Source organism: Panthera tigris, chromosome E2, assembly GCF_018350195.1.
Source record: "Panthera tigris isolate Pti1 chromosome E2, P.tigris_Pti1_mat1.1, whole genome shotgun sequence".
Taxonomy (NCBI): domain Eukaryota; kingdom Metazoa; phylum Chordata; class Mammalia; order Carnivora; family Felidae; genus Panthera; species Panthera tigris.
The window spans coordinates 54,576,460-54,856,225 of record NC_056674.1 but is presented as its reverse complement, the minus strand read 5'-3'; the positions used below and the strand labels follow the sequence as shown (position 1 = coordinate 54,856,225).

General features: G+C 55.1%; 2 protein-coding genes and 2 long non-coding RNA genes across 6 annotated transcripts; 1 reads left to right on the top strand and 3 right to left on the bottom strand.

Annotated features, from left to right (window-relative positions):
* Positions 1–33,109: 33,109 nt before the first annotated feature.
* Positions 33,110–36,427, bottom strand: LOC102964135. Its single transcript, XR_006212069.1, has 5 exons — positions 36,231–36,427; positions 35,767–35,989; positions 34,280–34,348; positions 33,559–33,784; positions 33,110–33,148 (listed from the first exon to the last, which is right to left on the bottom strand). It is a non-coding gene; the product is annotated as an uncharacterized LOC102964135 (long non-coding RNA).
* Positions 36,428–44,981: 8,554 nt separating this feature from the next.
* On the bottom strand, positions 44,982–275,081 carry LOC102964436 (c-Maf inducing protein). 2 transcript variants are annotated; one of them, XM_042970514.1, is made up of 21 exons: positions 274,748–275,081; positions 133,931–134,056; positions 121,998–122,048; positions 96,008–96,169; positions 91,178–91,219; positions 84,113–84,175; positions 81,608–81,688; positions 76,462–76,565; positions 74,852–74,956; positions 68,275–68,628; positions 60,247–60,312; positions 58,992–59,018; positions 58,705–58,753; positions 56,050–56,157; positions 53,858–53,974; positions 52,219–52,359; positions 51,417–51,464; positions 50,201–50,347; positions 49,201–49,306; positions 47,779–47,849; positions 44,982–45,178 (listed from the first exon to the last, which is right to left on the bottom strand). In XM_042970514.1, the coding sequence occupies exons 1-21, from the start codon at positions 275,045–275,047 to the stop codon at positions 45,125–45,127; spliced, it is 2,322 nt and encodes a 773-aa protein (XP_042826448.1). In that variant the 5' UTR covers positions 275,048–275,081; the 3' UTR covers positions 44,982–45,124. The 2 variants fall into 2 exon arrangements, with proteins under 2 accessions (XP_042826448.1, XP_042826449.1); XM_042970515.1 differs by lacking the exons at positions 121,998–122,048; positions 133,931–134,056; positions 274,748–275,081 and adding an exon at positions 97,196–97,385.
* LOC122234367 lies at positions 167,369–172,992 on the bottom strand. The gene is made up of 2 exons (XM_042970516.1): positions 172,166–172,992; positions 167,369–172,128 (listed from the first exon to the last, which is right to left on the bottom strand). The coding sequence occupies exon 2, from the start codon at positions 172,076–172,078 to the stop codon at positions 171,098–171,100; it is 981 nt and encodes a 326-aa protein (XP_042826450.1). The 5' UTR covers positions 172,079–172,128; positions 172,166–172,992; the 3' UTR covers positions 167,369–171,097.
* Positions 275,082–275,825: 744 nt separating the features above from the next.
* LOC122234281 lies at positions 275,826–276,182 on the top strand. Of its 2 annotated transcripts, none has more exons than XR_006212046.1 (2): positions 275,826–275,904; positions 276,040–276,182. It is a non-coding gene; the product is annotated as an uncharacterized LOC122234281 (long non-coding RNA). The 2 variants fall into 2 exon arrangements; XR_006212047.1 differs by having other exon boundaries at positions 275,834–275,914.
* Positions 276,183–279,766: the final 3,584 nt, after the last annotated feature.

Here is a 279,766-nt window from a genome sequence, read left to right as displayed (position 1 = left end):
ATCGTCACCGAGGCTGCGCTGGTGGCACAGCAAGCACCTCTTACTACCTTGGGCAAACCACTTAAATACACTCGGCCTCAGTCTCCCCATCTGTCAGATGGGATCAAAACAGTTTAAGAAACGTAGAACGGAAATTGATCTCCCAATTTCCCAAAGAGAAGGTTTTTTTTTTAATGGTTTTTTTTTTAACATTTTATTTATTTTTGAGACAGGGAGACACAGAGCACGAACAGGGGAGGGGCAGAGAGAGAGGGAGACACAGAATCCGAAACAGGCTCCAGGCTCCGAGCGGTCAGCACAGAGCCCGACGCGGGGCTCGAACTCACGGACCGCGAGATCATGACCTGAGCCGAAGTCGGTCGCTTAACCGACTGAGCCACCCAGGCGCCCCATTTTAATGTTTATTTTTGAAAGACAGACAGTGAGCAGGGGAGGGGCAGAGAGAGAGGGAGACACAGAATCGGAAGCAGGCTTCAGGCTCCGAGCTGTCAGCACAGAGCCCGACGCGGGGCTCGAACTCACGAACTGTGGGATCATGACCTGAGGCGAAGTCAACCGACTGAGCCACCCAGGTGCATCGATAGTTTTTTGGGGTTTTTTTGTGTTTTTAATGGCTCACTCTGTAAACTAAGTGTATGGAAGACATAGTCAAATGCCTAATTACTGTATTTAGTTGATTAATTTAGCTGCACATGCCAATTTGCAGTCACAAACCGTATGATGTAACTTTTTTTTCTTTCTTTTTTTTTTTTTTTTAAGAAATATGACTTTTCCATTCTTGGGTTTCCTGAAGCCATGTTATTCAAACTTTTCACGTGCATCTTTGACACAAGTGTCTTCTTGGCGATTCCAGCCAGCTTTAGGGTCACCTACAGCCTTCTCGGAGCACATCAGTTTTACTCCTAAACTGTTGAGTTAGAGCATTTTGTGAACTTATGGATGTTGCCCCGAGGGAACATGGTGTATGTGAAGTCACGGGTCACATTTACCGACTTCAGAAATCCATAGATTCATTTCCTTCCCTGCCCCATCTCAGGAATGTACCAATTACTGTTCACGGACAACTTACTGCAGTTTTCTAAAGAGATCTTTGAAAGACTTGTTATGACGTCAGCCACTTGGAATCATGGGGCCAATTTCCAAAAAATAACGGCTAACTCTAGGTTAAATTTCTTTGCCTTTTTTTTTTTTAAGTACTTCACCTTATATCTATTTCCATCAATCTTTTTGGCACTTGTATTTTGGTACCTGTTATGGAACGTGCATGAGCTATCAGCACAACTGCACGTATGTGCAATTTACTCTTACAAAATCTGCCTGTTATAGGGAAGCGTGTTCAAGCTCCTGTTGATGAAATGACTGCTGTGTGCAAGCAGCAGTTTTGGAGGCCACTCCTGGAGCCCTTGCTCCTAACCTCTGTCCAAACAGATGCTAATCCTGGCTGGAGCTTTCTCTGGTCCCCTGGGGTCAAGCAACGAAAGAACATGTAGTACATGCTTCGAGTCAAAGAACTCTCTTTTAACCTGATTTGTGCGCCTACGGTATCTTTGGGGTTCAGATACCCATGGTGTATGAGATGATGGTCATAGTAGATGGCAGGTTGCTTTTTCATATTTTTAATTGTCTGTCTTCTTCGTCTCATTGTTTACCTTCAGGCGAACAGGAATCCAGTGCAGGGGCGCCTGTGTGGCTCAGTCGGTTAAGCGTCTGACTTCATTCAGCTCAGGTCATGATTTCACGGTTTGTGCGTTTGAAAGGTTAAAACAAATTTTTAAAGGAATCCAGTGCAATGAAGGGGAATCTCTGGAGCTTCTCACCTCTTTTTCTTAAACCTCAGCTTGTTTGTTCAAAATAATTGACACATGGGCCCCTCCCTGTTTCCTTCTGGGAGGACTCAAATACAAAATGACATTTCTTTTCCAAAGCACAGTAGGTAGGCGGAGAATCCACCCGGTCAAAAACAAACAAACAAACAAACAAACAAACAAACAGTGTCCCATGTAGGACTCACAAGTGTTCAGTTGGGGGGGGGGGGGGACGGGGGTAGGATTTAAACCCAGAACCCAGGTCTGTCTGGTGCCAGTGCCCATGAACACATAGGCCCACTGCCCACTCAAAGCATTAACAGGAGGCATTCAGGCAGGGAGAAGTGAGTTTGTAACCACCCCACACAGATTCTCAAATGGGTCAGGAAGTGACCTCAAAGGGTGGAGGGAACTTTCTTTTCCTTTTCATATAAAAAGAAAGAAGAAGGGGCGGTGAGGGTGGAGGGGGCATAACCCAAAAGAAAATGGTCTTTTCATCAGAATTGTCTCAACTTTTTATCCTGTGCTCCTCACCCGGCCTCAATATACACTTGTTGTTGTTGTTCTTGTTGTTGTTGTTGTTGTTGTTTTTCCCATAACCCTCTTCCATTTACTAGCAGCCACGGTGCACTGAACCATTAGGCCCTCGGTGTTTCTGTTTCCCTCTCTGTAAAATGGGCATAATTGTACTTGTCTCCCTGGAGAGATGGCAAGGCTTAAATACAACCTAAAGCAGGTATCCTGGGTTCCACCAGCAGAGCTGACCATTCTTAATACTGTGATGGGAAAGAAGAAAAGCCCCGTGGTGCAGTGGAAAGGTGTGGCCTTGAAGAATAGGGAGATCCGGGTTCAAGTCCCAAGTCTGCCCCTTCCTTAGCTGTGTGACCTTAAGCTGGTCAGGCACCCTCTCTGAGCCTCCAGCTTCCCCATCACACCATCCTTTGAGATGTCCAGAAGAGGCAAATCTGTAGAGACAGAAAGCAGATTCTTGGTTGCTTGACCTCAGGACTGAAGTTATGCGGGTCCTGGAAGGTCCAGGGTTTCTCTCTGGAGTGATAAAAAAAAGTTCTAAAATTTTGTGAAGACAGTAGAAAAGTTCCGTGAGTACACCAAAAGCCATTGAACTGTATATTTTTAAAGGGTCAACTGTATGGTATGTGACTTATATCTCAGTAAAGCTGTTCAAAAAAAAAAACAAAAAACAAAAAAAACCCTACCTTAGAAGGTTGTTTAAAGAATTCAAGGTAATGGGCAGAGGAGGTTATCATAACAGCTTCAATCAGTAAGGCCTCTTGTTCTAATAATCACTGGTGTACCATGGGCCTTCCCGACCTAGGCCTCTTCCTTACCCCAGCCACCAGTAAAGCCCCTCACCCCACCCCAGGGAACGCGCCGACCTACCCGTCCACCCCCAGCGCCAAAAAACGATCAGAAAGTCCCTGAGAGCCTTTGAGTTTGGTTTCCTTTCCTGACATTGTTCAGAGAAATGCATGTCCCCTGGGGACAAGCCCAGTCCCAGCTGCTGGCTGGCAGGCCTCTGTGAGAGGAAGTACCACCCAGAAAAGCCCCCAGACCTCGGCAGGTTTAAGCAGGCCCAGCAGATTGGGGGTGGGGGTGGGGGAGGGGCAGGGGACCCTCAGCTCTTTTGCTCCTCAGCTTGATTGAGGCATAACTGTTATACAAAAAGCTGTGCTTAATTAATAGATACAATTTTTATTTATTTATTTATTTATTTATTTATTTATTTATTTATTTATTTAATATATGAAATTTATTGTCAAACTGGTTTCCATACAACACCCAGTGTAATAGATACAATTTGATAACTTCGGACCTACCCATATACTCATGTTACCATCAAAGGTCCCCCCCCACCCTTGTCGCTTTGTCATTCTGTTTCTTTTTGGGTTACATTTTGGGTGTGCATGTGTGGTAAGAACACTTAACACGATGTCTGCCCTCTTAACACATTTTTTGATGTGCGATAGCGTCTTGTCAACTGTAGACACAATGTTGTGTAGCGGAGCTCTTAGAATTTGCTCATCTTGTGTGGCAGAGACTCTAACCATGGAGCATCTCCCCGTTTCCCTCTTCTCCCAGCTCCTGGCAACCACCATTTCTGTTCTTTGCCTCTAGAAGTTTGCCTTTTTTTTTTTAATGTTTATTTATTTTTGAGGGGGGGGGGGAAGGGCAGAAAGAGAGGGACACACAGAATCCGAAGCAGGCTTCAGGCTCTGAGCTGTCAGCACAGAGCCCAATGTGGGGCTCGAACTCACAAACCAGAGATCGTGACCTGAGCCGAAGCCAGACGCTTACCTGACTGAGCCCCCCAGGCGCCCCTAGAAGTCTGCCCCCTTTAGATGTGTCCCAGGAGTGGAACCATGCAACAGGTGCCCTGTGTGACTGGCTTACTTCGTTTAGCATAATGTCCTCCAGAGCCGTCCACGTGGCTGCAGACGGTCGGCTTTCCTTCCTTTTAAAGGCTGAATATCCATTGTATGTACATATGATGTTGTCTTTATCTGTTTACCTATCGATGGACATTTAGGTTGTTTCCATGTCTTGGCTGTTGGGAGTGACGCTGCCATGAATATGGAGTGCAGATATCTCTTCATGGTCCTGTCTTCGATTTTTTTTTTTTTTTTTGAGAAATATATACCCAGAAGTGGAATTGCTGGATCATGTGGCAGTGCTGGTTTTAATATTGTGAGGAACCTCCTCGCCGATTTCCAGACAAAAGTGGCTGCACCAGTTTGCATTCCGACCAACAGTGCAACCAGGTCTGCTTCTCTCCACATCCTCACCAACACTTGTTACCTCTTTTTTTTTTTCTATACTGGCTACTCTAACAGGTGTGACGGGGTTTTCATTTGCCTTTCCCTGGTGATTAGTCATGTTGGGTGTCTTTTCATACACCTTGTTGGCTTGCTTTCTTTTTGTTTGTTTGTTTCCAATTTTTTAAATGTTTATTTATTTATTTTCAGGGAGAGCAAGTGGGGGAGCGGCAGAGAGAGACAGAGAAAGAGCATCCCAAGCAGGCTTCATGCTGTCAACCAGAGCCTGAAGTGGGGCTCAATCCCCCCCAACCTTGAGATCATGACCTGAGCCGAAACCAAGAGTTGGATGCTTAACCGACTGAGCCACCCAAGGGCTCCCCTACCTTGTTGGCTTTGGAGAAATGTGTCTTCTTTGGAGAAATGTCCGTTCAAGTCCTTTTGCCACTTTTAAATCAGGTTATTTGTTTCTTTGCTATTGAGCTGGAGGAGTCTGCTGTCTAAACGGAGGCCTGCTTGGAAAAGTTTCTGGTCCCATGGCTTTTCTTTCAGCTTCTCAAGCCTCAAGTTCCTGCTGGGGCTCATTTATTCATTCATCAAACACTTGCTGGGTGCCTTCGCGGAGCCAGGAGCTGCTGGGCTCCAGGGAGACAGCAATAATCAACGAAGTCCCACCCGGTGAGAGTATATTATAGGTGGGGCCTCCAGAGTGAGACTGAGAGAGTTCGAAACCCTGTTCTGCCCCTCACTGTCTGCGCGGCTCTGCACAGAACTGCCATCCCCTGTGAGGCTCAGTTTCTTCATCAGTGTTAGGGTTGCTGTGCAGGAGTGAGTCAGCTAATGTGTGTCCAGGTCCTGGGCACCACTCCTGGTTAAGTGGGACCCCGGAGCCGACAGGGCAGTCATGCAGCCATCACTTTGTTACGGACACACAACACGCTGTCTCTGCTGTGCCGAGAACTGGCTGCAGGTGGGCCTCTCCCAGGCCCTAGGCCTCGTGTAAAATCAAGAGAGACAGTTTAAAACCAAGAGCAACTGTGAAGCAGCTGCTGAAAAAGCAGGACATGGAGACAGACAGGCCGCGGTGTGAATCCTGCCTCTGCCACGTTCCTACCTTGTGTCCCCAGTGCAGTGACTTACTCTCTCTGAGTCTCAGTTTCCCGATCCTCCCTCTCATGGCTGGAGTGTAAGTTAGGATGTGCCCAGCTGCCACAAAAAGGCCATCTGGAATCTCATGCCGCTGGAAGCCCGGGAATGGTTGGGGGGCAGTCAGGGAGCAGTCAGAAGTTCAAGTACATCAGCGGGATCAAGATCCTTTCCATATCTGCCTCTCCCGGCAGCCAGACCCGAAAGGGGAAAAGCCAGAAAGAAGAACATTTTCCCCCACAGCCCCCAGCATGCCTTCTCTTCCGTGTCATTGGTCAGAATTGGGTCACAGCCCATTCTGCCTCAGTCATTCTCCAAGGAATGGGATTCCATATCTGGCTGGATGCAGGGGACAGGGTCAGCTTCCCTCACATCACGTGAGGCTGCCTTGAGGGTGTGTAGCAAAACAGGGGAACTGGTGGTGGTGGTGGTGAGCGTCAGAGAAAGCTCAATCTGAGGATGGGGCTTCCCTTTTGTCCCCACTACAGGCCAGCAAGCCCCCAACCTGGTTCTTGCTCAGTCCAGGGGCGGTGCTACAAAGTCCCATAGACTGGATGGCTTCAAGCAACGGAAATGTATTCTCCTGCAATTCTGGAGGCCCAAAGTCTGGAGTCCCAGTATCGGCAGGGGGTGGTTCCCTCTGGAGGCTCTGGGGGAGAACACACCCAGGCCTCTGTCTTTGCTGCCAGCAGCTGCCCTCCATCCCCGCCCCCCCCCCCCCCGCATTCCTTGGGCTGGGACTCCACCCCTCCCACCTCTGTTTCGTCTTCAGTGATGGTCTTCCCTGTATCTGTGTCTCAAATCTCTCTCTCCTTTCTCTGGTGAGGACACTATTACTGGATATAGAGTGGGCTCTAAATTGAGATCCTTCATTACGTCCTCAAAGACCCTATTGCCAGCTTCACAGGTACAAGGGGTTAGGACTTAGATCTTTTGGGGGGAGGGTCATGATTCAACCCACTATACCCTGTGTTATGTAAGGCAGGGAGAGACAGTTACTACTCTCTCCAGGGAGAGACAGCAGGAAGAGGCATTTACTACTAAAGAATGACGAGAGCTGGGTTAGAGGGATAAACCGAGGGGCTGGGAAGACTTCTTGGAGGAGATGACCTCAGAACTGGGTCTCGAAGGATGCAAGAGAGCTTTCCAAGAGCACCAGAGAGAGACAGAGAGTAGCTTTGTTATACTCCAAGCTGGTTAGGCAAAGCTGATCAATGCCCTTAAAGTCAGAATAGTGTATCTTTTGGGGAGGGGGCAGAAGGAAGGGTCTTGGCAGCTGTGACATTCTCAGTTTTGATCCTGTAGTTACAAGGGCTGGTCACTTGATGAAAATGAACCTTACACTTACAACTTGTGCAACTCTATGTATATCTGAATAAAAAAATATTTTATTTTTTAAACTTCATAAAGTTTATTATTTTGAGAGAGAGTGCGTTTGGGAGTGGAGGAGGGGCGGGGGGGGGGGAGAGAGAGAGAGAGAGAGAGAGAGAGAGAATCCCAAGCAGGCTCTGTGCTGTCATCTCTTGAGACTGTGAGATCATGACCTGAGCTGAAATCAAGAGTCAGATGCTTGGGGCACCTGGGTGGCTCAGTCAGTTGGGCATCCGGCTTCAGCTTAGGTCATGATCTCACAGCTCATGGGTTCCAGCCCCGCATTGGGCTCTGTGCTAACAGCTCAGAGCCTGGAGCCTGCTTTGGATTCTGTGTCTCCCTCTCTCTCTGCCCCTAACCCATTCATATTCTGTCTCTGACTCTCTCAAAAATAAATAAACACTTTTTAAAATTAAAAAAAAAAAAGTCAGAAGCTTAAGTGACTGAGACACCCAGGCACCCCCCAAAATAAATATTTTAAAAAGGCTGCTCAATATGTTAACAGGTCATCTCTGACTTGTGGTTTCAATGTTTTCCAAATATTCTTTACTGAACACAGTTTAGTTATACTGGAAAACAAAAACTATGTTAGCTAACTTGACTTTGTGTGTGTGTGTGTGTGTGTGTGTGTGTGTGTGTGTGTATAAACTGAAAATTAAGGCTGTCATTCAGCAGAATGATCACTTTAGAAGATGGTGATGTAGGCACCTAGGTGGCTCAGTCAGTTGAGCATCTGACTTCGACTCAGGTCATGATCACATGGTTTGTCAGTTCGAGTCCCGTGTTGGGCTCTGTGCTGACAGCTCGGAGCCCCAAGCCTGCTTGGGATTCTGTATCTCCCTCTTTCTCTCTGCCCCTCCCCTGCTTGCACTCTCTCCCTCTCAAAAATAAATAAACATTTTAAAAAGTAAAAAAAAAAAAGATGATGAGAGGTAAGCTGAGGGGGGTCCCAGGGGTGTGCCACATTCTGTCTATGTGACACTGGTCACACCAATGTGTTCCATGTGTGAAAACTAATTGAGCTGTACACTTACATTAAGTGCACTTTTCCACATTATGTTATGCATCAATAAAAACATTAAAATACGAGGTAGTTAGCTGAGGAGTGGAAAAAAAACATTTAAAATCTTTGCGGTTTACCAAAATCAGTAAAAATGTATTTAATGCCTACCTTGTGCCAGGACCTTACATTCAGTAAATGCATTTAGTCGTCACAACAAAGCTGGGAAGCTCGATTATTTCCGTGTTTATTTTACAGATGAGGAAACTGAGGTTCAGAGGCATTAAATGACCTGTAGAGTTGGCCTCTGAAGGCACTGGGCTTATTTCCACTGGAGTTATTTCCACGCCTACAGAGGACTTGTGTCTCCCCTGGGGAGTTCTCAGGGAGGTCTGAGATGCACCCAGATATGCTGCGCCTCATGAATCAGAACCCTGGGGGTAGAGCCTAGGGACTGCATTCTAAACACCCCCACCCCCACCCCATGATTCTTTTGTACTCTTTAGTATGGGTACCAATAGCTCCCACTGGAACAACAGTGAAAGAGACAACATGATGAGCCTTTTCAGAGATAGAAAGCAGTCTGGGCACTTTGGGCAGATATAGAGAGGTGTGAACCATAAAGATAAGGAGGTTTTGCTGGCAGATTCCAGAAAGACCACCTCATAATGAATTCCCTCGGGAGAGGGAACATTGATTAGCCTTCCATCCATGGAATCTGAGACAAATTCTCCTTAGACACCAATTCAGTAGATCACCCATTCAGCTCATAAGCATTTACGAAGTACCTACTATGTGTCAGGCACTCTCCTAGGCTCTGAGGACAAGGAAAGATTCATTGTCTTTCAGGAGGTCACAGCCGGGTAGGTAAAAAGAAAAAAAGGTTACGGAACTGTTAAAATGGCCACACTAAAACCAATCGACAATACCCTGCGCTGGAGAGCATGTGGAGTGGCTGGTGGGAAGCCAAACGGGGCAGCCTCCGTGGAAAACAGCTGGGCAGTTTCTTAAAAAGGTGCACGTATGTTCACCGTATGACCCGGGAAACCCACATCTAAGTATTCACCCAAGGGTGATGAAAACAAATGTCCCTGTGAAAACCTGGATGCCGAGGTTTACAGCAGCAGTGCTCATCATCACTGAAAGTAAGAAACAACCCAGATAAATGCCTTTCACAAGTGAAAGAATAAACAAAGTATCCAGACGCTGAAAGGGCACTCATCGCCAGCGGGAACAAACTGGCAACACCAAGGAGGAACCTCGAATGCACAAGGCTAAGTGAAAGACCAGAATCAGAAAGCCACAACAGTAAGATTCCACTGATCTGACGTTCTGGAAGAGGCAAAACCACAGAGAAAATTGATCACCCAGGCGCCTGAGTGGCTCAGTCTGTTGAGTGTCAGACTTCGGCTCAGGTCATGATCTTGCAGCTCAGGTCATGACCTCATGGTTCGTGAGTTTTGTGAGTTCGAGTCCCGTATGGGCTCACTGCTGTCAGCGCTGAGCCTGCATCGGATCCTCTGTCCCTCTCTCTCTCTCTCTCTTCCTGTCCCCTGCTCCCTCTCTCTGTCAAAAATAAATAAATGTTTGAAAAAAAAAAAATAGATCCCTGATCGCCAGGGGCTCGGAGCTGACTACAAAAAGCACAAAGCAACGGGGAGAGGTGATGAAATTGTTTTCTAGTTTGACTGTCATGAGATTACACAACTATATGTATTTGCCAAAACTCATATACTATATACCAAAAAGAGTGAATTTTACTGAGTGTAAATCATATTTTACTTTAAAAAAAAAAAAGGATACAATACAGATAAGGGCTAGGTGGGGTTTGAGGGAGAAGGAATAATTAAATGCAGGTTTGGGAAAACAGGGTCAGCAAGGCTTCCTGAAAGTAGTGAGCTTCCCTCTGAGGCCAGTGACAGGTGAGAGCAGTCAGCTGAGTGGGGACAGGGGGAGGGAGGGCGGGTCTCTGCAGACAAGCATGGGCGATACACTCTGGTCAGGGACTCAGTTCTGCCCGAGTGAAGGGTGTACGTGCCCGGAAGGAAGGCAGGGCTTGAGACAGGCTGAGTCTTGCTAACGCATTTGGACATTACCTGGGGGCAATGGGGAGCTACTGAAGGTCTTAGAGCAGAAGAGTGACCTGGATGATTTCTGGCTTGGAAAATCCACCGTGTGAGCAGGGTAGGGTGGGAGGAGGGAGCCAGGCTGAAGGCAGGAAGACTGGTCAAGACGTTCTCTGCACGCGGTTGTGCATTCTAGGCACAGACATTTTTGCGCCAGGCACTGTTACAGGAGCTGGGGGTGGACCAAAGAATTCCTGTGGCTCTTACTTTCTAATGGGGAAGACAGACCGTAAACCAGGAAACAGATTACCAAGGTCATTCCAGATGGCGGGGACAAAGTGCAAGGGCTGTGACAAAGCAGATGGGTATAACGAGGGAAGTGAAAGGGAATTTAGATATGGCAGTCACAAAGTCCTACTGGAGAAGAGGTCATCTGAGCAGGACCTGAGGAGGAGGAGAGGCCGGCTAAGTGAGCATCTAGAGGAGGAACTTCTCAGGCACGTGCCAAGTCCCCAAGAGGGGTGCTGCTTGCTTTTGAGGGGCACAGAGTGGGTGCATCCCTGAAAGCCATGAAGCGGGGAGCAACTTCCCCCTCCCAGGGGTCTCCCTTCTAGCAAAAGATGCACAGAGCCTTCCTCCATGAGTGGCTGTGTTTCACGCCCCTGCCCCACATCCTCCGTATTTTGGGGGAATGACAGTTTATGGTCTCAAGTGTGGACAGGACAGCCTGAATCCATGAGGGAAGTTTTCCTCTTGGTTCTAAAGGTCACAGCTGCTGCCACTATAAACAGTGCCCATGTGGACAGAATCACACCAGCTCTGGAGACATGGAACTCAGGACGCACCTGGAAAGGCCATTCTGGATTTTCAAACTTGAAAAAAAATTCTAAAAAGCCCCGAGCAAGAAACACACTTCAGCGTCTGGTGACTCATCTGTTGCTGAATCCTCGCAGGTCAGCTGGGCCCTGTCCAGCACCTCCTGGCACGCCACCTCCCTCAGCCGCCCAGCAGAGGTGTCCACAGGGGACCTTCTGTCACAGACTGAACCTTTGAATCAGGTCTGAATTAAGCTGCCAACCAGCCAGCAGACTATGGACTTGTAAGAGACCGAAGTATCACTGGTAAGGTAACTGCTTAAAACCACAGAAATTGATTCTGTAGCTTTCGGGAGGCCAGAAGTCACAAACCAAAGTGTCAGTGAGGTTGGGTCCCCCTGGAGGCTCTGAGAGAACCTCTCCACGCCTCTCTCCTAGCTCCTGGTGGCTGCCAGCGGCCCTTGGTGTCCCCTGAGGAGTAGACGCATCCTTCCGATCTGTGTCTCCCTTGTCACATGGCATTCTCCCTGTGTGTCTGTGTCCTCTCTTCTTTTTATAAGGACATCAGTCACTGGACTTAGGGCTCACTACAACCCAATAGGAATATCTTACCTTGATGACATTAGCAAAAACCCTATATCCAAATGTGACATTTGGAGGCTCCTGGTGGACATGAATCGTGGGAGGACACTATTCAACCCAGGACACCAGGTAAAAAATGAGATGGAGAAAATTGGGCTTGCCACAGGCCTCTTAGAGAACTGGAATTATCGGAGAGTTCAGCTGGTGGCTGGAAAGGTAACTGCCAGGGGTGATGATGAGACCCCCCCCAGGACCCCACATGCCTGGGTAATAACAGATGGTGGCTAAATGGCCTTCTGAGGAGAGGGAATCCATCCAAAAGCCAGCTGTGACAGACTGTATTCTCCAAAGACACATCTGCTCCACATCTCCATTCCATCTGCTCTACCATGTGACATGGATGTTCCGCCACGGAACTGGCCAATCTTTGTAACTTTGCGTAACTGCTCAACGGAACGCGGCAGAAGAGATGGTGCGTGACAGCTTGTGCCGGCTCGGGACGTATGCCTTAGGAGCCCCAAGCTGACTTAAGAAGGCCAGCTACCCTGAAGCCACCATGCTGGAGGGACTGCATAGAGACATCGTGCAGAGACAGAGTCCCAGGGAGCCTCACCTGCTCTGGTCCCAGCCCAGGCAGCAGACACAGGAGTGAAGAAGTTTTTCAGACAACCCCAACCCAAGTCAGCATCTGCCTGCAACTGTACTGGAGACTCTGAGCCAGAACTGCCCCCCGCTCCCTAATTCCTAACGCACAGAAACCATGATAGATCATCAATGCTGTTTTAAGCCAGTAGGTTTTGGAATGATGCATTCCACAGCAATAGATAATGGATACAATTGATATAATTGTCAAGTGGGCTTGCAAGTTTGGGGCAGAGCAGAATTGTCCAGGACAGTGGAAGAGAGTCATATCTGAACGAGTATTTTATTTTTTTATTTTATTTATTTATTTATTTTTTTTAATGTTTATTTATTTTGAGATAGAGACAAAGCATGAACAGGGGAGGGGCAGAGAGAGAGAGAGACACAGAATCTGAAACAGGCTCCAGGCTCTGAGATGTCAGCACAGAGCCCGACGCGGAGCCCGAACTCACGGACCGTGAGATCATGACCTGAGCCGAAGTCGGACACTTAACCGACCAAGCCACCCAGGCGCCCCTGAACGAGTATTTTAAATGTCCACTTGAAGGGACACTGTATGATCAGCCTGTCGGGGTGGGGGGCGTATTCCAGTGTGGCTGTTCCCACTGTCAGGAAACCCCTGCTCTCCCTCTCACTATTCCCTCTACCTAACAAATTCTGTCTCACCAAATAGGACTCAGGCCATTGTGTTATGGGGAAGGACAAGACAAACTACACACACATATTATTTAAGCTAACAGTTGAGAGTTGCTTTAAAAAGATAATAGCGAGGGGCGCCTGGGTGGTGCCCTCAGTTGGTTAAGGGTCTGACTCTTGATTTCGGCTCAGGTCGTGATCTTGTGGTCTGTGAGTTCAAGCCCCGCCTCGGGCTCTGTGCTGACAGTGCACAGCCTGCTTGGGATTCTCTCTCTCTGCCCCTCCCCCACTCACGTGCACGTGCTCTCTCTCTCTCTCTCTGTCAAAATAAATAAACATTAAAAAAAGGTAATAGTGACATATATACACATTTGCCATGACTCTCACACACATTAAAATTAAGATGTGTGAACGACTGGAAAGGAACACAGATGGATACGTGTGATAAAACAAACACAGCAGAATGCTCATGGTGGAATCCTAGGTGGCATGGGTGGGATAGATGCTTGCTGTACAATTTGTTAAACTTTTCTGTGTGCTCTAAAACACTCATAATAAAACACTGGGAAAACAGAAAGAGCAAACAACTATATAGCAAATACGGTGGGCCAGGCACGGTCCTAAACTTTAACATCTGATAACTTGTTCCATCCTCAGCCCAACCTCCTGACGGAGGTTTGATTATTATCCCCGTTTGACCGACAAGGAGGCTGGTCATGCAGAAGTTCAAATCACGCCTAAGGTGAGAAGGCAGATAAGAGACAGAGGTAAGAATGGACCCAGCCAGACAACCCCAGCACTGTCCACACCTGGCCCTTACAACATATCACCTCTCACTCATGCAATGCTTTCACAATCCAAAGAATTGTAATTTTATAATTAAAATACACTTACCTTCAAGTCTGATGCTGTTCTTTTTGGCTGCCCAGTGAAACCCGCCCTCCTATGTCTGGGGACGTCCCCACTGATGAGGCCACACCGTTCCAAGGTGCAAGTCAGAACTTTGCTTTCCCAGGCTCCCTAGCAGCTAGGATGCAGATATTCCCAGCTGCCCCGTCAGTCAGGTGCACCAGCACCAGGCTGGTGTTCAGAAGTTGGCAACAGGAGAAGCAGGTGTCAGAGGGCACATACCTGGCAAAGGCAGTGACATGGGCACCCAGTGTCCAGCAGCAGCAAGACCAGAGGCTGCAGCCTCTGAACCCAGAAGAATCAGCTGGGCTGTCTCCACTGGAGCCATCCAGTGCCTGATTTTGCTTTGCTCAGGCGGTATTGACGCCAGACTTGGGTCTCTGCCCTTCTGGAGAATATACAAGCTACCCAATATGCTTCAATAAATTCCTTGTGTTTACTAACACCACGATGGGTTCCTGTGCTACCTCCTACAACTGCTGGACAGGGATCTTCAGGGTGATTCCTGACTGTGTAAAGAAAATTGTGTTGACTCGAAAGCCTGTAAAGAGGCTGTGCTGAGTGGAATGGCTAATGTCCTACAACTTAAGGGGAAATTGATTTGTATACGTATATGTGTATAAGCTATCTCCGAAAAATCAGCAAGAAAGCGATACCAGTGGCTATCCCTAGCAAAGAGTCTGAGTGGCTGAGGCTGAGGGCAGGAAACTCATACTAAACCTTTAAAATTCTGGGGGTGCCTGGCTGGCTGGGTCAGTGGAGCGTGCAACTCTTGGTCTTAGGGTGGTGAGTTCAAGCCCCACGTTGGGTGTAGAGCTTACTTAAAAAAACGAAAGTCAATAGTCACTAATAGTCAAAGCCAATGTTTACAGTTCTCTACTTGTGCAAATAATTGCCTGTCAGAAAATACATAATTGAATTGATTAAAAGGACAACAAAAGGAAATATGATTAAATATGAATCATGGCCTCTGAGTAGTTATTTTTCTACCTCTTATACATTTCTGAATTTTTAAAAATATCTTAATAGTAATAAAAAAGGGGGGGGGCGCCTGGGTGGCTCAGTCAGTTGAGCGTCTGACTTCGGCTGAGGTCATGATCTCACAGTTTGTGAGTTCAAGTCCCGCGTCGGGCTCTGTGCGGACAGCTCAGAGCCTGGAGCCTGCTTCGGATTCTGTGTCTTTCTGTCTCTCAGCCCCTCCCCTGCTCATGCTCTGTCTCTCAATCATAAATAAATGTTAAAAAAAACAGTGAAATAAAAATAAATAAACACATAAAAATGTTTCCCTTAGGGGCGCCTGGGGGGCTCAGTCGGTTAAGCATCTGACTTTGACTCAGGTCATGATCTCACGGTTCATGGGTTCGAGCCCCGCATCAGGCTCTGTGTTGATGGCTTGGAGCCTGGAGCCTGCTTCGGAGTCTGTGTCTCCTTCTCTCTCTGCCACTCCCCGACTTGTGCTCTGTCTCTGTCTCTTAAAAATAAATAAATGTTAAAAAAATTTTTCTAAACAACAATGGTAATAATAATAATAATAATAATAATAAAGTCACATTGAAAAGGAACTGGAGCCCACAGAATGGGAGAAGACACTCGAAAATCATATATCTGAGAAGAGACTTCTATCTTGTATCTAAGAACATATAAAGGAGTCTTATGACTCAAAAAGACACATAAACCAGTTAAAAATGGGCAAAAAATCCAAGCAGACATTTTTTCCAAACATACAAACAGCCAATAAAACATGAAAAGATGCTCAACATCACTGGCCATCTAGGAAATGCATAATGAAATCACATGAGATACCACTTCACACAGGGTGGCAAAAATAAAAAAAGATAATGACAGGGATGCCTGCCTGGCTCCATCATTAGAGGATACGACTCTTGATCTCAGGGTCGTGAATTCGAGCCCCATACTGGGGATAGAGCTTACTTAAAAAAAAAAAAAAAGGCAGGGGCTTCTGGGTGGCTCAGTCAGTTAAGGGTCCAACTCTTGATTTTTGCCCAGGTCATGATCTCACAGTTGGTGGGTTCAAGCCCCAAGTCGGGCTCTGTGCTGACAGTGCGGAACCTGCTGAGGATTCTCTCTGCCATTCCCCTGCTCGTGTCTTCTGTCTGTCTCTCTCTCAAAATAAATAAACTTAAAAAAAAAAAAAAAGACAGTAAGTGTTGACCAAGATGAGGGGAAAATTAGAACCCTCATACACTGCTGGTGGGAATGTAAAATGGGGCACCTGCTTTGGAAAATAGTATGGCAGTTCCTCAAAAAGTTAAACACAGGGTTATGATATGACTCAGTCATTCCACTCCCAGGTGTGAGACTCAAGAGAGCTGAATACACGCATCCATACAAAAACTTACACACGAATGTTAGCATCGACATTACTCATAACAGCCAAATGGTGGAAACCCAAGGCAGGTGTCCACCAACTTATGAGTGAGTAAACAAAACGTGGTCTGCTTCTACAATGGAATGTATTCAGCAACACAATGAGACACTGAGGCACACTACAACACAGATGAACCTTGAAAACATCACGCTGTGTCAAAGAAGCCAGTCACAAAGAGCACATGGCTTACGATTCCATTTACATGAAATGTCCAGAATAAGCAAATCTATACAGACAGAGTAAGTTTGTAATTGAAGGTGGTTGCAGAAAAGGGGAAATGGGGAGTGACCGCTTAAAGGAGCAGGGGTTTCGGGTGATAAAAACATTCTAGAAGTGATTGTGGTGATGGCTTCATGACTCCATGACTCCATGACCAAAACCTATTGAATTGTATACTTTAAGTGAGAGAATGGTGTGGTATGTGAATTATATCTCAGTGAAGTTGCTTAAAAATGTAGAAAATGGGAGGAAATGTCCAACAATGGCTTTCTTGTATGAGGCTTCCTCTTTTCTGTTGGTTTTGGGTTGGGTTTGGGGGTGTATGTGTGTTGTGTCCAGGGCCTGGCACAAGCTGGAGCCCAGCAAATGTTTATTGATTGAATGGATGGACAGATGACAAAAGGATTGATGGATAGATGGATGGATGGATGATGGCAGCCTGCCTCCAAAATGGCCCCCAATGAGCCTCATCTCCTGGGATTTATGCACTTGTGTTGCTTCATCCAATACTAAACAAGAGCTGACTCTATGACTGGCAGAATTCTGGGGAAGGGACAATGTCTGACGTGTGAGGCTAGGAAATAAAAGGCATCGCAGCTTCCACTTTGGTCCCTTGGGCTGCTGTCTTGGGAGGAAGCCAGCCACCATGCTGTGAGGACACTCAAGCAGCTCTCTGGAGAGGTTAAGGTGGAAAGCGACTGAGACCTCCTACCAATAGCTAGCACTAACTAGCCAAATATTCCCGAAATTCCTGACCCTCAGAAACCATGATAATAAATTACTATTGTTGTTTAAACCACAAAGTTTTGGGGGTGAGGGACCAACATATTACTAACAGAGACTTATAAAGGGATGGATGGATGGATGGATGGATGGATGGATGGATGGATGAGTGGATGGATGAGTGGATAGATATGTAGATGGATGGATGGATGGATGGGCAGATGGATGGATAGATGAGTGGATGGATATGTGGATGCACAGGTGGATGGATGGGTGGATGGATGGATGGATGGATGGATGGATGGATGGATAGATGGATGGACAGATGGATGGATGGATGAGTGGATGCACAGGTGGATGCACACGGATGGATGGATGGATGGATGGATGAGTGGATGGATGGATGAGTGGAGGATGGATGAGTGGATGTACAGATGGATGGATGGATGGATGGATGGATGGATGGACAGATCAATGGATGGATGAGTGGATGGATGGATGGATGGGTGGGTGGGTGGGTGAATGGATGGGTGGATGGGTGGATGGGTGGATGGGTGGATGGACGGATGGATGGATGGATGAATGGATAGATATGTGAATGCACAGGTGGATGGGTGGATGGGTGGATGGGTGGATGGATGAATGGATAGATATGTGAATGCACAGGTGGATAGGTAGATGGATGGATGGATGGATGGATGGATGGATGGATGGATGGATGGACAGATGGATGGATTGATGAGTGGATGGTTATGTGGATGCACGGATGAACGGATGGATGGATGGATGGATGGATGGATGGATGGATGGATGTACGGATGGATGGATGGACAGATGGATGGATTGATGAGTGGATGGTTATGTGGATGCACGGATGCACGGATGAACTGATGGATGGATGGATGGATGGATGGATGGATGGATGGATGGATGAGTGGATGGATGGACGAGTGGATGGATGAGTGGATGCATAGGTGGATGGATGGATGGATGGATGGATGGATGGATGGATGGATGGACAGATCAATGGATGGATGAGTGGATGGATGGATGGGTGGGTGGGTGGGTGGGTGAATTGATGGGTGGATGGATGGATGGATAGATGGATGGATGAGCGGATGGATATGTGGATGCACAGGTAGATAGGTAGATAGATGGATGGATGGATGGATGGATGGATGGATGGATGGATGGATGGATTGATGAGTGGATGGTTATGTGGATGCACAGATGCACGGATGGATGGATGGATGGATGGATGGATGGATGGATGGATGAGTGGATGGATATGTGGGTGGATGGGTGGGTAGATGGATAGATGGATGGATAGATGGAAGGAAGGGAGGTAGGGAGAAATTTTCAATCTGGGTCTTTCCTAGAGCTTTCCTTTTCCTTTAACTCCCCCAAAGTAAAGGAGATACACCTGCTCCAACATGATTCTCTTTTCCAAACTCTCCATCTCAGCAGGGTTCAGGCTCAGCAAACATCCACTCACAAAAGATGCGAGGTCACTACACCTCCGACCACACTTCCTCTCCCTCGCCCAAAGTAGCAGCAAGTGGAAACAACTGGGATCTCTTACGTTATTTCAGAAAACATGTATAGAGGTCTGGTATGTCTGTTCCAGGCCCGGGCTCCAGGTCCCAAGGTTCCCAAGACAGATCAGACTTGGAACAAACTGCCAAAGAAACAAGATAAGGTGGTGAGGTCACTGAAACAGCAATGCTCTGCAGTGTAGACACATCTGGTTCAAAGTGTAGTCCCCTTGCTTGGGCAACTCAACCCCTCTGTGTTTCCATTCTTCATCACTAAAATAGAGCCAGTGACACCCTTCTAGTGACGTCTGTCACTATTCAGCACCAATCTCAGTGAAAGGTTCACGTGGGACCTGGGACCTAGGGATTACCTTCCTTCTTTCCCCTACTCAGCTCTCTGCTTGTCCTTCCCTGGCCCGTGACGGTGGATGGCATGGCCATCTGCATGGGCTCTGGCTTCAGATGACCTGGGCTGGACTCCAGGCTAGGCTCCTTCACTGTGTGACCTTGAGCAAAATACTGAACCTCTCTGTACCACAGCCTCTTCACCTGTAAAATGGGGATAATAGTGCCAGCCGCCCTATAAATTTGTTTGGGGATTATAGGAGGTAACCTTCTCAATGGCACAGAATAAGTACCCCGTGAGCACTGGCAATAACAATACAGATCAGCAGCAAATTCCTACCATTCCATTAAGCCTTGTCTGGAAGGCGTCAGGGACAATGGCAAGTCAGCCAGTTGGCCTCCAGGGGAAACTCTGCCCATCCACCCAGCCTCCCCGACTGCTCCACGGCTTGGCAAACCTGCTCTTTATAACCACGGCTCTACCACTCAGCTTCAGCACCAACCTCGGAAATCCCACTGTGCCCCTGGACAAGCCCATCTTTCCTCCCAGAAATGCTGTCACCTTGCCCAGTCTCCCTGGAAACACACCACATCAACTGGCCTGCAGTCAGGCCATGGGACAGATGAGAGCGTGGCATGGCCACAAGGGGGTCACCAGAGGAATGACCACCTTTGGGTGGACTTGTAGAACATTCTTTTCCTAATGGGCCCTGGAGAAGAGCACAGTTCTAGTGTCCCTGAGGGGTGTTCCCCAAGCCTGCAGAGATGGCTTTCAGGAGCTGAGAGCGGGGAATTCAGTTAAAGGTGTAGGTAAGGGCTTGTCTCCCACTGAGAGCTGCCCGACTGCTCCACTGGGCAGCACTTTCCTGGTTGCCAAGACTGGCACAGGCTTTACCTCCTCTGACCCCTGACTCCAGTAGAAGGGGAAGGGAGGATTCCCAGCCTCTCTTTACAGGTCAGGAAATAGGCTCAGAGAGGTGAGGCAGTTTGTCTAAGGACACACGGCTGGTCCTTCCCCTCCCTATACTTCCCTCACTTTGTATTGTTGCTGGGATGGTGACCTTTGTGGGGGTCATTGCTTCTGATGTAGGCCGGGAAAGTCAGCTTGACTCCCAGGGCAGAATTCCAACATTTCAGTATCCGGGACATAGTAGGTGTTCAATAAATATTGTCCTCCCTTTTAATATAATAATTATTTTTAAAAATAAAAAATAACGGTAACTATTTTTCCTGATAACTATAATGTGCCAGGAATTTTCCACATGTTATCCTACTTAACCTTCAGAGCATATTTTATTTAATGCCCCAGAACAGATATCAGCGCCCCTTTGGGGATGTCTGCAAATAGCGAAGACAGGACTGGTTTTGACAATGCTAGGGAGCATGTCAGGAGTAGGGGTCCCCATTAGTGAGCTCTGCCAGAGGGCCACGGAAAAAAGCCCTTCACTAAAGCCCACTTGAGAGAAACTGAGTGCTGGCTCCTCACCAGGTTCTGGGTATTGATAAACGGTGAAGAGAAGTGCACTGCTTTGTGAATTTCCAAATCACGTACCACTTGGTATGAGGTGAAAGGAACAGAGAAGACAAAATAGGAAAGGAAAGATGATGGGACAGCAAGAGAATGGGGAGGGGTGTGGGGGGAATCCTGGAGGTTTCTCTGTCCCCTCTTGTCACAGGTGGAGGTGACACAGCTGGGCCAACCTCCAGGTGTGATCGCCCAGGACCAAAGCCCTCAGCCTGCCAGGTCTTGCCTTGACCTTCCTCCAGGAATCATCCTCGGTCAGCAGAAGTAGTTTCCCGGGAGCAAGGGTGGGGGCTGGGGTGGCTGGGGACGCAGACCAGGCAAGCTGGCCAGACGCAGCCGCACACCAGCTTGGCCTCAACCAGAGGTGGGACTGTGCCGGCCTCAGCCCTGGAGCCCTAGCTGCTGGCCCAGCAAGAAGGGTAATCTCATCTCCGCAGCCACCCCTCACTGACCGGAACCCTCCGGCTGACTCCCCTAGAGTTGAAAGTGCCAAACCACTGCTCCTTTCATCTCAGTCCAGAGTGCCTCGTCCCCGTCCCTGTAATCATGCCTGTGGGCGGTCCTCAGTGACCCTCCCAGCTCTCCTCACCCTTCCCAAAACACGGGGCCTAGACCGGACCCAGTCATCGAGAATGGCATGACCAAGGTCAAAGGAAAGAAGAAAGGGGTCCTCTTCGCCTGTGCCCATGCTGACCTGTTGGTCAGTGTCCTTGGTTTCCCCTCTGGTCCTGGCTCAGGCTCTCTCAGGGTTAGCCTGAGGCATTGCTTTCTGGCTTTTGTTTTCAAGAGCATAAGCCACAGACGGACAGGGAAAGAGAAACTCCTCAATGAAGAGAGATTCCCAGGGACCTGCAAAAGGGGGAAAGGAGTCGGAGTCCTGGGGAAGAAGCAGGGCCAGCTCCAAAGGCATGTTCCGTGGAGGGGCCAGGCTGGCGTGGGACCACAGAAGCGGTGAGGTTGCAGGATCAGATCTCTGGAGGAGTCCAGATGCACCAAGAGGCGGAGCTAACATCCCTAGGGCTCCCTGTGCGCCAGGCACCATCCAAAGTATGTGCTCTAAGCACCACCACAGCCCCAGGAGGCGCTGCTCTCATCCCTCGTCACAGCTGAGACAATGAAGTGAGTCGCCCAAGGTCACAGCACTGGGAAGTGGCAGGACCAGGATTTGAACCTATGATGTCTTGCTCCTCATTTCCTATCTCCCTGTACACAGTATGGCCAGAGGGGCTCCCCAGTGCCTTTGGGCATTGGGCATTTTCTCAAAAAAAAAAAAAAAAAAAATCAAACATAATTACCATATGATCTAGAAATTCCACTTCTAGGTATGCGCCCCCAAGAACCGAAAGCAGGGACTCGAACAGGTATTTGCACACCCCCGTGCGCAGCAACATTATTCACAGCAGCCAGGACGCAGAAGCAACCCAAGTGTCCACCGATGGATACGTGGACCAGCAAAATGGGGTCTAGACACAAGTTGGAATATTATTCAAAAATAAAAAGGATGGAGATTCTGCCCCGTGCCCCCACACGGGTGAACCTTGAGGATGCCGTGCTAATCGAAAACAAACCAGTCACGCAGAGACAATGACTGCGTGATTCCACTTCTAAGAGGCAGGGAGGGCGGTCTGATTCTAGAGACAGAAAGTGGAACAAGGGTTGCAGCAGCTGGGGGCAGGCATGGGGAGCCATGGTTTACCGGGGACACGGTTTCAGTTTGGGAAGACGAGAAAGTTCTGGAGATGGGTGGTGGCGACGTTTCTACAGCAGTGTGAATATACTTCATGCCATGGAACCGTACCCTTAAAAATCGTGACAGGTGGCTCAATTCATGTTCTGCGTATTTCACCACAATAAAAAGAAACGATGACCCAAGGCTTTGGCAGGACACTCGGCTGGGCACATCCCAACGATGACTGACGTCGATGTTTTACCAACCTGGCTAGATGGGGTGGGGAGGCTACAGGCTACAGAGGAAAGGTGATGGTCCTGTCCACCTGAACTTGAGGGCTGTACCTGCTACAAGTGGGAAGCTGGGGGCTACTGGGGCAGAAAGGAGTGGAGACAGGGTGGAGGCAGGAAACCGGGTTGGGGAGCTGTGACCTGTGACCGGCCTTCCTCTGCAGGGGCTGGGGGGAGGGGGAGTGCATCCTGGATGGTTCAGGGCAGCTGCAGTTTCTGCCCAGTAACAGGCAAGACACTAAATCCTGGCCGTGTACCAGGCTCTCTGCTTAGCACGATACACAGAGCACTGCATTTGTTTCTTCAACCTTTTGAAGTGTTATTTATGTCCAGTGCGTGGATGAGGAAACCGAGGCCCAAGAAGAAAAGCAACCTGGTAAGCACAGCAGCCGACAAGCGGCAGAGCCAGGCCTGGAACCCACATTTCTCAAAGCCCATCTTCTTCCCAGGCCACAGCTCCCCTGCCCACATCGGGCACTCATGGTTGAGGTGCTAGGCTGGGCCTTCTACCCAGAACTGGGGTCCTCACCTCCCTGAGCATCCTGAGGGGTCTGGCTGTCCAGGCAGGGTTCCTGAACTTGGGCCATGTCCTCCATGGAAATTGCTGGAAGCAGATTCAGCCCAGGTGGAGCTCGAATGGAGGGTATGCAGCCGTCTGGCTGAGGGAGAGCTCAGGGAGCCCCCCACCCTCTGCTCTCTGGGTGGGACTCATGGGAGGGTCTTGGCGGCAGCGGGGAGGGGATGGAAGCCCAGGCGGAGAAGTGCCCTCAGCCCAGCCAAGCAAGCCCTTCCAGGAGAGACTGAGAGGCCTCCTCGGCCACTGGGCCACTGCTGGGATGCCTGCCATTAGTGCAGCCACAGCCTGCCTCCGCCCCAGGGAAAAGAGGAAGTGGTCAGAAGCAGCAAGAGAGAACCTTAAAAGAGGACGTGTCCCAACTCACACCACCCCCTCCCCTCAGGAAAAAGGGGCCGAGCTTGCCCTGGGCTTCTGGGAACCTCCCACCCCGGGAAGTTAAGACCGCAACCTGCTTTAACCCCCCCCAGGGATGTCCTGAAAACACTCTAGAATTCAGAGGGCCTCTGGGCCTCCAGCCTTGGGGGCCCCCGAGGTCCAGGGGACAGTGGGAACCCCCAACCTAGCGGCCAGCACTCAGCAGGCTCGTGGTCCTTGAAAATGGAGGAGCGGGGCATCACGGTGAAGAACGTGCCTCTGAGGTTGGGAGTTCAAATCCCTACTCTGCTGCTTTTTAGCTCTGTGGTCAGGGACAGGTTGCTACCCCTCTCTGGGCCCTGGTTTCCTCATCTGCAGCATGGGGATAACACAGTCCTTACCTCTAAAGGTTGTCGTATGAACTCAAGAGGCGTGAGCTGCAGAATGCCAAAATGCAGTGCCCCGGGTGCAGGAAAGATTGAGAAGCCGCAGCTTCTGTGAGGTCAAGGCAATCTCTGAGGCCCCGGGGCCCTCGGGGGACCTCCTTCTTTAGGAGCCCAGACCTGCGGCCGGTAGCAGGTGGAGGCTGGGCACAGGGTAGGTGCAGAGAAAACCCTTAGCCACGCAGCTCCACACACGGAGAGAGAATCAGAAAGAACTCAAGGACAAGAACGGTTGAGTCCCATCTGTCCAGACGTCTGCCCTCCATGGCGTCGTCTAATCCTTCAACACGCAACACAGCACAGCACGAGGGGTCTGGGGCACTGCCTGGGGAGCCGAGCCCTGACTCTGCTGCCTTGGCGCCCGTGGCGGCCTCGGTCTGCCAACACCATCTTGAGTCTAGCTCTGAAGAAACATCCGTCACCCACCAGTGACGATTAGCCCACCAGTGCAAGGGCTGTTACAGATTTTCTGTTCTGTCATCAAGAAGCAGTCAACAGGGCTGGGACCCGAGTGGGACGTCCGGAGTGAGGGCCTCCTTAAATCTTGTGCCTCCGGAACCTTTCCTTTTAGGGTGTCCCCTGGGCACCTCACCCTCTCCAGACCTTGGCGGTCCATCTCTGCTCCCCACTCCCCTCCCTTTTCAAACATTATAAGTACCTCCACCTTCACACCGTCCACGTCCACCAAGAGCCAAAGAGTACGCTTTGCAAAATCCTAGAATCGAAAGAAAGGAAGACATTGCAACCGTGCTTTGGGCAGGAAACGCCTTCACTTCTCAGAGCCCTTTATCCCACAGGACACCTCATTATACGAAGACTGAGAATGGACTGAGAATGAACATCCTTTGCCTCAAGTTCAGCAACCTCATTTCCAAAATACCCACCTAAAGGAAGCACTGGCAATGTAAATAGAAACTCTTAGGAGACGTGGTGCCCGAAGCTTTTACACCCAGTTGGCGTGACAGAAGACCAAGGGACAGTAATATTTTAGCAATTCCCACAAGAGGAAACACAAGTGGCCAACTTAAAAAAAAAAAAAAAAGTCAACCTCATTATCCCTCAAAAAATGAAAATTACATGCTCTTTTTACATTCAAATCAAATAACTTACACTTTTTATAAATGTTTTTCTACGTTTGTTCAAACATGTAGATCTCTACGTGTATATATGCTCATAACTTGGTTTTTTTTTTTCCTCAAAATGGGACCTTTCTTTAACAATATACCGTGGACATCTTTTCAGGTCAGTAAAACCAGCAACCCGCACTGTCTTTGTTTTTATTCAATGTGGATGGAGCCCACTTGAATTAAGCAATGGCTCTGCTGGTGGGTTGTTCATAGTTCTGTGTCTTTGTTTTTCTTATAAGCAATGCATTCTTCCATACATATCTTTGAACACTTGGGTGGGTATATTCACAGAAAAAAATTAGTTTCCATTGTAAACACTGGATCAGATATCAAAGCATATATACATGTTTTAAGTTTTGACAGAAATGCCAAATTGCCATTAAGTACTTTACTGTTAGACTTGGTAACAATATCCATCTACTATTTTCATTATTTTTTTTTTTATTAAAAAAACCACTTTAAGATCACAGAGATGCGGGGGGTGGGGGGGGTGCCTGGGCGGCTCAGTTCAATTAAGCATCTGACTCCATTTTGGCTCAGGTCACGACCTCACAGTTCATGGGATCGAAGCCTGCACTGCATCGGGCTCCAAGCTGACAGTGCAGAGCCTGCTTGGCATTCTCTCTCCCTCTCTCTCTGCCCCTCCCCTGCTTGGGCAGGCTCGCTCTCACTCTCTCTTAAAGTAAATAAACTTAAAGAAAAAAAGATACACAGATGGTAAAAAGCAGCCCAGATGGGCTCAGGGAAGAGGCTCTTTGGCTGAGTTAGCTCTTGGTCCCCAAAATAAACTCTCAAACCAGTTGCCCATGAACATGTAAATCAAACCTATGCTTTGGGTGCCTAGGGTTGACTTCTGCTTCCTGCCTGGACAGCCCCGTGTAAAAGCAACAGCGGGAAGGCAACTGGGCTGAGCTTCAGTGAGCACCCAGAGCCTGGAAGTCAACCCCACCCTTGCCCTCCGCCCCTGGGCTCTCTCTTGCTACATCCAACCCTTAGAGCTTGGAGCGGTCACCTGCAGGAGGGAAGGAGCCAGGCTGGGTCACTGGGAAGGACTCAGTTTCCACCTCAGCTCTAATAGTGTCTCACTGCATGACTTCAGACAAGTTGCTAAGACTCTCTGGTCCTCAGTTTTCCTAATCTATAAAATGGGTCAAATAAAACCTGTCTGACTCACTGGGTTGTGATGAGAATCACATGTGGGAAAGGATGTGAAAGTAACTGGTTTTCCTTCCTTCTGTTTTGGGTTTCCCAACAGGTCTACAGCTGTGGAGCAGGGGAGCCTAGTCTGGGGTTTCCTGACCACAAGTGCCTTCCCAGTAACAGCCTTCTTCGAAGTTATTATTATTTTTTTATCTGAATGGATAGGATACAAAATTCAAAAGGTCTAAAAGGGTAAGTGCGAGAGGCAAATCTTCCCACTTCTGACCCCACTCCCCCCACCCCTGCCCCCACCCCCAGATACCCTTCCAAGAGGCAACCTTTGTCATCTCCTTTTTGTGTCCTCAATCCCCGGGTGTTTTGTGCATTTCCACCTCTGCACCTTGCTTAAAAAAAAAAAAAAAATCTTACCCATTTCTTGAAGCTTTTCCCCCATCAGTGCATATGGAGCTTTCTCGTTCTTTTTGCTGCCTACTGTTTACTTTGAAAGTTTCAACACTATAAAAAAAGTTGCAAGAAGAGGAACATGAAAAACCATATATTTAAAGTTGGATTCAACAACTGTTAATACACACCACATTTGCTTTACCTGTTGCTCTTTTTTCTAGACTATCCAAGAGCCAAGGGTTAGTATTTCAATGCTACATACTTCAGCAGATAGCTACTAAGGACATTATCCTACACAGCCACAATACAACGATCACGTTCAGGAAAATCAACATTGAAACATTGCTATTATCAAACATATGGTCCATAATCAAATTTCCCAAGGTGTCTGATTAAAATGTCCTTTTTAAAGAATCCAGGTTCCAATGAAGGATTGCCCAGTGCACTTAATTGCCAGGTCTGTTTAACCTCTTTCAATCTCCCAGTCTATTTGGTCTTTCACGACATCAACATTTTTGAGGGTCTAGGCCAGTTTTGCAAAATATCCCACAATTTGGATTTCTCTGAGACTTTCTTCACAATATACTTAGGATAAACATTTTTGTGCAGGAATGTTACATAAGTGATATCACACCTCATTAATGTTAACGGCAACATAGCATCCCCGTGCATGGATGTACCATCATTTTTGTAACTTGTCCTCTGCCCATAGAGGCCTGGACGATTTCCAGGCATGTTTCATAAACAACGCTACAATGAATATTCTTAAACTTCTGTCACTTTGAAACAGTCTAGTGTGTCTATAGGATAAATTCCTACAACTGGAAACTTTGCACCCGCAAAAATTGCCCTTTATAAAGGATGAACCCATTAATATTTCCACTGATAACATGCGAGGACACTCTGCCCCAGAAGTTTGTCTCATTTTTTTTTAAGTTTATTTATTTTGAGTGAGCGAGAAAGTACGAGTGGGGGAGGGGCAGAAAGAGAGACAGAGAGAGAGAAAGTGAGAGAGAGAGAGAGAAGGGGGTGGGGAGGGAGGGAGGGAGGGAGAGAAAATCCCAAGCAGGCTCCCCACTGCCAGCACGGAGCCCAACGCGGGGCTGGAACCTCACCAACCATGAGACCATGACCTCAGCCAAGTCAGACGCTTAACCATCTGAGCCACGCAGGCACCTGTCTCATTTTTTAACTTACATCTTACTGTGTGTTGGCTAGTAAGGTCACACGTCCTTGCTGAGTCTCTGGGTGACAAGATTTCCTTATATTTCCCCCTATGAGTTTTGGCTGGAATTTGCAGGAACTCCTACTTTGCAAAGAAAACGCCCCAAGTGCTCCGCTGAAGCACAATTTTTGCTCCTGGTTACAAAACACATCCATTTGCTCTGCACGCTCAGCTTCAAAGGGAAGAGGGGTTTGTCAAGCAAGGAAGGTGTGTTAAGCACCTTGCGAGTTACTTGATTGAGTTATCAAGGCTGCCAAGTGAGAATGATTAATCTGCCCGTTTTACAGATACGGAAACAAAGGTTCCGGGAGGTTACGCAGCTGATTTACTCGTTCGAGGGCGGAATAACTCAGGCCTGCTTGCCATCACTGAAGCGTGGATAGGTCCTATTCTCCGCTTCCGTGGGTGTTGGTGGCTGGGAGAGACAAAAACAAATTCTACGTATTCACTCGAAGTCCCCAAACTGTTAACCCCCGCCACGGCGTGGGGTTTAGGTGAACCACTCCAGCTCACGCCGCCGGCTCGCAGACCACTAGAGGACTACCTTCCCCAAAATGCACCGCTCTCACGGACTCTTCCGGACTACACTTCCCAGAATGCAGTACGCACGCACCCGCGCTTCCGCTTCCGGCCCTGGCGTTTCTTGGGAGTTGGGGTTTTTCTGCGGGGAGCCAGACCGCGAGCAGCTCGGGGCCGTCACCCCCCACGTGGCCTCATGGCATCTGGGGGAGTAAGGGCCACACTTTTCCGCCAGGAGACACTGGGTAGGCCTGAAAGCGCTTTCTACCTTCTTTTGGCCAGCAGGCTGGCTCCGTTGGTGGCCGCACGGTCCTGGGGAGTCATCGGTGGAGACTTTCTCTGACTCACTTGGGGTTAGTAGGGGTTCATTTAGGGTCCTGGCATTCTCTTTACTGTTGAGTTTTCGAGCGGCCATGAGGTCCTGTCCTTTATCTTGTGACATCATGTTGCGCCAGAATCGCCCCCATGTTTTTCTTCCTTGAGACGGCTCCCTTCCAAGCAGTAAAGAAAGGAAAAAACAAAAAACAAAGGAGTTAGCACCTTTTAACATGCTATCTTGCTCCTGCCCACTCTTGCCCCCAACAGCGAGTTAGGCTCACGGCAGCCAGGGCAATCTTTGAAAGTTAAATCACTCAGTCGCTGTATTGCATTCCATGGCTCCCCATTGCTCCCAGGATCCCATCCAGACTCCATGCCACGTAAGAGCTCACCTGTCCAGTTTCATCTTATTCTACTTGCCACCCCATTAATCCCCTCCAGCTCCACTGGTCCTGGCTCCTGCAATGTGCCTCGCTCCCTCCGGCCTCCTAGCCTCTGGCCACGTCATGCAGGTGCCTCTGCCTGGACTGGGCTACCTTCTGCTCTTTCCTCAGCTTGCAGCAGTTTGTTCTGTGCCATTCAGAGTCCTACCAAGGGATAGAAAGCACTCTGGTTCTTTCAACAGAGAGAATGTAAAGAACGGTCAACTAAAAAGGTATTGTGGGTTAATAATGACACAGAGCAGCTACCACGCCCAGGGCTAGAGGAACAAAGGGAGCAGCCTGGTTATGACAATTTAGAAGGTCGGGGGAGGCCAGTGCTAGGCTCCAGGCCTCTGAGGAGCTGGCCAGCCTAACCATCACTTCCTGGGAGCGGGGGTCCTGATTCTGGTAACGCCCCTGCAGACCACGCCACCCTTCCCTTCAGGACACTGTCCACAGGCAGTAATGCGGGGTTTATGTGTGCTGGTGTCTATCTGCCCTCGGTCTTTTCCCCGGACCCCCAACAGCAGCAATTAGGCCACGTTGTACATCACTGTGCTAAGTGCCCCTCGGACACCTTGTTGACAGAATCATTTCTCAGGGACGGTGCCTTGGGAGTTTCTGCTCTGGCTGGGGTGGGACTCCATCACTCATCTAAATTCTTCTTGACCCTGAACCTGCTCTTTGCCCAGGACTTTGCTGGGACTAGAGTGACCAAGAGGGGCCCAGATAGACTCCCGGGCACAGGACTGAAGGTGGCGCTCCCTCTTGAGGCTGTGCAGGTGCGGGGTGAACCCCGAGAAGCTCCCTCCAGGCTCCTCACTGTTTCACGTCAAACCCTGGGCCCTGCCTTGAACATTGCCAGGCACTTAGTAGGGGTTGAGGGAATGAATGGGACCTAGCCTCCTATTTTCCAGGGCACCAGGCCACTTGGAGTAACTGATTGTCTAGGTCATCTTCTGGCTGAGAAGGGCGATGCTGACTTAAACTGCTCCCCCTCCCCATGGTAAATTTTACGTTTTTACAATCAAAATTTTCAATGGAACAGAAAATCCCCCCTGCAGGTAATAAGTCATGTGGTACATTGGGAAGCGTACCTGCTTCAGAGTCAGACTACCTGGGTTCACACTGAAGTGATTCCACTTCTAGGCTGTGTGGGCTTGGGGAATTCTTATTACAAAGCCCCAGCACTACACGTGACACATCAAGGTACTTTATACGAGTTTGTTTCCTGTTGCTCTGAGTTCCAACCACAGCTCAAACGGAGAAACTCCCTCTGACTCCCTGAGAGTGGGTTATTGGCCTTGTGTGGGGCTGGATCAAAACCAAGGCTGAGAGGCTTGGTCCATGGGAGAAGGGGGCTGCCTTGGGGGAACCTCTCTTGCTCTATGAAGCAAAAAGGGTATATGGGTCAGAACTCCCTTCAAACTTGCCTAAGTGAAATGGGGAATTTATTGTCTCACATATTGGGAACTAGCTTCAGGTCAGGCTGGATCCAGGAACTCAATAGACCTTCTTCAGGGTTGTCTCACTCATCAACCCAGTGACTGGGCAACAGGGTGCAGTGGCTGGTCCTTGCTTGACTCCAGTGTCTGGCAGGGCAGGGCAGGGTTGGTGACTATGATTGACAGCCCGGTGAACCAGCTTCCCAAGGAGAAGGGCTGATGTCACCGGAAGTCTAGAGGGAAGTAAGATAAATGCTAAACCTTACTACCTGCCACTTAACTGTTCTAAGCATTCCTCCTTGTTAATTCATCAAATCCTAGTAACCCTTCAAAGTAGGTATCATTTTCATCATTCCCAGTTTACAGATGAAAAAACTGAGGCACAGATTGCCTCAGGTCAGAGCTAGTGAGGGGCAGCGCCACTATTCAGCCCCAGACAGTCTGGCTCCAAGCCCAAGCACTGTTCCATTTCTCCATGTCGCCTCTCCCTATCTGTCAGTATCAAGAGATGGACATGACAGGGACAGCCCCAGAAGGGGTCCCAGCACTCCCTTGGAGTAGTATGGAGAGCAGCTGGGGACCACAGCCTCAGGTGGTCCGGCCTTAGGGTGAAGTCTGGCTTCAGTACCTCTGCATCTGGAAAATTCTGGGAACTCTCAGAGGACTCACCCCAAGTTGAGAACATACCCAGGCTCCACCCCAGGGGCACAAGTCCTGGCTTGAGGAGCCTGATCCCACCTTGGGGCCACAAGCTGGCTGTGTGGCTTGGGGACAGTCACTGCCCCTCTCTGGGCCTGTTTCTTCCTCTTGCAAATGAGCAAGTTGGGCCTGACTCCCCACCACTGGGGGTTCTCTCTGGGGAGAAGCTGGGGGTGAACTGCTCCGACTTGTGGTCAGCCACAAACTGCCCTGTCCCCAGGTGCTGGGGAAACAAGGTGTCCCCTGTCCCTGCACATCAGTGGCTCTGAGCCCCCAGAGGGACTTGGCCTGACTGTGAGCCCAGCTTCCTCTCCCACGGCCACCCTTCTCCCCAAGCCTCACCTCACTCATCATTGCCGGGCCTGCCCCCAGACAGCACCCCTCCCTGGCCAGGCTGGGCCAGTGCATTCCTGCTGCCTCTTCTCCATCTGGTAGCTTAGCCTCCTACCCAAGTATCAGGCACTCACAGGGTAGCGTTTCTCAACTGAGGTGGTTTCGCAGGGTTTCTGGATTTAGCAAGTAAAAATGCAATCTTGAGGGCAGAATTCTACCAAAAAGTTGTGAGTCGCTTCTCTGAAATTCAAATCTAACTGGGAAACCTGCATTTTGTCTGGCAACCCTCCCCCCAGGGGACGTTTCTTCATGTCTGGAAACAGTGTTGATCGTCAAAACTGGGGGGTTTCATTGGCATCTAGTGGGTTGAGGCCAGGGATGCTGTTTAATACCCTACGATACACAGGATGGCCCCACCATGAGGAATAATCCTACCCAATTGTCAACGGAGCCAAGGAGAAGAAATTCTAGGTTCTCCCCAAAGCTAATACACATACTTAACTGTGATCTCAGGGACTTGACGGGGCAGGGGGGGTGGGGGTGGGGGGGAGAGGAGAGCAGTGGTCATGTCCCTGAAACAAGTAAATGGCTTGCTCAAGGTCATCTAGCTGGCAAGGAGCAAAGCGGAGTCCTCCGCCTGTCTGTGCCTTCTGCTAATAGGCTCCTCTGAAACCAGGAAGTACAGTGGGGGAGGATAGGCAGGGAGAGCCCCGCAGGTTCCCCAGACCCCCCAAGGAATGGCTCTGGGGACTGGCTCTTTTGGGCTCCTTAGGGGGCGGGCAAGCCAGTGCTGCAGACGATCCCAGGTACTGCCACCAGGGGGCAGCAGAGACCTGGAAATGAGTCTTCACACCCTGGCCTTCTGGAAGTAACTGCAGATTCTTGCAGACTCCGGGGTCCCCCTCCAGAGAATCCAATTCAGCTGGCCTGCAGGTCTGTGATGCTCACCAGGCATTGGCTTGTTTTGTTAACAGCTACCAGGTGATTTGGATGCTCAGCCAGGCTTAAGAACCACTGGTCTAAGACCTCGATTTTCATCCCTGATGGGTCATGAGTATCACTTCGGAGCCTTAAAAATACCAGCGTGAAAACCACCCCAATGCCCACCGCCGAACGACGGATAAACACAGTGTGGTCCGTACAATGAAATGCTATTCGGCCATGAGGGGAATGACACCCTGGGACGCGTACCGCGTGCATGAGCTCTGGAAGTCACTGTGCTGGGTCAAGCCAGACACAAGGGAGCCCTCTGCGGTCTAGAGTAGTTGAATTCATAAAGACAGAAAGCGGGGGTCACTATGGGCTGGAGGCGGGAGGGGTGGGGAGTCAGCGTTTAAGGGGTACAGTTTCAGTTCGGGAAGGTGAACATTTCTGGAGGTGATGGTTGCACCACAACGTGAACGTACTTCTTGCCACTGAAGTGCACACTCAAAAAGGGCTAAAACGGTCCATTTTACGTTATGCACATTTTACCACAATAAAAAAATAATGTAGCGGAAACATAAACGTCACGATTAAAGTTTAAGAGCATTCCACACAACAGGGGCGCCGGGGCGGTTCAGCCAGTTAAGCATCCAACTTCCGCTCGGGTCACGCTCTCGAGGTTCATGAGTTTGAATCCTGCCTCGGGCTCTGTGCTGGCAGCAAAGATCCTCTGTCCCCTTCTCTCCCTGCCCCTTCCCTGCTTGCACATTCTCTCTCTGAAATAAACAAACATTAAAAAAAAAAATTATTCCACACAACGAAACCACACATGTGCAAGTCCCGGCTCAGACCAGCTCAGTAAGAGGGGCCGGGGTTTGGACAGCTACAAGTGTCCCAGGGGGATTTCACCAACAGCTGTGGTCGGAGATTATTCTAAGATTCCAGCATCAGGGAAGAAGAGTGGGTGCACCATCCATTTACCTGTTGTCATGGTTTTAAACTCCGTCCACAAATTCTTTGATGCTCTTCCTTCAAGAGGTGGACCCTAATCTCCCTCCCCTGAGCGTGGGCTGGTCTTAGTGCCTTGCTGCTAACAAACGAGCCCAAAGCAGAAGTGACGGTGGGGGATATCAGAGACCCGGTGCCACCCTAGTTTCTACTTTGGTCTTTCTCTCTGATGACTCACCCTAGGGGGAGCTGCATAAAGCAACACTCAAGGAGCCTTCTGGACAACCGTGTGAGGAGAAGCTGAGGCCTCCCGCCAGAAGCGGTGTGGGGCACTGTCACACAAGGGGGTCCTCCAGCCCAGCAGAGCTTTCAAACAAGGCCACGGCCTCGGCTGACATCTCGATGGCCGCCATATGGGAACGAGCCGTGAACCGGAACGACCCAGCTGAGTCACTCCGGAGTTCCTGAGCCGCAGAAACAAACACGCTCGTTTCCAGTCGCTGCATTTGGGGTGATTTGTTACGCAGCGGTAGGTAATTAATGCATCCATTCAGGAGTCACAGAATCATCCGCTCAGCCCTTTCCACAGCCACCTCCCCACCCACCCATCACAGGACACAGGGCCCAGCACAAAGGAGACCCCTGTCAGATGAATGATCAAACATTTTCTCAGCATCAAGCCCATGGCACTTGCTGAGACAGGCCAGGGGACTCGGCGAGTTGGCCAGGAGGGTGGCCACCTCCCTCGAAGTAGCTTCCCCAGCCGAGTCCATCCGGCCTCATTTTTTTCCTCCTCATTTCCTCCCACAAACCCTTCAGGCCTGGAAGATTTGGGCTTTTCTGGAGGCCAAGTGGGGCAGCCACAGAAGCCTCATTTCCTTCTGTATGGCAGAGGCCTCATTGTCTCTTCCCTGAGACCGTCATCAGACAGCCTTGGGCCCTCCCCACCCCACACATACCTTTTTGCAGATGAATCTCTTCTTATCCCTCAGGGTTTACCTGACATGCTAGCGCCTCTGTTTTCTCATCTACAAAATGGGGATAATGAGGGTATTTTGAGACTGGATGTCATGGTGCACAGGAGGACCCTCAGCAAAGGGCCAGGGGCAGCAGGTACTGATGCATGTCTGCTGAGCTGCCAGGACAAGAGGGAAGAGTGCCAGGAAAACCCACGTCCTCCAAGCAGCTGGCAGGGCCCGCAGGTGACTCTCAGCCCTCTCCTCTCCTCCCTGCTTTGCTCACTCTGCTCTGGCTGCACCATCGTCCCCCGTTCCTCTCACACTCCATGCCTGCTCCCATCTCAGGGCCTTTGCACTGGCTTTTCTTGCTGCCTGGAATGTTCTTCCCCCCAAATATCCCTTGGCTCTTCCCTCCCCTCCTTCAGGGCTGTGCCCAGATGTCCCCTTCCTTCTCAGTGAGGCCTTCCCTAGCCACCTTCCCTCCACTCTCTCCATCCTCCTTTTTGGATTCAACTTTTCCCCATCACATCTCTCCTTTTAAGACACTACATCTTGGGGCACCTGGGTGGCTCAGTCGGTTGAGCGCCCAACTTCAGCTCAGGTCATGATCTCGAGAACACTCCATGAGTTCAGGCCCCGCGTCAGGCTCTGTGCTGACCACTCAGAGCCTGGAGCCTGCTGCAGATTCTGTGTCGCCCTCTCTCTCTGCCCCTCCCCTGCTCATGGTCTGTGTCTCTCTGTCTCAAAAATAAATAAAGACATTAAAAAAAAAAAAAGACACTACATCTTTTTCTTATTTTGTTGCTTGACTCCTCTCAGACATAGGCTCCACAAAAGGGGCTTTGGTCTTTATTCACTGCTAGATCCCCACACTTAGCTGAGTGACCAGCATGCAGTAGGTCTTTAAGGTGGATGGATGAATGATTAAGAGAGTATTAAGTGGGACTTCTCCAGCAGCCTTGAAATCATCCTTCAGGTCTAAGTCCCCCAGATTCTAGAGAAAGTCAGAAAACTGGAGACCAGACCTCAGGGTTTATTTACCAAGTGGCTGCAAAGGTCCTGCTTTCCCTTATATCATCCCAGCACCAACAGAAGACTGGGGTGGGAAGAAAAGAAGAGAGACGCTCCCCTCCCCGGGTCTCAAGTTCACCCCTGCCCTGCACCAGTCAGGGAAAAGAGAAGTGGTAAGAGGGGCCAGGGTGGGGAGAGGTGACCAGGGCGTGTCAGGAAGGTGTGAGGTTCTGGAAGTCACATGGACACCAGGGAGGAAGGAACGCCAAGAGCGATTTCCAGCATCCCAACCAAAAAGGTTGGCTCCAGGGTGAGGAGCCCCCAGCAGGAAGCAGCTGGGGGGCAGTGTGTGTGTGTGTGTGTGTGTGTGTGTGTGTGTGTGTGTGACCAGCAGCTGGGAGAGGGAGCTGTGGGGGTGGGGGACCCGTCCTGGGGACCCTCACCCCACTCCACACAGTCTTCCCAAGTGCACACACCTGGGCCACAACAGGGAAGCAGCAGCGGGCAAACAAGGACAAGGGCAAGACCCGGGAAGCGCGGGACGGGCCTCCCTTTCTTTCACTCCCGCGGAGGAGGAAGGAGCTCGGAAAAGAGAAGAGGCACGAAAAGCAGGTGGCGGCGAGGCTGAAGTCAGCCAGCCTGGCCAGTCTGTTCCTGAAGGCGTCTTTAAGAACCTGGAGAGATTCGACTGAACAAGGTCTAGAGACAAAGAAAACACCGTTTCGTACGTGAGCTCCCGGGAGGGCGGCGCCAGAAGGCGGGCGGCGGTGTTAGGACTCCCCTTCTCCCTCGCTGGGTCCCCGCCGAGGACGGCAAGCGCTGGGGATCGAGGGGGGGCGCCCTACATGCTCCTCGAAGGAAGGAAGGGGCAGGGCCCAACACAGTGGGGCTGGGAGCGGGAGGCGCGGGCGGAGGGACGTGCCCCCCTTGGGTGTGTTACCGTGGGGAGGGCCATGCAGGACCCTGGGCTGATTTCTGGCCGAGGCAGCTCCCGGACTGTCGCTCCCAGTCCGGGCGACGGGGGTGGGGGCAGGCTGGGGGGCAGCGGGGAGCCCCTCGGGGGGTCTCGGTACCCCGCCCTCTCGCGGGGCGGTGCTCTGGGGCGGCGGGACCCAGGCCCGCACTTTCCGCTCCCCTCAACCCAGCCCCGGGGTCTGCCTTCCCAGCCCCGGGGTCTGCCGCAGCTGCGACGCGCGCCGAGGGAAGCGGGGGTCTCCATGGCAACGTTGACGTCAGGGACCCGGGGCCCGGCACGCCGCCTCCCGTCCCCGCCCGCCGGCCTGGCGCAGCCCCAGCCCCGATCTGCGGCAGCTGGGACGCCAGAGGCGTTGGAGCCGCCCCCTGCCTCCTGACCTGTCCCGTCCTGGCCACCGGAGGCGGACAGGTGTGAGCCAGGCCCGCCAGGTCTCACCTGCCTGCCAGCTTCCCCGCGACCCTTTGTCCTCCCATGGCCCTCTGCCGGCCAAACCGACCTTCCTTCCTAGGGAGAATGGCATGTGAATCGGATGCGGGAGGTGATGAGCCCCGACCCCCTCCTCCACCCTCCCAGACTTCCGTCTGCCTCCCTCCGCTCCGCTCCACAACAGAGGGGGGCGGTTTGTAGTTGAACAACTCCCAAATCGTCATATATCCCTCCCCCACCACTCTGCCTCCGCCCCCTTGCCTCTCTCTCCTGCTGCTCCTGCCCCCCCACTTCGTCTTCCTCCCTTCTGCCGGTCCGTTCCTCCCCGGTGCCAGCCTCTGCCTCAGGGCCTCCGCACCGGCTCTTCCCACCGCTTGGAAGGTGCTTCCCTGCTCCACCTGCCCCAGGAGTTGGTCATTTCCGGCTCTTGCAGGTGGAGACACATGAGCTCGGTGCCGCCCCCTCTTGGAGGCGCTCGTTCCAGCCGCCTGCACCGCCTTGCAGCTCTCTCCGCCGTCGCGATGAAAAATGGTTTGTGGGGTTATCTGGCTAATGGCTGCCTCCTCCCTCAGACTGAATGTGGTGGAGGATGGCGTTTGCTTTATTTACTCCTGAGTCGCCAGCGTGCCTGGCGCACAGTTGGTGCTCAGTGCATTAAAAAAAAAAAAAAAAAAAAAAAGCCTCGTTGAGATACAATTCGCCAGCCCCACAATCCACCCAAGTGCACAGTTCCACGGTTTTTAGCATAGAGTTGTGCAGTCAATTTAGAACATTGTCATCACCTCCAAAATGAACCCCTGCCCATGCCTGTCCCCCATCCCCTCAGCCCTAAGCAACTGGTAATGAACTTTCTCCGAAGATTACCCTATTCTGGGCTTTCCTATGATCATGGTATAGGATCCCACTTTTGTGACTGGCTTCTTCCACTTGGCACAGTGTTTTCAAGGTTCAGAGCAATACGCTTTTGCTCAGTAAATGGACGAAAGGCTACGGAACCAACTCCCTCTCCTGGCGAGCTGACAGCACGCGGGAGGAAGGACACTGGATCCCTTGTGGGACCTGCCTCAACATGAGGGACAGAGCTCTGACAGAGACTGCGCGTGGCCTGGCTGCCTGGGTACACCCTTGACTGTCTTCAGCTCAAGGCCAACACCGACTCTGCTTGCCCAAACCCTGGTGTCGACATAGGTCAGATGTCAGATGTCTCGTTTCATCAGGAGCCACTTTGCTTTCTTTACTTTGGGGTTTACCTTCCTTCCATCCATCCATCCATCCTCCCAAAACGCATGGTTATGATCTCCCAAGCTTTCTCTTGTAAATGATATACTACCCTTCCTTTTTAAAAAAAATTCTTTTTAAATTCATTCATTCTGAGAGAGAGAGAGAGAGAGAGAGAGAGAGAGAGAAAGAGAATCCCAAGCAGGCTCTGCACTGTCAGCATAGAGCCCCATGCGGGGCCCAAACCCATGAATCATCAGATCACGACCTGAGCCGAAGTTGGATGCTTAACCGACTGAGCCGCCCAGGCGCCCCTAAGTTTGCCTTTTTCTCTAAAAAATGTGGACACTAGAACAATTTACATTATATAAATGACTTGCATCCTATTTCTATAAGGCAGGACTTATCCTGAACAGCCACCACCAGGGGAGAGAACCCCCAACCCCATGCATAACGGACACCTATGTAACTCCAGGGCTGGGAGGGGCTTATGATGCATTACTGCTCTCCATTAAAACCCCCAGGAGGGAATCACTGACCCACCTCCACTTCAGCAAACCCCTGTGGCCACTGCTGGGGGGAGCCCCAAAGAGGAGCTGACATGGTGTATCCAACGCCCCATTCCCTGAGCCTCCTTCCCACTGGATGCAACAGCCTCTTCTCCTACCTGGCAAATCCGAGAGGAGACAAAGCCTGGTATTTTCGAGGAACAGCTTGTCATTCCTACCATTACACTGAGAGGAAACACAAACAGCCAAGAGGTCTGTTGCCAGGAGTTTGGTGGAGACCTTCTAGCCAGTGCTCAGCCTTCTCCTGCCGTGGGGATGACCACATGTGCTCCGGACAAGGTTTCCTTTCTGGAGGTGTGTCCGGAGGGCAGGTCTCCACGCACTGATGCGTGGATCAGGAACCACGAGGACTGCATCTCCCCGCCGAACCTGAGAGAGGCTAGCTCAGGCTAGCCTTAGCCAGCATTAGAGACGGCACGGGAGGGAAGGCCAGCACTGAGGTTTTCAAGGCCCCACCCCAACCTGAATAGAGGACACTGAAAAATAAAGCAAAGTCAGATATCCCACCACATACAGCTGTGCACGTTGTGCACTGTACGAGGATGCCCCACATTTAAGGGAGTGTGTGGATTTACTATGCAAACTGGTATAATGACGACTGTCCAGCAGATGGCAGTAGAGCGTTTTTGAGGCGGGGACAAACGTTCACAACGACGGGCCAGCACTGCGCTGAGAGAAGTCATGGTGGCCAGGGCACCACTCACCCTCCCAGACCCAGACACAGCAGAGAGGAGCAGCGGCCATCTCTTCGTTAAGAGAATTCTTTTTCGATGCCGTTTTAACAAATTGGGGTGACATTCGCGTAACATAAAAGAAACCATTTTAAAGAGGCATTTAGAGCGTTTACACTATCGTGCAATCAGTACCTCTATCTAGTTCCAAAGCATTTTCCTCAGCCCCAAATAAAACCCCATATCCATGAGGCAGTCACTCCCCAGCCCCTCGTAAACATCAGTCTGCTTTCTTTCTGTGCAGATTTGCCTATTTTAGATTATTGCCTATATATGGAATCCACCAATATGTGGTCTGTTGTGTCTGGCTTAGGTGACTCAGCATGATGTCTCTGAGGTTCATCCACGAGGGACCGTGTGTCCATGCTTCATCCTGTCTTACAGACAGATAATCGTCCATCGCCTGTAAATAGCACATCTATTACGTGTTGGTGGATATTTGGGTTGTGTCGACCTGATGCCACTTCTAAAAAGGGGGTGTGTAACACAGAAAGTAAACGACACAAATCTTAAAAATGTGGAGCTCCAGGGGTGTTTAAACACCCGTGTGGCTGCAGATCGAGCTGTAGAGCATCTTCATCACCCCAGAAGCTTCCCTCCTCCCTTCCCAGTCGATGACACCTCCCACCCCCTGCACTATCAGTGACCACGGTTATCACCTCTGTAGTCATAGATGCCTCGTGCCCGTCCATGCACTTCACGTAAATGGAACCCTCCGGCAAGCCCTCCTGGCTCCTTCCACACACGTAGCGTGTGTCCAATTAATTCACGCCACTGTGGGTATCAGAAGTTGGCTCTTTTGGCCTTTTTCTGCAGAATTCCATCACACGACTAAGTCACTGTGCGTTTTATCGATTCTCCTGTTGAAGGGGAGGGGGGGCGCTCAAGCTCTTCCACTGCGAGACCACCCTGGTTTGTTTATTCTCCTCTTAGTGGACATTTGGGTTGCTTCCGCTTTTTGGCTCTTACGAATAATGCTGCTATAAACACCCTTGTCTGTGTCTTCTGGTGGACACGTGCACTCGGTTCTCCCGGGTCTATATACCCAGGAGTGGGGTGGTGGGGTCACAGGGTAGGCTGGATGGTTAGCTTTTAGTCGATACGCTTTCCAAACCCGCCGAACCAATTTCTATGCCTGCCAGCAATGTGTGAGAGCATCTGGCAGCTTCCACCTCCACCTCTGAAAACAGGTGCAAGCTGATTCTTGGGTCCCCAGTTGCACGGTCCTTCTGGCTTGGCTGAGGCTGAGGCAGATGTGCCCGGCGACCGTGCAGTCTCCTTAGGACGGTTTTCTCAGCCTGTGGGGGAGGGGGCTCCCCCTGTAACCTGTCCCTCTGTCCCCTAGCATGGTTAGCCACCGTCTTTGTTTGGGCTTCCCCAGAAGCAAGCTCTGGGATGAAGATTCCAGCATGGGTGGCTTATTTGGGAAGTGGTCCCAGGATGGGATGGAGGGAAAGTGAGGGCGAGAGCAGAAGGAAGTGCTAACAGGCTGGTGAGCCCTGGGGACAGCAGACCGTCCCCAGGGGAAGCAGATGGGAGTCTCCACCTCCACTTGGAGGGAGAACGCAGGGGCACTGACACACCAGCCGGGCAGGCCACTGAGAAAGCTGCTGCCAGGCAGGGGTGCGAATTCTAGGCCCTCGAAGCCCCCAGTGAGAAGAAGCCAAGGAACGTGAACATTACCCTTGACTCCTTGCTGGCCTTCCCTCCACACCAGGCACCGTGTTCCGCACTTTCACTCCCAAGCTCCTCTTGAATCTTTCTTTCCAAGGTCCCTGCCCCGGTCCCAGCCCCATCCATTCACCAGCCAGCAGCGGACAGATCTTCCCAAAATGCCTGGGTTCTAAGGTTGGCTGCGTCCGCCGCTCCCCGTGTGGCCTTGACCAAGAGACCCACCCTCTCCTGGCCTCCACTTCCCCATCGGTCAAGAGGGATCATATCTGCACCCACCCCTTAGGCGTATCAGGTGTAAATGAGTTCAGACCTACAAGCCTTACCCTTGTTACTGTGCCTGGCACCCAGGAGGGGCGGTATAAGCATTTCGTTAGAAAATGAGCCCGATCATTGCAACCTCCCTATCATTCATAGCCTTCAAGATGAGCCCCAGTCATCAAAGGAGGATTAATGAAACGTCGAATCCAGAAGATACATTCACCTGGAACGGGTGACTATGACCTTATTTGGAAAAAGAGCCTTTGCAGATGTGATCATGTTAAGGATCTGTCCACGGGGTCGTCCTGGGTCATCCAGGTGGGTCCTAAATCCAATGGCAGATGTCCTGATAAGAGAAAGCAGAGGGAGATTCGCTGGAGAAGGGGTGGGGGGTGGGCGTGTGGGACACAGCAGAGGCTGGAGGGGCAAAGCCACAACCGGGAACACCAGGACCCCCCCGGGAGCTGGAAGAGAGAGGGAAAGTTTTCTCCTCTAGAGTTTTCAGACAGTGCGGGGCCCTGCTGACGTCCTGGTCTTTAGAACCTCAAGAGAGTAAGTTTCTGTTGTTTCAAGCCCCTGGGTTAAAAGTAAAGACACACCGTGGCTCGGCTGTGCCGGGGGAGGGCACTGGCTGGACTCTGGGCATTCTGGGGGGCAGGCGGGGGCAAAGGATGTGAGGTTTCCCAGCGGGGGCGGGCAGGTCCCGCCAGACTAAGACCCGGAGAGGGGAGAGGTGTTCCTCCGAGAGCCAGAGTTGTGGAGGGAACTACTGTGAAGCTGGGACGCCCGGGGGAACCCCTGGCCGGGCAGCCTCACTCTCCAGGCTCCCCCAGAAGCCAGTGGGTGGAGGAGCCCCAGGTGACGCAGGACAGAGCGAGGAGGGGGACCGAGGATGGGACGGCTGGCAGGGACCCCCCCCTTCCATCTGGTATCGGGCGCACCTGCTGTGAGCCGCCCCCCTCTCCCGGGTGGGAAGGATCGGGGATGGAGCAGGCGTTCGCGCCTCGTACACGCACGTCTCCACCTGCAGCTGGCCCGCCCGCCACGCCTGAAGTCTGGGGCCTTCCTGATCCTCGCCCGCGGCTCCTGCTTTCCCCGTGTGGCCAGAGGCCTCTGGAAGTGAGGAGGGCCAGGAGCGGGCAGCAGGGATGTGGAGAGGCAGGGCAGGTAGGGAGGGTAGGAAGGTGGTGTAGGAAGGACCAGGGAGGCAGCGAGGCGGCTGCTCGGTCCCCTGGACAGGGATGAGGGGCCCGGCCCAGGGTGAGGGAGGTGGAGATACTGATGGAGGAGGAGGAGACTCAGGAACATTCTCAAGCGGCTTCTGAAGGCAGGCAACGGGCTGGATGTGGGGCGTGAGCGACGGGCCACCGCGCTGGGGTAACACTGGGCAAAGAAACCCTGCAAAGCGAATGACTTAGGAGAGGAGTGGAAACAAAGTCTCTCCTTGGACTCCTCCAACTGCCTCCTGGGGACATGTGGGTGAGCGGGCAGCCGGGTGGATGGCTCTAGGCTGCCGAACTCAGAGAGGCTTCCAAACACCAGCAGCATCTGGGTTTCCCAGAGGTCCTGGAAAGCAGAGTCTCGGGCCCCACCCAGACCTTGGAAATCGTAACTCGCATTTTCCCAAGACCCCCAGGTGACGAAGAGGCCCATCGGTCCTAGAAGTTCTGGACGAGAGCTGCCGTGAGGGCCCTGATGCAGAGACTGGCAGCCTGGGTTTCGCCCAGGGAGTGATTTTGTCCCTGGTGGACATTTTTGGCTGTTATGTCTGGGGGCGGGGGGGGGGGGGGGGGACTGGGTGCTATTGGCATCTAGCAGGCCGAGGCCAGGGGCAACGCAGGACATTCTCGGATGCACAGAACGGCCTCGTGACAAAGGAGGGTCTGGCCCCCAATGTCAACGGTGCCGAGGGTGAGCAGCTCGGGACGTTCAGAGGAGTCCTGACCTCGGCCCAGGTCTTGTCCCCTTCCCGTCCCCGCCGAAAGGCTCCCTCGAAGCCACACAGAAAGGCCAGATGTCAATGAGTCACTTACAGTTTATTTTTGCCTGAAAGTATTTCACATCTCTGAACACAGCTAACGTGACAGTAGTATTAACCATCAGGAAAAGCAACAGTGCGAAGGGAAAAGATGGCATGTCTCGGCTCTTTTTGTTTCTTTTTTAGAGTTTTTTTGTTGTTGTTTTTTTGTTTTTTTTGTTTTTTTGTTTTTTTGTTTTTGCTTCTTCCTGCACCAGAGTGCTATAAAGTTTGGGACCGGAGGGGAGAGAATAAAACCAAACAACAGAAAACAACAACAACAGAAGAAAACAAAACACGAAACAGAACACACTCACACGCACACACAAAATAAAACCTGGCACGTAAAATGAATTAAGACTGAAACCCAATTTCTTTTTTTTTTTCCTTTTTTAAAAAAATGAGGGCATAGTCGGGGGGGGGGTGGGTAATAAAGTCTACCTAGCAAAGTATAAAACGACAAAAGCATGGTTTCCATTGAATAAGATTAAATATATATAAAACAATTACATTGACTGAGGGGTCAGGGCTGGGGGTGCCGGAGGGGGACGGTATTTGTGCTAAACCAACAGAAGAGGGGGCTTGGGGGGAGAGGGGACCCCAAGTAAACCATAAAAGGGCTGTTCTGTACAGGGAGGGCTTGTTAAGAAAAAGCCGACTGTTTACAAAAGAAACGGAGGTTGGTTTGTCTTCGGGGCAGGTGTGGGGACAGAAAGGGTGTCTGTGCTGTAGCGGTCACATTCATAGGGGTGGGGTGGGCAGTCAGGCTGGTGGAGGCGACGTCTCTCTCTTCTCCCAAGAGACCATGCAGAGAAGCAGGCATGCGTGAGGAGACCACGTGAAGCACAGGATGGCGGGGAGGCCACAGGCCGCAGTCTCAGTGGGGACAGGGATGGCAGAGGCCACCGGAGATGGGAGCTCTCCGGGGGACGGGGCTGGGGCAGCTGTTCCAGGGGATGGACCAGGGAGGACAGGTTAGCACCCCCCAAACGGCGTAAGAGGGGGCTGAGAGAAAGCCGGGGCCTGGTAGGAACAGGACTACAACGTGGGGACCCCACTTCTGCCCCCCAGCCTGACCCTCACCCGGGGGCAAGTTGGAGACATCTGGGAATTGGAAACGCACAGTGGGGGTGGGCGGACAGACGGCCGAGCATTAGCATACAGAATCCATTACGAAAAAGCAATTAATTTTCCAAGGAGGTTTTTTTTTTTTTGTCTGTTTCCTTTAAAAAAATAACAATAATACTACCACTACCCCAACAGCTGACTGGTTTATACAGTACTACGGGCCAGGGGAGGGCGGGGTGGGAGGGCAGGAGGGAGGGAGGGAGGGTCAAAGACTTCATAAATAAGAGGCAGGTCCCAGACCCGCAATTTGTCAACATTTCTTAAATAGGCGCATTATTTAAATCTTATGTACAACAAGAATCACTTTGCATAGCAATGGCGAGGACACAGGACGGTGCAATGACATGTCTGGGTTTTCTTGTCCCAATGGTGGGGGGCGGGGGCGAGTTCTCGGTGGAGCCTGTGAGGAAGAAAGCACCCTTCCTCGGCCCTCGAGGCCCATCAGGGTCGTGTGATGGTGGCATCGGAGTTGACTTTTCCCACACAGCATTGAACACAAAGGCAAAGAAAATCCACAAAGGGTCCCCCCTCCCCAAGGCCCCCACCCCTCCCCCACCCTCTCCCCCGACCCGCTGATGCTCCTCTGGTTGCTACAAAGTCCTTTTTGGATCAGGTCAAGGTTTCCAATTATGAAGCTACAAGAATTAGGCGGGGCTGGGCGTGCTTACGGCCCCCCTCCCCACCCCCTCCCCCCTCCGCCCTCTGCCCCCAGAAAGACTCCCCCATCTATCTCACAGCCGGGACGCTGGGGGCGGGACCCCAGGGCCGGCGCTCTACGGCTATTAGTCAAAAGTCGTGTGTTGCAGCTGCAAACGCCTTCCTGCCGCGCCGGGAGCTTCACCAGGCTTCCGTGTAGCGGACGTCCACTTCCTTCAAGTTGGGAAGCTTGGCCTGCGGGGCAGCAAGGAGGACGGTCCTTTCCCGAACCTGGCCCGGCGGTGCCTGGCTCCCCCGCAGCCACGGCCGGGGTTCCCACTGTGCCCTCCCCACCCTGCCGTCGGGGCTCCCCGGGGCTCAGAGCTGGGTAACCTCGGGGAGCACAGGGCAGCAGCCCCGGGGTCGGGGGTCGCAGGTGGGCGGACAGCTGCAGGGGATTCCGTGCCCCCTGCCTCTGCGAGGCCGTGGATGCCTGGCTCTGAAGGCGGAAAGCCCCGGTGGGAGCCCCAGCTCTGCCGCTTGCTGGCTGCACGACCCCGGGGGCAGAGCCCCCGGCCTCCTCCTCTGTGGAGCCAGCGTGATCCGGCCACGGCTCACAGGACGGCGCTAAGGGTGGAACCGCCTGACGCACGGCTCGCCCTGAACGACACAAGGCCGTGTGCCCTACAGGCGGGAACCACCCTCACCGGCACCACCGCCTACAGGCCACCGTTACCGGACATCGGGCAGGCGAATGCGGCGGGATCGCCATAAATGCAGGCACCTGGGGGGCAGCGAGTCTTCCCCTGCAGGACGCCCCCGCGTCGGAACGGTCTAGACTGCAAGCTTCCACCTGCTGTTCATACCTGCTTCCCGCTCTCCATCCCTGCCACCCAGACACATCGCCTCTCTTCCTTCTTTTATAAACAGCCGGCCTTCCCTCCACAAGCCTTCGCTGCACAGACAGGGCTAATGGCTCTCCTCCCTTTGCTCCCTCTTCCAGACTCTCCGTGGGGGCGCCGGCCAGTGTCGCCTTCTACCGTGCGTGCGCACGGCTCCTCCGCGCTTCTCCCCTGCGCTCTGGCTCGTGGGCCCCCAGCCCCGCTGCTCAGGCAGAGGCTACAGACTGGGGGCTGCCTTCCCCTGTGCAGCACTGTAAAAACTTCTTTAAGCCAACCTCTCCGATCAGGAGATGGCAAACTGGCACGGAGGTTTCCAGGTTCTCCTGAGAGACGGGGCCGTGAGCTGGAGGGCCCTGCCTGCCTGCCTGCCTGATGTGGAGTGCAGGCCGCCTGCCCCCAGGCAGACAGACAGCCTCCGGGCCATCCGATGCCCGCAGCACAGAGGTTGGGCGTCACTGGCCAGTATGCCCAAGTTGGCACCATGGGGTCTCTCGGATGCGCGAAAGCGGCTTTTCTCCACAAGGGGCTGACCACACCCCTCTGCTGCTTGGCTAGGGCACCCGGATCTGTGCTCCTTCGCCTTCAGGGGGCACAGTAACCCTCAACGGTGCAGAAACGCCCACTTGGGCCCGGCAGGTCGGGGAGGCCCTGGAGGGTGCACTCGGGCTGGTTCTGCGCCGGCCGCACCCCTGCCCCGCTTCACATGCTCCTCAGGACCCTCTGACGGCTCTCCTGGCCTGCTCGGCAGATTCCCTTCTCAAGACCTCCTTTTGTGAAGGCTCTTCTGCCCTACTGAGCAGGGCTGGCTGTCCCCTGTCCCCTCCCTGCTGGTCCCTGAGCCCTGTCCTGGCCTGGTTACTGCAGGTATCCGTCTGCCAGGACGGAGCTTCCTCCTGGGCAGTGGTGAGCCAGATGCACCTTGGTCCTGTCCCTGTCCCCAGCCTGGGCTTGGCACATAGTAGGTGCTCTAAAGCTGGCCGCAGGTCTGGCTGAGCTGGAGGGCTGAGGGTGGGGCGGGGAAGGGGTGGTCCCTGCTCGTGGGGATTCCTTCCAAGTGGCTTCCAGCGTGTGAAGGTGCTGGCGTCTCATGGTGGGTCTGGCTGCCTGGCCCAGCCCTTCGGTCCTCAGCGCTGGCTTATCTGCAGCCCCACTCACTCCTTCCGGGGCAGTTGGTACTGGACCCAGAGTGATGGGGGCAGCAGACTTCTGAAGGCCAAGCTCCACGAGTCCCCCAGGAAACGTGCCCACCTTTCCCTACTCAGATCTTCTTTCTTGCCCCAACTTTATAGTGCTAACCTAGCCCAGGCTACAGGACCAGGAGCTTAACCCATGACTGCATCAGCCCTGTCGATGTTCTCCCTGTTTCTACTCTTGCTTGGACCACCCCCGGCTCCAGCAAAAAAATCAGTTTTCCTGGTAACAGCCACAACAAGCCTTTACAAGCATAACTCACAACATTGCTTAGAGTCTCTGAAAGCTTTCTATTGAACTTGGATGGAATCCAGAACCCTTCTGTGACCTATGAGGGCTTATTCAGTCTGGCCCAAGTCTGTTCTCTCTTACTTTCTAGTCACATTTGCTACAAAGTCAGTTCATACCAACCCTTTCTGCCTCAGGACCTTTGCCCTTGCTTTTCCTGTCATCCTTTGCATCCATGGCTTCTTATCTTATACGTCTCAGCTTATGTGACTTCAAAGGGACCATCCCTGATGATCACATGCCAAACAGGCCCTCCCTATTTCTAATCTACCAATTCCCTGCTGGCTTCCTCCCTACCACTCCTTTCCACCTGCCATTATTTTATTTACTGACTTACCTGCCGGTGTAATAGCCTTTCTTGCTGGAGAATAAGCTCCATGAGGGCAAAGCACTGGTGTCTAGATGCTGACGGATGGAAGGAAAGAAGGAGGGAAGGGGGAAAGGGAGGGGGAAAGGGAGGAAGCGAAGAATTACCTTCAGATCTTCATAGGTGTCAGCCGAGAGCTTGGTGCTGTTCATGTTTAAGCTGCAAAGACTCTTCATGGCTGTACAAGGACAGACAGACACAGGCATTAGGTTAGTGAGAACCCCACAAAGGCAGCTGCAGGTATGGGACAGTCAAGCTGGGGGGCTGACTATTGTAGCCAAGGCCCCTGTCTAGGAGATGGGGCAGGAGAGGAGATGGGGTGGGAGGGTTTCAGGGTCACTGCTAGGGCACCACCAGGACAGAAAGTCTGTTTCAGGCAGGAGCTGGTCTGAATTGGGCTTATGTTCTCTCCCTGCTCTCTGAGCCTCCCTTCCTTCTGGTCTGTCAGGTCCCAGCACTGCTGTCCCCTGAAGTTCCCCAGAGTGTGCCTGCCACATCCCAGGTCAGCCCCAGTGGGCCAGGCTGGGCCCTTCCCCGAGGGGAGCTCTGGGAGCTCTCCCAGTAGGGCTGACCCAGGACCCCCCTTCTTGAAAGCATGCCTCGAACTTTGGTTGGGTCAGGAGCCACCCATCAGAGGTGCGGTGTTCCATCCCGTTCCTGGGGGCACCGAGCCAGGGGCTGTGTGACTCCAATGACAGTGTCCAAAGAGCACATTTGCAGAAAAGTGTCCCCAAACCTCATCCTCTGTGCCCTCCATCACCCCTGTCTCCTCCCGCTCCCAAGCCATCTGGAATTTGCCAGCAACCTTGTAGGAGCCATGGCCCCTGCCCAGCGTATCAACCCCCTCAGCCAATTCCCACGTATGTCCTGTTCACCCAGATCCGGTCACCTCCCCGGGGAAGCCCTCCATGATTCCTCCCAGCTGAGGCATGGGGCCTGTCATCTAAACCAGTGGGTGGGACATGGGCAGTGCAGCTTCCCAGGCTCAGCACCCAAGACTTTGCTCTGGTACATTAGGGTTGGGGTGCAGGAATCGGCACTTCTGGGTTCCTTGGGTGTTTTGTGGCTCCTTCTATTAGAGCAATGCTTCTCAAACTTCAACCACACGTGGGAATCACCTGGGCATTTTGTTAAACTGCAGTTTCTGAGTTAGCAGGTCTGGGGCAGGACCTGAGAATCTGTGCATCTAACCCCGGCTGATGGCTGCTACTGGGCAGGGGAGCAGGGCAAGCCTGTCCCAGGGCACTTTCCCGAACTTGATCCCTCAGACAAGTATCTGGAGGATAAGGGCACTCGTTGTTCCGTTTTCTTCTAGAATATAAGTTCCATGAGGGCAGGGATATGTCCCCTATTGTGTTCCCAGCACCTAAAGCGGTGCCTGGCACACAGCAGGTGCTCATGAGCACTTGTTGAGTGAACGGATGCACGCACGCATGAATGGGTGGATGGGCGAGTGGATGAATGGATGCTCGTGTGCATGCATGCGCGAAGCAGGCCCTGCCCACCCTGGCCACCCCCGCAGGACTCACAGCTGAGGGCCAGCAGGCCGGCGTCGGTCACAGGCGTCTCACACAGGTTCAGCACCTGCAGCATGGTGAGGTGTTCCGACAGGAGCCGCAGGCCGGCGTCTCCAAACTGTGGAGCACAGAACCCCTCAGCCCTGGGGATCGACCCGCATCCCCACGGCACTCAGGGAAAGGACTCCGAGGCTGGAGGCAGCGGTGGAGGAAGGTGACGGGGACAGAGCCACCGCCTTTCAAGCCGGGGGATCTGGGCTGCCCTCGCTTCTCTCCAAAGACTCAAACGCTTCCCCTGACCGGGGTTCGAGTCCGGCTTCTGCTGGTGGGATGCGGGCCAGCCAAGGGCCCTTCCCAGGAGTCGGTCTTGCTGTCTGTCAAGGAGGGCTCTGAACTCAGGGGCTCCGGCTAGCAGTGAGGGCCAAGGCCGCCTTTCCCTGGGCAGGACGGTAGGATGGGGCGGGACGGGCCTTGGAGGGCAGACTGCCGGGAACACCTGGTTCCTCTTCTATAAAAGGAGGGCTCTGGCGGGGCCTCCACGTCACAGGTGGGGAGTGGAGACCACGTGTGCTGATCCACGCACGGCGCTTCTCAGCGCAAACGACACCGAGCGTGGGCGGCAAGCCTCGGTGTGCTGGGGTTGTTATCACAACAGGAAGACTCCCGAGCTGCCCGTGTGCTACCCAGGCGGGTGCGGGAGACCAGCGTCACGACTCGGCCCCGCCTCTCAGGGCTTCTGACGCTTTGCTGGGCACACCCCTGCCCTGGGCCTCAGCAGCTCCAACTGTGAAACGGGCCACTGGCCTTCACGAGGTCCTAAGCGTCCTCTGGCCTATGCAGGGGGTGCTGAGCTGGGGAGGGGCGGGGTAATCAGGAGACTGGGCCCCGGGCTCCAGGCAGGAAGGCCAGTCCCAGAGGAGGGCGCAGAGCAGGGGCGCACAGGGGCATGGAGGAGGGGGCAGGATGCGGGGGCGGGTGGGGGCAGAGCAGGGTGCAGGCAGACAGTGTGCACCTGAGTGGACCACAGGTTCAGCTGCTTGAGAGAAGGCAGTTTGATGAGGTGCTCGGCGCAGGCGCTGGTCACGTTGGTGAAGGCCAGACTGAGGTTCTCCAGGTTTCCGAAAGAGCCGGAGCTCAGCAGACGAGCCAAGTCGGCATCCTGCAAACAGACAGGCGGCGGGCTCTCGGGGAGGGCCCGGGGCTGCCAGGCGCTCCGGAGACCCCTCCGCACCCCTGTCCCCACCTCCCTTCCCTTGCCCCGTAGACAGTTGCAGCAGGGGTGACGGTGCGGCTTGGAGGGGGGGGGGGTAGGACCGAGGGGGGTGCTGGGAGCGGCTGCCCCCACGTCCCCGTGGGTGGGGGAGAAAGCCTCCAGTGCCGTGACTCACACCCTGAGTCACCGACTGGGGTGCTCCGAGGCACGTCCCTCCCGCAGGCGTGTGTGCATGCACACGGACGTGTGTACCTGGCCAGCTCCCAGGCAGCAGCTTGGGCCCTTTGCCCGCCTGAGAACACTGAGGTCCCCCCCCCTCTAAGGCCTTTGGAGGGCAAGACACGCGTGAGCACTAGACTACCAGGCGGCTGCGGGGAATGTCCGCTCTCCCTTTTCATCTTAGTGATCGAATCCTTGGATTCTACCTGCCACACGGCCACACCGAATTAAGGCTAATCTCCCAGTTAGATGTGGCCGTGTGCCGAGTCTGGACAATGGTACACAGGGAGATGTGTCCAGGAGAACTTTCGGAAAGCCCTTAAAGGGAAGGGACATGTTCTTCTCTGCTCTTCCTCCTTCTGCTGGCGTGAATGGAGACCTGATGGCCAGGGCTTGAGCAGCCTTTTTGGACCACGAGGTAGAAACCTCACGCCAAGGACGGCGGCACAGGATAGAAGGAACTAAGATCCCCGAAGACCTTGTCAGTGGGGATGGAGAGAGGCGCCAACCTCACAGTGTTGTTGTGGTGATAAAATGAACAGCCCAGTATCTGGTACGTAAATGCTCAATGTATATTATTAGTACTATTATTAACTGGTAACATATTAACGTTAATACCAGCGACAATCTACCGTGTTTGGTTTCCCGGAACCTGGTTCCCTCCTGGAAAAGCTGGCCTGTCACGTGCCACAGGGCCCTTGGTCAGCTCCACCGGCTAAAGTTCCTCATCAGGGAGGTCTAATCTAACTGCCTTCTTCCCTCTACCCAGCCCCACAGGAGAATAAAACCAACTCACCGTGGACTTGGAGGGCAGTGTTAGCCTGGTGGGCCCGCCTTTCCTTTGCTGCAACAGAAACCGGACTGATGACGACCCGTTCTTTCCCCTGGGCCGCCAGCCTGCACACCCCCCTCTCCGTTGACATCACGCACAGCGCCATTTTATTTTTCGGCGGCCGAAGGCCACGCGACGGTCTCGGTCTCGGGGGCAGACCCCGAGACAAGGTGTGAACACGGCCGGTTTATCAGAGAGGGAATCCCCAGAAACGCCAGCAGGGGAGTGGGCGAGTGAGACGGCGAAGGCCCCCCAGGAAGGGAGCGTTATGGTACCGCTACCGCTGGGGGTCCTCTGGGACATGGTGGAGAAGTCATGTCTCCGAGGTGTCCCACCTGTGCGGAGAGGGAGCTGGAGTATTTATACACCGTCTCCTATCGGCCGCCGGGTGAGAGCTGCTCCAGGAGACCAGGGAGGTGTGGGCTCACCACCCCTCTGAAGCCCAGCCCTGGTGCACTTAAAGAAGGGCCTGTGGGATACGGGGAGGGAGGCAGTGGCTGCCGCGCAGGGCCCTGGGGTGAGGCAGGATGCGACTCCTGGCCAGGCCCCGTAGGGGCTCTGGGACTTTGGGGCACCGACCTGACACGTCTGTGATCACCTGGAAAGTGGCAGGCGGTAGCCCCGACCTCTCCGGGTCTGGAGGAGGACTTGCGGAGACAGAGGCCCGCGCAGGTGCGGGCGGGGGACCCGGGCTCCGTCCCCCTGCACCCCAGCTGTGCTCTGGCGGGCCCGGCACGTGCGCCCCAGAGCCGGGCCGGGGACTCACCAGCTCCTTCAGCTCTCGCTGCCGGTCGCACAGCTGCTCGTACATGCGCTTGCCCACGCCCGTGCTCTCCAGGGTTGAGATGATCTGCAGCTGGGTGTCGTTGTTGTCGATGATGTTGTACTCCAGCATGAGGCACAAGATCTGCCCGAGAGCAGCGGAGGTGCGTTACAGCAGGGCTGGTCCTCGAAGGCACGGAGGGCTGGACCTCAGCCCGTGCCAACAGCCCCGCGCGCCACAGGGAGGGGTCTCGGATAAGCTCCGCGAGCTCCACGTGCCCCGAGATCTCATCCTGCAAACGAGCAACCACGCTCCCCCCTCGCTGTCCTTCTGGCTGGGTGACCCGGGCAAATCACGTATCGCAGCTTCCCGTCTGTACAACGGGAACATTCGTGCACAGCCAGCTGAGCACGCAGCAGGCTCTCGGCAAATGCGGGAAGAAATGATGCGCGCTAGGACCTCAAGGGTCGGGAGAGAGCCCAAAGGACAGGGCACCTCTTTCCATCCCTAGTTATCCCCCCGTGCCTGGCACATGGTTGGTGCGCAAGACAGGCTCCGAATGAAACTGGAGCCCCGGGGGACACCTGCAACACACTGCCTCCCAGAGCCTTGGGGAGCCGACGCGATCTCTGTTCTCCGGCCCTCTCGCCCAGGATTAGCATGCGGGCAGCCCTTTCCGGGGACTTCTCACTTGCCAAGCAAAGCCTGCCCGGCCCAGGCCCTCACAGCACGGCTCACCTGCCTCCTGGCTCCCTGCCCACCCCCGTCCTGCAAGTTCCCTGCGCAAGCATCTCAGCGAACCTCCGAGACGCCCACCGGGGCCTTTGGGGACTTAGGCTCTTTGGGCCCATCCACCAAAATCGCCAACCCCTTGACTCAGCCATCCTGACCTCCTCTGTTCTTCCTCACCCCTGCTGTGGGGCCTCTTGTTGACTCCTGGGCCCCCAAATCTCACTGGCAGGGACGCTCTGGGGCTCAAGTTCTCTGATGCTCTGCCCACCGAGAGGTGTTCTAATCCCCGTCGCCGTGACTACCGGCCAGCACTTCTCATGGGTAGGACGTGGCAAAGTGCTGCTGCCCGACTCTGGGGCTGCACCGCGAAGAGCAACATGGCTTCTGCCATCCTGTCTGTGGACAGTGGCTCTGGGGGCCCCAGGCTTCTGGGGACTTTAGGATGAGGCAGGGGGGACCTGGGCCAGGCATGTGTTTCCCGGGGAACAGGAATACTTCTGCTCAGGCTGCTTCATAGACAGAGGCCTGGAGTCCCAGCTGGCCCGGTCTCCTCATGAGAGACCCAGGGTGAGAACCTGTCAGCTGAGCCCAGTCACCCCAGATCCGTGAGCCAAATAAATGAGTACCATTGTTTTGAGCCCCCCCCCCCCCCCCACCAGGGTGGCCTGCTCCACAGCAATAGACAAATGGGCAGAAACCTCCCCTGATCATAAGTGAAAGGGATCAACTGTGACAGGCAGGGGGCTACCGCTCCCGCTCGACTCGGGAGAGGCCGGGCCACACCTACCTCCTCCACCGCTGTGCTCCCAGCTGCCCTAACAGCTCTGGGCTCCTGTAAGGTGCCCAGTGAACAAAGACGAAGGACCGGGCAAGACAGCAGCCTTGCCAGGGACCCAGGCCAGCTCCTTACCTCCACCATGGTCTGGTTCCCCCTCAGCGCCAGGAGCATGCAGGGTCCCAGCTTGTTTTCCGCCAGGGAGAGCAGGAATTTTTTGGTCTTGTAACAGGAGCCCATGAGGATGTGCACCTATGACGGGAGACAGCCCACGTGAAGGGCAGTGACCACAGTGGGGCTGTGGCCCGAGATGCCTGCCGGTGGCATGCCGGAAGGATCCCCCACACCCTCTCTGGACACCAGATCTGAAAAGACCATCAGACCCCCCTCTTCCCACCGACAGGTGCTCCGGTGTGGATGAACCACAGGGATGTGGTGCTCAGTAAGCCGATCACAAGGGACAGAGCCTGTAGGATTCCGCACATGGAAGGGACCTGGGGTGTCAGATTCGGGAAGAGTGGTTGCCAGGGCAGGGGTGGGACGGGGAGTAAGTGTTCAGGGGGTACGGTGCCACCACACGTGGGACAGAGACCTGCAGGGAGCCCTGCCTTCCCTTCCCAAGCGCCCTGTGAGCTCCACAGGTGCTCAGGGATCACCTGCCCCCCAAACCCAGGAACTGGCAAATTCTGCTCCACCTGGGCTACACGCGGGGCAGACGCTAAGGCGACGGTGTTTCTTTCCGGTGTCTCTGGAGGTGGGTCCCGAGGGCAGGGGACCCCAAGCAACAGGGCCGGGGCCCCAAATGCCTAGTGTGCTCTCCCCCTTTGTGCAATGGCAAATGCCCTTCCACGGTTGGAAACGGCAGCCTCATCAAGGGGACCGCTCCTGCCCCCCGTGTCTCCATGGAAACGCCGCGTTGCTCTCTCAGGGGCTGCCTGCCTCCTTTTCCGCGTGTATCTTTTCCGCTCCATCGTTAACTCCGGCACAGACGCAATCTCTCAGGTGGGGAAGCTGCCAGCCCCCCGGGTTCTTCCGCACACAGGGTGGGGGACCGCCGGCTGTTGCCGTGGTGAAGCTGTGACATCAGGGGAGCCCTCGTGAGTGGGGAGGGGGGGTGCACTTCCAGGATGCACAGGGCACTCAAGAGGGACTTGTCAGGCAGTGGGTGAGGAGTGGAGAGCCAGTGCGTAAGGAAAACGATCTAAAAATAAGTCCCTTTCAAGAAAGCTTCCAGAGGCAGCGCCGGATCTGTCGTCACTGCGGAGAGCTTCGCGAGCTGGCCCTGTTGGACGGGCGGCCCAGCAGAGAGAAGACCAACCACAGCTGTCACTTCTGGGCGGGCCGTGCGCTAGGCCCTGGCTGGGCGCCCTGCCTCCGTCACTGCGGGCGATCGCCTGGTGATCCACTCCGTTTTACAGACGAGGGGGCGAAGCGAGGGCGCAGCAGAGAGGCCCCCTGAATCCTGTTTTTCTCGCCGCTGGGAACACGCTTGGTCACAGAACCCAGCTGGTGTTGCGAGCAGGAGGGACAGCTGAGGTCACTGGCCACCTGGAGGACAGTCTGTGCCCCCCTTCAGGAGACGGTCACGCTGCCCCTGGAAGGGCAGGCTCTGGACAGCGTGGGCCCCATCAAGGGAGGGACCTGGAGGCTGAAAGCCTGTGTGACCTCAGGTAAGCCACGGCACCTGTCCGGAGCTGCCTCAGCACAGGCGTGGTTATGGGATAAAGTTGAAGACCGAGAAGAAACAGGGCACGTGAGGTGCCCAACACAGTGTCCGGCACGAAGAAAGTACTGGAAATCACGGCGGGTGCCCAGTTGTGGGTCTGGTGACGTCAGACCTCTCGTCTCCCGGAGGAGATGGTCATCCTGACCTTGACTTCTCATCGCAAAGGTCGGGCGAGCTGGTGGGTCTGCAGTGCCTTCTAGAATCTCTGAGCACTCTGAGCCCTCAGCAGCTCGACCTGATCTCAGCAGCTCGATCTGAACGTTGCCACTACGGTGAGCTGCATGAGCTCGGGCAGTGAGCGCCGCGGGCTTCTGCTGCCTGCCTGGAAAGCGGGGTAACACTACGTGTCACCTCCCGACGGAGCCGAGTGAGATGGGGCGAGAACAGGACTTTCGCGCCCTCGGTTTGGTGCCTGCTTGGGTGAGAGGCAGAAAGCGACAGTCCTGGTCACCGTCTTCATCACCATCTTCCTCTTTGGCTCCGATGCCATCCGGAAATTCCCAGGCTGGCCACTGCCGGACCGGGACAGTGCTGGCGCTCATCAGGCGGGGCAAACCCGGTCCCCGCCCGCAGTGCCCACCGAGGGTCCCGTCCCACGTACCATGCTGGCGAACAGCTCCCCGTCATCATCACAGGCCACCCCTCCGGGGCTGTACAGCTGAAACCAGCCGTCTTTGCCGGCCCGCACGCTCAGCAGGCATGAGTGTACCTGCAGCAGAGAAGGGGCACAGCAGTCAGCCCCATCACACAGACGAGACCAGCTCCCACAAGTCCCGCACTTAAGAAATCTGTTTAACGTCTAGTCCGGCGACTCCGACCTCCTACTGAATTCCACAGAAGGCCTGTTGGGAAAAACCGTGGCATCTGTAAACTGGGGAACGCTAGCCATTCCCCATCAGCTCCGCGGGACGAAGGGCCAGGCCTGGCTTGGTTAGCTGCTCTGAATAGAAGCAAGTCTGTGGACAGATCAGGGAGAGACAGGCTCAAAGCTACTGCTTCAACTCAGTCCCCTTTTCTACACCTTTTTCCGGGCACAGCACAGGGGGCAGCTCTTTTTCGTCTCCTCTCTCTCTGCACCTCTAAGTCCTGTCTCCTGCTTTCTGCCCTCAGCTGTCTGACCCTCCTCTGTCCTGCTCTCTCAGGACATCTGCCCCCTCCACCACTGGGGGTCTGCCTGCTGCCCTCGCTGCGTGTCCCCTGAGCCACCTTCTGAGTCTTTGCCTCTCCCTGGAAGGCGCTCTGTCCAGGGTGGGGCGGTTTCACGCACATGCACCGCTCTCTCTGGGTCTCAACTGCTTTCCCAGAGTTCCGTGTGTGGGTGGGTGGGTGGGCGTGTGCAAACACGTATGTGTGTTTGGGAGAAATTCCATCCACATCCACCCTACTATAGCTGCAGAAAGAGAGAGAAAGAGAGAGAGAGGGAGAGGGAGGGAAACCAAGGCCTTTGTTTCTTACCTCCTCTCTGTCCTCAGAAGAAACCTGATAGAAGTGGCCAATCATTTCCTTCAGGAGTGAAGGAAGGACAATTTGCTGCCAAAAGCCACTTACTTACAGATATTCAATTGATCACAACCCACACACAAGTAAACAGAAAACAGAGGCGGGGGGGAGGGGGTGGGGGGCTTTGACTTCTTTCCCTCTGAGTCGGAAAAATATCAAATGTTAATTTGTCTACTTCAAAAAATAGGGAATCAAGAGTATGCAACTCTATTCGGCAAATGTATCAAACGGTTTAGAAGTCCAGCTTCTTTAGGAGGCAGAAGGTGGGAGGGGAGAGAGGGGACAAGAAACAGAATCAAAGGAAGAGGTTCAGAGGAGCCCGGAGCAGGGCCTGGCGAGGAGGGGGGGGGGGGCGGTGCCGGGCCTCTGCACCCCACCCCTCCGCAAGACCGGCCTGGCCCCTCGCTCACCAGTCCCCCGGGCCTCGCGTATGGTGCAGGGCTCGGCAAGTCTCCTCCCAGCACTTGGATCTGCTTCTCCACTCTGGGAAGCAGCTGGGACCACTTTTATTCTTCAACTTCAAAGTTGGTGTTTGAAATAAAGGCTCACTTTCCAGGGGAATTCTGGGAATCTGTCTTCACATGCAGCGAAGAATGGCTTAGCGCAGCCCAGACCTGCCTAGCTAGCATTTCCGCTTTTCCCATTGCAGCCGGGGAACCACTTTTGGAATCAGGGCTTAGAATCAAGGTGTTCTAGAACTATGTTTCACCGTGGGGCCGGAAAAGAATATATTCTGGCTCTGTTAAGAAGAAGGAATCCCTTCGTCCTCTGCCCATCTTCAACCCTCCGCTCTGCTGGGGGTCTGTCCCCAGCTAGAAGCCAGATCCCCTCATCACACCCCAGGATCCATGCAGGTGGAGAAGGGGGCTGTGAGCTCCTCGGGGCAGGGCCAGTGGGAGTCCCCCTCATGTCTGCAGCCCCACCTGGCCCCACCTACCGAACAGGCTCTGGAGGCAGACTCCCTGGGTTTGAACCCTGCCTTGGCCAGGTACCAGCTGCGTGGCCAAGGAGATGTCACTCAGCTCCAAAAGGAGGGTAATTCTGGTGTTAAATGGGGTTGACGACAGACCCCACTCGGGGTTGTGGCAAGGACTCCAGGAGAAAACGCAGGTGCCCGACACAGGGTGAGCACCTGACCAAGGCCAGGTGTCTCTGATGTCCCTGATGCAGCGGATGGAGGAACCCAGGCCACCCGAGTCCTTGCTCACGAAGCCTCAGGGGGAAAGCTGACCTCTCCCTGAAGCCCAGATACGGGGGGTGGGGGGGGGGGGCAGAGAGGCCCTTCAGAGGCCCTCAGCCACCATGCCCAGGAAATGAACCCCGGCTCAGATGTCTTCCCAGCTCAGATGTCTTTGCTGACCTGCGGATGTCAGAATGGCAGGGCTAAAGAGGGACCAGCACTACCCTGGAGCTGGCTGGGAGCCCCTGTGCCAGCCCGCCCCTAACAAGGCCTGTGCTCCAAGAAGAAACCGCCAGCTGGTGGCAAACCACCTCTGGTTAGCCTGAGTTTACAGTAAAAGGCTGACATCATGGGCCAGGCACCCCCACCCCCCGATCACAGCGATGGGGGGGGGGGGTTGGGGGGGGGGGTGGCGGTTGTGTTCACGCTCCAGGCCAAGGAGCCTTTGTACAGTGTTCTGAGTGCCTGTGGGAGACAGAGAGGCCCCGACAGAGCCACAGAAGGCTCAGAGTGGCCCACAGGCATCACACCGTAGCCCTGACAAGGTGCCTTCGAGAGGCAGAGTCGGGGGCTCACCTCTTGTCGCGGGTCTTCGGCAAACCTCTGAATCACGTACTTCAGCTCCCTGAAAGAGACAGGGTGGGGGCGGAGTCATTGCCAGGGTCCTGGCTTGTGTGGACGGTGATGGGGGCTGAGGGGAGGGCTGGGGCGGGGGAGCTGGCGGGGTCAGGAAAACCCTCGGGCAGGCCTGGCTATGCACGTGACCGAGAACGGGCTGGAAGGAGGGCTGGCCGCTGAGCATGGCCGCGGCAGAGGACATTCGCACCGGAAGGAGGTGATGAGGGAGGTGGCCAAATACTCACTTGGTGAACTTCTCGTGTGCGAGGGCTCTGTAACAAAAGCAAAGGGAAACTGCAGTTAGCGGGGGGCTTTCGAAACCCTCAGTGATCCAAAGATCTTCCCCTGGGGACGGTGCGGCTTTATGTCTGATCCGAAGAAGGAGGAGGTTGAGAGCGAGACAGGGACGTTCTGTCCCTCTTGGAAACTGCAAAGCGAAGGCCTCCTTGGACGAGGCCGGGATCCTGGCGACGGGAGCATACCGAGCCCCCCACGGCCCGGGTCCCACACCTGTGGGTGCTGAGCAGGTGTCTGTGAGCACGTGCACGCGGGCACCGGAGACCCAGGTGTGTGCACTAATTGTTCCACCATTAAGGTGCGGCTGTGCTAATTATCGCCGTGCATCAGAGGGGCATCTGGGGACCGTTTTCCAAGCGAATTGCATCATGGGCCCACTGTCACATGTGTCCCCGGGGCTATGGGGACAGCGAGCGCAGCCAGTGACGCCACTGCTCTTTGGAGACAGCCGTGGCTCTCAGGAGTCGGATTTCTCCGGTCTTGAGTCCTGGGGGCCCCAGGGACGGGCCAGGCCAGCAAATGGGGCAATTACCAGGTATAATGTCCCCCTCGGAGAGCCGCATTTCATAAACACAGGCTCGTTAATCGGCTCCTGAGAGAGCCCTGAGCTGCCTCCTGAGGCCTGGCTTCTCCACATCTGTCAAAACAGAGACCTGGAGGCATTTTAGGGCCTGGTTATTCCGACAAAGCCTTCTCCGCAGGCCATTATCCACTAGACAGTTTTCTCCCTATTTTCCTGTGATAAATTCAATATTGGCACAAGGGCTGGCAAGAGAGAGACGGGAGGGTCCATTTCTGGCCCAAGTCACTGTGGAACACAAGCTAATAATCGTAATGGGTGCAATAAGAGAGCTTTCAGCATATGGCGGCATGGCACAGAGAGCAATTCCACGTGCATTATCTTCCGATTTTCGTTGTGGCCACCGGAGAGAGCACAGACAGGTATTCCCATTCCCACCTGAAGCAGAACAGAAGTTGCTAACTCCCCTGCACGGAGGCTCGGTGGGGAGAGCTTTGTTTGCCTGCTTGGCTCAGCGAATCCTCGTGTCGCTGCCATGAGGTAATCGCCCCGTGTTCCGGAGGTGGGGGGCCTCCCCAGGGGCCTCACAGCTGAGGACCAACCTCTCCATCTCCCACTACCGCCCGCGGTGTTCTCGGGGTGACCGGTGGACCACTGAGGTCAGAGACCGGTGTGGGACTTACTCTTTGGGGAATGGAATGGGTTGAAGCAAGCTGGCCAGAGACGGTCTCCAGTCATCGTAGTCCGACCTACAGAGAGAAGGGGGGACAGTCAGGTTTGGACTGTGGCCAAGGACGGGGCGGGGGTCTGGCGGGGACTCGCCAACCGTGCTCCAGCCACCTCCCGCCTGCAGGGAGCTGGGAAGATGAGCGGCCCGTGTCTGCCAGCCTGACAGACAGAACCCGTCCAGAGAGTTCCTTCAGGCAACCAAAGGGGCCAGCCATCTGGCTCCCTGGGGCCTCATCCCACCTCACCTCTGCACCCAGGTTACCCGATCGTTGTTCCTTCTGACTTTTGAGTTATCAGGTTGAAATCCCAACCCCGGCACCTTAGAACGTGTCTGTGTTTGGCAACACAGATGCAGTGAAGGTGCAACGAGGCAGTGAGGGTGGGCCCTGACCCAGCGCGACCAGCGTCCTCACGAGAAGAGACCGGGACAGACACGCACACAGAGGCAAGACTGTGTGAGGACACGGGAAGAAGGAAGGTGACTGCAGGCCCAGCAGAGAGGCCCCAGACGAAACCCATCCCGCCCTTGCCATCATCTCAGAGTTCTGGCCTCCAGAACTGCGAGAAAACAGGTTTCTGTTGTCAAAACCACCCGGTCTGTGTAATTTTGCTGCGGCCGCCCAAGTGGTCTGGCCCGGGGGGCTTATGAGGGGAACGCAGAGGTGTTCTCATCTTTGTCCAGAACCCAGTGGCAAATTTGTAGACTTACTCATATAAAACATAAAAATGGTATGCTATTCATTTGCAGTTTGGGGCAACCCTCCTGACTTATCAGCTACTTCTACTCCTCTGTCCAGATAACAGCTTTTTTCTCCTGAACAGTCACTGTTAGGGGCACCTGGTGGCTCCGTCGGTTGAGCGTCTGACTTCCGCTCGGGTCATGACCTCACTGTGCGTGAGCGTGAGCCCCACATCGGGCTCTGTGTTGACAGAGTGGAGCCTTCTTGGGATTCTCTCTCTCCTGCTCTCTCTACCCCTCCCCTGCTCACACACACTCGCTCTCAAAATAGATAAACTAAAAAAAAGGTCCCTGCCAATGACGGTGATGATGACGGTAATGGAACAAATACCAGCAGCTGCGACCTTGCCGGCACGTTGTGCACATACTCCTTCACGCCGAGAACTTCGCCTGCTTCTCCTTCACGGTGAAGATCAGCCTCACTCAACAGATGGGGAAACTGAGGCTCAGAGAAGTTAACTGTGCACGCTAACACAGCTGTGGTGGATGGGAGATCAGATCCAGGCCTGGCTCTCGCCAGCTCTGACAGACGGCAGCTGAGGCTTTGGCTGAGGCCTCAGGTGAGACCAGGCACTGGAGGGTCCCCCCCCCCCCACCTAGGGGCCGACTGTGCCAGAACAGGGACATTTGGCATGAATGAGCATGACAGCTGCAATGTGCTGAGAGAGCACTCACTGCTCAGACCACGGAAATGGCCCCACGACCACCACCCACTGCGAATCTGTATTACAGGCAGGGAGTGGCTAAGGAGCTGGCAGGGTGACCGCAGAGAGAGGTCCCCAGAAAGGAAGCAAGAGTTTCTGGAGGCTGCTGTGGAGTTGGCAGGGGTGCCCCACACATGGTACCAGCACAGCCGGCCCCCCGGGAGCCAGCAGGGTCAGGGGCAGGGCAAGGAACGTGTGGGACACGGCGGTGCCTCAGCCAGAGGACAGACGGGCCTTTACCAGGAGCCAGAGCGTCCACACGGGTCCCGGTTAACGCTCACAGGCGCCCCGCGACACCCCAATTACGACAACCCATATTGGAGGAGGAAAACAAAGCCCAGAGATGCCTCATATTTGCACAAGTCACCAACTGGGGGTTTGGGTTTGACCTCAGGTGCCTCTGGGGCTGTGACCTCTGTCCCTGCCCCGGGTCCCCCTACTTCTCTGGTTTGGGGGACTCTGCCAGAAAGCAAACCCAGGGGTAGCCAGTCCTCACCGACTGTGCTAAGCCGGGCGGGCACCTCCGAGGTCCCAGTGCTTTACCCCTCACACAAGAACCGAGGCCACTGGAGCGGCCCCGCCTGAGCTGCAGACGGTCGGGGCACCCAGGTGCCCGCACCCTGGGAGGGGCTGCATCTTATCTCTGCACCTGCCATGCCGGGCACCAGGCCAGGCGGACGGCTGGTGCCCAGAAGAGGACTGTTGAGCTGCGGCCCCGGTACACACGAGAGAGACGCGGCCAGGGTGTGGGGTTCACTCACAGGTGGAAGGAAATGTTGTCAAGTGGGGTGCGTGTCCCCAGCTGCAAGCTTGAGTGTGCAGTCTGACCCGGATCCTGGCAGGAGGGGGCGCTACGTTTGGACCCCTACTGACGCCTGGCGGTGCCCCCAGGAGGCGCCGACGGTGCTCAGACCAGCCCGGGCAGAGGAAAGGACCCAGACCGGAACCGTGGTCCTACGGCCCTGGGACTCGTTTCCATTTAGTTCTCATCATCATCCGGTGCTCCTCTGCCCCCCACCACCCCGAGGAGCTTTCTCGACATTTGTCCCTAATTGTTCTCCCGATACACCGTGTGTCTGTTTATATGCTGAGCTGGATGCACCTGCCACCCCCATTCTATAGATGAGAACGCTCAGTGAGGGCCAGCGCCGGCCGTCACACAGCTGGTAGGAGCTGGGACTTGAACCCAGGAGCCGGGCTCCCACATCCGTGCTCCATCAACGGAACGACACAACGCCCCGTCTCCCGCTTACATCTCTGCAGGAAGGCCACTTCCCTCTAGGGAGAAAGGCACTCTTGGTTATTCTTTTGCTTAAAAAAAAAAAAAAAAGTTCTACATAGAAATACCATTAAACAGAGAAAACTCCCAGAAGATTTTAAACCGCTCATAATTAGTGGGTGTCAGAGGCCATGGAGCTAGGGCTGTGCCGGGCATGAGGCACACGCTGGGCTTCAGGACCACACAGCCTGGCCCGGGGTCGCTCCTGGACAGAAGGTGGCATCGACAGGCCCGTTCCGTGGGGCACTGTGCGTCACCTGTGTTCCCAGGCCCACAGCTCGGCCTCCTGCCGGCTCCACTGTGGCAGCTCACGCGGGGCTGAGCGTGGGGGCCTCGGGCACGAGGAGGGAGAGGGCGGCAGATTTCCTCCCTCGCCTCGGCCAAGCCAGTTGCAAGTCTGCGGTCGACACCTGGCCCTGCTCCAAACGCCCAGGTCTACAAGTTTGGGGGTACGTGGCAGGTGTGTCGGGCAAAGGCTGGGTGCCCAGAAGCTGGCCAGGCCCGAGGGGTGGGCTGTGGGCCCCCCGTGGCCAGCAGAGCACCTGCCGTGGGCTTCCGGAGAGCAGGGCCGGCCCGGCCTAGGATCGAAGGGGGATCAGCGACCAGGCTCTAAGCGGCCTGACTGCCCACCCCCAAGAAGGCAGCCAGGCCTGCCCCGTGCTCAGGGAGGAAAGGGACATGAGGTAGCATAAGCGTCCTGCAGGCCTCCAATGAGTCCCAGGTGTCACTCCCCAGACACTTGGTCCTGGCACTAATGGGGTCAGGCTGGCTCTAGAGAGGCTCTTTGCTCCCTAAGAGGTCGGACAGCCGCCGAAGGCCACGGAGCTCACAGGGGGAGAAGCTGGAGTCGGTGCGCAGGAGGCCCAGGTCTCCCGCCTCACGCCGCGCCGCGCGGATGGTCTGAGGCCAGACGGCTGAGAAGTCCCCTTCTCTTGCTGTGCTGGGGGTGGGCAACACCAGGGACAAGGGGGGCAGGTGAAGGGGTGGACACAGGAAACGGGGACAGGGTGGTTCCCAGGACCCGGGGCAGCCGCTTCGGCCTGGCGGAGACGTGACCTACGCCCCGTGAAGCCGCAGGCCGACTTGACAGCTGCCGCCCGAAGCAGAGCTCTGAGCTGCCCCGCAGACGAGACGCTTCCTCCCAGCACACCCTTTCCTCCCGATTCACAGAGCTCGTCCGCGGCATGGGGAGAACGCGGCCCCGGCCGCACAACAGGAGCTGACGCGCCAGCCTGAGCCCCGAGAAGCCGCAAGGCCCGGGCACACTGGCCCGGACAGCGCCCAACGCGAACCCCGACTCTCGCGGGCCCCAACCCCGGGGTGGGGGTGTCAGACTCCAGCAACGCTCACGGACTCGGTCCTGGTCCCACCGTCACGTCCCGCCTCCCTGCCATCCCTCAGCCTGTCGGAAGCCATTTCAGCCATTCCTTGTGTGACAGGGCTTGCAAGCCCCCGACCGGTCCCCTCCGTGCACCTCGCGCCTGGCGCGCACAGGGGAGCTGTGGCCTCGGGCTGGGGCAGCTCCTTCCCAGGCAGGACCACCCTGGGCGATGTCCGACGGTTCCCGTGTCCCCGCCCCAGCGCCTGCCTTCTACGTTCTAGTGATGCCGCCCAGTCATCGGGACGACCCCACGTCTGTCTGCATTTTCCCTTAAGGCCCCCGAGGATGAGGCATCTTCCGCTTCCCTCCAGCCCACCAGGGCCTCTTCCAAATGCCGGGTTTTTGCAAAAGAACAAACAGCCAGATTCGAGCTGGTCAGAGAGGGTGGATGTGCCCACCTCTCCCTCAGGACGTCTGCTCTCTTCTCTTCCCGGGAGGAAGAGCGGCCCCTTGCCTGCGGCCCCCCAACGTGTGCAGCAGTTCTCCACGCCCCACCCCCCCAGGCGGGCAACGTCACCACTGCCAGTAGTTGGCGCCACTCAGATCCAGAGGGACTGAGGGCAGGAGAGGAGTTGGGAGCCCTGGCATTTGGCGTAGAGCCTGGCCCGGTGGACGCGTGCGGAGGGCACTTGGTAGCGGGATGCCCGAATAGATGCGTGAGTTGGACACAGTTGCCCAGCAGGTTAAGAGGTGGACTCCAAACTACCGTAGACCCGAACCTGCTCGGATTTCCCTCCCGAGTCCACATTCTTTCCATCGTGCCACCCGGCCCGGGCCTCAAAAGGGTAAGGCTGGCCTGCGCTGGGAATAGTTTTCCTTTTTAAGGGTCTCCAGGGAACTTCTCGTGGTTTATGTTACTTTTCAAAGGTGTCAGGTTCCAACAATGCACACGCCTTCCTCTGGGAACAAGCAAGTAATCCGGGGCTGTGGGCTGGGCTGGGCTGCCGTCACGCTCCGGGAAGAGCAGTGCCGGCTCCGGTGGATGGGCCAGGCCGGGCCCCGGCTCCAAGTACGGCTCCCGTGGCCCCGACAATGCCCTGCTCAGAAGCCCCGCTCCACATTAGATCGTCCACGCTTCCCCTCCCTCACGTAACTCTGACTGAGGAGTGTGCTAGTTGGGAACAGCAGTGCACTGTCACCAAGAACCAGAGCCGGGCCGGCAGAAAGGCCCTACGTCACGACACGCACCGTACGGACAAGAAAACCAAGGCCCAGAGGAGCCAAGAACGCTGCCTGCAGCGCACGGCAGGCTAAGTCAGAAGGCCACGGGTCCTCAGTTCTCAGACCACACATGCTTCTTGCGATCTGTGTGCTGAATGCCTCACTGGGGCTTTCTTCCCCTCAAAGCGCTATAGAATCGGGAACGCACCTCACTCCCAACGGTGTCTTAAAACAGAGGAAGCCCCGTTATACCCAGAAAGTGCGGTAACTCCCACTGGCCTAGCGTCTGTGCCTGTAAGGTGCCCAGAGAACGTCCCGGAGGCAGGTGTAGCTCAGAGAGGACACGAAACTCGTCCAAGGCCACAAGCCCTCCTGGCATCCACAGCCCTGGACTCAGCAGTCTGGCTCTGAATCTGTGTCATTTCCGACGTGTCACCCCGTGGAGCTGCAGGGGTTTGTGGGTCCGGCGTGTCTGAGGGCCTTGGGTGGGCCAGAGACGCAAGCGGGCAGCAGGGTCAGAGAAGGGAAAGGGCCAGGAAGAGTTTAGCAGGTGCAAATTGTGTTCTGAGGCGCTGTCCCACCCCAAGGTGAAAAGGCTTCTGGAAACATAAACCAGCTTCGTGGAGACCCTCAGGCAGGGGTGAGGTGCTATTCCGGGCAGTGGTCAGTAGTCAGGACCGCCTCCCGGTGGGCAGCACCCGACACCTGACACCGCCCCCTCCCCCCACGCCCTGGTGGCTACACAACCCCGGTGGACAGGAGGCCTAGAAGCAGACCAGGGAGAACAGAGTCCGCATTCGTGAGCACGTTTGTGAAGAAGGAAAAAAACCGTGTGTCAGCTGCATGATGAAACACAAACCCTTGATGCTTAATGAGAAATCGGAGTCAGGGATGGGGCCAGAAGGCCTGGGGTTCCAGGTGCTTGTGGAAAACAGCCAGAGGAAGTAAGGGGCCGAGGAGAGCGCGGGGCGTCTCTGGCCCGGGGGACCCTGCCTCCACCAGGGCGAGGAGGAGACGTGGGCCACGGCTGATCTATCCCCCGGAGGGCTGACTTCTGCTCTTGGGAGCAAGTGGGGACTACCCCTGCCTTAGAGAGACGGACGTGTGTTCTCAGCAATGCCCTCCGAGCAGAACCTGGAGTTTCCTTGGGTTGGTGTGGGAGTGTGAGGAGGTCGCTAAAAGTGGCTGCGCCCTCAGCTGGCCTCTGCTGCTAGACGCTGAGGCTGGCGCTGACCCTGGGGACCCGGGGAGGCCTCGCCCTCCCCTCTCAGGGGCCAAAGGAAGGACAGAGGAAGTGCCTTCAGCTGGCCTCTGCCGCACCCGAATTCTCTCTTCTTCTCTCAAGCCACAAGAAGCCACTGCATAACGTACGCGTGTGTATGTGTGTGTGTGCACGTGCATGCATAGGTATGTGTGCACACAGATACCACAGGCCTTGGTTGTGCAGCACGGGGGACACCCCCAGGCACCTCCCAGTCCAATTCTCTGGCTCTCCAGGCGACCGAGAGGCTGTCCTGCACTGTCCAGCCCAGGAGCGTGCTCAGGGCAGCAATACGTCCGTGAGAGAGACACAGCACGCCGTGCGGAGTCGTGTAGGCACAGGGACGCGGTGAAACCCCGGCAGCACTGACCAGGCCCAGGAGCCAGGTGTCCCCGGTGCCCGGTCATTAGACAGGCACCACGCACTGGTCAGGGGTAACCACACAGTTGTACCCATACCGTGATCCCTCTGAAAAGCCTCCCACCCCCCAGTGGTTGTGCCTGGAAATGCCGGGTCTGGGACCCGGTCCTGAGAGCGGGGCCAAGCTCTGTCTGAAGAACAGGCCTTATGGGAGCCACACGGGGAGGCATCCGCTGGGGTCTCCGGACCAAGGGGGCCCCTTCCTTCACCTGCGGATGCAGGAAGCAGGTGCACGCCACTGAGGTGGGTCTGTGTGGTTCACGTGTGAGTGGCAGAACTGGAAAGACCCTCAAGGGTCAAATATTAAGACCCCCTCGCTGTAGAGCCGCACAACCGAGGCTCAGGGAGCGGGAGGACTGGGCCCGAAGCACCCGGCTCAGAAGCAGCACCAACCGCAGCAGAACCGGGTCTCCTGTCTGCTTCCCACTAGCCAGGCCTGCACGGAGCTGATCGGCAGGCCACCCTCCATCACCGCCCACCGGGCCAGGCCGGGTGAGGGGCCGGGACTTGCCGAGAAATACACGCAGGCACACAGAGCATGCACAGATCACTCGATACAGAAACACAGTCACAGGCTAGCTCACGGGCGTGTCTGCACACACACACACACACACACTCAGGCGACCCCCTCCCACTCACACACTCATAGACACATTTGGGCACCCATGTGCTCGTGGACATCCTGGCAGCTCTACGCAGAGGCTTACACACACATTCTCAAGCTCATGCACACAGCCTGCACACGTGCCCAGATACTCAAGCATACACGAGCCCACACACCGTACGTACACCCCCCGCATACGCACACACTCTCACGCACAGAGCATGTGTTCAAGACGCATACGTACCCAAAATCTGCACCCGGGGCGCCCAGTCACGTTTACACACACCTCAGTACACGCACACACGCACACACACACACACTCAGCACGCTCACCCTGTAGGCCTCGGACCAGCAGGCGCGGCCGCACCCGGCGGCGCAGCCAAGTTCCCCTCTCCCACCCTGGCGGTGACAGGCGCGCGGCGGGGACACTCACAGCAGCTTGAGGATTTCCACGTAGCAGCCGAGCGTGCGGTCGGCCTGGGGACCCAGTTCGATGCTCATGGTGCTGCAGGCAGGGCTGACCATGAGGCAGTCGATGAGGTTGGGCTCGCTGTCATTGCCCGCGCTGGCCGTCAGTGCCGGCTTGGCAGTGCTGGTGTGTTCCACCTCCACGTGGATCTCGCTGGAGGCCACGACCACGGACTTGAGCCGCGCCTCGGACAGCGTGGCTTCCTGAGACACCAGGTCCGGGCTGGGGTGCAGAAGGCGCAGAGGTAAGGTGGGCTTCCGGTCACAGGGCTGCTGGCAGCCGTTCCGGATCTCCTTCAGGCTGGGGGAGTTGTCACGGCTGCGGGGAGAGGCGGAGAGGGTGTGTGAGCACCACCGAGCGAGCGAGGGCCCCGGGCTCCACCCCAGAAGCCCCCGGGGGCAGTGCTGTGAGCTAGTGCTGTCATATCCCAGCCTGCGAGTGAGGAAACTGAGGTTCCGCCCGTGGTTTGCTCAAGGTCTCAAGGCAGGGAGGGGTGGAGACGGCATCCACACTTAAGCGTCTGTCTCGAAGGCTCCTGCGGCAGTCCAGCTCGAGGGGGGCATTCAACACACACGTGATGGGTGAATGAGTAAACGCCAGAGTCTCCGTGCTACCACAAGGCCTTGGCGTTCACCTCCACCGCAGGCCTCCCCCGGCCACCCGTGAGATCCACTAAGTGCCTGTGCTTCCAGCTGCATCCTGGGGGCCAGCTGCCCCCCGCTCTCCTGGGGGCAGGCCCAGGCCCCACTTCTGTTGCCCGTCCCTGGTCAGGTGACGAGGCTCAGCATCCAGCTCCCCTGGGAGCCCACTTCCCAGGTGGATCCCAAACCCCAGAATGCTAGTCGCCTGCAGTCTGCAGGTGCCTCCAGCCCACGGCATCAGCCCTGCCCTTGGCTGAACCCCCAGCTAAAGCATCTCCACCGGCCTGGAGGGATGATGCTTGTTAACAGGGGTTCACTGAGAAAAGGCCTCGACGGCATCACTGATGTCATATTTGTGTGGGAAACGCTGGGCCAAACACAATGAAATTAGGCCTCTACGCAGCAGGACTTGTCAGAACCTTGAGGCTGGTTAAGGCACCTCCACACTGGGTGCTTCCAAACATTACTGGGAGGCTCATTAGAGTGAAGGCAATTCCAGCAACGGGCTTCCTTTGTCGGTGCCACTGCGCTAAGTGCTATCACAGACCACCTTCTCAGATACGTCTGAATGGCCGGCATTACCATCTCCTGGTTCCAGGTGACGAAAGACACTTCTAGAGGTCCAATGATCTACCCTTGATCCCATGCCTTGTAAGTGGAGGGGGCTGGAATTTGAAGCCAGGTCTCTGACTATAAACCCCTGGCTCCTCACCACCACGTGGCTTCTGAGAGCCCATGTGATCCTGTGCAGATCCTCCTCCTCCAAAAAGTCTTCCCTGATTTCTCCCCTGTGCCATCTTCACCCTTCTGTCCCCAGAGCCCGAGCTTTCCACCCTTGGCTGGATACAATATCCCCTGGGGGCACTTCTGAACATCCCGAAGCCCTATTTGATCAGAACCTCTGGGGTGGGGTCCAGATACCAGTAACTTTCTGGGTTCCCTGTGTGTGCGGTCAAGGTTAAGTCCACTGCTCCAAGGCACACAGAGAATGATGGCATGATCGCCAACAGCCGCTCGTCCAGGCCCTCCCTAAATGTGCCACACACACGTGCCCCGTGCTTGCAAAGAGAGCACACGTTCCTTGTGCATGAGCCCTGGGCTGAGCATAGATCTCAGGCCCAATGCACCTGGAGGGCCTAAATTTACCCAGCATGGGCCACAACCAGGCCTGAGCCGAGCCCACCAAGGATGTTTGATAAATACACTTTAAACTTTGCTAGGGAAGAACAAAACCCATTAGCTAAAGTCCGAGAATTCAACAGTTGATGGAAAATTGTGTGTGGTCTGGGGTGGGGGGTGGGGGGGTGGGCAGTGTAACTGTCTCCATGGGCTCAGAGCTAATTTGCTACCCAAATACTCAACACTCCATTTCCCTGTGTTTGCCTTTGCTGGGATTTAGGAGTGGATTTTCAAGGCTGTTTGGCTCAGAGCGGGTGATTTTCCAGCAAGCTATGCTAACCTGGGTCAAGTTGTCTGTTCTTCAGTGAGTACATCATGTACCCACCAAGAGCGCTGTGGACAGACCCACAGGGCTTTATCTTCCAGGGACTGACCGCCAAGGGTGGGATGGACCTGAGCCCAGGAAAGACCTCGCAGCACTGCAGGCCTTGTGGTGACTTCCTGGAGGGACTAACAGGAAACTACTCCAGGCTCCAAGGGGGCTGGGCCGCTTTGAGCTGGGGGCTGGGACCCACCTCGCCCTCCCCAGGCCTCCTCCCTGGGCCCCTGGTTGTGATCCGCCCACGGCCAAGTTTGCCCCCTCCAGTCCATCCTCTGTGCAGCAGCCAGGGGGGACCTGGGAAACTGACATCTCGTCAAGTCCCTTCTCTACTTAAATCCTATCAGAGACCCCAGGGCTCTGAGAATGAACACCCCCCCACCCAAACAGAGGGCCAGCTCTGCCACTCCAAGTGTGGTCCCCAAGTAGCAGCCTCAGCCTTACTGCGAGGCCGTTAGGCAAGCAGTCTCAGGCCCCGCCTGGGACCTGTTGAATCTGAATCTGCATTTTATCACGACCCCCAGGAGCAGCTCGGCCTGGCCTGGCTGTTCTCTCCAGTTTCCCCTTTGTTTCTCTTTTCCTCTCTGCTCGTCACACCGTTTCCCTCCCTTCCTCCCCTGCAGTGGCCTTCATCAAGGAGCATATCACCTACGGACTCTGCCAAGAATGCAAATTCCTGGGCCCAACTTGAAAATGCTGTGTCCAGGAGTCTGCATTTTCAGGAAGCAGCCTGGGGATTCTGAGGCAGGTGTTTAAGGACCACAGATGGAAAAGGTGACTAATGCCAACCCTATCTGCACCACCAGGCCTTTGCACATGCTGTTTTCTCTGCCTGGATCAGCTTGTCCTGCCTCCTGCCTTGCTGGCAGCCAAGAGCTCTCAACTTAAAGATCACCTCTCCGAGGGATCCCTCCCTCACCTGCCCCTAGAGCAGGGGTTCTCTGCTCTGGCCACACACTCGACTTGCCTGCGAAGCTTAAAATTAAAAAAACAACAAGAAATAAACAATGCCAGGGCCATCCCAATTAAATCAAAATTACAGCGGATGGGGCCCAGGCACCCCCCCCTTTTTTTTTTCTTTTTTATGACCCATATGCTCGTAAACGTGCAACAACAACTTGCCAGGAAAAGGGAACCCTGATTGTGGCATCTGCCAGTGTGAATGCTCCCATCAGGCCTAACTCCAAACCACCAAGGTGCCACCACTGAGTACAGGGCTGGGAAGCGATGTGCTTCCAAACGCAGCAGGGCTCCGGCACACCCTGGGCGTGACCGAAATACGGTACGGTCAAGTACGTAAACCTCAGGTGCAGGGCTTCGTGAACTTCCCCACGTTCCCACCGGCCACCAGATCGGGACTCCTCCCCCTTGGTACCACTGACATTCGGGGCCAGATTGTTTCCCGGGGCGGGGGAGGAGGGGCATCCTACATGTGGGAGTATGCTGAGCAGCATTCCTGACTTCTACCCGCTGGATACACCCAGCACCCCAACTCCGGCCCAAGTCATGGGAGCCCCCAATGTCTCCAGACACTGCCAGATACCCCTGGGGCGTCAAGACGGCTCCCGGTCTCAAATGGTTCTCAAACCACTGACCTAGAGCAAGATGTGAAACACTTCCAGGAACCCAGAGGTTTCTCTCATGCCCTTCCTCTAACTCCCCACCCCAAAGGTGGCCATTCTCCTGGCCTCTATCACCACAGATTCCTTTTGCCTCTTCTTGAAGTTCCAGGAAAAAGAATCGCACCGTATGTATCTTTCGGATCTGGCCTCTTTTGGTCAGTTCTGCATTTGTGCGATTCATTCACAGTTTGCTTGTTCTGGTTCATCCATTCTTGCCACTCTCTAGCGTTCCTCTGTGTGAACACACCCCAAGCGTCCAACCATCCTACTGTTGAAGGACACTGGAGAGGAGGGTGAGGCAGATCTGAGTGAGGAGCAGTTACAAATAATGCCGCCAGAACATTCTCGTACGTGTCTTCTGGTGGATATGCCAAAAGCTATACGGAGTTGGGTTATAGGGTATATGCGTGCTACGTTTATGTTCTGATTGTGTAAACCTTCCCCAGCTGACTGATAGCAGCCAGGGTTCAGATTCCCCATCACAGACCATGTTAATTATGCCTCTGGCTTCCATCATCGCAGCCCTGACCAAGGTGTACCATGACTGCTCGCTCGCTCGCTCGCTCGCTCCCTCCCTCCCTCCCTCCTCCTCCGTCTCCCGCTACACTGTCTGCTCTGAAAGGGCAAGGGCTCCGTCTAGCTGGTTCACCTAGGTGCCTGTGGCACCTGGCGCGTGATGAGCGGTCACTAAACGAGGGCTGAGTGGACAAGAGAGACGAAGGCTGAGGCACCCGAGCAGAGCTTCGAGGACACAGAGGGAAAATTCTGGGAGGTGCTGTTTCCTGCTCCTGCTCCTGCCTCCTCCCAATTCCAGGCCAGGCATCTGCCGCGTGGGCTCAGGGAGGCCGAGATGAGTCACGGGCCTTTGGAGGAAAAGGAGCCTGGGAGTGTGTGACCCTCCTAGTAGTCTCTTCCTGCTTCCTAGGGTGGCCCGAGTTGGCAATGCACTCAGATCGGCTCCAGAACTACAGTGTGGAGGTCAAGGGTGGGAGACCGTCCATGTGCACAAGGATGCTTAGGATAGGTGTCCGCTGTCCAAGCCATGCACTACCCTTTGATCTCCCGTGTGTGTGTGTGTGTGTGTGTGTGTGTGTGTGTGTGTGTGTGTGTTTTGCTTCTAACATAACACGCTGTAGGCACAGAACAAGCACTTGGGACTGACCGGCATGACATCTTCCTGTTCTGGCCCCAGGGACACTATCACCTCCTTCTGAACAGGGAAATGAGTCAAGATTGGACAGGTCCCCTTTGAATATCAGAACCTAGGGCTAAGGACATGGAAAATAGAAATCCTCCCTTCTTAGGCCCTGTCATAAGAAAATATTCCCTTATTAAGTGTTTGTGGCCCCTTCCCCAGGAGCTCAAAGTACACTGGTTGTTTTACAAGCCTCACTTGTCCAGATTTTCAGTGTCTCAGAATGCTCCACCTTCTTCTCTTTCAACTTTTCAAAATGTTTATTTGTATATTTTGAAAGAGAGAGAGAGAGGGGGAGGGAGGGAGAGAGAGAGAGAGAGAGAGAGAGAGAGAGAGAGAGAGAGAGAGAGGACCCAAAGCAGGCTCCACGCTCACTGTGGAGCCGATGCAGGGCTCGATTCCGCGACTGCGAGGTTATGACCTGAGCCACACTCGAGCCAGACACTTAACCGACTGAGCCACCCAGGTGTCCCTCCACTGTCTTCTCTTTAGGGGCTGAAATATATTCCTGCTATGTCCCCAGCTCTAGCTAGGCCTAGTTTGGTGTCCTTGGAATCGTGCAGTGTACCACCTGAACAACTGGACAGGGGAGCTACAACAGATGCCACCTGGTCCTGCACATCATATCCTCTCCAACGACCCGAGAGGTCACTGTATAAAGCTCTATACAAACTCACGGCATCTGCGTCACTGTGCATCCCAAGAGCGAGCCTCAACCAGGGAAGAATGGAAGCGGTAAGTAACCACCACAGCACCATCATCTCTCAGGGGAATGACTGTGAGACGTGTTCCACGCAGTCTCCCGGGAAGTCCCGTGGGGAACGCACGGGTGTCCGCAATGGTCATCAGACTCCACCGCTGTCCTCGGGTCCCCTCCCTGAGCTCCTAGGGCTGCCTCCCGCATAAGCTGCTCCACCCACACCCCGGAGGACCCAAGGCAGTGCCCTATCGTGCCTTTTTCCAGTCCTTCTCTACCACATGGGCTCTGTTTTCGTGTTCTCACAGCCTGACTCCATCCGGCTCGATCCTGACCACTGCACGTTATCCCCCCAGCAGCATCTGACACTGTCTCACACACACAGACGCTCGGGAAACACACGCAGACCCTGGGCAAAATGAAATCCCGTGTTTACAAAGGCAAAGGGAGAAAACTACTGCCAGCCCTTGGGCACACACATGCACACGCTCACGTGCACGTGCGCACACCCCCGACACGACCCCTCACGCACGCCGCACCTGTGTGCACACTCTCTCTCTCACACACACGAGCCTCAGCGTGCCAGATGTGCCAGGCGGTGAGAAACCTTCAGAATAAAACACTTGTTCCTGAGGCCAAGTCAACACAACAGCCTTGCAGTTGCCAATGTTGATTCACAGTGTTTGCTTTTCCGGTAACGTCCCCAGGTCCTGGTGGGTTCTGGGTCTGGCAAACAACGGGAGGCAGTCCCGGCGAACGCCACCCCACGTCCCCGGCCGGGTCAGGTACAGACCGCCCTCCCTGGCGACCCGGCCCTTCAGTGTCCCCATCCGCGGGTGGAAGCGTGCCCCCCCAGCCCTGCAGGCTCTCCTGGTGGTGGCGACTGACCTGTTGATGAACTCTTCGTAGCAGGAGTAGATGGCAGCCAGGCACACGGCCACCAGGTTGGGCAGGACCCGGGGGTGGGGGCAGTGCCCCGTGGGGCCGTGCATGCTGGAAGAGAGCAGGGGGCAGGGTGAGCTGGCGGCTGCAGCGTGAATGCCCACGCAGGGAGGCGGGGGCGGGGGCGGGGGAGGGGGTGGCCCAAGCCCTGTGCCGGGTCCTGGCTCTGCCAGGCGCAGGCAGCAGAGGGCCAAGCTCCAGGCCACAGGCTCGAGACCCAGGGTGCCTGGGTTCAAGTCCAACTAAGCAGCCTTGGCAAATCACTCGCGCTTTCCACTCTCCATGTGCTTAGCTATAAAACGGGGACGTGGCCTCCTCTTCAGTGGGTTACAAGGACCCAGTTTTTCTAACCCACGGGAAGACTCAGTATATGGCAGTCCTACGTCCCGAGACAGTCATGTCTGTGCCTGGGGGTTCTGGAATAATCATTCGTGATACTGCATATCACTCCCAAAAGTGGCCTGCTTTGAAAGAAAAATTATTACAGTCACCCTGGCCCAGCACGGTGTCTGGGACACATTTGCTAAGTCCTCCCTGGATGCTAGCTATAGTTATTTATCATGGTTATCTCTGTGCCTCAGTTTTCTTATCTGTAAAATGAGGCTAATACCCCTCTCCCAGGGCTGTTCGGTGTCTGGGAATAACACCCATAACATTCCTGGAAAATCACTGTGGCCCCCGGAGGTAAGAGAGGCCTAACCTGAAAAAATTTCACAAACCATAACTGGGTCCTGATAAAGGGACCCTGAAGCCACCAGGGTTCCTCCAGAAGGACACTTCATTTGGGTTTAGAAATTCTTTGTGAATTCTAGGTGAGTCTATTTAGGGAATGCATAGTTTCGAAACCGGCTTAAACAGGCTGCTTTGATTTTCTTAAATGATGAGAGGAGTGAGGACAACTATCGCGAACATTTTCGTCACATCCGCACAGTTCTTGGCGTTTACGTGGATTAGCTCACGGGGTCTGCGCATGAACTGGGCGAAGCGCCCACTCTGGTTCTCAGTTTACAGAGGAGGAAACCAAGGCACAGAGAAAAAATTTAAAAGTCAAAGAAAAAGCAACCCCACTCCCCCGAAACACTGGAAGGGAGTAAGAACCAGCATCTCCGGCTTCCTCTTGCCCAAGTTGGGGAGGTGGCTGTGCAAGTCCCCAGTGATGGCTCTGCAGGGCCTCAGGGGTATTGTCTCCTTACACACTCAGTACTTCTAGACCCAAGGTGGACCCACGGAAATAATCCTATTATTTAAGACCATTGCCATTTCCTGACTTCCTACCGAGCGCCAGGTGCTGCGCTAGGGGCTTCCTCACATATTACATCATCTTTAATTACACAACAGCTCCTATGGGTCGCGGCGTGAACGGGACCAGAGCGGTACGGCAACTGGCTCAATGTCACGGAGCTAGTAAGTGCCGGAGACTGCCAGAGAACACGGATGCTCAGGGCCCAGATACACCCCCGGCTTCCCTGGGGGCGTCAGCGGACGCGCAGCTCTGGGGTGGAGAGGAAGGCCGGCTGGCAGGCACGGCAGGGCGGGGGTCCCGCTGGGAGACCCACCTCTGGATGAACTTCTTCACCACCTCCATCCCCGCGTTGAGCTCGTTCAAGGCAAGGATGTACTCCTGAGTAAACAGCCTCAGTCGTGGGCACTTCCCGAAGTCCTGCGGAGAGAGCAGAAGGAGAAGCTGGGCACGCTGCGGAGGGGGCCGGGGGCCCGGAAGGGGCAGGGGGACCCTGCTCGGCCCACCACCGCCGGTGTCGAAGGCGACGGCGAGACACCAGCCAACTCCTCTTCCCAGCACACGTTTTTCACTTCAGGAGGCTGGCCCCGTCACCCTCTCGTGCACCCCCTTTGATGGCCGCCCGTGGAGGTGAGCAAATGTCCCGACAGTGAAGGCTCTTCTGGGACTTGCGGCGAACTCATGGGCACGGCACCGGCCCAGCCCGTGCTAGGACAGGGGTCGGCGTGCCGCACAGACGTGCTCAGAAGACAGTCCAGCCGGGGCTTCCCTTCTGCACCCCTGGGAGGGGGCCTGCGGGTGTTGGGCTGGGCCCCCGCAACCCTTGGGGGAGCCAGAGACTCGTCCCCAGGAGCCCCCCCTCGTTGTTTCTGGGACCCTTGCTTTCTGTGAGCTGTTAGCTCAGCTCACTCAACACAGCAAAGTCAGGGGATACGCAATCTAGGGCCGTCGGTTTCGGGGGAGGGCTTTGGGACTTCCCGGGGCACGCAGGACGTAAAGGAAGCACTGGACAGATGCAACTCTGCGTGTCCCCAGACATCAGCAACGAAAAGACACCTGTTCCTTCTCCTGAGCAAGAGGGTAGGAAGGAGGTCCAAGAACCAGACGTGGCCCCGGGGTGAAGAGGGTCCCCAGTCCCGGGCTGCTCTAGGCTGACCCCAGCTGCCCACTGGGCTCCAGGAAATACTTAAGGAGCATTTGATGATCTTGTCATTTGGCTGTACAAATGGCACACGGAATCACAAAGGCCGATGAAAGTAGACGGACAAGCTCGGAGAAAGGCTGGCTGGACAGGTAATGGCGTGTCTGTGTGAGAGACACGCGGGGTGTAGGAGGAGGTGTGTTTGTGTGTGTGAAATGTGGGATATGGGAGGAGGTGTGTGTGTGATAGGAGGTGTGGGAGGAGCTGTGTGTGTGTGAGAGAGACGTGGGGTGTGGGGGTGGGTGTAAGTGAGACGTGGGGTGTGGGAAAAGGTGTGTGTGTGTGTGTGTGTGTGTGTGTGTGTGTGCGCGCGCGCATGGCATGAGACGTGGGGCGTGTGAGGACGTGTGTGGGAGACGTGCGGTGTACGTGTGTCAGGGCCGTGGCCCGGGACGGGAGGTGTGCGCCCTGGATGGCGAGCGGGTGGGGCTCGAGACAGGGGGCTGGCGTGTGGCGTGTGGCGGGGGGGGGGGGGGGGGGGGTCCGTGTGAAAGGGGTGCGGGTGGGGGGAGGGGGAGGGGAGGTAAATCCGCTTGACGTCAGGACGAGGCCCCGGGGTGACATCTCCGTCCGCGGCCCGGCCTGAGCCCCGGCATCTCCGCTCAGCGGTCGCCTAATTGCGGGGCGCGGAGCGAGGCCGAGGGCTCCCGCCTGCTTCAGAGCGCGACTCCAGGGGACGCCTGGGCCCGCTAGGCTTCCCCGACACGGCACCCCCACGGGGCGGGTGACCCAGTGCAGCTGAGGGGGGGGGGGGTCGGGGTCATCTCCTCGGTGGCCCCTGGCTCAGGGACTTGTCGGAGAGGAGAAACGTCCACCGGGAGAGGGCGCTGCCTCCACTCCCAGGGTCACGGGCAGGGGTCCGGGTGGTGGTGGAAAGGGGGGGGAGGAGGGCGGCGCTCCCGCCCGCAGCTTTGTTCGTGGACTTCTAAACCCGTGGGCTGGGTTTTGAACAGTCGCGGGGGGGTGGGGGGGCAAGTCGATGTGGTGACGAGGGTGACCGGGAAGACATCCGAGGGAAGAGTCACATCTCCAAACTCCTCCGCCCTCCTCCTGCCCCCGCTCGGTGGAACCCGTTCAATAAGACGTCACTGGATCAGCATCTAATTTCAGGTAAAACAGCGAGACTGTCTTCACAGATCCAACTGATCCCGCCGGCCCTCCTGAAAGCTCCGAGTAGAACACGTCCCTCCCGCGCCCTCCTGCCTGCCCACACGAGGAAGCTTCTAGAGCTGCGTCTTCACCTGGAGTAAAGAGGCTGAATTAGGGTCCTCAGGACAATGAGGGGGTTCGTCTTCTGCCATTCTCCTACCACGATTGTGCCCTTACACGAGGAGGGCAGAAGGAACCACGGGGAAAGGTCCGAAGGAACATACATACTCGTGTGCAAACACATACACACACAGGCACACACACACACACACACACAGTCCCAGGCACACACACAGGACATCGGGCTAGATGAGGCCCCTGAGTGAAGAGAAGCCTGGAGCTTGACCGTGCTTCCAAATTGAGGAAGACGTCTAAAGTCCCCTGACGCCCTGGAAAAGGGTGACAGGAAAGCTGTGTGGCCTTGGGCTGACCCACCCCTCTCAGGACGTGATCGTCTCTGAGGGTTGTAATAACCCATCTCTATGCCCGCTTCCACTTCTGAGGGCTTATGAGTCTAGGAACACTGCTTCAACCCAACCCTACTAAAGGCAACTGTCCTTATCTTCGAGAGTAGATGTCTGGACAGTCAAGGTCATTTTCTTGGAAATAAACCTTACAGAAGGGTCTGATGGCCTTTCGACATATGGGTGAGCGACATTTTACCTCTACGGAAAAGCCAAAAATGTTCCTCTTGGAATCTGGTCTGGTCACTCAGTGGTCCACTAGGGACCACAGCCACATCTTGCTTCCCTTGCCACAAGAACACTCCAATGAATGGCATGTGGGCACAGGGACCACATTCATTCTTGAGGATACAGTTTAACAGGCTTAGAATCTCTAGGAGAACATTCTAGAGGACTGCTTCCATTTGTATCTAATTTTTATCTCAGTCCAGTGAGTAACACTCTAAGACTCTTCTCTAAGGTTCAACTTACGCATCCATGAAACGGGGCATGTGATATATTTGCGGAAGACGCGCTCTGAGGATAAGGGAAGCCCCGAGATCCCAGAACACCTCTGTGGTGTATGGTTTTCTCCATTTCCCCAGTGTTCAAATGCCTCCTTGAAGGGGTGAAGAGAAGTCACTGCTCATGCTATGCTGACAGACACGTGGCTGGTGGCAGGCCAGTGACGAGACGCCCCACACCGGCCGAGAGCCCCAGCTCCAGCTGAGCATCTGGCCCATGGCTAGTAAATCAGCTTCAGGGAGCATTAAAGGGGCCTGAAAGGCCCACCATACTTCCCATGCCTAGCATTAGCCACCATCACTGTTCACCACACATCTGTTCTGCAGAAAGAGAACCCCCCTCTGTCCTGTCTATAGTTCTCTTCTGACAGAGTTCAGAGCGTGCAATTAGTAGATACCAAGAGCAGAGCGGGCCTGCAAAGCTTTATGGCATCCCCAGACGCGAGGATCCCTTGGGGAGTTTGTAAAAACTGAAGTGAGGATTCATGCCCGAAGGTCCCTGATCTCTGCCAGGCCACAACAGATGCTATAAATTCTGGATTTGCCCTGGAGCTATTCTGAATCTTATCCAGAAAATTACTACATGGTCAACACTCTAAGCCCATAACTAACCAAATATAAGGGAGACGTTGTATGGTTAAGCTGTGGGAGGCTGCCTGAATTTTGACTTTTTCCCCTTGGAAGTCGGATGTCCCATAAGAACTCTTATTAAACAGACTACTGACTACCATGGAACACGCAGAAATGTTTACGTCCCGAGAAGGCATGGGCCCAGACAAGTATGCCCTGGGGGTTTGGCTGTCACTGACAAGTTGTGAAAGAGAAGTCCTTCGCAAAGGAAACCCCAGAACCTCTGCTCTGGATCCTGAAGGGGTGCAACCCTCACCTCACGCCACATGCACGGTGATTTTAAAGTTAACAATCAGAAATCCTTTCCTCTCAGAAGCTTGAAGTTAGAGAGTGCCCTTGAAACCATAAAAGCTCCAATCAGGGCAGAAACCCATGCTCCCTCCCCCCGGGCCCCCACCACCATGGAGATTTCTCTGTTGGTCCTGGAGAAAGAACCGGACGGAGTATCTCTCTCCCCTGGGTTCAGAAAACTAGAAGTGCATTTATCTCAAATCAAGGAGGATCTCAGAAATAAGCCAACAATTCAATTATGGTATGTGATTGCTCAGGGCAGAAAATGGTGAACGCAATTCACACCGTGCCAACACAGTTCAGTTGCCAGTGTCTGCCGGGAATGTTGTGTTGGGATAGATTCTGAAGCTACCTCTGGGCTCTGCGCGAAGAGTGCTGTAATCGATTAATGATGTCTGCCGCGGGTGCGGGATGAGGAACCGCACCTGTGCCCTACGCTGCCATCCGGACTGGGGTTAGGGACACGGTGTGGAGACAGGAAGGCTACTTGTGAACTGTAGGTTGCCCCTTTCCACAGTTGTTTTCGCATGCTAAGTCTTGACAGGTCGGGGGGCAGGAGTCATGGGTACGCTGCAAATGATTTAGTGCCACAGCACACAGATGCCTCCACGTCACCCAGGGGACCTGAGTCCAGGCTGGGGGCTGGCTCGGTAAGGCACATTGGACACTGGCCCTCGTTTTTCGCTGCTTCTCTTCAGCAGCACGGTGCCCCTCCCCTCACATCACAGCCAGGGTGCACGCCCTCACATGACTTGTCACTGCTGCTGATGACCCTGACTGCCTGGCCATGGCCGTGACTGTCCCCTTTCTCCATCACAAAGTCACTCCTTCTCCCCCTTCCACACTGTGCATCAGGAAGGACACCATTATGGACAGCCCAGCCCCCACTGAGGAAGTGAGGGGTTCTGCTCCCCCTTCTTGAGGGCCGAGCATCTGTAGACCTTATTTCTGATTCTACACACGGAAACTTCTCTCTTCTCCCCCTGACACATTATTTTGGTTATTTTTACTGTGAAAAGATCCTTCTTGTTGCCTTAAGAGAAAAAAAAATATGGCCGAGGACGACAGGCTGTGTTAACACCCCAACTTAGACAGAATCCTAACCCCAGTCCCTGGTGATCAGGCCAGGACAGCCAACCCCGTTCCCCAAATCTTTGGGGAAAAGGGAAAGAAAAGACTGGCTTTGCAGTCTGGGGCCCGCGGGGGGTGGTCAGGGGAACTCACCATGTTATGCTTGAGGATTCTCTGGACCACGGGCGTGAACACTTCGATGACCACCATGGACCGGGGCCGCTCTCTGCAGTGCTGGGGAGACAGAAGGACACGGTCAGTGCCGAGCTGGCAGGGCCCAGCCAGGGCTGATCGGGCCTGGTCTGTGGCTCCTAGCAGGGCTCAGGGGCAGGGAGCCCAGCACTGATGCCTGTATTCCCTTGATCAATACTGGTGCACGGCTTTTGGTCTTTTTTTTTTTTTCTTTTTGCAGTAAGAAAAGTGAGGAAGGGATCTTTTGTTTGCTTTTTGTTTTGATCTTAAAATCCGAGGCTGTTTTAGATAGTATAGACAGGCGTCAGCTCTGGACACAATCCTTATTTAATACAGTGCCGCTTTCACAGCACCAAGATTCAGAGTGCATGGTGTGACAGAGGAGTGTCTTGAAACCCAGGGGCAAGAACACCAGGGGTCTTAGTGTTTGGACACCAGAATCTTGAAAGCTCTGTGGCTTTTCGGTTGTTGGTTTTAATAAGCTGGCAGCAGTGTGAGGCCAAATGCCCCTCTCAGATGTGTTTTAATTTCGTCACGGTGGTGTTTTGTGTTTCAAATGAAAACTGAAGACCTTCAGGTGGAACAAACCAGGCCCCATCCCTCCCGACACATTTATAACCTGCCCAGGCCTGTAGGTGCTGAGTTTGGGATATGAGAAATCAGGGCTTTCCTGGGAAACCCAAGATAAATAAACTTTCTTCAGATCGTGGGGTCCTGGCTTCAAAGTCTGGTAGGTGAGGCTGCCCGGGCAAGTCCAGTGAGCTGGCCCAGAGTGGACCCAGTGGGGGTGGCTTTGTTCCCCTCAGGTTCCCCCCTCTGGCAAGGCTTCCTGGTGGGTGAGGCACAGAGGCTGGACCGCCCCCTCCCCCCCAGAGGGAAAATAGCCTGAAGGCTCACAGGCCCCAGGGGCTGGGAGCCCTCGCTCCAAAGGGCAGGCTGCCTTCTGTATAGGACCAGTAGGAGTTCTATCAGAAAATGCCAGAAAGAATGGTTTTTTCCACCTCACTATTTTTCAAACTGTGCTACCTGGGAACCCTCAGGTATGATGTGCTTTGAACAGAGGTCCAGTGTTCTAGAACCACCGTGGTTTGAAAACCACGAACTCTGGGAGAAGCTGTACAGCCTGAGAGCAGAATAAAGAGATTTGGATTAAATCGGACAAACTACTGAGAGAGATGATCGGCTGAGACAGGTAAGGGAGCAGCTGACCACCCTCTCGGGGGCCCACACACTGGGTCATCTGACCCCACCCTGCTTGGGGCGCGTCGCCCTCAAGCACTGGGGGGCAGAGAAGGCCTGATAGTTGTCTCCAGCCTCACCATGGCCCCCGGGGAGGAGGGGGCCTCCATTTTGCACAGGAGCCCGATGCCCGTGCAGCACATGCTTGTGTGCACACACGCACAGGTGCTCACCCGCTGGGCCCGGAGGGCACACCCTGCCACATGCCACACACGCGCATTGAGAACGCGCTCCGGGCACTGCGGGCCAGCAGGCTGGGTCCACCCTCTGCTCTGTGGGTTGCTGGAAAAGGTCTCCTGACGGAGAGATGAGGCCAGAGAGGATAAGGCAATCCTGTGTCTCTCAAGCACACAGAGAGAGTGTGTTTTCCATCCCCTTCCCTCCAGAAACCACTGAGCCTCCCAGGTGCCCGCTTGGCCATGCCGCGTGCTCGGCTCACTGGTGGACACAGTCCACGCCCCCTGAGGACACCATGGGGCTGTGGAAGAAGCAAGGGAGGGAGGGAGCACGAGGAGGGTGAGTCAGCAGGTGCAAGACGGGGGAGCGCCGGGGAAGCAGCAAACCTAGGCCCTGCGTCTCTCCAAAGACATCAACTCGTTACATAAAAAAAAAAAAAAAAAAATCATACAGCAAAGAACCAACCAGGATTGCATGCTGGTTCAGTCCCCGGACTACTGAAGTGTGCTTTCAGAGTGACGGATGATTGGTCCCCGACATGCCCTGGGCGTGTTCCGTGTAAATCCCACTGCGAGCCTGGCACTGGGTCCGCGGCAGTGGATGTCTCGCTCTGTGGCTCCCCCCAGCTAACATGGCGTTCCCCTGCCTGCTTTCCCTGTTCAGGAAAAGCCCCATGGCCGTGCCCCACTGTGGGCCAGCCGGTGCTCAGAGGAGCCGGGGCTAATAATAAACCAGCTCTGACGTCAGGAACCCAGAAAACCTGCTACACATTTCTCCCAAGACAGCTACAAAGACAGTCCAGAGAAAAGCCGGACGCTCCTCCCCGACCCACCGGTTTGGACTCTGGGCCTTCCTGATCACCTGTGTGGCGGAGAGAGAGAGCTGTAACTCTAAGAGAAGGTTGCCTGGCTTGCCTTCTGGGTCCATGTGGGGCCCTGACCCAGGTCGGGGAAGCCTGGGTTTTCAGCAAATTGCACCAAGCCGACCCCAGCACACACTCGGAGGCAGGCTGCCTCCTGCAAACGCAGCCCTCCTTCAGGGACGCCATACCTTGCAAAAGAATTCACAGAGATCTGGCGGTGGATGGTTGTTTTCCAGCAAAGGAGCAATCGCCTAGAAGACAACGAACAAATGTCAGTTGGAATCTCTAGGAGGAACTCCTACCTGGCGGGGGGGGCGGGGGGGCTCACGGCACCCACTGAGAAACTGATAAAAAGTCTGGGCTGATCCCCCGCCTCGGAAAAATACACACCTACGACGACGCAGGTAGCTTTAGGGGTTTGGTGACCTGCTGACGTCCATGCACGTCCCCCTCAGATCAACAGTCCCCGCCTACGGGGCAGGACAGTTGAGCGGTTATGAGCCCAGGCACTGGGGGCAGAGTCCTGGGTGCAGTTCTAGTTGTGGCACTTGTGGCTCTATAACTGTTCGAACAAGCTATTTTGTCTCTTTTAACGCCCGAGTTCCCGCCTGGAAAGCGGAGCAGAGAGAGTCAGTGGAAAAGCGGGCGGGAGGTGCTGATAACTGTCATCTGGGGCTGGTCGACCCCGCCCTTTGCAGGACATTCTGCAGCATCCTTGTGCTCAACCCGCTAGATGCCAGGAGCAACCCTCAGCCAGCTGTGACGGTGAAAGTCTCCGGGCACACTTTGGTTTTATATTAAGGGAGTTTGAATATCTCATGCCCCTTGAGTTCATTTCCCACCAAGTCTTAAAAAAATTTATTTTTTTTTAACATTTATTCATTTTTGAGAGAGAGAGAGACAGAGCACGAGAAGGGGAGGGGCAGAGAGCGAGGGAGACACTGAATCTGAAGCAGGCTCCAGGCTCTGAGCCATCAGCACAGAGCCCGATGCGGGGCTCTAACCCATGAACCGTGAGATCATGACTGGAGCTGAACTGAACTCGGACACTTAACCGACTGACCCACCCAGGCGCACCCCTCCCCCAGGCCTTCTTAGGCGAGCTGTCCAATTCTTACCGGTTCCCACTGCCATTCCTGGCCTGAATGGTGTGTGATTCGTGATTTTTCTTCCCCTTTCATAATTTGTTTTTTAATTTTTATTCTTTATTTTTATTTTTTTCATAATTTCTGTTTTAATGGTTTTGCTAAACCTCAAATAAGATATTGGAACCACGGGAGAAAATGTGTCCAGACACTGCCAAATGCCCCACAGGAGACAAAAGAGTCCCCAGTTAAGGAGCCCCTGTTATAATACCTCTCACGGAGTCTGAAATAAGGCCAGGTCTCCATAAACGTTAGTTACTGGAAGGTTAACGTCTATGTGAGGTCCACTCATTTTCTCATTTGCCACACTGGGCACAAGATTAGGAAACAGGAGACCCAGGACCCAGCACCAAGACTGCGAGGCCGTGTGACCCTGAGTGGGCAACTCGACCTCTTCGGGCCTGTAAATGGGGAGAACTAGAGTTACCTATTCACTGGGTTGTTGGGCGGATCTGATGAGAGAAAACTCTAGAAGCTTTGGAGTCTCGGCCTCAGGATAAACCCGATGGCCTGGAACACAGCAGGCCATGGCCACCATCACTGGGGGGCTGTCTTGGGCTGCACTGGACACAGTGGCAAGGAGGGGCGGAGCGATCCGGCCCGACTCCCAGGAGGGCTCTGTGAGGACACGCTCTCCCCGTCACCGACTCCCACAGCTCCGACCCCGCCTGCTTGGGTTCACAGGGTCTCCTTGATCTGTTCCCTGCAGCAGCGCCTCTGGACATGCGGAGGGACCTCTCAGCAAGGTCTTCCGCTTGGCCTGGGACCATCAGGGAGAGGCAGTGTAACTGGAGGCCAATAAAAGATGGCAGTTACTCGGCCAGCTATGTGAACGCACCTCTGTGAACGAGTTAGTCTCTGACACTGAGGTTCTCCTTGGTGGCACCACGAGCCAGGTTGGCAAACGGCTGGTGATTAGGCCCCGGGTCTTATCTGCCTAGGGCCGCACGGTCTAACAGTAGCCACTAGCCACACGTGACCACTCAGACTTTAACTGACATAAAATTAATGATTTTAAGTGAAATAAAATAAAAAATGCAGTTCCCCAGTTGCGTGAACCATGTTTCAAGGGTTCAAGCCAGTGAATACCTCCACCAGGGCAGAAAGTTCTCCCAGGCAGTGTGGGGCAGGGTAGGTGGGCACCTCACTGACCGCGAGGCTGAGCCCGTCATCTTGTTACGGTCTCCCCCACCCCAGCCACACGGACCACAAACCGCCGACCGACAACGGTCACAGACCAACAGTAATACCCACAGCAGCAGGTGCCGTTCTGGGTACCCCCCGTGCTGGGCTCTGTGCTGACCGTGCCCATGGCGATCTTCACCGTGTGCTGGGAGGTGGGTGTGGGTCTTGCCTTTTTCCCCAGAGATTGAGTCTGCTGCCCGAGGTGGCACGGTCAGAACACGGTGGAGCCAGAGTGTGAACCCATGTTGGTGACTCAGGAGGCTAAGCTATTCACCACGCGACTTCTCAGTCCCGGCCCTCCACACGACCGGGAAATAAACAGCCCTGTCTGGTGACAGGAATCATCACACTGAAGGAGAAACGGGGCAGCGAAAGACAACGAAACCACCAGCGTGATCTCAGCCCACGGTTCTGGCTCTGCTCTCATTTCCAGAAGTTCAGTGCTCAGCCTGCTATGTGGGGGCTCTCCTGTGCCTGCCCCCATGCCCCCCGGATGCCCCTGCTCCCCACACCCTGCTCTTGGACCGGCTCCGGGAGGAGGTACCACAGGCAAGGCTGAAGCTCTTCAATCGTGCCAGGCCCCTCTTTCTCGGGAACGAGTCAGGGAAAAAAGGAGTGGAAAGGATTTAAGTGCCCAGAGTGGGCGTGAGGTGTGGGCTCTGTGCCTCCACGGCTATTAACCTCATTCGATCCTCATGACAACTCTGTGAGGTCAAGTGGGAGTTATTTCCTTTTGTACAGATGAAGAGACAGAGGGTCAGGGAGGCTACAAGGCCTGCCCTGGTCACAGAGTTATGATCATTTCAAAAGGTATGATTAATCAAAAGCGCTTAGATTTCTGTGGACTCTTTCCATAAACCTAGTCCTCCGCTGAGCATGTCAGGAACATTAGCTCACTGACTCTTCCCGGCAGCCCTGGAAGAAAGGCATTGTTGCCATACCCATCTCACAGATGAGGAGACTGAGGCTTACTATGTCAAGTTAGCTGAAAGTGATCTGAATGGCCATCTGGTTAAATAAAAATATTCTAGAGCCAGTAGAAAGAAAGGACTGGGTGGGCCAGTGGTTCTCAACCAGGGTTGACTCTGCCTTCCAAGGGATGTTGGCATGTCCGGAGACACATTTTTGATCATCACGACCGGGAAGGGCTACGGGCATCTAGTGGGTTGAGGCCACGGAGGACAGGTACCTCACAAGGAAAGATCCGTCCCCAACTTTCACTAATACTGAGGCCAGAAACCTTGTGGCAGATAAGCATGAAAGGACTCAAAAGCATCTCTGAGACAACACGTGTAGCATCACATCATTAATGCTGAAAACACAAAGCCACAACCCTGTCTGTCTGTGTGGGTTTGCTGTCACCCGAAAGTCCCAGGTGCCGTCTCTGAAGAGGACACTGGGATGGAGTGAAATCCTTTCCTTTCTTCTTCTTTTTTTAATGAAATTATACTCATGGAATATTTGCAAAGGTATTTTTAAATAATATTTTAGGGGCGCCTGGGTGGCTCAGCTGGTGAAGTGTCCGACTTTGGCTCCAGTCACGATCTCACAGTTTATGGGTTCGAGCCCTGCATCGGGCTCTGGGCTGACAGCTCAGAGCCTGGAGCCTGCTTCGGATTCCGTGTCTCCCTCTCTCTCTCCGCCCCTCCCCCACTCATGCTCTGTCTCTGTCTCTCAAAAATGAATAAATGTTAAAGAAAAATAAAAAAATAACAATATTTAAAATAAAATAAAATAAATTTTTTCATGTTTATTTTTGAGAGAGAGAGAGAGACAGAGTGTGAGCAGGAGAGGGTCAGAGAGAGAGAGAGAGAGAGAGAGGGAAACACAGAATCTGAAGTAGGCTCCAGGCTCCGAGCTGTCAGCCCAGAGCCTGACGCGGGGCTCGAACTCACGAACCGTGAGATCATGCCCTGAGCCAAAGTCAGACGCTTCACCGACTGAGCCACCCAGGCTCCCCATAAAATGAAATAAAATAAGGGGCGCCTGGGTGGCGCAGTCGGTTAAGCGTCCGACTTCAGCCAGGTCACGATCTCGCGGTCCGTGAGTTCGAGCCCCGCGTCGGGCTCTGGGCTGATGGCTCGGAGCCTGGAGCCTGTTTCCGATTCTGTGTCTCCCTCTCTCTCTGACCCTCCCCCGTTCATGCTCTGTCTCTCTCTGTCCCAAAAATAAATAAAAAACGTTGAAAAAAAAAATTAAAAAAAAAAAATGAAATAAAATAAAATAAAATAAAACAAAATAAAAGCAGAAGTCCTCCCGTTACTTGCCCAAGGTCACAGCTCGTATGGGGCAGGCCCAGGGTCTGCACCAGCTCTGAGCGTGAGCTCACATTCAGCTCCAAGCCTCCACTCCTCACTAGCACGTGGGACCCCAGTTGCGGTTCGGACTGGGGGTCGACACGTGTCCAGTGACGTGCCAGCTCCAGTCAACACCTACCTACTGCACAGATGCCTGACCCCAGATGGACCGAGTAAGACCAACTCAAGTTACTCGTGAGAGTATTTATGAAAACGATCACATAAAAAAATACCAAGCCCCAGTGGGAGAAAACTAATTGCCCACGGGTCAAATCAGATAATGTAATCTCTGGAAGAAAGGAGACTTCCCAATAATGATAAGGGCGCTGGTGACAAAGAACACTGCGAGGCAGGCTGTAAAACGCAGGGCTGCGGGTCAGACCGCAGATCACATTCTCCTCTGTTCTCAGGCATGCCTGCTGAGCAGGGGAGCTTAGCCCAGCCCAATTAAGGGGTCAGCCCAGCCAAATTAGCTGGGTAAAAGCAGCCTGCATCTCTCAGATCAAAATTCTTTTCCCAGGCTCGTCCCCAGTCCAAAGCCCTCACCCTTCTTCCAGGGCTGAAGTGGGACCCATAGTTATCGCCAGCAGGGAGAGGAAGACACCGGCTCCTTCCCCGGCGCCCAGGTCCCTGCTTGCTTCTCCTCCAGCCAGCGCCTCCCTGCTCTGCCTTTCTCGTGCTGGGCCCTCTGCCTGGACTGCCTACCCATCCTTTAAGATCCGGTTTGCTCACCTCCTCCTAGAAGCCCTCCGTCATCCTCCTCCCAGTACCCTCACTGGCAGAGGATGTCAGGTGCCTGCCCTCTGTGCCCCACTAACACTCCAAACAAATCTCAACCCCCGACCATGTTATTTCTTGATTGTCTGTTGACCTGCCGGGTTCTCCCAGCACACGGGAAATCCCTCAATGGTGGCACTGAGCCTGTGGCACAGAGTTTTTGGCACATACTTGCACTTACATGTTGACGAGTGTTTTTTCAATGAGTTTATTAGTTAATAATATGCCAGAGAAAGGTGGTGGTAGGGGACGGGGGGTGCCCAGGTCGACATCCCCCCTGTTCTGGCGAGAGAAGGCAATGAGCGGTCAGGGTGGAGCACAGGAAAATAAAAAAAAAAAACTCTACATTTTTAGCAAATACCCACTGAGTGTGCCAGATACTAGCCGGGGCTGCACAGAAGCTGCTGCCTTTATTCTCCACAATAAACAGTCTAGGCCTCACCTCTTTGGGTGCCCACACAGCTGGAGTGAGGAAGGGGATTCTCCAGGCGGGGCCTGCCAGCGCCAAGGGGGAGGGCCCATGAAACCACAATTCAGAGGGGCACGGAGTCTGGCATGCTGTCTTTGTTTCAAAGGCTGCAGCCACAGGACCTCTGGCCCAGGCGAATGTCCTTTCTGTGCACACCAAGCTTGGCCTCCCACTTCTGTTTCAAGTTCTGCTTCCCTACTTCCTTATGCTGTGTGCTCCAGCAATGCTGATGTTTCCAGAATAGAGCATGTTGTTTTACGTCTCTGTGCACATTTTATTTAGTCTCTCAGGAAGGCCTTTACTCTGTCTTGCCATCAGGCTTTACTCTGTCTTGCCATCTGGCAAACTCCTTTTTTTTTTTTTTTTTTAATGTATTATTACTAAGTTTACTTATTTTGACAGAGGCTGAGTGGACGGTCATCACACATGTGAGTAGGGGAGGGGCAGAGAGAGAGGGAGAGAGAGAATCTGAAGCAGGCTTCACGCTCAGCACAGAGCCTGATGTGGGGCCCGGTCCCACAACTGTGACATCATGACCGGAGCCGAAATCAAGAGTCAGACGCTGAACCGAACGAGCCACCCAGGAGCCCCTCATCTGGCAAGCTCCTACTGATCCCTCAAAACCCAACTCAGACATCGCTGTCTCCAAGAAGCCACAGTGGCTTCTCTCCCGGGTGAGCTTATCACTCCACTCTCTATACTACAAGCCTCTATTTGTGCAGTGATCTACGTGTCTTCCTACAACAGACGATGAACGTCTCGGGAACAGGAACGGTCTTAGTTATGCACAGATTCAAATACACAGATCGGTGCTTGGCATCCGGCAGGTGCAACCTCATTTCTCTCTTCTCTCTAGTGAGAGTCACACTTCATAGCTTAAAATCACCCAGGAAGAGATTTTACGCCAAAGATGCTTACATCACAGTCAAGTCCTAGAAAATATTACCCCACTTTGCGTATCAGAGGGAATTAAATCCAGGTTCTATTTGTGGATTAATTAGGAGATCTGTCCTGGGGCAAGAAAGAGAATGCTTACCTTTCAGCTAATAGGGTTATGCCTCTGAATACATTATACACTGTCTGCCATCTCCTGCCTTCAACTCCCTGCGGCACACTCGGGAAGGAGGAGGCGATTAAGACACATTTGCTACAAACCTCAACGACTGATAATTACATCCCCCTTCCCAATCAATTGGGGCTCTGAAATGTGCAAAGGCAGGAAGCAGACTCGTCTGGCTTGACAGAAAAGACAAAACTGAGTAAGGTCGCCATGCTGGTGGATCACACGTGCTTCCGAGAATGCACTCAGATCGGGGTGGGGGGGGAAGGACTGTGGGCCCCAAGAGGTGGACAGAGGGAGAAGGGTCCGGAGAGACTTACCACAATGATGTTCTCATGCTCCTGGGTAGTCAAGTTTGTGTTCTGAGGGATTGAATGGAGAGCGCAGGAGGGAGACAAAACAAAACAGAAACACTGACATTAATAAAACGGAACATTTACATCTCAAAGGTCCAACCGGTGAAAAACGCTTTCAGCATCTCAGCGAGCAATGGTCACTTTTCTTAATTAAACAGATCAGAAGCCCCTCACAGGATTGGTCGGGAAGGGAGGAAAGCACGGCTTTGGGGCGGGGGGACCGCGTTTCCAGTCCTGGTTTCACCCCTCGTGAGTTATGCGACCTTGGCTCCTCGGTGACCTTGGCTCCTCGGTGAGACTCGGTTTCTTCTCCCATAAATAGGGATCCTCTGTGGGCTTCAGTGAGAGGGTATACAGACAGACCTAACCGCACGCTTGGTGCTGCTCATGTAGATGCCACTGGGGAGCCAGGAGGCAGGTTCACAGTAAACACATAAACAGACTTTGGAATCTTGACTGTGTACCAGGCATAAGAGCGGCACATACATATTATCACAGCAGCTTTCCAGCTAGGTTCCCAGGGAAGAATGGTCTTCCATGAGCTGGCCAAACGTGGTTTAGCTAAATTCAAATGCCAGCGATTAACTTGCAAAAAATAATATTAACTGGAATGCGTTAAGCTTGTTTAAATTTTAGGGTTTTTTCCCTCCCCAATGCGGGATCTTCTTACCCAGCTGGTACCTGTTACCACCATCCTGTGCGCATGTGAATGAGGGAAGGAATGATCACGCGATAAATGAGAAGTCATGGGAGAAACCAGAAACGGTCACTACCGTCTTCTTTCCTAGTTTCGTGTGGTGTTCGGTTTCATCTGTTTGTTCTTGGTGGAATGGGTTCTCCCTGGTGTCGGTTCAGATTTCCTACTAGGGCCGCGTTTGGCCCCTGGTAACATGCCGTCTCACCGGACAGTGAACTGGCAAGATCGATGGCTGTTGGGTTCTAGAAACAGCCCCACCATGCGCACCACCTGGCATCACGTTTAAGGAGCATCAGGGTATCTGGCATTTACAAGCAGGTGAAACAAAAGAAAAGCCATTGGGCCGTGGATTTGCCCAAAGGGTGAAGACAGCCTTGGAACCCTGCCGGGGCGATGTCTGCCTCCTCAAGTCCCCGGGTTCCCATGGAGACAGCAAGGCCCTCGGGCTTAGAATCCAGGAACACACGGAAGGTGGAAGGATGTCTTTTGGAATCCAAAGGCTTTTTCTTTTTTGGACATTGGTGGAGTCTGAGCAGCCCATTTATGGCAGATGATTAAACATCAATAATTTTTCCGCCCAGGGTGGATGGAAACGTGGCTTTGGTCTTTCCTCCTGACTGACAAAGACAGCTCACTATGCCTCAGGCAGTGCGAGTGCACTCGGTAACCCTCATCCCACATCCTCCTTCTTTCTTACGATGCTTTTCCTGCTTTCCTGTCCACAGATGAGCTACCAGAGTCTCACGCAGTGCGGCAGCTGACTCAGGAGCACAGGTAAGAGACGGTGGGGTGTGGGTTTCACCCTCTCTGTCCTGATGCCAAAACCTGCATCTCTCTCTTCATTTATAAAACAATTTTTTTTAAATCTTTATTTATTTTTGAGAGAGAGAGAGACAGTATGTGAGCAGGGGAGGGGCAGAGAGAGAGGGAGACACAGAATCTGAAGCAGACTCCAGGCTGAGCCGTCAGCACAGAGCCCGACATGGGACTTGAACTCATGAGCTGTGAGATCATGACCTGAGCCGAAGTTGGATGCTTAACTGACTGAACCACCCAGGCGCCCCAGCATCTCTCTCTTCAAAAAAAAAATTTTTTTTAATGTTTCTTTATTTTTGAGAGACAGAGCACGAGTGGGGGAGGGGCAGAGAGAGAGGGAGATACAGAATCCGAAGCGGGCTCCAGGCTCCGAGCCGTCAGCACAGAGCCCGACGCAGGGCTCGAACCCACGAGCCGTGAGATCACGACCTGAGCCGAAGTCAGACGCTTAACCGACTGAGCCACCCAGGTGCCCCTCTCTTTTTATAAAAGTTTACTTTGAGAGAGAGCGAGAAAGACAGAGAGAGAGAGGGAGAGAAGAAAGTGCACACATGTGCAGGGAAGGGCACAGGCAGAGACAAAGAGGGAGAAAAAGAATCTCAAGCAGGCTCTGCATCGTCAGCAAGGAGCCCAATGCTGGGGCTCGATCTCACAAACTGTGAGATCATGACCTCAGCCGAAATCCAGAGTCAGATGCTTAACAGACTAAGCCACCCAGGTGCCCCCCTAAAACCTGCATCTCTAACCACTGAGCTATGGTGCTCAGCCCAAGCAAGGGCCAGTCCCATCCTTCGGGCCGTGGTGGACAGCTCTGAAGGGCTCAGTCCGTTCCTCACTGCACCTGTGCACCTTCCCAGGAAGAGCCTTCGGTAAATACAGATGCTGATTTCTTTGTCCCAGTCACTGGTGGTGGCCTGTGCTGTTCCGCAGGGACACTTCTCTCTCCCAAGGCCATTTTCAACCCTGGGTGGAGAGCACTCACTGAAAACGGCCACTGAATCATAGGGGACACCTGAACCCCAAACTGAGCGGCCTCTCCACACACTCAAGTCAACAAAGGCCCGGGAGGTCAGGGACGCGGCTCTGTCTGGCCAGCGGATGGGCAGTCCTTTCGCAGAACTAACAGCCCCTCCACCCCCTCCTTGGGGATCCTGCCCACCTCCTGGTTGGCTTGGTGACACCTGGAGCCTCGTAGAAGGAGACCCCGGAGACAACTTGAGTAAAGAGAACAGGCAAATAAGCTAGCCCATATAATCTACACAAGAAAGGGCAAGGAGGAGGAAGGATTTGTTTGTCTTTCCACCCATCCTCCTAGACCCTTAAGCTGAGAGTGGTTAAGGTCAAGGTCATGACTACCACCCATGGCAATAAAAATGGTACTTATCCAAGTGACCCTGGGCAGGTGACAACCTCTTGGAGCCTCTGTTTACTCGTCTGTACCTTTAGTACTTACCCTGCAGGGTCCCTGGAGAAATGCTAAGTATCAGCACTAAATGCCTGCCAAAGTGGTCGTCACAGAGCCTGAGTGTCACTCAGGGAGGCGTCAAGCCTTACTCGGGGGGATGCTGCCCGGGCACAGCTCTGTCCAGCTCTGTCCCTTACCAAACAACAGCTCTTACCAGTCAGACACGGTGAGTCATACTGACCCCTTGCCCGACACACAGTAGGTATACAGCAAATGCAAGCTTCTTCCCTTTTTTCCTCTTTAAATGCTTTTATCTTTTCCCACCCCAGCGCGTGGGGATCAGGTGCCTGAGAAGCGATGCAAAGGCCCACGGGTGCGCGGTCACATGTGACATTAACGCCGCCAGAGGTTGGCGACAGTGCCCGTCGGCCGCCTTCCCCATCGTCCTGACAGCGAACCTGATGTCAACGACGGTGTGGTGGCGGCCGGGACTGGCGGGGCAGGAGGGGCGGGCAGGTGGTCTTGCAGGGAGAGCAAGCCCCAAGGTGGAATTTGCAGCCCCACCACTTGCTCAGGTGTTCCAGTGTCTCTGGACCTGAGTTTCCCCATCTGTACAACGGGGACAGCAAGGCCCACGTCTCAGGGGAGACCGTACGACACGAGATGCCGTGCTGCAGGGCACCTGACGCCGGCCGCCACACAGCAGGCGCGTACTCGCGGTGAGCGGCCAGCCTCGGGCCTGCTTGCTGGGGCCCTTCCCCTGCTCAGGCGGGAAGCCGGGATTTCAGGTTGCACATACAGCACCCGGCCTGGCCTCCAATTCCAGGCCTTGACTGTGATGCATTTCAGAGCGTGAGTCTCTGCTCTTCTGCGAAATGAAGCTGTCGCACGCCCGAGGGCACGTCTTCTGTTCCTCTACCTGCCACTGTCTTTGCAGCCCACCCTCTACCTCTTGCCGTACTTCCTTCCAGGGAAAGGGGTCCTCTGCTCAAATAGCAGACATGGAAGAAGGCCCGGGCCAGTTTCCTGGACTGATGGGCAGCAACCAGCTTGGGTCTGCGGGGAAAGGGGTGGCTCCAGGCAGCAAGGGGCTTGTGCTTCTAGAAGGAACCAGGGGCCACTCCCAGGGAAGGGGGACCGAGGCATTGCCCTGGGGCCGTGGGAAGTTCAAACCGGGAGTCATCAACACCAGCGTCCCCAGGGGCCCAGGCAGGCAAACAAACGAGACAGCTTTAGTATTTGTGGAGCGCGGAGAAGAGTGCCTGGGCCGGAGTCACAGCGTGTCCCCAAGTAGCCCTCGCCTACACACGAATGGCGCGGCTGGCTCTGGCTGAGCCCCCACGTTCCTGTCTGAATCCCTGCTGGAACGTGAGCTCCAGGGGGGTGGGGGCTTGTCTTTGTTCCAATGCCCACACGGCACGCACCCTACCGGGGGGCTGCCTGGCACAGCAGAGTGGGTTTTCTGAGGCTCTGGGGGGTCGTGGAGGCAGAAAGCGACAGCCGCTTGGACCCCTGCAGCTGACGCAGGCCAGGGCAGGGCAAGGTGGAGACGGGTGGCGGGGGGCCGGCAGGAAGGCAGGGCAGTCTGGGGGCTTCATCGATGTGCTCTGGCTCGGGAAAAACTGGAAGCTCCTGAAATCTGCTGCCATCATCACCACCAGCCTGTCGTCAGGCCCGAGGCTAGTCCCCCCAGCTTCGGTCGTGGGGCATGGCAGGGTGGTCACCACTGCCCCTTCCCCCTGCCACACCCCCGGGACGGCCCACAACGGGCAGACGATACAAACTCAAGTCCGATTCCGTTGCCCGGCACAGCGTTGGTGCTCGGCAGAGGGGGTGGGGGTGGGGTGTGCAGAATCAAGCAGGGGGCACGTCTTACCTCTGAGAGCAGTTTTGAGACGATTTCCAGTGGGGCTTGGTTGATGGAGTCATCCTGCAGGGGGGATGTCAGGGCCATGTCCACCAGAGTTCGGATCTCCTTCAAGACAACTTCCCAACGGCTTGGGTTACTCAGCACTTTCTTGTATTTGTAAATCTTTTTCTGGTCGGGAGGGAGAAAGAGACACAAGCATGTTATTGACATTCTGATGGTGGAAGAGGACACCAGCTGATCAGAGAAATAGATGCCCTAGCAGGTACAAGGCCCGAGAAACTGCCCGTGTGGACCAACCCTCCCGTGGGAAACTGACTCGCAGAGAAAGGAGAAGTCCCCGCCCAGGGTCACAGGCGATGTTTGCAGACAGGCCTTCCGAACACTAGCTGAGAAATCTCCACACTGTTTCCGATGACTTAAAAAAACAACAAGGCGATTTCTCTTTCAGATCACGTCTTCTCCCAAACGTATTCCCTAAGTTTTCACACGCAGGGAGGGTGGAAGGAAGCATTCGGGGGTCCAGAGAGAGGCTTTCTTTGCGTTGGAGGTACTGTTTCTACTCATCCCGACCCTAAGAGGTCCCTCTGGAGAGTGGAGTCCAGCTAAGAAAAAGGACAGACAGGCTTGTGGCCAGGTATTCAACGCTGGCCAGGTGGTGACAAGCCCGGAGGCCCCCGAGAACCACAAAGCGGACCTCAGTTTCCACTTGGTGAGTGGGGCGAAGCATATCCTCACCTTTGCTCGGGGCTGCGTCCAAAGCGGAGAAGAACTGGGGCACGGGCTGCTGTCTCCCTCGATGTGAGGCGGAGTGAGTTCCGCCTCTCTGACATCATGGAAACAGCAGCCCTCGGAAGGCGGAGGTCCCAGCCAAAGTGCCTCCCGGCCCCGGCAGCTGCCGGCCCCACTGTTGCCCTGGCTTGGGACTCTCCCCCTGGATGAACTCCTTCATTAAGTGCTCTGCTCCCTGGGGAAAACCTAAGTTTAGTGTCACCGCACCAAGCAGCCAGCTGGGGTGACGAGTCACAGTCTCTGAGCCAGAGTCTGAATGAAGGAGTGGGGAGGGAGGAGGTCAGGGTCCCCCACTGAGGCTGCCGGGGGTCTCCCTGACCCTTTCGTTCCTCAGTTATAAATTACAAAGTGATCTTGGAACCCAGCACTTTCAAGGAAGTATCTGGGGATGTGCTCCCTACCAACCTGAGTTAACTGTGCTGGGTGAGGCCTCGCCATGGCACAGGAGGCAGACTTTGGACTCAGGCAGGCCCGGTTCTATGAAGCATGTCACCTACTGAGCCTCAGTTCCTCTTCCATAAATCAGGCAGGAAAATACTTTGCAGCCTCTTTCAGGGTGTGACTTTGACAAATTCTGGACCCACGATGGTCCGCCCTCTGTACGCAGTTACATTCACAGGCAGAGTCCAAACAGAATTAGCCACTGGCAACAAAAAGGGAACCCGGGTACATAACTCGTCTCTTTGGAAAAAGAGGATGAAATGCACAACCCCAGCAGTACAAATAGGATCTCTACTTTCTTCCTCCCATTTGTTCCCAAACTCCACGATTTTCTGGTCTCTTACTTGCTCATCAGGCCCCATCACCACCACCATCACCCACAAAGCAAACTCACACCAAAGCCTGTTTCCCTCGTCAGCCCGGATCTTTCTTAAGCAAATCAGCATGGCTGGTCCCCGTACCCCGTCTTCCACCTGCCTGCCCTTTATTCTCCCTCCTGGTCTGGCTGTGGTCTGGCAGTCACCACGCCTCATCAAGAACCAGGGAGCGATGATGCCTCTCCGAGGGGCGGCAGGCAGAGGAACCCCCTGAAACACGGACTTGTCAATCACTGCAGATGCTCTAAGGACTGGAAGACGCTGCGGCGAGCTGTCAGGGGCGGACGTTCAGTGAACACAGGCGATCAGTGGGGGTGACGGTGACAGTGAGGACTTAGTGAATCCCAGGACTTTAATGACGAGACACAGCCGGTTCCCAGAGGCCTCCCTGGGCCGGTAACCAGCCTCGGGCCTAGTTACCGTCAGCTAGGCACCACCTCCGCACCGCCTGGTCTGTGCAGAGCCAAAGTTCCCCAAGTCTAAAGCCGTGGAGACGCTTCCCAAGGCAAGAACCCGATCCGCCCCCGAAAGACGAAGGCCCCTCCGAGTCCTGGACGCTGTGGGTTTGCTCCGTACCCAGAGAACTGCTTGCTTTTTAAGTGACCATGAAATGGTCACGGAAACTCGCCGTGTATTAAGCCCCAAAGAAAACCACACGATGCACATTCATGTGTTCCCACAGCAGATCCTAGATGTGAATACGGTCTGAGCTGTAAGGGCCCTATCTTCGCATCAGCTGCAAGCTATTTACCTTTGAAAGAATAATGACTTCATTCTTTTCGTGAAAACGATGCCTGCTCGTTGTAAGCAATTTAAACCATGCTGAAACGCACAAAGAAGGGGATAAGTGAAAAGAGGCCTCCAAAATCCCACAACCTAGAAATAGCTATCATTAATCTTTGGTGAGCATTGTTCCACCCCACCCGCCGGAACTTTGCCAGATACAGCCAGCGTGTGGGGGTAGGTGGCCGTGAGGACCGCCCGCGGCTCTCCACACTCAGACATCACTGAGACCCCGAGGTAGCAAGGTCCGGGCAAGAGGGCCCACGGGGTAGCACCAGCCCGGGGCCCGCCGACACACCCCCTCCATAGCGGGGAAGGGTGACACTCTCTTGTGAGTCCCCAGGCACCGGAGCCCTTGCTCAGTGGGCGTCCCCAGCACCTGTGGTCACAGAGGCCGAAGCTGCATTCAAAACCAGAGGGTCCCAGGGCTCGTGACAAGGGCCAAAGTGTAATGAGCTCACGCTACCCACCAGGCACTAGGCATTCCTGGGCCTCAATCAGCTCTCTCCATCCTCACCGTGACCCGGGGAGCCGGGGACCTGCCGCAGGCCAAGCAGCCCCCAGAGCGGACCCTAAGACAAGAACCCAAGTGCAGATGGCTTCTTGACTTGAGAGGCGGTGCGGGGCACATCGGTGCAGGGTGTGGAGGAAGAAGCAGTCACTAACGGGGCACCACCAAGCATTACGACTGGGCCGCTGTGGGACCCGCTGTGAATCGCGTGGGAGCTTGAGGAGACAGTGCTCCCCGCTCCCCTCCCCCAGGGAGCGAGGACGCTGCATTTGCCCGCCCACTCTCTGGACACCTCTTGTCCAGGGCCCCGCACCGTGGACAAACTGCTCTCGCAGCCAGAGAGGAACGTGCCCCCAGGCAGAGCCACGCGCGGTCCCGGTGAGCAGCCTTCAGAGTGCGGTGGCTCAGAGGGGCACCCGCAACCTTGTGCTGTAGCCTCCAGTGTCCTGCTCACACGTACGACTCTCACGGCCAGAGAGGCGTGAGCTCAGGACCCAAGGTCACACTGCTAGAAAGGGTCGGTTCAGGAGTCAAAATCGACTCTGGTTAATTCCAGAGGTCTCTCTCTTTCTATCATGTCCATCGGGGCCAGTGCAGACAGTGGAGAGGAGAGAGAGATTTACCGAGAGACACGGTGATTGGAGGGGGTTCAAGAATGCTTGGTGGCATTCAGTGACAAGAGGCTTGGAGAACCCGAGGCCAGGCGGCCAGGGCGGTGGGGGAGGAGCTGTGGGAAGGCGGTGGGTGGGGGCAGCAGGTGGACAGTGGGGCTGTGAAATCACGGTCATGGGGGTTAGACAGGCCGCTGGCTCTGGGACAGGGCAGCTCCAGGGCAGAGGGAAGCCTACCCAGGACCCACAGGGACCCATTCATTCTGCTGTGGTGATAAATTAGCAGGTTTCATCCCCCAAAACTCCAATGAGCTCATCTGGTCATGAATCACAGTGTGGTTGGGACAGGGACACCTCTGGAGCCCTGACTCCCAGGCTCCCAGGAGCCTGGCCCTTGGCTTTGCGGTATGATCCTCCCACTGAGCCCCTTCACCAGGACGGGTGGGTGACATCTTGCCATGTCCAGCGTGGCCACCGGATTCTTTGGTCACGGGCCCCAGAGCTCTCTGGGAGGGGCTTAAAGCAGGGATTAGCAAAGTGCAGCAGGGGGCCCAAACCGAGCCCTCTGCTTCTTTCTGTGCAAGGAAGCCAAGAATGGTCTTAAGGGTTGCGAAAGAAAAAAACCCCAAAGAACATGGGACAGCAATCCAACGTTCCCTGCAAAGCCCCAAATATTTGCTATCTGGCCCTTTAGAGAAAAAGCTTGCCAACCCCTGGCTGAAAAGGTCAAGTGCAGTCTAGAAGTAAGTGTGCAGAAAATGGCTCAGCGTCGTGAGCCACCGGGGAGACACAGGTCCGAACGGCAAAGAGACGTCACTTTGCTCCCGCCAGGCTGGCTGTAACCAGAAGGACGACACCCGGTGCTGGTGAGGATGTGGAGGAACCGGGACCCAGGCACACTGCCGATGGCACTGCACACGAGGACAGCACCCCTGGAAAGCAGTCTGATAGTTACTTAAAGCATGAGGCATACATTTGTCCTATGACCCAGCAATTCTGTTGCTAGAAATCTACCCAAGAGAAATAAAAACAGACTCGACGGAAAGACACGTACATGCGTGTCCCTAGCATTATTCATAATCACCTCAGACTGGAAATGACCCGGATGCCCATCGACTGATGAACAGATAAGCAAAAAGGTGGCCTATCCAGACAATGGAGCAGTGTTTGCAATAAGAGAAGGATGGATCAGGGCGCCTGGGCGGCTCTTTCGGCTCAGGTCATGATCTCACGGTTCGCGAGTTCGAGCCGCGCGTCGGGCTCTGTGCTGAGAGCTCGGAGCCTGGAGCCTGCTTCGGATGCTGTGACTCCCTCTCTCTCTGCCCCTCCCCCGCTCGCACTCTGTCTCCGTCTCTCTCAAAAGTAAATAAAACGTTAAAAAAATTAAAAAAAAAAAAGAAGGATGGGTCTACTCAGATGTGCTACGATACGGGCAAGCCTTACAAACATGATGCTAAGTCAAAGAAGCCAGGAGCAAAACACATCCTGTGGGATTCCTTTTACATGAAATGTCTAGAAAAGGCAAATTCATAGAGACACAAAGTGGAAAAGTCACTGAGTGGGGCTGGGAGGCGGCAACAGGGATTGGACTGCATACAGACACCAGGGAATCTTTTGGGATGACGCGAATATTCTGAAACTGGACTGTGCTGACGGTCGCGCTACTCTATAAATTAACTAAAATCACTGAATCATGCACTTCTGATTGGTGAATCTTAAGGTGTGTAAGTTACATCTCAATTAGAGTGTTTAAGAAGAAGTCTCAACCTAGGCAGGCAGAGGAGGGCAGCAGACAAAGCCGGAGACGGCACTGCTTAGTGGTTAAGAGTGCAGGTTTTTCAACAGTAGACTTAGTAGAAATCTAAGCTCTACTTCACCCATTCACCTGGCCACCCGTGTGCCCAAGCCATCCACCTTTGTCGCCATCCATCCACCCACTCATCCGTCCTTCCCGGCATCCAGCCACCATCTGTCCAATCATTCATCAAAAATTCCCACGATGTGCCAAGCGCTGTGTTCGGTACTAAGGATCCCCACGGTGAGTGAAGCAGACAGGTCCCAGTGCGCACGGAACTCACAGTATGTTACTCGTACCCTAGCTGCCTCAACCGCAACACGGGGCCAGGCTAACTGCTGCCAAAGGCTCCTGTGGCTCTCCCGTGAGATAACATATACAAGGCACCTAGCCCCGCTGCTGGCTAAACAGCTACCTTCTTATCACCTACCAAGGGACAGGAGTGAGTGGCCCGGGGCAGGTGGAACTTGGGAGGACTCCTGGCATCCGTGACTCAGCCCCGCCAGCTCCCGAGAAAACAGAGCCAGCAGGAAAAGCTTCCTGCCTCCCGGGTGGCACAGTCAGTCACTCCATTGCCGTCCTCACCCTCTGCTTGTCAGGGAGGGGACGTTACCTGGGCAACACCCGCCATCTCTCCGGCAACTGCTCCCACGGCAGAGACGACCGCAGACGCCCGGGGTTCTCCGGCCTGGGAAAGCAGAGCCTGTCGGCAACTCCACGGGAGACAAGCTGTCACCGGGAGTGTGTCCCTCACCGGGAGAGGCGTGACTCAGAACGTGCTGGAAGCACGCCTCCCGGTGATGGGGCTGCTCTGCTGCTTGCCGCAGCCTCCCAGGCTCAGGCTCGCGACAGCACGCATGCTCCCCACCACCTGTCATTAAAGGAAGGGAGGCACGGGAGCTCCTCGGAGCTGCCGAGAAAAACGAGAAAAACGAGCCAGGGAGGAACCGACTGGCTTTTAGAACTGCCCCCCGGTGGACGGCCCAAAGCTGTGCCGACCAGGCCCCACGTCCCTAGCCCCACGTGGCTACTTACATTCAACTTAATGAAAATGAAATACGATTAAAAATCCAGTCCCTCGGTCTACTGGCCACGCTGTGGCTGCTGGAAAGCCACAAGTGGCCAGCGGCTACCATGCTGGACGGCGCAGAGAAAGACCGTCGTCACCACTGCAGAAAGTTCTATTGGGCAGTGCCGTCCTATGGTCTCGGGGTCCCCCCGCGTCCCCATGCCCCCAGAGGACCAGCAGCACGCTCACTGCCTCTCCCCATCCTCAGCCAGCACTTTGGGGCCTACCCACCTGCCCCGCTCCTCCGACTTTCCCTCCCAGGTCTTAGGTGGTGTTCCCAAACGTCCCCTGCACACCCAGGAAGAATGGATGCTCGGGCAACTGCTCTCATTCCTAGACAGGGGCCTTTGACCTCCTCATTCCTTCACGACTCAGTATGGGCCGTGCAGGAAACTAGCCATCCCTGCCAGGCCGCGTGCTTCCGGGGGCCCCAACACTCGGGCCGCTGGTCCTCCAGAATGGGTGCCACTTCTTCAATCCTTTTAGCCTTAGGGACCATCACCCTGCCTTCAGCCACAGGCCAGGCCTGTGGTCGGCCCCTGCGTGCCACCCCCACACTGCCCACTTGGCCCTGGTCTTCACCATCAACCTGAGTCAGCTCATCACCTCTCAGCACCCCCCCGTGCACGTGCACAGTGATGCTAATTTAGCCAATACAGTTACTGAGCTGTTCCCTGCTGGTCCAATTAATTAACAGATGGATTCATCAGTGATTCCCTTCCAGGGACTCGGGATTTTCACGAGGAGCAAGGGTAGGGACACCTGCTCTGGGCACTGGCTCCACGGGGGCGCTGGGAGTAGGGGAAAGGACACAAAACGAGACACAGGCCCAGCCCTGGTCCCCCGTCGGCTGGCACGGAAACCAGGCCCCGACTCACGCTAACAAGGCTACGAAACACAAACCGCCGGCTGCCGCTTACCCGGTGCTTACCATGTTCCAGGAAAAACCACCCCGCATGATGACACAAGAGCCTAATGGTTATCACGCCTGGAGCGCTCTCCGCGGCCCAGGCCCTGTGTGAAGCTCTTCGTGGAAAATAACTGCTTTGAAGCCTTGCAGCCACTCAACTAGATGTGTGACAGAACCAGGCCCATTTGATGGATGCGTCAACAGAGGCCGGGAGCGGTTAAGTCAGGTGGCAAGCAAGAGCCAGGGCTGGAACTGAGAGCGGCCTAGCTGTGGACCCTCAGGGCCCGACCACCGAGCCGCTCTGAGAGGCACACACCCGAGAGTTCCTCTGCCTTGATGGATGCCGCCTGCTGCCAGGAAGCCGAGAAGTCCTTGCAACTGGAGACTCGAGGCCGCCCAGGGGCAGTTCCAGACTGACTGCAGCCGGGTGCCCAGCTGGCATCTGCCTGGAAAGCCGGGTCCTGGGGAGACGGACAACCTGCTTGAAAGAGGGGAGAGAGCATGGGCACTCAGCCCCCCGCGCCCCTGCTGGGCAGTCTCTCAGCAGTCATAACTGCTTCCAAGGAAACAGCAGGAACTCGGGCACGGTGTCCTACTCGTGGTCTCGGGGGCATCGGCCGGTTGCCTGGGCAACCACGCATCTGGCCGGCGAGGAGAGGAATGGGCCTTGGAGCCAGGCTCCCCGCCGGGTACTACAACCCACCTGGCATTTTGGGGACCGCCAGACTCTTGGCAAAATCCAAACATCACACGGATCCGTTTGATCACATTTAAAAATTGCATGTGGCCATTCTCACTGAGCTCGGAGCTCCTTGGGGGAGGGATTGTGCCTGGTGTGTTTCTTCACGGTTCTGTGTGGTCACTGGACCTTCTCAGGGGCCCATGGAAAGTGCTCTGAGTGTGTGTAAAAGGGAGGAAAACAGAAACCGGAAATAATGGCTGACGCGTACCAAGTGCTTCTGCTGTGCCAACACCGAACCCAGCCTTTTCAAACCCGCCAGTGCTCCTCAAACCCGTGTGGGGAGTCTTGTTAAAAGGCAGATTCCAACTCTGTAGAGCCAGGTAAGGCCCGGGAGTCTGGATTTCTAAGAAGCTTCCGGGTAAGACCGATGTCCCCGATGTCCCCTACGAGGTGGACAGGCGCACCCAGTCCCCATCATACATGGGAGAAAGGGGATGAGGGATTAACAGCTTGCCTGGGGTCACACAGCTGGTGTTGTGGGTTCTGTCCCCCAAATGATACGTCCAAGTCCTAACCGCTGGCGTCTGTGTCTGTGACCTTACGTGGAGTTAGGGGTCTTTGCAGGGCAATCAAGTGAAGGTGAGGTCAGGCTGCATCGCAGGTGGGCCCTATGTCCAGCGACTGGGGTCCTTACGAAAAGGCCACGTGAAGAGTCACACATGCACAAGGGAGAAACGGCCACGTGAAAACGGAGGCCGAGGGTGCAACGAAGTGCCCGCAAGCCAAGCAGCTCCAAAGAAGGAAAAGGACATCCCTTAGGGTGTCTGGATGGGGGCTCAGCTTTGTGGAGGGGACACGTTTGTCTTGGATGTCTGGCCCCACTACTCTGAGAGGATGAGTGTCTGTTGTTTTAAGCCCCCTGGTCGGTGGCGCTTTGCCACAGCTGCCCCAGGAAACCCACAGCTGGTACGCGGGAAGCAAGGACGGACCCCGGGAATCCTGGCTCCTGATGGCTCCCTCCGTCCACCGCAGTCACTCAAGCCGACCCCTCCAACCCTTTTATTTTACAAAGCTGGAGCCGGGGCCCGTCTGCTGGGTATGTGGCGGTGTGGGAGGGGGCACGACACCCAAGGTGCATCAGCAGCCTCTCCCAACTTTGCCTTGTTGTGGAATTTGTAGGGTTGTCTCTTCCTGGGGGAGACGTGACCCTGGCGTCTTTCTCGCTCCCTCGGAGGGTGGAAATGCTAGTGTTCATGCTCGACACCCGTCCAGCCTGTTACCCCAGGGCATGAGCCTGGCCCTGCGTTGGCTGCACACCTGGGTACCCGCAACATCAGCCGTGTCTCAAGGAGCCACCTGCACACCCAGGGAAGCGGCAGGGAGAGCTCCCGGGACTCAGCCAGGACGCTAGCACAAGGCCACCTCGGGTCCTTGGCAGAGAGGAGTCATGAGTCAAAACGGAACTCCTTTTCCTTTTATGAGGTCACACATGAGCCAAGGGAACCCCATCACACCGGCTGACGGCCCAGGGCTTCCTGTGGCGGGCACCGTGCTAAGTGCCGTCCCGAGACAACCACTTCAGGGTTCTCAAACCTGGTGACACATCAGGGTCACTTAGGGGGTTTAAACAATATTCCAATGACAGAGCCCGATCACGGGACAAGCTTATCAGGAGGGTGTTGGGGGCGAGGTGGAGCCTGGCACCCACATTTTGGGGGTCACTGGTAAATTTTAAAGTATATTTAGGGGCATCTGGGTAGCTCCATCGGTCGAGCATCCGACTCTTGATTTCTGCTCAGGTCATGATCCCAGGGTCGTGGGATCGAGCCCCACATCGGGCTCTGACGGTGAGCATGCAGCGTGCTTAAGATTCATTCTCTCTCTCTCTGTCTCCCCCGCCCCCCGCCCCACTCATGTTCTCTCTAAAAATAAAAAGTGAATCTTAAAAAAGTAATAAAGTATATGTAAACACCAATGTGCACAGAAGCATCATTCACAGCAGTGAAAGGGTGGAAACAACTCAAGTGTCCACGGACGGGGTGGATGGACACACAAACGCAGTGCATACAATATGGTACGTATAAGGAAGGAACTACAGGTACTAAAAGGAAGGAAATTCAGACACACACGAAAACACAGATGAACCTTGAGGACATCACGCTGAATGAAACAAGCCAGTCACAAGAAGGCAAAGACCGTATGATTCTATTTACGAGAGGGATCCTGAGGGGTCAGTACTGCTGGTCCAGTCTAAGGGGGCAAGCGCGACCCCACGGTACAGACAAGGAGACCACAACATGGGGGAGGGGTGGCTGCCCACTTGGGGTGAAAGCCAGCTGTCTGAACCAGGACCCCTCCTCAGGTCACCTGCTTTCCTTAGTCATGGTCAAGGGAGACTGGGAACGCACACAGGTACGGCCCGGGACCTGCCCACAGCATTCTGGGAACACACCCCTGTCTCCACCTGGCCGTAACCCCAGGGAAGGCTGCTTCCCCCAGCAGCCCCCTGCTGTGGAATACCATCGAAGATAGCCTTCCGGAGTGATCACAGCACCCTAGGGAGGCCGGCAGGGAGCCCCAGTTTCATACTCAGCCACAACCTCCCCACCCTTCACTGGCTTGCCTCCCGCCCCCCCCCCCCCCGCCCCCCGTCAGCTCCTGAGAACTCAGAGGCTCAGACAAGGCCCCTGTTTTGACTCTCGGGAACATGCAGTACAATGAACCGAGCGCGAGGCATATCTGATTTTGGACTTCTGTCGTGTGCAGCCTCAGGCCAGTTCTATCACTTCTCCGAACCCTACTTTCCTCATCTGCAAAATGGAGATAATAGCAGCTCCCGCCTCTTGCAGGCCTTGACGGGACCGAATGTGCTATTTCGGGCTGAATGCCCAGCACTTTGCAGGTGCTCAGTAAGTGGTACTATTGAGTCCAGGAGGACATCGACCGAAGACAGTCAACCTCTGAGGAAAAATACGGGAGACAAGAAACCCCCATCGGTGGAGACGTGCTTGAGCCAACCGTGGCCCCCACGCACAGCGGTCACAAGAACAGAGGACACTAGGTCTGCCATGGGCTCCACGTCCGCGACAACACTCAACGTAGCAGCAAACACACACACGCACACGCACACGCACACGTGTGCACGTATATTTACACACACGCACTCCGCAAACAGGATCCAACTCGTAGCGGCGGGGGGAGGGGGGGCCACAGTGTCAGGCTGATGACAGCTGTCTTCCTGCAGAGGGAAGTGGCTTGAGGGAAAACCAAGGCGGGAGGATGGGCTTCAGCTTCATCCGTAAATTTTCAACTTGTCACAGGAAGCCTTATCCGTGTGTCGTGCATTTATTTCATTCAAAAGAAACTTAAAAAAAAAAAAAAAAACCCAAAGGTTTCAGAAACTGGAATCATGGAGGCGGTGGTGTCCTTTCCACAGAATTTTCAAAGCGGTCAGAATCCCACATTCTTAGAACTGGAAGGGATCTGAGCTCCTATGTTTTTGACTTTTCCGTGTTCCTGTAGATTACCTGGTTTTTGAAATAATATGTTCACCGGGAAAGGGAATCATACAGACCGTGTTAAGGGCAGAGAGTGAAGAGCACCAGAATTCCATCGTGGGGCTCGCGGCCGGCACGTTTGTATGCTGGTGCCCGTGATGTAACGGGTTCCCTTTCTGTGTGTACGTGTGCACACACACACACACACACACGCACGCACACACCAGCGTAAAAGTTTGCATAAATTTAGCCCACGCCACATACGTTGGCGTTTTGTTAACCTCACCTCTGTCTCCCATGCCGCCTCCCCCACCCCTGTGGCCCTGAACCCGTGCCAACACCACAACGGATACTAGGGTTCGGCAAACGTTTTCTGTAAAGGTAACAACATTCCAGGCTTTTCTGGCCACACTCTGCTGGGGCAGCGTGAATGGGTGGGGCTGTGTCCCCCCAAAGCCCCTTTCTTCATAAAAACGGGCAGTAGGCTGGGCAGTTTGCTGCCCCTGGCATGTATTCATTCAGATCTTTCCCCATGGCCACACATGCAAATACAGAGCTTTATTTTGGTCCTCAGCTTTTGCTGTTTTGTCCCCCGTTTCATTGCACAAAAGGAGCAACACATTATACACAGATTCTGTGTCTTGCTTCTCCTCTCCTAACCCCCGGAGGAAGGTGCTCCAAAATCAGTACAGATCTCCCCACGCTGTGTGTTTTTGTAAAGCCACCTCGAGTCTCACTGGGCAAAGGTAGCATTTACATTTAGAAAATTAAAATGAAGCAAAGGGCAGTCCTCCCGCCTGATCTCAGCCCTCTGGGCAAATCCTCCTGAAGGTCTTTCTGGCCATGGCCGTCGGTGGCCGTGACCGCCATACCTGAGCACCCGCCCTTCCTGGCCAGGCAGCTTTATCAAAGAGCCCCTCCTCGGGGGCCACACCACCAGGGTCTCCGAGAAGGCAACCCACCCATCCTCCCCAGCTCTCCAACATCTGGACCCCCATCCCCACCCGTCCGAATGATAAACGCCACACAGTCACTGCACATCCCAGGCATGGCTGAGACCCCACTTCTAAAACTTGCCGCTTAAGAAGATCCTACTACTTTCCAATGGCTTTTCCAGGGGAGTTCCTGTGCCCGGAGAGCTTATTCAACCCTGAACACGGACTAAAAACATCAGTGGGGGCCTCTCACTAACCCTGAATCGGAGATGCCATTTTCTGAGAAAGCACCCCTGGTTAATAGCAACCCACCAAATAAATTTAAATGTACAAATACTGTACCAGAAGCTGCTCTCTTTCTCTGCCATGTGGGAGGGGCCGGGCCCTAGTGAGGTTTGCTCCCTGATATGCAGGGACAGCACGGGGCCCTGTTTCCTCAGGGCCTGATAAAGGGAAGTCTCTATCCCAAATAAGGACTTCCCTTGCTCGGCCTCAAGCTGGTAGCATCTCAACCTGGGGTGGGGGAGAGGGCTCCGGTGTTTGTCTTAGAACTTTATCTAGTGCTCGCATTACTTCAAAGGGAATCGGATCTGTTCATCCCTTTGTTTGGGAACCCCTCCATTCTTAGTGGGCCTCCTCCTCTGGGCTGGAGCCACGGCTCCTTCTACCAAGGGCTCTAGTTTACAGGCTGGAAAAGAGTTCCCTAACTCACTGCTGCTCTCCAGTGTGCATGTGCAGACAGGTAGCGATGGTGAGAGGTCTACCCCGCCTTCCTGAGTAGGGGTCTTCTGGAGGGGCGGCACTTACGTGGGGGCTGTCCTTGCCTTGAAGAGGAGGGCCCTGCAGACAGGCACACGGAGAGCTCTCCCTGCCTGGGGGAAACTCAAGATGGAGGCAGGAGAGGGGCTTGGGGGGTTGGGCGGGAGTTCATCATGGTGACTCTCAGTTATCTGCACACGCGGAGGAGATGCTGGGAGAGTGATCCAAAAGTTACAGATACGTTCAGCTGTCTACGCTTGATTTTGGGCCAAGAGGAACCCAGCAACAGGGTGCAGAGGTCACAGAAGGAGGCTCAGACCTGGGTCTGAATTCTGGCTTGGACACACAGGGAAGTTATTTCAACTGATGGTCAGCTTTCTTGTCTGTGAAAGGGGGATATAATCCCCACCCCTCTGTGACACTGTATGGCCTCAACAGGACAACACAGGTGAAGCAGAGGGAAAACAGTAGGCACTCAAGAGATGTCTGTTGCTCTTCCCCCTTTCTTTAAGCTACTGTAGCAGGTCTTGAGCCTCGGTGGGCATCAGTCACCTGGAGGACATTCAGGGTTATGGGACAGGTCTGCACGTCTCCTAAATTTCCAGGAGAAGCTGATGCTGCTGGTCTGGGAACCCCACTTTGAGAACCACCGGTTCAGAACCCCTCTGTCCGTGGCTGGGAGAAGATAAAGAGCATTCTAGTTCCGAGCGGATGGTGACAAAGGCTTCAGAGCCAACGGACGCGGATGGGCCGCTTGGTCAATGCTGACTTGGCCCCCGACTTCCTGGGTGTGCTTTTCAGGGTCCATGCGTTCCTGAACATCTGCTCCAACCGGAAATCAGATTCCATTCACGCTGCCAACGGGTCTTATCCAAACATCTGCCTGGCGCCCCGTGTTTCTCTGATGCCCCCCCCCCCGCCCGGCCCCACCAGACAACAAACCACCTTGGCCTTCTGCCAACTGTCAGGGTGGCTTCCGCTGCCCCCCAAGGGGGTTTCCGTCCACTTCAGCGTCTTCTGTGAAACCGTCTCTGGCTCTGAGAAGGCACCAGGATTCTCGAGGGAGGGGGGCAGGGGTGATGGCCACCAAGGCTGCGGGGGGGGGGGGGTGAGGGGGCTCTGTCCTTGTCTCCTGGTCAGTTAGCCACTCTCCACAACACCGTTCCATCCAGAGAATTGAGCTGGCTGTCCCGCTGGGTATTTTATGATCATCAGGTGAGGCGAGGCCCTAATTCCTCTGCGGGGACAGGTGCTGCTCTTTTTGGAGTCTGTTTGGCCTGGTCTCCGAGCCAACAGAGCTAACAGTCGGGTAGGAGCCTTGGAGGCAAACAGAACAGAAGGCCACCTTCCCCTTGAGGCCAGACCACCCGCCGCGGCCCCAGCGGAGAGCGAATCGGCGTCCGCCTCTCTGGGGCTCCCTGCCCACCAACCCTACCACGAAAGGGTGCAGACTCCCGCGGAACACAAGGTCTTGCTAGCCAACATACTGCCTCCCGTTTGTTTTAAAGGCTCTTCTTTAAAGAGACAGAAAGAGAAAAAAAAACCCAAAAACTCTGCCTTAAAGGGCAGAAAACAAGTTCACCCGCAAACCATTTACGTGAAAAAACTTCCTTGTATGGTGACTCATCAGCCCCCATCAAAGCGAGCGTGGGATGGCACACCAAGGCTCTGGCCCCCCCTTCCTTGTCTCGGGGGGGGGGGAAACAAACCCAAAAACAAAGAAAAAAAACCAACAGCCCACAAATGCACTTCTTTCTTGGCCATGTGGAGAGCCGGCTGTCATGTGCCATTCCCGAGGCCCAGGAAGACCTTCACACACAAGGAGGTGGGGGTGTCTTGGATGGCCAAAGCCCAAGGCCGGCCCTCTGGAAGGGGCTGGGAAAGCCCTGGCTGGGGCAGGAGGGTGCAGGGAAAGGCCTGCTGCCCAGGAGATGCCGGTTTCCTGCTCTGTGGCCCGGGGCAGGTCATTCCACCCGGGGGGTGGGGGGCCCCCAACTCTAGGTTCTTGACCTATCAACCGGGGATGGCTGAGGGGGGCAGGGGGGGCATCTGAAGGGGTGGGGATTACACAGCAGGCTGCTCTCACCGCCTCTGGCCTGTAGATGGCAGGTGCCCAACAACTGTTATCCTACTGCCATCCTTTCTCTTAGGAACTCGGTTTCCCCGCGTACACAACAGTGTTTTACCTTTTACCGGAAGATACAAAGTCCCACCCAGTTTGACCCTTGTCTGAACGGAGTACTACAAAACCATAAAAAGGAGTGAAGTAGATCCGTGTGGGCTGACACACAGATCGCCGTGATACGTAATTCAGGGTAAAGGAGAGAGGAATCAAACAGTGTGGGTGAAACGACGTGCGTGGCGCCTGAAGAGGGACATTCAGAGAAACTTCTGGAAGGCCCCGGGAGACTGCTCACAGGCCTGCCTTCGGGAAATGGGGCGTGGGGAAGAGACCCCCGCCGTGTGCCATTCAGAATTGCCACACACTCCCACGGCCCCCATTTTCCTCGAGTGTCCACGGAGGGTGCCTGGGGGAGTGGGGGGCTGACTGGAAATGGGCATGAGGGAAACTTCTGGGGTGACAGGAATTCCGGTGGTGGTTATTCAGGTGAATACAATAGTAAAAACGCACCACACCCAGCAGTCGAAATGCAAGCATTTTGTTAACGTGTAAATAAATTATTGTTTTTTTTTTAACTTAAGATGTGTTAACAGATTTATGGGCAGTGGGAAATTTTTTAGTTCTTTTCATCCTTTTTAGTATCAAAAAAGCCTTCATAAATAGGATTTTTTTAAAAAAATTAACATTTATTTATTTTTGAGAGACAGACAGTGCAAGCAGGGGAGGGGCAGAGAGAGAGGGAGACACAGAATCCGAAACAGGCTCCAGGCTCCGAGCTGTCAGCACAGAGCCAGACGCAGAACTTGAACCCGTGAACTGTGAGATCACAACCTGAGCCGAAGTCAGACGCTTAACCAACTGAGCCACCCAGGCACCCCCATAAATAGGATTTTTAAATGTCCTCTGCCGGCGGGTGTATAACTTGGTAAGACCACTTTGGAAACCTCTGGGCAGTGTCCACAAAAGGGGACCCTAGGCCTGCCCTATGGCCTATGCTCAACAGGACGTGCACGTATGTTCACCAAAAGACACGTCTGTAAGGGTCCTATTTGCAGTAGCCCCAAACTAGAAATACCTTTGCACAACGGGACAAATTAACAGAGCCCCTTCATTCAACAAGAATGCCACCCAGCAGAGCAAATGGACACATTAACAGTGCCCACAACAGCAGAGAGAAATCTTCTAATTTTGAGTCAAAGGAACCGGTCACAAAAGAGTTCAACACATGTGATTCCATTTATGCCAAGTTCAGATACATGCAACACGAATCTGTCCTAATAAAAGGTAGGACAGGGGTCTTCTGAAGGGGGAGGTGGGGGGCGGGGAGCCGAGGAGACACCTGGGAGGCAGTCGCTCTGTTTTTCAATCTGGGTGATGGTTCATCGGGTCAATTCTGTGAGAATTTGGGAGAAATTCATCCAGCAGTAACTCTTTCGCTGCGTGCACTTTTCTGAATGCAATGCCTTAGTGAAAAGTTTACTTAACAAACACACTAACACGCCCCATGTCTGTGCCTGAGAGAGCTCTGGTCAGGGAACGTGGGCCCTCCTCTGCCTAGCTGGGCTCAGAGACCGAGCACTCCGGCTCAGATCCCAGCTCTGCCTGGTTCTAGCTGTGCAACCGTGGACAAGCCCTGCACCCTTCCAGCAACTCCTTCTCGAAGGGCCTGATCAGACTCGGGGAAGATTTCAAGAGAGCACACACAGGAAAGCCCTCAGCACAGCTCCTGACATTAGTAGGTACCTAACCATCGTTCTCTCTACCGTAAAGAAAGCCCACGAGGGCATGTGATCTCCTCCCTGGGGTCACCCAGCCCTCTGCCACTTGTTAGCCTCAATCCCTGATGCTGCCCTCACTATTAGTTACAGGGCCCCGATGGCCCACTGAGGGCCCCAGCGGCCTCCCCTCAGTTCCACTGCACACAAGTGCCGGAGAAGCGGCCTGGAAGGACCTGTGCCCCGCCACGCTGTCCTGTCTGGGACAGCCCCGCCTCCTGGGAAAGGTGCCCTTTTCACCAGTCTCCCCGAGTCCCTGTGACCCCTCTTAGGAAGGCACAGAGCCCTCTCTGACCAATTGCCACAAATTAATCTGGATGGAATTCTGGCCTTCCCACCTGAATGAAGCCAACCTGTGGCCAGGCCCATAAAAGGTCCGAGGCTGACTTCTGCCCATCCTTCTCCGGCTGCCCTGTTTTACCTCCCTTCGCAGAGGCAGACAGGTGACAACCCGTGACTTTCTCAGGCAGGGGAGAACCAGACCCAGCGTCTGTCTGGAAGCTTGACAACTTCTCCCACAAACAAGCCCCAAGAAGCAGAGGCCAGAGCCACCAGGCTAGATGTGGGTCGCAGCCACGCTCCACACACCATGCTCTAGGGGGTCATGAAGCAGGGTGGACGGACGCTTTCACTCCCTCCTTCAACTCAAGTCTGGCAGCAGGGGCTCTGTTGGCAAGAGTTCCGCCTCAAGGGAAAAGAGCAGAGTGATTGATTAGTGATGCCTGTCATGGGCTCCCTGGGGGCTGGTGGTGTGAGTGGCTTGCATGGGCCTTCCTTCTTCTGGAACTGTCTGCTAGGACCCTTCTACGCAGAGGGAAACAGGGTCTTTGGTCATTAAAGCAGAGTAAGAATAATCAACATCGATCTAACACTTTGTCACACGGCAGATGCCCTTCTTTCACGTTAAAATTTTTTTTAATGTTTATTTATTTTTGAGAGAGAGAAAGAGAGTGAGACAGAGCGCAAGCAGGGGAGAGGCAGAGAGAGAGAGGGAGACACAGAATCGGAAGCAGGCTCCAGGCTCCAAGCCGTGGGCGCAGAGCCTGACGCGGGGCTTGAACTCACAAACCGTGAGATCATGACCTGAGCTGAAGTCGGACGCTCAACCGACTGAGCCACCCGGGCGCCCCTGGCAAGTGCCCTTCTAAGTTCTCTATTGCTATGGACGCATTTAATCCTACAAGAACCTAGTGAGCTTGGTCTTACTGTGAGCCCCACCTCGTTTAGGAAGAAAAGGAGGCCGAGAGAGGAAAGGAACTAGTCCAGGGCCACATCACCAGTGAGTGAGAGAGCTGGGATTTGAACCCACGCAGCTTGGCTGCGAGCTCTCACCTTTGGGCACGGCAGAAATTATTCTTTTGGGAGCAAACTGGCAAATGTGGTAAAAGCCACAAAATATACCCCTACTCTTCCCAGGAACCACTGTTCTGGAAATGTGCCTTAGAAAAGTGTTCCAGGGGTGGTTTAGTTGGCTGGGCATCCGACTCTTGATCTCGGCTCAGGTCATGATCTCATGGTTTTGTGGGTTTGAGCCCCACATCGGGCTTTGTGCTGACAGCATGGAGCCTGCCTGGGATTCTCTCCGCCCACCCCCCACCCCACCCCCCCGCCGCCTCTCCCTCACCCATGCTGTCTCTTTTTCAAATAAACAAACTTAAAAAAAAAAAAAAAAGTTCCAAGGAAGTAGGAGCTTAGATTCGGGAGAAACGCATGGCTGCATTATCCATAATTGAGGAAATGGGGAATGGCCTGAAAGCCCGACCACAGTGAGTCGTTTGGTAAATCAGGCCAAAGTCTCTTCACAGATGTTATGCAGCCATTGGATGCACGTGGGCCTGGACGCAACGAAACGCTTCAGCTGCAACGCTGTGCCGAAGCTGGTCGGACGCTCGGTGCTGCGCACCTGGCCACAGCCGCCAGAGCATCCGCGCAGAGGCAGATGAGGCCTGGAAGGGTATTTGCAAGAGTGACATCAGTCACTGGGTGGGGCCGGCAGCAGCAGAGTGCTCTGCCCTCGGTGTGGCCGTAAAGGCGTGTTCAAGGTGGCTATACAAAGGATGGGGAAAGCAAGAGGAAGCAAGACAGGGAGGAGGGCGATGGGGCCGAGGGGTGAGCGGGGGTCACCGTCTTCCCTCCGGGCCAAGGGGCGTCCTGGCTGGAGCAGGCCAGCCCACCAGGAGCCACACGGGAGGGCGGGGTGGCCCAGGGCAAAGGGGAGTCAGGAGCAAGGCTGGGTCTGGACACGTGGAGCCAGGATGCTGGCATCTGGGGACACTGGGGACACAGTGTGTCTGGGACAGGTGTGGAGGCGGGGTGGTCCTGAGCTTGACCTTCCGGGCCCGGCACAGGTGGCCTGACAGTGTATCCTGGGGCACGCGGGACAGAGTGGGGCCATTAGCCCTGACCTGTGAGAAGCGGGACTGCCAGGCCAGAGGTTAATTCATAGAATCCTTGTGGTGACGTCTGGGAGACTGAGAGAAAAATGAAAAGCTCTCATGACATGGTGTGTCAGACTGAAAACTGAGACCCTACGTGTGTGACACAGCAGAAGAGAAAGGAGGCAAGTCAGGCAGCGCCAGCTCACAGGTGTGAGGAACTGTCCAGCGTGTGTGTGTGTGTGTGTGTGTGTGTGTGTGTGTGTGTGTACAGGCACGCAGACAGGTGTGCAGCTGGGAGCCGCATTCTCAGGGGTTAAGTTCCCAGGTTCTGGACGCAGAGTTGTGTCTCAGCCCCAGCTCCGCGATTTAATAGTTTTTTGCCCCCAAGCAAGTGGTTTAACCCCTCAGCCTCAGTCTCCACATCGGGGAACTAGGGAAATTCGAGGCCCAGGCTCCTCTGCAGATTTGTGAGGGTTCAATGGGGTGACAATGGCCACCTGCTGCTTTGGCTGAGGGGGGAGCTGGATGAAGACTCGGGACACACGTGCTGGGGGACGCCAGCTCGGGGAGGTTTGCGGTCGCGAACAGAGGCGCCAAGGGGCCACAGACGCAGGACTAGAAGTGGCTCTTCCCCTGGAGGAAAGGCCCACGAGGGAAGAGGGAGGGAGGTCTGGAAGGAAGGTCATAGTTGGGGGCGATGGCACCCGCTGTGGGGTCCACCCTCCCCCCGGGGGGCTTCCCTCTAGGGGAGGGGCATCAGCTCTAGGGCCCTCTGTCCCTCTGACCTGGTTGCCCGGGAATCTTGGCACCAGCTGGGGCTCCCCACCCCATGTGGAAATGGGGTGATGGGTCCAGCCTGCCCAAGTGGGGCGGCCGGAAGGGAGAGGGGACCTAGGCTCCCGGCTGCAGTTTTCACCTCTGTGCACCAGGGACCCGGATGGTGGCTGTGCCTTGGCGGGGGCTCCAAGCACAGGACCGGCTCACCTCCACGTCAGGCTCAGGGGCGGCCTGATGTGGACGCTGACTGGCTGTCCTTGGCAACGTCCTTGGCCCGCTCACCCATGAGACGGGGTGGTAAAGACCTGGAGGGCCGCGAGAAGATTCAGGAAGCGAATGTGCGTGAAGTGGCGGGCACGGCGTGAAGGGCTCAGAAACCCTCAGGAACGGCCAGCCACCCCCTACAGGTAGGGCCCTCCTGAGGACACTTCCCACCCCGCCCCAATTCTAAAACACGCCTCACGGGGGGCAGTGCCACGGCTGGGGGGCGCTAAGCCGCACTGATGGGGCGCCTGCGATGCTGTCACAGCGGCCACGCCTGCCGGCCCCCTTCCAACTGCTTCACGCACAGCAGAGCGTCCTGCCTACGATGACCCAGTGAGCAAGGTGCTGGATTACCCCCATTTGACAGAGGAGAAGACTGAGGCCCAAATGAACACACTCCATACCCGACGCACTCCTAACGTGGTCACCCCCTCACGTGCAATGGTCTCTCTCTGACTGACATACCTGCCCCCTCACACATTCACTCACTCACACACTCGTACATTCTCTCACACACATTCACTCCCACACACTCACTCCCACACTCACTCCCACGTTCACTCTCACACACTCACATGCACGGGCATGTGCACTCCACATTCCTTCCCACCCTCCTGCTCTGTACAGAAGAGGGACAGAGCCCAGGACGGGGTGCCCACGAGGCCGTGGCCGCCCCGGGCGTTCAGGGGAACCTGCCTGGGGAGAGGAGGCAGCGTGGTCAGGGCGGACGCCAGAGAGGACACAAACTGGGCCGGGACCTCCCCAGAGCCCGGTGCTTTCCTCTGCCCTGTAGCTTCGGGACGGGAAGATAGGCCAGCTTCTTGCCTCCCCCAGAGTCCGCTCCTCCGCCCCTGGCACTTGGGATAGGCCTCGGGGGCTGTTCTTGGGACCCCGGCTTCCCCAGGGGATAAAATCATCTTGGTTTTCAAGGCTTGTGCACAACAGCCTATGCGAGAACCCCTCTCGGGAAGTGCAAAGGCCGTTTTCCCGCGCTGGAGGGACCAGAAGTGTCAGCCATGCCAAGTGGGTGTATCTGACTTCTTGGGGCTCCTTTATGGGCCTGGTGCGTGTCTCGGCCTGGCCAGGTGCTTACCCACCCCAACAAGCTGTGTACACCCAGGCCTCTTGCCTCGAAACCCGGACGCAGAAACAGGCCAGTCTTTTCACAGCCTGTAAACACATAGCGTGCCCTCACGCGCCTGGCACACAGGGACAGGGCTGTCCCCTCATGGCCTTGCACACATAGGCAGGCCTGTCCCCTCACGGCCTTGCACACACAGACAGGCCTGTCTCCACAGGACCTGGCCTCCAAGGTGCATCTGTGAGTCAGAGATGAGGCCTCATTAACTCAGTACAACTGTTTATGCTTCCACACCCCCAGGAATTGGCCTCACGGGCCAAACCACCCAAACCAAACAGGGCTGGCCTCTCCAGGGAGCCCTCAGGACAGTTGCTCTGCCGCAGAGGATCCTGGGAGATCCCATTGCCCAGAGTAAGCCCAACCCACCCTCCTTCCTGGGCCTGGAGATGCTGGTTGTCCTCCTGTGGGAAGAGTCTCCCTGAACAGTGCCGGTCAAAGGGAGGAGGCCGGAGAGGAACAGCAGAGCTGCTGGGGGGCAGGGGGGGCAGGGAAGGGGATTCTGGGAGTTGGGACGCTATGGGTCAAACCTCACTCCCATTCTGGGTTGCCTTGGGAACTTGGGCCAGTGACTCGAGATTTCAACACATGCATGACAGCAACAAGCGACTATTCAGCGAGGTAAGATGATGCTTCAAACATGGGGCCCGGGCTGAGGAAATTCCCCAAGTGGACAGTGACTGCACGAGAACAAAGTCTGACACTGAGGCCACGGAACCACGGGATTCCCAGGACGGAGCAGAGGCTGGCAAGAACATCACACAGGTATTGTATTTACACTGCCTTGTCCCACAGCGCGACTTGAGGTACATTCCACGGGAGCATTTCTCAATCTTTTCCTAATTATTCTTCCCCCAGGAGCCTTTAAACATTTCTCCCCCATTTCCCTTCTTCTCTTTGAAATTAAATGCTAAAAAATAAGATTTTAGGGGCACCTGGGTGGCTCAGTCAGTTGAGCGTTCGACTTGGGCTCAGGTCATGATCTCATGGTTCGTGGGTTCAAGCCCTGCGTCTGGCTCCGTGCTGACAGCTCAGAGCTCGGAGACTGCTTCAGATTCGGTGTCTCCCTCTCTCTCTGCCCCTCCCCTGTTCACTCTCTCTCTCTCAAAAATGAGTAAACATTAAAAAAATAAAATAAAATAAAAGACTTTGTTGAATGGGGCTGAACTTTGGAGGGCCACATACTATTGTAATAACTTAAGGTTTTTTTAAGCCCCAGAGAACCAATTGTGGCCCCTCTGGGAACAATTCCCTGTTGAGAATGCCCTAGAGATACCAGAACAACTCCATAAAAACTAAACCAATGGGAATGTAGTATTTAATAGGCAACATTCTTCACAAGTAAAAGAATGGGTTTTCTATGTGCCCTGTGGCTACAATATGCATATACGTGTTAGTATAGGTGAAAAGGAACAAAAACAATACTTAGAAAATTAAAAAAAACAAAAAAAATCAAGCCGAGGCTGCAGGATTTCTCAAGTTCTTAGTTTTGACTTGTTAAAAAGATATTGAAAAGAAAATAAAAGGAAAAACCCAAGAAGGTCAGTTGTAAGCGCAGGGAAAAGAGAGGCTGTCACAGGAGAGGCAGAAGGTCACATCCTTCTTTGGACCCTTTAGTCCAAAGCTTCAGAATCAGGCAGAGCTGGATCAAGCAGCCCTACAAATGTGTACTAAAATCCTTTGTGTGGCTATGGATAAGTCACTACACCTCTCTGGGCCTTGGTTCCCCCATGTCCTGAATGACAATGAGCAGAAAAGTGCACAGCCCTGCCTGGCACATCGTAACTGCATCTGAATTCGTGAACGCTTGCTAGAATCAATGCATACCACAAAACGAGTAAGCTATAGAACCAGAATTCGAATCCAAGTCTCTCGGCTCAATTTTGCTAGCCCAGAGTGCCTCCAAACACCTTAAATTTCTTCGCCACTTTGAAAAGGAAGGGGAACATGCCTCCCTCCTCCAGTCTCCTCAAAACTGAAACCAAGTTCCTCACACTAAGATACCACTGCCACCTGGTGGCAGCATACCTAAATTATTGGAGTGGGGGCAACTGTCAAAGGAGGAAAACTGCCAGGGTCTTATACACACCTAAGTCACGAGCGAATGCTTATACAGGGAGAACAAACGTCCCCATCAACCACTTCACGAACGGGCCGCACACTGCCCGGCATTTACCAGTTCCTTGAAACTCTGACTTGGGTTTCCTGGACGCTTTTGGGGTTTGTTTTTGTTTTTGTTTTTAATTTAACAACCACAAAGAAACCAAACACCACTAACAGTGAGTGCAGGCATCCAGGTTTTCCTGGAAACTGCTAGAAGCTCAGGGGTCCCCACTTTTGTACTTGTTCAATCAATCGCCTAAATCCCACACGGAACCCTTCATGTTTAAATTTCACGTTTCAAGATTGTCACTTTCCGATCATCTTTCTAAGCCAGTCGGTGTCCCGAAATTCAGCTTTCTGTGCCCACCTTCTTCGTTAGCCCTCGGAGCTGCACACTACTCATGAATTCCCCGAGCGCTGCCTCTCAGGTGTTCCCATAGGCCGCAGACGACAGTTAAAGAAAACGCAGACTGGGACAAGGCAGGAAGCAGAGCTCTGTGGACTACCACTAAAAACAGCCAGCCGCTCCCTTGACATTGATCTTGGCCACCTTTGCAATGAGGCATTTTCCCAACCTGTCCAGGGGGCGGTTTGTCTCTAAGTGCTTCCTGCCCCTTCCTGAGCTAGGACAAAACAAGGCAATCACCTACTGAGTTTTCCGCTCACGTGGAAAACACATACAGAGAACAGAATGGGGCAGAGGCCAGGCAGCCGTTGTGTGTGGCAGTGAAATGGCCTCTTCCTTCAGGTAGGCCCCCTGACCACACTACCCCTGTTACCTTCCCTGCCCCTGGAATGCTCTGGCATTCAACTCCCAGATGGCCCCCTGCAGGTCCTGACGTAAGCCCTGCCTGTCTTGGGACACGCGGGGCCGCAGAGAGCCAGGCCCCAGGGACGCGGGGTAATCTCGCTGGGGAAACGGAGGTCTCAGCAGCACCTGCCGACTCTGTGAGCAGGAATGTGCCACTCTGCCTTCCTAGCTGCAGTCTGCTGCCTTCGGCCTACGTTCGCCAAGCTGTGGGCATGAGAGAGACCTAGGGGAGAACCCCGCCTCTAGCCCTGACCAGCTATGGGAGTGGGGCCAGCCTGGCCTCACCTTCCCCATCCATAAAATGGGAGCAGCGGTGGAAATCAGCCTTATAAGGCTGTGGCAAGGGTGAAATGGTCACGAGGAGCCTAGCACACAGTAGGTGCTCAATAAATTCTCGTCCCTTCCCTCCCTTGGAGACTTGCATTGAGTTTCCAAGACTGTCACACAGCACAAAGCAAGTGGCCCTGCAGCTGTCAGCGGGGAGAGGAGGGGAGTGGCCCTCTTTAGGGCCAGGAATGTAATTCTGCAGGGTGGTATTTCCGTCCTTGGTCCGGCTGTGATGAGCGTCCCTCTAGAGGCACGGGAGGAATTCCGAGTGTCCCCTCGGTCATCCCAACATGGCACGAGGCCTTAAACTCTGCACAGGGCCGGCCACTCATCCTCAGCGGCTCCCCGGCTCCCCGTGAAGACGACAGCTCAGGACGTGCGCCGGTCATCGCGGCCCTACCCTGCTGGCTCTGTGAGGCCACAGGACTGTCACGGCTTGTTCTAAACTAAAATTATCAGAAGGCGCGAGAGCCAGGCAGGCGGGGTGTTAAGTAAGGCGCTGACTGCATGTCCCACACGGGGGAGCACAACGGGGACTCCCCGGGGGGCTGGGAGGACCCTTCTCAGCAGATCTGGCCCCTGGGTCTCGAAAGTGACGAGCAGAGGTCTAATTTCCTTATGTGCTAAAAGGCTCTGGACCATCCTATGCAGAGCTCGAACCGGAAAGCTGGGCCAAAGAACCAGGTAACGGACAGGAAGTGAAGAGCGGGGAGAATGGCTGGGTGGTGGACTCCCTGGAAAACTTATGTTTGGAGCAACCTTCCGAAGTTACTTTCAACCCAGAGCCCTGAGACCCTGAGCCTGCCTCACCCAGCCCCTCAGGCGGGCCCCTGTTCTGAAAGCAAGCCCTTCTATGGTCCTTCTGGAAGCAGGCCCAACGCTCGAAAGCTCCTGAGCAAAGTCAAAGGCCAACGGGGCAGGAACGCCTTTTCGGCACTGCAGGGAGAAAGCCACCGGATGTCAGAGGGAGAAGGGGGAGAGGCTTTCGTGCACTGGAGGGATGCTCCCGGGCTGAGCTGTCTGGAAGGCAGGAGGCGTCTGCCCTCACACCTCCGGGTAACAGACGAGCTTTGATTTGAGCCGGCAGGAGGCTGCCCGAGACGAGGCGGCTGCCCGAAAGCAGCCACCGAGTCAGGACTTACCTTCCACTGCAGAGAATGGAACCACTGGTCTCGCAGGTAGCTGTTGGCAGCCTGCAACGACAAGAACAGGACAGCAAGGTCCGGTCACCGGCTTGCAGCATGTCAGGGCACTACTGCGCGGGCCCCAGGCCGCCCCGTCCAGCAGGGTCTGCCCTGCGGCCCGAGCACAGGGACCCACCCAGCTGAACCTTTCGGGCGCAAAAACCGAAACAGAAGTGGCAACCGGGGGGACTTTTCTGAAATGAGTCATCACTGCCGCTGCGTGCTTATAATTTGCTGGGTATAAGGGACTCCAGACACCGGCTGCTTGAAGAGCTTTCACTGCACACGTATCTTGACTTCATTAGGATCACGGGAGGGGCCGGGGCGAGCGGAGAGAGGCACGGTGGTAGGAGCAGATCGGGTGCCTCCTTTCCACCAGGCACTGCTCCAGGCGCCTGGCGCCTGTTATTCACGTGTTCTGTCATCAGGCCTCACAACAGCCCTGTGAGGTGGCTAACGCTACGCCCATTTCACAGCGGGAGAAACTGAGTCTCTGATGTCTCACAACAACTAAGTACATTCAAACCCAGGCAGGCTGGCTTCAGAGCCTGTGGGTTTATGAACCTCTTGCCAACCGCAGAAAGTCATGGGAGAGAGCGCCCGGCCTTGAACTCAGGGGGACTCGAGTTAAAAATCACTGTGCAGGGAGCAAAATCTTCCCAGACGTGCACCACCCTCGTTCGCAGACCTTGGCAACTGGGCCTGGATTTTCTTCTCCGTAAAACGGGGCCACTAGCCCTATCTTGCAGGAATGCTGTGAGGATTGGGAAGGATTCCTGTAAGGTGCACAGAATCGGGCCTAGCACATAGTACATGCTCACACAGAAACACAGCCTCTGTCGTTACTGTCATCACTGATCCCTCTCAAGTGAATCGTGGCCCGAGGAAGGCCCTGCAGTTGTCACGCTGCTGGGGCTCTCACCCCCGGTTCCAGCACGGCTCTGGGTGATAACAGCAATATTTATGGTTCATTTAATGTGCACCAGACACAGCGCTAAGGTCTATGCGTGGACTGGCTTGTTTGGTCCTGGCCAGTCTACCCTGGGAAGTCGGGACCGTCAGCATCGTCACCCCTACGGTACAAACGAGGAAACTGAGGCTCAGGGAGGTTAAGAACGTTCCCACAGGCTCACAGGGAGTAGGTGTGGGACCAGGACTTGAACCCAGGCAGTCTGACTCATGCTGTAAACCACAGAGTTTCTGGCATTCCAAGTTTTCCAGTCACCATCCCTAAGGGCAGAAATGCAGTGTCTGTTCTCGCCTGACCCCGCAGCCCTCTGTTCTAAGTTGACCCTGACTTTCATGGTCCCGGGACTCTCGCAAAGTCTGGAGCTTCTTTCCAAGTATGAAAGTCCAACTTCTGTTCCCAGCCTGCATGGACACACACACACACACAGACACACACACACACATGCACAAGCGTGTACAACTTCGGGTCACCCTCTGTCAAGGGGATCCAGGTACCCTACCCAGATCCTCAATGGGGCATCAGCCGCTCTCCCAGGGCACAGTTTGGGGAAATCTCTGGGCTTGAATAAACGAACCTGTTCCGTGGCCAGTGCGGGAGGGTAAGGGTACCAGGTCCCCGTGTGCAAACTCAGAGACTGGCAGACTGATACCAGCCTGTGGACACAAGGCAAGTTGGCATCTGTGCCCTGAGTGGGAGTGGGCGGGGGGACACCTTCCGTGTGATTCAGGGACCTCTGCGGTGGCCGAGTCTCCAAGAGACCTGGGTTCAAGTTCCCTGAAGACACAGAGCCTTTGTCACCTGACTGGGGGGGAGGTGGTGGCCGAAGGGGAGTCTCACGGGACCAGCAGCACCCCGGAGGGTCTGTGGCTGACTCACCTCCCATCCGTGCTGACCTAGCTCTGTGGTCTTGTGACACTTCTTGTTCATTAGGATGAAAAAATACACCCCATGCTCAGGGAGAGCGACACAAAGATCCCCAACAATGAGATAATCCACGCAAAACCCTTACTTAGCTCAGCGCCTGGCACGTGTAGACACTTTACAAACAGCACCGATCAGGATCCGTGCAGCCACGGCCTGTGGGATGCTGATAAACGTGGAACAACAGGCTTGCAGAATAGAAAAGCCCTGATCACAGCATGTGCCACCTTCTGTGCTGTAAACGATCCCACTGTGGCTGCTTCCACGCCACAAGGAGGGAAATCCCTGGACCACAGTTGGGAAGAGACGCGTTGGATCCGCTCTCAGGGGCTGGTCCCAGCCGGTGTGAGCCTACCCGGCACACGCCCAGTCCACAACCATCTCTGGGCTTTTTAACACACCCAAGTTGGCCAGAGAGAGGGGCAAGTGCGGGAGGCCAAATACAGGACCCCCAGAGATGGTCCACATGCTTGTCCTTGCGAAGGCCTCACCTTAGGTGGCAAATGGGCTTTGCTAAGATTTGAGGAAGTTAAGGACCTTGAAATGGGGAGGTCATTCTGCGTTCTCTGGCAGAGTCAATATCATCAGAAAGGTCCTTACAAGAGGGAGGCTGGAGGTCAGAGAGAAGAGACAGAAACAGAGGTTGGAGGGATGCGGCCACAAGCTAAGGGACACAGACAGCCCCTGAAGCTGGAAAAGGCACGGAAAGCTATTCTCCCAAGAGCTTCCGCAAGGCTCTAGCCCTGCCGACACCTTGATTTTGGCCCAGTGGGCCCCGTGCTGGACTTCTGGCGTCCAGAACTAGAAACAAACAAGTACTAAATTTGTGTTGTCTGAACCGCTAAAGGTGTGGTAATGCGTGACAGCAGCAGTAGAAAACCGGTGTGGGAGGTATGGCTAGTTAGTGCTCAGAGGGGCTGCTCTGTTGGTCCTGGGGGTGCACAGTGGGACCGGGCAATGCCCATAAGGTGTCACTGGTTGGACTGAATGACCAAGTGAATGAGCTCCTTGAGGGCAGAGTCCTTTTTAAAATTTTTTTTTTTATTTTGAGGGAGAGCGGTGTGTGTGGGGGGTGGAGAGAGAGAGAGAGAGACAGTGAGTCTCTGAGAAGGAGAATCTCAAGCAGACTCCACACTCAGCACAGGGCCCGACTTAGGGCTCCATCCCACGACCCTGGCATCATGACCTGGGCCAAAATCGAGAGCCAGAGGCTCAACCAACTGAGCCACCCAGGTGCCCTGAGGGCAGAGCCTTAGGCCCAAATCCCCCGTGCTGATTAGCAGTACCGGGTACCACTGCAGGCCGGCTGCACAAGAATGAATGAACATGCACACAAAGCAGGAGGTGAGAAAGCACAGCAGTGGTAGGAAGCCCTAGATAGTGACTCCCTTTCTGTGCCTCGGCCGCCGAATCGAATGCAGACCTGGTCTCCCCGTGACCAGGCCCAGCCCTTCCCATTCTGGGAACCACCCCAGCACGCAAGCTCCTGTTGCGGATTTTTAAGGCGGGGGGGGGGGGCGCCCCTCCCTTGGTTGACTGTGAGGAGCAGGTGATCCAGGCCGCGTCAGTCACGTCAGTCAGAAGCCCCTGCCCAGGACTCTGGGTCTTGAGCCATGCAATGTGGGGATGAAGGGGTTAAGAATTCATTATGAGGCAGAGGGGTGTCTTCCGCTAAAGGGAAACCCTAGGCTGGGTGGGGCACGGTACTACCACCTGCCTCAGCCTGTTCTCCAGGCTCCCGTCAATCCTTCCAGTATATTCCTTTTCTGCTGGAGACGGCCTGAGTCCATCTTGCCTGCTTACATCCAAGAGCCCTGAATGACCCACAAGGCACCACTGGACACTTGTTCCTTCTCAAAAACGCATGTTCCAAAGCATTTTCTCTCCAGCTGTTCCTCCAGAAGGCGCTGGCCAGCCCCGGAGCGGCAGCTTCCCCTGCTTCCACCACGAGCCCTCCTCCCACCCCCCAGGTGGTCTGGCTCTGCCCGACCTCGACCTCCACCTCGACGTGCCCGGCCTGCTGCTAAGCAGAGATGGCTGTGCACGTTTCCTCCCCTGCCCTGGTGCCTGGGGCCGCGTCCCCAGGTCTCCGTTGGGTCTGCTGTGTCCTGTTTGACAGCAGCCTTGCGGTCTAGAAGGGGAAGAAGGTTCCTTCAGCGACATAACCCCATCTCACCTGCCCTGCTCACCTCCCCTCTCGGCCTGACCTTTCCGGCAGAACCCCCTGCATGTTCCAAGTCCCTCCTCACGTGGGAGAGCCCCCGCGCCTGCCCACACCCAGCTTCCCAGCTGCCTCCATCATCCCGTGAGCATCTCAACTGGAGAAGGTCAGAGTCACGTTCTGGAAAGAACGCAGGTGTGGGTTCAGGGGAGCAGTTGGTGGATCCCAGCTGAAAACAGCTGTGTGACCCTGGACCACCCCGCCTGTACCGTGGACCCGGGGAGCCTGCCTCCCCAAGGCACGGGGCTGAACTGAGGAACCCCGGCTGATGTCACCTACCAGGCACCGAGCAAACTGCTCTGCACACCTCACTCTGAGGCGAGGCGCGGAGGCTCCGAGCAGGTGGGAGGGCCCTGCCACCCGCCTGGGAGCTGACCCAGCCCGACCCCTGACCACACCATCGCCCTCGCTGCTACAGCTTGTCTGGCACGCGCCCCTTCTCTGTCCTCTGCACCCCTCGCCCCCTCCAGCACTTTGGCTGGGACCACGCTCCCCGCCCTCCTTCCCACCACTCTCAGAGCCCCATCCCGCCCACGGGACTGGGAAAGGAGACAGAGTCCCGTCGGATTAACTGCTACCTCCCCGGTGAAGCCGGGGTCACCAAGTTCGCCAAGTGGACTCATGACACGGGGGCAAATGCTGGAGGTGCCATCCGGTTCCCTGCCTCCACTCCAGGGAGGCAGAGACAGCAGACGTCCCCCACCCCACCCGCTGGGCTCATCATTCCCCAGCGCGACCGGGAGGAGAGGTGGCCACAGCCCTCACTGTGCCCTCTGGGCTGGCTGCACTTTGGAGGAAGACAGAGGCCGTGACTACGTTCGTCCATCGTAACAAATGAGGCTCTTTGAACTGGAGGCTCAAAGGGATTTCAAGGATCACCCATTCAGGAGTTCTTGGTTTTTGGGGGGATTTATGGGAATCTGAATCCCTTTGAGAACCTGAAACAAGCTGCAGAATCACACCCAAGTACAGTGCACATGTGTCCACTGCACACACATGCAGGTGCACGCAAAGACACCCACAGACACACACACAAACACACACAGAGGCAGTTTTGGAAGACACCAGGGGCCGTAGGTTAGGGACCCAATTCTAGCCCAGCCCATCCCTTCCTGCCACGCTTCTGATGAGCAAACTGAGGCCCAGACTTGCTGTGGTCTTATCAGCATCCTCCCGCAAAGTGTCCAGCTCTCCTCCCAGCACGTGGCAGGTACTCGAAGCCACGGGGCTGGCCGTGGCCAACCAAGCGTGAGTGGATGTGACCTGCGTCGCTTCCAGTGGAGCGTCTACGAGCCAGCACGCTACTTAGCAGGGTCCCTTCCCCTTGCCGCGGTAAAACCAGGAACATGCCAGACGGTACCGGCTCCATGAGCAGTATTCCCCGCTGACCCACAACGGACACGTGGCCTGAGTGAGAAAAAACCCTTTGCTGTTTTGAGCCACTGAGAAGCTGGGGCTGCTTTGCCACGGCAGCATGACCGAGCATGAGCCGGCTTGCTTCGCTTTTCATGTAGCTTTCACACCGGACATACATCCTACCGGGAACACTCTGCCTTCCTCCTCCCTCAGGGCCTGCTGCGCTACTCACCCTTCAGTTCTGCCCCGAATTCCTTTCAGCGCTTTCCCTTTCCCTCGCCATCCCGGACCACCTCAGGCGGTGGAAGCTCATCTAACTGCCCTACCCTGCCCTGCAAGTGCTGATCTCATCGTTCTTCTCTCTCGCCAGGCCGTGAGCTCCATGAGGTCAGCAACCATGTCTGATTTAGTCACTACTGCGTCCGCAAAACCCAGAGAAATGTCTGTTAGGTGAAAGATTGGCTGGGATGTTGAATGGATGACTGGATGGACACGTGGATGCATGGATGACGGATGGGTAGACGGGTGGACAGACAGATACATAAATGGACTGGGTGGGTGGAGAGTTAGATGGATGGGTGAAGCATCACCCGTCCTGCTCGTTGGAAGAAAAATCTCATGTGCAGTCACGCTTCTAAAGAACTACTCAGTCTTGATCCCGTCTCTCCCCCAAGGTGTATCTGATCGGGACTAAAAAAGAGTCACGGCGGTCTTTCCCCGAAAACCTCCTATGACCAGGCACAGTGCTAAGTATTTTACGTGTAGTAACGCTGGTCCTCACAACAGCCAAGGAGGCAGGTCCTACGACTCCAGCTCACAGACAAGATCAGTGCCCTGGAGAGGTTACTGCTGCTTGTCCAAGGCCGCACAGGCTGCCCGCCCCCAACAGGAGAGCCATGTGTCTGGGCTCCAGCAGGCTTGCAGGAACTGGGCTGGGGAATCTGAAGGCATTATGCCTGGTGAAAGGGGGGAGGAAGGACTCGGCTCGGGTTCCAATCCCCACGTCGCAAACAAGAGAAGGGGCCAGAACTTTCCTCCCGAAGAGGGGCGGCACATCTCTCACTGATGGAGCCGGAGAGGTTGGGCCACGAACTGCTCCTTCTTCTGGTTTGTCTGGTTTCGAAGAAGGACGGATGCTGCTCGGGGCGCGGGGCGGGGGGATGTCCGGGATCCCGACATATCACCTCTAAGTGCCTCCCAATGGAAAGGAGAGGTCCACTCTGGACTGGGCTGTACGTGGCCCGGAGGAAAGGGTGAGTTTCTGCACAGGGTTTCTATACTGCTGTATGGGCAGCTGAGCCAGGACGACTTGGCGCCGTGGGACGCAGGGTACAGCTCAGAGTCCTGGGGGGGGGGGGGGGGGTCACTGGATTCAAGCATGGGAAAGAGCCCCTGGAGGCAGGCAGGCCTGCTCAGGCCAGCGCTAATTTCTCCTAGCGATAAATCTTTCTAATACTGGAAGGGCCTCGTTCCAGGCAAATTCTGCCTAATTTCCTCTTCGAAAGTTGCCAAGTTCTCTCTCATTGTTGTATTGTCTCGAGAGGTGAGAAAAACAGCCAAGGGTGCACTGTGGGTGACTGTTCCCAAGTTCTCCTTCCTGGCCCAACTTCTTAGGGAAAAAACAGCACGTGCTTTTCAGACCGGAAAGCTCTTTCTCACTGGCTTCCAGTAAGAAGGGAACCCACCCTGTCCCTGCCCCTGACGCCTGGCCTCTGGAGATCCTCTTGGGAGAAGAGCCGGTCTCTGAGACCATCGGGAGACGAGGGTCTCTTTGTTCTGGTTCCGCCTGGACCCTGTTTTAGGAGCAGGGGGCTCCTGTCTACTTCTCACGGATGGGCAGAAACCCAACTGCAAGGCAGAAATCCCCAGATGATGGGCGCCACAGGGCTCTTTAATGCTGGCTACCCCACCCCACAGGCCGGCAAGGAGCCCCCCCGCCCTGGACGCTTTCATTGCACCGTTTATGTTCTTATGTAGTTACTTCCTCACAATGAAACATCAGCACAAAGGGCATTAAGGGGGGAAAGAAGATAAATAGGCCCTTTCTGCACCCGGGGATTCTAATAACATGGCATTAGGGAGCTCATGCTGAAAAACACAAAGCTTCCAGAAAGACACCAACTGGACAAGGCTGGGAGGCTGGTGCCTTTGTCTGGGGATTCGACCTGCTGGCACACCGCTCGGGCTCTCTGCGCTGGGAGAAGGCACGGTTGCCAGAGATCGTCTCTTAACCTTCCCTGAACTCGGATAGGTCAGCTCCCAGAGGTCTGAGTGAGGCAGCGATTCAAATTCTAACAAAGCAGCTTTGTCAGGAGGTCCCTGGGAGAGAGATGGAGGTTGGAGAGGGAGGAACAGAGGGAGGAGGAGACACAGAGGGAGTGAAGTCAAGATGCACGGAGAGAAGGGCCTGGGGTGGAGAGAGGCTTGGGATGGAGAAAGACGTCAGGAAAAACAAAAAACAAAAAAAAAAAAACTATAAGAGAAGCAGAGAGTGAAATATAGCGAGAGAGAGGGAGACACGGGGAGAAGAGAAAGTGTCAGAGAGAGACAGAGGAAAACAGATTCACGTGGGTACGAGAACCCGAAAGGGAGACCGAGAGCGAGAGCCTGGCAGGCGAGGGTGGGGACCCCTGCAACCCCAACATCACCCCGCGGGAGAGAACAGCCGTGCACATGAAGCAGGACGTGACCCTCTTCAGAGCTGCTGGAACAGGCCAGAGCCTCCAGCCTTGTGAGGTTACTTCCTCTGGCGGGGAGGCGGTGCGTGGAACACGGGGCCGCAACGAGAAGTTCCAGGGTCCAGCCCCGTGCAGCACTTCCATCATTCTGCGATGACGGAAACGGTCGCTGTCTGCACCGTCCAAGCAGCAGCCGCTAGGTCCGTGTGCTACCGAGCCCTCGAAATGTGGCCAGTGGACCATGATCTGCATTCTCAACTTGATTCAGTAAATTAAAATGCAGACAACCCAGTGTGGCTAGTGGCTGCCAGCGGGAGGCACCCCTGGGGGGGGGGCATTTCACCCTCTGCCTGCCCTGCGGCCAGGGGCGCCCAGACCCAGACGAAGCTGCTCCAGGCGGCCTTGCCCCCTGAGCACGGCAGGCTGCGTCCTGGTCCTTCCTGCACGCACGGCAGGGAGGACTGCTCAGTCGTGCCACAGCTCCGGGTCCCATCACACAAACCAGGACAAACCCAAAGAAGGGTCCCGCGGACACTGTCGACAGCACGCGAGGAGCGCCGCCCTGGGGCGTCAGGTACCTTCCAGCCCAAAGGCCATCTCCAAGATGACTCGGAACCCACTTATGTAACAAGGCGGCCACACACGACCCATGAATCATGGAGGGGAGGGAGGAGGGCGATGATGAGAAGGAAGCGAGGTGGAAGCTGGTGGAAACGGCGGAGGGAGAGGGTGAGGTGGGGGGGGGGGTTGCACCCACCTGGGCTCCCTGAGTAATGGGGTGGAGGGCCGTGTGTGAGTGCCGCTCTCCTGCTCCAGCCTCTGTCCACCGGAGCTGGGGGGGTGCAGCGAGCAAGGGGGGTGCTGGCGCAGGCCCGCCTGTCGGCTCGGCAGGGGGAGCTCTGACGCGAGGCCACGGCCGGACGCAGCCCCAGCCAGGCGAGTCATAACCGCCGGCCTGCAGCCACGGCCTGGGTTAAAGGGACATTCCACTGCCCAGCAACCCACATCCCTCTAAGCCTCCCTGCCCCTCCACCCCTGGGTGAGCGGCATTCGGGCCTTCCTTGGGGGGACGCCGGCCCCTCCAGCCCCAGGAACAATGCGACCCTCCTGCCGGCCAAGCAGCAGCCACTATACAGCCCAGGAGATTGGGGCTCAGGGCCCTCCCCACTCTAGCTGGACTACTTCAAGGTTTCCCTCCCTCCTGCCTCCCTCTGGTGCTCCCTCTCTGTCCTGCAACTAGACTGATCCCTCTACTGTCCCTTCCAACCCGTAAGAGCTTTCCACGGCTCTCCATTGCCCTCGGAACATAGCCTTGGCTTCTTCACTCGGCTAATAAGACCCATAGAGTCTGGCTGTGACCCAAGAGCTCTGGACATCATCCACAGGGCCCTGAACCTGCCTCCCCCTCTCTTCCAGGGCAGCAAAAGCCCCCTCTCTCACATTCGTGCTTTGCACCCGCATTCCCTCTGCCCCGAGTGTGTGCCCCCCATCCTGGCACACTCCTACTCATCCCTCTATGCCCCACTATAAGGTCGCCACCCCTGGGGAGCCTTCTCTGGCCCCCCCAGGCCGAGTGAGTCAGTCCCTGCCCTCCGGGATGTGCCTCTATTTTAGCTGTTATCTCTGTAGTCACGTGTTTAGAGCTCGGTCTCCCCAGAGAGCCCCACAACTCTTCGAGGATGGGGCCAAGGGGCTCATTTACCTTCCTCCCCCAGCACAGGGAGCAGGCCGGCTCGGTGCTCTGTGAGTCAGTAGGATTTTCTCTGTACCCCTCTTCTCCAGCTTTCCACAGGATGCTATTACTGTCCCCGCCCCCCGAATGTCCCGCCGCTGCTCAGGTCCCAGCCCAAGGGGGCCGGAAGTGGCTGCCCCCACAGACTCCAGATGGCAGCTGTCAGAGGGGCCGGAAGGGCAGACAGGAGAGTTCTGCTGGCTGCGCTGGGGGGTGGGGAGGAGGGAAAAGGTGAGGGCAGGTAGAAGAAAGACAGCCCAGTGCAGAGGCCGCCAGAACTGAGAAGAAAACAGACGGGCGGCCGTGGTGCTGGTGTCCTCCAAGGGGTGACAGGAAAGAAGACGATTTTTCTAAAGAATTAGCTGTTCGAGTCAGCTTGTTGAGCTCAGCATTCCTCAGAGGCCAGACCATGTGCCTCTCGCCTTCCGTGTTGTTACACAATCTAGTGGCCGCTTTGGAAATGCGTTTTAGGGAACATCTCTTCAGGCTCAGGGCAGATCTCCCTGGAGTGACAGAGTTAGAAAGAATATGTTCCTAAAAGGAGGGCCTGTTCTCCCAAAGACAAGAGAATGAATTCTCTCTAGATGAGCACTTTCGGACTCGGGGTCCCTGCCGGAGGCTGGGACGGCTCTGCCCGAAACGACACAGGACACGTCGCATGTATGCACTGCTGCAAATTTTTCAGCCACGATTCCTTGCCTGGTGGACCCACCTCTCCCGGACCACAAGGTCCTGGAAGGGCCATGAGAGTACACAGCCCCCTATGGTCAAGGCTGGGTATGTAACCTAGGGTGGGGCCATTCCTGGGATGTAGGGGACTACAGCAGGGCCAGTCAGAATCTTCTGTGAGATTTTACCGAAGGGTACTGGAAGGAAAATGGGCTCTCACATTTTTAAGGATGGAAGTCCCTCTTTCCCAGGGTGCCTGGGGGGCTCAGTCAGTTAAGCAACCGACTCTCGATTTTGGCTCAGGTCGTGATCTCACGGTTCATGAGTTGCAGCCCTGAGGCGGGCTCTCTGCTGGCAGTGAGGAGCCTGCTTGGGATCCTCTCTCCTTCCCTCTCTGCCCCTCCCCTGCTCACGCATCCACATGTATGCTCTCTCTCAAATAAATAAATAAACTTAAAAAAAAAAAAGTCCATTTTTCTCATGCATGGAGAAACCGTCCCTGACAATGAAGCCAATGCACAGAAAGAGAGCCAGGAAATGGAGACAGAGAGAGTCCCTGAATACTATTAGCACTTGACTCCTGGATCAAGCTATGTCTGAAGGCCTCTCTTAGACTTCCCAGTTACTTGAACACAATTACAGCATCAAATTCTTTTCGCTTCAGAGAGTTTGAATGTTTGTATCATTTCCAAACAACAGCCCTGACCGATACGCACAAAATGCACCCTTTTCCAAGGAGACAGCTCTGGGGGGCTCAGTCGGTTGACCTTTGATTTCGGCTCACGTCATGATCCCAGGGCCGTGGGAGGGAGTCCCGCATCAGGCTCTGGGCTGAGCGGGGAGCCTGATTAAGACTCTCTCCCTCTGCCCCTGTCTACTGCTCGTGGTGTGCACGCTCCCAATCTCTCTCTCTCTCAAAGGGCAAAAAAAAGACTGAGACCGACGAGAAGAACCTCCTCCTCACTCAAAGTAGAGCAAAAGGTGGCATGTGTTGCTTACTATAGCTTTCTAAGTCCTAAAAACATGCCTTTGCGCCTCAGTTACCTCATCTGTAAAATGGAGATCAAAAGACCCATTTCTCAGGTTTGTGGAGAGAAAGAAAAGCATAAGACATAAGGTTCCTGGGCTGCAACAGGCAGGCGGTAGGAGGTCAGTCTGTGCACATTCCCTGCTCCTCTCCCAGAGAGGGCCCCACGGTTTATACCTTTCTTATGCTGGAGAAGAATGTGCCCTAAGCTAAATAACCTTCCCTCCTGGGAGCTGGCCGTCTCCTCTGAGGGAAAGCGGAGTGCGAGGGCGCGGAGGGGGCAGAGGAAACTGCTTGTTCATGTTTGTCTCTCCTACCTGCAGTAAGACTGTTCCCCCAGGGATTGTGAGCTGTAAACAGTACTTCGGGGCATTCTCCCAGGACAGCAGCTGAACGTCTTCAATAGCGCTGTAGGAGACCGAGTTTTCCATGTACCCAGTTGGCTGCAGCAAAAAGAAAAAAAGAAAAAGAAAGAGAGAAGACACACATTGGTTACAAGATCAGGCACAGTATCCATGCCTCAAAGAAGGTTCCAGAAAACATCCTCCCCCCCCCCCATTCTGGCAACAGGCAAACCGAGTTGGTACAGACACGGGGTGACTCTGGAGACCAAAGGAACTCCGTCTTTCCTAGCATCCCAGCTGGCAGGAGGGGGCTGCAGTGGAAACTCGCCCCCGTGTTTGGAGCTGTAGAGTCGGGACCAGACTGGGGGCACCTTAAGGGTGCCCTGTTCCTCTAGGCGTTCGCGGGGCCCAGCACAGGGCAGAGCCTGGATCCCTCCAGCCCTCACCGTGTGCAAGCCACTGCCTTCTCCTGCCCAGAATGCAGTCATAGACCCCCTTCGATTTCCGGGTCTTGTCTCCCCACCCACATATGCACTCCCCACTCGAGACCCAGGGCCACACTCCAAGTCGACGAACTGTATCCCCCTACTCCCTGTTCAGTGTCCTTCCACAGTTCCTGGTCGCCCAAGCACGAATCCCACTTGCCCCTCCACCCCTGCCAGGCTCCTTCCTCCAGCCGCACCCACTTTCTCTTCTCTGTCGGCCCTCCCCAACGGCCCACCCGGTGGCACCACACAGTTAGCCTGCCCTTTGTCCCCAAACGGTTGTGGCCCCATCCCTGGCATCTCCTCCTCCACTGTCCAGGCCTCAGCTCCACAGGTCTTCTGGGGGGCCTGCTACCCCCCAGACCCTAAAGCCCACCTGGCCACATCCTTCCCTGTGCCCTCGGCGCTCCGCGCACCCCACTGAATCACTGTGGACGTTTACCATATGTCATCTACCGATGCCTGCCTCCTGGCCAGGCTGCAGCTCCGTAAGGTCCGCCCCATGTCTGTCTTGCTCCCTGCCCTCTCTCCGCAGAGCCTGGCACATGGCAAGGGCTCGACAATTTGTGCCGAAAGGAAGAACTGGAACAGCTTTCGTCGGTCAATGCTGGGGTGAGGGCAGGGAGAGAGAAACTCACAGCCACTCACTACTCTGTGAGGGAGCTCCCCTGTCACGGACAGAAGGCACCAGGAGCCAAGGGGATGCACTGGCCACCAGGTACCAGCAGCGCTCTTACCGCCCTGACCCCAGGAAGCCAGGAAGCCATACTTCAGCAGAGCCAGAGGCAAGCGTAGCTTAGCCGAGAAGGCAGAACGTGACGGCTGACGCGTCCCCAGCCGTGACACGCGCCAAGCGAGGTCTCCTTCCATCCTCACAACGGCCCCGTGGAGCAGGTGCCAGGGCCATCCCACCGCACGCTGAGGACCCGGAGGTGTCACGTGACTTGCCCAAGGTAGGCCAGCTGGGACGGGGGCTGGCCAGGGCCGAACCGAGCTGGCGACTCAGGAATCGGGGCCCTAACCACGCCCCACTGAGCTGCACACAAGTGGGGGCGCAATGTAAAATCCATGGCCCGACGAGTTCATTCTACCATCAGGATTTAGGACCGCCACGAGGTTTTAAGTTTCCATTTCTGTCTGCCCAAGTTGAGATGCAGTGGTGGTGGCAGAGAGGGCTGAGGGCACAGGCTGCGACAAATCTCCCTGATACGACCGGTCACCGGGCTCAGGAAGGGAGAGAGGTTGATCAACACATTCGTTCTTTCATTCATTCGTTTACTCATTCACTCATCTGACGTATTCGTTGGGCATCTATTACGTTATAGGCCCATATGCCGGGTGCTGGAGATACAGCAGTGGATGAGACAGGAGCCCAGGGGGGCAAAGAGATAACAAACCAAATACACAAATAAACAGCAGGTGCTGCACCAAGAATCCAAGAGGGTGTGCTCACAGGGGCTAAGAGCTGCAGGGGCCCGGTGCCCCCGAGAGGTGGGGCAGGAGTACGCCCCGGAGCTCGGAGCTCGTGGCCAGTGCAAAGGCCCAGGCGTGGGAACAAGCTGGGCGTGTTCAGGGAGGAGACTGCCCAAAGGAGGAAGGCCACTCCCAGAGGGTCCTGTGGACCCAGCCAGGGGTCTGGGGCGGAGTGTTGTTTGGGGAAGAGACTCGGGAGGAGGGGACAGAAGCAGGAACAGCCTGGAGGCTCCAGAGCAGGTCCCTAGCAAACAGAGGCGGTGGGGGGGGGGGAGGGGAGGCAGCGGGGGAGGGGCAGTCAGATCCCTTCTGCCCTTCCCCAAAGGCACAGAGCCCACCCCTCAGCACCAATCCCAGGAGCCTCTGTGTCTGACCAGGAGAGTTGCCGTGGTGCAGATGTGCGGGCTCCCCTCACCTTGCAGCCTGTGCCTGCGCCCCATGCACTGTTCCGTTCTCGGTATTCCGCCATCAATGACTCAGCTCTGACTGCACATCTTGTCCCGAGAATATCCGTGCAACCAGGGGCTCGGGGGATTGGTTAGACACTTATTATCTGAACCCACGTTCAAGTATTTATTGTGTGCTGTCTCTCCTGCTAGTGTTCCAGCACAAGAGCAGAAATCTCCACCTGTTCCGTTGCAAGTGCCCAAACAGACCCTGGCACTGAGACGGGGGTAGTCATTTTCTTCTAAATGAAGGAATTATTTTCCTAAATAACACAGTGTTCATCCATGTATTGCTTCTAATCATGACACAGAACATACTTGGGGAAGATGCTTTCTGGGGATCATTTTAAGAATTAAATTTTAAAATTAAAACTTAATTGACAAATGAAAAAAAAAAAAAAATCTCCTTTCGGAAGCAATGGCCCCCGGGTACCAGATGCGCCAAAGGCCTTTCTGTCGCGGCCCAAGTCCACCTCCCTCCCTTTACGAGGTCTGGTCGGCCTCCAAACTCCATGCCATTGACCCCTTGAGACATACAGAGGCCAGAGGACACGGGTTGAGCCATGGCCACTAACACATCTGGAAAACCGCCAGACCACACCAAACAAGAGAAAGATAGCAACGCCCATTCCGTGAATATCTGGACTCGATGATCCAAACCGAGCCAACGGCCAGCCTCGTTTCTTTAGAAGCGCACCTATGGGCCTCGAAGCCTCTGCCTCCCACCGGCCTCCCCGGGGACTCTGGGACACGACGAGGCTCCGCACTGCCCCGTGTGGCACCAAGCCCGTGGCGACCACACGCTCGGGGTGGGGTGACCACTCCCGACGTGTGCGCGATGTCCAGGAGGCGGGGCTTGCCTGTGTCTGCCTTTCTCACGACCCTGCTCCAGCTGCTTCAATGTGGCCTTGATTAGAAGTTACAACACAGGCTTTTTGGGGAAAGGTTGGGTATAAATAAATACATGCTGGTTTTTAATAGCAGACATTCTGCTTTCCCACTGTTCGAAACAGTACTGGCTAAAAGCAAAATGTGTACAGAGAGACCTGTGTTCGAGTCTCTTAACTGTGTGGCTTCATGCAAGTTACTGTACCTCTCTGAGTCCATTTCAGCCAATGGTAAAACGAGAATTTATTAGACAGGATTATTTTCTAATAATCCTTTAAGGAGACCCAGTCTGTCAAGGCTTAGCACCGCATCTGGAACATTCTAAAAAGTGCAGTAAAATGAGGTACTGCGAGAAACAATAAACTTTACCTCTAGGCTCTTTCTCCCCCAGACCCATACCTCTGGTCTAATGGTGACAAAAGGATCAGATAAACACCAACTGAAGGACGTTCCTCACAACACCTGACCAGTACTCATCAAAACCAAGCAAAGTCCAAGCAACTGTCCCAAACATGAGAATTCTCTGTCTATGGAGGAGGACCACTCCTTGCACTGTGGGATCCCCAGTGGGATCCTGGGACAGAAGACGGACATTAGGTAAAAACGAAGGGAATCAAATAAAGCATGGGCTTTAATAACAGCATATCACTACTGGCTCATTAGTTGTGACAAATGTATCCTGTTTCTGGGACATGTTCACAACTGGGGTAGCGGGCTTAGGGGTCTATGGAAACTCTGTGCTGCCTTTGTAACTTTTCTGTACATCTCAAACTGTTCTAAGATAAAATGTTCACAGACAGAAATTAACTGCTGCCGTGTTATTGCTACCATCGTCTTCGACGACAGAGCCTAGGCAGGAGCCCAGGGGGCTTACGAGGGAAAGGGGACGGATCGGGACTGAGAGTCCCTGAATGCTCTCTTGGGATTCAGGTGTGAGCCAGTGCTGACCACGGGCCTCCCTCGTCCGGGTACTTTCACACGGCTGGGGCGATTTCACAGATAACTGATAATTCCTTGGTAATCTGAACACGATGATCTGAGTTACAGTGCAGGAGATTCCTACATGGGGTAAAGGCTGAGTCAGATAAAAAAGAAAAATTTAATTCCCCTCCACTTGAGGGAAGCTGGGAAATCCAGCTCTGAAAGGTACATGTAAGAGAACAACAAGCAGACTCGGTTGTTTCTACATGTAAAACAGTGCGAGGCCATACTGCACGATTCTGTGTGCGTCACGTGACGTCTCGGAAGGAGCAAAACTACGGAACTTGAACTCAGACTACCGCTCTCCAGCGGCCAGGGTGCAGGTGGGGACCAGTTACCAAGGGGCACGGGGAGCTGTGTGGGGTGATGGAAATATTAAAAAAAAATTTTTTTTTAAGTTTATTTATTGTTGAGAGAGAGAGAGCGAGAGAGCATTGTGAGTGGAGGAAGGGCACAAGAAGAGAGAGATTCCCAACCAGGCTCTGCACTGTCTGCACAGAACCCAACTCGGGGCTGGAACTCATGAACTGTGAGATCATGACCTGAGTTGAAATCGAGAGATGGGACGCTTAACCGACTGAGCCACCCAGGTGCCCCTGGAAATAGTCTGTATCTCGATGGTGGTGGTGGTGGTTACCTGACTGTGTATCTTTGTCAAAACTCACAAATCTACACCCTTAAAGGATGAATTGTACTGAAAGTAAATTAGAGGTCAAACCTAAGAAAGGCAATGTGTGAATACTGTAGATGATTTGGAAGCCGATGAATAGAATGAAATCTTTCAGATAAAATCACATCAAGACCACTCATTAGCTCTTTGGTATATTACCTTTGTATTATCCTCCTGATTATTTTTTATACATGATTTTTTTCCTTTTTTTTTTTTACAGAGCCCAAGTCATACAATACATAATCTTGTGACTTGCCTGTTTTTTTTTTTTTCTTTTTAACATAATGTTCCATCACATGTACATCGTATATTCTGGACAATGATTTCCAGAACTATTATTTAGTGGCTATAAAGCATTTGGCCACTGTTTTATCACTGCTTCCCACCTCCCCCCACCACCATGGACAGTGTGGTTGTTTCATTTTATGCCACTATAAACAACTCCACAATGAACATCCTTGTGAAACGTGTTTTTCTACCCTATATTTAGGATTATTTCCTTAGGCCAGATTCCCAGAAATGGAATTACTGGGACAAAGGGTAAAAGCATATTTTACGTCATTGCCAAATTGCTCTCATTAAAGAGATATTAAAGAGAACCGGGGAGCCCCGGCTAAGGCTGGGGGGGCCTTCGTCCTGAGCCCCGAGCCTGGCTGGGTCCTGGAAAAGCCAGGCTCTGATCCCGGTGAGCTCAGAGGGACCACATGGCGGCCAAGTGCCCACAGCCCGACTGCGCCGCACAGGGGCTGGGATCGCAGAAGTCTGCACACGGGGGTCCAGGCGCACGGGGACGCTGCTCTCCCGTGGGAGTTGAGGTGCCTCTGTCCTTTTGCCCTTGGGGACTGATGAGGGGCTAGCTTGGGGGTCTTGGTGTCCGCCAGACCAGGAGGAGAGCGCTCCCCTCCTGCTTCTGTTTCTGAGATGAGCTGCTTCTCTAGCATCCCCTTGATGCCTGGATCTGGGCTCAGGAGAGCAGAGCCTGGAGGGGGCTTCGTGAGGGCCCCTAGTCACCAAAGACCCTCGGAGCTGACATTCCACACTGGGAACCCCCTCGGACCTCCCACGTCAGAGTAGGCAAGGAGTGGGGTGACCAAACTCCCCTGAAGCAGCCCCTCCCCCCGAGGCCCCCAGGCTGCACCTCCCCCTGCTTCCCAGGGAGCCAGCTCCTTCCCACCCAAACCTGCCTGGTTTCCATGGGGATTCCTCTAAAATCGAATGTGAATCATGATGTCTGCGACCCCCAAGATGAGGCTCAGGCTGACTCAAGGCATATGTTGGGAAGGTGTCCAGCACCAATCCCAGGAAGGGGAGCAGGGAAGAGGCTCCCAGACCCCAAGAGGAGAAGCGGGTCTGGAAACACCCTCCATGAGCTCACTCCCAAGGCAGGTGGACGTGGGAGGCTGGGAAACCTTGCCCCCCGGGGGACCCGGGCTGAGAACAGCAGGCTGTTTGCCACGGGTGGGGGTGGGGGTGGGGGTGGGGGTGGGGCTGGGGTTGGCGCCCTGGCACCCTGCTGGGTGAACCACACTATAGACAGGTCCCCCTCTCCCTGCATGGAAGCTGCCTGAGTCATCGTGGAGGGAGATCCCTCTCTGCACAGCCCGACTCCACATGGCACCATCCCACTGGAATGAGGACGGGTTTGCTGCTGCTCGCTGCCCCCTGGACACACACCCTGGACTCAAAGGACAGATGTCAGGTCAGAGGATAGGGAAGCCTCTTCCAGCCCGTTTGGAGAGTCAACAACAACGACAACAGTAATAATGACGGCACCGTTACCTCTGGTAGTACCACAGAACGGCTCGGATCGGAGGAGTGGGTTTTAGCTCACCTCCCCCTGCTGCTTTCTAGAAGTGAGATAAAATTCATATAAAATCAAACGCTAACCACTTTAAAACGTACAACGCAATGGCCGCTGGCACATTCACAGTGTCGTGCAACTTCACGGCACTTAGTTCAGTGCTAAGGCATTCTCAGCGCTCCGAAAGGAGACAACGTACCCATGAAGCGGTCACTCCCCCACGGGGCTGCTGGCCGCTGGTCTGCTACCTGTCCCCGCGGCTTGGCCTCTTGTGGACATTTCCCGTCAGTGCAATCACGCAGCACGTGGCCCTTCTCGCTGGCTCTTTTCCCTGGAGGTTCCGGAGGTTCACCCACGTCGCAGCATGTATCAGTTATGGCTGCATAACGTCCCGCTGAAGGGACAGGCCACGTTTGGCTTACTCCTTCGCAGCTGAGGGACATCTGGGTGGTTTCCCCCTTTGGGGGAGGGGGGACGGTCTGCTGCATATTTTTCCGGTGATAAGGAAGGACGTGTGCCCCGCAAACACAGCCCTGGCGAAGCCCCTCGCGCACGGAAAGGCACAGATGCCCCTGGATAACACACCTCGAGCGGTTAGCACGTGGCCAGCACCAGGCCGAGGACACGTCTTCTCCCACTTGACCATGCCGCAGCCCTGGAGGGGGGCCGTGTTTACCCCTGTTTATCCGTATGCTACAGACGAGGCAGGTCCAGAGAGGTGCTGACATGTCACGGAACCCTGCTTTAAAGAGACACACCCAGGACTCAATCCCACAACCGCCGGGGACGGTGGCCTCCACCCCGCACTCTGCCAGCTCCTCCAGCCGGAGCCACACTCCGGTGTGCACACCGAAGGGCTCGCGCACACTGTGAACGCGCGCTGTGCACAAAGGAGCCAGGACCGGAACCTGGCGCCACCAGGGGAATCTGCCCGCTAGCTGCCACCCCGCCCTGCGGGCCCCCAGGCCACCTACGGCCCCACTGGGCGTCGAGGGCAGAAATCCACACGGGCTCACTTGGGAAAGGCCTGTCAAAATATTTTGATGTTCTCTTTAATCCCACAAAGGGAAAGCTGCACCGCAAAAGCAAAGCGGCGGTAACAATTCGCTGCTACGTGGGTCAGTCTGGGCCCCAGGCCCGGAGCAAATCTCCTCCAGTGCCTTTCACACCCCCCACCTCCCCGTGTTTCCATAAACCAGAGACAGCCAACGTGACTTAAGCTTTTCCGGTTGCTCCAGGGCCACCGTCCCTGCCGCCGTCCCCTGGCGAGCTGCACCCCCCGCCCAGCACCACTCTTGGTCCCGCGAAGCGTCCACACAGCGGCCCGCCGCTCCCCTTCCTGGCCCCCGACTCGGAGACGCTGTGTCAGGCTGCACGGCTTCTCCAACTGTCGTCTTGAGGCCAAATGCTGCCCATGTACCGTCCCCACCCCCTACCTCACCAGGTTACCGCTCTTCTGCAGGAGCCTGTGAAACCACAACGCCAGGCTTTATTTATTAGCACAGGCAACTCGGTTTTGAGCAAGAACACCTCTCAGGAGAAAAACACAACCTTCTTGTGTCTTATGGCCTTTTGTTTGATGGTCTTTTCTTGGTGGTAGGGGACTTAACGAAGGGCCGTGTGGCTCAAGTGGCTCTTAGGTCCGCACTGTCAGACCGAACTTTCCGTGATGGGGGAAGTGCTCTGCACCTGCGTGGTAGCCTCCTGTGGGCTACTGAGCACATGCAATGTGGCCAGTGCAACGGTCACCTCGGGACTGAATTTGTGCAGTCGCTCAACACGTGGAACCCCTCGCATGTGCAAGCCAGTGCCCAGTGTCTGGGGGCGCGACCCTACAGTCGTGCAGCTTTGGAGGCAGGGAAGAGACAGATGACCCAATAAAATGGGGGACTCTGATGGATGGAAATTTGTGTTCTCAGGGCCTGGCACTTCTCACGTGTGCCCCTGGGTACCCCTGACAGCTGAGCAACTGACCAAGTGAGTCTGGAAAGGAGGCTGGATGGAGGGACCAGCCCTGGCTCCCACTGAGGCCCGGAGGGGCTGGCATGGATGCCCTTCCTCTGCCCTACTGTCAGGACCTCCCAGCCTGGGAGCAACCCTGGTGGCTCCCCTTGCCCACCCCGCACCTCTGCACGGCCCTCCCCACCTCCAGCAGCCCTGGGGAACCCGCACGGCCCTCCCGCGAGGCAGGTCTTGCCCCGTGACACATCAAATGAAGGTCCCGAGCAGGTACATGTCTTCGCCAACCACACACAGCTATTCAGGCAGAGCTGGAAGGAGAATTGAGGCCTTCAGAGTACATGTCCTGGCCTCTGTCTGTAACAGCTGGTGATTAGAAGTCAGGTCAACCACCCTGTGACACCACCCCGTCCTCCAGCCAGCCAGCAGGACGGCTCGAAGGGGAAAGGCAGTGACCAGCGTCGGCATAGAGACAGGGCATCTGGAATGCTCCTCGACTTCTAAACCGCTGTGGAAACCCGTGCACGGCTATCGGCTAAAGCTGGAAGCCCGGGTCCCCTGCGACCAGCGGTCCTATTCCCACGAAGAAGGGCTGACATACGTTCTCGCGGCGAGCTGGACACACGTGCTGCCTGAGCACGACGCAGCCCTGGACCGGAACAAACTGGAAACCACCCAGGTGTCCATGAGCGGAAGAACGGGGGAAGAAAGTGTGCTGCGTCACCCGGCGGAGTGCGACTCAACGGTGAGAAAGAAAGATCGGCAACGACACGCGGCACGCAGATGAACTAACTGCACGGACCAAAGGCTGAGGAAAGGACACTAGACACAGAAGCACAGATTATACGCTTCCGTTTATATAAAGTTCACAAGTGCGCAAAACGTACTCCATGCTGAGAGAAGTCAGGGTACTGGTTACGAGGGTGACCGGCTGTCTGGTTTGCCTGAGCCTGAGGGGCGTGCGTTCTTGAGATCCTGGGTGTTCGGCACTAAAGCCGGGGCAGTTCCGGGAAAACCAGGATGGGCGGGCACACCACTGCTTACCCCTGAGTGGGGACGGTACCCCGAAGGGCCAAGAGGGAGTTTCTGGAGCTTCGGCACCGTTGTAGGTCTTGATTCGGGTTGAGGGCAGCACAATGTTAAGAGACATCAAGCAGGACACAATATATACTTCTCTGCATGTATGTTACGTCTCAGTGAAAGAATGTTTGAAAGACCACAAGTCTGAGGGTCGAATCCAGGCTCCACCACTTGCTGGCTGTGCGGCCTTAGGCAAGTCACCGGGCCTCTCTGAGCCTCAGTTCTCTGCCTTGCAAAAGTGACATAGGATCCACACCCAGTAGGATGGCTATTTTAAAAAAGGGAATAACAAGTGTTGAAGGAGATACGGGGAAATTGGAACCGTAGTCATCCACAGCTGGCAGGAACGGGACACGGCGCAGCCACTTGAAAAGTCGGGCGGATGTTGGAAGAGCTAAACGGTTTCCACGTGACCCACAGGGGGCGTTTAATGGTGTGGGAATTACGCTGCAAAAAAGAAGGTAACAGTGTACCTATCTTCAGGGTGCTGCTGAGAGCAACTAAGAGTGTGGCCTGCGAGCCCGGCACCTGTGAGAACTTGCCAATAGGTCACTGCAAGGGGGTTACACAGGGCGGCCCGAGAAAGGCAGCAGGAGGGGCTGCAGGCAGGGACATGACCAAGCGAGGGTTTAGCTGTTTGAGCTCCGTGAGTTAAACTCCCAACACCGTGCCAGGTGCTAAGCAGGAGATCATCATAGCAAGGTGATCATTCTTCAAGCCTCAACAAGAAGGAAGAAGGGGTTGTGTGCAAACCATCTCCAACTCCTCCACAGATGACGCAAAAAGGGGGGACAGAGAGGGGTGTTCCGGCCTGGAGTCGGTCCTGGGGTCATCACGGGGTGATCTGCCAGCTGCGGAAGACCAAAGACAAGTAGGACCCCATCGCTTAGACACTGCCTCCCTCAGAGAGACCCGCCCCACCCCCTCTTGCCCCAACTCAACCAAGCCCCACCTTGGGGGCCTGGGACAGGCCACCGGGCAGAAGCGCTGCTGGACCCTTTTCCTGCCGCCCAGACCTTGGCTGAGCGCCGCCTGGAGGCTGGGCTTCGAGGGCAGGGCCAGTCGGGGCAGGCCAAGGCTGTTCTCCACGGACCGCACTCCTTGGAGACAGTCAGGAGGCATGTTCTGGCTCATTAATCATGAGTCCAGCCATGGCAGCTGCCCCCTTTTATGGGCAAATGGCTCAAGAGGTTTAATGACAGAGGAAGAAGAAGTGATATAGCCATGTTCGGACTCTACAACCTCAGTCACCACCGTGGGATGGAAATCCGAGTCCCCGGGGTGTGGCACTCTTCCTCTGTACCACGGGGCCCCTCTGCCATCCCGGTAGCTGATCGAAGCTCTCGAGGGCCGTGACGCACAGTCAGCACATTTCCAACCCCCGAGTCAGCAGCTACTTTTAGGGAGCAACAGCCCGGGAGCAAAGCCCGGAAGCCCGGCCCTCGGGAAGTCCACAGGCACCATCTGGCTGATTCTTCACAAGGTTCCTGCCGGGAGCCTCATCCCAGAGAGGAAAAAGGGAAGTTTCGGAGCGGTTAGATTCTGGGCCCCAGGTCACAACTGGTAGGTGGAAAGGCCACGTCCTTATCCCCGGTTCCACGTTGCCTGCCCACTCTGCCAGATGCTGGCCTGGGGGGTCCCACGATGAGCAGGGTGTGCCAGAGTGGACCTTTTTTTTTTTTTTTTTTAAAGTTTATTCATTTTGAGGGGGGAGGGACAGAGAGAGAGGGAGAGAGAATCCCAAGCAGGCTCCATGCTGTCAGCATGGAGCCACGAGATCGTGACCTCAACCGAAATCAAGAGCCGGACTCTCAACCGACTGAGCCACCCAGAGCGGGCCTCTCGATGGGAGGTGGGGGCAGAGGCGTACGAAGGTAATGACAATGCGACATGACAAGCAAGGTAACTGCGAGGTGTCGGCTACAAAGGACAAGGAGCGGGGGTGGGGACAAACGCTGGGGAAGGCCTCCCAGAGTGACCTTTGAGCTGGGCCTTCAGGTGGGTCGGGGAGTGCCAGGCACTCCCAGAGGAGGGAATGGAAAGTACAGGGGGCCCAAAGTGGGGGACCCTGGTCTGGAAACAGGAAGTCGTGGGATGAGCGGGCAGGTTCAAGGATTCCTAAAGGGGCCTGAGATGGGACCCAGGGCAGGGCACTGCCGCTGGCTGCCCAACCTTCCCAAACTCGGATTTCCTCTTTCTCCTCTCCCTTCTTTTTTTTTTTTTTTTTTTTTTTAAATGAAGGTAGACATGTAAACGGTCAAGTGCGGAAGTGTGAAAGTGCACAGGTTTTACGTGCTCGGCGGGACCTACCTTTGCACAGGCTCAGCCCTGCACAACCACCACCCGGGTCAAGACAACGGAGGTCTCGAGCCCTCCGGCAGGCTCCCCAGTGCCCTTCCGTCCGACCACCTGGGGGTGTCGCTGCCTGGCCTCTGTCACCTTAGGTCCGTTCTTGAACCCACGGAATCACAAATGGAACCCCACAGCGGACAGGCTCCTGTGTCCGGCTCCTTCCGTTCACCATGTGTGCAGACGCGTACGTCTGTGGCTCGTTCTTAACTGCACAGTGGTGTTCCTTCCGATGCACCGCCACGGCCAGTGAATCTTTGCTTGTTTCCAGTTTGGGCTCCCGTGTAGAAAGCTGCTGTGAACATTTCTGTACATATTTGGGGTGGGCGAAGCAGAGACAAAAGTATGTGGGTAAACACCCAGGAGTGGGATTCTTGGGTGGCCCACAGGCTAAAATGCTTGTATCTAAGCGCAAGAGACACACATTTGCAGGGAATCACAAGGAAGTTTGACGTGACACCAAGCTCCTGTGTCGAGCCTCTGTCACAGGTAGTTAAACCCGTCTGGTAGTTTGGAGGACAGAATCAGGCCAGCAATGGAGCTCGATTTTCTGAAAAGGTGGAGCGTATCTACCACAGAGAGGACCTCTGAGCCCCGATGGAGAGACAGCACCCTTCTCAAAACGAGACTCGGGGCCACAGAGGAAGCGGCACTCAGGGCCACAGAGGAAGCGGTGGCAGAACCGAAACTTTGTGGCTACAGTGGCAGAGAGAGCCAGCTCTCCTCCCCTGCACGTCCAGCAGGCTCCCCACGCTCCCCACAGATGCTTTTGCAAAAGGAGAAGATACGTTTGCTCCAGATCAGAAAGCTCGGAGCGCAAGGCTGGGTATTTCTCTTTGTTAATATTGGGAGTAATTTAACCCTAAGATCACACACCAAGGTCAGGCGGGCCTGTCTGTATCCACTTGGTGTTCCCGACGTAAGGAGACCAGCAGGGATCAGACAGTGAATTTTTAGGTCTTCAAAAACACAAATTAGTTGATGCTGGAATTCTGCCAGGGAAACCCGTGGCCTCTGACAGCCTGGAAATGGGGGCACCTGCCTCTGTGTCCTCCTCAGCCGGGCACGTCCCAACCCGGGTGACTTCCTGAGAACAGGGATCCTGCGCTTCGATGGGCCACGTTAGTCGGTTGCCCAGAGTAACGGTCTCCATCAAGGACCGTCTATGTGCTTCCTATGTGGGTCAACTACTGGGAGGCGCTTTCCCACTGAGTTTTCAGAACGAACGACTCATGAGATTGGTGCCACTGGGATCCCACTTTACAGCTGAGAAAAATGAGGCCCAGGGAAGAGAAATTACTTGCTCAAAAGCCATGCACCCACTTATTAACGAAGCCAGGACTGGAACTCTAGCCCTTTGACCTAATCCAAAGGTCAGCAACCATTTTCTGTAAAAGGCCAGATGGTAAATTCTCTAGGCTCTGTGAGTCACAATAATTCGACGGTGCTGTTGTGGTGTGAAAGCAGCCACAGACGAAATACAAATAATTGTGGCTATGTTCCAATAAAACTTTACTTACAAAAGCAGGCCAGGGCCAGGTTTGGCCTGGGGCCATAGCTTGCCAACTGCTAATTTAAACCATTCCAGAGCGTAAACATATGATGGGTGGCTGGCAGGGTGCATGGATGGGCAAACATGAGTGGAACATTTTCTCTCTTTTTCTTTCTAAGGTGACTTTAGTGGACGGGTACGTGAGCGGGTGAACTTGCTACTCACTGTGTCTTGCACGGCTGGGTCCTACCGAGATGTTCTCCAACAATGTGCTCTGAGCACTGGCCTCAGCCCTCCCCCTAAAATCTGTCGATGCATCAATCAGCCGCATTCTGCAGAAATTTCCCAGAGACGTATTTGGGGGGAAAGTCCCTTGGACCTATCTCTAAATGAAAGCAAAAGTCCCAGAAGCCAGAGCTACCCATGTCCTGGGGACATAAGACTGCTGGAGATGACCCAGAAGTGAGCTGTCAGGGCCCTACGTGGGGTGACCCACATCTCACTCTTGTTCCCAAAACAATGAAAATGAGCCAGCGTGACTGAAGTCTCCTTCAAAGAACCTCTGATAGCGCAAAGAAAGCTGGGCACACGTCAACACAGCCTTCTAGAAAATACCCAGAGGAAAGAGGGAGGGAGGCAGGAACGGGGGAGGGAGAAAAACACTGAGAATGATGCTTTGGTCCAACATGCACATGAAATGGGCCCAGAGAGGTATGGGAACTCCCCAGGGTCACCCAGCTGGGAGGGGCAGTGCTGAGACGGGACCCCAGAGCTCTCCCAAGATAAAGTCTGCTTGTCATGAGCCCGGCTGGTATCCTTCCTGAGCCCCCGGAGCCAGACCACAGGGTGGCTGAGCATCGCCAGTGGTGAGCAGATGAGAGTTTTGGAGTCGCTCACCGTGCACTATGCTCCAAGGGGACTCCTCACAACCATTCCCTCGGCATCCGGCCTCGGGACCCCCACCCCCACCCTTCACGGACTCACGCCTCCCTGACAGGATCCGACACCTCTTCTCTGAGATCGCAGGAGACGCTGGGCAGATGCCAACGCCTGTGTACCATCACAGGTGCAAACTGTCTGCTCTCCACGACAACCTGAGAGAGGGAGGCAGTGACTCTTTATGAAGCCTACGTGAAGGGCTTTTCGAGCACCAGTTTATCTTCCCAGGAACACCCTGAGGCGTGGAGCGTTGGTCCTTCCCATTTTACAGATGAGTCAATGAGGCACGGAGCGGAAAAGTCACAAAGAAGCAGTGGGGCCAAGACTTAAATCCTGCCTCGCCCAACTCTCGGAATCGCTGTCAAGCCCTATGATGATGATGACGACAACGACGCTGGCATCCACGAATAGCCCAGAGCAGTCACCCAGCTGCAGAAAAGGGAGGAAGAAGGGAAGAAAGGAAAAAGGGGGAAGGAAGAGGCCCTTGGGGATACAGAGCATATGGCAGCACTGGCTTTTCCTGTTCTGGAAACCGGCCTAGGGCACTGGAGAGCCCGGCCCAGGGCCCACTCAGAAATCTGCTGAAGCCACCCAAAGTCTGTGTCCGTCAGCACAATGAACAAGTGGGCCGAGGAAGAAAACTCTGTAATTAAAAACAAAAAAGGCACGCAATAAAAACGTATGGCTGGCTGCTGGCCTCAACACACTACCAGACCAAAATGGCCGCAGACAGTGCCTGGCTCGGGTATCAAGTGCCATCTGGGCGCAGGCCTGCCCGAGAGACCAGCGCAGGTCCCACGATGTTGAGCCCACGTGGATTCATTATTTCCAGAAGGTGCCACCCTGCACGGATTACACCCAAATGGACGTGGCCATATTTGGTCAGAGCTTCAAGGCCAATCTTTCATAGGCCACTTAGGAGGGTGTGATGTCATTTGAAGGCTCCTGGGAGGCCACGCGGAGGTCACAGCAGGCAGCTGCTGCTGCTGTGAACAATTTTCAGGCGACGCCAGCTCTTCTGTTCCATAGGACGCTGCATTTGGGGTGTGATCAGATGCTGGCATAAGAACTGGGGAAGGGAACAGGTCATTTCTTGCAAAGAAGACACATACTGGGATCCCTGAGGCATGGGGCCGCACCGGGTCAGCCTCTGCTCAGGCAAGTGTAGACATCTACCGTCCAAGGATGTCTTTGTGGTCTCGCCTCTGGAATGCCAGTACCCAGCTGTCACTCTCACCAGTAACTTCGTTCAGCTCAACAGGCATATATTGAACTCCTACTGTGTACCAGCACCATCAAAATAACGAGGAATCACACCGATGGCAATCTAGCATCACCTACAACAGCCTCGAATATAACAACCAATACTCAAGGCAGACATCCAGACAAATTCATTACAACCTCATTCTTCTGAGCGCAAATTAAAACCACCATGTCATCACTACGCACCTAACAGAATGGCTTTAGGAAAAAAAAAAAAAAAAAAGACACTGTCAACCTCTCACACACATTGGGATGGCCACTACCCAAAACAAAAACCAAAAACGAGAAAATAGCAAGCGTCAGGGAGGGTGTGGAGAAACTAGAACCTTGTGCACCTGCCGGTGAGAGCACACAATGTTGCAGTAATGGTGTGTGAAACAGTACGAGGGGCCTCAAACAATTCCGTACAGAATCGCCATATGATCCAGCAATTCCACATCTGGGTACATACATGCCCCAAAACGAAACGTAGGGGACTGGAATGGATATTCGTACCCCCATGTTCAGAGCATCATGATTCACAGTTGCCGGAAGGCAGAAGCAATCCAAGGGCCCATCAGCAGGTGAAGAAGTAAGCAAAATGTAGCATACACCCACGGTGGGATATCACTCAGCCGTGAAAAGGAAGGGAATCCTGGGACACGCTACAGCCCCCACAAGCCCTGAGGGCATTATGCTAACGGAAATAAGCCCACCACAAAAATACAATATGATATGCTTATGCTTACATGAGGGGCCCAGAGCAGTCAGGGTCACAGAAAGAGAAAGTAAAATGGCGGTCGCCATAGTCTGGAGGCTGAGGTGGGGGTGGGGTGTTAGTGTGTAAAGGAGACAGAGGTTCAGCTCTGCAAGAAGAAAACAGTCCTGGAGATGGACAGCGGTGACGGCCAGGAACAAGGTGAATGTGCTACAGTGACACGGAACCGCAACGTTTTTACAAACAGAGGACGGGATACATTTCATGTGTATTTCACCATAATGTGTCAAATGGGGGGGGGCGGGGAGGCTACAGTATCCAGCGATGGCCAGGACGCAGAGAAGCCCGGATGCTCCCACGCTGCTGGCGGGGCCGTGAACTGGCCGAGCGCTCTGCGAAGTGACTTGGCAACATCTGCTAAAGCTGAGCCGACCCCTCCCCTCCGCCCCAGGAGCCCCATGGCAAGACACCCCCCGACAGGGATGTGTGCACTGATCACACACCCCAACACTCACAGCAGCACTTTGCAGACGCCCGCGGTAACAACACGTGTGGAGCCGTCACGGCGCATTCACCAACGGAGAACCACCTGCCGGTGAGAACGAGCGAACTACACGTCTGTTCAGCAGCAACGTGGCAAGTTTCACCCAAAAAGAGAACGTGCCACACAAGGCCTTTTATTTAAGGATGGACACTGGCAAAGGTCAGGGCAGTGGTCACCTTTGGGGCCGTGGTGGCTGGAAGGGGGACGAAGGAGGGTCTCAGGGGGTGGTGACACCATGTGTCTTCATCTGGGTACAGGTTACCAGGACATGTTGCTTCTGCAAATTCACCAATGTGTATACTTATTATTTGTGTGCTTTTCTGTAGGTGTTTTATACAGGTCAACAAAAAATTTCCTTTGAAAAGACTACATTCCTCTGGGTCACCGGTTGCCCATCTATGGACAAAGACCACAGCGGGGGCTTGGGAATCACTCTGAGTTTTCTCATCATGCATGCCTACATCATTCAACAAAGAGAACCCGTGTGTGCCAGGCACATGCCAGGCTGTGGGGATGCCATGGTGAGTGACACCCATCCCTGCCCACGAGCATGGTGTGTAGACTGAAAAACATTGGCCCGTCTGCGTAAACAGGTACATTGTATCTCAAACGTAGGTACATGCTCTTGTTACAGATAACTGTGTTCAGAATATCTTTATGGCATTTTATGTATCACTCAAATCGTAATGGTGAAGAACCCAGGCGTGGGAGTCAGAAACCCTGGCTTCACACATCAGCTCTGCCTCGACAGGCTCTGGGCCCCGGGGTGCAGAGCAAGTTAGTCTTCTGGAACCCGTTTCCTCGTCTGTGACACGGGGGTAACAGAGCCCAGCTGATGGGGTCACTATGACGGCCGGATGATGGGGTGCACTGAGCTCAGTGTCCAGCACACAAATGTCAGGATGTGCAGCACTGAGGACCCACGGTGAGCCACGAATGAACAAGGCTCTGGCTCTCATTGGATCTCCCCTGTAGTGGGGAGACGGGCAGAAAACAAGTAAGCAAAATAGTTAGAATGTCAAATAAGTTCAAGTAAAATAAATAAAGCGGATACCGCCAAAGCGGATGCTGGGCTTTGGCACAGCCGAATAATTTGACAGGAAAGTACAGTATAATTTAACCATCACACAGAGATAATTCTAGAGAAGTATGGGGAACCACTGCTTGATATTTCCCAAGGTAGACCACCCCCAGCCTGATATGAGACGATCCCCTCCCCCCCACCCCGAAGGTGACATAACAAGACGGCGCTAATAAGCCCCTTGCGGCAAGGGTCAGAATTTCACCATCAGACACTTTCTCCCTTTACAGACAGGTCCTCCTAGAATCTCTTAGAGAGGTTTCATCTGTGAGTGGGGGAGCCAAGAAGAAAGGCAGGGAAGGGAAGGAATGTATTCCACGAGAAGGGTTTGTGTGATTTTTCTGGTCAGAAAACAAAACCAATGTAAACTGTATCTCCCTCGTGCCGCCTGGAACAGAAGGCTCCAAGCTTTCAAACAAGGCCTGGGATAATCGGGGCCCATCCCTGGGGATCCGGAGGGGCTCGTTCTGTGAGATCCTAATTGCCTCATTTCACATGGTGTCTTGAGAAGCCGCAGCCTTGTTGGAGGCAGGCAGGGCATAATCTTAGACAAATAAACACAAAAGTTCTGGGGGAGGCGAGTGCTGGCAGCCATTGCTGGTGCTTTCAAATAAGAAGCGGGAAATCCCTGCTTGTTCTCGGCTCAGGCCTTGCCTGGGGGGCTGCAGGCTTCCATCCAAGGGCTCCAGGATGTGTGACAAGGGAATTTTTACAGCTGGCTACTTATGCACAAACCCAGTGATCATTCTCCAAGGAAGCTGGGCTGCAGGGCCAGAACCACCTCTAAGGTGGGATCTCTAGAACCATCAAAAATCTTCTCCTGAAAAATGACGTCTACACAAAAACCTGCGCATGGATGTTTACAGCAGCTTTGGTGGTAATCGCCTAAACCTGGCCAAGCAAGATGTCCTTCAGGAGGGGAGTGGACAAATAAACTGGTACAGATGCACATGGGATATTATTCCGTGCTAGAGAGATACGAGCTATGGGGTGCCTGGGTGGCTCAGTCGGTTGAGCGTCTGACTTCGGGTCAGGTCACGATCTCACGGTTTGTGGGTTCGAGTCCCACGTCGGGCTCTGTGCTGACAGCTCAGAGCCTGGAGCCTGCTTCGGATTCTGTGTCTCCCTCTCTCTCTGCCCCTCCCTCACTAGTACTCTGTCTCTCTCTCTCAAAAATAAATAAAAACATTTTTAAAAATTTAAAAAAAAAGAGACGAGCTATGAAACCATGAAAAGACACGAAGAACTTTAAACGCCTATTACTAAGGGGAAAGTCCATGTGAAAAGGCTATGTGCTGTAGGATTCCAACTCTAGGACATTCTGGAAAAGACAAAACCTTGGAGACCATGAGAGATCAGTGGTTGCCAGGGGCCGGGGGAGGGGGACGAACAGGCAGAGCACTGGGGATTTTTAGGGCAGCGAAACTACTCTCTGTAACACCATAGTGGTGGATGAACATTCGTCCAAGCCCATCACGGACCCAGAGGTGAACTATGGGCTCTGGGTGATGATGAGTCAGTGTGGGTGCATCAGCTGTACCCAATGTACCATCCACTCTGGTGGGGACGCTGCTGTGGGGAACGCTATGCATGTGGGGGGGGGGGGCAGGAGAGCTCTGTGCCTTCCCCTCAGTTTTTGCTGTGAACTGAAAACTGCTCTAAAAGAAGTACATCTAAAAAAAAGAAAAAAAAAATCTACTCCCCCAAGGCAGACTGGAGAGAGATAGGCTCAGTCATGTCAGGAAGAAGCCAGGTGGCAAGAGGAAAGTTCTGGAACGTGGACTCAGAAAGCCTGGGTCCCTGCTGCACTCTGCAGCCCCTTCACCCCGGGTGCCTCAGCATTGCCGCTGGTTTAAACAAGACGACAGTTGGAAGATGGCTACGATGGCCTGGGCGGAAGCCTGGAAGGCCAAGGGCTTTCTAAGTGATGGTTCTGGGCGCGGAGGTGAAGCCAGGGTCCAGGTCCCCGTGTGTGCATACGAGACACAGATAAACCACCTCATCGGTCCTACTCACAAGCATTCCGCCTTTTAAAACTCCGCCTAGGACGGAGGAACAACTTCCTTATGACATAATGAGCAGAGGCAATAGTAAAAACATTTAACATCTGATCTGGTGTAGGAACAGACAGACAGGAAGGAATGGAGCTGTAAACGGCTGCTTCCACCGTCCAGGTGCATTCTGCAGGGCCCCTGCTCATGGTAAGGAGTCACACGTGTCCCCTTTTCTCACAAACAGAAGACCCTGTATTCCTGTCCACCAGCATTCCAGATCAATGCCATGTAACTGGCATCACCAACTCAAACGGAACACACTGTACTGAAAAACAAAATCCAACACCCGACCCAAAGATTTTACCTCAGGCTGCCTCTTCTTTACCCTTTTCAAAATTGACAAATTAGCTCTTGGGTCCCAACAGATTGATGTGAACCCCTAGAATCCTGGAAACCCCCAGATCTGACTCCAAACATCTCTCCTCTCAAGTGTTCCACCTCCTCTCTCTCTCTCTGCCCAGCGTCACAGACCCACACAGATACCGACCTCCTCATTTGCTTGGCAAGCATTTGCTCCAAGAAAAAAACACAGTCCAGAATCCCTTCCCTTAAGAACCTCTCCGCCGAGTGGGGGAGTCAGACACGCGTACAGATGATCAGAATTCTGTGTGTAGAGGACCTGTAGAGGTGGACGCACAGGGAGCCCTAACTCAGCCACGGGATCATGCAAGAAGCCTTGGGACAGTCGCGTGATTTCTGAATTGGGTTTGGAAGGGGGAATAAATAGGAGTTTGTCAGGCAGGCAGACAGACAAAGGGTGAGGGAGATGAGTGAGGAACCGGTTAGATCCACATTATGGAGACTTGCTCCATTTCAGCATCCATCTACTCAAGACGTCCCCAAATCCCGTCTCCGAACGAGCCTGGATGAGTTCGGCCCTGAAGTTGGGAGGCTGGGTGTGGGGGGGATGCCGTTCACAGAGACCCAAGCAAACCCCCAAATCCCTTCTGGAGAGACGGGACTACGGAAACACGACAACGCGACAACTCGCAGAAGCTAGCGAGAGAAAGCAACGAAGTCTGAGCAGGAGAGCGTGTCCTGTTGTCTCAGTGGGTCACTCATTCACTCTACAGACATCCACTGACGGCGCTCTGTGCTCTGCATCCAGGCGCTCGGGGGGGAAAGGGGGGTGCACGGTGAGCACAGGGGGAGACACAGGGCTACGAGAGGGTTACACACTCTCCCGGGGGACGGAGACAACCACCGACTGCGCTCAAAGGTGACTCTTGAGGAACAAGCTGGGGTTTGAGGGGAAGGGGGATGGAGGGACACCGTGTTTGGAGGCAGGAGGAAAGCGGTTTTTGGGGGATGGTGGGAGGTGGGCCTGGCAGCCGGGTGCACACGCGGGAGAGGGCTGGGTGATGAGGTCAGAGGGCTAGGCCGGCTTGGGAAGGGCTGGGAGGGCCAAGCTGCGGGTGTGGGCTGTGTGCTGTGGCTGTGGCCAGGCCGAGGGGCGGGCTGGAGGCCGGGACCCAGGAGGACAGGGCGGGAGCGGGGGTGGGGGTGGGGGGGTCCTCTCCCGGCCAGAGCCATGCCAAAGGGCCTGCTGAGGTCCAGGGAAGAGGGCTGAGGGGCGCTGCCTCACAGAGCACCCGCAAACCCTAACGTTTGGCATGAACTTCTTTCTCTGCAAAATGGAACGAGTTCCTACCGAGGCACAGCACGGCGTGCACGGACCTCGAGACCGCGACGCAGACGCAGAAGACCTCACGGCGTGTGACTCCACTTCCCCGCACCGTCCAGAAGATGCAAATCCGCGGCGACAGAAAGAAGGTGAGTGGCTGTCAAGGGCTGGGGGAGGGGACAAGAGCAACAGTGGCCTCTGGCGGTGATGTGAGCGCCCCAGCTGTGGTACTCGTGAAGGAAGCAAAGGCCACTGAATTGTATACTTCACGCTGGCCACTTTTACGTTACAGGAGTCTCACCTCGGTGAAAAGAAAGTCTAAAATACGTGCAATGAATTCTAAGAATCTTACAGACCCAGGGATGATGCTGGAGCCGCTGGCTTGCAGCCTCTGCTCTTTCTTAAGCAGGGCCTGGGCCACGCGGGAAGACTCCCAGGGGCGGGTGGTGTGGGCCCTGCAGAACCCCACCCTCCCCCCCAAAGCCAGCGGCCAGCGGGCGTCCGTTCCCGGGCAGGGAGGGGAAGAGCTGGGTCTCAGGGGGCTCCTTCAGAGGCCCTTTCAAGAGCAGAAAGCCTCTCCTGGTTTCTAATCATGTGTTAATAATTCAGATGATGGACGACACCAGGCTGGTCCGCACAGGATCAACAGAGCTCATGTCCAAGAGCATCGGCCTCCGGCGTGGAAGGAGCCAAGCCCTCGGTACATCGCGATCAGTCGGTGTCTACACACTCCCCACACCAGATCCGTGGCCTCAGCAATTTCCAAGGAAGCCCTGTGACCGCTTTAGGTAAAAACACAGTCATTCTTGCACAGAGAAAGACGATTTTATACACACACACGCACACCCAGACTTGTACTCAGCTTGAAATAAATAATCTACAAACTGGATTAAGAGTCTGCTTCCTGAGCTTCAGACTCACAGTTTATTCATTTATCAAATATTTATTGAGTGCTTCCTGTGTGCCACAAAAGTGCTTCCAGCATGTTCCGGGCGTTGGGGACACGTCATCAAACAAAACAAAACAAAACAAAACTCCTCGCCTTCGTGGAGGGCTTACAGTCTAGTGACTGCCTGCCGGGCACCACCGCCGGGATGACTGCCAGGCTCTTCTTCCAGATCACCCGCTAAGCTGAACCCGCCCTGTGGGCTCTCCCTGCTGTCCCCCAAGCCTGGTGTGGGGCAACCACGTCTACGAGCTGGCCACGTGCAAAACCCCACCGCTCTATCGTACGCAACAGCCTGGACCCTGACCTCCTCCGTCAGTCCCCAGGGTCAAATCCAGCTGCTACCTGCCCCTCTGAGTCACCCACATGTTCCCGTATCCTCTGTTCCGGCCCTGTCTCCTCTCGTCTTTCTTCTGGAATATCCTGCAAAGGTTTCCTGTCTGGACCTCGTGCTTCCAGTCTTGCTGTCTTCAAAACCCTGCCAAAGTTTCCCACCTGAAACACCTGCCTGTCTGGCTCGTCACTCCGCCCAGTGACTCTGGATGGCCCTACTCCGCCTGGAGAGAAGACCCAGCCCCTTTGGCCAGGTACTCAGGGGTTTTCAGTAGGAGCTGAGCTGCTTCCTGATCGTCAAAAATGCTGTGAGGTGACCAATGTTTGCTGTGTTCAAGTCACTTAAAAGAAAAAGGTCAGGTGCTCTTTCTCAGAGCCCACGAGGGAAGGGTGTCCCTGGAAGTCACGGTGCTCAGACAGACCCGACGGGAAGCGTGGGTGCAAATTAAAGTATCGCCAATAAGCCCCAGTGTGAAAGAACAGTGAAAGGAAAGACTCACTACTCCCTCCGCATCCTTGCCCTGACTGTAGGAAGCTCTATGCTGGCAACGTCCATCGAGGGCTGGTCCCCCACCCTGCCCAGGGACAAATATTCCCACTGATGTATTTTCACAAAGCGAAACTGGGCGCTGGTTGAGAAAAGAACTCAGGGTTAGCCCAGGACGGTGGCACAAGAAATAGCGAGAGTAGACGGGGTGGCCGCTCGCAGTCAGGGTCAAAGAACAGAACTTCCTCTGCTGCTGTGCGGGGCCCCCGGCCCCGACCTCGGGGGCAGGGCTCGTGACAACAGGGGGAGACGTTCACACAGACATGGGGCTCAGGACCTTCCCAGCGCTGCCCGTCGTCAGCGGGGAGACAAAGGAGCCGGGCAGCCCAGATGTTGGCAGGGTCCCATTTGCAGCCCCAGGAACAATTCCCCCTTTCACTGCCCCACCAGGCAGCCAAGGTCAGAGGCAACGCCAGCCAGACCTTACCCTCTGAGTGCCAAGGCCCTTTAGAAAAATTTTAAGAATTCTAGATAGAGATGTGTCCTCTCTCCTAGCTTTGACAGACCACGTGCAACGTCCTCTGCCCTTTTCTTGATGACATAACTGTCATGTAGAGCATCCTTTACTGCACACTGCCACCGTCAGGAGCCCCCGACGCCGTGAGTGAGCGGCCGGCCTCTGCACTGACTGTCCCCAACTGTTGTGCGTGCTGTACCCTTACTTTCTTCCTGTCATTTCCCCCTCCTCCCCACACCCCGGGCTGTCAGGTATTTCAGCTCTCCGAGGACAGCATGTCAGCACATCAAAGCCTCCCTTCCCCCTCCTAATTCATTAGCTGCATCTCCTTCCAAAGTCCCAGAAACCCAAGCAATACACCTGTCGGCCGCGCCCAGGGTGCAGATGAACGAAGGCTGTGAGCTCAGTGTATGTCGGCTGCCACTTCTGGGGATGCTTCTTCCTGGGCTTCTGGGCCGTGTTTGCGATGAGTGTGCCTGTGGGAGAGTGGTGGTCTCAGAGCAGATGAGGGGCTCCTCTGTGTACGGGCACCAAGGCCCACCGCTAACTCAAACAGTGGAGTTTTCTTACAGCTGAAAAACGCTCCCGTGGAACACCAGGAAGTAATCAAAGGCCACTCACCACCTTTGAGGGCAGGGCTTTGACTCCAAGAGGAGCCCTTCCTGGTCCCCGTCCCCAACCCTGACCCCACCTGTCCTTCTCAAACTCAGTCTAAGTGATTTTTAAAAACGGTGCCTTGGCCTCATCCGGCTCAGAGAAACGGGGGCTGAGCTGGCACGTTAGCAAACACACGCTCCAGGGAGGAATCCGGGGGGCACTGCGCTGAGCAGTGCAGCACTCCTGTACGTGGGGGGCGGCCCTTTGGTTTCAGGCCCGATGCGGCAGAGACAGAGAGCAGCAGCTCCAGGCCCTGGGCTCCGGGGATCCCCCTCCCTGAATTCAAAGCCCGACTCTGCCATTTGGGAGCTGTCTGGTGTGACGGCAGGTGGTTCCAACACTGTGCCTCAGTGCCCCCATCTTTTTTTTTTTTTTTTTTTTTTTTTTGGGACAGAGAGTGACAGAGCATGGACGGGGGAGGGGCAGAGAGAGAGGGAGACACAGAATCGGAAACAGGCTCCAGGCTCCGAGCCATCAGCCCAGAGCCTGACGCGGGGCTCGAACTCACGGACCGCGAGATCGTGACCTGGCTGAAGTCGGACGCTTAACCGACTGCGCCACCCAGGCGCCCCCTCAGTGCCCCCATCTGTACCCACTTCCGGGAGTTCTGTGAGGATTAAAGCAGATGCCATTCCTACAAATGCTGAGCTCGGCACTTCCCCTCCGAGGCAACAACCAAAAGAACTGAAAGCAGGGAATCACACAACGGTGAACACCCACAGCAGCACCATTCACAGTAACTAAAAGGTGGAGACCACCCGACTGTCCCATCAGTGGATGAACGGCTACACCAAATGCGGTCCGTCCGGACCGTGGAATGTAAATCAGCCATAAAAAAGAATGAAGGACTGACAGATGCCACAGTGCAGATGAACCTTGGAAACATCATCCCGCGTGAAGGAAGCCGCTCACAAAAGACCGCGGGTTGTACGAGTCAAATTATTTGAAGTTTCCAGAAAAACCACAGGACAAAACACCGATGGGTGGTTGCCAGGGGCTGGAGGAAGTGAGGAGGGACTTCTAATGGGCACGGAGTTTAGTGGCGGTGAGAATGTTCTGGAACCGGACAGAGGAGGTGGTTGCACAACACTATTCACTTTAGAACGGTTTATGTCACGGTGTGCGAATTTTTGATCTGAGTTTTTAAAATCCTCAGCTCAGTGCCCAGCACAAAGCTCACCGTGTCAAAGGTTCTGGCGCTGGGAGACCCAGGCTCCTGTGTGACCAGGAAACGGGTCTGGTCGCAGCCGTGCCCTCACGGCATTGCGAAGGTAAGGAAATGAGAAAAGACGATGGACGCCAGTGCTCAACACAGCAAACACTCAGTTCACGATGGCGAGGACGTCCGGAGGGGTGGGAGGAGGGGGGAGCGGCAGGGCAGCTGCTAAGGCAGGTGCGGCTGAAGGCAGGTGTGGAGGCGCCCCCTGCCCCTACCCGTCCTTGCTTGCAAGGACCCTAAGAGAAGGAACTCTATGGACCTGAACATCCTGACTGGTTGTGCTCTATCAGAAACACCTGTTCCTTAGACGACCGGGGACGTATCCAGCCCAGCTTAGTACTCTGTGAACCTGTTCTATCGTTTTACTTATTTCGAGCAGCAGGACACTTTCTTCAACTGAACGAGAGTCCTGACAGGTAAAGCATAAGGCAGGTGCCCCTCAGGCAGACGGGGTGCTCAAGAGGGCCTGGGACCCTCTCTCCTACTCTGCTCTGGTTCAGAAACACTCTCCAAGCCCACGTCTCCTCCCATCGTTCCAGAGAGACACCCAAAAACAGGCCCAGTGGGTTTCTGCTGATTCCTTCAGGAAGGAGACTCAAGGCGAACCCTTTTCCCTAATGGACAGAATGGCTTTCAAGGCAGAAACTGCCTTTCAAAGTCCAGAGGGCTGTCCTGGGTGAAAAGAAGGTACTAGATTTGTGGGTGGCTCAAGTGAGTAAGTGAGGGCCAAAGGGGGCAAGGCAGAGGGGTGGACAGGAAGGCCTTGAACCCCCGAGAGGCGCCCAGGAGGCCCAGCTGCAGCCATCCGTCTCAGCTGACCTCCACCAGCCCTTCATCCCCCATCTTCCCCCCTGCCGTTATGAGATGACCCCTGAGCACCCCCGCAACAGCCCTATGAGGTAGGTGGTGGCATCCCCATTTCCCTGCAGGGGAAACTGAGGCACAGAGAGGGCAAGGTGCTTGCCCCAAGGTCAAATGGAATTCTCACCTGAACCCACAGAGGCTCAGGAGAGGGATGTTGATTTCCTGAGCTGCAGAAACTGAGCAAAATCTGGAACACCTGTCTCCCGACTCTTCGCCAATGCTCCTTCTCCCCGATCCCACCGGCCAGCACGGAGGAGAGAGAAAGACACAGCTGGAGAGGTCAGCTGATGTCAAATGATGTTGGAACTCACAGGAGTGGATGGTTCCGGGGCAGCAGGTGGCTTGGGCTCGTCTCTGTCATCGTCCTTCCCTGAGGACCGTGTGGAGAGAGGTCTGGCTTATCTGCAATGGCACCGGCCAGTGCCCACAGGGACTGGTGTTGCTGCTCCCAGGTCTCAGCCCCGAGAGAGGCCACCATGCCGTCCTGTGCACAGCCTTTCGTGATGTCTCCCATGTGGAAAGGCCCAAGCTGTCCCCATCTAACTGGTCAGGAAAAATACCCTACATATCAGCCCATCCATGAAGATTTCATACTTTCTGGGCTAAAGGGACCAGGAAAATCACAGCGTCAACTCTAATGTGGGTTCCAAGAGGAGATCGTTTTTGGACGAAAGGGGAAGGGAGGGAGGAAGGGAGAGGTCCCACAGACAAATATATGTGGAGAACTGTCTCTAATACTCCCCTTACTGACGTTTACAATTCACAGTGACGTATTAAAGGCACTGAGAAGTCCTGCAGCCAAGAAACATGCCTTTACTGTTTGTAAACCCATGTCACAGAATCTTTGCTCGTGTTTGTTCTGTTGCAGTGGTGGTGGTTGTCATTCTTACTTTTTGCTAGCACCCCTCTTAACATCATATAACAAAACTCCTTTCAGGAAATGCTAGGCTAAGACATTCCTGGAAACAGCAGGAAGGCAGGGGTTGGGGATGAGGGTGGCAGTTTGTTCATTTGGGAAGAAGTCCTTCTCAACTGCAAGAAAACACCAATGCCCTTCTTAACGAACTCTGGTGGCACCGCCTTAGCTCTCGGGAAAAGTCCAAATCCCTCCAGGTGGTGTTCGAGGCCCTGGACAATGTGGTACCAGTCTCCCCGTCAGTCTCACCTCCTGCTAAGCTCCTCTCCCTCCCTACACAGGTGAAGATCTGACCTGGCATTCCGCGCTCAGGATCCACTGTGCCTCTAACAGCATCCCTTCAGAAAATGCCTTTGTAAGCATCCTCTAAGCTGCCTAAGCAGGAGAAAATTTTCAGAGATAAGAAAACTCACGCAATTATTTCCCAAAAAGTGGTATAAGAAAGAGGAAGTATGGTGAGGGAAGAGAAGAGGCATGGGGCTTGCAGTGAATGCAGCGTGACGGTGCCCATTTCACAGATGAGGAAACAGAGGCTAATACCTCATCTCACTCTCCATCTGCCCTGGACCCTGAGGCGGGACAGATGGGAACCCTGGGCTTGTTCCCAGGATCAAAGAACTCACACTGTGTCCCATCTTGGTGCTCCAGAAAGAATTCATCAAGTGATTTCTCCTACTCCTTCATTATACGCATATTAGCTCTAAAACGTTCTCATTTTCCAACTCAAATTTGATGGCCTGTTATTCTCAGGATAGGGGTTAAGCACTTAAAATGCCCCCGTCTTTCCTTTCCGAAGACACACGTGACCTGCACCTCGTACAGACGGCCCGCAGGTTAACTCTAGGAGAGACCCAGTACTCACGGGACTCAGGGCTGGGATTGCCGCTGACCGGGTGAGACACTGCATCCAGCGTGCCAAAGCCCCCGGGGACAGCAGGGAAGAGACTTAAATGCAGCCTCTTTCACTTTGAATGAACTGGTGGTGGTGGTGACGATGGGATGACGCTGATGGTGATGATGGTGACTGCCCTGGCGGTCAAATCCTCAGCAGAGAACAGCCTCCACTGGGGCCAAGCGCTCCTAACACTTCCACTTGGAGCTGAGAACACCAGGGCTCAGAGGCACGGGGACAACTTAAAGCCACCCAGTAATTCCCAGGAGCGGGACCCCCAACTGCATCTGACTCTACACCCTGTGCTCTTACTCCCTGTTCTACGCTCGTTCTCGTAATTGCGCAGCACCGCACAGTGGTTATGGCACCAGGCTCTGGTAAGAGGCCCCCAGCGTTTGAGTCCTGGCTCCGCCTCTGGCTAGCTATGCGCTGAGAAGTTAGGCACTTCTCGGTGCCTTGATTTCCTCATGTAGAATGGACACAGCAGTATCTTACTTCATCAGTTCAAACACAGTTGAACAACCTCCCTTCAAGTTGGCTGGGTAATAAGGCTCTGCTACATTCTTTTCTCTCTCCGAGGTCCGTAAGAGAAGAGGGTATCTTACCAGCAATGGGGTCTCAGATATGAACAAAGATAGTAGCACCCGTCCCAGAGAGTTGTTATGGGGACTAGGTGAGATAATATAGACAGAGCGCGTAGAACAGCACCAGGCACAAAATAAGCATTTATAAACATTTGTTCTTGTTTCACAACGGTTTAGAGTTCAGCCAGCCTGCAAAATTTATTCCGGTGTTCGTTACGGGATCAAACCCTGGTCAGACCCTGAGCCAGACGCTTTGCCAGAAACACATTCCTCCCCGAGAGACGCAGACTCCTCCTCACGCACGCGCAGTTCACACAGCTGGGATGGTCCAGGGGCAGGACTTGAACTCAGAACTCCTAAGCGCCCACACGCAGCTCAAAGCTCTCTGGCTGGGGCTCCACGGTGGCCACGGTGGCAGGAATTCAGGCACCCCTGGAGGCGCCAGGCGAGTAAAGGAGGGGAGCAGGGCGGTGTGTCCCTGGGCCCCAGCTGCGGCCTCTAGGGCCCCTCATCCTGGTGTTTATTCTACGCTCACGGATGAAGTCAGCCTCCGTGTGGGACCTTCCTTCCTGGGGCCCTGATCATCACTCAGGAGACCCACAAGCCTACCTTGAGAAAAAGTTTTCTGTTCCCCGAAGCCCACATTGCCTGTGCTTCAAGCCTCCTGGAAAAACTGGACTCGCGACAGCTCTGCAACCGTCTCCACAGGCAGCGTGGAGGGCGAGGGCGAGGGAGTCAGTGCCGGGGACGATTCAGTCCGAATCAGCATCTCAGGAGTGCTCTGAGCCCGGAAAAGCTGGAGAGGAGGCTGGGGGATCCCTGTCCCACCGCTGTGCCACACAACGTGGGCTGAACCGCCCAGCTCTTCCTGTGCCTCAGTTTCCTCCTCTGTCCCCCATCCATACATAATTTGTTGGGCAGATTAAAAAGACAATCAGGGCAAAGTGTTTAGCACATGCTCAGTTAACCTCAGTTACATTATAAGGCAACTCTCCTTGAGTAGATTCCAGAAGAGGGCGTGCCTCTCTGAACGCTATAGAAATGAATGTTCCCCTCTCAGAGGAAGAAACGAGAGAGGGATGGAGAGAGGGATGAGAGACAACTCAGTAGATGGCGACGACACCTTATACAAACGTTTCTCCAGCAGGCACTTAATGAGCACCTACTGTGCATGGAGCCCTGGGGACGCCCAGGGGACAATATGGTCCTTGCCCCCATCGTCTTCCATTTGGTCCATCCTAATACTCAGGATCAGTGGCGTAAGCACCAAGTGAGTTGCAAAGTGACTATTTACTCATGTGTCTGTGTCTCCCCAGTGCCTGCGAATCTGAGAGTAGGGATGGTGACCTGCCCCCAGGGGTCACCTATGCGTCCCCAGCACGGAGCACAGCGTCAAGCACAGCAAACCTGCTCGCGGATGGGTAAGAAAATGAGCCAAGTTGAGGGACTATTTCAGGTTAAAGTCAAAGACTCTTCTAGAACCTTCCACTATCTTCCCCGCCCCCCACCTTACTTCTTCAGTGACTGACAGTTTCCCAATCTGTCCAATAGGAAAGCCTCCAGCGGCCTCTCAGTTTCCGCCGAAGCATCGCCTTTTCCTTACGGAGCATAAACACACCACAAGCCCCAGTTGGGGCCTGCCCTGTGGAGCTGAGCCAACGGTGCCCACTGCCAAACTTAGCACCCCATCTACGTCCCCCTGCTGGCCAGCGGGAGGACTCCCAGGGCTGGGAAGGGCCTTGTGGCCGGGCAATGGTCAGCCTGGGATGGGCCAAGAAGTAGCGGGTGGGGATCAGGGAGGACGGGGCGGGGGGCCTCAGGGGAATGGATGGAAGTCTGGACAAAGAGGCTGTGGGGCGATGAGGAGACCCAGAGATGAAGGCTCCAGCAGGATGCTGAGTGCGGGGAAGTAAGACAGGGGGCTCCTTGGGCTCTCGGCTGGGCAGCCCCAGCAGGGCTAACCCTCTAGACCAGCACCCTTCCGTGATGATGGAAACGTTCTCTACCTCCGCCATCCAATATGGTGGCCATGGGGCTGCTGAGCGTGTGAAACATGAACAAACGTGGATGTGAGGCAGGGGGGCCGAAATGCTGGTCTGTCTGGGACTGAGGGGTTTCCGGAAAGAGGGATTCTTGCTGCCAGAACGGAGAAGTCTCGGCTGGTCACCGACCTTGACTATGTCACTTTCCACGAGAGGCATCAGGTCGATTTCACAACCATCACTAGGGACCTTGGGCACCTCTGACTGTGGGGCTGCTAGCCATCAGGCAAATGGGGGCCATGAAGAAGAAAGCCCGGATCCGAAATCAGACTGAATGGATTCTGAGATCCCGGCTCAACCCCTGTGAGCGTCTCGGAACCTCAGGTGCTCGTCTGTAAATAAGGACAGTAAGACTCTCTTTCCCAGAGTGTTGTCGGGGGAATGAAGAAATAAAAAGTGCCTGCAGCAGGAGGTGCTCAAAGAACACTGGCTCCTCCCCCTCTTTGTGGCCACTATTAAAGGCCAAGAGGCAGAACGAGTAACAACTCTGAATAATTCCAAGAAAGAATGCAGAAGAACTCATTCACCTAGCATACCCCACCCCCACCCCACCCCACGAAATTTGCCAGGGAGGAGGAGGGGCCCTTTCCAAGACTGACCCCCAGAGTCCTGCCCTTGAATAGGAGGGCTCCCCGCACGGTTCTCCTGTCCACGGAAAGAGCTCACAGGGGCTGCACGCTGCCCTGAGCAAGCTCAGAGTGGACACCACAGCCAAGCGGGAGGCTGATGTGATGGACAGAAATGGGGAAGCTGAGTCTGAGGCGGCTGCCAGAAACCACCATTCTGGAGACCCAGGAAAGAGACGGCGACTTCAGATGGTGAGCTCAAGGTCTCTGGAGCCTTGAGAAGAAAGTGCAGAAATCCCTGGGCAAAGAAGGAGGGGAACTGGATGGAGGACCAGTCAGAACACCACATCAAAGTGTCCTGGGCTGGTGCCCGGGGTCGGGGCCGAGGGCTTCCTGGTGAGCGAGTCCGCCAAGGGTCTCATGGTGGAGGTCTACCCACCGCCCTTCCTCCTGCCAGACGAAGGCTGAGGGGGCTGGAGTCGAGGAGAACAAGAGAGGAGGTCTGCCAGCACAGGTCAGCGAGGGCAAGGAGAGGCTGGGATTCGTCCTGGGCGTCAGGGAACAGGCTCCCGGCGTGGGAGGCAGGGCCACCGTGCACACTCGCTGGCCAGGGCAGGGTGTGACCAACCAAGGCAATGCACGGGGCACACGTCAGCCCACACTGCCACTAAGCTCCACACTGAGCTTCACCAGGGAGGGGGCCATGTGAGTCCACACCTCTCTGGAACGCCTCCCCCCCCCCCCTGCCTTTAATACACTTTTTAGGACAATTGCAGGTTTCCAGAAAAATGGGAAAGATAGCACAGAGTTCCCACAGGTACCACACTACGGTTCCCCTACGTACGTGAATGTGGTGCACCTGTTAACAACCAGTGAAATAACACTATAGTGAAAGTTCGTGCCTGATTCGGATTTCCACGGTTTTTACTTCACATTCCTTTTCAGTTCCAGGATCCCATCACCCCACTACACTTTGTTGTCTCGTCATCTCGGGCTCCTCTGGGCTGTGGCAGTTGTTTAGACTTTTCTTGTTCTTGATGACCTGGGCAGTTGTGAGGGGTGCCAGTCAGGTATTTTGCAGAATGTCCCTCAGCGGGGGTTGGTCTGATGTTTTTCTCATGATTAGACCGGGCTTGTGGGCTGGAGGGAGGAGGTCCCCAGAGGCACGGTGCCCCTCTCCTCACATCATAGCCAGGGTGCATATGCCCTCACATGACTCGTCATGGCTGCCGACGACCGTGACCGGCGGGCCAAGCGATGCCGGCAGGTTTCTCCACTGTCAGGTTATTCCTTTCTTCCCCTTTTCCGTACTCTGCTCCTGGGAAGGAAGCCCCTACCAGAAGCCTCTTAAGGTATGGCCAATGCTATTCCTCCCTCTTTACTGAGGCTGTTAACGGGGGCTGGGGAGGGTGGGGCTGATGACTGAAGCCCCGAAGGTGGTGTGGGAAGGAGACCAGGAACCAGGGGCCTCCAGAACTGGATAGCGGGTATCTTCTTCAAACAGGTGTTTTCAGCTCCTCGCTCAGCCCCGCCCCCCCCCCCCCCACGTCTCCTCCCCAGGCCCTGCTGGGGCCTAAAGGAAGGGGCTCAGCCTGTAGATGCTCGGAGTCCCCTGGCCAGGGCCCAGGGCCCAGGGCCCAGCCAGCCCAGGCCTGACACAACAGCGTGGCTCGCTCACTGAAGACGCGACAAGCCGTGTGAAAGGGCCTTTCGGCCTCAGCCACTTCGAACCCAACCCCCCACCCTCACCTTCAAGGAAGCTGTTGTCAGAACATTCTGTAGAGGAGGAAACCGAGGCTCGGAATAAGGCATCACCGGGAAATGGCCGTGTCAGGTTCAAGCCCAGGTTCTCACCGCACAGCAGCACGGGTCTCACCCACCAGGACACGCGGCAGTGGTCATGGCGTGACGGGTCTGGCCCTTCCTGGTTCCCGGAGGCCAGCTGTGTGCGTCTCTTCCCTCGTCTGCATTCAGCGGTCTTGTTTTGGCCACAGCGGGAGTATTTACACTGTGGAAACTGCTCAACCCTCCAGATCCAGGCTCCCCCACCCCCCGCCCAGAAAAGCCACCACTCTGCAGAAAGCAGACTCCAACCCGGGTAGTCTGAACCCTCATCCACGTTCTCCACTACCAGGCCACACCGCCCTCTCGAGGGCAGGCAAGACGGGGGTGTGTGTGCATGTGCGCACGTGTGTGTGTGTGTGTGATGCTCTGCCCTTCAGCGCTCCCAGGTTTCATGAGAAAACCACACTCCCACACTGAGTTCAGGGTTCAGATTCTCATGGGATAATTTGCCCCAGTAAAGCAAAAGCACCGAATAGCACTGGCCAAGACAGGGACGTGCCTCTGTAACCCACTGGGCTCCGTGGCAGGACTGATCCTGTCTGAGGAGCTCCTGCAGGCCGTGGCTTCTGAAAAGTCAAACTGAAGACCAGAGATGCCAGGACAGCCTGGACCCCTGCCAGTGTCCTCTCCGAGAGAGAGCCAGGGTCCCAATGCTGGCCAGAAGGGAAGGAGAAAGGAGAGCATGGGCTTGAGGGCCAGTTATCTCTGCATTCAAATTCTGGCTCCACTATCCAATGTGAGATGCCACCTAAGTCCCTTCGTGCTGAGCCTCCGTTTTCTCATCTGCAAAATGGGGCGGTAAGCCATGCCGCATGGGTTGTCCAGAATGAGACGGCATGTGTGGGACGCCTGGCATACAGTAGGTGCTCACGAGTGGCAGCTACTTACATTCTCAGTGGATCCAGAGTGAAGGCAAGAGACGGCCAAAAAGTAACCGATTCAGAGGGAGGGGGCTACGGACCCGGGACGGGGAGGACCCACAAAAGTGTGAGACGCACCTCTCCTCCTTGGAAAATGCGTTATCATATTTAAACCTTTGCCAGTTTTCCAGGTGAAAACCTGCTTCGTAGTTTCTTTTTAATTCCTATTTCTCTCATTACTGACAGGCGTTTCCTCACAGTTGTTGGCCACTGCATTTCTCCTTTTACTCTCTGTACATTTCCCCCCAGAGGTGGTCAGTTTCTGATTGATTCATGCGTAGTTTCTGCGTATTAAGGTTATTTAACTCTTTATTTGTCAAATATGCTGGAACTGCATTTTCCCAGCTCATCATTTGCCTTTCACATCGGTTTACAGTAAGGCTGATTTGTCAGTCTGTTTTTCCATGCTCAAGGGTGCCTTTTTTTTTTTTTTTTTTTTTTTTTTATGTAGCCAAATCCAGTCCTCCTTTCCTTTGTGGTTTCTCAAATAGAAAGAGCCAAGGTTTAGGGCTGTTGTTGATCTGTGAGGTTGATCCTCACTAACTGGCTTGAAAGTAAGAAACAAATGTCAAAGTTTCCACTCTCCTCCCTCGTCCCCCAGCAAGCTGAGGGCCATGCCTGGGCCTCCCCCCACGTGGCCTGCACCCTGTGGGGTCACTCCCCTGTCCCCTGGAGCTCCCGCCTGGCATGGAGAGAAAGTGACTCACTCCCAAGGCCTGGTGCCCTTGCTCTGGGCCCCTGCCAAGCCGAGACGGGAGACATGCGGCCCACAGACTGCAGGGTTTTCATCGAGCAGCCAGCCTTGCACCTGAGGATGGGAGCATAGCTCCCTCCTGACGTCCCCGCTTCCAGCGGGCAGAGGGCAGGCATGTGGCCGGAGCATTGGAGGAGAACCAGCTGGAAGTCAGAGGGGCAGGCAGTCTCGACCCACCGTGCCACGGTCCACAGTCAACGCCAAGGGGAAGGCACAGAGGTCCCCTCGCCCTCCTTCACTATCAAAGCTGCCCTAGAAGGCAGGTCCCCGGCACCTTTCTGGGCCTCAGTTTCCACCTCTGCAAGCGGGCCTTTCCTCTGTCAGTGACTTCCGGCTTTAAAAAAAAGTTGAATCTTACACTGAACAACTCGGCATACAGCTCCCACCATCCCTGGGTGAGTTTATTGAAGTTCTCTGGACTCAATTCTACCCCAAAGAAAGCCTTGGGCATGAAAAGATTGAGAACCTTCTAACGGCCGCTAACAGGTCCGTGCCAAGCCAACAACAATTTATGAAGTGCCTACTATGTGCCAAGGGCTGGGGATACAGCAGTGAACAAAACAGACAAAAGTCCCTGCCTTCGGGAAGCTGCCAAGGAAGCAATTAGTGAATAAATGAACTTTACGCTGTGATCAAGTCTGCAGAGGAAACCAAGCAGAGAAGGGCCAGGGCGCAGAGAGGCCTAGAAGGTGGGTCCTATGGAGAAGGGGCACTGGAGCAAGAAAGGGCTGGCACATCACACAGGCTGTCTCTTGGGTAGCATCATGCTTGCAGAAGTGGAAACTGAGGCCCACAGAGGTGCAGCCAGGGGATTTCCAGGGCAAGTCTGTCTGTCTGTCTGTCTCCTCCAACCATGGGACTAGGACTTCAGGGTTAAGTAAATGCTCCCAGGGCCACAGTGTTTTCTCACAGTCCAAATACGCCAGCCATAGGCAAAAACAAAGGGGGTCCCGGCCCGCAGCAACTGTGCCCCCACACCAGGCACGGCACACTCTGAGGACGATGAGGACCTGCGAGGACCCGCAAGGACCCGCAAGGCCCAGCGGCCACAGCAAGCACAACATGGCTGCTGCAGGCCCTTCGTCAGCAGGTTCTCACACCAGGCAGCAAAGACCCGGGGGTGTGCCCTGGGACTCCTTCCAATGAGCATCTACAGAACAGTCATGGCTGCAGGACCCTTCCCTCTGGGGGACAGGAGGTCTGAGGTGTCCTTCCATCCGGTCCTGTGCACTGATGGCATGCACGAGCCTGATGAACATTCGGGTATGAACATACTCATGGGATCATGACCCCACACCCAGAAGGCTCCCTCGTGCCCCTTCCTGGTCAGTGTCCCCCAGAAGTCACTACTCTTATGACCTCTATTGCTACAGGCCAGTTTTATCTGCCCTTGAACGTCATGTAAACGGAATCGTGCAGTATGGACCCCTCTGTGTCTGGTTTATTTTGTGCAACACAACATCTGATATTCATCTGTAGTATTTATCATTTTTCATTGCTGTATACTATTCCCTCGTGTGATCATGCTATAATTTGTTTACCATTCTACCACTGCTGGATACTTGACTTGTTTCCAATTTTAGGCTATTGCTGAGGCTGCTTTGAACATTCTTGCTCATGTCTTCTGGTGGACAGAGCACTCGGGAATATAACTGAGAGTAGGACTGCTGGGTCCTAGGAGAAGCAGGTACAAATGCATTAGAACCTTGCCAAGACCTTGTAGGCCAGCAAGATGAGCCTCACTATATAGACGAAGAAACAGAGAGGTCAAGTCACATGTCCAGGGTCACACAGCTAAAGGGTAGCACAGCTGGGATGCAAACCCAAGAGCTATGTGTGGCTCCAGCGCCATGCCCCCTCCCAGCTTCACAGGGGTGGGCGCCCTGAGCAGTACCTACTGCAGAAAGAGAGCACAGGGGAGGACAATGCTCCTTAACTCCCTGGAAGAACAGCAAGGCCCCAATCTGTCCCCAGGAGGCTGGGAGACCAGGTCCGTGGGCCTGGCAGGCTGAGCAAACAGACATGCATGAATGAGGCCTAAGTCCACTCAAACCCCAAGCACATAATTTCATCTGGAAGCAAACGCATCCAGCCGCCCCGGCGCGCCCTCCTTCTTGGGGAGAGGGCAGCCTCCCATCAGAAGCGCCTTTGTCTCCCCCAGAGTGGCCGAGACAGAGTGGCAGAAGCCTCGCTTGTCCAAACAAATGACAGTCAACGGTCCTCCACGTCTCCCGCTGCCCGATTTCAGCCTCAAAGGACCGACTATGTCTCCGTCTCCCTCGTTTCTCTCCTGAAGCCTCCTGCTGGCTGGGAGTGCCCGGAGACACGCTCTGGTCCCAGTCCCGAATGGCGGAGGAGGGGGCGAGGTGGCACATCCACCCGTGGGACATGTGTGCCCACTCACCGTGCACCGGCCCCGACACAGGACGGGAAAGGTGGACGAGGCCGGCACGGCCTGGAGGAGCTCCCGGTCTCCAAGGGACATGAACATAATGGCAGAAGCGTGTGCTGAACGCTGCCTTCCCACTGGGAGCGTGAATCAGAGGGGAGGAGGCAAGTGAGGCCTTCCTGGGTGTGGGGTGCAGGCCGGGCCGCTCGTGTTGCTGTCCCTCCCTACCCTTAGGAAAGCTCTCCATCTCCCCTGCGAATGACCCTGCCCCCACTGGCAGTGTGGTCACCATGGTTACCATAGGATGCCGCCTGGTAGCCACGTGACTGGTCTGGAGGTCGGCCCCTACCCCAGGCCCGGCCATATGGGGAGCTTCTTTGGGAGCCTGGAGACAAGAGCGAGAAACAGGGGAGTCTCCTTTCCAGCGTGACGCCACAGAAGAAGGCGGAGCCGCAGACGGAGACCGAGACGAAGGGGCCACGGGTTTCTGGCCCCTGCCCCGATCGCTTTCCCGCAGCGCCCCGAGCCGGGCTGCGGTGGTCCGCACCTAGAACGGGGAAGGTCACGCGCAGGCAGCACTCCTCGGTGGGTCTCGCGGGATGCGCAGGGGTTTCTGCAGTGAAGACGAGGGAGAAAGGCTCCCGTCCTCAGAGTAAAGCCCAACGGCACCCAAAAGAACAAACTTCCCTGTGGAAGGTCGGCTGTGGAGTCAAAGGCATCTCTCCAGGCCCAGACGGGGCCCAGACTCTGGGTTAGGGTTCACACTGCTGCCCTGACCCTGGTCCCCGCAGGGACTTTATATAGATTCCACAATAACGGTCCCCTTTCTACCCCGCTCCCAGAACTCAGCCTATCCTCGGGGAGAACGCCTCGAGCTCCCGCTTGGAACATTCGGGCCCTCACCAGACACACCAGAGCACCGCCCTTCACTTAACCCACTCGGGAGGCCCTGCCCCTCCCCCACTGTCCTGGAACCCCAACCTCATCCACGCGCCCGGCCACACGTGCGTTCCCTCCTTCTCAGACACCCTCCTTCGGCATATTGTCACTCGTAAACTCTTCTTCTGCACATTCGTCCATGAGCTCTTGTATGTTTTATTCATTCCTACACACAGACCTACAACTCGTCAAGTGTTGACTGAGCACCTATTATGTGCCCGACTTGCTGATTCTTACCCTAATGCCCAATTTCTGCAAGTGTGATCTGCAGAGTCACCGACATCAGAATTACCAGGGTTGGCTTATTTTTTTTTTTTAATATTTATTTATTTTTGAGAGAGAGAGAGACGAGCGTGAGAAGGGCAGGGGCAGAGAGAGCGGGAGACAGAATCCAAAGCAGGCTCCAGACTCTGAGCTGTCAGCACAGAGCCCGACGCGGGGCTCGAACCCACAAATTGTGACATTATGACCTGAGCTGATGTCGGACACTCAACCGACTGAGTCACCCAGGCGTCCCTTAAGTTTTTTTGAAGTTTGTTTCTTATTTTAGTTTGAGACAGAGAGAGCGCAAGCATGGGAGGGGCAGCGAGAGAAGAGAGAGAATCCCAAGCACGCTCTGTGCTGTCAGCACAGAGCCCAATACGGGGCTTGAACTCGCGAACTGTGAGATCATGACCTGCGCCAAAACCAAGAGTCGGACGCTTCGCCGACTGTACCCCCCGGGCGCCCAGGGTTTGCTTACGTAAAATACTGAGCAGCCCAACCACTGCTGCTCCTACCCAGGAACGACGCTCCTGGAACAGATGCCCGTGCTGCCGGCTACACTCACGGTCAAGAGCGGCCGGTCTCAGCAGGCTCTGCTCCTTTTCCTCGTCTTCGTCATCCCTGGCCCCCGTGAGCCCCCGGGGATGCCAGCAAGGGGCTCAGAACCGCAGTCCATGGGGATGAGACTCTTCTCTAACAGCGGGGTGGAGTTACCTCTGCTCCAAGAGCATCAGATGTATAACACGCACATGCAAAGATACACACGCGCACTTTTAAAAAGCTTGCCCTGTGGAAGTCTTCATGAACATGTCTTAGGAGAGCTCTCCCAAGGAAGGTGACTTAAGGCGGGGGGGTGGTGTGCAGAGGGCAACACTGACGAAGGCCCACTGCAAACACATCTGTACTCGCGGCCCCTCTCGAGCCAACCTGCACCCTCGCCTGTGTGAGCTCTGTGTTCTTTCCTCCCCTGGGAGATTTACTCAGCCAATCGAAACCTGGGCTCCAGCGAGATGTGAGAGCCACCTGCTCCTCTACCCCCCAGCCCGGGGCTCCTTCAAACCGTATATCGATCTGCCCTAAAACTGCAAGGAGAGGCTGGCCGACCATGTGGCTGGCCCTCGGGCCATGGGCTCGGGGGGGTATGCATTTCTTCCAGTGCAGGACGTGGAGCTCTGCCCTCAAGGCAGGGCAGCAGCACCGGTCTCCAGCTTGTGGTCTGCCCTGGAAGCCTGGCTCTTCAAGGTGCAGTAAACGGTCAGATAGCATCGACTCACCTGGAAGCTTTTCCAGGCATCGATCTGTTTTCCAGGGTGCCTCATCTGTGCACCACCAAGCACTGTGATAACGAGAGTTCAGAGTACGTGGCCGGCAGCTCAAGACTACACAGCTACCAAGGAGACAGAAGGTGCCCGCCCAGAGGAGCGTACTACCTGTGCTCGCCGGTGCCTGAATCACCTTGTTCAGTCCACACCACGGCCTCTCGCGTTGAATGTGCCGACGGGCTGCCTGGAGAGTTTTGTCAAAATCCAGACTATAGTGCAGGAGGGTAGGGTCTGAGAGTCTGAATCTCCAAAAAACTTGCAGCGGGGCAGATGCAGCCAGTCGCACGGAAAGGGGCTGCCCTACCAGATGGAGGATGTTATTATTACCAACATTCCCTTTACAACAACACAAAGGAAACTGCAGCTTATAGAAATTCACGAGCTGCGTGAGTCACAGAGGCAAAAGAGGCCATGCCGAGATTTGAACCCAGCACTGTGGGCTCCAAGACACAAACTCATGACCACTGAGCCAAGATGCCTCCCCAGCCAGCCCTCCAGGCTTCACGGTGTTCTCACTAGTTCCTTGTGTCCCCCATGCAGGGGGGCCAGCCAGGCTGTGGGAATTAGAGAAGGAGCCCCACCTCTTAGACAATTCAGGCCACGGCCTGGCGAGCTGGGGAATCTTTGTGCAAAGAACGAGAAGCCCTTTTCTCCGGAGGGGTCAGCGCCTTGCCAGGGCACATGCATTTCCAGCCCACTCAACCCATGGCCGTGACAAGGTCTGAAATGACAACCGCGTGACTCTCCACGGAGGCCCTGCCCGCCAGTGCTTCCCCCTGAGGCCGCAGATCCTAGTGACGAAGAGCAAGGACTTTCTAAGTTCAAATTCCACCCCTCCTACATCACGGCTGTGTGACTTCGAGCAAGTGACTGCACCTCTCTGAGCCTGTTTCCACATTTGGAAAATGGGGGAAATGCCCACCTCCCTCACAGAACTGTTGTGAGATATGAACTTGGAGCCCTTTGGCGCTCGCAGAGTTGGCCCCGGACTGAGGAGTGAGCCACGCAGGGTTCCCAGAAGGCCAGCTGGGCTAGTCTGCCCGAGACCGGGCAGGGCGTCGCTGGGAAGGGGCGGGCATCCCAGCAGCCCTGCTTCACCACGTGACCCACTCTCACGAGGCCACCGCCCGGGCCCAAGAGCCGAGAATGGCCAGCACTACAGGCTGGTCCCTGATGAATTCGCTTGGGGGCGGGAGGGTCTGGCACCTCATGGATGGCTTCCGAGAGAAGTGCCATGAGGCGTGCCCTGTGAACAGAGCGAGAGGACCGGGGTTGGAATCCTGGTGCTTGGACCCTGAGCAGGCTGGCCTTGTAGCTCACACCCCTCCGCGGGGGCCCCACTGGCTCTGCTGTAACACGGGACTGGTATGGGGGTTCCAGGAGGCCCGGACGGCGCTCGGCCTGTGCCTGGCGCACATCATGTGCTCAGTCAGGTGAGCTACGAGGTGACAGCCTCTCCAGCCAGCAATCACCCAGCTGCCCTTGGCTTTTTGCCCACTCTGCACTCTTACGTCCGATCCACGGGCAAGTCCTGGCTGCTTCGCCTCCAGATCAGCGCCGAGACTGACCACCGTCACAGCCTCCGCCCGTGAGACCAAGAGGCCGAGTGTCAGCCTCACCTCTTGCCTGGACTGTCGGGCACACTGGCCTCCCTCAGACGGCACCACCCGAGAGGGCTTACTGGGATGGCGGAAATGCTCGCTATCCGCACCAGCTAGCGAGTGCCTGAAAGGTGGCAACCGTGACCGAGGAACTCAGTTTGCAACTTTACAGGTGCCCAGTTAAATTTAAATGGCCACACATGGCTAACAACCGTCGGATCAGACTTTTAGACTATTCTCCATCTAGCAGCTGAGGGATGCGTTTTTAAAAAAACTTTTTAATGTCTTTCTTTGAGAGAGAGAGAGAGAAGAGAGGACGAGCGGGGGAGGGACAGAAAGAGACACAGAATCCGAAGCAGGCTCCAGGCTCCGGGCTGTGAGCACAGAGCCTGACGCGGGGCCCGAACTCACCAACAGTGAGATCACGACCTGAGCTGAAGTCAGACGCTTAACCAGTTGAGCCACCCAGGCGCCCCTGAGGGATGCTTTGTAAAGCCAAAGTCAGATTGTGTCCCTCCTCTACTCAAAACCCTCCAACGACGGACTCCTTTCTCACCCAGAAGAAAACCCAAAGCCCTGGTAATTGCCTGCAAGACCCTCCGTGACCTGCCCACCCCCACTCTCTCTGGTCTTGGCTCTCACCACCTTCTTTCTCACCCATTCTGTTCCAACCCCACTGGCTTCCTTGCAGTTGCTTAAACCTGCCACTCCTGCTCCTGCCACAGGGCCTTTGCCCATGCTGTACCCACCCATTGCACACACACACTTTCCCCTAAATGTCTTCACAACTGGGTCCCCTAATTCAAGGCTCTGTTCCAATATTCTCCCTGACCCCAGGAAATGACACCCTGAGTCTACTGTGCCTCACCTACCCCTGCCACGTTTCTTCAAAAATACCTATGACTACTTAAAATGCTATGTATTTGTTCACATATTTATTCTCTCTTCTTACCAGAATATAGGATTTGTGGAAGCAAAGACTCTGCCTGTCACACTCACTGCTGTATCTCCTGTGCCCGGAATAGCCCTGGCCGGGCGCACAGCAGGCCCTCTATACAGAGGAACAAAAGAATCATGAGCGAGATACCCAGCACATAGCAGGTACTCAATAATACAACCACGATTGCTACAGTAATAATACATTTTCGTCGTTCTTTCCCCAAACCCAGTCAATCGTGTTCAGGGCCAGGCCTGGTGTCTCTTTGGTTATGGAACCACAAAGGAACAACACCCTCTCCTCTGCCCAGCGTGCCCTGCCTTGGGTGCCAAGCCGGGAACCCCACACAGAAGCAAGTCTCCTGGTGGCCGGGGTGGGGGTGCTGGCGGTGGGCAGAACTGGCGGTGGGCCCGGTTGCCAGGTAACCCCACCCCGTCGCTCACAGCCACGGGCCACACAAGTTCCGCCGGGAGGGGCTGTGTGTGTTCGGCTGCCTTATCTGCTGGCCTGACCACCAGTGTTTGTGCCTCGCGTACGGAAGGACAAAGTACACGGGGGAGCAGGGTCCCAGTCTGCAGGCCGTGAGTCTGTGATGGGCAAGGAAAGCGAGCTCGGGTTCCTGAGGACCTACTGCGGGCGGCCCGCTTTCAACACATTCTCGGCCACCCTCACGGCGGTGCGGGTTTAAAGAAGAGAACGCAAGAAAGGCACTTCCGCGGGTCCCTTCCTGGGGTCCCTTCCGCCGCGGCAATGATTGTGCTTCTTCTTCTTCTAGGACATGCTCCTCACAGCGTTCATGGCAGCACGCCTGGACGGGCCCAGCTCCGCCCCTGCAAACTCAGTCTGGGTCTCCCTCCGCCCCTCTCTCGCTCACGTCCAGGGTTCTCCGCCTTAGCACTGCTGACATTTGGGGCCAGATCGCTCCTTGTGGTGGGGGGCGGGCCTGGGCGGCGGGTGGTGTCGAGAAGGATCCCCGGCCTCTCCCCGCGGCTCGTGGGAAGGTAAAAGAACGCAGCCGCTTTGGAAACCGGTATGGAGATCCCTCAAGAAATTAAAAATAGAACTACCATATGATGCAGCCATCCCACTTCTGGGTGGAGACCCAAGATCTCAGAGAGACATTCGAACATCCCTGTTCACAGAAGCATTATTCACAACGACCAAAAGGCGGAAGCAACCCAAGGGTCTGCGGGGAGGTGACGGGACGAAGAGAGTGGGCTGGATGCTCACAGCGCTACGTGCGCTAAGCCAGTCACAAAAATACAAACACCGTGCCGCTCCACCTTCCGTGAGACACCTGAAGTGGTCAGGTTCCCAGTGACGGAAAGCAGAGGAGGAGTGACCAGGGGGCGCCGCCCTCAGCAGGTGGGCTGGGTGCCTCTGCCCCTGTTCACCTCCCCCACACCCCGCCCCACGCAAGGTTGGCCTCAGTCCACCATCAAGCCCTGACGCAGAAGCAGCGTTCTGTGGGGCCCTTCCCTGACCTCCCCCACTCAGACCAGACGCTTACCCCTCTTCTTTCAAACTTTATTTCCAGATTGTTTAAGAATTTTTTTTTTTTTAAGCTGCAAAGACAGCACAGGGACTTCTGGCGACTTCTGCTACACTGTCACCCCATTTCCCCCCACGTTAACATCTTCACGACCCTGGAGCACCGGTCACAACCAAGAGACCGGGATTGGCACCGGAGTACCGGCTGACCCGGACGCGCCGTTTGGACGTCACTGCGTCCCCCACCCAGGGCCCCTCCCCCGCCCCAGGGTCCCAGCCCGGATGCCACATCACACGTGTCCTCGTATCGCCCTGGCATCCTCTAGTCTGGAGCAGTTTCCCACCTTCTTTGCCCTTGAGGTTCTTGACAGTTTTCAGGAACACTGCTCAGGGGTTTTACAGAACACCCTTCAAATTGGGTTCCTCCAATGGGGTACCTCCTTTTTTAAAAACATCGTGGTGGGGCACCTGGGTGCCTTAGTGGGTTAAGCATCCGACTCGATTCTGGCCAGGTCATGATCTCACGGTTGGCGGATTTGAGCCTCACATCGGGCTCCGTGCTGACGGTGCAGAGCCTGCTTGGGATTCTGTCTCCCTCTCTCTCTGCCCCTCCCCTGCTCACGCTCTCTCTTGCTCTCTCAAAATGAATAAACATTAAAAAATTGTGGTCAAATAGACGTAATATAAAGTTTATGGTTTTAACCATCTTTAAACGTACCGCACGGCAGCATTAAATCCTTCCCCACTGTTGTGCCAAAGCCACCACCGTCCATCTCTGGAACCTTCTCACCCTCCCAACCTGAAACCTGGTCCCCATTACACACGAGCTCCCCATTCGCCAGGGTAACCAGGTAAGCCAGGCCCCGGGGTAACCATGAATCAAAACCCACCAGGAGAGGACGCTCCACACCCATCGAGGTGGCTACTACGAGAAGACCAGAAAATAACAAAGCCGAGGGGGTGCGGAGGCCCCGGAGTCTTGCGCGCTGGTGGTGGGAATGCAAAACGGGGCAGCCACTGCGGGAAACCGCTTAGGAGATTTCCCCCCAAGTTCAGCAACGGAATTACCACTGAGCCAGCAGCTCCACCCCAGGCACCTGCCCAGGAGAGTCGACAGCAGGGACCCGAGGGGGTAGCCGCGCCCCCACGTTCACCGCAGCATTATCCATCAAAGGGTAGGAGCCAAAGGGTACCAAAGGCTATCCGGCCAAAGGGTAGGAGCAACCGAAGGCCACGGACAGCTTCTAGAGCAGACGTCCCCTTCTAACACATTCAACTCCTGTGTCCCTGGCCAGCCGCTGGCCCGTCCGTACTGAGCTGCATTTGCCTTGCTCCCTGAGGCATCCCAGCCCCCGGGGGGCGGGGGGTCCAGCAGGTAGAATGGGCCTCTGACGGCACACTAAGGTGAGCTGTGGCCAGGTAAGGGGCCGGCTTCGCTCTTCGGGTCCCTGGCCCGGGTTGTATCGGAAGGCAGGGCCATAGTGGAGACGCCACAGCAGGGTCTTCCCAGCCCCCAGGCAGCCCCTGCCTCCTTGGAAGGGCTGTGCCCCAGTGGTGGGCAGCACCAGGCCAGACCCACACCTTCCTGGCCCTCCAGATGACGCCGCCTGGTGGCTCTGGCAAAGCGGGGGCTCTTGGAGAAGGGAGGGAAGAGCGTGACTCCCTTCCCAGAGAAGGGCTCTGACGGGCAGCGCCCCCTCCCCGACCCAAACGCACACGCGGACGCACACATACGCACTCCACACACACGAGACTGGCAGCAACGACATCCACCAAGATATCCGCAACGTCCTGCCAAGAACAGTCCTCACTGGGCACCACGGCGTGCCGGACGCTGGGCCGCGGCACCTGACGAGGTTTTGGTGAGACTGTGAAAGAGACCACAGGGGCGGCAGCAAAATGACCCCCCGTCCTCCAGCCGCGGAAACCGAGGCCAAGACCAGGGATGCGGCTTGCCAAAGGTCACAGACGTGCAGACGTGTGTGGCCGGTGTGACTCCGGAGCCCAAGTTCCGACCCCAACGAGATGCCTCCCCAGCTGGATTCCCGGCTCCTCGCCGGGTCTGCGTTTTTCAGGGAAACAAAGGCTGAAGGCAGAGGAGACGATGCTTCTATTTGGCAGGGACTGTACTCAAGTCGTAAGAGAAATAAAGGACAGCCAGTAAGAAGCTCCTATTTATTAAGCACTTACTGCGTGACAAGGTTTACCTCCTGGCTGTTACCTTCGTGGTTCCCAGCTGTAGACAATTATTTTACTGCTGAACCGCGTCAGAGGTGAGGAAAACAAGGTCCAGGAGGAACAATCACTTGGCAGGAATCAGGCCCCCCCTTCAGGACAGCCCCAGTGGCAATAATTGCCCCCCAGCGGTTTCACCAGCTCTAGCGTGCATGGTCACGGACGGATCAGGGCAGGAGGGGGGTTCCGGGACCCCTGCAGGACAGGGGCAGAGGGTCGGCGAGGCAGAGACAGCTGTTCTAAGGCCATGGGGCTGCAGGGAAGGGCCAGGAAGGCAGTCCTTCTCTCAGCAATGACCCACGTCAAATCTACCTCCCAGATTTCATACTGCTGGCCTCTTAATTTTTGAGTTTCTTCCCTACCGCTGGTTTTATTTATTCATCCAAGCAAAGTTCTGGCAAAGGTCCAATGTGTGTCGTGAGGAGGCCACACGCACAGCCCCACTGCACATGCACCAGAATCAGAGGACTGGGGGGACATTCTGGCTCTGTCACTTAGGAGCTGTGTGACCTCAGGCCAGTGGCTTCAGCCCTCTGAGAGCCAGTCTAGCAACGTAGGGTTGGTAGATACGTGCACTGCCAGGGTGGCCGGGCTCCTGACACGAAATCGTGGCTATGGGAGCTCCTGAAGCAACGTCGGGCACGTGGAGTTCTGGAGAAGACAGAGGGATCTGAACCCAGGGACAAACAGGGACCGGCAGAGGCAAGGAAGACGAAACACACCTGCCCAGGTAACGCCCCTGACCAGCTGCCTCTAACAGCAGCAGGAGCCACAGAGGGGCCCAGGGCCTTGGATCTGCCTGAGGACCCCCCCCCCACGTGGCCTGGGGAGGCCTGGCAGCCATGTTCGCAAGTCCGTACGGTCACCAGGTCTGTGTGTCCCCCACTGGGGTGTAGTTCTGTGCCCTCAAGCTAAGTCAGAAAGGAGAAAACTGTTCCCACCTAAGCCCAGGGGAACCCTGATTTCTCCAGAGCCACAGAGACCACTCTGGAGATAAAGGAACCAAGGGTATTTTTTTCGGCACTGCTCCGTCACGTTTCCCCTCCCTGGATGATGCCTGCTGCTTATTATAACTATGACAACATTGGAAATACTTCTTGTGGATTTCTGCAAGAGGGGAAATGACAGGCTTTCTTCTCGCTCTGGCTTTTTGCTGGATGCGGCAGACCTGAGACGAGGCCCCCTGGGGTGGACCCCTGGGACTGTGAATGCAGGGGTGAGGCACCAGGGCAAGAGAGGGTGGCCCTCCCGTTGCAGGACTTTGCTGAGGAGGGCTTGCCAGAGGCTGGGGAACGCTTACTGCCTCTGGGAAGGGCTGGGCACCCGTGGGCACTTCCAGCCCAGCACCACCTGCGGCCAGGGGCTCAATCTGCCCCCCCCCCCGCCCCAGATGGGGGACAAAGGTATTTTAAGGCTGTGGTGGTCTCTTGAGTGCCACTAGGTGCTAGCGGGCACTGTGCTAAGCGTTCTGTGCTTTGCTTGGGTCTCACGGAGTCGGAGTCTTGCCAGGTGTACGATTCCCTCCAATCTACAGACAAGGGTCTGAGCGCCACAGAAGAATGAAGTGGCCTGACCAGGGTTATTCGGCCCGTAAAGCGGCTGCAGGACAGACACTTGTTGATGCTAGGGAATGAAGAAAACGAGACAGTACGGCGACTGTCCTGAGTCAGAGTAGAAATCCGGGTAGAAGGTATGAGATGCATTAGATTCCGTGGACCTGTCTGCCAACTCGGGATTTTGCAGACCTCTCAGATGCCTGGAGGTGGCTTCCTGGAAGTGAGTTGTGAAGGGTTCTGCAGCCTCATCGGGGCTCAAGTGGAAAGAGTGGTGATTGATTACTGATGTCTGCCCCGGGCACAGCTGTGGAAAGCAGTGGAACAGATGCCCCACTTACTACCACTAGTCGGCTGTACATCCGGCTGATGCAGGAGATTTCTCTGAATCCCCCTGCTCCTTCGCTTCTCTTTGCATTAAATGAGCTCAGTTACAGAACAGTAGGTAGAAATACCTTTGGAAGAGAAGGGTATTTCCTCTGAGGTCAAACTACACACCTAGAACTGGTTAATTCAGAGGTAAAACTCAATTCTTACAGCAAAGGTAGGTTCCACTCAACGTACACACTTACTGGGTGCCGATCACGTCCTAGGGTCTCTGCCCTCGCTGAGCTCAGCAAGGAAGACAATTAACTTAGCAACTATTTACTTCGGTTCCCAAGTGGCACGCTCAGGGGGCCGCGTCACACCCACGAGCTGGGGAGGCAGCCTCCGCCTCCCGGCCCAGGACCGAGTATGACGTGGCAACCCACCTTGCTGCTCACAGCCCACTGGACGCCCTTGCCCACTGCGTCCAAAGCCCAGAGGGTGCTGGAAGGCCAAGGAGGGCGGGCATGTGACAGCAAGGGGACCTGGGGAGGCCGCAGCACAGGGACCCCCCCCGCCGGTGATTTTTCTGTCTCTGCTAATCGGAAGCTCGTACTTCATTCCCTGATTTTTTCCACCCCAGAGAAGAACGTTGGCCGTGCGACCTACAGCTTCTGGCGAGAGGCGAGGGCGCGGGAAAGACAAGACACAATGGCATCTCCGGGGCGGGGAGGGGAGGTGTGTCCGCAGCCGGCGGAGCGTGCCCGGCTTTTATCTCAAGGCTGGACTTGAGGTCCTGCTCCCCACCCCCCACCCCCACCCCCAGCGCTGGCCTGAGCAACCTCACCCACCGCCGTGAAGGGGCGGCCCGGCGTGTCACAGTCGCCTCCCCTGTTCCAGGCTGGCACCGGACGGGCAGCAGGGTTTGTTTGGAATAGATGCTCCTCATCAGAGAGTCTGAAACAACCTCCCTTTCTGGCCGGAGGAGGAAGAAGGCATCTCTGAGGCCAGCGCTTCCCCCAGTGCAAACAGCTGAACCCAGCCTGCCCGCCCAGCTTTCAACTCTGTTGCTTTTGCAAATATGGTCCTGGGTCCTATTTCCCACATCGCTGCAGCCACGTCCAGGCAGCCTCCTGGAGGCACGGCCGCTGGGCCAGAGACCAGGGCAGGGAGGGAGCCGACCCCTCCCACCTTCCAGAAAACCAGCGGGCAGAGGGTCCGAGGACAGAGCAGGCGCCACCACGGCGGACAAAAACGAGGAGGGATTTCCAGCAACAGGGAGTTCAGGCCCCGGGTGCCAAGACCCATCTGCAGGTCTGTGCTCCCAGCTGACTTCCCTCACCATCCTCCTCCCTCAGACCACAGCTGACGAGTCGCTTCCCGCAGCCCTGGAGGAGGAGACCCGCTCACCCGATAAAACTCGCCTGCCCGTGGAAACTCCCGTTCACGTCGGCCTCCCCTCTGGGACGGACTGGAAACTCTGTGAGGGCTGGGACCTAGTCACCCCCGGCCCCGGCACAATGTCTGGTGGAAATGGGGGGACACGTGGGGGCGGGAGGGATCTGGGTCTCTTGTGCCAGGGCTGGCCCGCTGTGGTCAGCAGAACCACGCCCCCCCAGGCCCCCCAAGGTGTCCACATCTGAATCCCCAGAACCTGTGAATACGGGGCCTGCCACAGCAAGCGGGGCTCTGCCGAGACGGGGGTGATGCTGGGCTACCCCGTGGGCCCCATGGCCTCAGAAGGTCCCTGTAAGAGAGAGGGAGGAGGGGCAGAGGCGGAGAGTGGGAGCAGTGCCATCGTGAGCCTGGGGACGCGGGCGGCCTGTGGACGCTGGGAAAATTGAAGGGACACGGCTCCGTTGATGCCTTGGTTTTAGTCCAGGGGACCCATGTCGGACTTCTGGTCTCCAGAACTGTGAGACAGTAAACTGGTGTGGTTCTAAGCCTCCAAGTTCGTGGGAACTTGTCATACCAGCCACGGGAAACTACAGTGCCCTGCAGGGCACTCTCGGGCTCCCCGGCCGGTGACAATCAGCCCCACGGAACCTACCTTCATGAGACAACGGCCGCTGAGTTGCCTCCTCCTTCCCAGTAGGTGAGGGATGGAGATTCCTGCCCCCTTGAAGCCAAGCCATGGTGACAGGACGGGCTGTGGCCGAACAAACATGAGAGCACGTGACATGAGACACCTCCGTGGGGCCTCCAAGGCCAAAGGACGGCACTGCAACGCTGAGCACCCCGGGAATCCTGGGGCTTCGCGGGGCAGGGGGGCTGCATGTCCTGCTGGGACAACCGCCACCCAGCCCCCCGCGTGCCGCCCATGTGGAGCGAGTCCCCACGGACCCTCCACGGACATGTCAACAGAGCTGCCAGAAAGCATCTTCTGCCCGATGTCGTGGCACCACCTCAGCCGTCCTGAGAAGGCATGGGGGGACCCGGCTACGGAAGCAGCGGCTGTCGCCCACACACACACCCGCCCCCACACACACTGTCCACCTGAGGGGTCTCAGCTGCCTTCAGAGAGAGGCCACCTTGGCCAGAGGCCCCGACACAGTCCCCAGGGTCCCCTTGACAACTTCCACACCGGACGGGGGACGTCCACCTGTGTCCCTGGATGATGGTGACGGGAAACCACTTCTCCCAGACAGTGTGTGTGTGGGGGGGGGGGGGGGGAGTTTCCCGCACCCCCCGCACATGTCCCACGCGTGTCTCTCAGGCCCACCTGCAGCCACCTTCCTGACATGCCCAGAGCGCCTCGGACCTCCGTGCCTGCCTCCCACAGATGTCTTCCCCCCTCTCTGCTTCTTGGCCAGGCCCTCTGCCATGTCTGTGGCTGCGATTCTAGGATGTCGATGGATATTTTCAGAGCTTTATTGTCCCATTTGTCACTTGCTAATTAGTTAGGAGTGACTAATCGGAAAACAGTGGCAAGGCAGAGAAAATACTCCTATTTTCTTCGCTTTCCGTTGTCCGTGGTTACTGAGAACCCTCTGGGTTTATCTGATGGAGCTGGGGGGAGGGGGCACGCAGTGTGCACAAAATGGGAGTGGGATTCTTTGTCCTCTCCTGGGCAAACAGGGAGAATGCTGGGGGCTGTCACCACAGAAAAGGGCGGCAGCTTCATGTAAGAATGACAGTGTGGTGGTCACCACTGAGCAAAACCAGGGTCCCTGGAGCCCCTGACCTTGGCCTTCTAGTAATTTCTAACTCTGACCAGGCAAGCCATAGGAGCACGAAATCCCCACTGAGTTCAGGCCTCCCCTGGCACCAGAAGCTATGTGACTAACCACACCAAGAACACAGAAGGTAGGATGAGACCCGCCTATGCAGTCCTACCCGATGCCGCCAAGCTTTCAGGGTCAAGAGCAGCAAGCAGCCAGAGCCCCCACTGTTCTCCTGAGCCCCCCGTGGGCAAGGCCACGCCTCCCCAAGCTGGGGGACAAGCCATCTATGGCCTGCCCTCTCCCAGCCCGGCCCCCAGCCAGGTGCACCCCGGTCACCCGTGGACCTCACTGCAACCTCCCGCGGCTGCCTTAACTCTCCCCTTTCACAGAGGAGAACACTGAGACTCCGCGCACGTGACTGGCCTCAGGTCACAGCGAGGAACAGGCAAAGCTGTGCGTCCAACCCAGCTGTGTATCCGCTGCGTATGAAAAGGAGAGGCGAAGGAGAAGGGCCAACATCGGCACGTGCCAGGTGCCTGGAGGACATGACCTCGGCCCTACAACCACGGCGCGGATGGGTCACATCACACACCACAACACTTACACACGCACACGCACAGACAGGTGCACACACGTGTGTGTGCGCGCATGCACACAGAGCTCACGCAGGCACGTGTTAAATACGAGCGTGCACGCACACGTGTGTGTACATGCACGGTTTCTCGACATAGAGGGGACGAGGGAGCCGGTCGGCACCCCGTGCCCTGCTCCAGGCCCAGAGTGCCAGGTTTGGCAAAGGCCAGTCCTTGCCACCTCTGCCCTCTGGGGATGATTGCATCACTGATGGTGGTTTCCAAAGACAGTAAACAAACAAGGAGGCCTCAGGCCTGCCTCTCAGGACTGCTTCCCCAACACCCCCACCACACTCTCGCTCGCTCTCTCTCACACACACACAGCCCAGCCCTGGCAGGGAAGAGAGGGACTAATCTACTTGGGCACGATTTTGCGGCGGCCCTCTGCGTGGCTCCCGACCCGGTGGGCCGTCCAAGCCCGAGGGAGGAAGTGCAGATGTGAAACAACGGCCCGCGTCGGCCAGGCTGGCATTTTCCAGGGGAAAGTTCTGTCCTTCGGATGATTTACCAGCCGGGCGAGGTTAATCGTGGCCTGTCAAGTACAAACGGCTCCCTCCGCCCTCAAGCAGGCCGTGGTGTGCCAGCAAGTAAGGTAAGTCAGGGCCAGGCTGGGGGTCGGGCCCCGCCCTCCCCACCCTGCGCTGCCAGCTTCCAGCACGAAGGGCCTGGTTTTCTGACTAAATGAACTAGTGCTCCGTCGTGGGAAGAGGCCTCACCGACCACCTACTGTGTGCCTGGCCCTGGGCTGCGCTCCTTCCACCCAGGCCAAAGGTAAAATGGAGTTCATGGCTGAGTGCCCCAGCCCAGGCACACAGACCTGAGTTTGAAGCCTGATGGCCACGGTTCGGCTCGGATGGCAGCTGGCTCCGTCTGTAAAATGGGGCTCTCAGCCGTGGGCATCTGGCGATGTCTAGAGACGCTGCTGGGTGTCACGCTGGGGCAGGTGCTACCGGCATCTAGCAGGTCACACCCTCCACAAACAGGGTATCCCCCCCCCAACCCCCCACAGAGAACGAGCCACCTCACGGGTCAGGAGGGTCTCTGGTAAGAGATCCTAGTGTGAAGGATGCAACACAATGCCTGGCTCAAGGTAAGCCCTCCACGAACGCCAGTGGCTCTGATTATGTCAAAACTGTCCCCGCAGCCCTACAGGATGACATTACTGTCACCAGATTGCAGACAAGGAAGCTGGGACCTGTGGCTGTGAGCTGCTCCAGTGACAGGACAGAGCGGAGCTGAATGGGCTGCCTGACTCTCCCAGTGTCCCCTCTTCCCCAGGGCACGACCCAGTCCCAGGCGGGTGGAGACGTCGAATCCCCTCTGGCTGCCCCAGAATCACAGCCGCTGCCGCTGCCTTCCTTCTGCGGTCCCACAAGGGGAGCAGGGGCTGCTTCCCAAGTTGTTTTCTTGGACACTGAGAGGACAGACACCCATGTCTGGACCCTGCAGACAGCTCGAAGCAGGCACCTCCTCCCCCCTCCTCCTTCCTCTCTCCATCCCCCATCTGCCACCCTCAGCTGTTGCCTGACGGGGCAGTCTGTCCCCAGGGCTCAGCCTGAGCAAGATGTACACCCTTGGCCCCTCGAACCAGACCTTCCTTCCAAGAGTCTGGCCGATGTGGTTACAGGACCCTCTGCCCACACGCCCAGGGAAGGGTCGGCCTCAGGGGTGGCAGAAAGTCCCAGGAGAGCCTGTGTGGCCCGGTCTCTTCTGCCTTCAGCTGGCCCCTCGCGCATGGCCCAGTCAACACACGTGGGGCCCACGACCAGCCACGCGGTCTCTCTGGCCTCCTTCTAATGGCCAGGCCTGGACACACGCTCCTCCCTCCCGGGACGCTGGGCCCTGCCCCTTTTGCCCCCCACCCTCTTCACATGACTCGGACTTCACTGAAACATCCCTCCCTCTAGGCCAGGCTCGGCTCAGATGCCCTGCTTCCGTGCAGCCCCATCTGTGCACCTACCACCCCGTCTGCTAACGAACACACACCGGTCTGTATCCAAAGCCGCTAGATCTGGAACCCCGAGGGCAGAGAGCTTTTCCAAGCGCCTCACCTTTGCAGCCCGCCCAACACAACTTTCCACAACGATGGAAATGGTCTGTGTCCATCCTGGCCGGTACAGGAGCTACTACCCACATGTGGCCATGGAGTCTCTGAAATCTGAAGAACCGAACTTTTGATTTCGTTTAATTTTAATTAACTCTCAACAGCCGTATGTGGCTAGCGGCTACCATATTGGGCAGCGCTGGTCTAGAACAATGCCCAGAGCACAGTAGGTGCTCGGCACCCGCGGGTTGGTTGAATGAATGAATGAATGAACGAATGAATGATGTTCATTACCCTACTTTATTAGCCCACATTGTAAGCATCTGACATCAGTCTTCTCCAGCAGGCTGAGAGCGAGGGTAGGACACAGCCTTTGCTCATCACTATATCCCCAATGTTTCGCGTGGTTCCTGGGACACAGACCCTCAATAAACATTAATGAAACAGATGAACGCGTGCACGAATGCATGGCCTGCCGCTCAGAGCCTCGTTCCCTTTGCCGCCAAGCCCACGGAGAACAGACGAAGAGAAAGCAGTCCGCTGGACTGGCTCCTGAACGGATTTCCAGCCCGGTTCTTCCTTCCCACCTCAGAGACCGTCTGGGCCCCGCATCCTGGGCTCCGTCTCACCGGGTGTCCACAGTGAGCGGCCGCCACCAGAGTGAGACGTCCTTTCTCGGGTGTCCTTCCCTCTCCCCCTGACGCCAGGGAAGAAGCCGGGAAGTCTGCTCGCTCTAGACTCAGTTGAAGAGCAGGACTCCTCCTTCCCCTGGGGCCGCCGTTCCCTCCCCTCCCTGCTCAGGCAGCGGGGTCCCCTCAGGAGGTCTCAGAAAAATTATTAACTTATAACAATGAGGATGAGTGTGAGCTTCTATTATCAATCAATGCCTTTCATCCCCAACCGGTGGCTGTGATGTTCTGCAACACCGTTATTCACGGCGAGCGAGCGTCATCTGTGTTTCTCCCCCCGGCTGGCTGCCCCACTTCCTTCTGATGTAGGTCACGATGGGTTCTCCCTGCAGTCAGTAGGTATGCCTCCGGTGGGGGGGGGGGGGGGGGAGTGATACCGCTTGGAGCAAATTTAGGAATTCTCTTACAGGCATGTGGGGGACCCTGTGCTCTGTCATTCAGCTGAGACCCAGACTTGCAACCGCACGTGGAAATCCCGTGCAAAGATCCTAGGGCCCGTGGGAGGGCAGGCGGGCAGGGCGGTTCCTGTGCCCAGGAAAGCAGGGCAAGAGGAGCTGGAAAGCCGCCGTCACGTGGAAGAAGTGCCAAGGAGAGGCTGGTTTCCAGAAGAGGAGCAGGGTGGTAGGTAACTGGTTACCCTCCTTCACGGTGAGCATCCTGGACCCACCGCGTATAATCGAGCGACCCGGAGTAAACTTGCTCTTCCTTCCTGAGCCTCCCGTTCCCGGCTGAAAACAGCGGATAATTCCAGCACCTGCCTGCCAGGGTGGTTTGAATCAAATGCATTCACGGAGGTAAAGTGCTTCGCACGGGGCCCAGCACCGAACACTCAACAAACACGTACTATTATCGATGTCGATACTGTTTGCCAAGCAGCTGTTCTAGCCTCACCACACGAACGTCCGCTCCTTCGCTCTGACCAGCACCAAGCACGGGCGCCCCGCCAGGCACTGTGTGTGCTGCGTGTGGTGATGGGTCAGAGTCTGTACCTGCTCTCAGGCAGCAGGACGTCTGCTGGGATGACGGACACATTAAATCAAATACAACAGTGCACGCGGTGAGCATGTCTTGCAAGCACACGCAAGGCTAAGTAGCCCAGAGGAGGGAGGACGAGGCCTGGGCAGGCCTCAGAGGTTTCACAGCATGTGAGCTGGGCCAGGAAAGAGGACAGAAGGGGGATCCCTGGCACGCTCGAAGGTCTGGAAGTACCCACGATCACGGGCCCTTTGGGCAATAAGAAAAGGCTGTCTGTCTGCGGCTGGGGCACAGGGTGCCTGGTAAGGAACTGGCAGGAGATGAAAATAAAGATTGATTTGGGGCCAAATTCAGCCTTCTCTGCCTGGAAAACAAGGAGGTGAACTTTGCCCTGTGGGTGATGGGGAGTTTTAAGTGCCACTCAAGTTACTCGACTCTGGAGACACGCCCTGCACACACGTGTATACACACACAACACTCCATATACATGTACACACACACACATACACGCCCTACACACACACAAAACATGTAAACACGAATGCACGTAAACCTCCCTACGCACACGTGTGCAGACGCAACACTCCACACGTATACAAACACACGCACACGCACGCACACACTCATGGGCCTGGCTCCACTGCATTGGGCCCAGCCAGGGTAGAAACGGGAGCCTCTAGACTCCAAGCAGAGAGGGTGTGTTCTGAAAGCTGAGGCCTGAGGGCCAGTTCCAGGCTGGCTGGAGGAGGAAATGTTGATAAACAGGAGGTTACCTCCCGGCCCACCTGCACGCACGCGCACACTAACTCACACCTTGAGAACAAGAGAGCTCAATGGGTAATTAGAAGAGCGCCTTGGCAGGTTAGGTCTACCACATGCAGCACCAGAGGCTGCAATAAACCCGCTCTCTTTCACCTGCATGACGTTGCAGCCTGGGCCCTGTTTTAAAAGGAAACTTCCTCCCATATTTAAAAGGGAAGTGCGGATCTGTCTCCACAAATTCAGAACCGCGGTGCAGCAAGGGGAGGCGATCAGGGAAGCCCACGAAGGGTAGAATGATGGGGGGCAACCTCACCACGCAGGGCCTGCCCCTGGTACACTCTACCCCTCCCCCTTTCTCCTGAGCGGAGGGTCTGATCTCCAAGGAGAACGGTTACCCCAAGGAGGCTCGTTCACAATGGAGATTTCTTGCAGCAGGTGGATGCAAATAAAAATGTGCTAAAGGTTCCTTAAAATAGCTGCATTCTCCTAAGCAGGATAAACCTTTTTCCCTGCAATATGGTTCATACCAGCAATTAGCTCAGTATACTCTTTTCTTTACAGAGGGAGGGGAAGTTCTGAAATAGAAGGGACTTCAGGGGTCACAGCTGGATTGGAAGGAGTCAATTTTTAAACAATGAACTCAAACTTAGTTACTTCCTTGGAAAGAGAGCCTTCCAGGGCCAAAGGATTTCTCTTCGTCGCAGGGAACTGAACTCCATCTTTGTTAGGCCTGGCACTGTTCTAAGACGGTAGTCTGTTTTATCCATGTGTGGAAACTGAGGCACCGAGGGGGAAAGTAACATGCCTGAAATCACAGAGCTAAAGGCTGAATTTGAACCCAGGCCTTCTTCCTTCAAGGCTCAGACTCTTGTTCTCCCGACTGACCTCCTTCTCATCACATTCAGACCCACTGCTCACTGGGCCAAGACAGGGCCACAGACAGGTACAGCAGGGCCCAGGAGGGCAACGGCAGAGTCCCAGCAGCCCTGGACCTCAACGTGGGAATGGCTGGCCGATAAAATGCCTTCGCAGTAAGCAGCCATCTATGAGGGTGAACGTGATTGCTCTCGAACGTTCTCATGGTGCCAACCAAGAAGGCTCTGCGGCTGTCGTGCAGCCTTGGCTGTGATGTGAGGAGAGGGAAGGGCATCATTCTGCCCAAGGCGAAGACAGCCACAAACTCTGTGCCATCTCAGGACCATTCTGTCTTCAGATTGCCCAAGCCCGACCCAGCCCACCTATCAGATGTGTACGCTGAGGCCCAGAGAGGTGAAGCAATCTCTTCGAGGCCACAGAGCAAGCAATGGGCAGAACCAGGAGGGACACAGGGGTCCCACGATGCCAGACCTTTGCCCTCCCCCACCTCACACATTCCAAGTCATCAGGGGGTCAGACGAACACTCTTTGGAATGGACCCCTGAACTTGCCTTTCGCTAAGCCTAGAACAGAAAATTCACAACCCCCTCAAGAGCGAAGCTACAAGTCAATCTTAGACATTCTGCCCCCCTGTAAAATGCTCCCCTCTCTGCTCTCCCATGATGGGGATGGTACAGACTGGATGTTTGTGTCTCCAATACCCACCCCCCAAATCCACACGCTGAGGCTCTAACCCCATTGTGATGAGATTGGGAAGCGAGGCCTTCAGGGAATAATTGGGGTTAGAGGAGGACATGAGAGTGGGAACCCCCTGCGAGAAGAGGGAGCCCAGAGCCCTCGGTGTCGGCCACGTGAGGACACAGGGGGAAGCCCGGGAAGAGGGCTCTCGCGAGGCACCGATTAGGCTGGCACCCTGGCCTTAGACTTCCAGCCTCAGAGCTGTGACAAACGTCTGTTGCTCAAGCCCCCCAAGTCAGTGGTACTGTGTTAAGGTGGTCCGAGGTGACCAGGACAGATGGAGAGCATTCCGCTCAGACGAAGGTCCAGAGACTCAGGCAGTCTGTTCTCCCACATACAGAATAATCTGGCCTGCTTCGCGAGGCCAGGCACCCCATGCTGGGGATCTCCTAACCCCCAAGGCCCACCGCAGCCCCCGGCACACCAAGTGAGGCACGAGAAACGCCTGCTAAGTAAAGAGACCCAAGCGCTGGTTGAATACGTGCACGTTTAACATACGGCCCCTGTGCAACCCTCCTTCCCACGTAAAAACCTGTCCTGGGTCACGGAGCTCCAGCTTCCCTGCCGACCAAGTGAGCCCACACCCAGCAATTCCGCATCTCAGCATGTACCCACAACTGATCTGTGCACGCAATCTCAGAAGAGCTGTTTGCTCCTGCACTGTGTTTAAACGTGAACGGTGAGAAATGTCCTTCACATCACATCCACTGACAGGGCCGGAGGTGGAGGGACAACCATTTCATGGAATGTGAACAGAGAATGGTGGGTCTCCAGCTACCAGGACCAGTGACTGGTGATGAGCCCAAAAGAAGTCAATCGTTATTACGAAATGAAACAGGTATGTTATTTTTACTGGAAACATGCAAAATGTGTATTTGTTCCCCATCTTTCATGGTAGGGACAATGCCTCTTCCTTGAGGATGGCCCCGCCTCTGACGTCCCCACTATCTTGCTCACATAAACCCCAAGCGATTTGCAACAGATAACACCCAATTCCTGTTTCCTTAAAGACCTCCATGAGGCCGGTGGTAGTATGGCCTTCCCCGCTGTCTCACCCACAACAGCCTGGTTTTCAGCAACTCTCTACTGAGACTTTCGGAAGCATTCCGTTTGGCTTTCATATAAACGACCACTCTCTTTTCGCACTCGTGTTCCAGAAGTTTATATAATCTTCAAGTAAATTATGTAATTACAGTAACACCTACAACCAGCCTGATCAGGTCTGGGGACAAGCACAACTGGCCCTTGGCAACATGCAACAGAACTTGCCGGAAGAGAAGCGCAGCCTTCCCAGAGTGCCCTACCAGCTTGTACTCCAGCCAGTGCCGAGGGAGTAGACGGCAGGGTGTTGGGAATCCCAGCCCATCTGTTAAATCTTCTGCCATTTACAGTTAGAGGAGTAAGTCAAGTTAGCACAATTTATATGGTTCCATTGAACTAACATGGATACATCTCCACAAAGTCTGACTTTCCCTCTTTTTCTCTCTTTCGGACAGAGAGGGGGACAGAGAGAGAGAGAGAGAATGCATGAGTCGGGGGAGAGAGAGAGAGAGAGAGAGAGAGAGAGAGAGAGAGAGAGAGAGGAAGAATATCTTAAGCAGGCTCCATGCTCAGGGCTCGATCCCACCACCCTGGGATCTTGATTTGAGCCGAAACCAAGAGCCAGACACTCAACCAACTGGGCCACTCAGGTGCCTCCCTCCACAAAGTCTTTTATTAAGTGAAAAGGCAAACTGCAGAATGGTACCTACAACAGAATTCCTCTTATGTGTAAATAAACTCTTATATAAATACACCATACACTTCCTATAAAACGATATGCTTGAGCATGAACATACAGAAACATAGAGAAAGACTGGAAAAGCGGGATGTGGGACAGGAATGGGACTGGTAGTGGAGGAAGGGGTACTTCATATTTTTCTGTAAGGCATCGTTTTCCATGAGAAGAATATAAGTATATAATTGAGGGGGTGCCTGGGTGGCTCAGTGAGTTAAGCGTCCGACTTCGGCTCAGGTCATGATCTCACAGTTTTTGAGTTCGAGCCCCGCGTTGGGCTCTGTGCTGACAGCTCAGAGCCTGGAGCCTGCTTTGGATTCTGTCTCTTTCGCTCTCTGCCCCTCCCCACTTGTACTCTTTCTGTCTCTCAAAAATAAATAAATGAAAAAAAAATTTTTTTAAGTACATAACTGAGTTTTATTTTTTAATTTTTTTAATGTTTATTTTTCAGAGAGAGAGAGAGACAGACAGACAGACAGACAGAGTGTGAGTGTGGGAGGGGCAGAGAGAGAGACACACACAGAATCCAAAGCAGGCTCCAGGTCTGAGCTGTCAGCACAGAGCCCGACACAGGGCTAGAACCCACGAACCTTGAGATCGTGACCTGAGCTGAAGTCGGGCGCTTAACCGACTGAGCCACCCAGGTGCCCCGAGTTTTTTTTTTTTTAATCAATAAAAATTTAACAGAAGAGTTCAGCACTTAAAACAAATAAGCCCAGAGCCCAATAAGTGTGCAGCTTAAAAAAAAAAAAAGAAAAAAAGAAATCAAAATAACATTCAAAATAAGAAACATTCTCGTGGCTTCAAAGGAGCGGCTGTCTGCCTCGTGGCTGGGGGAGCAGTGAATGGCATGGCCAAACCATCCCTGGCTGGACATCTTCAATGGGCAGGACCAGAAACAGTCAGTGGAGTCATCAAAGCAGCATGTTCTGACCAGACCCCAAGGTCAATGTACGCACGAAGCTGCCACAGCAACCAACCGCTCAGCAACCCTTGAGATTTCCTCCATTTAAGCCGACATGCCGTGTGTCTCACAATTCACCAAGAAGTGGCGCTCAGAGGGTACTTCCAAGGTGGTGGAGATTATTCTGCAATGAGACAAGTCCTGCCAACCCCCATTCGCTACAAAAGTTTGTTTTGTCTTCACCTCCCAGTGGACCCCCCATTACTGGATGCGGGTACATGCTCCGCGTGGCATGGGGAGGAGGGGGCAGCGATATGAACGTGGGGGAGAAGGACACAAAGCCATCAATGGATGAGTCATTATTTCATGGGAATTGTGCTTGCGCTGGTAAAGCCCACCAAGAGAATTACCCACCTATCCTGTCCCAGGCTGGGGAGGTCAGGGAGGACCACAAAAGGTCCCCTGTGGCAGGGGCCCCCTATGACAGTGGCCTTGAGGCTGAGAACAAGAGGGGAATTAGCGGGGAAAGAGCGGAGGTGGGAGGGAAGATCGGTCTTTGCAAAGAGGACAGTGAGCACTTGGAGGTGGACGGCGTGGCCTGGCCGAACAAAGGGAACAGACCCTTTGGCTGGAGCCAGGTAAGTGAACTCCACGGAACAGGAGAAGGTGGGAGCCACAGGTCCAGATGGAAGCATCCCCCGTCCCCAGGCCCCAGGTCGAGAATCCTGAAGGTTTCCCAAAAGCAGTGAGAGCCAGCACAGGATTCCTGAGCAGAAGGGCGCAGTTCTGTATGCACGTTGCCCTTTCCTTTGCACCTGAAAACACCGATCTTGCAGCCTGTGCTTCCAAAAGGGCCCTCGATTCTTTGCATCACCGTGGGCCCCGCAAACATCAGTGTCAGGCCCCCGGGACAGCCAGATACTTGGCAGTGTCCCCGTCCATCACTATCAACCCCCAAGGATGCCCTGGTTAGAGCCCTTTCAACGTTGTGCACAAAACCCTCGGACTGCTGGGCTCGTGGAAACACTGTCAAGATGTTTTTCTGTGCAATTGAGGCGCCTGCTTGGAAAATCCCTGCTGCGAGCGTTTCTTTCTCCCAGGCGGCTACACCCAACTGTTTTGCTGCAAGATCCTGCGTCACAAAAGGGATATCCCCAGCTAATATGACATTCAGGAGGACCGGAGAATCTGGGCTGCCTGAGTTCACGGTAATCACGCCCCGTCAGTATGTGTTCTTCCTCTGTGTTATCTAATCGAATGTCCTGTGTGTATGAATATAAATACTGTTGTTCTGACCCACGATGAACTTATAGACAGACCGATCGTATCAGCTTTAAGAGATGAAGGTTTCCAAAACCAGATGAACACCATTACTTTTATTTTAATTCAAAATGAACACAATTTCCCCCTGGATGTGGATGAAATTAATGACCTCAGAAGGAATCAACCTGCCTGCAGGGGGAAAAAAAATCAGATAATCACACCCTTGCCTGAGATCACAACACAGTCTCAGTTTGAGATGTTCCATGCCACTTCACCTAATGCCTTTTTCTATCTTCTTGGAGCAAGGCTGTTCTAGTATGTTCTTTGGGTGCACTGAATGCCAGTGTCACTTGGCTTAAATGACAGGGGATAGATCACCACCCAGAAATTACTGTAACCAAGAGAAATCCACAGGATCAAGACCAGACCAAGAAAATCTTATAAAATGGTAATTGAATCAACTTCCTACCAAAACCAGGCTCTTCTTAAATTGCAGATATCAACTTACTCCGCTTATGAAGTAAGAATACGGAGGTACCCGCCAGCTTCAAGCAAATCCACTGAGAAAACTCCAGCTAACCCACAGCACACTTAACGAAGGATGATGAAACCGGTTTTGACCGTGTTTCCACTGTTCCAACAAACCCCGGGAAGTCAGATATGGAATCTTTCTCCCACAAGCAGGAGACCCCACTGCTGGCTCGCTATTTCTTGGGCATCATTAACCCACGAGTGTCTGTGGGCAGCCCATACAATGTGATGGCCGTGGGTGACATTCTGAGAACAATATTGCCCCAATCCCGCCCCTCCTCCTCACTGGATACTTAACCTAGGGCAAGGCACTTCACCCACCCGAGACTCGGTTCTCCCATCTAAAAGCGGGTACAATGGTATTACCTACCTCACGGGCAGGTGGCAGGTGTGGGGGGCAGTAAGATGTGTCATGTGCGTGGCACAGTGTCCAGCACATTAGCCCTTGGCAAATGTCAGTTATTACGGGTCTCTCCCCGACTCCCACATTCGCCCTGTAGCCCCACTTGCCCAAGATTCTGCACCCAGGGTTTGGCTTCTCCCCCTGAGAACTCTCAGCAGCTCTTTTGGCTGACCTCTGCCCTGTACTCCCTCCCTCAGCACCCAGACTCACTGTCCCTCCACTGCTCAACAGGAGTGGCTCCTGGAACGCCTACGTCTAATTCCACCACTGAACATTCACAAAACCCCCGATCTGTCCATTTCTATCCAACTTTACTCTCGGGAGCCCTACCGAGATGTCCCCTAAAAGGCAGGATGATGGCAGAGCAGGTGGGGCAGACCCAAGTCGGCATCCCAAGTCAGCATCCCAGGTCTGCACCCGACTGGTTCTAAGGTCCGTGGCAAGTTACTTGTTTGTAGAAGTCACGCAAAAGTTGGCGAAAATGCACTCGGCTGAACAGTATCTGCACCTTTCCAGATTTATGTTATGTTTCAATAACATTTATCCCCCATACACCAAAAAGCAACGACAACCCGCACCTCTGTTTCATCAACTGTACAATGGGGGGTCCTGGGGAGGTAATCACCCCTACTGTGGAGACCCTGCTGTGCGTGCTGTTCCTCCCTCCCCTACTGCCCTAAACTCTATCCACCTCCTCTAAAGGTCAGGAACTATGGGGCGCCTGGGTGGCTCCGTCGGTTAAGCGTCCAACTCTTGATCTCAGCTCAGGTCTTGATCTCAGGGTTGTGAGTTCGAGCCCTGCACTGGGCTCTACTTGAGGCTCTAAAAATAAAAATTAAGGTCAGGAATAGGTGCCCATCCCAAGGGGCTGCGGGACTTCAGACTAACTATATAAATTCACACAGATTGGTTGCACTACAATGTGAACATACTTAGTGCTACTTAACTATTCAGTTCAGGATCGTTAAAAGAGGGGTGCCTGGGTGGCTCGGTTGTTAAACATCTGACTTCAGCTTAGGTCTTGATCTCACAGTTCGTGAGTTCGAGCCCACTTCAGATCCTCTGTCCTCTCCCTGCCCTGCCCCACTTATGTGTGCGCGCGCACACACACACACACACACACACACACTCAAATAACAAAAACAAACGTTAAAACTTAAACTCTTAAAAAAAAATGGTCAAGACAGTAAATTCTATGTGTATTTTACTACAACTAAAAAAATGAACTGTTAAGTGAGAATTTTATCCCTGAAGGTCAATTTATAATGCCCCACAGTAAATGACTGGGGAGAAAGGCACCAAGCTGTACCCTTGGGCTTATGTTTTTTTCAAGATCTTGCCTTAAGGCATGCAAAGATGAACAAAGAGTGATAGCCGTTAAAAGAGAAAAGAGGATACAAAATGCTACCCTTTTGGAAAACTGTGTTAAAACACGCACACGGATCTAGCCGATCCGAGGACTAGGAAATGCAGCCACAAATAACCACAATTATTATTCTGATGAGCGGAATTCCTGATGATTTTCTGGTTCTCCTTTTCTGCTCTTTGAATATTTTACATTCATGTTTCTTTTTTTTTTATTTTTTTGAATGTTTATTTTTGAAAGAGACAGAGCATGAGCGGGGAAGGGGCAGAGAGAGAGAGAGAGAGAGAGGGAGACCCAGAATCTGAAGCAGGCTTCAGGCTCCGAGCTGTCAGCACAGAGCCCGACATGGGGCTTGAGCCCACAAGCAGCCAGATCAAGACCTGGGCCAAAGTCTTAACTGACTGAGCCACCGAGGAGCCCCGATCTTCATATTTCTTAATCATAAAACTAAACAAAAATAAACAACTTGTATCTGTGCTTCGTGGTCTCCCTCCCCCGTTTTGTAAAGCCTCTTTTTGGCCCCCCGTTCTGTTTTGTGTCTCTATAGATTCCTTTATCTCTCAGGCACCACTGCCCCGTCCTCCTCATGGAAAGAGAGTCCAGCTCTTCCCTGCTGAGCTCAAAAGCAGCCTCAGAATCCTTCCCAAGACAATGCTCCAGGCGGTCCCATCCCTGAAACCCATCTGCCATCCCTAATTACACTTCCTCTCCCGCCTTGTTCTCTGTTTCCTGGGTGCGTCCTCATCCCCTGGTCCAAGTGAGCAACCCTGCGGGGCAGGGGTGGCCATTTATCCTTGTTCTCCCCATCTTGGTTCCAGGCAGAGGTGACAAGAGCCTCAGTAATCCCACTCGAGACGGACCCCACTCTTGGATAACACCTTTCCGCTTCAGCTGAAAGCTCACTCCTGACTGAATTCCAAAGCAAGACCACCTATTTTCCAAGTCGAGGAGCCACCGGGCATAGGTTCCCGCAGAGCATGATGAAGGATGCTGTCAGCCTGTTAATGTGGACACAAAGCCAGGCTCACCGCCACCCCCCATCACACCCACATGCGCAAGACAAGGCGGTGACGTCTGATTTCCTCAGCGGGGCGGGGGGGGGGGGGGGGGGGGGGGAGGGGTCACTTCCCAGCATCCTTGCTTGTCACCCTCTAAATGGACTCAAGGAACCAATTATTAGCTTTCACAGCAAACAGGTCTCTTCTTGGTCTCTCCTCATGTGATTCTAAAGCAATTAACACCTCATTTCAAAGTTTTTACAGGGAAATTCTTTATGTTGCCCGGTCTGCGTTACAGACCTTGGGGTGGGGTGCTTTCTGTCTCCACCTAGGAATTTATGCTGCAGACTGGGATCACGCTGACCCACAGGTGCACGCACAAGACACTGCAGACTTGGGGTCCCACATCACTGAGGTTCCCTTGGCCCGTGGGCGACACAACTCCCTGGAGAGAGATCCAAGATGCACTTACCTTGAAGTTTTGTTAGAGTCGACAGTTTTCTCCAGCAGCCCAAGACACACGAATTGACCCAGAGTCCTTGTAGCTCATAAGAATGTTCAGGTGTATAACCTTTTATTACTGAAATCGTTTTCAGCCCTTTTAGAGAGTGGGGCTGTCTCAATAATTTATTGGGTGGAGGGAGGCGTGGGCAATCGAGTCAAATATTTGCCACTGGGAATATTTGGGAAATTCAAGAACATGCGACTACAGTGTATTTACTATGAATTCTGCTCAAAGGTGAAAGGTATGAAGTGAAGAGACACCTTACAGAAAATCACTAACATCGACAAGTAGTAAGCTCTGTTATTAACTGACGAAAAGTTTTTATGTACTATCAAATTCACGTATCTAATCTCACTCGTGATGATAACTCTTATGTGGCAGATACTTATAACTGGTTCCACCCAGACAGAGACAGAACTGATCCCGGCTGCTTAAAAAGAAAAAAGGCATCTCAGTGATATGCCGCGAGCAAAGCAGGATACGTATGTAACAAGTACAGAAAGGCACACTGAGACACAACCTATGAGAAAGGTCACATACGCTGGAAGCTACATGCATATGAGATTTGGAGCCCCCATCTAGCCGTGGGACTGGGCCAAGTACTTGACCTCTCTGTGCCTCTGTTCCTTCATCTACAAAACGAAGGGTTCAACTTTCAAACACTATGAATCTAGAATAAATAACTAGAACAGTATGGGGCTAGAGCAAGGACAGAAAATCAGCAGTAACTAACAGAAAGCCTAGAAGAGGCTTTGACACGTATTTGAAAGCTTTAGTACGTGGTAATAGTGCCATTTACAAAATTTTTTTAATGTTCATTTATTTTTGAGAGAGAAACACAGAGAGTGAGTGGGGAAGGGGCAGAGAGAGAGAGAGAGGGAGACACAGAATTTGAAGCAGGCTCCAGGCTCTGAGCTGTCAGCACAGAGCCCAACACGGGGCTCAAACTCGTGAACTATGAGATCAGGACCTGAGCCGAAGTCGGACGCTTAACCGACTGAGCCACCCAGGCGCCCTTTTTTCTTTCAATGTTTTTAATGTTTATTTTCATGATAATAGTGACATTTTAAAGCAGTGGGGGAAGGGAACACTGGTGAATACTACTAGACAATTTTGTTAACTATTTGGAGGGAAAAAACAGCACCATGCCTCACCTTACACTTTATACCAAAAATTAATTCTAGACTAATTTTACAGTTATGTCTTAAAAAAAAAAAAAAAGAAAGAAAAAGAAACAACGGGGAATTTTTGCCCAGTCTTGAAATTTGGAAGAACTTTTTAAACCACTAACTAAGGCATTTCATTAAGAAGCCACTAATTAAGACACTAAGATCTGACCGCAGGAAAACGTAAAACTTCTCTATGTCAAATAAAGTCCCCACACAAAATCGAGAGGCTGGACAAGAGAAGTGGGAAGGGGTGACAATCACTGACCTGAGGTTTTAAAAAAGATTAACAATGTTTCTATCTCAAAGATGAAACGTTCACAAACTCCTTTTTCTAAAAAAATAAAAGATTCTAGACATACCCCAATTAAAAATGAAACACAAAGACCTCAACAACGAGCAAAAGAAATGCAAACAGTAAATGAATCCATAAAGCAGGGGGCGTGAAAGCGATTTAAGGTAACAAGTCCTTACTGAGGGCACTGTGTGAGGCTCACACTCCTTTAAAGAGTTCAGAGTTCACTACAATCAGGCATGTGTGGCCTCGCTTGTGTGGTCAAGAGGGTGCATTCCTGAAAGTCCCGGCCACGAGACGCAGCCTGACCGCAGGCTGCCCGGGACGTGCCCGGGTACAGGAACCCCGACAGAGACCAGCCCGGGCCCTGGCCTGGTGGAGACACGCGGACCCACACGGGGTGGCAGTGGGGCCGTGAGCAGGGCTCCCAAGGCGCCCCTCTCCTGTCCTGCCTGGAATCAGACGGCAGGAAAAAGAAAACGCTAGTCTCCAGGATCTTCCTTCCCCGTCCGGGGCCTCCTCGGCCGCCCAGAGGATGCCCACGGGTGAGGGGCAGGGGAGGGGCCAGAGGGGGTCTGCCTGCCACCTCCTCCAGACTCGTGCCTCCGGGCGCCCTGCACGTGCTCGGCCTCTGCCCGCACTCTGGGGAACTTTCGGAGGCGGCGCCTCGACTTTCAAGATGAAGCACGAAACAGTAATAATACCAACGATAAGGGAGGCCCTCGCTCGGTGAGTGTCTACCACTCAGTGACCGCGCCCCGCACACGCTCGGTAGGCAGACTGCGTCCTCCGGCGAGCAAAGCGAGGCCCTGCAAAGCTAACCCGATTCACTTATTCATCCGTTCGCTCACTCAGACGAGTACCGAACACGCACAAGGACCAGGCCCTGTTCCAAATGCCCGGGATACAGGAGCAGGAGGGCCAGAAAACAAAGATCTCTGCCTTTCTAACAGGAGGAGACAATAAGCAAAACAAATGAGACGTACATAGTCTGTCAGATTCTGGTAAAGTGCTAAGAATTTTGAAAAATTAAGGCAGAGAAATGAGACATAAAATAAAGTACCAGGGGGAGTGTTAGCACTTTCAGTGGGACAGCCGAAGAAACCCAGTTAAGTGACTTCTGAGTAAAGACCCAACATCAGTGCAGAGCAGGCAGTGTGGATTTCTGGGCAGAGACACCCCATGTGGAGGGACCGGCCGGGGCAAAGACCTCCAGGTGCATCGCCGGGCGTGTCACAGGAAGAGGCCCATGAGTGGGGCTCCCAGGAGGCCACACTGAGCCCAAGGTCGCACGGTTAATCATTGAAAGACCAGCCGGGCATCAATCACACCGGGAAGAGGGCGCAGACCCACACCGGTGCCACGCCTCTGCCCTCCTTCGGGGGCTGGTGGAGAAAAGGCGGGGGTCCTGCCAACCCACCGCACAGCACGAGGTCCACAACATCACCTCCCGCTTTCCTCTGGTCCCAGGGAAGCTTTTCCTGACTCAGGCACCGGACAAGCTGAGGGTGCTTCCTGTGGCCTGCCCTGTGGGACCCACCTGAGTGCAGCTCCCCTCCCTGGGGAGGCCCAGGGCCGTGTGCAGGATTTCAAATGTTTTTAAAGAGACTCGCAATAAGCCAGGTGATTTCCCTGTGGAGCTCGATTTATGGGCCTGGCACGAAAGGTCGCTTAGGACATTTTTTAACATTAGTGATGGTTACCGTTCTTGAAGACGATGATACATATACACAGGCCTGCACAAGCATGTGCACAGTTCTAGCAAACACACAGCTAAATGGGAACGCTGTGTTTGTTTTTCTCCGCCATCTGATCATGAACTTGCTGGCAGTCAGCTCAAAGACAGGCAGGGCAGGAGAGAGTCTGGAGTCTGAAGAATGAGGTGTGAAAGGCAGCTTGCACACACATGAGCTGACTTTCTCAGCTATCCTCTGCCTCAGTTTCCTCATCTGTAAAATGGAGCTTCCCAGATTACTGTGTAAACTACAGGCAATGTAAGCAAAGCACCCGGCTCCACGCCTGATAGTTGGAGCTCCGTGAAGGGGAAACTGTGGAACCACAGAACGGTTTTGGAGCTCTTTGCAGTGCAATTGTATTATTTTAGAGGACAAACCAGACCCACGTAAGCAAATTTATGAGCCATTTCTAAATACAAACGGCAAGAGAGGTGAGATAATCAACAACTAGCCCCAACTAGTAATTTGCAACAGGAATGAATGTTTCTTAGTCAATAATCTCTTTTTCTCCCCCTTTCCTGGCTGTGGCAATAGTTTGAATCAGCCAGTCTGGGAAAAGCCACAACACAGTTTGACCTCCTGAAATCAGCTAACTTGGAAGGAAAGGAATGATCTTGAACCCAATGAACCCACTTCTCCAAGCAAAGGTCGGACTGGATTACACTGATGAAATCTGCAGAGACCCTAGTCCGGGTAAGGTCACATTCCTGCCTACTGGAGGTTTGGACTTGAACATATGTTGGGGGGGGGGGGCACATTTCAACCCACAGCAGCGACCATCCGAGAAAGTATCAGAACAAGTTAATGGCGGGAGAAGGAAAGTGGCAGTGAGGGGGCAAATGTGCCGGGTGCTACATTTAGCTTTTCCAATGATCGGCCCTGGGATGTTAGGAGAGAAAAAAATTTTAATGCAGGGGCTGTAATGATCAAACAAGGTAATATATGTAGAAGAGAGCACAGCACCCGCGTGTCAGTGACGCTCAGCGATGCCGCCCTGGGTAGTATCTGGAGGAGGCTCCCAGTCCCATCGCTTGGTGATATTTCCATTCCCGGTGACACAGAAGTCTCAGAGGTAGCAGTCACACGGGCCCCCCGCCGGGGGAGAGAGTGGGAGGGGGGCGGGAGAGGCTCTGCTCTACTTCTGGGGAGCGAGGGGGGCTGAGTGACAAGCAGGCTTTGTGAGCAGGAGGCAGGAGAGTCAAGTGAACCGTCAGGAGCGTCAGCTGCGGAGGGTAATGGGTGAGTCGCTGAGTCAGACGGGCTGCGCGGATCCCACAAAAGAGGAATACTCCCACCAAGAGAAATCTGTTTGACTTTAGAAAAGTACAGGTTACAGTGATACTCACTAAACACCCCACCTTCCCGCCCAACAGTCGGGAGAAATGAGTAACGGGAAATCCATCAAGGGCTCTGAGGGTTCCCCCACTTTTACTAGGATTTTCCCCCCCAAAGCGGGGCCCTATTCACATCCTGTATGCCTGGGATGATCAGGATCCCCTAGGAAGAAGGTTCAAACATCCTAACGCGCAGGGACTCGGATCAGAACAGATCAGGCCCAGAGAGTCTAATTTTCCCCTGGCCTTAACGGTCACAACCATTTATCTATGGAGAAAGCCATTTTCTAGCTGCCTGGCTGGAACATGAACTCTCTAAGCGGTTTTTCACATGATGGGGATGGTCTAACCATCCGTGTCCCAAAAGCCCTTCACACACCCCCACCCTTAACCCCGACCCCAGCACACAGGTTTTCAGATGACCCCACGCTTAACCAATGAATCAGGCTCCGATGGCTGCTGTAACAAGTCACTAGAACTTAGTGCCTAAAATGACACACACACATTTACTGCCTTACAGTCCTGGGGGTCAGAAGTCCACCCCACCTACCGCGTCCACCAGCATAAAACCACCTTCTAAATGGCAAAGCTCACAGCCCCGTGAGCTCACTCCTGGGAGCCCAGGCAGACTCGAGACACATCTACGGCCGTTCTAGAAACAGAGAAGACTCTGGTGACTGCGAAATGGAACTTCTCTTCTTATTCTGGGGAGGGGGATAGGTTGAAAAGCATGGAAGATTCCAGACACTCGACCACTCCTCCAAAGAAACTCGGACTCTCCTGTGAGGAGCTGGCTGGAAACGATGACGTAAACCGACTCTGGAGGCTGGTTCTGCATCTGAAGGAGTTCAGGGAGCCTGTGTGCGCTCCCGGGGGTGGGGAGTTGACACGGTCCCCTCAACCTTTTGTGCGTCTTGGAGCCCTTGGTTGAGTGGTGAAGAATCTGGACGCTTTCTCAGGGTAAGCTTTTTTCTTTTTTCTTTTTAAGTATTCTCTACACCCAACATGGGCCTCGACCTCATGACCCCGACTGAGGTCAGGAGTCCCAAGCTCCACCAACTGAGCCAGCCAGGCGCCCCCGGAGTAGGCTTTTTAAAACGTATAAAATAAATCCATAGGATTACAAAGGAATCCCAGCACACCGCAATACAATTATCAAAATATTTCTTAAAACGTGTGACAGAGCAAAAGATAGCTTCTTTCCTGCATTAAATAACAAGATCGAGAGGAGGCCCGACAACTACCGGGACTTGGGAGCAGTAATGACCATAAAGAGATTCGAGATGCCCATAACAGAGGGAAAAGGCCCTGAAAACATCTGTGATTTCTGCTGGTGCCTGAGTCACAGTTCCTGCCCGTGAAGACGACGGCAGCACCGACTATTGTCATCACTGGAAGAAATGCAGCATTTTAGTTCCAGGGTAGTGACCAGAAAGTGCCATTTTTTTCACATCCAATTCCCAGGTCCCCTGAATTCTACCCATGGCCCCAAGGATGAGAACTCCTGGAAGTCAGTAGCTTTCTTTTCATTCCCTTTATTTTATTCCTCATGAGAACACACTCCCTGCAGCCAGGCACCGACCCCGACGAGGTGAAAACAGGGGTTCAAACAGATTCTGCACATCAGTGTGCACAGCAGCGCGAGTCACATTAGCTATGAGGTGCAAACAACCCAAACGTCCTCTGACACATGAGCAGAGGAACAAAATGCGGGATATGTACACACACGCGTGCACACACACACACACACACACACACACACGAATGTTATTCAGCCCTGGAAAGGAAGGAAATGTGGACACATTACAGTAGGAATGAACCTCGAGGATACTGTGCTAAGTGAAATAAGCCAGACACGAAAACACACAAACTCTAGGATTCCACTTCTCTGAAGAACCTCGAGGGGCAGGATTCCTAGAGACAGAAAGGCAACCGGTGGCCGCAGGGGCTGGGGGAGTCAGCATTTAACGGGGACGGACAGCGCTTCAGTTTGGGAAGCTGAAAAAGTTCTGGGGACGGACAGTGGCGATGAGTGTAGAAAGCATGAACGTACTTTAACACCACAGGACTGTGCACCGCGAAACGGCTAGAATGGTGAACTTCACGTTATGTATATCTGAGCAGATAAAAAATAAAAATAAAAGAAAACGGACCCTGCAGAACACAGAAGGCCATGACCTTTAAGAAGAACGGCCTCTCTCGTGGCCGGAGGCAGGGGCAGTCTCCTGGTGGCCCTGAGCCAGGCTGGGCCGCCCCACGGACCTGGGCTTGTGAGCCAATGTGCCACCATGAGCAGGCCACTCCACCTCTCTGGCCTCAGTTTCCACCTCTGTAAAAGAGGCCACCTGCCCAGCACAGGGAAGAGAGAGCATATCGTCTTGCCTGAGACTTTCTGATAACCCCGTGAGGTTGGACGACACTTTCCCGACGACTTAGTTAACCCACCCAGAGTCACCCACCCGGCAAGGACATGCAGGCCGGCCTCACCGAGGAACCCTGACGCACAGGTCTGTGTGTATTTGCCTGCCACTTGTTTCCTGTCTCTCCCAATAAGCTGCAGGCTCCCGTGTGACAGACCCAGATAGGCCTGTTTCATCAGCCACACCGTCCCCAGAGCTGGTGAGCTGGAGGCTCAAGAACCACGTTCTGTGTGACCCCCCCCCCCCAAGTGGTTTCCCTTACGAGCAGGGGATGGTGGCATTGACGGGGCCCGTCTTTCAGGTCTCCAGGTGGATGTTGGGATAACCCCAGCATGTCACAGGTCAGTGTTCTCCACGGAGCCGCTGATGGAGGTGGGGCCGGAGGGAGCCACGGCTGAAGGGACAGAAAAATAACCTACGCCATGGTGGATGGACGCCTACGCACTGTCACATGCACACACACGCACACCTGGCGAACACACCGATGACTCAGGCGCCGGCAGCTGTGAGCTTCTGCCAGTGTGCGAGGGGTTCACCTTTGGTTCAAGAGGCCCGGACGCTGGGAGAGAGCCGAGGGATGAGATCAGCCTCACCTCCCCGCTCCCGGGGCAAGGAGGCTGTGCCCAAGCAGAAGTTCAGGGCTGCTTGGGGGTGACTCAGCTCAGGAGACGACTCAGGGTGCTCAGCTGGATGGCTGGCAAGGTTCCAACCAGGCGCCTAGGGCAGTCAGGGAAATGGGCACAGCGCTACCCGAACCACAGTGTCGTCGGCACATTTCCTTTTCACACAGCATTCTAGGCCACGATGCCCTCTGCAGGGAGGAGGGGTTGCCAGTGACCTAAATCAGGCAAACATGGCCGGGCTGGGTGGCTCGGGAACCTGGATCCGACAGACCGGATTAGTCAGCTGCTTGGCCGGGGACCAGGCAGGCTTGACGTGCCGTGAGGGACGCCCTGCCTCTGAAGTCCCACCAAAATGGGGGCGGGGTGGGAGGTGGCTATGAAGCCCGCCATGCAGCCGAGTGACTGTGGGCTCCGGGTGCCCATCTATAAGATGGGGTGACGCTGTCCCCCATCCGGGGCTGCCCCCCAAACGAACAGGAGGGCAGACACAGAGGCACTCTGCAGCAGGGGAAAGAATAGGCCAGATCTGTGCAAATCAACAGAGGCAGGTCTCAGACACAGGAACAAACAATGCTGGGTGGAAAAGCCAAGTTGTGAGCGCATTTAAAAAACACGCCCAAAGCGACGCTACGTATTGTTTACGGTACGTGTGTGTGGTATGTGTGTGTGCGTGTAAAAGTATTTAAGTCTAATGGAAAGATCCACACCAAATCTATAGCGAAGGGTACATGGAGGCAGGTGGTGAGCTACAGGTGAATGTCAAGGTAATCCTAACTCCTCTGGTAATGTTTCATTCCTTTACTTAAAAAGGCAAAGCAAAGAGAATAAAATGTTACCAGTGGTCAGTTCTCGGTGGTAGAAATGTGGCTTTCTGAGATTAGTCTTTGTTGCTATTTGTATGTTGCCCGACCCGAAAGTCACCTTGACACCTGTACGTGGTCAGGTAACGAATTCTATTGACAGTATATGTACTCTAAATTCTGAATTTTTTTTTTTTTTTTATTCCCAAGATTCAAAAAGAAAGAGTCTCTCGGAGCATGCAGCGTGTGCTCAGAGTGCTTACTAAACTGCATTCCCCCCTCAAAGCATCCAGGGTCCTGGTGCCCCACGCCTCTGCTAGAAGGCAGTCTTCCACCTCTGGCTGTTTCAGGGGAACAAGAGGTCTGATTGGCCCAGGGCCCTGCCACTGCTCCACTTCCCTAGCTAGGACAGGCACTGGAGGAGGGCTGGGTGTCCTGCCGTGGAAGACCCGCACTGAGTGCCCAGAGAACTATCCGTCCCTCCTGCTTCAATCCAGGTATGGCCCCCTGGCTCTGAGCTCTCATGGCAGGCTCCAATCCACCAATCACAATCCACGAAACCCAGTGACATCACTGATCACCAATCGGAGCGCCTGACCCACATGAGTGACTCGTGTTGCCACACCAGGCCGACAGGATTTCAGCAAGAGGCAAAGACACTTGACATTTCTTTTCTCTTGGGAAACCTTATCAAGTGTAAATGTTGGGCGTTGTCCAACACGGACACCAGCAGGCAGCCCCCAGGTCCACCCACGCTCCGCTCCTCAATTCCAGATTTACCCTTAAATTGTAACAGTGCCCCTCGAATGCTGCTTACACACTTTCCCTCCCTCATTTCCAGATAAAAAAGAAACAACATTCTGGATGCCACATTTCACTGGATCACAGACCCGTCTTTCCAGGGAGAAATTCTGTCAGACTCTGGAGGCCAGGAAGGAAGAGAAACATTCAGGAGACTTTTTCCTTTCTCTGATCTCATCAACCCCCAGCTGAAGAGCAATATCACATGCTCGAAAACCAAAGTGACCCCCCTCCCCCAAACTGTGACCGTTTGGGCATCTGAATGCAAGGTATGGCAAGACTCTAAAACCATCTGGTTTCTCTCGTCAGTCCACCATCACTGTCCCACACCTGCCCGCAAACGAAGGTGGCACAGATGGGAAAAGAAGCGCGGAGAGGGGCTTTTTGGAGAAGCTCCCACAGACCCCGCCTGCTGCACTCGGGGTCCTCACAGAGTCTCCTCCCCGGCTGAGGTGCCCCTGGAACGACTCGGGCCCCTCATCATCTGGAAGCAGAAGCGGCCGGACCCTTCTAAGAAGCAGCAGGCGGCATTTCGGGGAGGCAGCAGGCTCACGGTCACCAGTCTGCAGGGCAGAGCGGAGTGGGGGCCGCCCGTGTTGTGCTGTTCAGGGGGCGGCCAACGTGGAGCCACCAGATAACTGAAACCTCTGCTGTCTTCCTGCCACTGCCGACCATCACCATAGGAACCACATCCTGCTGCTACCATGGCAACCGCGCAGTACCATCCGCTCGGTAAGCAGTGATGCAGAGGCCACTCAGGAAGGCCACGGGGCTGACAGGGTCCTGCGGTCCGCAGCCGCAGGGACAAGGAAGTGACAGAGAGAAGGTTTCCAAAGCGATCGTGTTTCTATTTTGTTTTATTTTGTTTTGTTTTGTTTGCTGGGCTTAAAAGCCCATCTCCTGCTCCTCAAGAATTCATTTACCCCAAAAGTAAATCCTTTTGAAAGTGCATTCCTGCTCTGGGGATGCAAAAATCTCCAGGGCCGAACGTATCAGGTAAGAGCCCCATGGGGACCTCTTTCAACACATGGCCAGGGCTCTAGTGGGGCTGGCAGACTGGGACACCAGGGCTCCCAGAGTAGAACCTCAGGCTATACGGCAGTCCCCGGGGCACACCAGGCACTGGGCTGAGGCCCTTCCAGAAGTGGCATCTGATTCTACCCTCACAATCCTATTTGTAAATCGAATTCCTTCCTTCCTGCCCACATCTTACAGAGGAATGAGGCTCAGGGAGGGTAAGTGAGCTGTCCAATGTCACACAGCACACTGGGCAGAGCTGTCTGAACCTCTAACTCAAAGGCCCTGATTAATTCTGGTCACCTCTATTACCCCCAATGCAGCGTTCCATGCATCAGGCCCTGCGTATTCATAATAGCTAACGTTAATTTTTAATAACCATTATTTTAAGAAACATTCATAGCTACTTCATAGATATTGCCTACTTTGTGCTGGGCGCTGCGTTAGATACATTATACGAAGCATCTTATTCGTGTCTCGCAGACTCAATGAGGTAGCAACGATTGCAGATGAGGAAACTGAGGTGCAGAGAGGTGAAGTAATTTGTCTGATGGCACACAGCAGGTAAGAGGCAGACCTGGGGTTCACTCGTGGCCAGCCGGACTCCGCAGCCCGGGCTCTCAGTCACCCACTACACTGCTTCTTAACGACATGGGCAGCTGAGGCACAAACGTCAGACCCTGGTGACCCAGCACAGCCTCCCAAGGATCCCGCCCCTTGGGTGTGGGGTGTGCCTGGACGCCACAGAACAGTCCCAAGAACCCACATACAGTACACACAAATTTACTCCCCCAAAACAGTCTGGGCCGTGCCTGTCAGCACATGACACATCTGAAATGACCCTGGTCGGCCACAGAGAAGCATCTAGGTGAGCTCTCATGCCTGTGTCCCTGCAGCCCCCCAACAAATCTGGCAGAATGACAGCTTTGGTCAATGGCCCCCTTCAGGGCAGACAGGACCTTCCAGGGAGTCACGACTTCTCTGCTCCCTGTTCATCCTGAGGCAGGCGTTTCAGAACCTACTTCCCGTTCACTACAGTTCAGGAAGACAGAGCCCCCAACGCCGAGGGCCTTAGGGGAGGAAACAAGAGGCCGGCACGTCCCAGCACCTCACAAAGGCATCTTCGTGGTGTACAGATACGTAGAGCCACATGCAACCGCCATTTTGCAGGTTACAAGTGGTCAAACTCTGGCCACCACATATGGTTTATTCTAACGTCTGACCCTCCTGACAACTCCACTGTACTGATGAGGCTCAGAGAGGTTAAGTGACTGCCCACAGTCACAGAGACGGGAAGCGGGACGCACAGGACTGTAGCCAGACCCGACTGTCTTCAAAGTCCTTCCTGTCCACCATGCAACACTGTTTTCCCGACTGCCCTGGGGGCCGGGAAGCCCAGCGAGGGTATGACACAGTGGGAAAACAGACCAGAGAAACCACTTCCTGTGCTGTATGAGTCGAGGGAGCCAGGAGGCTAGGACTTTTCCTGGGGGCCCAAGCTTGGCTCTCAAAGAGAAACAGGTGTGGTGTAGTGGTAAGACCAGTAATCACAGGGGTTTTGTTTTATATTTTTAAATCAATACCAAGAGGCAAAGAACACAGGAAGCAGGTAGACAGTTAATCGGTTTGAGCTCACTTGGCTAGTGCATAAGGTAGGATGCTTACGTCTACTGCACACGGCTGGTTGAGAAATAAACACAGTCATGTGAGCCAAGAGCCCAGCACCATGCCTGGTTCACACGCAGGGCACAGCAGACATCACTTCCCTTGTCCGTGGCTGGTCTCTGAACCTCTCACCAAGCTGGAGGGGTGCAGCCCAGCCTGGTCACTTTGGGGACGTCAGGAGAAAGGCTCTCCCATGCCTGTCCCCTCCTTTCCCAGATAGGTCTGGGCATTTCCTGTATCCCATTCGCCATGATAAGGCCATTGTTTCTCTCCATGACCCTGACATCTCTCTCCACTTCCCAACTCCATGGCGTCAACAATCCCAGAGGATAAGCCAGTGGGGCTGGGTGGGCTGACCCTGTAGCAGATGGCAGGTCAGAGTTTCAGAATTGTGACAAATTTTCTGCACTCAGCTATCTTTTGACCAAAGAAAGAGCCAAATAGGAAATGGAGGGATGAGATCATCCACAGGCTTTAGCCACAGGAGTTTCAAAGGGGACTTGGGAAATAGCATCCCATTGACTGAAGCCTTGGAAAGAATGACTAGTCCTCAAATAGCTGCATTACCCACTTCCTCCTCCAACCCAAACACACACACACACACACACACACACACAATTAATCAAGGTGGAGTTGGGAGACTGGTGCTCAAAGAGACTCCTTTCATTGAAGTTTGCCTGTGAAGAAATTCCACAAATCTACTGGTGTCCGATTTCCTAGAAAATCCAAGAACTATAAAAGGTTCCCATTGTTGTGGCGGGAGGTCAGAAGTAAAATAGATGTTTCAAGCCACTGCCAACTTTGTGCCATGGCTGAATCTTCCAGGTCTCCAGGGAATACCTAAGTCCAAAAATGGCAGTCCAACGGGTGGGACTGTTTCTGACATGTTCCCAAGGGCGTCACCACTGCTATCCTGCAGGAAAGGTTTCCAGCCTCCCTGGTGTCTTGAGGGGAGATTCCTAGGACACACTGCCTCAAACAGAGGGGGTGGGGGAGAGGAGCTGTACCCCTTGAGAGCCCGTTATTTATTTTACGATCATGCAGGTGACGCATGAATACAGTGTCGTCATAAAAATTCGAACAATACAGAAATGTGAAGAGCGAAAAGCAGCAAAGTCTCTTTCACCTGGATTCAATCCCACTCACCTTCCCCAGAGATAACCCCTTGGGTAGCCAATCTGAGGTGTTTCCTTGAAGCCATTTTTCTAGGCACTTATGTACATGTAAGAAAAGAATTTTTCTTTCATGCTTTTGTGTAACAATGAGCCTTAAACAAGGGCATGTTTTGGACATCTTTCCGTAGCAATGCATTTTACATTTACCTTTCTTTTTCACCGCTCCATCGTATTCCACAGAATAAATACACTAAAATTGACGAACCTAGTCCTTCACCGGTGAGCTTGGATGCCGTCCCTAGCTTTTCAGTCTGCTCCCTTACACATCCTTGGGCATGTCTCTAGGTGCGCGAAGGACAACTGCTTTAAGACAGACACGTTGGTGCTTTAGTACTGCCCGCTAGGCCCCTGATCTCAGCAGCGCACAGCCAGACCAGGTCCCAGCTTCAGGGAGCCACGAGCCCTGGCTGCCCGGCCATCGACGAGACACTCACGCTGGGGAGGCGGGGTCAGCTTCCTCTAGTGGGAACACGGTCTAGTGGGAGCTGGGTCCTGCGTGGACTCGGCCAAGACAGAGGGACAGATGTTAGAGTGTCCCGGGGGGAGCGCTGGGTGGAGATCCCAAGCCTACTAAGAGCACACGCCTCGAACAGCAGGCGGTGGGCCAGATGTGCGCTCTAGGGAGAGGAGGCAGCGTGGCATGGCTGAGATCCCACAGGAGGCCAGTGGGGAGCAAGCAGCAGACTCGGTGCAGAGGAGCAGCATGATTGGACGTGTGCTGCAGCAAGTGCCCAGGGGCCCTGGGAAAGACGAGGGGCTGACGTGACAACGCAGGCTGCCATCGGGCAGCGGCAGGCTGGAGCGCAAGGGGCAGGGCGTTCCGTGCACGGAAAACCGCAAAGGGAACAAGAACTATGGCCCAGACCTGTGGCTGGGCGATGGGACCAGAAATCACTCAGAAGCTAGAACCGTGGCGTCTTCACCTGCCAGATCTGTCCGGGTCTCACCAAAGACAGGAACCCCTGCAGTGTTTGAACTGAGGGGCTTTAATGCAGGAAAACGGGCACACAGGCATGGAAGAGCCAAGAAGTCAAATGGGGGACAATGAGGTGGCCCAGAGGTCAGCACCGGCTGGAAGCTGCCACCACTCCTTGATGTGAGGGACAGAGGGAGAGGGGGTGGTCCTGAAGCCCAGGGGCCGGGGACAGAACCACAGGGGGAGTCGCAGCTGCCGTCAGAGAGCCTCGCGGGGACAGAGACAGGGAGAGACCCCCCCCCCCCCAGCCTCTCGCCTGTTCCTCCCAGGGGCTGAACCCAGAGACATGCAGCCTGCAGGGTCCCCCCTTTCCCCCACAGCCCCCAGAGCAGAGGAAGGGCGAGGAATCAACCACCCAGGGGAGACCTGGCTCAGATGCGCCGAGGCGAACCTCCGGTCCCTGGAACAGCGCCTGGTACAGGAGACACGCTCGCGAACAGAATAAACAGAGCCAAGGATGGTTTCAGAGCCCCGCCAGGCCTACAATTGATTTTCTGATAGCTATCGAAGCTGCTTTCAGACTGACGAAACACGCCTCTCATTATCCCCAATCCTGGCCCTGCACTCTCAAGCACTCAATAGAAAATCGATAGTGTGTTCTCTGAAACAGCAGCCAAGTGGTGCCCGCCTGCCCGGCCCTCAAAGCCAGACCGGACACGCCCCGCCTCTCACACCCCCACACACGTCCGCACCTCCCAGCAGAGATCCATTTCCACATGTGAAAGCAGGAGGGAGCCCGGAGGTTCAAGGACAGGAACCAGGAGGCCAAGATGCTCCCTTGTGCCGCGGCTCACTTTGAAGCCTCCGAGCACAGATGGGGAGGATTCGGCCTCACCTGCCCAGTTGATCCCGAAATGCTGGGCAGGTTCTTTGGCACATCCTGGCACAGAATGAAGGCCGGTTGCCAGGATGTTTCTCGCTGCTCGAGTCGTGCTTCGGTCCAGCTGGGAAGGCACAGGGAAAAGGCTGAGGGCTGAGGGGCAACCCAGCTCTGTCAGCGACTGGCCGTGTGGCCACAGGTAGCCTCCAGCCTCGGACCCCAGCTCTGGGAAGTGGGAAGGATGCGACCTCCTCCCAGGACTGTTGCGAGATTTACCAAGATAGCGTCTGATTCTCCAATTACGTCACTCCGGTGAGCCATTCACGGCACCTTCTGTCACTGGAGGAAAGGGCCCCGTTCCGGGTCTACGGTAGCCTTACGTGACAGCTATTTGTATTAATCCTAACTGGAGTGATGTAGCACACACACATGCTGGGCACTACCCCCAGGATTTCATATCTATCCAGCCACTTAACCTTCACAGTCACTTATCTTTTCACAGGAAACGGGATTATACCCATTTTATAGATGAGGAGACCGAGGCACAGAGAAGTTGGGAAATTAATCCCTGGGCGCACCGTTAGTTCAGGAGCGGTGGAGCCAAGCTTACTCCCGGGCACTCAGGCTCCAGAGCCCATATGGGTTAACGGTGAGTAACTATTTATACTAGCGCTCTCTATTAAGGCGTACCCACAGGGCTTTCCCATGTTATCCTCCTAATAGCCCCGTTTTGTGGATGAGGAAATGGGAGGTTCAGTGAGGTCCAAGGTCACAGACTTAACAGGTGGCCACGTGACTTGGAATCTAGGCGCTCTCGTTCCAGAACCACCCTCCTGACCCCTTTAGGGCCAAATGTGCTGTCAAGGTCAAGTCTGGCTCCCCTTCCTCCCTCCTTGTGCCATTTTGAGAAACTTCCCTCACCCTGATCCCCCAGGGGTGGTCACGCCCCCGCCAAAGGGGAAGCTTTCTTGGTCCCTCTCCTCCTCCCTGCCCACCCCACCCCCCAACCACATGGGCTGGAACACCTGCCCTCCTCACCACAAATCCAGACACGAACCCACCCCTCAAATAGACCGGGAGTGTCACCGGATGCTGGCCTCTTATGTAGTAAATACATGAAATCATCTTCCACAAACAAACACAGTATTTTGGGGATGAAGATTCTCTGGGCTTCGACAAAGCTGGCAGGGTTTTTTTGTTTTGTGTTGTTTTTTTCAACTAGCAGCAGCAGCCAGAACAGAAGCCCTGTGGTCCGTTTTGGGGCCAAATCACAAAGCCTTCCTTCAGCCCCTGACTGGGCTGGGCTGCGGGGACCAGAGCGTCCGGCCAGGGACAAGAGGCGCAAAGCCAATATTGGGGCAGCAAGCGTCAGTGGAGTGAAAATTAAACCCGGAGGTTCCGAGGGCCGGAATTTTAAAAATTCACACCAGCACAGAGTTCTGCTGCTGAGTCCGGGGCCGACCCAAGCTATGCCTGTGTCCCCTGCAGAAGAGCTCGGCCTGGGAACAGGGAGCTCCACTCTGGAAGGGTCCAGATCCAACGCTCACCCCACCACCTGCACCCGGAGGCCGGGCGGCCGCCACGTCAGCACCCTTGACGTGACCCTGGAGGCTTGATCCCAGTTCTGTGCACGCTCAGCCCTGGAAAGGTGTCCCCGACGCGCAGAGAATCAAAGGCCAGCTCTATTTGCCAGTCGGCCTCCCCGGAGAATCCCAGGGTGGAAAGGAACCCAATCCAGCCAGGTGGTGCGACGGATCAGATTTCAGTCCCTTCATTCACTGGACAGCCGTTTCCGGAACACCTACTATGCGTGGGGCCCAAGCCAGCCCCGCTGGCCTGGCTCCTCCACTCCAGCCTCTGGCTGGGACCTTGGCAACGAGGCCGAAGAGGAAGGTGGCATCTATGAATAGCCTGTTGGCAGGCAGCCCCCACACCCTGGGCCTGGTGAGCAGCGACGGCTGTAGGCCTGCCCCTGCTGCAAGCTTCCATCCAGAGAGGGAACCTTCCGACCAGCTCAACAGACAAAAGGACTCAAGAGATTTGCAGAGGGCTTAGTTGGGCAAGGAATCGAAATCAAAGTAGAGCAGAATGCTCCCACCGGCCAAAGATGGGACGATGTGAACATCAGAAAGAGGAGTAACCGCCCTGGGTTTTGATTAAAACTCATCAGATAGAAATGTAAGTCCGTGGATTCATGGGAGAGGAAACAACTAAAAAAATAAACCTTTGGGAGATTCTGAAAAACCAGCTCATTACTGGAAAACTTGGTATAAAGGGGAAGAAGGAGGCTTTTTTCCTGCCTTTCTTATACATCCTGAACATCAGGACGACCAAGTATTAGATGAAGTGAAGCCCCTTTTGGAATAATTCTATCCAATGAATGAGGACAGAAAGGCAGACTCAAAAAACACCTGCACTTTGCGTCCCTGATGAATAATGGATGTCAACGATGATGGCTCGATGACGACTGAGCCGATAGATGGGTCAGGCGGCCAGCATCTGAACCTGATCTCAAATCACACCCAGAGACCCGGCCCCAAGCGGCACAAGAAGTGAGGGTCGCCACCTACAAAGGGGGCACTTTACCTACTAACCCACTGTCTCCGACAGATGATCGCTTCAACGCGCGATCCATATAACACATCATCAGCGGGCTATTTTATACTCTTCCTTTCAAGCTAAGTCTTCAAAATCTGGTGTGTGCGTCACACAGCACATTTCAACTCAGATCGGTCATTTCAAGTGCTTGGCGGCCATGTGGCCAGTGGCTGTTGTACTGGACGGCACGGGTCTAGAACGAACTAGAAAGCCACAGGGGGTATGGAGAATGTGCAGGAAAGACAAGGCACGGAGGAAGGAGTTCAAAGACACCACGCGGAAGCAGTCGGCAGAACTGGGAATATGGAAGATCGCGGAACACAGGAGACCCTACTCCAAAGGCTTTCAAAACCCTTAAGAGACATCCTAAGCAGACACGATGTACAGACTGTGTTTGGATTCTTACTTGAACATTTCAACAAAAACCATTTATGAGACAGCTGGGGAAATGTGAACACTGACTGGACATTTGATATCAAGGAACTGTTAGTTTCTCAGGCATTGAGAATGGTATTCCATTTATATTTCTTTTTTTAACGATAGCTCATTTTTTAGGGAAACCTACATAAGTAATCTCTAATGAAATGACAGGATGTCAAGGATCTGCTTTCAGGAAATTCAGTGGTTTGGGGGGGGGCAGGGGAGGGGAGCGGGTGAGGGCAGTTAGGTGGCAAGACTGGCCAAGAGCTGGTAACTGTTGAAGGTGGTGACGGGCACAGAGGGGTTCATGTTACTCTTCTCGGTTGTCAAATACGTCTTCTCAAATTTCCCAAAATGAAGGTCTGACTTTTTTTAAATGTTTCTTTATTTTTGAGGCGGGGGGCAGGGAGAGACTGCAAGTAGGGGAGGTGCAGAGAGAGAGGGAGACAGAGGGTCTGAAGCAGGCTCCGAGCTGTCAGCAAAGAGCCTTGATGTGGGGCTTGTACTCACGAACCGTGAGATCGTGACCTGAGCCGAAGGCTCTACCGACTGAGCCACCCAGGTGCCCCAGGTCTGATTTTTTTTTTTTAACAAAAGAAAGGGCTGTCGGTCTCAGGCTGGACGGAGGTGGCACCACAGAAGGGGGTTGGTGGAGTGCAGCTTGGCAGAGGGAGCTCCGGAGCCACCCCTCCAGGATCTGAATCCCCATGTCGTCGCCAGCTGGTCATGTGACGCGCCTGTCCCTTCGGCTGCTAGCGCTCAGTTTACTCTGCTGCTCACAAGAGTGCTTCCTCACAAGACTGTTGTAAGGATTACATAAAATAACCCACACTAAGTGCTTAGCCGAGGACCAGTGATAACATCCCTACTGGTTTCGTCACCGTTATCCTGGGAAGGCACACTGGAGTCGGGGTGTCCATCGTGGGCACATTTCCAAGCTAAGCTCTGGTGTGCTCACTCGGGGAAACAAAGGCCCCAGTACCTGGGCTGTGCAGCTCCGGGAAGCTCTGAGGGGCAGATGCCTCCCAGTCTTTGCAGGGGCCCCGAGAGGCACAGATGACGGCAGGAAGGAGAAGGCAGTGTGGTAGGACGCTGATGACCGTCCTCCATGCCTTGACAGGGTGCTCACAGGGCAAGAAGCCAAAGCCAACAGCGCTTTTGCCAAATGCCCCATCAGAGATACAAGAAACGCATCCTCATCCGAAAGTGTAATGTAAATTGATCAGAAAATGAGGTTCCATTTGCCAACCAGATCCAATTTAGGCACAGTTCTCCTGGGGCAGGACTTCTAGGTGGAAAGAAGGACGCCTAGAGTTCCAGACAAAGGGCCCTCATCCCAGAGAGGTAGGGGAGGCCCGTGCATGCCATGCCATCCATCACGGGGTCATGCTCCGGCCACCAGAGGATATTGTTCCAGCCCATCCCTCAACCGGGGGGCTAGGAAGACAATAGTCTGGAAGTCCTAGGTTCCAGGGAAGACCCAGCCACAGAGATATAGCTGTGGCAGGGCACCCAAGAGACAGCGGGTCAGACCATGCCCTTGGGTGCCCCAGGCAGTATTCCGGAGCCTTCCTGAAATTTGCCCCCGCGCCAATTCGAGGGAAGAGTTCTGTGTTGGGGCCACACTGGCCCGACCTACTCAGGATGACTGGAAGGAGATGGACAAATGAGGCAGGAGGGAAAGACAGCCAGACCAGGACTCCAAGAGCACCCAGCCTATCACGAAGCTCACTCCCATTCTTAGTGCTGAAAAACCTCAAGTTCAGAGAGGTGCCGGAGGCGACATAGCCAGGCAGCAGAGGAGCCTCTATTTCAAACCCAGTGACTATCTCTGAAGCCACGCCCCCTCCACGGCAGGCTGCAGGGCAGCTGGGTGACAGGGACGAGGGTGGTCCCGCCCACTGCTCCTCTCTGAGCCACACTTGCTCCTCTGTAGGACGCAGCCAACAAGAGCTGACAAGAGTAGTGAGGATGACGACCGGGATCGGGGAAGAGGGCTTGCCACGCAGGGGGCCTGCACCACCTTCGGAGACCTGTGTGAACCTGCTCTTCGTGGGGACCTGCTGCCTTTTCTCCCGGGAGAGTGGTCTTTATTTGAAAAACAATAAATAAATGATTCCCTTCACATCATGAACGCTGCTGCTCTTTAATTTTATTAAAGAGTTAAATTCCGGGAAGCGGGGGCCGTCCCACTAAGCAAGAAGGGGGCTTTGCATTCCAAATATCCAAACTCCACGTCTCCCCGATGAAGGCATCACAGGCTCAATTCTGCAAGCGACCGGCCAGCAAGGCCAAGGGCGGCTGGCCCCGGGCAGTGACGCTTGTTCTCCTAAGCGTTTCCCACCCCAAGCTGCACGGCTGCCGAAGCACACGGCGCAGGAGACCCGGGGACACGATGGCCATCCCCATTCCGCGTACCATCCCAGGCCTCCACGGGCTCTCCCGAGACCCTGCTCAGGGGGCACCTTCTCAGGGCAACGCACTTTGGAAAGATCTATCAATATTCCCAAGGCACACGTAACCTTCGACCCAGCTATTCCACTTCTGGGAATTCATGCCAGAGACACCCCCTGCACATCTCAGAGACCTTGGCACCTCATGGATCAGCACAGCATTACCCGAAAGGGCAACAGTCTGCAGACACACATACCCTGAGGGGATGGTTGTGTGGTCCCATATAGTGGAATACTCTGCAGCCACAAAGAGAGAAGAGGAAGCTGTACTGACCCGTGACGATCTCTTATTACTGGTCAGCGCAAAAATAATACAGGAACATGTGTGCGGGGTTCTGTCGTTCTTCTAAACAAAGAAGGAAACGAAAACATGCACGCATGTGCTTGTGTGCACCTAGACTATCTGGTGTCCCGGGTGGCAACAGGACACACGGGCACAGCGATATCGGCACTGTGACTGCAAACCCTCCCAAGAACCCAGGAGGGTTCTTACTTTCTGCAAGAACCCCGCAGGAGACAAGGCAAACACTCGGGGACCCACACCTACCGCATCAGGAAATTTTGCTCAAGTCATGTGCTTAATCTTAATAAGCCTTGAGAATTTTCTACTCCACTCCACATCTGTCCTTGCTCTAATGGCAAAATAATACTTTAAATGACTCCCTAGTTAGATTGTTTAACCTTTCCCCCCTCACCAAATCTTCTAAAATGGAGACTTCCAGAAAGGGGCGCCGTGTTATCAATTATGCCCCAGTTAAATTACTTAACCTTTCCACTCCTCAAGTAGAATGCTCATGCCGAGAGAACGGAGCCATGTTTCAAATTACCTTATCAGTTAAATGACTCAACCTTTTTCCCTCTGAATCGGCAAGTCAAATGGTTATGTGGAGAAGATACGGGGGGGGGGGGGTAAGCCTGCACTTTCTGGAGCTCCTGACACCCCCGAGGCAAGGATTCTGTGGCAAGTGCCCAAGACCCCAGAGAGCAGAGCCCGGGCCGGCAAGTGACCTCATCTCAGGGTACGTGTGGGAAAAAGGCTGCAAGTCATTTCCACTTCAAAGACACGCTTTATTTTCTTCCCACTTCATTATCTTTATATTTGGAAAACATGTCCCCACCCCAAACTAGCGTTCCTACGCGATTACTAATTTTTATTTCCATTTTCACTTCCAATGTTATTTCCGTAACATACGGACGGTTTTTAAAAAGCAGTAAATATCAATAAAAGGAAGGATCAGGTTTCCCTGTGTAATCAAATGGCTGAACTTAGCCAGGGCCCGTGGCTCAAGAAGAAACGCCAAGATTTCCCGGGCTTTTTGAAGGGCTGGACGTTTCTCTGGGGACCCTTCCTTGCTACTGTCTCTGCAGACCCCGACTCAGTAAACACCATCAAAGCAGTTCAGAATACAAACTCAGAACCACATAGGCCAGGATCCAACCCTAACTCAACCAGTGAGCTGCGTGACCTGGAGGAACTTCCTTAACTTCTCTGAGCCTTGGTTTCTTCGCCCATAAAATGAGGCTAAGAAGGAAGAGGAATGGAGTCAGCTGCTCAGCGTGGTGCCAGCAAACCGTCAGTGCCCAGGAGAACAGCAGGTAGTTTGTATTATCCGTGATTTAAAGGAGCCACAACCTCACACCCAGGAGAGACCTCCTGTCCGGCGGGGGGAAGTTATCCTGGCAAAACTTTCGGGGTAGTTTCCCGACACTGTTCATAATCTCTTCCCTCACACAGCCTGACGGAAGCAGACAAGACTTCCAGCTCCCAAACCAATGAAACTCTAAAGCCACCCTTCAGGAGAGACCAGAAACCCGGTCCGGAGGGTCCGACCTGATGCTCTGGGGTCCACGGGCTCTGCTCCCTTTGAAAAGCGCGATATAAACGGTGGGACCAAATCAGCAGCCCGGAGGCGGCAGGAGTCGTCCTGACCCAGGGGACCAGTCACACCTGGGAGCAAGAATGGGCACGAGTGTGGCAGAACAGCTGTCCCCGGACAGGCACAGCCGCCTCCTTTATCTGGGCACACGGTAGGGTCCCCCCTCCCCTCCACACTCACCGCCTAGGTCCCAGGTGTGCCCGTGTGGCCCTTCGGCCATGAGATGTGAAGTGACGTGCGCCACCTGGAGACCCACGTTCAAGCACCACGTCTCTCAGCCTCGCCTTCGAGACAGCGGAAGCACGTGAGGAGGTGGGACCTCGGTGAGTCTGGGTCCTGGGGGGCTCCGGAGAGGAGCGAGGCCCCTGCTGAGAAATACACTTGGACTGTGCCGAGCTGCTGGCGGACGGGCTCCGTGTTACCGCAGCAGAGCCTGGCCCACGTGGCCACAGCGAGGGGTCAAAGAGCACAGCTCACGACGGCACTTCTCGACCCATCTGAGGCCAGAGACCAGAATTCTACTTTTCTCTGTAATTTCTAGTCCATCGCACACCAACGATTTGGAAAATACAAGAAAAATATCACCGTAATGTCAAATGAGAAGAAAAGCGCCTGGACCTTCCGCTCCTCTGGACTTGCCTCTTCAGCCCCTCCACAGATGGGCCCGGATCCCCGGCCCACACCTGCGGTGCCACAGTCAGTGGAGACAGACAAAGGCGGGCTCCAGCCCCAGGGCCGCGTTTTCTAACACCGGAGAAATAATTTAACCTTTCCAAGCCTCGACTCTCTGTCTGTAACGTGAGAACGTTCAGGTGAAGATTTATACGGAAAGCACACGGAACACGACGCCAGCTGTGAGGAAGGCGCTCGATAAACGTCAGCCACTCGTCCACATCCTGTCCTACTCCCGGGCGACAGCGACTCTGGCACAGACAGGCCCAGTGGCTGGCTGGGGGGATCTGGAGTGGGGCCGTAGGCTTCAAGCAACCTCAGAGACGGAGGCACGGGGTCGAAGTTCAGAATTGACTTCCGACACCCACCGTGAGGTATGGTGAGCAGACGGGCAGCTAAAGGAGGACTTGGCAGACGGCCTGGTGGTCCACTGAGACAGGAGCACGACATCCAATGCCTTAAGATAATTTATAACCATTATGAAACCGATGCTTACGGCCATCTGCGAGCGCCTCTGTGCCCAACGGTTCTCAAAACTTACTGGCGCTTCACAACGACCCTGTGAGCTGGGGACGGTTAAGACTGTTTGGCAGGAGAGGAAACTGAGGCTCGGTGTGGTTAAGTAACGGACCCGCAATCCCACAGCAGAGCTAGGTGTGGTGACTGAGGGCTGGCTTCACTCCAGAGTAGGGTGACCAACTGTCTAGTTTTACTGGGACTTGGGACTTTCGATTTTAAAATGGGGATAGTCCTGGGGCGCCTCGGTGGCTCAGGCAGTTAAGCATCCGACTTCGGCTCAGGTCATGATCTCACTGTTCGCGAGTTCAAGCCCCACATCAGGCTCTGTGCTGACAGCTCGGAGCCTGGAGCCTGCTTCAGATTCTGTCTCCGTCTCATTGCACCTCCCCTGCTTGGTCTCTCTCTCTCTCTCTCTCAAATATAAAATAAAATACAAAAAAAAAAAAAAATTAAAAAAAATTAAACAGGGACAGTCCTGGGACGCCTGGGTGGCTCAGTTGGTTAAACGTCCGACTTCATTCGGCTCAGGCCGTGATCTCGCGGTTCATGAAAATTAAAATAAATAAACATTTAGTTACAAAAAATTAAATAGTTTTCTTAAGAATGGGGATAGTCCTGGGCAAACTGGAACAAACGGTCACCTACTCTAGAGCCTGGGTTCTTCAGTCACTGTATTTAGCATGTACTGAACTAGGGCAGGTCTTTAATCAACTATCTACCAGGAGGCCGGAGCAGATCGGGGGCTGCTTACCAGTCTGTCTGGGAAAGCCACAGCCCACGACATCCTGCAAACATATCTAAGGCCAGAGAGACAGGGCGTGATGCATGCACACCAGAGATAAAGCAATTACCTGGCATCAGAGGGACAAGACAGGGCTCCACACAGCCTGGGCGCTGGCCCTGCCCTGAGGTCTGTTCAAGAATGGAAACTTCTAAATACCATCCCACAACCAGAAGCCTTTTCCTGACTTTTTTTTTTTTTTTATAATTCAAACAATAGGTAATCAGAATGTGCTCAGTTAGTGACATACTGTCATAATTTGCCAAACAAAGCAATGGGAATAGCATCCTAACGGTAATACTTTGCATTTCTGAGAAGGGCGGGTCTTGGGTGTGACTTCATTTCCCAGCGCTCCTGGCTGGGTCTCTTGTCTCCCTCCTCAGCACCAACCCCACACAACGCCCCAACGCCTGGCATGTGAGAGGTGCCCAGGGTGCGGTCGGTGAGTGAACTGACGCAGGAGGACATCTCAATTCTGCAGAAACTAAGGCACCCCCAGGCTACACCAGCTGGATCTGCTGTGGCTGTGTCACCTCCCCCCCCCCCCAAGAATCCAGTGCCCACAGTGTTCATGGGACTGTCCTCAATGCCCTATACGTGAGCTCACCACATAGTCCATCCTCCACCAGGACACTCTGGAGAATGAAATGAAATGGTGGTCATTACACCAGGACTGAAAGGGACACCGCGACTGTCCCAAGCAAAACGCGCTAAACGGTCACCCGGCTGACGTGCGGCATCTCGTCTGAGCCCATCGAGGGCAGCGGCGCAGCTCGGTGGGGACAAAGCGTGGACTCTGGGGCCGGACTCCCTGGTCGAAAGCCTGGACCTCCTGCGGACCAGCTGGGCTAGAGTTCCCTCACCTGCACAGCGGGCTCGGTCGTGCCTGCCTCTGCGGGCTGCCCAGCCTCAGCACCGGGCCCAGCATGTGGTGGGTGCATTACGTGTGTTTACTGAATAAAAAGCCCTCCGGCCACCCCCAGGGGAGTAGTAGAATCATTGTTTTACGAATAAGGAACTAAGGCATGGAGAGAGGGGTTATGTAACTTGCTAGTTAGTGGCCAAGCTAAATTCCAACCGAAGGCTCAGGGCCCGTGTCTTAACCGGCCCGTAGTCCTGCCCCCCACCCTCAGGACGGCAGACCACTGTTTTCTCCCCATTTAGAAATTCAGGACAAGGTCAAGAAAAAAGTGTAAAGAGCCCTGAATCCACGCGTGGCACGGCACACTTCCAGAGCTGGCCCGGGGCCCAAAGAGGTGGCTGACGCAGGGGAGGGGGTCCGGGTTCCCGTCTGCAAAACCAAGAGGCACCAGCCGCATGGCAAGGGCACTGCCTGCGCACCACACGCCAAAGCTCCCCTTTTCCTCTCGCCAAATGACTCGATCTCAGCCGTTCCTTTGCGAGACAAGACTGAAATGCAATCTCCAACCCCACGGGGCCCAGTGGGATTTCACCAACACAAACTGCGGAGTTCTCCAGGAAAACGGAGGAAGCTTGCCTGAAGTTTCAGATTCTTGGTAGGTCTTAGAAAGCGGCTCCTGGAAGCGGCAGGAAGTGGTTTGCCTTTGCTTATTTTCCAAAGGATAACCACCAGATTTGCTCATAAAAACTTTTCAACCGATTGGCAGAAGGCACCTGCATAATCAGGTGATTTCTCATCTCCTTGGGGTTTTCTTCTCTCGTTAGTTCAATTCGTGGGGTTTCAAAGAAGTGGGTACTCAAGGCTTGGCACAGTGCTTGGCACACAGAGAGAAAGAAGGGAGAAAAGAGGGAAGGGAGGAAGGGAGAAGGAGGGAGGCAGGGAGGGAGGAAGGAAGGGAGGGAGGGAGAGAGAGAGGGAAGAAAGGTATCTTGCTCAAGAGTCAAAATTCACCGAAAGAAAAGTTACTAAGGTTCACTCAAAGCCCATGGTTCCATATCCAGCAGGGCTCAGACAGCACCGACCACCAGCTCTCACAAAGGTCAGGGGCTTGAGCTGGTAGAACACACCAGAAGGAGGAGCAGAGACCAGGAACGGCCGCAGGTGGCCGAATCCAAAGGGGGGGCTTGGCTCCTCACCGGAGGCTGGGTATGTTTTGGAGAAGGAAAGAAGGGGCTCCTTCGGAAGGGAGAGTCAAGCAAGGCGCAGACACACATAACGGCAAGAACATGCTGGGGAGCCTGGCAGGGGAGGGCCGAGGACACTGGGGTCATGGCCGAGAAGTCTGGATGCTTCTGAAGAGGCCAAAATAGGCGAGTCTCGCCCAGGCCAACAAGCCCAGACCCGACTCTGAGAGCAAAGGCAGCAACTGGGGGCCCCGGACAGGATAGGACAGGACCAGGCAGCCGCTGCAGGCGCGGTTCAGAACCAGAAGGCCCTGCCAGGGTGGGGGTGGGGGTGGGGCACAGAGCGTGGGCAGGAAATGAAGGACCAGAAGGAAATGTGGGTTTCCTGCCACGGACTCCTGGGAAGCCACTGGACCAGTCACTTCTCCCTGGATGTGGCCATGTCCTAAGCCCAGTCCAGGGAGGAGTTTCCCAGATTCTGGGGCGTTTAGGGGCTGGGGTCCCGCGCCAGCTGAGAAGATGGACGGGAAGAAAGTCAAGCGGGGGCCTGGCAGAAGGAAGAGGGGCGCTAAAGAGGCCACAAGCCAGGGGGAGGGTGGCGGAGTGGGGGGCAGGGTGGCCAAGCCTAGGCCTGCAGAGTCACCGGGCAGGTTAAGCGAGGGCAGGGTAAGCGCGAGGGCTCTCCGAAAGGGAGATGGAGATGGGGAAGTGGAGGCTGTGTGTGACTGGGATGCGCGTGAGGACCCAAGCGTGTTCTCAAGCACGTGTGCTGGGTCCTTCTAGCACATGTGTGAGGCGTGTGCATCCACACCCTTGCGAACGAGTGCTCAGTGGTCACGTGCGTGCACTGCAAGGGGTGTGTGCCAAGCTCACACACACACACACACACATTCATGAGGAAACAGCATCAGGGCAGGGTTCAAAGCTGGGACCGGAGCCAGGCCGGGGCCGAATCTTGGCCCAGCTCTGTACTAGCGTATGACCCTGAGCAACTGACACGACTTCTCTACATCGCAGCTTCCCCAATGTCACGACTTCATGGTGTTGTTAGGGGGACTCAATGAATTCCTATTTGTAAAGCACTTAAGAGACGGCCCTACAAATGCTACATGTGTACTAAAAAAAATAAACGTGTGCCTAGGTGGGTGGTTACACAGCTGGGCACAGAGGCCTGTGCACGTCCGGAGAGATGTGCACAGCAGAGAATAAATGGGGACGTGCACACATGCAGAGTCAGGGAACCGTGGGCCGAGTGCCCACAGATGTGTAAGAGTGAGGTCTGTCCAGCCATTCACGTGTGGCCGTGATGCCTGGAGGAGGCAGGACATGCAAGGGCCCAAGACACGTGTTGCTTCCGGGCCAGTGTGACATGTGAACACGTGCGTGTGCGTGTGCGGGGTGTGCAAAGGTGTGTAGGCATGTTCTGAGAGCACGTGTGCATGTGGTCGGAACCACTAGGAGCAAACCAAGGGGAGCACGAGCCTAGTAACGGTGGTGGGTGGTGAGTGGCCAGAGGCCCAGGGGGACCCCTCAGAGCTGCTGGGAGCCTACAGCAGACTGGTCGTGGAGAAAGGTCGGGGAGACAACCCAGACCAGCCAGGCTGGGGACACAGGCCACATCTAACTCAACCCTGTGCCTCAGCAAGTTTTACAGGAAGGAAGGAAGGAAGGAAGGAAGGAAGGAAGGAGAGGGGGAAGGGGAGGGGAGGGGGAGGGGGAGGATCACAGACTCGTGACATCACCAGGGCCCTGTGCTGGACACACCTGTGCCAGGGGCTCCACACTCATGTTCCGTTTTGGGCTCTCGACAGGCCTAGGAAGAACACCAGCCCCACCGCTTCAGACAAGGCAACGGAGGAAACAGTGTGTCCACAGACCCACGGCCAGGAGGGGGGGTTCCCGCGCCAGCTCTGTGTGACTCCGCGACGGACAGCCCTCTCCACGATGCCGCTATCCCGAGAGGGAATGAGTGAGCGCGGATGACGGGCGAATGAACGCGAGCACGCACAAATGAACGAACCAACAGACGAACAACGATGAAAAGGAAACCGAAACTTAGGGCCCAGAGGAGGAACTGAGCAAAGGAAGTGCTGCTGTACCGGGCCCGTGCCCGTGCCCGTGCCACGTTCGGGACAGGGCCGACTCAGAGAGGCACGAGCAGTGGTAACCGTGGTGTGAAAAGGACCCGGGGCCCCACACTGTAAAGGCAGAAAGCAAGAGCCTTCTCCACAGGCCCCGAGGCTGCCTGGGCAGAGGAGGAGGCCGGGCGCGCGCGGAGGCTTTCGGGCTGGCCTCTGGCAGCACAGTCAGAATGCAGGCCGGGCGGCCCCACGGCGGAGCCTACGGTGTCAGCTCTGAGAACTAGCATTCGGAGCTCCACTCAAGTCCTGTGGGATTTGAGATCAGCCGGATCCCAGCTGCCAAGGCCTGGACACTCGCAGAGGGCCAGGCCGCCGAGGCTGGACGTCACTGGTGGGATGACCTATCGCTGCGACTTCTCCAAGCAGGCTGTGTCGTAAGGCCCCACAGGTCTCGAGCTAATGACAGCGAGGGAAAGTCCCCTCCCTATGCCACCCCCTCGCCAAGACCCTTCTAGAAGCTGCCAGCAGGGTCCAGAGGCTCTTTAGAGCTAAGCCTGACACGCTTAGCAATCCCGAGCTCCCCCCCGGGCAACTCTGGGCGGCCTCGGACAAGCGGCTCAACCTGGCCAAGCGCCGTGCTCTTCCTCTGGGGTAGGGAGCCGTCACCCACTGGGCGTTACAGAGGGAGAGGAGGGCCCTGCAAAGGCAGAAGGCCGTAAGACACACAGCAGGTCCTCCCACATGACGGCTGTTCTTATAAATGGCGGTCATCGGGGGCCCAGAGATACCTGGGCAGACGGGAGCCCCAAGATGCTGGACCCCACAGCTACTCGAAGCGGCCAGGCAGGGCTGGAAGGGACCTCCGCGTGGGTGCTATGGGCTCCATTCACCCCCAGCCCCAGGCTGTATCTGAGGTCCAGTGTCCTTCCCTCCCTCTACAATGAGACCCTCCCACAGCCCCAGACACCCTTAAGGGGCCCAGCACCCAGCACATCTCTGCAAATCCACCTTCATGGCCTCTTCCAACACCTGAGCTCACCTGCCACCACAGGGTGAGCCGAGGGCCCCATTGCCGGGGCGCACGTGGGCATCCCCAGGGCTGCCTTCCAGTTGGGCCAGTTTCTCCCACTTAGACCCGCCCTTTGCCCCAACCCCCACTCCTGCCCCACCATTCTGGTTAACGGAATGTTCTTCTTAAACTTGGATTATTTAATTGGGCAGAAACCCAGGATATGGAGCGTCAGTTTTCCGACTGTGTTCCCCGGGGCCCCCGAATGGGTTCCAGGGGTACCTGTGGGGGCTGACCTCCACCTCAACCCAGATGTCATGCCTTTAGGAACCTTCTCTTCATGATGCTGTCTGAGGGTCGTTGTGACACCAAAATCACAAAAGCCATGTGCACAAGAGGTCATCCAACTTGCCGCTGAAAAACCCTTCCCTGCTGTACACACACCCTGCCCCCATGTGCTGCTTAACGTTTCACGTATGTATCCATTTCCTGTCCCTCTCTCCCAACTGGTGAACACCCACGATGGCGGGGGATTGTTTTTGTTCACTACTGTATCCTCAGCACGACAGTAGGCATAAAGACTGACTTAATGTTTACTTCTTAGCTGATTAAATGCAATAATCAGTAACAATAACCATAATGCTTACAATGGGCCAGACCCCATTTATACATGTTACGCGTGTGAACTCACCCACTACTCACATCAACCCTTTGAGGTACCCTTATCCCCATTTTACAGATAAGAAAACTGAGGCACAGCTCGGCTTATGACCCCAGATTTATAACATCTTCAAGCCCCCCCACCCTTGGTCACTAGCTCACCTGCTCCCTTGTACCTGGAACAGGGACCCTGCTCCTTCCGTTCCTCCTCACGCGGTCACTCTGTCCCAGAGAGGGTGGGGATTATCTCACAAACATGCACAATTCAGACGTGAGACGGAGGACTAAAAACCTCCTGTCTAGGTGGGGAAATAAGGTGGAAAGAAAATAACCGTGAAGTAGTTGAGTGGAGGTAACCCATGAAGGATGGGTGCCTGCCACTGATTATCAGGGAGGGCCTCCAGGAGGAGGTGACAGGTCTCACAGATCCCAGGTTGGGGCTGCTTCTCTACCAAGGTAGCTCCACGTCTCAAGGCTTCCAAACAACAGCAGCCAATAGCTCTGAGGTCTCAGTCACTTCTTCCACAAAAAAGCAAAGCAGGAGGGACCCAGGATATCTCAGATTAGGGGACACACCTGCCTACCCTCCTCCGATAAGCAGGTCTGAGACTTCAACCAGCTCTGGATCCAGTCCCCGAGCTGAGCGGAGCCACGCCCGCATGGTGAGTGTGGGACACTTCCCCACGGCCCTCCCCTAAGTGGACCGCACCCAAGCCCTCGGTCCCATCCTTCCCCAGACGCCAGGGCGGAAATCCGCAACTTCCCTCCTTGCGGGAAATGAAGCAACAGTCGGGCTGCGCTGGTCTGTCCTCCCGAAGGTCCCTATGGTGCCCACTGTCGCAGGCAAAGGGGCCCCACTCCTTCGGGTCTGCCCGGCTCCCACTTATCATCGTGCCCAACCTGCCCGGGGTCTCACCCGCTGGGGGGTTCCCCTCTGCCTCGCCCAGGCCAGGAAGCTGCAGCCTGGGCATCCGAGTCCGCCCCTCAGGAGACTCTGTGTTGTGGTAATAATAATGACAACGATGATGACAGCTGACAACGTGCCAGGCACTTCACAGTCATTCCTTCACACTAATCCAAGTCCTCCCCACACGGGGCAGAATGAGGTCCATGTATAGAAGGAGAAACTGAGGCTCAGAGAGGTCACCTAATTTCCCTAAGGCTTACAGGGCCCAGGTATAAGGCTTTAGTCACCCGAACTGGGTGGGAGTCCCATCTCTGACATCAACCCTGCAGTCTACAGCTAGTTATGTAACTACTCTGTGCCTCGGTTTCCTCATCTGTAAAGCGGAGATATGGTGCCCGTGTCACGGCACCTAGAGGCTCTCAGTAGACGGCAATTACTGTTACCCATCCTTATTAAGGACGCTCATGACGAAAACACATTCTGCGTTGTCCGGGGACAAGAGTAGCAGGTACCCAGAGGCCCTCGGGCAGCTTTAGCCAGTCAAAGGGGCCCAGGATGTGGACTCAGCTGAAGGAGTCTGCATCCCAGCCACACCGCTTCTGACCCTATGGCCCTGGGCGACACGGACGACCCCTCTGGGCACACCATGACCCCCGGAGGCGTGCAGAGGAACACACGTGGCACGTGGCACGAGAAGCCGCTTGAACACCAGTCCCGGGAAAGGAACCCGCCAGAGCTTCTCTCCAAACCTCTCTTTCGGTGCTGCCTTCCAGTGGGGAGCATGTCCGGCTCCATTTCCTGCCCGAGGTGGAAAGAGGGTTGTTTGGCCTTCCCTTGGAAAGTTCCCGAGAGGGCCCAGCCCAGGGGCCGGGGGCCGAGCGTCAATAAAGGGCGCTTCTGGGGAACCTTCACCCCCGCATCTGCTCCGTTCCCAGAACACGCCCGGAAACGCCCTCCACAGACTCGGACCTGCTCCGGGTGCCCCCGGCCGCGGCGTCGGACAAAAGAGGAGCCAGGCTGCGGTTAGCGGGCAGGTGCGTGCACACGCGGCACGGCCAAGTCCAGGGCGGCACGGCAGCCCCCCCGAGGAGAGGCGAGGAGAAAATCGGGGTCCGCCGTGGGCGAGAGACCCAGGAAGAGGCGGCTCCACGAGCCCCATGCCAACCGGACGCTGCCCCGCCTCCCCAGGTGACTGGCCCGCACGTGGGGGTGGCACCTGGAGGCAAGCTTCTGGAACATTCCTCACCCAGGTGGACGCAGCTGTGACCCCTGAGCCAGGACTCTGGCTTCGACCACGCAGATCACGTATGGACTCACATTTCCACATACTTATGCGGAAGAAATGAATGGAGAGGCAAAAAAGATTAAAAACCAGCTAATAAGTAAATCACCTTTCCTAAGCCTTGTGAGAAGTTCACTGGCGGGGCCTGAGAAACGAAACGGATGGTGGCCGGAGCTGGGCTCTGGCACGGGGCGGATGCGCGCCCAAGCTGGCCCCTGGCCCCGCGCAGCGGCTGCTCCCCTCCCAGCTTCCCTGCTCCCCTGCCAGGCCCACGGCCTGGAGGCTCGCAGACACGCGCCTTGTGCCCAGGGGGGCCGCGGAGGCCGTTTGCTGCCGCCGCCACTCCTACCTCTGTTACACCAACTCTCTGAACCCCAGTTTCCCCACCTGCGAAATGGGAACAATCGGACCGACCAGCCGCACGGCCGGGGACCGAACGGGGCAAGGCGCTGGGTCAGGGCTCACACCGTGTCCTCACCGCCGAAGGCAGCCCCACGGGCCACACGGTAACCTGGCCCGCGTGCCAGGCCCACTCCCGGGGCTTCACCTCACGAACCTCACCTAATCCTCTGTCCAACCAGGAAGCGGGCAGTGGTATTCCCACCCGTGTCAGGACGACTTTCGCAGGTGCAGAAGGAGCTAATACTCGCCAGCATCTCCCAGCCTGCCCACTCCCAGCCCCACGGACGGTGCACCCCGGCACCCCCAGCCCCATCACCCAGGCGCCTGACGCGGGCAGGGCACTCGGGAGGGCAGGGCAGACAGGTTCGTCGCTCTGTGGGAGTGTCCCACTGCACGCCAGGACCGTGCCCTCACTCGCTCGGGGAGGTACGGCCAGGCCCCCACCGCCACCGCTCGCCCTGGTCCAGCCAGGCTCAGGGGCCCTTCCAACAGCAGAGAAAGTAATGACCTTACACAGACTGAGGATTTATGAACCTCCCACTCACCACCCTCCTCCCGTCTCATTCCCTTCTCGTTCTCCCCTTCTCTTTCCCTTTTCCTCTCTTCGTCCCAGTTGTCTGTCTCTGCCTCTCTCCATGCCTGTCTTTCTCTCTCTATCTCTCAGTCTGTCTCTCTCTCTCTCACCACCCCGACCCAGATACCTGCTCCTCCCCTGGCTGCCCCTTTTCGCTTTATGCACCCTCTCCCCTCCTACCCATCCCTGCGACACCTCCCGTCCCCTCTCCCACATCCACACCCTGTCTTCCACCTTATCTCCACTGCTGTTTCCGGGGTCTATTTTTGCCAGCCTTTGTCTCTGTTCCTCCGGGTTTTTCTCCAGCACCCCATTTCCCTTCTCCCACCCCTGCCCCACTCTCCCCAGGTGCCTGTCCCCAAGCCTTCTCCCATATGCCACCCACATGACCTGTGGGAGTCCCTCTCTGCCACTCGCTGCCCACCCCCCTGCCCTGGCTGGAGGGGACTCTGTGGAGTCTTTGTTGCTAACAGTGGTGCTAAGGGCTACGACGAGGGACAGGAGGAAAAGGGCAGCACAAGTGGAGACACTGGGGCGTGTGTCCCAACGTCAATCATTGACTAACACTCAACACTGCACCATTTTCAACCCACAAAGTTAATTTAAGAAAAAAAAAAAAACAGAAGAGGAAAAACAGTGCCCGCTATGCACGAGGCACCCAAAGCTGACTGGGCTGTGCAGACGAGGGCGTTCCCGTGTTGCGATGGCATCATAGACGGGTTCAACTTTTTTGGAAGGCAAGACAACCTCATCAACATCCAAAGCCAGCAAAATGTTCATACCCTTTGACCAAATAATCCCCACCCCCCCGCCAGGGATTTTTCCAAACAATCATCCATCATTGGAAGGAAAGGGTGAAAGGAAGCCACGAGCACTCTGATTGCGCTGCGGCGTGCTCTACGGAAGAAGACAGGCTGAGAACGGCTTTGGTGTCTAACCGACCGGAGACATACCCATCAAACGCGGTGCGGGGACTTATCACTCAGCCACTGAAAGTACTGCTTGCAAAGACTACACAAAACGTAATCTATGCAGATGACAGAGGAGCAAAAGCAGAAACAGAACCCCGTAAAAATATAAAAGCTATCTGCATCTATGGGCAAAAACCGAGGGACAATTCGAAAACTAACACAAGTAAGTCCGAACGGCCAACTCCGCTCAGCGCCCGAGGTCAGACAGCAAAGGCCAACGAGCGGTCCAAGCCCCTGAGCAAGGTCGGAGTTTGGGTGGCACATAGCCTGCGTTTCAGAAAGCACGGAATTTATCTGGAAATGGGTTCAAATCCATTCAGCCGGTGTGTATTTGGGTAGGATGGGACACCCGTGGTTATGTTATTCTGGCAAAATTGTAAGTACAGGATTTTTCTCTCCTTTTCTTTTTAAACTCTCCTCAACGTGACTTTGATGCTGTTTTTGCAATTAAATAAAAGGAAAATCAGGATTCTCGTGTACAGGGCTTAGAGCTGACAAAAGCCTACCTCCTATATAATCTTACTTGATCCTCCAGAAGCTCCGGAAGGGAGGTGGGGCAGGGAGCTTTACTGACCCCATTCTCACCAAGATGAAAACTAGGAACCCGAAAGGGGGTGACTTGCTCGGTGTCACACGGCTGCGTGGCAGCAGAGGCGGGACTCCAACCGGGCCCTTTGGGAAGGAAATTCCAGGCCGCACACCGGGCCCTCGAGGCTTGTCCTCACTGGGCTCTTGTGGGCTCCAACCCCCTCCACGTCTGGCCACAGCCGCCTGCCCCCAGGACACACGACACAGATCAGGGCCACATCACACGTTGGCCGCCAGAGCCGACAACTAAGAGCCCCCGAACAGGAGTGCCCCCACCTGCTCACTGCCACCCTCCGCTCACCGTGCAGGAACAGGGAGCCCCACAAACGAAAACCTCCGCTGCTGGTCCCTCATCCAAGTCCTGCGGCCAAACGAGGGTGGAGATGACACAAACGCACGAGCTGAGGCTGCGCGGCCCGCTGTGCACGGAGTCACCCCAAGCCTCAACGTGGCCAATCAGTAAAGTGGGAATGGTCACAGGAGTCACTGGGTGAGAGGGGACAGCGTGTGCCCTGCACCCAGCTCAATGCCTGGCCCCAGCACGTGCTCCTCCGAGCCCACCACGCTCTCCCTCCGGGCCTCTGCACTTGCTCCCTCTGTCTAGAACATTCTACCGCAGACACCTGTGGCTCACCAGCTCACTTCCTTCAAGCCTCAGCTTAAGTGTTTCCCTGGCGAAGCCCACCCTGTTCACATCATGGACATTCCTACCCCCTCACCCTGCTTTGGTCTCCTTCATGGTCCTTACACCCAACATGCAATGTATTTATCAGGTTAGGGGCAGGTCCCCCCAGCCATGAGAAAAGGGGCTTGGTTCGCTGCAGGGCCGTTTTCCTAGCATGTAGTAGGAGCTCAGTAAATGTGGAACTAATTAATTAATAAGCAGAGATGATTTTGCCAGAGGAATTGGAACCTTCGGCAACACTTAACCAAAGGTCCACACAACCTTTTACAGCCCCCAAGGGGCGTCAGACTCCTCGGGAAACTGCGGGCCTCTGGCCACGTCACCAGGGTGTCCATAAGCCCCACACCCTCTCTGCTTCCCTGCCTGCTCCCCAGGGACCAGAAGGCTGGCACTGAGAAGACACCAGAATCCTGCTGGCCAGAAACATGATGGATTGCCTTGCCGAAGCGGGAACTAAGACTTCAGTACATCTACTGGATTCCGGAGCCCCTGGAGGAAGCAAAGCCAAATTCCTAGCACTGGACCGCTGGGGAATTTCCCAGGGTCTCTCCTTCCCCCTGAAGACTCCTCCTGCCAGGAGGACGCCTCCTCAGCCTCCGCCCCAGCCCCAGCCAGGCCAGGACGGGGACCTTGGATGCCTGCAGGAAGGAGCTGCCATGTGCAGAAACCTCTCCTGTGCTGGGCACTCTGCACACACACAGCTCGGCTCTCCCCACCCCTCACCCTGAGCTAGGCTGGGCAGGGCCTTCACAGAGAGGATGGGGCTCCAAAGCCTAGAGGCGTAAGTATAGGCCCCCTAGGGGCTGGGTCCCGGGGGAATGGCGGCCGCGTGGGTCAGTTTGCTGACAACTTGTGCTGGGTCCCTGCCTGTTGCAAAGGGCTCCCAGACCTGCAAGTACCACGGCACTTGTGGAACAGGGGCCCCACGAACAAGACCCGTACTGCTGGTCTACCGTCTAAGCTCTGCATCTGAACGACGCGTCTCACTGTGAGGGAGAAGAAGGTATCACCCTCCCAGAGGTTTGGAAGCCCGCCCCTTGCCTCAGCAACCCTGAGCCTCTGCAGGTAAGGTACCCTGGACAGGAAACAAGCACCATGTCCCCTTTTCACCCAGCTAACTCCAGCTCCTCCCCCAAATGCGGACTTTGATGTCACCTCCTCCGGGAAGCTTGCCCTGGCCCCTCAAGTCGGCCTCTGAGAGCCCAGTCAGCGTCTGTACAGACCTTGTGCGTGGCTGTGTCTCCCATGCCTGTGAGGCCGGGACACACCAGACGCCGGGTAAACTGAAGGATGAATGAATGAGAGCGAGACGAGTGGGAACAGACCGAGTGGAAACACTGAATGAATGAATGAATGAATGAATGAGTTGTGAGTGGAGCAAGATGACCGCCCAGCACCGGGCGGCACCTGGCTTTGCAGTCGCAGCTCTACCCACGCCGGCCGTCACTCCCCACCGCGTCCAGATCACACGGGGCTGCAAGACAGGAGAGTGAGTCAAGGGCCGGACAAGGGCCGTCAAGGCCCGGAAGTGGGGCTTGGGGGCTCCGGGGTCCCGGAGACCCAGGAGCGGCGCTGGCGCTGGGGTATAGTGAGGCAAGCTGGTGACCCCGGGGGGGGCCGCCGGAACTGGCAGATCGCCTTGGCGGCAGCCCCAGGAGCCCGGTGTTTCCCCAGGTTCTCCTGGAGAGAACCGGACGCACAATCAAGACTTGTCGAAGAATCAAAGCAGCATCACAGAGAGAACAGAAAACACAAGCACTGCCCTGCGCGCCGAGCCCTGTCCCAAGCACTTACCACATACTGCCTCACTTAATCCTTTCAGCCACCCTGGGAGGCAGACAGTATCATCTCCACTTTAGAGACTGACAAACTGAGGCACAGAAACTCTCAGAAAGTGGCCGGAGGTCACACAGCTAGTAAGCAGAGGAAGGGAATTCAAAACCCACGCAGACGGACTCTCGAATCTGAACGCCGAACTACCAAGTAATGTCTCCCAGTGTTAGTGGGCTCCGATCATGGAGCCGGTAATTAGTTAATTCATCAGTTAATTAACACTCTCAGTCTGCGTGTGCGCGGACCATACGGCCGACAACGGTAATGGTAACGAACAGGACACCCCGTGGCCTTTCCAGAACTTGTGCCACGGAGGAGCTGGGGGCGGCAATCCAGCACACAAGGGTACCGGCAGATTCTCCAATAACTGTTGGCAGAACGCGGCACATCGTTTTTGCCTGGGTGGTGGGTCACCGGGGGTGGCCCTGAGATGGTGACGGAGCTGAGCCCTCCCGAAGCTACTGCTTGGTACAACTTGGGCGCAGACACCCCGCTAATGACTTCACGGAGGTCTCCTCTGATCCTCGCACAGACCCTCTCCTTGGAAGGTGGCACAAGGGTGCCTCCGGTGTGCGGAGAAAACAAGCTGAGGCTCAGAGAGCTTAAGTGACTTGCCCAAGGGCACACAGCTAGGAAGCGGCATCTGATCTCAGCCTCTCCCTGACCCCCAAGCCCAGCCCCTTGCCCTCTGGGGCCCTGGCTTTCCTTTTGCCTTTGGAGAGGAGGAGCTGCCCGGAAGCCAAGTGGGACAAGCCTGCCTGGTCTGCCCGTTCCCGCCAAGTTGGCTCCCTCGGCCTGCCACAGGCCCCGGAACCCCATCACTTCAAAGCGATTCACCCTCGCGGGCTGTGCGGTTTGGTCTGGACCTGGGGGGGGCGGAGGAGTCAGCACCACGCTTGCCCTTGACCACCCAGCTTTGAATCGGGTTCCCCACGACCTCAGGAATCCAGGTGCAGCCCTCACAAGGGCCCCCGGCACTCGGCACTCGGGAAGTTGGGCCGGCACTCTCCAGCCGGGCAGACATGCGGTGGGGACAGAAGGGTCCCCAAACCAGGCCCCGCCCCAGCTGCTGAGTCAGTTTTGCCTCTCTGCTTGGACCCCCTCGGGCTGGCCCAGCAGGCGCGCCCCCTCTGCTTCTCCGAGGCCTGGTGGCCGCAGGGGTACGGTAGCTTCGGCTGCCCTCACCCCTGCAGCCCACACCCCATCCAGAATGCCTCCCCTGTCCTGCCCCACGCCCCCCTCCCCACAATGTGCTCACCTCCTGCCACGGGCCCTGGAACCCCAGGAGGCTGGGGGAACACTGGAATGTGCGATGCCTGAGGTCAGAGACCGAGTCTGATTTGAGTTGGGTTGAGAGGAGGGGCAAATGGCCAAGAACAACTCGCTCAGTTACTTCATTTCCAGACTTGGCGGCTGCCGGGGCTGGGCTTCCAACCAAGCGGGCTGTGGCCAGGACATCTGCAGCAGCACCGGCCACAAGGCGCATCTGGATCCGCTTAGGCAGTTAAGAGCCATACGGTTCTCTTCGGAGATTAGTTCCTGGGGAGCCCGGCTCTCTCTGGGGACTGGGTGAGGGGCCCGTTGGGCTAGGGACACCCGGAAACTGTGTGAGTGGGGACGGGGACTTCTAGGTCTACTTAGAGAGTCACCTAGCACGCTCAAGTGCAAAATGTCCCTGGCACTTCTGACTGTGTGGCCTCGGGCACCTCTGCTGCTCTCTCTGGGCCACCGGGCAAATCGTTTCCCCTTCGCTGAAAGAGGGGAAGAGCCAGTAAGGGCCCAAAGTGCAGTTTCCCGATTTGTCACGGTGCCTTGGGGCCTGGTGCGTATTCAGCCCACGTGAGGCGAGTGAGTGAAGGAACCCAGGAATGAAGGAATGAACCTCGGCTGCCTCATCGGTCAAATGAGGATGCCAGCATCTCCCTCCCAGGGTTGCTCTGAGGACCAGCCGGGACCACAGAGCGACGGCCATGACACAGAGCGTGAGCACTCTCCTCCCTGAATTTTTACATCCACCAACTGCAGACCTCACAGCCCGGAGGGCTGGGAACGTGAAGAGCTCCAGGAGGGCCCCGCCGTGCCAGAACTGCCTCCTCTGCCTCCTGTAGACACACCCTTGTGAGGTCTGACGCGTACCCTCGCTCGGACCAAGCAGGCAATGAATGTGCAAACCAACGCGCAAAGAACACGGGGTGGCGACCTCGAGGGTGGGGGCGACCTTGGGTGGACTTCGCTGAGCCCCTTCTCGGCCTGCCAGGCATGGCGCCAGGCTCACACCCAAGACCTTGCCACCCGGCCGCGGGTCGGGGGGCTCGGGGTCATTAGCCCCACGACACAGACTCAGAGCAGCTAAGTGACACAGTGAAGGAAGAAAGGAAGAGGCAGGGTCCGGGCAAGAGCCCAGGGCGCCCGATCGGTGGGGTGCCACGTGCTGGCCACGTGGGTCCAGCCCCAGCTCTGTCGCTAGTTAGCTCCAGCAACTTCTCTCGCCCCGACTTCCCCATCTGCCCCCGGGAATACTAAGAGTATCCATTCCATCAGGTTGTTTTCTGTCTGTGTAAAACACCACTCACGTCACTAAACACAAGAAACTCTCGAAAAAGTGTCCAAAGTACTCGGTATGTGTCTACACACACTGCTCAAAAAGCCGTCGGTTCCCATGGGTCCAGAGGGATGACAAGAGACTGGTTACAAATCTCCTCCAATCTTCTAAGTCGAGACCTTCACCTCACTGCGTGTCAGAACCACCCAGGGAGTCTTTACAAACCGTGGGGTCCAGCAGCAATCGCCTGTGTTCTGCGGGCACAGCCAGGTGGCATTTCTAGTGGCCAAAAATCATTTACGTTACTATCAGCTTTCTATCGTGACGGTAAAACAGCTCAAAGACAGCGAGCGACAGAAACCGCTCAGACAGGTGAGCTAGACGAGACGCACAGCAATCTTTCCCCACCCATCTCAGAAGCACTTACAAGATCTCCTGACAGGATCTCACAAGAAGACGGATATAGAATGCACCGTGGCGAGAAAATTCAGAAACGACTCAAGTGCCTGTCACAGGACCGTGGTACACACGCGCGCCGGAATTCTCCGCAGCGATGACAATAGATGGTGTCGTGATCAAAAAAGATGCCTGGTCCCCACCCCCCACCCAATGAATCCCGATCCCCGGTGGAGCCCGGGCATCGGCACATCGGTGTTTAGGCTCCCAGGTGACTCTGATATGCAGGCCCAAGATGGGACCTGCCATCTGAAACCCACGGAGACAGAAAAGAGGTCTTCAGGGGCTACCTGAAGGCAAGGGACAGGTTATCATTACTGAAGGAGTAGGGCACAGCCGGGCAATGCACATTCCCAGCAGGGGACAGAGGAGCAAGGAAGTCACCAGTTAACCGAGACGGCCCAAGTCTGGCCGACGGTCCTGACCGACGGACGGTCCTGACCGAGCCGGGTCTGGGCACACTCCCTGCAGCCGCACTCCTGCCTCAAGCCCCACCCGCCTCTCCTCCGGGACCAAGGGCTTCAAGGGCAGAGGGCTTTCACTGCAGGGCTTTTTGTAACCAGGCAATCTGTGTCCATCAGAGTCAACACGCGTGTGCACCCCTCCTCGGGGAGGGAGGTGGCCATGGCAATGACGCCCCAAAACCCCGGCCCAGGCCAGGGCTTACTGAGTGCCAGCAGGCCGTCTGTCACTCTTGCAACCTCCCAGAACCCTTCCTTGTGCCGGCAAGTGCAACTCCACCCGGTCTTTTCACCAAAACCAACCCTGCCAGGATCAAGTGGGGCCAGCGGGACCCACGAGGGAAGGACGGCATCTACCAGGTGGCCCTCCAACCTGACCCGGGGGAATCTGTGGGAAAGGGTGACATCAGACAAGTCTGCCTTACTTTCTGGCTTTCTGTAAAGCTAGAGGGAAGGCAGAAAAGGCACCTGCTTTGCTCACCACCAAATCTGACGTCTGACCGAAAACCCCGCACGTGGTAGCCGTTCAACAAACGCTAACTAATTCAGTGACCATAGAATGCTCCCTTTCCCAAGATTCCAGTGGGACTCAAACAGTCAAAGGAAAATGTAATGGGTGGAAAACTTGAAATGTGGGCGATTCTATCTACAGCCTTAATTTCTGTCCTTTGATTTGGATAAAGAAAGGTCACCATTATTTCCCTGGACAGATAATGCTCTGCAGGAGAGATCATGAAATTCTAGAAGCAGAGTTTGGAAACCACTGTGTTGTATAAATAGCAAAAGTTATATCTGACCAGCACTGAGGCTGGCTGGAGGAGGGGACAGCTAGGTTGAGTCCCCAGTCAGACTGCAGGTGAGGCCGAACCCTGGGCCTTAACGGGCCAGCCATTCTCACAACACAGAGCGAGCGGCGAAGGAAGGGACAGGGAGGGGGAGAGCAAGAGAGAGAGAAGGAGGCATTTAGGGCTTTGGAGCTGCCATTTTCATGAACGGCGCGCTAACACAGCTGTCTTTTCCCTCAGAGTCAAAGCCAAAGATCCAACAAGACTCTAACCATTTGGCCCCTCACTGACTCACTGACCTCAACTCCTACCACCCCCTTCTCAAGTTGACTCACTCGGCTCTGACTACATTCATCTCCCTGCATTCCCTAGAAAACACCAAACTCCTGCCCCAGGGCCTTTGCATGTGCTAAAATAACTGCATGGCTTGTTTCCTTACCTCCTTCAAGTCTCTACTCAAACGTCACTTTCTCATCCAGATCTTCCCTGATCACCTTGAAGTGCCACCACACACACTGAGCCCCTCCCCACTCATACCAGCACTCCTGTCCTCCTTATCCTGCTGTATGTTTCTCTCCACAGCATTTATCAGCAGCTGACAAGATCCTCTATTTCCTTATCCAGGTCCTTTCTGCATGGGGCCTCGAGGAGGGCCAGGACCTGCTCTGCTCTGCTCTGTGCCTGAACAATGCCTGGCACACAGCACATGATCCAGCAACACCTGCCGAATGAGTGAGTGAATGGGCCCTCTCTGTGCCACACACAACCCGTGATTAGCCTCAAGAATAGGCTCCGCTTGGAAAGTGTGGAGCCTAGGGGCACCTGGGTGGCTCAGTCGGTTAAGTGTCTGACTTCGGCTCAGGTCACGATCTCACGGTACGTGGGTTCAAGCCCCGCGTTGGGCTGTGTGCTGACAGCTCGGAGCCGGGAGCCCGCTTCGGATTCTGCATCTCCCTCTCTCTCTGCCCCTCCCCCGCTTGCTCGCTCACATGCGTGCGCTCGCTCGCTCTCTCTCTCTCCCTCAAAAACAAATGAACATTAAAAAAAAAAAAAAAAAAAAAGAATGTGTGGAGCCTGGATCTACTCAGCTCTAGTGACTCGAAAACCCAGGTAGGTCACCTCCCCAGAAGCGGACGGATGCAGTATGTGGGGCCTGCCTGACTCCACCGAGCCCAGCTCCCTCCCGTCTCAGAGCTGCTCCCAGCATTCTGTCTTCCCGCCCCAAGGTCTCTCCTGCGGGGATGGGGCAGGGGCCTCCCCGCCAGGCTCCATCCTCCCGAGACACACACCTCCTCCTGGGTCCTCACAGCCCAGACAGGAGCGGAGGTACTGTCTTCAGAAGTCACTTAGCGAGCGCCTAACTCCCAGTCTGGACAGCAGCTCATGGCCCCTCAGAAGAGGGAGGCAGGAGGGGCGGAGTCACGACACGCAGGGTGGAGTGATGTCACTACAAGCCAAGGAACCTGGGCGGCCTCCAGAAACTGGAATTCTTCCCTGGAGCTTCCAGAAGGAGTGCAACACCTTGATTTTAGCACCATGAGACCCAATTTTGGGCTTCCGGCCCCCAGAAGTATCAGATGATCAATGTGTTTTGTTGGAAGCCGCCTCATTCGTGGTAATTTGCTACAGCAGCCAGAGGAAACGAACGCACCGCCTGCGCCCTCAGCTGGAGAGGAGGCCTGCCCCCGGGGCCCAGTGTGGTCTGGCCCCGCGCAGATGCTCCCGCGACTTCCTCTTCTGTAATGATGTCAATGACTAGGAGCTTGCACTCTGAAGCCAGACGGCCCCGTTCAACTTCAGCCTCCACCTCTCATGAGCTGTGCAACCCTGGAAATGTTTCCTACCCCTCCTGTGTCACCTTTTCCTCATCTCTTACGCAGAGCCTCCTAAAAGGCCGACGTGGTACAGCTGCCATGAGGCTGGCACGAGAGAGCGCCCACAGAGGAGGGATGGAATCCGGCACACCCAAGTCAGCGGGCACCACTACGATGCGTATCCTGTGAGAGACCGCGGGCCACGGAGAACAGAGATGGTGCCTGTCTTAGCCATCGCGTTTCTGCAGAACACAGAGCCAGGCAATCACATCAGAGTAACACTGGTTAACTGAGTGAATAAACGAATGAGTCCTATGGCATCAAACGATCTCAAACACAGATACGAGGGACAATCTGTGGGACATAACGTTCCTGAAAGAAGACAGACAGCCAAGCCAAAGCTCTGAAGGATGCACGGCTTCTCCTGGGCCGACACCAGTGGCCCCCAGATATTTCGAACCCAATGGAAGAAGAACGGACCATTGCCAAGGCCTTCCCGTGAAAACCCTGTGTCCGGCTTCAGGTCGGGTCCTCTGACCAGCACCACATTGGCCAACCTTCCCTGCCTCCTCTTCCTTGCTTGAGCCCCCCCCACCACCACAGTGGCGGAGGGGAGACCCCTTTGTGACGGGTGATGAAGCCCCACCCACCTCCCCAATAATGTCTTTCCCCGGTCATCACATCCCCTTCAATGCCACTCATGAGGAAACGTATGTCAGTCATTATGATAGTCCCCTGCACGGGGTTCCTGCAGAAGTAAAACGAGAAAAGGCGAATGAAGCATATAGTGCCTGGCATATAGTTAAGTTAGCCCTCCATAAACACCAGTGAGATCATTTTTAGTTGATCCCATAGTGTACATGTGAGTCGTTATAAGCCCCCTTCTGAAATCACATACAACAGAAATGACCAGAGAAGCAGGAGAAAGGATCAGGTCAGAGCTCTGGACTCAAAGATCTGGAGGCTGTGCGAACCTGGGTAAGTTACTGAACCTCTCTGAACCTGCTTCCTTATTTATGAAATGCAGATACTATTACCCGCCCCAAAGGAGTGCTATAGCTCAATAAAATAATGCGTATCAGCCGTTCACACACTGGAAGCTCTTCGGGAGCTATCTGGAAAAGGTTCATGCCCAGGCCTCCCTTAGACCAATGCAATCAGTATGTCCAGACCGGGGTCTGGAGTCAGCGGTTACGTAGATCACCTGGGGCGACTACTCCACGGTACAAACTGGGGCAGAGAGACACAGATGCTTATACACACCTGGCACCCAGTATGTGCTCAGGAAATCGAAGTTTTCGTTATGATTTCATCAACTGGCAATGATTTTCTTTCATTCATTCAACACGTATTTGCAGGGAGCTTGATGTATATAAATTCACAAGTCTCGAACCATGTGCTAGTTGCCAAGGGTCAGGGGTAGGGGGGATGGGGAATAACCGGTAATGGGGACGGGGTTTCCTTTTGGGGTGACGAAATATTTTGGCACTGGATACAGGTGGTGGTTACACAACATTGTTAACGTGCTAACTGCCACTTGAAATGCTCACTTTAAAATGACTGATTGTATGCTGGAGAGTCTGGGTGGCTCAGTCAGTTAAGTGTCTGACTTCAGCTCAGGTCATGATCTCACAGTTCGTGGGTTCGAGCCCCGCGTCGGGCTCTGTGCTGACAGCTCAGAGCCCGGAGCCTGCTTCGGATGCTGTGTCTCCCTCTCTCTCTGCCCCTCCCCTGCTCGCACTCTGTCTCTCTCTCAAAAATAATAAACATTAAAAAAATTTTTTTAAATGATTGATTTTATGTTAAATGAATCTCACCTCAATTAAAAGAAAACAATCATAATCCAGACACAAAAGGAGAAATACTGTAGGATTCCACTTTTATGAGGTGCCTAAAGCAGTCAGATTCGGAGGGACGGAAGGCAGAACGGAGGCCGCCAGGGGTGGGGTGTGAGCAGGAAGAACAGGGGGTCAGCGTCTCATGGGGGCACGGTTTCGATGGGGGAAGATAAGAAAGTTCTGGAGATGAACGATGCTGACAGTTGCACAACTGAATGTATTTAGAAATGGCTAAAATGGTAAAAATGTTATATTCTGTGTATTTTACCACAATGTAAAAAGTCCTGCGCTGACGGTCCAAACATATCCTTGTCCCCTGGGAGCTGTTCCCCCCCCCCCCCCCCCGACACACACCTCGTTTGGGTCAGAGACGACGTCTTCCCAGTTTTTCCAGGCGAGCAACTTGGACAACTGAACGCCCTCTTTACAAACAGGATGGAGATGGCCGTTTGTTTTCTCTGCGGGGCAAGGCCAGCTTAAGTCAAGAAAACAGGCGGATCCCTGCCCCTCCCCCCCAGGAAAAACCCTGTGGGTCCATAGCAGAACTGAAAGGGCTGGCGCGCACTTTCACTTCCTGCCCGACTCCCCCAACTCCTGGGGGTCCAGCGGGGCCCAGACCTGGGGTGGGTGGCGGGTGTCTCCTGGCCGGCCTGCCCCGAGGACCTGCCTGCACAGAGCTGCGGGGAAACAAGGCAGGGCCACGCCGCTTCCAGGAGGCGAAAGGGCCCGCAGGAGGGGCACTGATGTGGCTGGAAGGGACCTGAGTCTCAGAGCCCCGGGTCCCCTGCCGGCCCTCGCGGTGCACCTCTGGGGACATCACCTGCCCGTCCGACCAGCATAAATGAGAGAACCGGCGTCACGCAGGAAAAGTAAATGGGTTTATCTCGCAAGCCAACTTCTGTCAATAGAGAGGCTCTGGGGAGGGTTCTCAGGTGGCAATTGATGTGGGAAACAAAGGCAGAAGGAAATGGCAGAGAAAATTAAATTTCCTTGTAACCTGCAGCCCACAGACAAATAGAGGCAGGCGGTCCACGGTTTCTCCAGGAACTCCCTGCTGTCTTAGTGCTGATGCTTCGCTAGAGGGAAACACACCCCTAGCTTGACAACAGCTAGGCCTCCACCATCCTCCGAGTCTTCTTTAGCATATGGAAATCCCTTTGGAAACTTCCCCTGGACTTCACCTCCAACTCCCAAGTACAGAATCAGTCTGTCCTCACGACCGGGGGGGGGCACTTCTTTCTGCCCACAGTCGGCCCCTGTGCTTTAATAAAATCACCTTTTTGCACCAAAGAGGTCTTAAGAATTCTTTCTTGGCCATCAGCCCTGGACCCCCACCACCACTCCAAACCCACATCAGCAACGGGGTTCAGCAGGACACAGGGAAGGACCAGTGGTGTTTGCCATCAGCAGGGTGGGGAGGGACCTACCAGTTCACGGTCTGTGTGATCCCTGGATGAGATTCCTTAGAGAGTCATTCCCTGATGAAGTTCCGTGAAGTTCTTTCCAGATTTGGAATACACTCCGTGGCCACCCTGACACATGTCCATTCAAACCTCTGCTCGCACACTTGCTTTTTCGGAGAGCTCACTACCTCCGCTGGCAGCCTAGTCCTCCACGTACAGGAAACCAAAATCTCTGCCCTCAACACTTTTCCCAGGGACCGTGGTTCCAATCGCTGGCACCATAAAGACTACGATGGTTCTTTGCTCTTTCTCCTGGCTCCTGTTAAAAGACTTCCTTCCTTCCACCATTCCAGGTTTCCAAAGGATGGCCTGTGCTAGAAACAGGAGGGTCTACCTGTGCCCTGGTCACACTGTTTCTCCCTGACTACATTCCCCAGACCCCCTTGCAGCTACGAGCTGCCTTGTGACTTGGTCTGGCCAATAAGATGAAAGCAGAGGTCCTTCTCCACTCTGCTCCACCACTCCCACTTGCTGCTATCTGGTTGTGATGGCCAAGAGCCCACCTCCCTCGAACTGGAATATAGATGAAATGGTAGGAATCTGAGCTGCTACCTGGGCCATGAGACAAAGTGCTAAGAACAGTGGAGCAACAAGACAGAAGCAGCTTGGGTCCTTGAAAACCACAGACCAACCATACTCGCCCTGATAGGGCAGCCTATAGCCTACCTAGACTTCTTTTATTTTTTAAAAATTTTTAAGATGTTTTTATTTATTTTTGAAGGAGAGAGAGAGAGACAGAGCGTGAGCCGGGGAGGAACACAGAGAGAGGGAGACACAGGATGCGAAGCAGACTCCAGGCTCTGAGCCGTCAGCACAGAGCCCAATGAGGGGCTTGAACCCACGAACTGTGAGATCATGACCTGAGCCAAAGTCGGACGCTTAACCGACTGAGCCATCCGGGCCCCCCTAGACTTCTTTTAGATGAGAGAAAAAAACTTCTCTTTTGTTTAAGCTGCTGGGTTTGGTTGTTTCGTTTTTTTTTTTTTTTAATATTATATGAACCCTGAACCCAAACGCAGGATACACGACGTCTGACTGCAAACGATGAGAGCCTGGTTGTCTTCCCACGAGGCATGGGTAGGCATGAACAGAACCCCGGGGGCTAGGCCCTGGTGATGTCAGCATACAGCCCACACTACGACCTAACACCTGCCCCTTAAGGTTCAGGGCCAACATTTCCAAGGTTGACAGTTTCTGCAAAATCAGTGGATGGATTACTTCAACCAGTGGATGATAATACAACTAGCTGCCATTTATCAAGCACTTCCTATAGGCCCCAGGGGCTCCGCTCAATTCTGCACGAATTATCTCAGCCCCACAAGAGAGAAACAGCCCTACTCCAGATGACCCCCAGCACGACGGCTCGAAGACTCAGGACTCCAGCCCGTGGTCCCCTCCCTTCTTCTCCACTGTCTCCTGAAGACAGGATGGATGTGGCTTCCCGTGGGAAGTGAGGACCAGAGGAAGGGGAAGGGTGAGGGAAGGTGAGAAGAGGAAAAAGAAGAAGGGGGAGAAGCAGGGGAAACTCTCACGCTCCAGCAAAGGGAGAGTCTATAAAGAATTTGGGGCCAAGAGAAAGGCAGGGGTTGACAGGGGAGAGAAGCACGCATGGAAACATCAGGACTTGCAGCTGAAATGGTCTTACACTGGGTGGTTATATTTACGTATTATTTTATATGTTGCTTTGGATGGCTGAAATCACGCAGCATTTTGAAAGGAAAAGGAGAATGTAGTTTGTCGTGTCAATTACACCTCAATAAACAGGGATTTTGTTTTGTTTTTAAATGTTTACTGACTTATTTTGAGAGAGAGAGAGAGAGAGAGAATTCCAAGCAAGCCCCGCACAGTCAGCACAGAGCCCGATGTGGGGTTCGAACTCGCGTACTGTGAGATCATGACCTAAACCAAAGTTCGATGTTTAACTGACTGAGCCACCGAGGGGCCCCAACAGAGTTTTTGTAAATGCACCCAGAAACGGGGGGGGGGGGCACGGAGAGAGAGAGAGGAAAGAGAAAGGGAAGGGTTAAGCCTCCAAACATAGTGGCTTCTCATCATGGCCCACAACTCCTCTCTGCCACAGAGAAGGCCAGCCACGCTGACCACAGCAGCCCCATCCACGAAGCCGCAAGCCCTCTGCGAAAAGGGCCACTTCACCTCCACGCTGCTGAAGCCTCCCTAGGTGAAATGCCATCTCAAAGCTTCCAAAGTGAGTCACCCTCAAGCCTGGCCACCCCAGAACCACGTTCCACGCACCAGCAATTTTGACAAAGACAAGCAGTAGCTGTTCGCCCCTCAACGGTCCCCCCACAGCGGGAGCAGTGAGCCAGGCTGGCAGGGCCTCAGCACGGACACCATCCTGGCCCTGCTCCCCAGCACAGGGTGGGACCGGGGGGGGGGGGGGGGGGTGGGAGTCCCCCAGGAAGGGAGGCGAGCTCCGCAGGTGGTGTCTCTGATTCCAGCACCGCTCCCCTTCCACAAAAGTGACGGTGACACGGGACGGGAGGCTGGGATCTCTCGTCTCCTGTGGCCTGACTCATTTCGTCCCTGGGATCCTCATGTAGCACCTCCCACTGGAGGTCTGGACTGAAACCAGGGAGCTGGCACGAATCCACACGCAGAGCAGAGATCGGATGTGCCTGGCCCCGGGGCGCCTGGGTGAACGGGAACCACACAGGAGGGACGGAGGGAGGCACAGATCAGTGATGGGTGACTCAACGCAAAGGAGAGCAGCTTTACTCCCACCACCCATCTTGACTTCTCCAAGCTCAAGAAAGTACCACGTCCAACGGCCCCGGCCCCGGGCAGGTGCCGAACCTGAGTACGTGCCCAGCCTGAAAGGGGCAGCCGCCAGCAGCCCGGGCCCACGGCCACCACACAGGGGTGCGGGCACAGCCAGGAGCAAACTGGTTCACAGCTGGCCTCAGTGTTCCCAGCCATAGAGTGGGGACAGTAATAGAGACACCTGCATCAAAGAACTGCATCAGAGGAGCAAACAGAGAGAAGTCATTTAGAACCACACCAGGCACGCAGTAAGTGACACAGAAGTGTTTGCTTTTGTTGTTATTATTAGAAAATGGAAATCCAGATTTTTTTTTTTTTTAGGGAAGCTCTCCCAATTTTTAAATGCGGACAACTCACTAAAGCATTTTTTTCAAAAACACTGTGTGGGCCAAGGAAAATATATTGGCAGACTGGACTTGGCCCGTGGGTCACCGCCTGCACCCTCTGCTCAGCGTGTTCCCTGGCTCCCCGTGAGGCAGGCCCGACTCCTACAGGCATCGCAAATCACCAGTCGGGACTTGAGATCACCCCACTTCTAACGCCAGCTTCCAAGACCACGAATCTCTTAATGGGAAATAAATGTTTAAATCAACCCCCACTGACTCCCACACCAAAGGGACAGGAACTACTAATTCTTACCCACCACATCCAAGCCGCCAGTGTTATTTCATGGGAAGGAAAAAAAAAAGGCTTATTTAAAAAACACGATTGGGAAGATGGAGAAGACGACGGAGAAGGAGGAGGAGGAGGAGGAGGAGGAGAAAGAAGAAAGAAAACCAACAAAGGCGATCTCGAGAGCACCCCGCTGTTGACTTGGGCAACAGCCGCTGCCGGTCAGAGGAAAACAGCTCAGCTCTGAAACCCGTCCCAGACACGAAAATTACAGAGCAGCGTCGCTGACATACCCCTGCCCTTTCTGTGTCATTCACTCAGGAGGAATGCAATTAAATACCCTTCCCCCACAACAAACAAGAAAGGGAAACGTCAGCCGCTGGTGCTCTCAGAGCTGAAAGGAACTGACCTCGGGGAAGGACACGAGGAGGCAGGGCCACCACGCAGGGCAGTGCGGGGATGAGAGGCCCTCTACTTGGGCCCATTGTACAGATCAGGTCGCTGAGGGCACACGCAGGAGACGGGACATAAGCAGACACCCACTGGGGACAGCCACTACGTGGCTAAGCCTGAGGCATGCTCCAAGGGACAAGAGAAGAACAGGACACATAGTCTCCCCCTGACCCCTCTCTCACCAGCCTTTGCAAAAAGTCATGCCTCTGTTTCCCAAGGCACTTGGAAAGAAATCCAAACCCCATGCTGAGGCTGCCATGGCAGTCATGTCTGGCCCCTGCCTGTTCCTCCAGCCTTCTACCTCAGGGCCTTTGCACTTGCTATACCGACTCCTGAAATGTTCCTCCCTAGATCTCCACAAGACTGGTCCCTTCAGCAGTATCACCCACTCGGAGAGGCCCTCCTTGACCGTGCTGCCAGAAATGTGCCCCCACCCCATGTGTCTCCACCACCTCTCCCTGTCTGATCTCCGTCCCAGCACCTGCCACCCCTGAAGGGCCTTGTGAATGCTGACTTGTTTGCTGTCACCTCCCTGGCCCCAAGAACTCCAAGCTTCCTGAGAGCAGAGGCCCTAACGGAATGCCCTAGAACAGTGAACAGCACAGAGCAAACGTTCAGCGGTGTCGAACGGGTCACAGGGGTCACTACCTGCTCCAAAGCCATAGAACCACGGGCCACACAGAGCAAATCCTCAATCCCCGGGCCGACCTAGTGCCATGGGAACGCCGAGGATAAGGCACCCTAAAGAACACCAAAAGTAAGAACAGCGTGTCTTCATTAAGCATCTCTGGAGTCCTGGGCCTTGCCCCGGGCTTGGTTCATGCCCCCTTTCGCTGCTTCCTGACCACGATCCCAGGTCACAAATATTACCACTGATTCCATCTTAGAGACAAGTTGTATGACTCGCCCCAGATCACACATACACCTCGTAAACTGGAATGCAAGGAGCAAAGTGCCACAGGGAAGTGCCACCTTTGGACACGTGTGTGTGTATACCCATAAATGCATACTAACCTTTATGCTCCCTCCTCCTCAAGAGAGAGGGAGGTTTCCCTTTGCTGATCTTAGGAGCCTCGGGGCCACAGCAAAGACAGACACCAGGAGCTCGGGAATCGCGTTTACTTACAAACGAGTAGTTGCGAGTCTATAAAATCAATATTTGATCTCTTCTGACTTACAAAAATCACACTTGCATGGTTGCCCCAAATCCAACCCAAGAATCCACCTTTGTGTGGCTCCTTAACAGGCAGGCCGGGGAGGGGCAGGCACCCAGCCCCGACGCTCCCGGCGCCTTCCTCGGGCGGCTTCAGGTCACGCCCGGCCTCCTCTTTAGCACTTTCTCCAGATGTGTTTCTCTGGAGGGGGAAAGAAAGCAGCTCTGAGGTCAAGCTTCTCAAACATCTGGCTCTGCCACCTGGCCTGTGTGCACGTGCCCCCCGCGCCACGACGCACAGGGCAGGAAGCGGCAGGCAGAGGCCTGGGGCCTCGCGGCCAGCAGCCCACGTGCACAAGGAAAGCTCCCACGCGGGGCCGCCTCTGGCACCCACACCCGCTGGCCTCACCAAGCACCCCAGAGGTCCCAGACGTGCCTGGTCCCAGCCAGGGAAGCAGCAGAGGGCGGAGGCGTGAGGCCACTTTGTTTATCTAATGCTTCTCAGCATCTTTTATTTTATTTTTTTTAATTCTCTTCAAACTGAAACTGTCAAAAGTGGGGCCTGATAAATCTGAAGGCTGCAGAGGAAGTGGTTTGTCCTTCCTCCGGCTCATGACTTTTGCAAAAGATAACACGGGGCTGTGGGTAAAGCGTCAGGCCGGGCAGGGCTCCCAGCAGGGCTCAAGGAAAGGCTCTTTACCTGCAGACGGCTGCCGGCCTCCTGACAAGGTCACGGGTGCAGGCCCTCCGGGCTCACTGGCTGCACCCATCTGAGGGGGCTTCACGGGAAAGGAGGGGCCAAAAGAAAAGCCCTCCCCACATCACCTCCTAAAGACTTGCAGGAAACTTGATCCTGGCAGGAGCCCTGGCCTGGCAGCTCTTACGTCCCCACAGCAGCCTAGGAGTTGAGCGTTACTATCCCATCTGCCAGGGGGACAAGTGAGACAGAATGAAATCACGTACTCAGCTGAACCTCAACAACGTGCCCAGTGTCACGCAGAGCCAGAGACTGGCAGAGCCTGAACTTAGGAACGTGTGACTCCAAAGTTCCGTGCCACCTGCCCTGGGAAGCCCTTTCCGGCCGCTCCTTCCCCTGGACTTGGTCAGACCCTTCCTCTGCAGTCTTGGGAATACCGTAGTAACGATACTAATCACAGAAACTCTCTTTCTCGTGCACCTTCTCCATGCTGCGCAGCTGGCATGCTGGACGTGCACTTTGCCCGCTGGATCCTCTCAGAAGCCCAGGGGATTGGTACCACTATCCACCTCACCGTACCGATGAGACACAAAAGCTCAGAGAGGTTAAGCCACTTGCCCAAGGTCACACAGCTTGTGAGCAGGAGAGCCGAGGGTGGAACCCCCAGCTCAACACTCTGATCACTGGCCTAGGGGCTCCTTTTGCCGTGGAAGACTGATCCCTGCATTTCCAACAGCAGATGGTCCTCGCCGTTATCTCGGGTTTAGATGCTTCCAGCTCAAAATGATGTCAGGGGCCGGCCCCTCTGAGCCTCTCTCCCAACGCCAAAGATTGAGGGAGAGGCCGTTTCCTCACTGACAATGAACTGAGCCCCACCCTCGTCCCCAGTTGGGCCTTTCCTAGGTTCTCAAACGTGACGATGACCACGTCAGGGCAAAGAACGAGGCTTTCTTTTTCAAGGCTGAGCAGGAAGGAACAAGGTGTTCAGGGGCATTCCAGGGACCTGGCTTCCGTGTTCAAGTCCAAAGTCCCGAGCCCAGCACGCAGGACAGCTCACCTGGGCCCACTCCACTCAACACACTCCTGGCCCAAGGGGCACTTCCCTCCTGCAGATGCGTGGCCCTGCGGCTCTCGACCTGGAATGCCAGTCCCTGCGTTCCAGCCCAAGCCGAACCCTAGGTGCTCAGCAGCTGTCTCCTAGGGAAGCCTGGCACTGCCACAGCTCCCCCATCACCCTTACATACGTCAGAGTCTCTGCATCCCCGTATTCCCAGCCCTTGGCACGACACCTGGCACCCAGCAGGTGTTCCATAAGTGCACGTTTCAGGCACAGATGCCCAGACACTGCATATGCCATGGAGGACACCAGCGCCCGGTACGTTTCCTCACTCCCCTCCTGCCCTACCTTCTGGGGAGGCTCCACCGCATAAGGAGCCAAGAGGAGCGGAACAGGAAGCCAGGCCCTTCACGGTGTGGACTCCTCACTTCTAGGAGCCACGCGTGGCCTTAGTGTGTGAGTGGGTGGGAGGGCTGGGGGAATGCGCGCACTCTGGCTGATTCTGGAGGCAGAGCCGAGCCGGCCCCTGGAGGCGGGGGAACTGCGGGCTCCCCTGCGTCCCCAGCCAGCCACCTTCCGGCTGTCTCCTGGCCACCTCCGCCTCCCGAGGACCACGGAGTGCCCCCAGTTGCGTACGTTACGGTCTTGTTCACTGGAACCCAGGCCCACAGGAGTGAAAGAGGGATGCCTAAGAAAGGTGGAACACTAAATTTCGCTTCTTCCCAGACCCGAACTTGGGTAGAAGTGGCACTTTTGAGGGGACAGCATTCAAATCCTCCCAACTTCTCACTGGGGGAGGAAAGGTGGTGGAGGGCCACCCCAGGGGAGAGGTGGAGGGGCAGCCCTACTGGGGCTGCTCTGTGACATGCCCCAGCCTCGCCTGCTGTCCCTACCCTGACACCAATGGCCGAGTCGCCATGCACCTCATTTGCAGGTGGGGCCCAAGGCCGGACGCTCCAAGATGCTGAAGGACTCACCCACCCGGTCCCCACGGCGAGTGGCAAGGATGGGCGGGAAACACAGGTCCAGTCATCCACCCACGCTCGGGCTGGGCCCATACGGGCCAGACAGCACCGCCAAGCCCTCTGCCTGACAAACTGGAAATCCGCTCGATGAAAAAGCCCCTCTGCGCCCCAGAGGAGCCTGCAAGGACAAGGGCCCTTCGAAGGGTAGTTTGAGGGTTTCTGCCTGTTTGTTCATTTTGCTGTACGTTCTGGCCATCCCAATCTTCCAACCAGAAGGCTCTGGCACCAAATGAGGCCCAGGAGAAAGGAAGAGTCTGGCCCGGCCGCCGAGCTCCTGGAACCGCCTGCAGAAACGTGCCTTTGCCCTTCCCGAACTTGGTGAAGAAACAAGGGCCTCTTTCAGAGCTGGGCCCTTTTGTTCCTGTTCCCAGGGAGGAGACAATCTCACGCAGGGAAGGGGTACTGAACAAACTGGGTTCGGCCCAAGCATCCAGGGAAGTGAGGCTGTGCCGAGCGCACCAAACTCAGTACCGTACCAGCCCCTTTGCAGCTGACCAATCCACTGGACGGTGCCGGTCTCGGCCTTTGAAAACCACGCAGCCAGCAGCCTCGTCCCCCGATGGCGGCCTGGTCGCGGTGACAAGCGCGGCAAGCCTTGAGAACCTGAGACCTGCCGGGCCCTGTGCTAAGTGCCCCGGGAGCGTGTCACCATCAAGCCCGACCATAGCCCTAGGGGCAGGCACCACGAGCCTGCTTCACACAGACAAGGAAACTGGGGTCGCTAGCAAGTGGCAGAGCCGGGACCCGAACCCAGTAAATGCACATACATCCCTGGCCGCCAATCAACCAAGAAGCAGCCAAGCGAATTATTTTTTTTTAAAAGAGATAGAAATGAAGAGAAGGGAAGGGAAAAAGAAAGAACAAGAAAGAAAAAAAGATGTATTTTCTTCATCACATCTATCACCATCTGAAATCAGCATGTGCTTTTGTGCAAGCGTGTGCCCCCTCGGGAAAGTAAGGGCCTTGAGTGGGGGCCCTGCTCGGGTCACCCAGAGCCCAGCCCCCCAGCCAAGTCCCCGGCACACGGGAGACCCTAAGCGAACAACTGCCCGGTGCCCCCCGCTGTGGACCCAGCTTCGCAGGGACACCGGCGTGCGAGGACTCAGAAGAGGGAGGCCTGCTGTGCTCACGCTGCTCTGTCCAATGAGCCGGCTGCAGGGCTGCTGGGGGAGGGCCCAGCCCGAGAGGACCCCTCGCCACTCAGGTACCTCAAGCCGCAGGGAGGCTTGCTGGTTAGTTTCACTCATCCATTCTTTCAGTCGAGTCTCAGTTCCCTCATCTGACAAATATCCATCAGGGCCAACCGCCACCAGGTGCGGTGCTGGACGCCCCTCCCGGGACTCAGACTGCACCCACAAGGCGTACTTCCTGGAGGTGGTGAGCCTTGAGCAGGGCTGCAAAGCCTGACTGGCACCTCTCCCCTCAGTCCCAGTGCCTTACACAAAGGTTTCTGGATTTCGAAATGAAGGTCCCTCTCACACTACCAAAGACTGCTTGTGCAGCGTAACCCTGGGCGGACAGAACAAAAAGCACACACAAACGACCATCCTACAAAAACATTAGGTGTAAATTTTATTTTCCACCTCCGGTTATCTTGTATGGTCCAATTCTTCTACGATGAACCTGAGTTCTCCGTGTAATGGGGAGACGGAGATGAACATCTTGAACAGAGCAACGTCCACTCCCAGGTATACGTCCGAAAGAAGTGAAAGCAGGAAAGCTAACAGCGGTTTGTCCCCACGTCCACGGTAGCATTAATCACAGAGCCAGTGCCCATCAACAGAGGAAAGGGGAAACAAAATGTGGTCTATCCGTACAAGGGAATACTACTCAGCCACAAAAAGGAATAACATTTGGATATATGCTACCACACGGGTGGACCGTGAAATCATCATGCTAAGTAACGTAAGCCAGACCCAGAAGGACAAGCGTTATAGGATTACGCTTCCATGAGGTACCTAGAACAGGCAAATTCACACAGACAGAGGGTAGAAGAGCGACGGTCAGGGCTGCGGGAAGCAGCAGAGGGGGAGCCAGTATTTAATGCAGAGTTTATGTTGCAGACCCGTGAAAAGCTTTGGATACAGGCAACGGTGGTGGTAACACAACACTGTGAATGTATTTAATGCCACTGAAATGTGCATCTACGAATGATTAAAATGCTAACTGCTATGTATATTTCACCCCAATTACAAAAAACACACACATTCAGAACCTGAGATACCGAGATAAATGAGACCGTGGTAGGACACAGCAGACAGAGTGAGGGAACCAGAAGCTATACTTGGGGATGGATGTGACCTGGCAGTGTCTGTCCTCGGCCTCGGTCTGTTCAACTGTAAAAATGACAGCAGGGGCCTCGGTGATGTCGAGAGGCCCCACCAGACCAGATGTGGACCCAGCGACCCGCTCTTCCGCTTCCTGACGTGGAGCGAATTCTAAGAAGAGGCTGGCAGGCGTACCCCTCCAGGCCGTGATCCAACTCCCGAGATGCAGCTCCTCCAGGTAAAGGGGCAGTAAACACCTACTCAGAACAACCCAGGCTCAGCCCAGCCGCCTCTCTCATCGCATCTGAGTGGCCGCGTTCAAGCCACCCGCCCCTCAGTTTCCTCATCTGAGAAGTACAGACACGGATGAGAAAGCTACTTTCTCTGCACTCCCCCTTGCTGTACATATGGCCGGGGCCGCCCTCGAATGTCACACAGGCGAGGCAGATGGAGCCTTAGCTTTGCCCCAGAACTGGCCACCTTGGCTGCTGACCGGGAGGACCGGGCCAATCTTGGCTGCACCTGAGCTCTGCAGCCAGGCTGCTGGGCTAGAGAACCAGAGCTCTCTCAGGGCCTTTCCTCGGTGGCCACCCAAGGCCTACTCATTTCTCCTTAAGTGGGATCTTACGAGGGTGGGGACATAAAGAACACCCAGGAAGTCCCTTGAGGTCACAGGAGAAGCATGGGCCGCAGGAAAAAGCACAAGGGTTCGGGTCAGCCTGATCTGGATGTGAACTGCAGCTCTGAGACCTGTGTGCCCCTGGAGGCCAGTGGCTGTCCGCAGTCCTGAAACACGGCCATGACCCACCCCAGGGCACGGCTGCGAGGACGAGACGCACAAGCACCCAATACCCAATAGGTGCTCAAGGAACAGTGGATTCCATTATTTTGCCCAGCCTCGCCCATGGCAACCTGTACCCAGCTGGACGGAGAGCTGGCTCAGATCGCCCTGCAAAATCTTCCTCCGTGCACACAGCACACTTTTAAAAAAGAATTTGAGAGTCATAAAAAAACACAACCGCATCCCGCCAAACTGCCAAATGTGGTGGGAGTAATGAAGCAAACAAAAGGGAAAGTTCAATTCCTTTTCTTGGCTTAAGAACATGCAAATGCAAAATTCAGTGGCAAAGAAATCATCCCGGCAGAATTCCGTGCCTGCATTTGAAATGGCCCCATGGAACTCTCTCTCTCTCGCCACTTAAACCACGTTTCACCCCAGGACGCGGCTAAAGACGGGTGCCCGGCTCATGTCGGAAGAGTCAAAGACCATGAGGGAACTCATGTATTGGGGTCTTTTTCCACACTACCAACTAAGAAAGACCCTTCGTTTCTCTGAACCATGCCAGCCAGCCTCTTTGCCATTCTCTGAGAGCCGTGTGCCTCCAGCCCCTCGCAAAGAGACCAGGCTCACTTCAGCTCAGTTTGCCAGGCGGCCTCCATAACTCGCTCAATAAAAACACCAGCCCTTCACAGCACAGAGGATCCACACTTCTGAGTCAAGTTCAAGGCGATCAAATACAAAATCCACCATGGCCTACTTGGACACTCTCTGCGCCTATTTTGTATGCTTACTGTTCTTTAATCCTTAACCACAGGGGCTTTGTGGCCAGTCTGTCCCCTAGCTTTACAGGTCAGAGAGGTGAGGCGGCCCGAGGTCACTCTGTGTGCCAAACGGGGCTGAGCACCGAGCCACACGTGCGATGCCAGCGGAATCCCTCTGTGCTGACCACGGCGTGGCTTCAGCGATGTGCTCGGCCTTATCGAAGAGTAAAGAACTGTTCTAAATCTGAAAATAAACATTTTAGGGGCAAGAAGCACCAACCTTGAAACTCCAGACTAGGATAAAAGAAAAAATAGTTCACCATAACCAAGAAGACTAAACACAGCTCTACAAGCACAGAAAATGCTGTGTGGACAAGCCCACTTCCCCAGCCAAAGGATGAAACTTTCTTTTTTTTTTATCATTTACATGTTAATTTCTGGACAAATTTCCATTTCTTGCTAGGGACATGCCACAGACCTCCCAGACCAGTTTATAACCTGGGGTGGGGGGAGGGAGGGGGGAGGGGCGGCAGGTCCAGGAAGGAACCCCTAAGAAAGCCTATATGACAGATGCTAAATCCCATGAGACTGTCGTCTTACCACTTTCCCAGAGGGGTGCCTAGCTTTCATCGAATTTTCCAAAGGAGTGTGTTGCCCAAAGAAGTCCAAGGCCCAGTGTCCTCGGACACATTCATTCGGTAGGGAAGACTCCGTCATTTCAATTGCCTCTGAACTCACTATCCACTCCAACATGAGAACAGAAACGAGACCAGGCATGAAAGAAAAAACAAGTCACTCTCCAAAGCAAGTCCTGCAGAGGACAAACAGGCCAAAATTTAAGAGGACGTGACAGAGGAGCTGGTAAAAATTAATAACAGCAATACAAATTTCACAGGTCTCCAAAAAGGAAAGGGGAAGGAAACCAGCATCACTTAAATCAGGCCTCGTCTTTCTAAGGCAGCCGAGCGGCCGCGGGGTGGAGCGTTGTCCACGCGGCAGACTGCCACACGCCATGCCTGAGCAGTGCCCCGCACACACTAGGTCCCCCGTCAGTATCTGCATGAGCTGAAGGAACACTCCACGCCATTTATTTATTACAACCTTGGGATGCAGGGATTGTAACTTCCAGTTCCACAGACCAGGCTCAGGGAAGTCATGTGACTTACGCAAAGTTCCAACCAGAAAGAGGCAGAACCGGGATGCAGACCCAGATCCACGCACTGCTGTGCAAAACCCAGGTCCTTCCTCCTACACCACACCTTGTTTAGTCGTCAGAGTCACTTCTCAACAGAGAGCCCCCTGGTGCGGAGCAGACTCCACAATCCCGGTGGCTCCCTTGTGGGTCATTTTCCGTCCCTAGGTCTCAGGTTCCCAATCCACACAGGGGGAGACGGGCTGCATGTCAACAACAACTGATTAGCAGTGGCTGTCTGGGCTCACCGGGAAGGATTGATTATGTCAGGATTGATTAGCAATGTCTACCAGGGGAGAGGAATTTATTTGCCATCCCAGAACTAGGTGGCCTGCAGGTTCTCTCTGCCTCTGATTCTAATTCTAAAAATTTTAATGGGGGGGGGGGGGGGCGGGGAGGTGATGGAAAAGGAAAGAACAGACCAACATTTTCCAACACTGGCCACAGCTGAATCCAGCAGAGCCCAAAGTGGCCGACCAGCCAGTTGTGCATGCTTTGTGCACACAGCCCTGCCACAGGGGAGGAAGTGGAAAACATCGGATCTGGTGCCTGCACACCCAGTAAGACGCCCCGTCCAAGCCCGCAGCAGCACAAGTGTGGGTTTGGTCTGGCTGGGCCTGGTTGTAAAACACCTAAGCAATCAGTAAGCACAGCAGCCTCGCACATGGCTCCACTGGGGTTCATACCCTGGCCTGACCTGAGCCCTGGGCAAAGGACTTCACCTCACTCAGCCTCGGCCTCCTCATCCCGGAAGGTCCTCACAGGACTGTCACGGTGATTCAACACGGGGGTGCCTCAACGCACAACCAGCCCACAGCCAACTAGGCAAATAAGGGGCCACCGCCACCGTCATGAACGTCACTGTTCTTTGAAGGCAGCGTATTTTCAGACAAGAGTCCGTGCCCAAGAGACAAACTGCATTTCCCCATGTTCAGAGCATGGCCCATTTGGTTACTGTGAGCTCTCAAAGGCGAGGGCTCTGAAAACCAGTCCATCCTCCTGAAGCTCCTGGTGTGTCAGCCGGGGCCCTGCGAAGAAACAGATGGCAGACACAAAATGGTATAATTTGGAGAAACCGTTCACAAAAGGACAACATACCAAGGTGTGGGCAGAGCACAGGGGAAAGCACGAGAGAGGGTTTTTTCTCCCTCGGGTGACCAGCTGTCCCGGGTCTGCCTGGACCGCGGGGTTTCCTGGGACGTAGGACTCAAGTGCCAACACAACTTTCCTGGGACAGCTTCTGGCAAGCCGGGCCAGTTGGTCACCCCCATTGCGACCACATGTTCCCACCCCTGGGCCTGAGTGGGGGGTGACAGGACAGGAGCTGTGACTGAGGGACCCTGCCCGCCCACAGCAACCTTAAATTGAAGCCACTGCCCTCCATCGCCTCCGGGGTCCCCACTGGCCAAAACCCCCTGGAGGCCAAAGGGCACAGAACCCACAGGGCCAGGCCCTGGGCCCAGAGAAAGGCAAAGAAGAGACAGAGTGTTATCCTGGGATCTCAAGGGGCCCAGGACCCATTCCCTAGAAGGCTCCTCAGGGCGGCCCAGGGGGACTCAGAGCTCCAAGACCTCATCCAACAGGAAGGACGGGGACCCCCCCTCCCGTCTGGGACGGGGACATCAGGGTGGAACACGCTCAAGACTCAAGCTCCGGGGACCCACTTGTGTACACATTTACTACTCCACATTCAAACAGAGGCACAGCAGGGCTCCGAGAAGAAGCCCCCTCCCCTGGCGGCAAGGTCACCCCAAAAGTAAGGCCAAGAGGACACAGCAAGCTACCACAAAAGAAAGGGGGTTCCGTGAGCTCTGTCATCACAGACCTAAGTGGAGAGCAGACAGAAGGCTCAGGAAGGGGGCAGGGGGCAGAGGCCGGGCATCCACACAGGTGTGCCTGGGGCAGGGCTGTGTGGGATCTCCCACGGACATGCTCACAGCCGACTCCACCAGGCAGGCCCTGGGCATGTGTCAGGGGCAATATCGTTGAGGAAACAAAAGCGACTTTCAATTCTGTTTTTAAATCATATTTTCCAAGATCGAAATCTTATTTGCCAAGCACGGCTGGAGAAAGCTAAGGTGAAAACCACCAACAATGCCTCAATCCTCCCAGCTGCACGCCTCCAGCTCCCTTGAGTCGGGGACGTGGTGGCTGGTGCTAGGGCCAGGGCTGAGGGTCCATTCCAGATCCTGGTGACTGAGGTCTCAGGACAGGATCAGGGGCAAACCCTGAGGTTCTCCAGGACAGGTCCAAAGTCCCCAGCCAGGGCCAGGGTTTCCAAGAAAACTTGAGATGCTTTTCTGTCCCTTCACAGCCTGTGGCACTGGGGCCCCAGACGCCCCGCTGAGCAACCACATTCAGCCAAACACCTGCACTGACATCACATGTCCCTGGATCGAAAGGACCCTGCCTTCAAGAAGTTGATAGCTGAGCAGGAACAGGAACGCAGGCAGGTGGAAGCCGCGGCCACGAGAAAGCCAGTGGTGACGACGGAGCGGGCATTTACCGAGTACTCGCTACACGCTGGCACTCTTCTGAGCCCTCCGTGTACTATCTCCCTTACCCTCAGGATAGCCTGGGAGGTGGCTACCGTTGTCCCCACCTTGCAGATGCAGAAACTGAGAACTGGGTCACACCACCACTGGTCACATGGCGTAATATCAAGTGTCTGGATCCAACCACACTGGCCAGCGCTTGTAACCACACTGCCTGACGACGATGAGGGCGCCTGTTAGGAATGGACTGACCTGGGGGGGGGGGGGGGGGCGGGGAGAGGGGCTGTCTTTGGCGTCTCCACCTCCACCACGGGTTTCAAAGTGGGTGGCACCCCCAATCCTCAACACAGACTCCTTCAAGCAGAGCTGCCCACAAAGCTGAGAAGGGCCTGCGGCGGCTGGGTGGGGTCTGAGATCCAGCCAGGGCTTGGCTCTCCTGGCCCAGAGGGGACCCTGCTGACCACCGGGGCATTAGAAGGGCCCCAAGACCTCTGCTCTTGGCAATGCTCTCTAACCTAAGCCCCTGGCTCCTGAAGGTCACCTGCTGACAGGACCCAGACATACTCCAGAAACATCCCTTTTATTCCTTTTCTGGTGCCGTGGTTCAACTAGATCCAAAAAGCAAGGGTACACAATGCATGGCCTTGGGTGGGGCTTGAGTCAAGCAAATGAAGGCCTTCTTGGAAGAGACACCAGGCCGGTGGCTCACCCACCAGCCCACTCCCTCTCCTCTCCACACCCCTGCCCCCCAAAAACACTTTACTTCACAAAGGTTGCTTCAAAGTCATTTTCCTCACACCAAAACTTTCTAACGCTAGTTTCTCTTTCTTTTATTGGCGTGAGGCAATTCTCCTTTCAACAACCCAGATCTCTGAAGTCCTGAGTCATTCAGGCAGGCACAGCAGGGGGGTGATCCTGGGATCAAAGGTGTGGGGAGCTTGCTAAGCTCGGGCCAGCGGGATTTCCTTCCAGAGGCCCTGCGGGAGAGCCCCGCCACTTGGCCAGGCATCTGGGCGCCTGCAGCCCCCACAAAGTTCTTCCTCACCATCTCCGTGGCAGGTTCTGAAGAAGCAAGGGGACTGGGGCACGAACACAGGCTCCCAGTTCTGCCACAGGCCAGCCCACAGCCAGGGTCCACTCTGTCACACAGAAGCTCGCAGGGGTAGATGGGATGTTAAATGAGCTACCCCGGGGTCTCACCCAGGAGACACGGGGCAATGTAGGCGGGCATTTGGGGCCATCAGAACTGTGGGGAGCATCTAGCGGGCTGAGACCAGAGATGCTGTGCATCCTACAATGCTCAGGATGGCCCCCACCACAAAGAATGATACAGGCCCCAACATTCATAGGGACGAAGAGGAAACACCGTTGAGATAATGTATGAAAATGGCTTAGTGTTTATGAATAAGACCTAATCCCCTGTTCGCTGTGCAAAGGATCCCACAGGTAACATACGCACTCATCTAGAAAAAGCAAAGATGGCTGCACCCCAAAACGTTCATATGCATGACTTCTGGGAGGTTGGGATCATAGGAGAATTTTTTGCTTATTTTATAAGATCATCCCTGTGTGATTATTTTTTGGCACTTCACAAGGGCAGAGGTGAAGAGCCAGTAGAGAAGACTGATAGGCAAAGAAGCAAACGGCAGCCGGCTGTGGAAGAGCGAGCCCTCACGGCAACTGGGGGTCAGAAAAGACTCCAGGGGCTGGTGGCCACCACCGAGGCAGAGGGGAGGAGGTGCTGTGCCAGAGCACCAAGGCGCAGGGTAGTCGAGCCGGAAGGCGGGCAGGGCAGGGCAGGGCAGGGCATGCGCTCCCGGTGGACCCTGGACTTCACGATCGCCGTAGGCAGGTCGTCACAGCCAGCTCTGACGGGCAGCTCCTCGAGGCCAGGCCATGTCAGGCGAGGAAGGCGAGGCGCTGAGAGGCTGAGTCCGCTATCCCCAGATGAACACAGGGCAGGTAAGAAGCAAAAGTCCGCCACGGCCCTTCTAGAGACAGGTCCACAGGGAGAGGGCTGAAACTCCCCCTCCCCCACCCCCAGGGTGACACAATGTGCTTTGTCCACACACAACTTCCCCACTTCTGCAAGGCCCTCCAGGGCCTCCGAGAATGGAGCCGGCCTGGCCATTTTGGGTCTCTCTGACCCTCTGCTCTCGAGCCCTGCTCACGGGACACGCGCAGTCACGTCCTGGAACCACACGGCCTGGGTTCAAACCCCCGCTCCACCATTACTAGCTGGGTAAGTAGCGATCTCATCTTTCTGGGCCTCAGTCTGCTCCTCTGGAAAATGGGGACAATAATAGCAACACCTCCTGGGGACATCGTGAGGACTAAATAAGCTCCCGTACACAAAGGGCTCAGAACATAAGCGCTGAATAAGCACCGACTGTTGTTATCACTGCCTTGCTGACAGTGAGTCCCCACTGCCCAGCAAGGAGGCATCATAGCAGGAGGAGAGGGTCTTCGGCTCTGGATCCAGGCCATCTGGGTTCCAGATGTACAACCTGAAACTCACAGGGCCTCCATTTCCATCTATAAACTGGAACCCCAGGGGCTGGAGTGAGGATAAACGCACAAACACATCGAAGGGACTCAGCATGTGGGAGGAAATGATCGCTGCTGTCCTGCAGTCCCCCCACCCTGTCCTGATCCGTCTGGTGCCACAGGCTGACCCTGCTGGGCTCCCCAAGCCCGGGAGCCACCAGAACACTGGGACAGTTCAAGCACTTTCATTTTCCCCACCCCCCCCCCACTTCCTTCCAGGAAGGAAGGTTCCAGAAGGGGAGACTTGGGAGCCAAAGCTGACAGGGGAAGTTACAGGTCGAGGGTTTGGAAAGTACCAAAGGCCTCTGATGGGAGCCCATCAGGAGCTCCAGGCCGGCGGGCTGAGCCCTGCAGCCTCACGGGCGAGGCAACAGGCCAGGAACCCTCGAGCCTGTGTCCACCCCTGAGGCCAGCCGTGCACGCTGCATGCCAAACGGGTCCGCTGCACGCGCCGTCTCGTTTAGCCTGGGCGGCCCTGGAGGAGAGAGCGGCGCAGGCATGGCATGAGAGCGGGAGGTCTGAACACATCTCTTCTCTCTCCCCTCCCTCTCCACGGGAGGGCCCTGCCCACAACTGGCGGCAGGCTCACTGGCTCATTTCTTCACTCACTCATCCATCCGTTCAGGCAAAGCATGTCTGCCGACACGCCGGGCCCCAGCGTCCCCACCTATAAACCGGAGAGAGGAACAGTATGTCGCCGGGCTGTTATGGGGATCACGGATGTAACCACCTGGCAAAAGAACTCTCAAGAGCGGCTGCCACCACGGTCCCCGCTGTGACGGACCCCTGGCCCTGGTGACTCAGATCCCCGCAATCCTGAAGCTTCCACCTGGGGGGATGGATCCTAGGCGCCCACCTGGCAGCTGGTGCCTCGTCTCTCTGCATCGCGACCAGGGCCTTCTTGGCCTGAACGAGCGCTGGGGAACCCAGCACCAACTTCACCCCGACTCCTGGCCCCCGCCCGCGGCCCCCACTCTGGGAAGTGGTCCCGCCTCCACCTTCATCTCCTGCACTCTTCTGTGGTGCCCACCACTCAGGGAGAATGGCCCAGACCGCCCAGAATGTGCCCCGGCGGCTCCGGCCCCTCTCTCCTGGCTTTCTTCTCCCTCTGCCCCTTCCCAGCCCTGGCCCCCCTCTCCATCACTGCCAGTCCCAATCCTGGGCCTATCTATCTAGATGTGTCTCTCCTACAAAGTCCTTCCTGAAACCATGAGCTCTTCTTCCTCCCTCCAAACAGCAGGACAAGGCATAAACCCCCTGAGGAAATGTGCTGCGTTCGACACTACATCACAGTTTCTACCGTACCCCGATCTGAGGGAGGCTTACGGGGCAAAGATGATGTCTGACCCTGCAGGCACAGTACCAGGGAGCACTCACTTTGGGAGCACATTACCAGGGAGCACCCGTTGGCAAACGGAGGACCCGGGAAGCCCCATGTGCACACACCGTGTCGGGTACTCAGCTCGCAAACTTAGTACCTGGTGCTTACTCTTTACAAATACTTGGCATTCGCTTTCCAACACCAGTTCCCTGAACTCACTTGACAAATTCACGAAGGAATGTCTGCCGAACACCGGCAAACGCTAAATCGATATGCCCGCTGATTCTTAACTAAGATATTTCTGCAAGAGCCTGAAATAATTTTACGTATATCCAACGGATAGACCCGTATTCACGGACACGCATACCCAACGCATGAGGGCAGACCTGCCTTTGCCTCTCAACTCAACCTCTTTGCCCACAGTAGGGAGACAATAAACGTCATCGTAATCATGAATGCATCGCTCCATTCCCTGCAGTAGGTTTGCTTCTATCTCATTCCTCACCAGAGAGAAGACTGCAACCTTCCTGACCTGCCACTAAGCTCAAACCCAGGAGCCGGAAGAGCCCATGGTGCTGAACTTCCTTTCCAGGGAAGCGGCTCTGCAGCCGGTACCCTGAAAGCCTCTGAGTGACCTGCAGTCCTGGTGGGGGTCCTCCTTTCTCCAGTGCCCGGCCCCCCTGAGCTCAGGGGCTGTCACATGACAGAGCTGTGGCCAACACAGCGACCCGACCTACCAATGGCACTGCCTGGCATTCTCTCCCTCTCCCCATCTCCCACTCAGTGAGGCCCTGGGGGGAGGTGAAGGGAGAGGATGGCCAGTGACACAATATGGAGAAGCCAGGTGCCCACGTGGTCCACGTCCAGTAGGGCAGAATCCCCACTGGACTGGTGAGAGTAAGAAGTAAGCCACGTTGCGTGAAGCCACCCAAATCTGGGGGCAAGTTGTTCGGCTGTCAGCCCAGCCCGACTGACGCCCGGCGCTGTCCACACGGATGGCTGAGCCTCTCACTGGCGCATGCTGGTGATCACATTCACCCAGACAGTGAGCCAAACGGGGGGCGAAGGGGCCCGGCCTGGGTTTCTCCACATCGTGCACTCCTGTCTGCAGCTTTTCCAGGCCTTTAAGAGCCTGGGCTGGACTCAAGACACCCAGGAAGCGACTACAAGTTCCGGTGTTACCTTCCCTCTCCTGATGACCCCACCTGAGCTGCACCCAGGCAGCCTGGCCCCAGGAAAACATCTGCCACCTTGCCTGAGTCCTGGACATCCACCTGCCCAGGGGCTGGAGAGTCCAGCTCTTCTGCTTGCCTCCAGAGTGAGTTTACTCAGCCTAATCTGCTCATGTGCTTTCTCGATCATATCATTTCTCATAACGGCTTGAAAGCAGAAGGTCCAAGGAAAAATGAAGATGGAAGGCACTGGAAGGTTCTGGAAGGCACCGGAAGGTGCTGGGAGGCAGGAGCTCTGGGTGTGAATCCCAGCCTTGGTGCTGAGTCATTCGTAAGGGTCTTTGGGCGACATACTTCTCTTCACCACTAACCCCCATCCTCACCAGCAAGATGCTGGAGGCAAATTCAATGATTAGTACGTCCTGGGTCCTAGGACCCTTGTAACTCAGTATGACAAAGACAGCTGGTTTTGACGTTTTGCTGGGCTTTGTGATTTAAGAGTCTCTTAAAGCACTGCTCCAAACCTATTCACTATCTATTGAGAGGGAGCCAGGCTTAAATACACACACAGAGACACCAGAATGAAAGCTCCATGGGGCTGGGAGCTCTCTGTATGCCCAACACCCAGCAGATTCTGGGTGTTCATAAGTATCTTTTAATAGATGATAACAGCTCCTAGGAGGTGCGGGTAATAACAACTGTACAGCATTTATTAAACGCCAGCCACCTTACTAGGTGTTTTCTAAGTACTATCCAGCCTCAGGGCCTTTGCACTTGCCAATCTCTCTGCCTGGAATGCTCTTACCCCTTCCCTGACTGCCATGTGCAAAGCAGCAAGACTGCCAGTCCCCGAGCTCTAAACGCCACACCTCCCTGGCTGCTCTGTTTTCTCTAGGACCCCTGTCACCACCACACAGATTTTATATCTCCTTGCTTGGTGGTTTATTGTCTTCGCCCACCCCACCGACAGCCAGACTCCAGGCAGGCAGGGTCTTGTTTTCTTTAAAGTGCCTAGAGCAGCGATATTTACCTGTTGGATAAACACGTGAACAAACTGCCAGGCCTTACCTCACTTAACCTCAAGGACATCGACACTGAAAGGAAATCCCCATAATCCGAATTTTATAGGTACAGACTGTTAGGTGACCTGCCCAAGGTCAGCCACCAGTTGGGAAGTTGCAGGGGGGGGATCCCAGCTCACCTGTGCGACCACCGCACAGGGTCTGGCTGGTCTCCTCCAGGCACCTCACTACACACCCCAACGCGGATACAAAGGCTTCGCATGTGGCAGGTATAAAGAAATGGCTACTGAACACAGGCACCGATTTCTGCACCAGAAATATTTCTGTTTTCTCCTTTGCCTCAGTACACAGGGACACCACACACACACACACACACACACACACACACACACACACGCCTCACCACCCTTTGGTTACGGCTCTGCTGATGTCAGCAAAGCTTCCTTTCGAATGTGCACCGCCTCCCTTGGCGCCCTGCTGAACTCACTGGGTGCTTTGTCACCAGAGCCAGGAGTGGGGAAGAGACATTCTCACTTCCTCCCTTTCTCTACCACGGGGCTGGGCGGCCTGGCTCCCATCCTGGGGAAGCAGGAAGTCTGGGGACAAAAAAAACGATGCTCTCAGGTGGAGCAGGAAACAGCCAGCCAGGGCCAAGCTGACTCTTGTCCTCAGGGCACAGGTCAGCATGACAGCTCAGAGCCCCCTGCTCACCTGTGTTCAGCTCCCGGTGGGGGCCCTGGGGGCCGGACTCTCCTGCGGTGGTGACCTGGTGACCGTAAGCCAGATGGAAGCATGCCTGCAGGCAGCAATGACCCCAGGCAACACTGCCTTCCTTCCCCTCTCTGAGGGAAGGGCAGCTCTTTCCCGCAAAGCATTCTGGGACTGAATATTTTAACACCCACCGAAGAAGCAAAAAACATTCAAATTATCAAAGCGGGAACAAACTCCACTGAACAAAAATGGCAAGGGTCTTGTTTCCAACAGCAAAAGATTGGGTCTAACCTAAACATCCAGCAACGGGAGGCGGTCGCCTAGCCTCACGCGACGCTTGTACAACAGAGCACTACACAGCAGTGAACAAGAGGAAGGCAGCTGTGTATACACAGATCTGGAATGATCTTCCAAATACACTGTCCGATGACCAATCACGGCCCAGAATGGTATGTAAATGGCCGAATGGTCAGCAAGGATGTGTAAGAAATCAGTAACAAGGCTTGCCTACTAAGAGGAGAACTGGCGCCACAGGGACATGAAGTAAGATAGAAGCTGTATTTTTCCTGATATGCCTTGTACTATCTGAATTTATTTGATGGGAGCATTATTGTTTCGATTAAATAAAAAAAAAAAGGAGCAGGGCACCTAGGTGGCTCAGTCGGTTAAGCCTCCGACTTGGGCTCAGGTCATGATCTCACAGTTTGGGGGTTTGAGCCCCGCATTGGGCTCTGTGCTGATAGTTCGGAGCCTGATGCCTGCTTCGGATTCTGTGTCTCCCTCTCTCTCTGCCCCTCCCCCACTCTGACTTTGTCTCACTCTCTCTCTCAAAAATAAATGTAAAAAAAAAAATTAAAAAAAAAAAAGAGCTTTGTGGGAATTGTTTTTGGTTTTTTTTTTTTTTAAAGAAACCAAACTGTGCTCCTGAGTTTTTCTGAAACTACTTTCACCAATGTTGTTGCCTTCGTACACATCGGATCTGCTCACTACCCCTAACTTTCCCAAACGCACTGCTCACCTCAGAAGACTTTTCTCTGGAGACTGCCCACTTTCAAATCGCAACGGTCCTTTCCATGTGCACAGGATTTCACGAAGCTCTCTCAGGGAGATTAAGAAAACGTGAATTGGAAGACCAGCCCCTGGTCACATCCCTACCTGGCGTGGCCGTCCTACCAGGTGCGACTGTGAATTATCTGTAATCCTTACAGCAACCCTACAAATCAGGTACGTTCATACCACCCTCCAGATGGAGACAAAGCAAGGTCACCAAGAGAAAGGAACGTGCTAAGTCACGCAGCCGGAAAACCGTAACAGAATTCGGCCCCAGTTCCATGTGAAAAGACCCAGGTTGGTTCTGTCCCACGGTGGGGATGCCCTAAGCCCTATCGCACTGCCTCACTAGAGCTCATTTAATCTTTTAATCGAAAGCATAAATGAACCACTTCAAATGTCCATTCCACCAGAACACCGAGAGGGTACCATCCACGTGGGGCCAAGCCTGGCTGGCCACCCTGTTGCCCCAAGGCCGGCAGTCAGAAGGAAACCCGAGACAGCTCGGGTCCTGAGGACTAACCCCGAAGCCTCACCGGACACAGTACCCCAGAAATGCCCTCTCCCACCGCCAGGCGAGTCAGTGGGGGCGGGAGCAGGCGATGCCAAGCAGAAGCCACGTGTAGGCCGTGGAGCCCAAGCCCGTGGCACACGCCTGTCGCCATCGCCGACCCCACAGCAAAGCCCAGCTACACGTAATTTAACAGCATCCACCTGGACCGGCACGATTCTTCCCGTGGCCGGAAAGAGCACCCCCGGGTGCACCAGGCAAATGGTAGCATGAAAAACCGTTCCCGCCTTGAAATGCATTTATTTATTACAGCCCGGGAAACACAGAAGAAGTTTGCTGTTTATGGAGAATTTAGATTTTTTTCTCCTCTTCTGTCTCTGGCCCCCGCCCCTGGACCCCTCCAATCAGACATGTTACCTGGGAAACAAACTTGACATACTCCAAAATCTTACGACAAATGCCACCAAAAAAACAGAATTGTCTGTGTTTACTCCCTGCCGCAGAAAACCTCAAACGGAAGGCGGGAAGGACGGGCACAGAAGAGCGGGACAAGGAACAAAGATGGAAACAATGAACACGTGTGTGCACACACACGCAGACACGTCCCCACGGGACCTGCGGCTACCCTGGGGGACACGGACTTCAATTCCCAGGCGGAAACCACACCGTGGGGATGAGCCCTCCACTCAGCACCAGACACCCAGTAGGTGCTTAGGTTAACAAATTCCGAGTTCAGGAGGTTGCTGCCGCAGAGAGAACACCAGAGTAAAGAGACCGACAAGGATTCAGGTGACTTCTCTTTTCCTTTCGGTGACAAATGTTTCCCAGAAACATTTCAATGGGGGCAGCAGAGTGGAGAACGTTTAAAAAAAAAAAAAAAAAAAAGTCACTGATAAATTAAGGCTTGAAACTAAAGAAGGCCACCGTCACCTGTGCTCCGACCCCCATCGTGTTTGGCCAGCGAATAGATGACTTTCCGGACCGGACCCACTCTGAGATGGCATGTGCTGCCAGTAATAAACTCGGGTGAGAGCAAAGGTAGGCAGCCTTATTTGTGCCTCTTCGGAGCAGAGGAAACAAAGCCCACAGACAAAAGCCCTCTTCCAGCGGACAAACACGTCTAGCAGGTGATCAGATTCAACCCACACGTGAGAACAGCAAAATGGATTCTGGTCTTGTGGACCCGGCTGCTTCGGCAGGACTCCCGGCCGTTGGCTACAACCCACACGACGATCAGCAGCCACGAAAGGCCCAAGGAGGCCGGGGGAGTGAGAAGCCCAGGGGTGCAAAAGGGGAATGAGGCACCACGTCTAGGCCGCAGCCTGAGCAGGCCCCCAGGTGTGGTCATGTGCACCCCAGGGAGGGGGCGGACACATCCCAATCACCCCTCACATGTCAGCCAGGTCGCGGTCGCCTCTGCGTTTCCTTCTTTGTTTATGAGCGTTGGGGATCCAAAGTCTGGAGCGCAGAGTGCATCAGGCCCTTGCGCTGTCACAGGCCGCGTCAGGCACACCGCTGGCTCGACAAGGACTTAATCAGTAACTGGCCCGGGAGACTGGCACAGGGGCCAGCTCCAACCTGACCCCACAGAAGGCAAAGTTTACAGCCGGGCCAGGGGGTGACGCCGAGCCCATCTCCCCGACAGGGAATCAAGACAGGTCCGCCTGAGGGGTGCACCCGGCTGGAGCTGCCTACCAGGCGGGCTGGGAGCCCCCCGTGTGCTTCCAACCCTAGCTTGATGCAGCTGTGGTGCCGGAAGCCTTTATCTCTGACGACGAGCCAGTTAATTGGATCAGTGTAGACAGACTCCAAAGACGTTTGGGCAGCAGTGTATTTGGTTTGTTTATCGGTTTGAATCCAGATCAATCACTCTGAGTCTTGTTCCTGAAGCCCACACGATTAACCAGATAACTGCCAGATGGATCTGAGCTGGGCTGTGCAGACGGCTTAATATACGGATGATGTACATTTCATGGAAGGATATGACCTGATAGGGAACAGACTTGGCCTGTCGGCAGCTGGGGGCCGGGGCCTGGGGACTCTGCAGAGCCACAGGGCTGCACAGGGCTTGCTGCTGTAGAGAACTACACTCAAATTCACCTTTGTTTCATTTGGGCTAATATTTCTCAATAGCGTGCTTGGGCCACACTAGAAAATGCAGACAGATTACATAACGCCCAGGCCTCAGGGAAACCCCTCAGGGGCTGCTTTGCTTCCCGAGGGCCCGGACGGGACAAGGTCCCTGGTGCAGTGGCAACCCCACCTCTACCCTGGAGGCCGCCCCCACAGCCGGCCTGCCCTCGGCGGCGCCCTCCACGCTCACAGGCCGCGGCACGGACAGCCCTACACCCCACTGGAGCCCACCATGGCAGAATTTAAGGACACCCTCTGCCCAGAGGGCTTGGTGGCCGCAGGCGGAGGAAGGGGGACTCGCCAGCCCATTAGACGCCAGCTCATAGTTCCTCCTTCCACATTTCCAATGCCAGAGCGGGGCTCTGCTCAGGCAAATCTTGTTCTGTGGTCGGTCCTCAGTCCCCCGTCCTGAAAAATCACAGCTCCTCTCCAGAGAGGCCCAAGCTACGAAGGTACCGTCCACCTCGGCTGGCGAAGGTGGTGCTGGGGAAGGTGGTGCCGGGGCCTCCGGTTGCTTAAGAAACCAGTGCCCAGCCTCAGCCTTTGTTCCCTTCCTCTCTCTGCTACATACCTCTTGAGCAATCAAAGGGGGGTGGCGGCCCAGCGCCTCCAAAGCTGACTTCCCCCAGACCATGGCCAGCAGCCGCTGAGCACGCGCTCCTGGCCTCTCCCACGGAGGGTCACTGTGCCTCTCAACCACTTCCTCCCCACACCCCCAACTCCCCTTCGTTTTGAAGAGTGGTAGAAAAACAACAATGCCTCCCCTGAAGCAGGGGGAAATTCTGAAGCCAGATTTGGGGGCTCCTGGTGCCAGGCAGGGAACCACTGGAGGGCACCGGTTCCTCCCCTGAACCTGAAAGGCTGCGTGCCGGGGAATTTTCTGAGGCTCTCCCTCCATCAAATGAAAAGCCAAATGCCGAGGCCTGTGGCTCCGGACGGGCTTGGGAACATGCATGAGCCTGAAACCGGGCCTGAACCGCTTCACGGCAACCAGCGATCCTGTGTGAGGAAGCTGTCTCTGCAGGTACTGCACCAACCTGCCCACAGGAAAGAAAAAAATAGGTGTTCCAGGCACGTCGGACCCAAAATTCAGAATAAGAGTCCTCGTGTGCTTCAGGGCTTTCGGGAGGGGGGAGTGGTTTCGAGGAGTAGGGCTTCTTCTGGTAACTTTTCCCCCTCCCCATTCCTTGGAGCATGTGTCACGGCCTGTGACACACTGCCAAGGGAACATGGATGCCGGGGAAATGTCCACACACGCTACACGTTTGTGACATGCCATGTAAGCGACACCCTGTTTCCTGGCTGGGTTTTCTTGGCACAGGTGTGGGCAGGCATTGAATTTTGCCACCAGCGCCACAGCCACCACGGCCACCCCCCCCCTCCCCCCACTGTGCTTAGTAAACAGGATCGCGGCTGCCCCAGGGGGAGTGTGCATTCTGGGGAAGACCTGCCACCTCTCCACACGGGACGGGATCCCCTCAGCAAGGCTCAGGCCCAAGCAGAGCTGGGGCTTTAAACTGCCCTTGTTTCAAAACACAAAGCATCCTGTTCAGGCTCCTGCCTGCCGCCCCCACCCCCTGCGACCCCACCACCACCACCGATGTCTTTCTCCACCTTGCAGATTTGATTTCGGAAACAGATCCAGGACTTCCCTGCCTCTCATCCAGCTGACCCAGTCCTAGCCATATATTTAAAACAATAACAATAACAAAATAAAGCCAGCAACAAAGAACACGTATACACACACACTTCGCAGACAATGCAAGACCAGGGCCCCCACAGGCCAGCTTCCACTCTAGAACTTGACCTCCCCTTGGTGGGGAGGAGGCAGTCCGGGACCCCTATCCCCTCCCCCTCCACTTCCAACCTCCCAACGTGCAAATGAGATTTTTCAGAAAAGGAAGCACCCGGTTTTGCCTACCAGCCTGGGCAGGAAAAAAGACAGTAGAGCCCAGAGAGGCACTGCTTGTGCAAATTCTTTGGGTTTTGGGGTTTCGAGGTTGTTAGGTTTTCTTTCTTTCTTTTTCTTTTTTTTTTTTCTTTTTTTTTTTTTTTTTTGGTTGTTTTGTTTTCCCTTCCTGGGCAGATCCAGATGGGCCGCGGGTTTTCAGAAAGGGAACCCCCACCACCACCGGGGCCCAACCCGGGTCTATCCCACGGTCCCATCCGGGAGGTCCCCAGACGCCCAGGATGGGGTGGGCCACATCCTGTGCAGAATTCAGAGGGTCTCCGCGAGCCCGCCCGCTGGGCACCGGCCAGCCGCGAACACAGGCCAGCAAAGGGGGAGGGGGGGGCCACCGGGCTCCCCCCGCCCTCCCCGCCCCCCGGGCCGGCCCGACACCCCCGGCGCCCCGCAGGCCCCGGGCTCCAGGTGCAGCGGCGGGCAGGGGGCGGCGGCGGGAGGGGGCGCCTCCCGGCCCCGAGGCGAGGCGCGGGGGTGCCGGCGCGCCGCCGCCGCGCAGAGCGACTCACCGTGGCGGACGCCAGGCTGTTGTCGGCCAGCGTTAGGTGGTGCGGCTCCCAGCGCCTCAGGAATTTCGAGGTGAGGATCTTGCTGAGAAAGGTCCGCGGGTGCCGGATGACACAGACCTGGATGTCGCCCTCCTGCAGCAGTTTGTACCTCATCCCGTTGCACAGCAGAAGGGCCCGGCGGCAGGGCACGGCGCCCATCTTCGTGCCCTCGGGGGCCGGCACGTCGCCCCCCAGCAGCGGCTTGGTCTCCTCGATCTGCCGGGGGTCGCCGCCGCCGCCCGAGCTGCTGGTCAGATCCATGGCCGGCCGGGCCGGGGCGGGGGCCGGGGGCGGGGAAAGGGGGCTGTCCCGGGCTGCCGGGGCGGCGGGGCCCCCGAGCGGCGGCCCGCACCCCCCCCACCGCCCAGGAAGGTGGGGGGGCGTGGGGCTGGGGGGACGCCCGGCAGGGGAGGGGCCGGCGGGCGGCGGGCGGGCGGCGGGCTGGCGGGCGGCCGGCGCTCGGCGCTTCCTCGCGGCTCCGCTTCCTCCTAGCTCGTCGGGTGCATGCTCGCGGCGGCCGGAGCGGCGCGGCGGCGGGCGGCGGGCGGCGGGCGGCGGGCGGGGACGCGGGGCAGCGGCGGGGGCGCGGGGCCGCGCGGGCGGGCGTGTCTCGGCCCCGCCGCCCGCTCGTGTGTACAGTACGTGTGTCTGGGCGGCCGTCCGCGGGCGAGTGTGCGGCGGGGGCCGCGGGGGCCGGCTCAGTTGAGAGATTGCAGAAGCCGCTCGGCGCCCGCGCGATTGGTCCCCGCGGGGTCATGTGCCCGCCCCTCTGACGTCAATGGCGGCAACGGCGGCCGCCGCCGCGGCTTCGGCCTCTCGCAGGCGGAGTCGGCCGCCGGGCGGGGACGCGAGGGGCAGAGGCGCGGCCCGACCGGAGGGGGCGGCCCCTGGGGAGGGGGCCGCGGCGGGCGAGCCCCGGCAGGCCCGGGTCCGGCCCCGCCCGGAACGTGGGGGTGGGCGGGGGCCGCGGGGGCGGGGCGCGTGACGTCACGCCCAGCCGCGCCCCCGCCGGTGCCCAGGCCGGTGCGGAGCGGCGCGGCCCGCCGGCCCCCACCCGCCCCAGCCGACCCCGATCGGACCGGCCAGCGCCGCGGGACGTGTCGACGCGGGCGGCCGAGGTGCGGCCAGGTGCAAATCCAGGGACCGGGGCTGGGCTGGGCTGAGTTGGGCTGGGCTGGGCTGGGCCGGGCTGGGCTGGGCCGGGCTGGAGGGGCCGGGGCTGGGCCGCTTGACCTCTGACACCCCCTCCACAGCTCAAGCTGTCTACCTGGCTGGCCAGATGGGGTCGTAGAACAGGATGGTTCCTCGAATTGAAAATGCCCCTCAGTTAACCGGATAATGAACCCACACTGCCCTGTCTCAGCCTGGCGGATTCTGCAAGCCCCCTGGTCTTTTACACATGTCTGCCGGTCTTCAATCCGTCTGGGGGGAGGGGACAGACTCCCCAGCCCCCCTCCTTCTGCCCCTCGAGTCTGACCCCTCCCAGGCACCTAGACAACAAAGTCCCTCCCCAAGTTACTGGGCCACTCTGTCTTCTGCCTGCGCCCCAGCAGTGCCTGCTTCTTTGCCTCTGCGCTCAGGCCAGGCCGTTCATCCCTGTATCCGCAGGCCCAGCACAAGGCTGGGAGGGAATCATATTGGAAGCACCCCTGTGGAATGAACCACAGTGGCGCTCAGGAACTCTAACTCTGAGGCAAAACGTCCCCTTTCTGCCATTAAGGGCGCACATGCAGCCACCCAGACTCAGCTCCTCAGCCAGGCTTTCTCATGGCCACATGCTTCTGCAGCTAATGCCATTTAAGCCCCCAGATTTTTTGCCTTTTTTGTTAAGTGAAGATACCTCTGTAGTGAATATGTGAGTGTGTGTTGAATTACATCGTGAATGCTGGCACTTTGCCCACAGCATCCCTGTCATGGGGATTATCCCCTCCCCACTCTTCCCCAAGAACAGACACGATGGACGAGCTCCTGGAAAGATCCTATCCCTGAGCCTGGCCAGGGCTGGGGGGGGGGGGGGGGGCAGGGCTGGGGGGCCCAGCATATGGTATGTGTCAGGAGAGGGACAGAGCTGTTCTCTCCTCCTGGGCCCTGGAGGAGGCAGTTAGGTGAGAAAACAGGGAATTAGTCAATTCCTCACAATTTGCTGGCGAATTCTGTTCTTCAAGTTCTAAACTTCACTATGGCCTTGAGAAAATCATTGGGCAAGAAAGGGTCAAGCCCACCCCCACCCCCCACCACGTGGTACCCATGTGGATTCAGGGCGTGGTTGTGACCAGGACTCCCAGGCCATTAAGGGGTGGGGTGAGGTCAGGTGTTCAACCCTTTATTGAGCTCCTCCTGTATGCTGAGTGCTGTGCATGCATACAACTGTTCCTTCCCATAGCAACCCTATAATATAGGTGCCATCACCATCCCCTCTGGCAGATGAGGGTACAAAGAGGCCGAGTAACATGCCAGGCTCACTTAGCTCATCAGGCTCTGAGCTTAGAGCCTGGGACAATGTAAAGGCAATGACCACGCGGTGCTTGGGCTGCGGGAACAGAGGAGGGACACCTAATCCAGCCAGACTGTGGCCCTGGGGTTCACATCCTGACTCCTCGAGGTCTTCAGGAATCAGGTAAAGAAGGGAAACGGTGCTCCTGGAAGAGGGGATGGCACAGAGAAAAGAGGCGAGGGGAGAATACTAGGGCTGTCTGGGAAACTGCATGCATTTGCCAAGGCCTGCAAAATATCCCAGGGTTGCAGGGCAGAGGCCTAAGAGGTGAGCAGGGGCCAAGCAGGCTGTGCTGGGACCAGACTTTCCTCCGAGAGCAGTGGAAAGCCACCGCATGGACTACACATGAGAGTGGCTCATAGATGTCACCTTTATAAGGTCACTGGCCACAGCATGACATGGACGGGGTTAGCAAAGGAGCAGCCTGGAGACAGGGAGACCAGTGCGGAGGCTGTCGAGAGTTCCCAGGAGGGAGGTGATGGGGGCCAGCATGAAGTCACGGAGTAGGACAGCTCAGAGCAGCTGCTGTCCACTTCAGTGACCGCCATGGACACTCCTCTCCCTGGTCAAGGGTGCAAAACTCCAGTGGAATGTACCAGAGTGCAAGGAATCCCTTATTTCTTCCAGGACTATTCCAGACATCCTCAGCTCCTGCTTTGGTAAAAATTAAATCGGAATATTATGATAAAAATAAGCAGCACACCAAATGCCGCAGGTACTATGCTGGGGCTTTCCTGTTTATTCTCCTTCCTTCCTCCCAGTGAGCCCAGAAGGCAAGAATCATTATCATCCCCGTCTTAAAGGTGAGGAAGTTAAGGCTCAGAGATGGTCAGACAACTATGGGAATCCAGCCAAGATGTGAACCCAAAATTTCGCTTGACCTGAAATTCCACATTTTTCCCACTCCTTCTTTGTAATGTTTTCCTGCGAGGGTACCCGGGGGGAAACGGGTTGAATTCAACTGATGTCATCTTTAAGTACTGTTTGTTGGTTTGAATTTGGAGTCAGTGACATGGAGCCCCGGGATGCTTGTAAGAGGGTGGCCGAATCCAGGAGTTCTGGCTGCCAACCGAGCTAACTGAGTGCCTGCCCGCAGCCAGAGCTGAACAAAAATGCAGCGACTGATCAATTGAGAGTCAACACCCACCTATTCCCTGGTGCTTAGGGAAGTGCCGGCAACAGGACCGGTCTGTACGCTGGGCCGTGCTGGTACTCAGCGGGTGAGATGCCGAGCTCTTTGCCTCCCACTGTCCCTGGTTCCTGACCTAATACCGAATGAGTCCGGCCACCAGATTCCATCAGAAGCTCCCTCCCTGCACCCTCCTCTCACCCCCAGTCCCTGTAGGAGACCCAGTCCTGTCTAGTTTCCATGGATGGATCACACACCCAAGTCACCCTGGATGCCATCAGGACCCAGACTCTACAAAGAACAAGCCAGGCCCCTGAGAGTGCGCCCTCCCGGCATTGAACGGGAGAGGTTTACAGAGCAGCACAAAGGCTGCAGAAGTTCACAGACCCTTCACTCTGCTTGGGCTCCCACAGGCCGGTCTACTCACCACAGGTCACGGGCCAAACCTATCATTTCCTGCCTTCTCTGCTGGCAATCTCTCCTTGTTTGAGCCAGTCCCAAAGGACAACCTTCTGCTCTCAGCCTGCTCGCTGAAACTGCCTCTCTCCCTTCAGTTCAGCCCCCTCTGGGTTCACCCCTAGGTCGCCCCGGTGGAAAGCCCACTCCGTGTCAGGCAAGCACAGTGCTAGGAGCGGGCGTTGCCGTGGAAAGGGAGTAAACCGCTCTCGTGGGCTCATGTCTCAGCGCCCAGGGACCTGAAGTCTCCCCTTGAGCTAGGGGGGTAAAGACAGAGCGGACTGCCCACAGAAGAATGCGATAAAGTGGCAAAGTCCTTGGTTTGGGGAGGAGAGTTTGGGGCTGATGGCCAGCCCCAGGAGAGGTTCACCTCAGCACCCCCTTCTAGCAGCCCTGCCCCTTCTGGCAGACAAGCCTGCAGCTGGGTGTTGTCTTTTTTAGGGTGGTCGGCAGTGGGGAGCCTCACCCGCCTTCACCCGGCCCCCCTCTGGCCCCACCCCACCATGAAGTGGCAAACAGACCCAACACACTGTACCCTCCAAGAGGGCAGGGCTCATGCCACTTTTGCCCATCGCTGTGCCCGGTGGTTTACTGGTAAATGTTTAACGTCCAGCTCCTGGAAAGAAGAGAACCTGATTTAGAGCATTTGACACCTTCCGTGGTGTCACTGTCCCCACCATAGCAGTTTCCAAGCTAGCAGAGTGCATCACTGAACAAGGAGTTGGAAGATGATGCATCCCGCTAGAGGGTATGTCCACCTATAGATACAACATGCCAGGGGCCACACCAGCAAACAACGGCTTAGGGGCCAGATTCGGCCCGGGGCTGGCAAAGCGTAAAATACTGCCCATCTGGCCCTTTCACAGAAAAAGTCTGGTGACCACTGCAAGACATCTAACCT

Bases quoted from the DNA above. Each gene is read 5' to 3' on its own strand.
- LOC122234367 (XM_042970516.1), bottom strand. From the start codon at position 172,078: ATGGCCGGGCCTGGGGTAGGGGCCGACCTCCAGACCAGTCACGTGGCT.
- LOC102964436 (XM_042970514.1), bottom strand. From the start codon at position 275,047: ATGGATCTGACCAGCAGCTCGGGCGGCGGCGGCGACCCCCGGCAGATC. The intron at 49,307-50,200 runs GTGCACACTGTC...TGTGCTCCACAG, and splicing joins TGAACCTGTGGTCCACTCAG to TTTGGAGACGCCGGCCTGCG. The intron at 47,850-49,200 runs GTGAGTCCTGCG...GTCCTTGTACAG, and splicing joins CGGCCTGCTGGCCCTCAGCT to CCATGAAGAGTCTTTGCAGC.